This window comes from Boleophthalmus pectinirostris, unplaced genomic scaffold (genome assembly GCF_026225935.1).
Source record: "Boleophthalmus pectinirostris isolate CB_2022bp ecotype Guang Dong unplaced genomic scaffold, ASM2622593v1 HiC_scaffold_1, whole genome shotgun sequence".
Taxonomy (NCBI): domain Eukaryota; kingdom Metazoa; phylum Chordata; class Actinopteri; order Gobiiformes; family Gobiidae; genus Boleophthalmus; species Boleophthalmus pectinirostris.
The window spans coordinates 30,420,604-30,708,961 of NW_026570970.1; the positions used below are offsets into that span (position 1 = coordinate 30,420,604).

The 288,358-nt window shown below is 37.2% G+C and overlaps 4 protein-coding genes across 4 annotated transcripts; 2 read left to right on the forward strand and 2 right to left on the reverse strand.

Annotated features, from left to right (window-relative positions):
* The first annotated feature begins 3,127 nt into the window (after window positions 1–3,127).
* neb (nebulin) lies at window positions 3,128–95,206 on the forward strand. The gene is made up of 141 exons (XM_055148249.1): window positions 3,128–3,164; window positions 4,869–4,976; window positions 5,406–5,513; window positions 6,120–6,224; window positions 6,750–6,854; window positions 7,094–7,198; window positions 8,296–8,400; window positions 10,350–10,454; window positions 10,553–10,660; window positions 11,730–11,846; window positions 12,127–12,228; window positions 12,319–12,426; window positions 13,007–13,111; window positions 13,205–13,303; window positions 15,401–15,505; window positions 15,618–15,725; window positions 15,814–15,927; window positions 16,599–16,796; window positions 17,274–17,381; window positions 17,765–17,863; window positions 18,000–18,104; window positions 18,503–18,610; window positions 19,123–19,434; window positions 20,052–20,258; window positions 20,701–20,805; window positions 20,887–20,994; window positions 21,383–21,694; window positions 22,523–22,729; window positions 22,910–23,014; window positions 23,102–23,209; window positions 23,698–24,009; window positions 24,677–24,883; window positions 24,962–25,066; window positions 25,626–25,733; window positions 26,163–26,474; window positions 27,500–27,706; window positions 27,794–27,898; window positions 28,378–28,485; window positions 28,900–29,211; window positions 29,522–29,728; window positions 30,004–30,108; window positions 30,192–30,299; window positions 30,582–30,893; window positions 30,968–31,171; window positions 31,277–31,381; window positions 31,473–31,580; window positions 31,677–31,988; window positions 32,073–32,276; window positions 32,369–32,473; window positions 32,553–32,660; window positions 32,751–33,062; window positions 33,292–33,495; window positions 33,589–33,693; window positions 33,773–33,880; window positions 33,971–34,282; window positions 34,360–34,563; window positions 35,052–35,156; window positions 35,307–35,414; window positions 35,875–36,186; window positions 36,368–36,571; window positions 37,195–37,299; window positions 37,553–37,660; window positions 38,071–38,382; window positions 39,106–39,309; window positions 40,390–40,494; window positions 40,944–41,051; window positions 41,434–41,745; window positions 42,346–42,549; window positions 42,986–43,090; window positions 43,175–43,282; window positions 43,922–44,233; window positions 44,987–45,091; window positions 45,367–45,465; window positions 45,559–45,660; window positions 46,114–46,221; window positions 46,682–46,993; window positions 47,387–47,491; window positions 47,610–47,714; window positions 47,815–47,919; window positions 48,030–48,137; window positions 48,243–48,353; window positions 48,925–49,122; window positions 49,650–49,754; window positions 49,841–49,945; window positions 50,575–50,679; window positions 51,156–51,263; window positions 51,340–51,453; window positions 52,626–52,823; window positions 53,422–53,526; window positions 53,618–53,722; window positions 53,960–54,067; window positions 54,143–54,250; window positions 54,339–54,446; window positions 55,522–55,626; window positions 55,720–55,824; window positions 56,207–56,305; window positions 56,406–56,510; window positions 57,222–57,326; window positions 57,424–57,528; window positions 57,934–58,038; window positions 58,140–58,244; window positions 58,617–58,721; window positions 59,159–59,263; window positions 59,349–59,453; window positions 60,128–60,229; window positions 61,098–61,202; window positions 62,846–62,947; window positions 63,634–63,741; window positions 63,850–63,954; window positions 64,273–64,377; window positions 64,464–64,568; window positions 64,705–64,809; window positions 64,886–64,996; window positions 65,318–65,428; window positions 65,878–65,979; window positions 67,550–67,654; window positions 70,681–70,794; window positions 71,152–71,256; window positions 72,997–73,101; window positions 74,341–74,445; window positions 76,345–76,455; window positions 78,544–78,654; window positions 80,386–80,499; window positions 80,933–81,037; window positions 81,216–81,320; window positions 81,856–81,960; window positions 82,588–82,680; window positions 83,190–83,282; window positions 83,669–83,761; window positions 84,753–84,845; window positions 85,850–85,942; window positions 87,009–87,101; window positions 87,762–87,854; window positions 89,119–89,211; window positions 90,792–90,884; window positions 92,066–92,173; window positions 92,647–92,833; window positions 93,436–93,528; window positions 93,788–93,928; window positions 94,035–94,138; window positions 94,408–95,206. The coding sequence occupies exons 1-141, from the start codon at window positions 3,156–3,158 to the stop codon at window positions 94,579–94,581; spliced, it is 19,275 nt and encodes a 6,424-aa protein (XP_055004224.1). The 5' UTR covers window positions 3,128–3,155; the 3' UTR covers window positions 94,582–95,206.
* Window positions 95,207–96,361: 1,155 nt separating this feature from the next.
* On the reverse strand, window positions 96,362–123,277 carry LOC110156630 (TBC1 domain family member 8). The gene is given in 22 exon segments (XM_020920831.2): window positions 96,362–98,922; window positions 99,484–99,593; window positions 100,113–100,202; window positions 100,340–100,355; window positions 100,357–100,406; window positions 100,937–101,207; window positions 102,654–102,722; window positions 102,805–102,903; window positions 103,636–103,762; window positions 104,613–104,898; window positions 106,454–106,571; window positions 107,213–107,427; window positions 108,508–108,658; window positions 108,955–109,104; window positions 109,691–109,888; window positions 110,565–110,648; window positions 110,650–110,773; window positions 113,440–113,680; window positions 114,348–114,576; window positions 114,865–114,983; window positions 115,244–115,354; window positions 122,907–123,277. Coding segments are annotated over 22 exon segments (3,345 nt in total). The 5' UTR covers window positions 123,034–123,277; the 3' UTR covers window positions 96,362–98,562.
* A 2,547-nt stretch (window positions 123,278–125,824) lies between these two features.
* Window positions 125,825–129,464, forward strand: pdcl3 (phosducin-like 3). Its single transcript, XM_020920838.2, has 6 exons — window positions 125,825–125,966; window positions 126,546–126,666; window positions 127,103–127,193; window positions 127,542–127,685; window positions 128,054–128,262; window positions 128,916–129,464. The coding sequence occupies exons 1-6, from the start codon at window positions 125,961–125,963 to the stop codon at window positions 129,062–129,064; spliced, it is 720 nt and encodes a 239-aa protein (XP_020776497.1). The 5' UTR covers window positions 125,825–125,960; the 3' UTR covers window positions 129,065–129,464.
* On the reverse strand, window positions 129,292–138,936 carry nms (neuromedin S). The gene is made up of 7 exons (XM_020920842.2): window positions 138,570–138,936; window positions 134,960–135,006; window positions 134,150–134,206; window positions 132,753–132,779; window positions 132,625–132,678; window positions 131,205–131,285; window positions 129,292–130,579 (listed from the first exon to the last, which is right to left on the reverse strand). The coding sequence occupies exons 1-7, from the start codon at window positions 138,640–138,642 to the stop codon at window positions 130,550–130,552; spliced, it is 369 nt and encodes a 122-aa protein (XP_020776501.2). The 5' UTR covers window positions 138,643–138,936; the 3' UTR covers window positions 129,292–130,549.
* Between the last annotated feature and the right edge of the window lie 149,422 nt (window positions 138,937–288,358).

A 288,358-nucleotide genomic window follows, 5' to 3' on the forward strand; every position in this document is an offset into this window, starting at 1 on the left:
CCATGTCAGTGTCCAGTAGAAGAGTGAAAGCAGAAGGCTTCATTCTAATCCTTATTTCCTGGTGAAATAGGATTAAAATAGCTTTGTATTTTTTGTCAGTTAACACTGATACCTTATAGGGAAGTTTATATGATTTTTATTAAAAATGTTATTAAATTAAATAAAAAGTTTAATTAAATTAATTAATTAAACTTCCATATAACATATCAGTGATTTACTATCAAAAAGATAGTAAATCAAAATACGAGGGAGGATATATCTATATCACATACACTCTGGTTTCACTTAAACTTTCATCTGACGGTGGAGAAATTATGCATTTAAGTAAGATGGCCTCATATGTATCTACAGAATGGGGAGAAACATAGTGCTAGCAAGGCTTTTTAGTCTAAAAATACTAATAATATGTTTGAAATAGGCCAATAATTCATTAGGCATTTATTCTATTACAATTTTGCAGTACTAAATTTCAAGTAGTAGTAGCATTTTGGTCGTAGTATACTTAAATGTGCTGCACCTGATTTTTACTCTCCCAAAAATATGAAAACCAGAATTGCTTCTTTATAAACAGCAGTGGTCCAATGGCTGTTATTTCTCATTTATACATTACTGAGAATCCTAATTATTAACCACAATGAGTTTATAAGATCTTTTCACAATTTTCAGAGCTGTTAAAGATTACTGTTAAATAAACATTTTTTAGATGTATATTTCTCAGTCTAGCCATATGACAAATTTAGAAGTAGACATTTTGGGAACATTGACTGGTAGAAGAAACGGAACCTAGACGGCAGAGGCTATAAATGACCTTAGTAGCATATTCTAGAAGTTCAAATAGAAGGTCATAGTATTAATTCATTCAGTACTAATATACTTAGCTTGTAATGGCATAGGACAGTTGCTATTACTGATAATAGCTGGTTAGGTCCTTATTGTATTCCTATGGTTCTCTCGTGTCTGATAGATTATAATTATGAAGCCACTTACAAATGTTGATAATGGTTTGAGATGCTTTTTCTCTCAGCTCTGGTTCAGATCAAGAGGTAGATTAACCAGGTTTTGTACAAGAATGATTTTTCAGTTTAGGGAAAATTCCAAGTTAGTTTACTGATCAATTTTTAAGGTTTCAAAATCAGATCAGATGATGAACATTTTTGTTTAAGCTTTGTTTTGTTAGAGCAGGTTGGAGTTTACACTTTGAATGAATTTAACAGAATTGAATAGCTGGAATTAAACAGGGTAGGCAATGAATACCCTAGTCATCAGTGCAGAAAATATTGTAATGTTTTGTATGTTGTGTTGTATTGCTAAGGATGCATTCACATTGTATTTTAGTGCCTGGTTTGATCCTGGTTTAGTCCTGTTGTAGACTTGGTTTGGGCCTGTTCTAGTCCTGGTTTAGTCCAATTTGTTGTTGTGAACTTGCCTATGATCTTCTAAATTTTGTAGGTGATGAAATTGCACTTCAAGATCATAATGTTAAAAGCTATATGAGTTAATGTGAGAGTTTCTTCTTGGCTGTGGAACTTAGCCTTAAGTTAGACATGCTATTTAGAGTGTGCTATGTGTGGAAAGGAAGACACTCTTGGACTCAAAGTGCATTCCTGGTGGTTTTAGATCTACATTTTGCTACAGCATACATTTAAAGGAGCCATATTATGCCAAGTGAACCTTATGAACTTCCAAACTACTCACATTTTTTCCACTACAAAGCATACCAATGTATATCTGTTATTAAGATGCCTACTTATTTTTTCCCCAAACTTGTTTCATTTATACTGACTTTTCAGCCACCAAAGAGATGTTTTTGCATTTCCTAGAATTTTCCATGGATCAAACCTATAACTTGGCCTGGTGGCTTCATCTTTCCATGGATCTAGATATGTTTAATGTCACAGTATGATTACTATATACATTCCAGGCAAAGCAAGAACATCTCCATGAAGACAAGCAAGCGACCATGCACTAGAAAATACTCTGCTTTCACCTCCTCAAAAACATACCTGGTGTTGTTAGAGTAATCCTTTATTATAAATCATCTCCAAAGCTCAAAACCTCTCTGTTCCATCTTGTGATGTCATGAAGCGGTAGCTTTCAAGTTACCCTCTACATTTTACCTTTTGTTCAGTAGACACTGGCAATTCCAGGCCTGAAATTACTGAAATGATTCTAGTGAAGGTATATGGAGTTTAAAAACACAGTGAAACATTTCCTGTATTGCTAAATGATATCACAAGGTGGAACACAGTGTTTTCTGTTTGAGAGAAGAACTAAATATGTAGGATCTGTGTGTTAAACATGTGAATGGAACAAAGCACAACTCCAGGTTTGTTTTTGATGAGGAAACAACATAAGAATATAGATCAGAAAATAGCGTAATATATGCAATTTAAAGCACACTATGTCTCCTTTAACTACGGGGTTTGAAATTATAGAAAATTGGTTTGCTAATGACCAGCACCTAACCTACTCTGTTGACTTTGTTGTAATTTTATTTGGGTCAGTGTAATCCTATAGGACTTTGTGTGAACAGACCCTGGGATTGGAAAGCTGTGCAAACAATCTGTGCTGTAGCAACTGATCACAGGCACAGCCAGTACAATGAATAAATAGAAATGAATAATTGTCATATGAGACCATGGTTTAGAAGGCGTGTAGTCATCACAGTGAAATATAGGTGTGTTCAGCATGCAGCCTGAAATAGACAAGAGCAATCAAGGAGCAAGAGGTTGTGGAAGTAAAACCTTATCCTCTTAAATCAAGATTCTAAGTTGTAATGTTATTTTTGTTTTGTTAATGTATGTAATGTAATCAATATTTCAGTTATAAAGAAGATTCAAAGTTCAGTGTTTAGGCAGGATGTTTACTTCTGGTCGTACTGACTAGATAGGACCTAAATTGCAGTGTTGACTGGTTTATTTCTCAGATGCTTTTGGTTGATTTGTAGTTTATTTGCCCTTGTTTCATTTTAGTTCTCTTAATAGTGCAGTAGTAGTAGTAGTAGTAGCAGAGCTGGAGAAAATTCAACCTCAATCCCTGTTTATCTTGTGCTGTTTCTCCCATAACCTTTGAAACCACATAGTGTCCTATATTTGTAGTATGTTTATGAGGAGTATACCACGGAGGAGTATACTACAACTACTTCAAGTGGCTCTATGCAGCAGGTAAAGCACCTCCTTCAAGGGACCGAGGATGGCCGCTATGCTAGCAATGGTGCATTGCCCTTCATGTCCGCATGCTAGTGTATTTGTATGTGCATTTCCAACCCAAAATATGGAAACTGTAAATGGTGAAACAGGCAACTTCAGCTAAATCAAATACTTTGGATAGAAATCAATATGGCCGAGGCTGATACTGATTGTGTAGACTCCAGTGGAACCGATATTTTTGGGCCTATTTGGATTATGTTGCTCAAATGATTAAATTTAAATGACTACAGACTCACAGCTCTTTTTTAAAATCATAAACCTAAAAGGGAGCAGTTTAATATTGTGTTCAAATGTGTTCAAAGGGAGCATTATCTAAAAGTGGCACGTCGGCCAAACCTAAATATCGGCCTGTGCTGAAGATTTAAAGCCGATAGCCAATTCTTGTGCAAAGTGCAAAAAATCAGCACGATATATAGGCCGATATCGGTCTATCTCTAACTTTGGTAATACTTACTATTTGGTAATAACAACATCTTAATTAGCCTTAATAAAACATGGAGAAATTCATCAACAAAACATTTATTTTTATTATTTATTATTTATATTTGAATTATTCATGCTTAATAACTACTTAATTAATACCCTAACCAACCCTAACCTCTTAATAAAGTAGTTACTAGGCCAGAAACATTCTTAATTAATCATTTGGTCATCATGAATTCTCTTTCCTCATGCTTTTAAAGGCTGTAGTATAGTTATTATAAAGTGTTACCAATACTGATATTGCAGCCTACAACATTTCAATCTACCGTTCCTCACATGTTCTTATTTTTTACTTTTTATTTCTCATTACACATCATACCATTTCCATCATTACCATAATGCTTCTTTTTTAAGCATTATGATGTAGATATGTGCTGCTGTGAGCTAGTTTAGACCCTGGTGACAGGTAAGTTGCGCTAAGCTGCTGTAAGAGCTATGGCTACTAGTATAGCTTATTGCAGTGGTAAAAGCATTAGTACCTGCTTTTGTAGTGATAGTGATTAGGGCTGTACAATTTGCATCATCCTCAAATTAATTTTATCACAATCAAGTTTTGAATTACAAATTTTGAAAATATTTGATGTTTGAAAATTCATTAAACATTGAACATGTTTAATCATTTACTTGCAAAATATGAATTAAAGGTGCACAATGTAACTTCATTGGTGGAGGGTCTGCCACCTACTTGTCTCCATGGAAATGTTTTTGCTTTGCCCTGAGTCTTGAATAAATCTTCACCCTGCTTTTATTTAATTATTATTATATATATTTTTTTATTATAGTTATTTTTATTGCTCAGAAATAATTTTTAAAAACATGCAGTCTTACTGTGAGTGGGGTCACCTCTTCACAGATATGACCTGCAGTTTGGCCTGATAGTGTCACTTTTTTGTCTTTTTTGTCTCCATGTATATAGACGAGTTTAATGTTATATTGTGGAGTATTCTTGGTAAAGCAGGCAAAGGACTCTCCACCAGAAACGTTATATATTTCCCCTTAAGTTTTATTCAGGGTTTTATTAATTTAACCCAATTTTAGCCTTGTGTTATGTTTTTTATATTGTGCAGCCTTAATAGGGCACCACTTACCTCCAACAGCAACCTCTTTCATATATAAAATATATACAAGTAAAATATAAAATATCTATAGAAGTTAACTGTTTATTTCTTGGCCTAGACTGGGCTGCCCTCTAGGGCCGTGAGGCCCAAGGTGAAGGTGGACACTTCCAAGTTCATGACTCCGTACCTGGCCCACAGCCAGAAGATGCTGGAGCAGTTCAGCCACGTAAGAGACAACACAACATAATATTTATATTCTTTATGAGGAATTTATTAAAATATCCACTGTCTACAATACTCATTTGTATAAAGACACATTTGTAGAAGAGTTTAATCAAAGGTCAGTAAGTTTTAACACAATTCATAGACGTGTTTGAAACAAATGACATATACAAAAGCATTTAAAATGAAAAATATCTCATACGCATATAGTATATTCTGTCATTTCTGTTAATGTTATGATTGTATTAAATTGTATTAAATGTATAGATAGCACATTAGATATTCATTCTTTAATTTATGTAGCGTTATGTTATTTTTTTGTATATATATCTTTGATTAATGACTACTTTACTGTTATTATAGTATTATCAGAGAATACTGTTGTAAACTGTGAATACTGAATGTTGTTTTCCCTGTGTGTGGACTGTGACAGAATAAATACAGACAGGCCTATGAGCTGTCCAAAGGGACTCCTCCTGCTGCCATCACGGACACCCCCGAGATGATCCGCATCAGGAAGGCCCAGGAGCAGCTCAGCGAGGTACAAAACATACTGAAAACAGCACTCTTTAGATAGATATGTTTTATATTCTCCTTACAAAGTTCAGATGTCCAATTGATTCACAAACAGTATACACCATAATACATAATTTATGTTTTTATATAGACTGAAAAATATACTTTTGTGAGCTTATAGCCATGTTAAAATGATGTTACCTCATCAAAAACAAACCTGGAGTTGTGTTTTGTTTCATTCATGTGTTTGAGTAATCCTTTATTATAAGTCTGTCTACATCTATAAAGCTCAAAATGCTCTGTTCCATTCTGTGGTGTAGTGATAGTTTAAGTTAACAGCTACATTTTGCCCTAGATAATGTTAATTTCAGTTTTATGCAAATTAATTTAGTGTATGAAGTTTAAAAACACAGTGGAGAGCTTCTTATATTATCACATGACATCACAAGATGGAACAGAGTTTTTGAGAGAAGAACTCAGGATTTATTTGTTAAACATGTGTGCAATAAGCAAACCAAAACTCTAAGTATGTTTTTGATGAGGAAACAACATTATAGCATAGATCTTAAAATAGCGTAATATAGGTCCTTCAATTATAAGATAAAGCTAATATTGTGTAATTTTGTGTCAGGTGAAATACCGGATGGAGGGTAACAAGGTTCGAACAACGAGTTTGTATGACGGAGAGGCCATAGAGATTGCCCATGTCAAGCGTGTCTCTGAGCTCGTCAGCAAGGTACGACTGATTATTACAAACAATAATACTCCTTTTATATGATGCATATACACACACACAAATCAATACTGAATCAATGTCATTTTATTAACTAATATACTATTAAAATATATACCTTTTGTGATTTTTTTTTTTTTTAAAGGAAAGACAGCTAACCATCGTTACATGTCTTTATTTTAGGGTCCAGTCATCTAACTATCTTTTGCTGATTTGCATACATTGGTTAATTTTGTGTTAATTAATATTTCTTAATAAAATAGCCCTATTTTACTATGATGGTGATTTTATAAATAGAATTATCTAACCCAACTGCTTTAAATCAAATCAGAATATTTAAAGTTGAAGAAGATCAAATTAATCTCATTGGAACATAAACTAGTTAAATTCTGTAAGATAATTTCCCCTTTTCCATGTAGAATGAGATTCTAAAGAGATACTAATTGTGTTGTTTTTTATATGCTAATCTAGTTTATAAACAATGAATGATTTTAAGAGAGTATATGTTTATTGTTTTTATGTTTGTAGGTCCTGTACAGGCAGAAGTGGGATGAAACCAAGGACCGCTATCTGCTGCCTCCTGATGCTCCTGAGCTGGTTCTGGCTGTGAAGAATGCTGCTAACTACAGCAAAGTAAGTAACAGACATACATTTAACCATGCAGCAGGTGGCTATGGCTGTTGTTGTGTTCTTCGGCAAGACACTTCACCCACCTTGGAAATGACCTCTTAGTAGTGTTTACTGCATGTATAAGTATCAGGTATATTTATTAAAATTCACTGGCTCAAACAAACTCCACCAACTGAGCTACTGCCACCACTTAAAATTCTTGGTTGGTTAATAACAAAATTTCTTCTTTTCCTCTTTCTCAGAAACTGTACACTGATGACTGGAATGAGGAGAAGACCACGTACTTCCCGTACAGCGACAGCCCTGAGCTGCGTAGAGTGGCCAAGGCTCAGGAGGTCCTCAGTGATGTGAGTAGTTGAGTTAAAAAAACATATTGTGCTTTTGTTTGGTATATAGTTTTAATGTATGACACCCGTGGATGATTAGTGCGAGGGAACAAAAATTATTATTTTTTTATTTCTACCAAAAGAACTACATAACACTGCTGAATCTTGTGTGTATCACTGGTTAAGAAAATAAATTGGAGAATGAAGTAAGTACAGAGAAGTGGGCGTGCACCTGTGGCAGTGACAGTGGAGACTGATTGATAATATGCTCTCTTGAGGTAGCAGCAAGTAGCAGCATTTTTCCTTTTTAGTATCTATCTTAATACATAACTTTCTTACATAGTTAATAAATTTGAAAATATGCAGTTTTTATACAAATTTTGTGCAAAGTCATATATGCTTACAACATTTTAGATTGATGAATGGATAAAATACTAATTCACTCTGCAATTTCCAGTTCATTGATCATATGCAATTTATCACTTAAGGCAATGCTTTAGCTGCTCTTAACTTTGCAAAATCCAAATTACTTAGCTAGCACATTTTCAGCGTGGCTATTATAATGTCTTCACAGTCCATTGGTTCATGCTGACTCAGATGTGTCATATGTAGCCATTCAAAGTAATTAAATCGTCCAATTTTCCTTAGAGACATTATATTTTTACTGATGTGATAGAGGACACATAAAAGCTATTATAGGACAATGGATCTGGGTCAAATATTGTCAGCTTTTGAGGAATTAATGACCATAGTGAATAAGGGTTGGACAATTTGGGGAAAATATAAAATTGTGTTTTTTTTCTGACATTGCGACAAACTGAAACAAGAATCACATTTCAGTACATGTGTGTACAAATCTAAACTACATGGTTAGCAGTTTTCATCTAGAATGAGACAGGATATTTTGTTGTTTGTTTGCTAATTGTGCACTACATTGAGAACTTTGATCTTTTTTGGAAAAGGGAGGACCTGTTTGAGGGAAATGGCCCACACCTAAGCAGAGGTGGAGTGAGAGTGTTGACGGAAACTTGCCTTTATTCAAATCACAATTTCAATTTGATTGCAGTTAATTTTGCAGCCCTTTGGTAAATGTATATTCTTGCTGTGTTTGTCTATAGGTTCAGTATAAGAAGGGTCATGACGAACGCAAAGCCAAGTACACCTCGCTGGCTGATCCTCCTGAAGTGGAACTGGCCAAGAGAGTGGCTCTTCAGCGCAGTGATGTAAGGAAAAAAAAAAAACTTTTTTTGAGCATTTTGTAATTGTACTGGTTTATGGCTTACTCTACATAGAAATGTCATTGAACTGAGAATAAATCAGGATGAACTAGGACCAGATCAACCTAAACCAGTTATAGAGACATTTCTCAAAAGGTTTGTAAACATACAATATAATAGGATGCAGAAGTATACTGTAGTAATACAGTACATGAGAACAGTTTTGCACATTTCAACATGATTTAAAAAGCAGAGGAAATATTTTAAACATTTTACCCAAAAGAAAGCACCACAGTATCTCCAGTATATTAAAATTCAAAATAATGGCATTGTTTTTGTAGTCTACGACACATTTAACAAGCGTGTATTAAACCAGTCTGAGAAAGAACAGAGATGCCCCTAGCAAATAAATATGTAAAGATTTTGAGTGTTTAAATAGAAGAATAGAAGAATAGAAGAAATGTTATTACAGTACTTAGCCTGGAATGTTCCATACAGAGGCATTAAATGTATCTGTCTCGATGTAAACAATCACAGTAAGAATTAATATTATTCAAGTTAGTCTTTTTAGTGGTAAATCAGCAGTAATTACAATTAATGTCACTGTTATTGAAACACCCTCATGTGAAGCCAAGGGAAAACCAGAGCTTCACTACTGTTGTAACCCTCCACCTGCTCCTTTATATGACTGCCTCTTTAAACCCAATGAGCCAAGCATGTGAAAGCAACAATAGCATTCCCCAGCTATTCTCAGTAACACACGAACATACATGTGGGGAGGATATAAAAAGATGACTTTGTTCATTTTATTAACAGTGATTTTTTCAATATGGTTTTTCCTTTACAAGCTGAAGTTAAATGGCTTGCATCCAATTTTGAACACTTCAGACTCACTCAGGATTAGTGACTACTGGTACTTAAAGGTCCTATATTATACAAAATTGCCTCCTGTGAGCTTTAAGTGATGTTATAATGTTACCTGCTCAAAAACATACCTGGAGTTGTGTTTTGTTCAGTTTACGCATGTTTCAGTAATCCTTTATTATTAATCTGTCTACATCTCCAAATCTTAAAATGCTCTTTTCCAACTTATGATGTCACGTACTGGTAATTTCAAAATGATTCTAGTGAATGTATATGCAGTTTAAAAATGCAGTGCAGCACCTGTATTCCTGTATTACCACATGACATCACAAGGTGGAACATAGTTTTAGTTTGAGAGATGAACTGAGCCTAAATATGCAGGGTTTGTGTGTGAATGAAACAAAACACAACTCCATTATAACATAGGTAATTAATACTATTCTTAATTAAGTAGTTACTAAGGCTGAATCATTCTTAATTAAAAAAAAAAAATAAATCAAAATGATGAATTAAATCTTCCTCATGCTTTATTAAGGCAAATTAAAGTGTAGTTTTTATGAAATTATACCAAAGCCCTGACCCTTAGTTCTTTCTTATGCTGATGTTGAACCATGACAGAGAAACAGTTGCCTGTGATAGTTGCAAGCAGTTGTTTTCTTGTGGTTCTCAATCAGCTACATGCCAGGGGAAAATTGCTCTCTAAAATCTATAGGCAGTCCATTTTAGTTTTATGCTTTGTTCTATTAGCTTGGCATGAATATAAATTTAAATGAAAATGTTAAGTACTAAGTAAGGCTATTTTGTTATTTCCAACTGAATTTCATGATAAAAAAAAAAAAAAAACAATAATAATAATATGTATATATATATATATATATATATATATATATATATATATATATATATATATATATATATATATATATATATATATATATATATATATAAGATATCCTTAAGTTTTTTGTGACAAACTAGGTTACTACAACACAGTTTGGTGATGCTGCTATTCATACTATTTGTATTTGATCAGTAAAACACTAAAACTATGCATCAAACTATCTGAGTAAACCTGTATTTGTCTTCTACAGCTGAAGTACAAGGAGGATTATAATAAAAACGTGAGGGGACAGTGGTGTGAGACGCCATACTTTGACGTCGCCACTGCCCGAGTCGCTATGGATAACCTCAGCCATGTAAGTCCAGTTCTCCTATACGTAGTTTTTCAGTACTGCATTCTTTAGACAGTAACAGTGCACATTTTAATTTCATGATGTGGCATTGTCTTTTACAGAGAAAATACACGCAAGAATTTGAAAATATCAAAGACCAAATATATTTCATGCAAACAGAGACGCCCGTTTATGACACGCAAAAGAAGGCTCGCATTTCCGCCAGCGAGGTAAGTACACAGTATTAAGTACACAAGTATTTAAATATACCAGTTACTGGAGTAGTATTTTTATCAGCACTATCTAATACGGAGAAAACCTAATGAGTCATTGCCCTTGTCCTTTTGATGTAGTTTTGTCCTGTCATGCTCTCAGTTATATAAAAGGTATAGATAGACCTGTCAATAGCTGAAATTTTTGTTTCTACGCAATATATTTTGTAACATTTCTTTAAATATACATATGCATCTTTAACTGATTTCCAAAAAGCAGTTGAGCTTTGTAATTCTTCTAATATTGCATTTATTGCAGACAGTCAGCCTGAGCTTCATGACAATACCTCTTTCATTCATACAGTATAACAGTTCTTTCAGTATTTCAATTTAAAATACATTTGCTCAATAAGGAAGAGTGAATATATGTTCAGAGGAGGAACAGTGAATATATGGCACAGAGGAGGGACAGTGAGTATATAGTATGGAAGAGGGATGGTGAATGAAATATTTCTTTAATAATCTTGAAAAGCTTGACTCACTTCAGTAGCTTACAATTTCAGGTGACCAGTCCTGATCTTTTAAGCCCACCCACTGTACTATGAGTCACAATGATAAACACACGTCACTCAATCAATGCAACAATGAGAGCATGAGCTCCTGGGTCATGGCTAACCTCTACACTCACATGAGTCACTTACAAACAGGCTCTATTTGATGCTTTCAAAATGTGATGTAATGACTCTATGGGAGATCCACTGCGTTGAAAGAAATACCCAAACACAAAATCCACACATGTTCAACCATATCATTGTCTGTCAGAGATTGTGACATATTAATCATGAGTATGTATGTATGTATGTATGTATGTATGTATGTATGTATGTATGTATGTATGTATGTATGTATGTATATATATACATACACACACACACACACACACACACACACACACATATTTATATACATATACATATACATATACATATATATGACCTGTTGAATTTTAAACTACTTTAAACTACTCAGTTGATGTGTTGGTGTCATATGAACCAAACCTATAGAATATTCTCTGTTTTCCCCTTAGGTCCAGTATAAGAAGGAATACGAAAAGACGAAAATGAAGTCTGACTACAACACGCTCCCCGCAACAGAAAACCCCCTCCTACGACAGCTACGTTACGCCGGCACGATCCTCAGTGATGTATGTGCGAGAAAAAAAAAAAGTATATATTATAATAAAAACATTGTTGTGTAAAGGTTATAAGCCAGTCAAGGCCTTAAGTACATATGCTAATACAATATAATGCCATTGCAATTACTGTTACCTAACATAACATTACATTGCTTGAATGATTAAATTTCTATAAATATTTGTAATAACAATTTGCGCTATTTTTATGAATTGTTAAGGGTCCAGCCTCTGCTTGTCTCCATGGGTGTCGGGTACTCACTTTTTTTTTTTCCATGACCTCTTCTTACAGAAAGTGTATAAAGCCAGCTATGAAAAGTCGAGAGGTTTCAGCATCAACTACTGTGACACGCCCAAATTCCAGATGGACTCGGTTCTTAAGAAGTTCTCAGACGTAAGAATGTTAACCTAAATACATACACACAAATAAATAAAATACAAAAAACTACTTTACTATTTCAACATCTGTTTGTTTCTTCTATAGGCACATTACAAAGACAAGTATGAGGACGAGGTGAAGGGACACTACATCGGCAGCTATGAGGATCTGTACATGCTTCACTGCCAGAAAGTTGAAGAATTTAAGAAAGATGTAATTAAATATTTATTATTTGTCTGATTATTTTGATACATATGGCTAGTATTGTTAGTCAAAGTAGTAGTTGTATTATCAACTCAATTTGATTCCAGATTCTTACAGTATCAAAATAATATGTTGTTGGTGTCAAACTCAAATAATAGTGGCTTTATATCTGGTGAAAACTGGATGATGTAATTAATATTAGAAGTACAAGGCCCATATAGCTGATTTTTGCAGTGTCAATTAATGGGAGTGCAGGATAATTTGTATTTCTAACTTGGCAAAATATTAAGCCAAAAATGTTAATTTTGTCTTCTTATGTACTTTAACTTCTTGGGTTCTTTTTATTTTGGAAAAATATAGTTTTTAAAGAATACATTCTATTCAAGTCCTCACAGATAAAAGGTTAACAAGCAATACAATTAAAGAACATATGCTTACATTCATTTTGACCAATATTCTACGGGGCCTTGGTGTGTTTGGCTGGGATTTAAAGGGTTAAATTACTTATTTCTTTTTTAATGTAAAATATATGTATGATATAATATATTACATTTTACTCTATTAATTAATTGATTAATTCACATTTCAGCAATTATACAAAGCAGACTATGAAGACATCAAGACGAGATGTTTCTTCCCTCAAACCATCACGCCCGAGTATGAAGCTACCAAGAAGCTTCAGAGTTGTAGTGATGTAAGTCATTTTAATCATAATTTATATAATTTTATAATCTTGTAAAAAATGATTTGAATAGCTGAATATTTGTTTTTTTTGTGTGTTTTGCAGAAAGTTTATCGACAACATCCGGACAAAGTGAAGTTCACACAGGTCACAGATAATCCCGTCATGGTTCAAGCGTTAGTCAACGCCAAACAACTCAGCGATGTAAGTATAGTTACCCTTTTTACTTAAGTGATTCAACATAGTACTGAAAGCATAACAATAAGTTTTATTCATACATTTCTTACATTTTGAACCAATATTATCCATACAGTAAATGTTTAAAAGTGCATTGTGTAACTTTTCTGGTGGAGGGTCCATCAAATACTTTTCTCCATGGAGATGTTATTGCTTTGTCTGGAATGTTTCACAGTATAGAATTTAACCTTTCTATCTTCATGGAGATCAATCCAGACCAAGTTACAGGTCAGATCTGTTGAGAGGCAACTCCACTTACAGCCAGAATGCCTGTTTTTGAGCAGTTAAAACACCTGTAATTGAATAAATGTAAGGTAGTATGGTTTAATGTCATACTGTGGAACATTCCAAGCAGAGCAATGACATATCCATGCAAACAAGCAGGTGACGGACCCTCAACCAAAAAGTTACATAGTGCACATTTAAAGTTTGAGTGATGAAAAATCCACCATAGCATTTAACAACAAAGCAGTATATAGTTTGTCTTGATCAAAATGTTCCACAGTATGGCAACTTATCTATTTTCATAAAGACAAATATGTGATACCACTAGCCCAAGTTACAGATCTGTGGAGAAGCGAGCTAACTCACAGTAAAAAAACATTCTTTTCAAAGTATTTCTCAGCAATAAAAACACCTGTAATTGAGTCAGTGACCATGCCATACTGTGGAACACTCTGAGCAAATGTGGACCAGCCACCAGAAAATTTACACATTGAACCTTTAAACAAAATATCCCTATACAGTATGATCAAACCTCAAGCCAATATATAAAGTAATGGGCCATTTAATTTGACTTGCTATGACAAATCTTGTAGAATTAACCAGACAACATCACATTTTCTACTTCATTTTTGGGCAATTGTTCAACTGCAGTACTTTAAGGTCATTTAAATGTATAATTACTGCATTTCCATGGTACACTATATACATTACTAATTGACCGGCAGCCCTGTGGTAGTTAACGGAGTGGATCGTATTCTCCTGGTTATGCAGATCACCTTAAAATGTGCCCAATCATGCGAGCAGAGGCCCAGCTGTCTCTGTGGGCTCCATGGAAACTGGAGAGCCCTCGCAGAGTCGTAAAAATAGCACTGAGCATTCAGGCAGGCCTAGAATAAACCCAGTGATCAGAGAGGGGGGCCGGAGCAGGGAGGGGGCACCTGTGGGCCATTCAGAACAGTGATCAAGACAAGGGCAACCTCTAGTGGTAGAAATGACTGTCAGTAGTTTGATCAAAGGCTTGTACCGCCCATATAGAATAGTACATCACATGTTCAAGGTTCAGGGGGTTCACTTGGAACACTGTGTACTTGCACTACAAAAAGCTTTAAAAAATATTAAATTAAATTCATATATACACCACAAAAATCTTATTTAAAGGTGAACTGTGTAACTTTCTGGGGGGAGGGTCCACCACCTGCTTGTCTCTGTGATGATGTTATTGCTTTGTCTGGAATATTCCATCACAATATGCCATTAAACCTATCTATCTTGCATTCATTCAATTCAAGTTGTTTTTATTTCTCAAAAATACCTTTATATACATGAATTCTCACTTTGTGTGGGGTCACTTCTCCATAGATCTGGCCTGTAACTTAGCTTAGTGGCGTCCTATGCTTGTTTGTATGGAAATGGCCAAGTCTAATACCATATTGTGGCACACTCCAGGCAAAGCAATAACATCTCCATGGAGACAAAGAAAAAGTTACACAGTGCACCTTTAAGACGTGTTATATTAAAGTGGGAGATCTACTGAAAATTGTTAATTGCAGTTATTCACTTAGAGATATGTCAAATTGGAATATCAAGTCTATTTTCTATTATTGCAAAACATCAATTGCAAAAACAGCCAATAAAAATGGTATAAGGTGAAGTTTTGATATTTTTGATGTTTCAGCGCATTTTCAAGCACATTTTAGAATTTCTGATTGGTTGGCATAATATTTTCATAATATTTTCTGAATGTAATCCTCAAAGAAGTAAAAATTGAATTGAATATTATCTAGCTATCTATCTGACCAAACAGGCTAAATATTTAACAATAATTCCATTTCTTTGCAGCTGAACTACAAAAAGCAGTACGAGGAGATGAAGTTCAAGAACAGCCTTCCCCCAGACTATCCCTTCTTTGTCCAGTCCAGAGTAAACGCTTACAACCTCAGTGATGTAAGTATACGCCTTTATTATTAAGCAACCAGACTACTATGTATTTTGGGGATATTTTAAAATGTAATATTGTTTTTTAATAATTGTATTCATAAATTATGTTTTTTTCCAGAATTGCTATAAGTATGACTGGGAGAAAACTAAAGCCAAGAAGTTTGAAGTTAAGGGTGACACAATTTCAATCCTGGCAGCCCGCGCCCACACTAACATTGCTAGTGATGTACGTATAGCACTTTTATTTTCTTTATTTTTAAAATTTTTTTCTTTTTTCTTTTTTTTTTTGCTTATATTTTTGCTTTCCTTCTTAGGTTAAATACAAGAAGGAGTATGAGAAGAATAAAGGACGTATGGTTGGCGCTCTTAGCATCAATGATGACCCTAAGATCTTGCATTCAGTTCATGTGGCTAAGATTCAAAGTCATGTAAGTCAGTTTAACTTTGTAATTTATATATTAGGGTTGCACATTATATTAAAGAAAGTATATTGGAAGAAGGGTATATTGGAAGAAGGGTTAATGCAATATCCTTATCTTTTTTCAGTTGAAGTACAGTTTATTAATTCATTTAATCTTTTAGTTCTAGCCTGGTTTTTGCCTTGGTTTATGTTATGTTTCTAATTTGAAAGAGTTTGACTAATTATTTAAGCAATTTATCATTTGTTTTTAAATTCAACTGTAAAGGTTCTATATTACGCAAAATTGAGTCTTGTGAGATCAAAAACATATGTGAAGTTGTCAAAAGCTCAAAATGCTTTGTTCCATTTTGTGAAGAAGCACTTCTAGTGAAGGCGAATAGAGTGTAAAAACAGTACCACATCACAACGTGGAACGAGTGTTTGCTGTTTGAGAGAGGAACTCTAAATATGCAAGATTTGTGTGTTAAACTTGTGTGAATGAAACAAAACACACAACTATTTTTTTTGATGAGGAAACAGCATTATCACAGATCAGAAAATGGTGTAAAATGAGCCCCCCCCCCTTTTTTTTTGGAATGTAGCATTTTATTGTATTTTAGTATTGTTCAGCCCTGTTATAGTTTACATGATTTAAACCATTTTAAGTATAGATAAATACATGTTAATTTATCATTGCAGAAAGAGTACATCAAGGACTATGAAAAGATTAAGACGAAATACCACACCCCTCTGGACATGATCTCCTTGACAACGGCCAAAAAGAACCAGGCCATCGCGAGTATGGCCGGATACAGGAAAATCAGCAGCAACTACTTCTTGCCCTATGACAGTGTGCTGCTTGACCTGGCCAAGAAAGCCAACATCATCCAGAGTGACGTGAGTACATTTATTATATAGAAACAGAATTTGTACATTATTGATGAGTGATACACTGCCAGTCAAAAATTTGGACACACCATCTCATTCAGTGTTTTTTTGTATGTTAACTAATTTCTTCATTTTATATACATACAGAAGACATCAAATATATGATGCAAGATATATGGAATAATGTACAAAAGAAAACCCTCCGGGTAGTGATGAAAAGTAGTAAAATAGTTAAAGAGGTGCTCTTCGGTAAAGGGAGCGTCAATGTAAAAAAAAGCAAAACAAAGAAACAGGCATTTTCAATTTACACACCACATGAAAAAGAGCATTTTACAGTATCTTACTATGCATTAGTTTGTAGTATTAGATAGAAACACTGTGGTTTAGATTTATATTTCTCAAAGTTTTTCTTCTCAAATGTTTCTTGAGAAAAATTACCCTCCATTGATGAATGAATGTTGCTTCATTTTTTATTTTTATTCACAGAACGAGTACAAATCTGACTACAACACTTACGTGAAAGGCTCTCCCTGGGTTACCTTTGGCTCTATGGAAGTGGAGAAGGCCAAGAAGGCGGCTGAAATCCTCGATGAGGTAGAGTACATTCAGCATTTGTACATTTCACTAAAACACACACACACATATATATATATATATATATATATATATATATATATATATATATATATATATATATATATATTATTTATTATTTATTTATTTATTTATTTATTTATTTATTTATTTATTTATTTATTTATTTATAGATCTTAATGCTACTTCCTGTATTTTGTACATTTTTCCCCACCATTGATGTAAAACTATGATAAATATTTACCACAGGTACTATCTCACCAAACCAAGTAATAATTTGAAAAAACATAATTACCTACCAATTACACTTTAAGCCTTCATTGACTTTTATTTCTATGTTATAATATTGTATGTAACATGTTTATTGTGTTTTTTTCCTATAGAAAAAGTACAGACAGCACCCAGACACTATTCCCTTCACTGCCATCGATGATCACCCAATTATGATGCAGGCCAAGGTCAACCAGCTGCAGAGAAGCGATGTAAGATTTAACATATACAAACTTATTTATGTGAACAATTAAACAATGTTATGGGTGCAAAAAATGCTGCTGTAGCTATATATTTTAAGTTACAATTGTATGTTAATTAAACTTGTATTATGTTGTATATTTGTAGCTGTTTTACAAGAAAGGCTTGGAAGAGATCCATCAGAAATACTCTCTGCCTCCAGATGCCCCTGAGTTCCTTCAGGCCAAATGCAATGCCTACAACATGAGCAACGTGAGTACCAGATTTTAAACTGTAAACCATTAGTCTGTTCAAAAAGGGCACAAAGAGAATGGGGCAGTGGGAAAAATATTGAATATCAGTATCAAGTATCGATACTGCTATAAAGTAATCAATATCGGCCGATATAGGAACGGATATATCACCCATCTTTAGCATCACAGGTATTTAGATTTACAATGATATTTCTTATTATCAAGTGGTTAATTATCTAGCAGTAACAATATTATTTTATTTAGAGAAGAGCAATTTTACTGTAGCTGTGATATTTGGGGATTTTTTTTATCATATCATTCCAATATTGAAAATGAGATCACTAACCTTAAAAATCAATGTCAAATGTTTTTCTTGCATTTTAATAAAAACATTCTATGTACGTGTTGTCATTACAGAAAAACTACAAGCAGGCCTGGCTGGAGCATATTGCAAAGGGTTACGACCTGAGACCTGATGCCATCCCTGTGATTGCTGCTAAAGCTGCTCGCCACGCTGCCAGTGACGTAAGTCCATTTAACATGTACTAAAAAGTTATTGTGATATGTTATGCAATATAGTACCTCTCATTATGACTATGCAAAATCTACATGGACACAGTATCTCACAAATAACAATACAGTTCTTGATAACAAAAAGGGAATAAATGTGAATACAAAATAAAAATGTGTACGGTACAGATTTGTACATATTAAAAAATATTTCGGCTGTATGCAGTAAGTGGTGCAAGATGAAAATTGTAACTTGACATGACAGAAGGCCTAATGTCATCTATTACATGGGTGAGTTATTGTACAGAAATAGTAATATAAGTTTACAATTGTACACTACCAATCAAAATTTTGTGCACAATTTTTACTTTATTTTTGTCTACATGTCATGACTTTTACATTGTAGATTCTCGCTGAAGGCATCACACCTATGAATGAATTAAAACTAAAACTTGCTTTATATTTAAAACTCTTTAAAGAATTATTTGCCGCATCACTCACACCTACCCCCTATTGTATGCCTCTAGGTCCAGTATAAGAAGGCGTTTGTGAAATCCAAGGGACGCCATGTTGGTTTCCGCAGCCTACAGGATGACCCTCTCCTGGTTCACTACATGGAGATGGCTAAACACCAGAGCGACAAAAACTACAAGAAGGACTACCACAAGTCCAAGCTGAAGTACCACTCCCCAGTCGACATGATGAGCATTGTCCATGCCAAACAGGCCACCAAAGCTCAGACCATGGCTGGGTACAAGAAGATCCCTCACAGCTACTGCCTCCTGCCTGGAGCCATGAACTTGGAACTGGCCCGTACTATGAACTTTAACCAAAGTGATGTGAGTATTAGGGAATTCCTTTAAGGTGCTGTAACTGATGGTTATTGTCTTCAAAACATGAAAAACAGAACTAGTTCATTTTAAATGGTTTGCAGTGGTCCAAAGTTATTCCTTATTAGCTTATGTATTCTGAGCATCATAATTACTCACTGCGATGAGCTTATGAGCGTTTTTCACAGTAAGGCTAAAAACAACCAGAATGCTAACGGGCACTTTGTGAATATTGACTAATAAAATACTTTCAAATAAGATGCAGGGAGTGCGCATGTAGGCATTTTTTGTACCCAAGAGCTGCTTAAACAATTTATCTGTACTGGTACAAGATAAAATTTGCTCAGATACATGGGAAAAAATCAGGTATCCCTTGATGATGTACATTGATTTTTGATTTTCCTATGAACCCTGGTACTATTAAAAATCACATCAGTAGGACAAATTGTGACCTTTCTTGCATAGTTTTGATAGTTTGATCCATAATACAAAAAGTTTGAAAGGTAGTCATCTAGATACTGCTTTTGAAATCAAGATGTTTCAAATTCCATCCCATACATTTATGAATGTATTTCTTTTTCATAGTAAAGTACAATGTTATCAATGCAAAAAAATATATTTTCCAGGTGAACTACAAAATGGATTATGAGACCTCGGTGAAGGGCAGTGCCTGGGTGCCCATTGGGTCTCTGGAGGTGGAGAAAGCTAAAGCTGCAGCCTCAGCACTGGATGAGAAGAAGTACAGACAGCATCCATCCAACTTCAAATTCACCAGTGGCATGGACTCAATGATGATGGAGCTTGCCAAGACCAACAGCAGGAACCTCAATGTGGTAAGAAAATATTTCATGAAGATTTATACTCTGCAAAACGCAATATCTATCCACCATGAGGTTGCCTTGGACTTGTGATGCACTTTTACAAACATGTTGAGGCATCTCAAAGTGATTATTTATTTATTCCACACTTGGTGGTGGCAAACTACTCTTATTGCCACAGTTGCTCTGGGGCAAACAGATGGAAATGAGGTAGCTAATCTGCACCACTGACCACCCCACCCACCACCTGTCACTCAGGCACACACCATATTCATATTAGTCAATGCAGGTGAAGCACCTTGCATAATCTAGAATTCATCCTCCATCTTTGTGTGCTCTGAAACAATAAGAACAAAACAGACAATATACCTTACAATACTGGACAACACAAACTATATTAGCTTATAGTTGATAGTTTATATTATAAACTGTGAGCTGTTTGTTGTGTGAATTACAGAAAGACTATAAAGCCAGTGGAGAGAAGTTCATGCACACTTACCACCTTCCTGCTGATGCACCTGAATTTCAACAAGCTAGATACAACGCTGTCAACATCAGCCAGGTACAATTCTTCTTCTTTTTTTTTTTTTTACTTTTATCTAAATGAAACAATGAAGAAATACATTTTGTAATATTCTCATAGAACTTCTATACCTACTCTCACCGCCGGGACCTCCTGAAAGGACATCACATGAAGGAAGATGCTATTCCTGTGGTTGCTGCAAAAAGTTCCCGGGACATTGCCAGTGATGTAAGTAAAACTAATATTGGTTAAGCAAAATCTTAAATGTAAATATAAAATGCATTGCACATTATTTATAAATGAAAAGTGTTGTATAAGTGTCAACTGAGTAAATATTAATTAACGTGCACACATTGAAAATATCTTAAATAATCATATGAAAAAGCATTGTACATTTAGTACAACTGGTAAAATTCCAGTACAAGCAAGTTCTATGTATTTACACATGTAAAATTACTTAACATTACAATGATCAGATTAGCATATTTATTTGAACCTGTGGTAAAAATATTTTACTTGACAAGGCAGAGTTCAAACAGAGGAGAATATGAAATATCTATGCATAATTAAAGATATAACACTAAAGCAATGACACTGTTTTTATTTCACTTGACAGTACAAGTACAAGCTGGCCTATCAGAAAGCCAAGGGACGCCATGTTGGTTTCCGCAGCCTGCAGGATGACCCTCTCCTGGTTCACTACATGGAGGTGGCTAAACACCAGAGCGATAAGAACTACAAGAAGGACTACCACAAGTCCAAGCTGAAGTACCACACCCCAGTCAACATGCTGAGCATGGTCCATGCTAAAGAGGCTACTAAAGCTCAGACCATGGCTGGGTACAAGAAGATCCCTCACAGCTACTGCCTCCTGCCTGACAATATGAACCTGCAGCTGTGCCGTACCATGATGGATATCCAGAGTGATGTGAGTACAAGTCTATATAATTATATCATTTATAAATTTTCATAAGTGAAATTTTAGGTATAAATTTGATATATATTTACAATGAACGCTCATCATGAGACGGCCTATTACATCCAGTTTAGTGAGGTATTAGTCAGAATACAAACTCCTTTCTAATCTTGGAATTTGACAAAACAGTGCAAGTTCATAGATCTTTAACACAATTACTGCATGATGATGCCTTACACTTCTAATCCTTACAGTAAAAAAAATAATTGTAACAATTTTAAAAGCAAAATTTACTCATTTCCATTTAATCTATACTCCAGTAAGTACATTGAATGTAAAGTTCTTTTTAATCTGGCTGTTTATGTCAGTTCAACTTTACTTCGTCATTCAAAAAGTTTGATTTCATAAAGTTGGTCACAAACTGAAACATATTAGATAAAGGAAATGAAAGAAAGTGGGATTCCACCATTGTTTATCATGGTGTCAATAACTGAATTATTATTATTACTACCATTATTATTATTGAATTGAGTAATCATTAAATCATGGTGTTTTTTTTCTCACAATTATCATAACACTAAAATGCAGTATTGTGACATCCCTAATTCTGCATTCATTCTATGGAAAGTTACTACTTGTAATGCATATTTACGTGTCCAAAAAGTGCCCATTCACTACTGACAGCAAACACAAGTGTAGAAAAAATTTATGTCCAAATTGTAAAGGATAGCACACGGTATTTTTTTTTTTGCATTAAACCCTAAACTGTATGTCACCTTTTATCTTTTATCTTATCCATGTAATAACAAAATTACTGTAACCATTTCCCTTTCTTTACAGAACCAGTACAAGTCTGAGTACAACAACTACAGCAAAGGCACTGGGTGGGTCCCCATTGGCTCCATTCCGGTTGAATTGGCTAAAGCTGCCACAACTGCCCTGGATGACAAAGGTTACCGTCAACACCCGAGCAACTTCAAATTCACCAGCAAAACTGATGCTATGCACATGGCTCTCGCCCTGGCCAACACCAAGATCATGGATAAAGTAAGAATAAGCTCATAAAAAAGAAACATTGGTCCACTAAAACACTCAGAAATATAGAAATGTTGACTTTAAAGTGCGTATATCAGATAAAATTATTCTATTAATTTCAACTTTTTTTTATACAGATATATGTATGTATTTTCCATATGTTGCTAATAATGATAACGGTACTTTGTTTAGGCTTCTTACAAGGCTTCTGGTGAGAAGTTTGTGCACACTTACAACCTCCCTGTGGATAGCCCTGAATTCCTCCAGGCTAAATTCAATGCCCAAACCCTTAGCGAGGTAAGTATTAAAAATAAAGTACAACAAAAATCTAAAAATATTTAAACCATCTAATAACATATGTTTTGGGGTTTTTTTTGTCCACAGAGTTACTATAAGCACAAGTGGCTGGAGACCATTGCTAAAGGTTATGACATGAAGCCTGATGCTATTCCCATTCTGCATGCCAAGCAGGGAAGACACATCGCTAGTGATGTAAGTATAACAAGTAATATATATTAAGCAGTTATAACGCAAACATGCATTTGTTACGTATTAGTTACACACTAATCAATACTAGGATAACCCAAATAATGCATGGGGGAGACATCTAGTGGTACCATCTCTAGTGGTACTATCTCTAATGAACTAAACACAATCAATAAAACTATTAATTTATTTTATTAAGTACACTGTAACACACTATGGACTTGTAATTACACTAAGAGAGTTAAGGATTTTGGTTATTACACTTACACACTACTATTTGTTTTAGATCAGTGTTTATATGGGAAACGACTAACTAATTTTGACAAAACTGTACTGAATATTCAATTTTTGTTTTTAATCAAAATCAGGGTGTAAACTGTCTAAATCTTCTCTTAAATACCAGAAGTCTTAAATCTAACAAAAGCAGTTTCTTGGATACATTTTCTCTCAGTTCGAAAACATTATGGCTCCTAACTCCATCTCTTCTGTTTTAGGTCCAGTACAAGAAGGAGTTTGTGAAATCCAAGGGACGCCATGTTGGTTTCCGCAGCCTGCAGGATGACCCACTCCTGGTTCACTACATGGAGGTGGCTAAACACCAAAGTGAAAAGAACTACAAGAAGGACTACCACAAGTCCAAGCTGAAGTACCACACCCCAGTCGACATGCTGAGCCTGATCCATGCTAAAGAGGCTACTAAAGCTCAGACCATGGCTGGGTACAAGAAGATCCCTCACAGCTACATGCTTTTGCCTGACAATTTGCACCTGCAGCTGTGCCGTACCATGAACACCCAGGCTAGTGATGTAAGTGACAAAATTTTTAACTCATTATATCTTATAAACAATACCCACAAAATAATATCCATCATGAAGTCTCTGCAGTGATCAGTATCTGTTAGTGATGCTGGTTTAGTTCTGGGTTAGACCTGGTTTAGGCCTTGGTTAGACCTAATCTGGTGCTTAGTTAGACCTGGTTTAGATCTGGGTGAGACCTGATTTATTCCTAGATTAGACCTGGTTTAGCCCTGGGTTAGAGCTGATTTAGTCCTGGGTTAGTCTTGGTTTAGTTCTGGGTTAGACTTGGTTTAGTTCTGGGTTACACCTGGTTTAATTCTGGGTTAGACCTGGTTTAGTCCTTGATTAAACCTGGTTTAGGCCTGGGTTGGATCTGGTTTAATTCTTGGTAAGACCTGATGTTTTTCTGGGTTAGACCTGGTTTAATTCTCAGTTAGACCTGGTTTAGCTCTGGGTTAGACCTGGTTTATTTTTGGGTTAGACCTGGTTTATTTTTGGGTTAGACCTGGTTTATTTCTGGGTTAGACCTGGTTTTGTTCTGGATTAGACCCAGTTTAGTTCTGGTTTGATCTGGTTTTGTTCTGGGTTAGCACTGTGTTAGACCTGGTTTGTGTATACTATGCTTGCTGTTGTTCAATATAATAAATAATGGCAATATTGTTTTTTTCCATTCTAGACTGAATACAAATCAGAATACAACAACTTTGTCAGGGGCTGTGGCTGGGTGCCCATTGGGTCACTCCCAGTGGAAACCGCTAAAGTTGGTGGAGACATTCTGAGTGAGAGAAGGTATCGCACCCATCCATCTGTCTTCAAATACCATAAACTCATGGACTCTATGGATGTTGCTCTGGCCACTGCCAATAACCAGATCATGAACAAGGTATAGCACTGTTATTTTACATTATAATGGCAATAATTATTCAAAGTGTGACTGTTTGTCTAATTCATTCACATACAGAAAGCCTATACTGAGAAATGGGAGAAGGACAAGACCACTATCCATGTCATGCCTGATGCTATGGATGTTCTCCTGGCTAAAGCTAATGCTCTCAATATGAATCAGGTATGGTCATTTTACAATACAAAATGTAAGAAAAATAAACAATCAGCCAGAATGAAGAGATAATGCAATAATTAGATTCAATTTTTGGTGCACGTTCACATGCACAAGAGAAATCTGATCATAGAAAAACACCTGGCGACATGTGTTAGTTTATTAATGGATATTTTGAGTTTTATTTTGAAAACAAAGTACAATTCAATTTTAAGATAACATTTTCTCTTTTATTTTTGTTTTTACCACATTAGTTTGCACTTTTTTGCATAATTTTCTTTGCCTGGTAGTGTAAGTGGTTGGCACTCTAAATCATATTATTATCAGATTTTTTTGTTATGAAATCATTAAAATAATCTAATCATGGTCCCTCTGAATACTCATCATCATCATCAGATTTTTCAGGTTAAGAAACCAGATTATAATCAGATTTTGGTATACATGTTAACATAGGCACTGCTTACATGCCATTTTAATAATTTGGTAATGAAATCCAATAATGACCAAATTGTTGTGTAAACATTGCCAGTGTATGGTATTGTAACATATGTTTATCTGTTTTTTCCAGAAACTTTACAAAGCCGGATTGGTGGAAATGGCCCTCAAAGGTCACAACATGAAGGCAGATGCCATCCCAATTGTGGCTGCCAAGAGTGGCACTATTATTGCTAGTGATGTAAGTATTTAATCATTTTGATTCAGAAAAAACATATATTTACTAGGGCTGCAGTGATAATCAGAATGGTGAATGGTGAATGGTGACTAGTGATTAATTAACTATTATAATATCCATATTTATATTTAGACATTGCTAATCGTTAATGAAACTAGAGAAGCTAAGACAAAAAAACCTTTTATAATATATAACATAGACAGCACCATTATTGAATCTGAAAAATTGCAATGTAAAAAAAAAAAAGAAAACACTGATGGCATCACCTGAGATGCCAGTGTGTTTCAGTTTACTGATCTTCATAAATGGACAAAATCAATTGTTTGGTTAATTGTTGTTAATTGTTTGACTTGTTGACTACCGGAACAATCATTAGTTGCAACCCTATTATTTACATATTTGTTTACTAAATTTTCTGAATTTAATTTCCAGTACAAGTACAAGCTGGCCTTTCAGAAAGCCAAGGGACACCATGTTGGTTTCCGCAGCCTGCAGGATGACCCTCTCCTGGTTCACTACATGGAGGTGGCTAAACACCAAAGTGATAAGAACTACAAGAAGGACTACCACAAGTCCAAGCTGAAGTACCACACCCCAGTCGATATGATGAGCATTACCCACGCCAAACAGGCCACCAAAGCTCAGACAAATGCTGGCTACAAACAGATTTCACACAGCAACGTGCTGATGCCTGATGCCATGAACTTGGTGTTGGCACGAACCATGAACACCATCTGCAGTGATGTAAGTTTCAGTTTATGGTCACATAGCACCAATTATACCCTTAAAATTATAGGGTTTCATCTATGTTCTGGATAGTTCTCAGATTATTAAAGTTCTGACCACTGATAGCATAATGAAATTGGAAAATAGTTTTTTGCTTATGAAGGCCTCACAACAAATCTTGATAGAGTGTACAGAAGGCATTTTGGAGCAAGAATATATGAATAATAATCATCCTTCTAATGGAGCAAGAATATATGAATAATTATCATCCTTCTAATTTAGCAAGAATATATGAATAATAATCAATCTAAAACAATATCTATTAGAGAGCGACCCTTTTTTATTTTATTTTTTTCATGGCCAAAGCCTATACCAGTTTACAAATGTTTAAAATCCATAACCTTTGCCAAAAATGTAATTTCCTTTAGGATCAATTAAGTATTTGTCTTATCTATCTATCAAGATTTTGTCGCTGATATGTATGCCCAGTTTTGATAATTTTCCCCAAATTATGCTATTTAAATTTACTATAAATCACCCACAGCACTTTTTTTTTTTTACCATAAATCTATAGAATTGTAGTCATGTAGGATTGTATAGTCAAGTTTTCAACAGTTATCTCTTTGCACTAAAGCATTTAAATAAAGCTTTATGTGTATTTTTCTTTAACCAAATATTGGCTTGTGTTGAAAATTTAAGGCAGATAGCTGATGAGCTAAAAGTGCAAATATCGGCTAGATGATGCTAATCTATAACAATTGATGCTGAGAGATTTTTGACTTAGTAAGTAGGCATTTTGTTTGACCCTCTTGACTGCTTTAGTCTGGAACCAGATTTAAATCATGGCTACAAGCTTTACATAGTAATTCAACCTCCAGAATTAAGATGAATACATGTGTAACAATTGCTAATAACATGTAACTTCAACACAACACAGTACTAAATATCATGCAATTATTAGTTGTTATTTGTGGTTGTTACTTGTCTGTTACATTGTATTTAAAGGGATATTACTGACATATGTTCATTGTGTTTCTCCATAGGTGGAATACAAATCAGAATACAACAACTTTGTCAGGGGCTGTGGTTGGGTGCCCATTGGGTCACTCCCAGTGGAAACCGCTAAAGTTGGTGGAGACATTCTGAGTGAGAGAAGGTATCGCACTCATCCATCTGTCTTCAAATATCATAAACTCATGGACTCTATGGATGTTGCTCTGGCCACTGCCAACAACCAGATCATGAACAAGGTATAGCATTGTTATTTTATTTACATTATAATGGCAATATTTACTAATAGCAAACTGTAAAAATGTCTCTAATTTGTTTACTTGCAGAAAGCCTATACTGAGAAATGGGAGAAGGACAAGACCACTATCCATGTCATGCCTGATGCTATGGATGTTCTCCTGGCTAAAGCTAATGCTCTCAACATGAACCAGGTAAGAAAATAAAATGCAAAATATAATCAACTTAATGGTAAATGTATTTTTTTTAAAAACAGAAATCATATTTATAGCTATAATATACTGTAGCCTATCTGTAATTTAGGTCAGAATTTATTTCACACTTCACTTAATACTATTTACCTACAACAATGACTACCGTATAATGTGCCATGTAACAACTGTGTAATTACACTGCATTTAGATACTGGTTGCTACAGGTTGCTACAGGTAGTTATATTGTGTTACATTGCACTTAATGAGTCTTAATGTGTTAATAGAGGGTCAAGGGTTACACTAGCCAAAAAATAGTTCAAAAAACACCCTTTTCTTAACTGCTTAGTTTCCTCTTGTCAATACATACTCTGTAGCAGTTGCATGTAAAAACCAAAATTACACTTTAGTCATTGATTACATATTTTCAAATTACAAGTTTATACTTTTTGGTTAATATATGTTTTTTTTCTCTTTTACAGAAACTTTATAAAGCTGGACTGGTGGAAATGGCTCTGAAGGGTCACAACATGAAGGCAGATGCCATCCCAATTGTGGCCGCTAAGACTGGCACCATTATTGCTAGCAATGTAAGTAATATCAATATGTCTTTCTTACTCTTTCTCAAGTATTTCTGGATATTTGTCTATAAGATGTTTTTTTTTAAAAATAAGATTCTAATTCTAATATAAGATGTTTTTCTATTCAGCATTACTTTTTACAGAGAATGCACAGTAATTGGTCATAAATATGCAAAAAGTAACACTGGAGGCAAGCTGGTAAAATGTGTCTTGCCTAAGGACACAGCAGTAGCATATATACTAGTATTCAGTAACAGGAATTTAACAGCCACTATGTTTTTTTCTCAACTACTAACCAATAATTAGGCTAGTTGGTTAGTGTTGCATAACTAAAGCATCTCATAGAACCTTGTGATAATGATACTGCTATCTGAAATATCAATACAATGTTCCTAAATGAAAAGTATTTTATTCATTTGACAGTACAAGTACAAGCTGGCCTTTGAGAAAGCCAAGGGACACCATGTTGGTTTGCGCAGCCTGCAGGACGATCCTCTCCTGGTTCACTATATGGAGGTGGCTAAACACCAGAGCGATAAAAACTACAAGAAGGACTACCACAAGTCCAAGCTGAAGTACCACTCCCCAGTCGACATGATGAGCATTGTTCACGCCAAACAGGCCACCAAAGCTCAGACCAATGCTGGCTACAAACAGATTTCACACAGCAACATGCTCCTCCCTGATGCCATGAACTTGGAACTGGCTCGTAACATGCAGTTCATTGCCAGTGATGTGAGTATATATGTTGTGAATGACTTCTCAAAAAATATTTTATTGTGTTTAAATCGGTTGGATTAAGTAAATAGAATTAGCAATATACGTATTCTTGTTATAAAGCCCAGCCCTGAAAAATAATAGCTAGTTATAGAGTATATTTATATGTCTTATTTAGTTTAATGAATCAATTGGCTTGCTTATATTAGCCCATATTGGACATAAAAGCAAGCAATTTAGTCAAAAATATTACAAGTAAGCAAGATTGTTTACATTGACAAATTGAGTTGTATAATAAATATTTTTTTGTTAATGTTTTCTTCCACAGAATCAGTACAAGAGTGAGTACCAGAACTACTTCAGAGGCCTGGGATGGGTCCCCATTGGGTCTCTGGACGTGGAAAAGGCCAGAATCGCAGGTCAGATTTTAAATGAGAAAAATTACCGCCAGCACCCAAGCCAATTCAAATTCACCAAAGACATGCAGTCCATGGATGTGGCACTGGCCTCAGCGAACAACCAGATCATGAACAAGGTACACACGTTTGGATGACAGTTTTTTCATTCCACTTTGTAACAATCTGTAATTACACGTAACCTGAATGTAACACACTTTGTAACCAATAATAACATGTAATTCAGCACATAAACCTACAAGTACATGTTTCTACAGGCTGTCTTTTACTTTGTGTTAAAAGGTACGATGTATTTAGTGTAGTATAGAATAAGTGCAAACACTTAATGTCACACACTCCGACTGATGAATTCTATGGACAATAAGTATTTTTTTTTTTCCATTTGTGTAAATAGCAAGCCTATAGTCAAGCCTGGGAGAAGGACAAGACTACTATTCACCTTATGCCTGATGCTATGGATGTTGTGCTGGCTCGTGAAAATAGAAAGAACTACAGTGTGGTACAGTATAATTTATTTACAACACAATTGATTTCTGCATCACAATTAGATGTTTATTCATTTCTTTGTGTTTTGGTTTCCAGAAACTATACAAGTTGGACAATGAGTTGGCAAAGAAGAAAGGACACAATTTCCGTGCTGATGCTATTGCTGTCCAGGCTGCTAAGGCCTCCACAGCTATTGCCAGTGATGTAAGTACAGAATAAATGTCAACCCACTCCTTAGAACAGTGGCTTTAGTACTCACAATACATCTGACAATTCTTGGTTTACAATTTAGTTTATAAGGCACTGAACAGTATACTGAATAGAACAGAATTAAATAGTAAATTTGTAATTAAGTGAGATCAAGAGTGGTAGTTCAAGTTAGACAGTTACATGTAAAGCAATTAAATTAAAATGTACTATTAAAAAGCATGAATGGTAGATAGACCTTAATTTTCTTTCTCTGATCAAACCTTGATGTATTTCTAGTACAAGTACAAGACTGGATACCGTAAGCAGGTTGGACATCACATTGGTGCTCGCAGCATCCAGGACGACCCTCTGCTCATGCTGGCTCTGAACTCCGCCAAAATTGCCAGTGACGCTCTGTACAAGAAGGACTTCCACCAGTCCAAGACCAAGTTCCACCTGCCTGTGGACATGCTGGCCTTTGAACTGGCCAAGAAGAACCAGATTCAAGTCAACCACGCTAACTACATCACAAGGCTGCACAACTGGACCTGTCTGCCCGACTCCAATGATGTGGTCCAGGCTAGAGCAGCTTATGACATCCAGAGTGACGTAAGTATAGCAGGCAATTTATTTAATATGCATAAGACAACATGTTTTAAAAAATCTGCTATTTTTGTTCTCAGGCTGTGTACAAGGCTGATCTGAAGTGGCTGAAAGGCCTTGGATGGGTGCCCGTTGGTTCAATTGATGTTGAGAAAGTTAAATATGCGGGTAAAATCCTTGATGAGAAGAGTTATCGTCAGCATCCAAGCAACTTCAAGTTCACCAGTACTGCAGAGGATATGCCCATGGCTCTGGCTAAGGCTAACAACCAGATCATGAACAAGGTGTTCGAGCAGCATTAATATTTTCTACTATTATTTTTATGCATTTTTTTTGTTGCATATTTTGTTGATCATTTTTGTATTAAATGCTTCTAAACATGTTTGCAGAGTGCTTACACAGCTGCCTGGGAGAAGGACAAGACTTCCATCCACATTATGCCCGATGCCATGGATGTCCTCCTGGCCAAAGCCAACAAACTCAACTACAGTGTGGTATGTTTTTGATGTGCACTTATTAAGTTCATCTAAACCCTTCAGTATTTGCACAATATAGCTGTCTCTTTTCCCTTATTTTTCAATTTAGAAAGCATACAAGCAGGCCCATGAGGACTCCAAGAAGAAGGGCTATGACATGCGCCAAGATGCTATTTCCATTGTGGCTGCCAAGTCTTCAAGAGACATTGCCAGTGATGTAAGAAAACATTTAATAGGTTCTTCTCTAAACTGTAGAATGGAGAGCTGTAGTTTTAAATTCCTGTGGTAATCATTATTTTGTTTCTGTCTGTAGTACAAGTACAAGGCAGGATACCGTAAGCAGGTTGGACATCACATTGGTGCTCGCAGCATCCAGGACGACCCTCTGCTCATGCTGGCTCTGAACTCTGCCAGAATTGCCAGTGATGCTCTGTACAAGAAGGACTTCCACAAATCCAAGACCAAGTTCCACCTCCCCGTGGACATGCTGGCCTTTGAACTGGCCAAGAAGAACCAGATTCAAGTCAACCATGCTAACTATATCACAAAGCTGCACAACTGGACCTGCCTCCCCGACTCCAATGATGTTGTTCAGGCCAGAACAGCCTATGACCTCCAGAGTGACGTAAGTATACCAGTTTCTTTAACAATTCTAAATACTTCCTTGAATTTCAATTTCTGAAGAATATACTATTGTTATTGTCTACAGGCTGTGTACAAGGCAGATCTGAAGTGGCTGAAGGGTCTTGGGTGGGTACCCATTGGTTCAATTGATGTTGAGAAAGTTAAATACGCCGGTAAAGTCCTCAGTGAGAGGAACTACCGCCAGCATCCAAGTAACTTCAAGTTCACCAGCACCACTGAAGACATGCCCATGGTTCTGGCTAAGGCCAACAACCAAATCATGAACCAGGTATATATTTTTTTCAAAGATATATATATCTCAGAGCAACAAATCAGTACAGTATAATATGTGGTAAATAAACTTATATTCTGGCATTATAGAAATCTTATGTTGAAGCCTGGAACAATGACAAGACAAACATCCACGTTATGCCTGATGCCATGGATATCCTCCTGGCCAAAGCCAACAATGTTAACTACAGCTTGGTAAGTGTATAATTGGTATAATGTTTTACACACTCTGCCATATGATATTTAAGTATATTATGTTTATATTAATTTACAGAAAGCGTACAAACAGGCCCATGAGGAGTCCAAGAAGAAGGGGTATGACATGCGCCAAGATGCCATTCCCATTTTGGCAGCCAAAGCTTCAAGAGACATTGCCAGTGATGTAAGAATACAATAGCATGTTTGATCTGTTAACTTAAATGTGAGGCCCAACTCTTATTTATTCCTCATTATATTATTATGTTTTCTCTAGTACAAGTACCATGCAGGCTACCGTAAACAGGTTGGACATCACATTGGTGCCAGATGTGTTCAGGACGACCCTCTGCTCATGCTGGCCATAAACTCCGCCAAAATCGCCAGTGATGCTCTGTACAAGAAGGACTTCCACAAGTCCAAGACCAAGTTCCACCTGCCTGTGGACATGCTGGCCTTTGAACTGGCCAAGAAGAACCAGATTCAAGTCAACCACGCTAACTACATCACAAGGCTGCACAACTGGACTTGTCTGCCCGACTCCAATGATGTTGTTCAGGCCAGAACAGCCTATGACCTCCAGAGTGACGTAAGTATATTAATAATAATAATAATAATAATAATAATAATAATGCATCAATTTTATGGACACTCAAACACACTTTACAGAGCATTATTCAATTATTCATTCACTCTATAACCAGTGGTGGTAAGCTACTATTGTAGCCACAGGTGCCCTGGGGCAGACTGATGGAAGTGTAGCAATTTAACTATTTCTTTTCTTTTTAAGCTGTAAAATATTTTTCTGTGTCCTACAGGCTGTGTACAAGGCAGATCTGAAGTGGCTGAAGGGTCTTGGGTGGGTGCCCATTGGTTCAATTGATGTTGAGAAAGTTAAATATGCTGGTAAAGTCCTCAGTGAGAGGAACTACCGCCAGCATCCAAGTAACTTCAAGTTCACCAGCACCACTGAAGACATGCCCATGGTTCTGGCTAAGGCCAACAACCAAATCATGAACCAGGTATATATTTTTTTTCAAAGATATATATATCTCAGAGCAACAAATCAGTACAGTATAATATGTGGTAAATAAACTTATATTCTGGCATTATAGAAATCTTATGTTGAAGCCTGGAACAATGACAAGACAAACATCCACGTTATGCCTGATGCCATGGATATCCTCCTGGCCAAAGCCAACAATGTTAACTACAGCTTGGTAAGTGTATAATTGGTATAATGTTTTACACACTCTGCCATATGATATTTAAGTATATTATGTTTATATTAATTTACAGAAAGCGTACAAACAGGCCCATGAGGAGTCCAAGAAGAAGGGCTATGACATGCGCCAAGATGCCATTCCCATTTTGGCAGCCAAAGCTTCAAGAGACATTGCCAGTGATGTAAGAAAACAATAGCATGTTTGGTCTGTTAACTTAATTGTGAGGCCCAACTCTTATTTATTCCTCATTATATTATTATGTTTTCTCTAGTACAAGTACCATGCAGGCTACCGTAAACAGGTTGGACATCACATTGGTGCCAGATGTGTTCAGGACGACCCTCTGCTCATGCTGGCCATAAACTCCGCCAAAATCGCCAGTGATGCTCTGTACAAGAAGGACTTCCACAAGTCCAAGACCAAGTTCCACCTGCCTGTGGACATGCTGGCCTTTGAACTGGCCAAGAAGAACCAGATTCAAGTCAACCACGCTAACTACATCACAAGGCTGCACAACTGGACTTGTCTGCCTGACTCCAATGATGTTGTTCAGGCCAGAACAGCCTATGACCTCCAGAGTGACGTAAGCATGAACAATTTTTTCTTTCTCCAATGTTCTAAAATATGTTTAGTTGTTAAATGTTTTCTTGTTTTCTTTAGGCTGTGTACAAGGCTGATCTGAAATGGCTGCAGGGTCTTGGTTGGGTGCCCATAGGGTCTCTGGATGTAGAGAAAGCTAAGAAAGCTGCAGAGATTCTGAGTGAGAGGAAATATCGTCAGCACCCAAGCACTGTGCCTTTCACTAGCCCCACTGATGCCATGAATCTTGTCCTGGCCAAGAACAATGCCCAAACTATGAACCAGGTACAACTCAGCTGCATTTAAATTACTAAACACAGTAATATTAAAAACTCTAAGAAGTACATATAACTTGTAATGTACATGGATATTTCTTTTAGAATAAGACTACCTTGCGAGTCATATTTATTTGAATAGTACTGTTCATACATAGTGTAAGTCACAGTAACGAAAAATGAACCACACACGTTCACCAAAGCAGGAAAATAGGCTTAAAAATTAAATTTAAAATAGCTGATAAAACACATGGGTGGTTCTTTTTCAACCTGGACTTGAACAAAAAAGATTTGTTGATTTTAGCCAAAGTAACCTGATGAACCCTTTAAAGGATGAATAAAAGGGGCCCCAAGATTAACCCTTGGAGCACGCTACAGGTCAATGCGACTTGGCATAATGTATGAAAATTTCCTCCTGTTTAATTCTTTCAGCTGCACTGTGTTCTAAGTTTTATTTGCTGTTGTGACAATGATTTGGAATTTTGTGTGTGTTTTTAGCGCCTCTATGTGGAAGCCTGGGAGAATGACAAGACTAAGCTGCACATCTTGCCTGACACTCCTGAGATCATCCTCTCTCAGCAAAACAGGATCAATATGAGCCAGGTGACAAATAGGACTAATTGTTGATGGTTGCTAATGCTAAACTAAATACACAGTTATATTAGATTTAATGCATATTACCACTTTAAGATAGTAGTTATTGCCATTGTATTGGGCTAAAATGAGCTCCCCAACTGTCTGCTTTCCTTGCAGAAACTGTACAGACAAGGATTTGAGGAGACCATCAAGAAGGGCTACTTCCTGCCTGTGGATGCCATTTCTGTGAAGGCCGCTAAAGCTTCCAGGGAAATTATCAGTGATGTGAGTAAATAGGATTTTTCTCAGTTACATGTATATGTCTTTTATACTACTTATACAGTGTCTCCAATATAAACCATGAAGATGTACTGATTTAAAAAAAAAATTACATCTTGTACAATTCCATTTACATTTATCTGTCTGTAACCAATATGGATATGATTGAAAAGTTATTATGAATGTAATATCTGATTATCTGATACTTTTACTACAGTATATTAGTATATTGTACGGTCAACCAACTTGAGAAAATGAATGTATTTTAACTTATTTAAGTTAAGTGCGATAAGTGCACTTAATGTTTAAATGTGGTTTAAGAATATTAAGAGAAGAAGTAGTAATAATTAGTAACTGATCGTTGTGGCTATTGGGCTTTTGAGAAATATTGGCAATTTATTACTTATTTAATTACTGTTGTGTTGTATGTCTAAAGTTGCATAATATATTTTTTTCTTTCAAATAGTACAAGTACCATGCAGGATACCGTAAGCAAGTTGGACACCACATTGGTGCCAGATGTGTTCAGGACGATCCTCTACTCGTGCTGGCAATCAACTCTGCCAAAATCGCTAGTGACGCTCTGTACAAGAAGGACTTCAACAAATCCAAGACCAAGTTCAATCTGCCTGTCGACATGTTGAGTCTTGAATTGGCCAAGAAATGTCAGATCCAAGTGAATGATTTCAACTACAGGACCAAGTTGCACCAGTGGACCTGCCTCCCTGACTCCAATGATGTGGTCCAGGCCAGAAAGGCTTATGACCTCCAGAGTGACGTAAGTAATGCGATGAAGTAATCAACCAGCAATCAATAGATATCTTAGCCATTCTTTCAAATGTAACAGTACTGATACAATATATGATTTAAATGTCTCTTCTCTGAATGTCATGTTTTCAACCAAATCCAATATTGGGAATATATAATTATGAATGCTTTTGTGCACTTTTTCTCTTTAGGCTGTCTACAAGGCAGACATGGAAGACGTCATTGGTGTTGGATGGGTTCCTATTGGGTCACTGGATGTGCTGAAAGCCAAGAACGCTGCCAAAATCCTCAGTGACCGTTTGTACAAGCAGAGCCCAGACACTCTGAAATTCACCTCTGATACACAAGCTATCCCTATGGTCCTTGCCAAAGCTAACGCTGACATCATGAACAAGGTAACATATTTTCACATTTATTTGCAACCTATATGCAGCACTCACATTTTTTAGAAATGTTTTGCCACTCATCCAAGTAGCTACTTCAGTTTTGACAGAATTCTGGAAAGTCACTGCCTTTTATCTGTCTACAGGGAGGAGTTAACTACACAGAAACTAACACAATCTAGTTGTTTACAGTAAGGAAGAGAATCTGTTATTAGTGTGTTGAACTCTTTAAAGGTGTGAGCTGTCACTCGAGTCAATTTTGCATCATCATTCATGCCCCTAATGGACTTAACTAATAACCCATACTCCTTACTGCACTGAATTGAAGAAGCTGCTTGGATGAGTGCTGAAATGTATTCACTTAAATAAATACATAAATAAAAAAATAAAAATAAATAAAAAAACTTGATTTTTGTTTTGTATTTTCCTCACAGCTACCACTAATAAATATGTCCATAAGCTGTTTTGTTAAATGGCAACAAACAAATGTAGTGTCAGTGTAGTAGTGAGTACAGAACATTAGCGATGGCCTCATGATTTTATTAATAAGCAAATTAGTGCTGATAAACAACTACACATGCATTGTAATCATGCAACCCAAAAATCCTAATGTGTTATATTTTCTTGCCTTACAGAGGAATTACATTGCAGCCTGGGAAGCAGACAAGCTCAAGACCCATGTTACTCCTGATATTCCTGAGATTTTGCTTTCTAAGGCTAATGCTTATAACATCAGCAGGGTAAGTTTTATAGCTTTATATATATGTATATATATATATATATATATATAGAATAGTAGTGAATGAAACAAGAATAAACTATAAACTAAAATACATCAAATGTAAAAGTATTGATTGCCTTTGTCACACATAAAAGTTGCACCTATAACATTATATTAACTCAAGCAGTACATATTAACTACTCAGTAACTTTACAATATTGTTTTAATTCAATTGCAATAACTTGTCTTTTAATGAATCTGTTACATTTCAGAAAATCTACAGAGAGGCTGTGGAGCAGATGTTCAGGAAAGGCTACGATATGAAACCTGATGCTGTTTCTGTTATCGCTGCTAAACATGGCAGAGAAATCATCAGTGATGTAAGTAACATGGATTTTATGATGATTAAACAGCAGTAAAGGAATAATAAAAATGTAATAACAAGATGTTCATGAATAATTTATAGCAGTTAATATCAATGCCTATTCATGGACTTCTTGCAACATTTAGAGGACTTTTTTTTCCATTAAAATGATTTGTTAGTTTTAAATTGTTAATTGGAATGGCAGCGGTCCTAATTTCTGAAACCCATTAGTACTTGTGCATTGACATACAGGTACAGTACATTTTATTACTCAGGAATGTATTCATGTAAAAATAGTATATTGAAAATCCTCAGTTGCTAATTAATAATTCTTTACTAATATCTTACTATGCTGTTACATTTTATCTGATTATTTTGAATGTACACCTATGCTATATTATGCTGTACTCTCTCTTCTGACCACAGTACAAGTACAAGACAGGATACCGTAAGCAGGTTGGTCACCACATTGGCGCAAGATGTGTTCAGGATGATCCTCTGATGATGCTGGCTATCAACTCCGCCAAAATTGCCAGTGATGCTTTGTACAAGAAGGACTTCAACAAATCCAAGACCAAGTTCCACCTCCCAGTCGACATGTTGAGTCTTGAATTGGCCAAGAAATGCCAAGTCCAAGTGAATGATTTCAACTACAGGACCAGGCTGCACAACTGGACCTGCCTCCCCGACTCCAATGATGTGGTCCAGGCCAGAAAAGTCTACGATCTGCGCAGTGATGTGAGTTAAAATATGTATTTAGCATTAGTGAACAATTTAACAGTAAGACGATTATTAAATTATTAAAAAGCAGTGATTTCAACAGGTCTGGGACACCATAAATACAGTTTAAGATTTAAGGGCCCATATGTTGCTATTTCCTGATCTCTGTTATAATGTTATTCAAAAACATACCTGGAGTTGTGTTTTTTTGTCATTTACACAGGTTTAGCACACTAACTATGCATATTTAAGTTATGTTTTTCTCTCAAACACAAAACACTCTGTTTCACCTTGTGACGTCATGTGGTAATACAAATGCTCCATTTTTTAAACTCCATGCTCACTTGAAATCTACCGCTTCATGACATCACAAGGTGGAACAGAGCATTTTAAGCTTTGGAGATGTGGACAGACTAATAATACAGGGTTGCTCAAACATGTGTGAATGAAACAAAACACAACTCCAGGTATGCTTTTGATGAGGTGACAGCTCACAAGTGAATTTTACTTAATATAGGACTTTAAAAAAAAAAAGAACAAATGTGAAGTATATAGACTAGGATTCCCTTTTGATTTATTTACTTTTGTTAATATATTTGAAAGTTTTACATTATTTCTAGGATTTAAACAAGAAATTAATAACAACAATAATAATAAGCTGACAAAACCTAGGTAAAAATAGTAAATTATATTATATTGTAATAGTAAATGATATTATGTTGTTTATTTCCTTACTTCCAGGCTGTGTACAAGGCTGATATGGAATGGATCAAGGGCTGTGGCTGGGTGCCCATTGGGTCTCTCGATGTGGAAAAGGCAAAGAAAGCTGCGGAGATCCTGAGTGAGAGGAAGTATCGCCAACACCCAAGCCTGTTCAAAGCTACAGCTCAGACCACAGACATGCCCTATGCACTGGCTAAAGCTAACGCTGAGATCATGAACCAGGTAATGGACTGTGATGGGAAGACTTCTTTGAAAATGTCTTCAGTTAGAATATTGAATACCTGCTTTAAAATGTATTTTGCAACGTATTGCAATACACAGTCCAGTCAGAGTACTGTATTCTGAATATTTGGAATATTTTTACTCAGAGTTGGATTATACTATAGTGTAAAAAACATGGCATATAATCACAAACAGCTTTATTTTTGTTGCATTGTTTTGTTATGCAATTATTTATGCCCAATTAGGAATGAAAAATCACACACGCACCCACTGCAAGAGCTGTGTTTTCTTTTTTTCTCACTAATGGAGCTCAACAGTGATTGCCCACTCTGGTTCAGCAGGCTAACCAGCTATGTGGTAACTGATATCTGTAATGTGGTTGTTTTAGGTCCAAAAAGCAACCTTTAAAACAAAAGATTTGGTGAAATGCTTTAATAACTTTACAGTTTATAACATTTCAAAAAATGATTTTAAATTAAATTATAGGTCTTGTCGTCAGTTACCACATACAGCTGATTAGCCCTAAACGATGTTTCAAACATTTAATATATATATATATATTTTTTACAGGAAAGCCTTTGAAAAATGAATGAAATTTACTGGTATCGAGGGGTGGATGGTCACTGTTGAGCTCCATTGGGACTTACAGTGCATTCACACTGAAAGCACATCAAATTTGAATTAAACTAAAATTAATGCTAATCCTGGCCTAGACCCGGAATAAACCAGGTTTAAAACAGGACCAATGTAAGTCTCCGTTCAACTAAACCGGGCTTAAACCAGGACTAAACTAATGTGAATGCATCCTTAATCTCAGCTGTCTCAAGAATTGAAAACACATCAATGTCCAAAGCCTGTTTCGTGTGGACTAAACATTGTGTATCATTCAAAATTCTTAGTTGTAATAGGCACAGTAGTTGTGCACCTTAAGGTTGTCACTGCAGTAGGAGTAGTAATAGTAAAAATTGTTTCAAATATAGTATTATGCAAATAAAATGTGTTTAGTCTTATAAATATGTATAACCTTTGTAAATCTTGAATTCTACATTGAAATTAACTGTAATATTTTTGTGATTACAGAAAGCCTACATTGCTGCCTGGGAGAAAGATAAGACACAGCTTCACATTCAGCCCGACACTCCTGAGATTGTCCTGTCCAAGCAGAACAAGATCAACATGAGCCTGGTAATGTTCATTTAAACTTTTTAACTCACAAATTATTAAATATATTATTTATATGGAGAGAAAATCAGGAGCAATATGTTATAAAAATTGTTCAAAAATGCTTTTGTTCAAATGCTTTTGTTCATTGTTCAAAAACTTATTTTATATTAATTTATGTAACGTACCATGTATTAATACAACAAACAATGAAAAAAACACTTTGGACTATAAACAGCAGACAACTTAAAGTGCAAAGTTAAACATTGAATGAATGTTTTGATTTATAAAAGAATAAAATAGTAAGGTCAGTAGACAAATGATTTAACATAGCACATATACAGAATGTATGTATGCTATGGTAAATACATATATAATGTAATAATTATTAATTGACATGTTTCCTCCTCCTAAAATGCTGTAATCAGTGCTATTTTTATGACGTTTACCTTTTATTCATTTTACCTTTACAGAAACTCTACAAGGAGGGCTTCATAAACATGATCAACAAAGGATACTTCCTCCCCAAGGACGCTGTGTCAGTTTTGGCTGCCAAAGCCTCCAGAGATATTGTCAGCGATGTGAGTTCAATGCACTGCTCCTTACAATTTAGAAACACAACATAATGATTTGAAAGTATTTTCATCAGTTTATCATTCATTTTATCAATACACAGAAATAAACAGAAGAAATATTATATAGATCCTGCACATGAACAGAGCTATAGTTTGGGGTTAAAATAAAACAGATTGATTGGAAGCCTTATTTATGGAATATTTTAGTTCAACTAAACCAAGTATCCACATGCAAAGATAATTGCTTGACTATTACTAAAATATCTTCCATGAATGTCATATCCAAATCATAGTTCTATTTTGATCTTCTTTAATAACCTTTATAGTTCCTAATCTCATCAGCAGTCATTTTCAGCATCTAAGGTTGTAATATTCTATCTTTTTTTAGTACAAATACAAAGCCGGTTTCCGTAAGCAGTGTGGACATCATATTGGAGCCCTCAGTATCAATGACGACCCCATGTGTCTGCTGGCGGCTCATGTAGCTAAGATCGCCAGTGACAACATCTATAAGAAGGACTTCCACAAGACCAAGACAAAGTACAATCTCCCTTCGGACCTGCTGTCTCTGGAGTTGGCCAAGAAATGCCAGATCCAAGTGAACGATTTCAACTACAGGACCAAGCTGCACAACTGGACCTGCCTCCCCGACTCCAATGATGTTGTGCAGGCCAGAAAAGTCTATGATCTGCGCAGTGATGTGAGTATACTTTAAACTTATATCCTATGTAATGTAATATCTATCTATATCTGTATCTATCTATCTATCTATCTATCTATATCTATATCTATATCTATATCTATATCTATATCTATATCTATATCTATATCTATATCTCTCTCTCTCTCTCTCTCTCTCTCTCTCTCTCTCTCTCTCTCTCTCTCTCTCTATATATATATATATATATATATATATATATATATATATATATATATATATATATATATATACTTATATGTGTGTGAGAAGCTTTGACTAGAAGAAGATAGAAGAAGAGTTTTGGGGCACCACTCAACAAAAGTTGAGGAATATTACCAATCCAGTAATCAGTTATCTAAATGAATGAATGAATGAATGAATAATTAATTAAACAGTGTTCTGCAGGTTCCTAATTCTTTTACCATTGACCTGGAAATAATGATTCACTATATTCACTACTGACCAAAGCAAATTTTGGCTTCTGAATATTTATTTACCAAATTCAACATTATTTGAATCTGAATATGCAAATGATGATTGCTCTATACCAGTTATAACTACTACAGTAGTTTAACACTAACATATTATTTTGTGTTCCAGGCTGTGTACAGGTCAGACCTGGAGTGGCTGAGAGGCTGCGGTTGGTCTCCTCAGGACAGTGTTGATGTCCTCAAAGTGAGAAATGCCCAAAAGATTCTGAATGACCGTCTGTACAAACAGCACCCAAGCACTGTCAAGTTCACCAGCATTGTGGACCTGCCCACCATCGTCCTGTCCAAGCAGAATGCAGACAATATCAGTGATGTGAGTGGTTTTACTCAAATACACTTACAAAAATGCATAGAAATTGCATCAATTAAAGTTATGATGACAGAAGAAACAATGGAGTAGTAGTAGTAGTAGTAGTAGTAGTAGTAGTAGTAGTAGTTGTAGTAGTTGTAGTAGTTGTAGTAGCAGCAGTACAAGTAGCAGGACTAATACTAGTAGTGGTAATAGTAGTTATAGTTGAAAATATTAGAAGCAGTAGTGTCAGTGTAAGTAGCAATACAGCGTAAGTAATACATTTTGTTGTGAAATTTTATTTTTAATTTTAATCTTTTGTCGTGATAATTTTATTTACAATTTTAAATCTATTTATGTAAAACATATTTTGTATTGTCATTGTATTTACCTTGCTAAGTACATTTTTGAGTATCACAAGGTAGTGTTTTAAATCACTTTTTTCCTTTGGCTTTTACAGAGAAAGTACAGAGAGGTTTGGGATAAAGACAAGCTCACCATTCACATTCCCCCTGATGCCCCCACATTTGAGCTGTCCAAGGCCAATGCTGTGGCTATCAGCAATGTAAGTTATACTCTGGAACATTTCACTAATTCAACAAGTGCTCAAACATGTTTAACCCTATTTATTATTTCTATTTTTCCACAGAAACTCTACACTCAAGCTTGGGATGACCAGAAGGCCAAGGGGTACCACATCAAGCAGGATGCAGTGTCTGTAATCAGAGCCAAAGCTTCTAGAGATATCGTCAGTGATGTAAGTTCGTCAAATGAAATGAAATCATGAAGTGAAATAATTTTTCACAGTTGCTAAAAATAGATAAAAAAGCATTATGGGATACCCCCGTAGACAAACAAACGCCAAAGCAATACTGTTAAAAATATATACAGAAACAACTTTTACATCATGTGGTAGATCTTTAGGCTATAAAGAACAATACATCAGGGAAATTAAGCAACTACTACACAAGAGACTATTTGAACACAGAAGACATAACTCAATTGTCCAGCTTCTACTACAAATCACTCAAAGACAGTGACACTTGAAGACAGTGAGGTGCAGATTTTAAGCAGAGAGAAACACTGGTTTGCTAGAGGAGTGAAGGAAGCTATTTTTGTGAAGAAAGAGACTTTTTGTCAGTTAAAACGATGTTAAAACACAAGATTAAAATGGCAAATTTGTGGACCCAATCTCTAACAAATAATAAGATAAGTATTTGTATATTTTTAGTCTCTTTCAAAGCAAGCAAATTTCCCATAGAGTTAAAATGGCCCCTGCCCTCCATCTGGAATGCAGAAATGCCATATTAGAATGCTGTTAACATGACCTATTCACATATTTATTTTTGTTCATTTTAACTGCTGAATTGAGTTTAACCAATCTCTCCTCTTTTAGTACAAGTACCATGAGGCCTACCGTAAGCAGGTTGGCCACCATATTGGAGCCAGATGCGTTGAGGAGGATCCACTGATCATGTTGGCAATGCACGCTGTGAAAATTGCCAGTGACAACATCTACAAGAAGGACTTCAACAAATCCAAGACCAAATTCCACCTCCCCGTTGACATGTTGAGCCTGGAGTTGGCCAAGAAATGCCAAGTCCAAGTGAACGATTTCAACTATAGGACCAAGCTGCACCAGTGGACCTGCCTCCCTGACTCCAATGATGTTGTCCAGGCCAGAAAGGCTTATGACCTCCAGAGCGATGTAAGTAATCTATTAAAAACAATCACTGATCAATAAATAGTTCTTCATACATTTTAGGGATTAGGCTATTAAAATTATCCTATCATTACCAACTCATAGTCTATTAACAGTTAGGCCAGGGAACAATTTTTTATCAGATATGCAAAACATGACTTGAGATACTACCAATATCCTCATATAATCTAAATATTTAACACAATAACTTATAATAACTGTTTTTAAACACTATTTATTAGTAAACTGTCACATCAGTGAATTCTTCAAACTCTTGCAGAAAAGTGACAAAAGAAAGAAAAACAGTGTCAGAATTGTTTACTGAAAATAAACAAACAAACAAACCACCAAACAAAAAAGCATTCATATTTAATATATATTAATTTACCCAATGGAATTTCGTTTTAAAAAGGTTAGTTACATCCCAAAAGAATGTACAACCACTTTTTATGCAGCACTTTCCGCTAACACTAGCTAACACTGGTAGATGTCACTATGTTTTTTTCGGTGTAACATAACAAAATATGATTTTTTTATTTAATCACATTTATTTATTTAAGAAAGGAGGAGCAATGCAGGATAATGTTTCAGAAACACTAACTACAGTTTCATGTTATTACAAACATTTAACAGTGTTTAGCCATAAAGACAAAAGACATTAAAAATCCAATTAATCTGTATTGTACATTCCCCTATATTGCACATATCTCTGTATTGCACTAATTCTTATTGCACATGTTCATTGTTACATCTGTTTAGGCTGTGTACAAATCTGATCTGGAGTGGCTCCGTGGTTGTGGCTGGATGCCCCATGAGTCTGTGGAAGTCATGAAGGTGAAACATGCCCAGAAGATCCTGGCTGATGTAAGTAAAATAAACAAAATCTAAATAATAATAAAATTTAATAAATTTCGCCATACACCATACTGATACAATACAATACAATGTTGTTTTCTTTGGCGTTTTGTCATCTGTCCAAGTTAAATTTTAAATATAACATTTTTCTCATTTATGCCTTTCCTGCAAAATACCAGAATAAATATAGCAGCCTTTAGATTTTAATCCCTTGATATGATATTGTTTTGTAAATGTTATATTGATGGTAATTACTGATTTAATGTACTTATTTTTTGTTACAGAGAGGTTACCGCGTGAAGTTGGATGAACAGAAATACATTGTTCCCGTTGACAGAGTGGACCTTGAATGTGCCAAGACTGCTGCTGCTGCTCTCAATGAGGTCTGGAACTAAACTAATGATTTCAAACTGATAAACTTGCTAAAACTGTAATTATTATTAAATTTAATTTGGTAATTTCTGTTTTGTTTTTAGGCCAAATATCGTGAGGCTTGGCACAGGGATAAGATCAAGTATTCCCTGGTGGACACTCCAACCATGGCTTCAGCCAGAGAGGCAGCCAAGCACATTCACCCGGTATGGACTTTTATTTCAATGTTTATACAGTTCTTACATTTATTTGAACCTTACGTTATGTATAGAACTAAAAAGTAAGTATGAATAAGTACATTAGCAATTTGTAAATAAACTTTATTTCTAGAGGCGGAAATATTGAAAAAAAAAAGTAATAATTATTTTGAAAGTATGCAAAGTAAGAATATTGGATTTTTATCTATAAAAATAATATTTAAAAAGTACCTTAAACCTGCAAAAATAATACATTTAAAACTTGCAGTGTAATCTGCAAACAAGGGTACAAACTTATGCATATGTAAGTACATACTGTAGATATAGATGTGGATAGATTGTCTACATAGAGGTTATTTTTGGGTGCTTCAAAATAGTATACCTAATAAGTAATAGTAAGCCATGATGTGTGAAATTTTTACACAATTATATACATGTATTTAAGGTTTTCTGTTATTTTAGAAACTGTACACCAAAGACTGGGACAAGGTGAAGGCCACTGGATACTTCATGCCTGGAGATGCTGTGCCAATCAAACAGTGCATCACCACCTCTAAGGTCCAGAGCCAGGTGAGTACAAAAATCATGTTCACTTCTTCACAACTGCTAGCTAGTATGTTGTTTTAATACTAATCGCATTTTGTTAGCATTAGCATGTTGATGTAATATCAGATTTTTTTGTCAGGTTAAAATATTAACTAAAATATGAACTATACAAACTGTACCATTTGTATTGCACTTTACATTAAAACTATGCAGTGTTTGATGCTCTAAACATAATTTTGTTGTTCACTGTGACAATGACAATAAAAACTTTAATATTTGATGAATGTATATGAATTTAGCATTAAAATTTATTTATTTTGTCATAGCATATTTTCATTTAAAGCTCTAAAAAAAGTTTAAACATGTGTTTGTAGATCTCTGCCATGTGAATTCCAGTATGTTGACCTAGTTTTGTGATAATTTGATTTGCATATCACAATAATGATAACTAACTAACAACATTGAAATCTATCTCTATTCGCAGTACAAGTATCTGGAGAGCTACCGCAAGCAAGTTGGACATCACATTGGTGCCAGATGTGTTCAGGATGATCCTCTGATCATGCTGGCCATAAACTCGGCCAAAATCGCTAGTGACGCTCTGTACAAAAAGGACTTCAACAAATCCAAGACCAAGTTCCACCTCCCAGTTGACATGTTGAATCTTGAATTGGCCAAGAAATGTCAGATCCAAGTGAATGACTTCAACTACAGAACTAGACTGCACCAGTGGACCTGCCTCCCCGATTCCAATGATGTTGTCCAGGCCAGAAAGGCTTATGACCTCCAGAGTGACGTAAGTGGAGATAGACCAATATGTTGTTTTTCATGGATAATTCATATATTTGTAGAATCCACAGCAGGTGGTGACTGATAAACTCTGCTTATACTTTGAGGCTGATCTGTTGAAACAACTTTTATAATACATGAACAATTCACTTGCAAAAAAAAAGATTTCTCCAAATTGAAAATTTGGCAAAAAGTATTTTTCTTTTTGTTACCATCTTACTGAAATATTATCCAGCATCTAGCATTCAGCTCCAGTGAAATTTCACTGGAGTTGAATGCTACGGGTGACGTCATACTCTCTTTGTCTACTTTTTTATACAGTTTATGTGTATTACTGATACTATTACATTTGTCAGTGCATTTCTGTCATACTTAAACCCCAAATGTCACTTGTTCATAGAATGTGTACAAATCAGATCTGGAATGGCTCCGTGGATGTGGCTGGATGCCTGCAGAGTCAGTGGACCATGTCAAAGTCAGGAAGGCCCAACAAATCCTCAATGATGTACGTATAACATGTTTAATTATTACTTTAGTATTACTACTTATTTAATTGAATAATTTGTGCATGATTAAATGTTTATCCACATATGAAACTGTTTTATTTTATTTCTAACCCACAGAGGAACTACAAGAAGAATGCAAAGGAGTGCTTTGGATTGTTCACTCTGATCGTGGACCGCCCTGAGCTTGTTTTGGCCAGAGTCAACGCTGCCAACCTCAGTGACGTAAGTAGAATGAATTTAAATATAATAATTTAAACACCGGATAAATTACAATCTACAAAATTAATGAATGAGTAACTAATATTGTCCACTTTCTGTACAGCTGAAGTACAAAGAAACCTTCAACGCTGAGAAGGGACACTACATTGGAGCTGAAGACACTCCCCAACTCGCCCACAGCAGAGAGGTGTCCAAGAACGTCAGCGAGGTGTGTAATTATCTCTCTCTCTCTCTATATATATATATATTTTTTTTAACTTTTCAAAATGTGCTCTTATTTTTATATTCTAAACATGTTTTGTTTTTTTATGTTTACAGAAATTATACAAGAAACACTGGGATGAGACTAAGGCAACAAGCTACCAGCTCAACCATGAATACATTCCTCTGCTGAGTGGAAAGAAGGGCAGAGAGATTGCTTCCGATGTAACGATTTTGTCATACTGATTACTTATTAAATGACCTATTATCACCTTATTGTAACCAAGCTAAATGTTATATTATTGCTAACTAAATATATTATTGTTTTAGGTTAAGTACAAGGATGCTCATGAGAAGACCAAGGGACACTACATGGCTGGAACCCTAATAGACTTCCCTGATGTGATGAGGTGTGGAGAGCAGGAGAAGAACAAGGGGCTGGTAAGACATTGTCAATATTACTATATAACTTACAATAAATAATTGTAATTTTAATAATATTACATACCGTAATATTAATATACCTTAACATCTGTAGAAACGATAAAGTTAGTTTCCTTTTGTATATTATCCATTTTAAAATGGTTCAAATCTAATATCATAAGATAGCCACAGGAAGTTCTCTTATGTAATAGATATATTGTAAGGTCAGTGGCACATTTCACAATTCATAATATCTCCCTTTTTTGTTTTTTTGTTTTAAACTTTTTATTTCAAGTATTTTTAAATGCATTAATTTATGCATGCCAGCATTTTTATGCAAAGTACTTTAAATATACTAATATATTTGACTTTTCAAAAATATTTTCAAAATTTTAAAACATTTTGGCTTTTGAAGTGCTACTATAACTAGACCAAGGACTAAAGGACTAAAACATAAATAACATTGTGTCCAATTTTACTTGTGTACAGCATCAGTTTCCCTGCTTGCTAGTATACTTTCAAGTCATGTTATAATAAAATTGCATAAAACATAACATAATTCATTTGCTTTGTATTTTCCTTTCTCCAGAGGTTGTACCAGAAGGACTACCACACGACCAAGACCAAGACCCATCTGCCTCCGGACATCATCGCCAACAAAGTGGCCAAGCGCTGCCAGGACATGCTCAGTGACGTGCTGTACCGCACGTACCTGCACCAGTGGACCTGCCACCCCGAACAGGAGGATGCCATCCGGGCACGCAAGACCAACGAGATCCTCAGTGATGTATGAGCGTACTTATTCTAAGAGTTCAATTGTTTTTTAGGGGGTTTATATTTTATTGTCATGTTGATAATACTCATGCTAAATAGTTATTTCAACATGTGCCTACTCAAGCGCCCAATGTGCAACTTACATTTAAATAATTTACTAACATTCTCTAAATGAAACTAGGTACAGGCATGCATAGCTATCCTAAAATAACTAGAGCTACTATTTTTTAATTATTGTATATATTGCAAATGTATTTATAGCCAGCTTGTTATTCCAAAAATAAGTACTTATTAATTATTAATTATATATACAAGTGTGTTATTATTATTATTTATTTTTTATTTTTTTTGTAGACAGGGTGAAGAGTGGGTAGAGACATTCACTAGAGCCTAATGCTATTAATTGTTTGCATGTTTTCCATGAATCAAAAAATTATTTCTAACTAGCTGTTCATATCCTTTGCCAGCTTTTCATCTTAATCTCAAGTCATCATGTTAGACATTTTAGACACTCAATTCTAATATCTGTTGCTCTTGTAGGTCTATTACAAGGATGACCTGAACTGGATGAAGGGCATTGGCTGCTATGTTTGGGACACTCCTGAGATTATCCGTGCCAAGAAAGCCTACGAACTGCAGAGCGACGTAAGTTTAAAACCATTACAAATTGTAAAAAAATTGTTAAAATTTGTATCTAAAATTGTGTATTTTTGTATGTTTTGTTGTTTTAGCTGAAATACAGAGATGAAGCCAAGAAGGAGTTCAACAACTACTCCATTGTGACAGATACTCCTGTTTATGTGACTGCTGTACTGGGACATACCTGGGCCAGTGATGTGAGTAAAAAGCATAAAAAAAAAAAAAAAAAAAAATATATATATATATATATATATATATATATATATATATATATATATATATATATAGATATATAGATATAGATATAGATATAGATATAGATATTTAAAGAAGAAGTTTAAATATACAAAATTGGGGCTGGACAATACATTTCAAATCTATCTTATTAGAAAAATTGCAATTAGATTATTTTTTTTTTCTAAAAATGTACAACCCTATACAAAATTTATAGTAATATTCTTTTATTCCCTTATATTTTGTATCTATGTCTAGAATTTTACTTTCCTAAAAGGAAAACTATATGATGTGGATCTAATCCTATGTCTTTTACATCTACAAATTGTATAATAGTTTTAGTGTGAATGCTTGAATTGATATTAGATTTTTCTGTTCTCATTATTATTACATTTGAATAATTTTTCAAATAATGATAGTTCTGAAGATATTTTCTAAGATGTTTTTTGTGAAATTTGATTAGTTAAATCAATTAGTTGTACAATTTTGGTTATACATTAGAGTTTTAGAATAACAGTACAATAATAATTTTGAGTTGTACTAATTTAATTATACTTTCATATTCATATTTATATTCTCATTTTGTCCACAGCTCGCCTACAGAGAGGCCTACCACAAAGAGAAGCATATGTACACCACTGTCCTCGACACCTATGACTACGCAAGATGCCACAACTTCAAGTACTTCTTCAGCCAGGTACATGTCAAAATATTTCTTAAAAGAGACATATTATGCTTATTTTCTAGTATTAGTAATAAACTATAAAATTGTAATTTTAACTTGTGTTCATTGTAAAATGTGAACTTCCTGGTAAAAATGCAGAATTGATTAGCCTTGCATTCCTCCCTAACAAATGAATTTTTATTTTTATTTATTTATTTTTTTTTTGGACCCAGAGTGCATTTTTTAAATAAATGCAAGTTAGTGTAGGGAAGTAGGCAGTTATAGGGGGTAGGTGAAAACAGAAATTTTCAGAGTGCTCAAGCCCCAGATGTCACTGTAACATGGATGAATTAATCAAAATACAAATCTAAGCTAATGATGAGGGAATACTGTTATAACAAAGAGCTAGATTTCACATGATATGTCTCCTTTAACAAATATAACATAACATGCAATTTAAATCAGTTTATCTTGTGTATATTATTTATTGTTATTTTTTCTTATAACAGAAAAATTACACTTCTGCTTGGGACAAAATCAAAGCCAAGAGCTACCAGATTCCTAAAGACTCTCAGGCCCTGCAACACGCCAAACATCAGAAAGTCATCCTCAGCGGCGTAAGTACAATATTTAGATTTCTAATGTTATAATATGACATTTTGAAGTAAAAGTACATTTATGTTTTATCTTTAGGTCAAGTACAAGGAGGACTATGAGAAGTTCAAGTCTCTGTACAGTTTGCCCAAGTGTCTGGAGGATGATCCCAACACGGCTCGCTGTGTCAAGACCGGAAAACTTGTCCTGGATGTAAGTGGAAATTATAACATAAACCATTATATTTACACATTCAAAGTGGAAATTATAGTGGAAAGTGGAAATTATAACATAAACCATTATATTTACACAATTCAACCCTCATTTCTGTAGTAAGCAGCAGTTTATGCGGTATATCTAATGGAATTTGCCATTTTTTTCTTTGTAGCAGTTTGTATTAGCAAGATGTATTTTTAAAGTTACAATGTATAACCTATACATTTGATTCTAATTCACTGTGATTGGTGAGCACTCTAGTTTTCCATATCAAGCCTAAACATGCACAGTAGGTCATATCTTCCAGCTAAGGTAATCCAGGCTATTTTACTGTTGTATGGCTGTGTTTATATTTTACATCTCATGAATAAGAAAGTTATGTCTCAAGTTACATGTTTTATACAGAGCAACAAGATAACTATTTTTGTAAATCCCCCCATGTACATAGTTCCAATCATAGCTGAGGTGATGAAAAATAAATCAATATGAAACTAAATTAAAAGACTGGAAAACTGACACGTCATTCTCAATAAAAAGTGGCATGCTATTAGAATAGAATAGAAAAGAATGCCCTTTATTGTCACTATACACATATACAATCCACAGTATACACATGCACAACGAGATTAAAAGCAATTCACTCTCCAGTCTCTCAGTCAAGATATTGCACTGTATTAAATATTGCACAACAGATGGATGGAAGGAGATCAGGTGATCGAGGGATAGGAAGGTGGAGACGGTCAGTGCATAGATAGTTACATACAAAAATATTCATATTTCTAAACATTAAAGTTTTGGTAAAATAGAAGTATGGATCCTGAATGATGCTTGTATTCTAGGGCTATAACTAACTTAATAGATTAGTATAGACATTATTCTTTTGATTAATTGATTAAAAAGACTGAGAAAAGCATATAACATTTTTACCCAATTTGACCCAGATCATCAAAACATCTAAATGTGTCCTCTGTCATTTTCGAGTATCTTTGCCTGAGTCATAAGCCTGTTTTCTCAGTACATGGCATTGTTAGTCTGTGTATAGTCCAGAAGAGATTATTCGATTACTCAAATGATGATGATCTCAATAATTGATTAGTTTAGTTGCAGTTAATAAATGAACTTATTTCAGCCTTATTGTATTCTAATGTTGTGTTGCCTTGTCTCCACAGCGTCTGTACAAACACGACTATGAAAAGACCAAAGCCAAGAACCACATCCCTCCTGACATGCTGGAGATCCTGTCCGCCCGGAAGACTCAGTCCACGGTCAGCGGGATCCACTACAGGAAGTACCTGCACCAGTGGATGTGTCTGCCAGATATGCAAGTGTTTGGACAGGCCCGCAAGGTCAACGAGCAGCTCAGCGATGTGAGTAACTGTGTCTAAAAACTCTATGTAAAATTTAATAGACAAATTTGAATCAAGATCAAGATTCAGTAATTTGAAACCAACAAAATGCTTGAGGCTTTTAAATCAAGGTATACAGCCAATTTTCAGTTAATAATAAATTGTTCTCATTATTGTGTTATATGACTGAGATTAAAAGTCTGTAATGTTTATGTTCAGGAAGTTAATATTGAAAGCTTTTTTAATAAGATTTAAGATGTCAATGTGAAGGAAAGACCTCGTGATGAATATTTTTGTTATATCAACTTATAAAGGGCTTGTTAGAATGGACAGTAAGTTTCATAAAATAAAGTAGAAAATGCCCATTTTTGTTTGTATTAATTATTTTTAGAATTTGTGATCATTTTCAAGACTCCTCCTGCATCCTAAGTGGAACTTTTCAATGTATGCGCTTTATATTATCATCACGTCTTTGCCTATTTGCTTCTACAATAGACATTTACTTTTTTAGCATGAGCAATATTAACCTTGTACAATTTTATTATGTGTAATCTATTGTTAAAAATACTATCCAACATATTGACATGCCGTTAACAAGTCTTTTGTATACTCTGCATAGATCTTCTACAAGGATGATCTGAACTGGCTGAGGGGCATTGGTTGCTACGCCTGGGACACTCCTGAGATCCTGAGAGTGAAAAATGCAGGCAACCTGCAGAGTGAGGTAAGCCACAATTTACAAACAAATATTTAACAATCTTGCACATTTTTCAGAATTTTAATGTTTAATATTTATTTTTTCTTTCATTTTCCAGTCCAAATACAGAGCAAAGGGCATTGAGGCATTCAAGGATTACACTGTGGTGACTGACACTCCAACTTATGAAGTGGCCAAACAAAATGCTGTCAACCTGAGTGATGTGAGTAAATAGTTTTAATCCAAATCATCTTTTTATTGTATATATAGCAAATGTAAAACAGCTTCAAATGAAAAAAAAGAGAAAAAAAAAAGATAACTGTGGACTGCTGCAAACTGTTTAAAATGAACTTGTACTGTTTTTCACACTTTTAAGACGGTACAGCCCCTTTAAGCTAATGTTCTAGTTTTCTCATAGATATTTGCTAATAATAATTCCTTCTACTTTTGCTTATTTCAGCTCCACTACCGGTACGACTACAACACCAATGTGAAGGGAACCAACACTGCTCCTGCTGTGACCATTGAGTTACAGAGAGCTCGCTTGGCCAACTACATCCAGAGCGAAGTAAGGAACTTTAAAACAGCTCATAACTTTAAATTAACCATATATTTATTAACTACACATTTTACTATTTTTCAGAAACATTACAAAGAGGCCAACCTGAAGTCAATGCCTACTGGGTACTCCCTCCCCTATGACACCCCCATCCACAAGCAGGTCAAACACAACAGCATCGTCACCAGCAACGTAAGTATTCAAGACATTTTTAGTATAATTTTTGAAATTTAGAACAATAAATTAAATAAACGTTGTGTAATTGTGTTTTTTTTTTTAGTTCAAGTACAAGGCAGCATATGAGATGATGAAGGCCAAGGCATACACTCTTCATCCCGAGGGAGTCAACTTTGTGACGACCAGAAAGGCCAACAAGATCATTAATGAGGTGAGAAAAATATTGTTTGTAAAAATAAAGATATAAGTCTGAACTGAAATATTTAGCATTCACATGTTGGAAGTGCAGATGGTTAAAAATAAAAACTACTATCACAACTGAACTTAGTGTGCCAGTGCCTTAACATGCTGTATTTGGACAGACCAGGTCGTGGCTATGATAGGAGCATAGACCATATGGGGATAAGTGTGAGAGTGGACATAGCTAACATACTAGCCGCCCCATGCCATATAGGAAGTTTGCCAGGAGGCTCTTCCGGGTCCTTCTGACTCTGGCTCCAATTGACACACATTAGGAGCTTATCGCTCCTCTGTCTGTAACTGCAGCAGTGAGTCTCGTCGTTTTGGCCTTAAAATGTTCATATTAACCCGCTCTACATGATCCTGAATTTATTTTTCGCTATTTTGTCCAACAGAAAAATCCTATTCATAACACAGAGCCTGGCTCCAGATTTGCTCCTGTAACCATGAGCATCATGAGCCTCATTTGAATGGCACTGAATGCTATGGGTGACATCACACTTGCTTAGTCCACTTCTTTTGTACAGTCTGTGGATAGGAGTTATGGGTTTACAATATTTACAATATTTAAATGTACATGGAAAAAGATCACATAGTAGCTTTGTTTTGTTTTCTTACATAGCTCATACATACACACATGCCTATATATATATATATATATATATATATATATATATATATATATATATATATATATATATATATATATATATATATATATATATATATATATGAAACCAAAAAAGGAATACTTTTTGATGTACCGAATCATTGTACCCCACTTTTAATCATGCATGCAATTAAATGCATTAAAATTAAATTGCAATATAGAAATTATATGTGAGAAGGGTGCCAGGAATGTGATACAATACAGTACAAATGAGTGGTACCAGAGTGGTACAAAAATATGTAGTCTACTCTAGGTAAAAACTGTCATTAAAACAATGCATGAAATTGTGCCTTATCTTCCAAAAGTAAATAAAACTTATGGGGAAAAAGGTTTTTGATTGCTCATTAATTTGTGCATTTTGTATTTTTTCCTTCAGCGTCTGTACAGGGAGCAGTGGCACAAGACCAAGGACAAGATCCACATAACCTACGACACTCCAGAGATCAAGCAAGTCAAGATGAACCAGAATCATCTCAGCGACGTGAGAAAAATATAATAAAAGAAACAATGAAATTATACTTTTCATTGTGTATTTGGTCCTGTATTTTAATAAGTTTTCATTTTTCATTTATAGTTGTGGTACCATGAGAAGCACAATGCCGCTAAGGGTCAGCTGATCTCTATGCCCATCACTCCTCAACTTATGCACTGTTACCATGTCAACGAGATCACCAGCGATGTAAGACCAAAATCATCACTATTTTGTGATTTTTATTCATATTTTAAAATCATCCCATATTTTGATCCTATGTGATTACATTTATTCAGACAATGTTATCAGTATTTTTCATAAAATGTTTGGTCTATATATTAAACTTATTTTATATTTATTGTATAGACTTTCACATCCCATACCCCATTTATATTAATCTAATTTAAAAATAAGGATTATGATCAATATGCCTTATGTTAAACTATTTGAACTATTATCGAAATTAGCTAATAAAAATTGCTAATGCCTTCTTTATCAGTATACTTAAATAGTTAATAAATATATTTAAATGTATTTATGGTTTTGAAATTTGTATATTGAAATTTAAAATGTCCAATTGTGTTTATAGCTGAAATACAAAGAGGACCTGTCTTGGCTGAGGGGCTTGGGCTGCTTCCTGTACAACACTCCTGAGATGGTCCACGTTCGCAACATCAGCAAATTCAGGGTACGTGGTTTTAATTATTTTTTATCTATGCTAATAAATACTTTAATATCTAAACTACACTGTTTTGAGGTTATCTAATTTGAATGTATTTTGTGTCTAGGCCAACTACCCGGTGGAGGCCAAGAAGAACCTGCATAACTTCTCTGTTGTCCTCGACACTCCCGAGTACAAACGCGTCACTGAGCTCAAGACACACATGAGCAACGTAAGGCATCGAATAACGTACATTTAAAATATGCATTCATCTATAATTTAGTCATTATTTAATTACTAGAATATAATTAATTAAAGAGTTCATATAATTTTACGATCTATGTTATAAAGTTGTTTCCTCATCTGTTTTGTGTCATTGTTTTGTTTCATGTTTGACACACAAACTCTATTTAGGCTGTTCTTCTCTCAAACAGAAACATTTTTAAACATCATACACCTTTACTAAAATCATTTGGATAATTTCAACCCTGGAATCTTTACTGAACTAAAGGTAAAAAGTAGCTGTAAACTAGCGGAAAACTACAGCTTCATGACATCACAAGGTGGAACAGAGGAATTTGAGCTTTGGAGATGTAGACTAATAATGAAGGGTTACTCAAACATATATGAATGAAACAAAACAACACAACTCCCAGTATTTTTTTGATGATTTAATTCATTCATTCATTTTAATTCATTTAATTATTAGTTAACATATTTTACTATTTGCCAGTACATTTCTTATATCTTGTGCATATTACATTTTAAATAACAAAAAATATTTTTGTTATTTTATCCCAACAAAACATAGTGTGATTTGTGCATTGCTAGCACTTAAATCTACTGGCATAGTGCAATAGAAAAGCAGTTATAGTGACTTATAATGAACTTATATAATGATGCAAATATTAAGAATACTGATTTTTTGTTGTTCCTTTTTCAGTTGATCTACACATCTCAGAGCAAAAAGGAAATGGCCAAAGTCTCCACGACTCTGGACTGTGTCGACATCAAGAGAGCCAAGTGGGCCCAGCAGCTCACCAACAAGGCAAGTGTCACCACACAGCAACGCATAACAAAACATCTTTAAACTTATTTTTATAATGAATTTTTAAAAATCTGACATGATCTTGTTTTGTTTTTAGTGGCAGTACACCAATCTGGCTACCAAAGAGAGGGCCTTCTTCACTCCTGAGCTGGAAACTCCAACTATGGGTCACTGCAGAAAGATGAAAGTGGTCTACAGTGACGTAAGTATTAATCCTCTCGATCTAAATCTATTTCTAATAATAATAATAATATAATTTTCTGTATAATGTAGAAATCCTAATCCTTTTTCTTAATTTTAGGTAATAGGTGATTTTTTTCTATTGTCATCAAAACCTAAAAAAACACAGCCAAAAGAAAGTTTATGTAATGTTGCTTTAAATGAACATGAATGGAAATAATTATATGTTTTTTTGTATAGTTTGATTTGTGGAGATTTAGTTGTTTTGGCCAACAGAAATCTTAAAATGCATACAAAAGCTACTGATTCCCCTCCATTATTGTTCCTCTGCACTTCCCGTGAAATTCCACTTTTATTTTAGTTTACAGTTGATAGTTTTCTTGCACAATTGTTTTCTAAATGCCATATTGTTTTGTGTGTATTACAGAACAAGTACAAAGACCAGTATGAGAAGATGAAGCACAGATACACTGCTATTGCTGATACTCCCATCCTGATCCGCGCCAAGAAAGCTTACCTGCAGTCCAGCGATGTAAGCTAACATTTAAATACACTTTTAGTTTAAACATGCTAATTATGGACAAATGTGTAAAGTATGTCGAGCTTATTGTAATCTTATGTTTCTGTTTTTAGCTTCGTTACAAGGAGAGCTTTGAACTCGCTAAGGGCCACTACAGAACCGTCAAGGATGCTCTGGACATTATCATTCATCGCAGAGTCACAGATGACATCAGTGAAGTAAGTTGTACAAAAAAAATCTGTATTTCCTTCGTATTAATGTGTATAACCTATATACAGGGCTTGACAACACCAGAAATCATGACAAATAATGCTTGATTTATGTTTTGGCTTGCAACATTTTCACTTTAGTTCGCAGTTTATTATTTTTGCATTAATTAAGACAAGAGCATCATATTGTAGCCTACTTTTAATTTATTATAATCTATATGCAAAGAATGTAAGCATTATTCCAATTGTGGATTGTAAAAAATGCTAATTAGCTAATAGCAACAAGTTAGCTAAATTAGTTAACATAATGTTTTTTTATGTCTATAGTTTATAATAAGTCTTACTGCTATTTTAACCGTCAATTTGTTTTAATTTGTCCAGGTCAAATACAGGGAGAAGTACATTAACTCTCTGGGAACCTGGAAGTCCATCCCTGATCGCCCCGAGTTCTTCTTCAGCAGAATTGTCAACGATAATGTCAGCAATGTAAGTACAAATGTCTTCATATGTTGTATCGTCATCCATGTTAACAGATAAATATCAACACTTCAAAAGAGGTTTTAATTTACCTTAAAGTTACATATGTGATTGTGTACTTGGGTATATTTTTGTCACTTTGAACAACAGTTAACTTAATTTGTCCCTTTATAGTTTTGTTCATGGATTAAAAATACATTCATTTCTATTTACTCAATGATTGTGTTGTAAAATGTAGCTAAGAATATGAATACAATGGTGGTAGATATCTTAGCATTAGTTTTACTTTACTTTTAGACTAATAATGAGCCATTATTATCATCTTTTGTTAATTCATAGGTGAAATATATGCTTACAATTATACAATATCATACATATTTAGTCTATTTTGCTTTTATTGCCTTAACAACACCTCCAATGAGATCTCTTTATAATGAACGGTTTAGGTCAAGTACAAGGAGGACCTGGATTGGTTGAAGGGCATTGGCTGCTTCGTGTGGGACACTCCTGAGCTGGTACAGGCCGAGAGGAACAAGGCCCTTTACAGTGAGGTAAGACTTGTTTATTTTACTTTAATTACCATTTTCAGGTTTACATTGCACATTTTCTAATAATAAACATATTTGCAACTGACAGAGATTGTACAAAGCTTCCTATGAGAAGAACAGAGGAAACTTCAAATACACCTGTGACACACCGTTCTTCGAGGCTGCCAAGAACGCCTCCATGCTCATCAATGACGTAAGTGTTATTCTACCATTACAATATTATAATTTTACCAACATTTTTAAGTATTTTTCTGTTGTATTTTTTGTGGATATTGTTTAAAATTTAATATTTTTGCATTTCTTGTAATTACATTTTTTCCAGCCTAGAGGTACCTGTTGGTGTTGTCTCTCATTGTTTTTCCAAAGCAAATTTTTTTTTCATTTTTAAAGATTATAGCACTATGATTCCATTTTATTATTACAGATTTTGGAAAATTACATAACGTAGCTTTAATTTGACCTGTGTGTGAAATTTTGTTTTATTATTATTATTATAGTTGTACTTATTTCTATTGTTAACTTTTCTTGAATAGCAAAAAGGTCCCCCTTGCTAGTCCACTTTGTAATTGTTAGCATTTTACTATTTTAATTCTTTTGTTTCTATTTTTTTTTATTATTTGTATTTTATTCATTTGTAACTTTGTATTTTACTTTTTGTATTGTTCTTTCATTTCTAACTTTGTAACATTGTAGACTAGATTATGTTGTATCTTGTCATGTTGCTATATACTATTTTATCTATTTATTAATCTATGTAATTGTTTTTTCAAACTTTAACTTTGATTGAATCCCACTTAGGTCCCGTGTGGCAGTTTGAATTGTCATTTGTGTGCATTTGTATTAAACTGTTTTTGACGTTGTGAGCAGAGGCACTACAGAGCTAAATATGAGAAGACCAAAGATAAGTTCACCATCACCACAGATGACCCTAGGTACCAGCTGGCCAGAGAGAACAGCAAGATGAGCCAGGTAAACCCAGGAAGACCAAGTCCGAGTTTGGGCTATGCTGCATGAAGGACCACCCCCAAAACCTGGTCCTGATCCTCGGATGGTCTACACAGCATGGCATCTACAGCTGTCTATAACTTGTCTATTTCTCTCTAGTTCACACAGGTTGTTTTGAGCTGGAACAGTGCCTTCTCTGTGCCATCAAAATGATAATCTCTACAACCAGGACATTTCCTTCAAAATTGGGATAGGCATGTATAATACAGACTTTTATATAGCAAACAAACTGCAGCTATTAAAGAACTTATTATGATCTAATGAATCTATCGGGCTTTTAAAGCTCTTATTAAAAACTATGGCATAGCTAACTATTATTTACTACTACCACCACTACTTTGCACTGTCACAAGTTGAATTAGGCACACATTTTGAAATTAATTATTGAAATAAGTAATACATCTGTTTAGATTGGACTGACTAAACACCGCACAACAGCTAAAAAGAAAGAAAGAACAAAATAATAAAAACAATTCCTTTATAATTAATATGTCTCTAGTTTGAAAGCTATCATCTGTACGTTTATTTAATTTTTGATTGATTGATAGCCAACATTTTTCACAATAACACACATAATACACATATTATGACTTTTAAAATGTAGCTTTTTGCATTGTGAAGTTATTGATGCTATTACTGCACACATAGCAGTCATTCAGTCATCAGTGCTAATCCACTCTGAGGAATTACTCATATGTAACTTTGAAGGCACAGACCAGCGCAACAAATCTTCATTGGATCTCCAGTCTTCTCCTCCTTTCCTCTCTATGTTTCTACTGTCTTCTTTCACTCACATTGTGCATGCTGTGTGTTTTATTGTGTGTCAAAACAGAAATTATATCAATCCAAAGCAAAGGAGCATCTCCGAATTGGCTGCAATGAGCTGTACAGGCCTGACATCCTCACAGCCATGTACAGTACCACTTTGGGCAGTAAGGTAAACCACAAGAAAGTAGTTTATTAGTCGCTCCATCCTCCATCCTAGAAGATTTTAGCAAAAACACTCTTGCTAAAATCAAGCTTCTTGCCATCTCTGGACATCATCATTTCATCTTATGTCCATCATGAAATTTAATTCATTCAAACATTCTAATATCATTCATAACAATTCATTACTAGAGTTTAACTGTCAGTACCCATTATTGTTCTAAATACACAGGTTTTACTCCATTGTAGATTGAAATTTAACTATTTTAAAACTAATTACACCAAAAAAGATATTATGTTTACATTTTTAGATAATGGTTTTCAGTGAATGAGAACTATATGGAACTGTCAGGTACAGACAAATGTATCCGATTGGAACAGTTGCTGGGTGAGAAACATATGGAAACTACTACCATTGAATGTCTATTAAACCTTATGGACCATTATCACAAGAATTATCATAACAGCAAAAGTAGTTATTTCCTCCTTGTATATAGCAGTTATTTGTTAGCTTTAGTCCCCTTCTTTATCTTAGCCTAAGATGGACTTTTGCTGCTGATCATCACCGACTCCATGAGTGCCCCAGACACTCATGAGTAACCATGGTAACCCCTCTCTGCTTCATCTGTCCATTAACCCTCACTGTGTCCCCATATGTCATTGAGCATGTGATCCATCTGTTTATGCATGGCTTTATCAATTCATTCACAAAGTTACACTGTAGAAAAAGTTATATTTAAACACATTATGAGTTGAAGAAGGTTTATATTGATTTGAGTTGCCTGGAGTCGTCTAGTACAAAATCTGCTAAATGAATAAGATGTGTTTTTTTTCTTATTTCAAAGGCAATAGGACTCTAGGGCTCTTTACTCAAGGTGATTAGTATATCAGTTAGTGAGTATTTAGCATTTAGTTAGTTATTAAACACTTATTACTGCTTCTCCATTGCTAATAATGCAAATAAATTGTAATTATCTGTAAGAATGGGGAAAAAATATTGGCTGAATACTAAAAAATGGCTATTCAGAAAATTTAAATAATGCATTAATAGGATTTAATTGACCACATATACTATTGCTTTCGTTAGTTATTAATCTATGGTTCTTAAACTTATAAAGTATTACCCAGATTTAATTTTACTTAACTAGTCCTTAATCAGAATATAATATTCTCAATTCAAGTTTAAATGTGTCTAGATTTTACTTTTTACAGTGTAACCTCTTTGCCACCATTTGTGTCCTTCATACCACATGTGTAGTTTTATAGGATTTTGCTTTGATGCTGATCAAAATAGATGCAAGTATATTTATTAGTTCAATTTATTTAGCTTTTAGTTCTTATCTACTATATATAATACTGGAATATGTAAGTAATTCTGTTAATGGTTAGTGTTCAGGTAGTCTAAATTACAGGTAGGCCTGGCCCTACATAATTAATGTTAAAACAGCTGTCATTTCAGTACAGCTAATTATAATGTGATTAAAAGTAGTAGCATTTTTATATAGTTTGTGATAGTAATACTGCACTAGTCGATATCTGTAAATCTTAACTATAATTCGCCTAGGATCATATCATAGGTCAGTGCTAGTGTTTTCAATACTAATTTAATATGATTTGTGCTATGCTAACTGTTAATCTTGCATGGTGTTTCAGTGGAGGTACAGGGAGCAGTATGAACGCGCCAAGGACAAGTTCACTTCAGTGCTGGAGACTCCAGAGTATGAGACCCATAAACGCAGCAAGAAGATCAGCGACGTAAGTTTGGACAATGTTTACAATTATTCTATAGCTGCTATTTTAAAGTATTAAATCCCAGCATATTGTCTATATTCATTTATTTTTTAATGATTGTAATACTATATTCTCTATATTATCTAACACATTGTATCTTATGCTCATATTGCTTGTTATTTGATTTATTGTGGTTTCATAGCCATCAACAACACTCATAATTATAGCTAATCTATTGACTACACATAGTTAATAGTAATATAGTGTAAAGTCCCTCAGTTGTCCAGGTAGAATCCATGGCAAAAGGAGAAATTCAATTTGTCAACTGAACAAAAGTTTATTTGGTCGAATACATTTTGCAGCCCATCCAGGCAGCTTCTTCAGTTCTGGTCGGAATGCTGGTGGACACTTCTAACTACAATGAAAATGCTCTGAAACCAACACATGTACTTGTTTACAGTTTTGCCTTTTGCCATACACAAAGTTAACTGTAAGGCAAAATACATTACAAAACAACAGGCATTATTTGGGCAGTGGACAGAAATAACACGCTACCATGCAATTAAAGCTACCATCCATAGCAAAACAAATTGTTAAAACAATTTAAAAATAAAAATAAATCCACAAATACATTGAAAGTGATTGGCTATAATTTCATGGATGGAATTGGTTTGTTTTTAATTGTTATATTTTTGTCTGTTCCTTCACAGATTATTTACAAAATGGAGTACAACAAGACCAAGGCTAAGGGCTACACTCTCCCCTATGACACTCCCTACCAGAACCACATGAAGAAAGTCAAGGAAATCACCAGCAGTGTAAGCTATTTTATCGCAATGTAGAATCATGTTTTTGTGACAGAAAATGATTGGTGATGATGATTGATGAATACAAATCTGCTTTATTTATACCTTACTTTTTTATAGCTGAAATACAAAGAGGTGTATGAAAAAAGCAAAGCCCAGATCAACATGGACCCTGAAGCTCATGAGATCCGCGCCGCCAAAGAAGCCTACAAGAACATCAGCAACGTGAGTCATGGTTTTGTATGGACATTTTCACCTGATTGATTTTCACTAGTAGCTAAATGTACAGTATTTACCTGAAGACACATTAGGAATCAAAACAACTTTATCTGTCACAAAAGAGCAATTCAGTTCGTTGTTGTGTCAAAAACACACAATCATTCACATCCAGTACATCAACTCAAAATAATTTCAAAACAATGCATTGTAAAACAGCTGAGGATCTGCTAGTCACTTCAGTATAGTTTGCATACATTTTTATTCATTTGTGAAATATCATTCTAAAGTGTCAAGAAAGAATTTTATTGTTTCATTTGATTACAGCTGGATTATAAGAAGAAATACGAAGCCACTAAGAACAAGTGGATCTGGACTGCAGACAGACCCGACTTTGTCAACGCTGCCAAGAACACTCTGCAACAGAGCGATGTGAGCATGCAATTTATATATTAATTTACTTCATATTGTGTAAAATTACTATAAAAACGTAATATATTTGTCCTTTTTTCCTAAAGGTTGAGTACAAATATGATAAGGAGGCCATGAAGGGCTGTGTCATCCCAGTTGTTGATGACAAGTTAACGATTTTGTGCAAGAAGAATGCTGAAATGGCCAGTGATGTAAGTACGACCACAACTCATCTATTTTATTATTCATCTGAAAAAACGCTGAAGAGGAGTATAGTATTTACCAAGTTATATTTACTTTTTGAATGAATTACACTTCTTTGATTTATTTTATTGCAAATTATAACAGGTGAAGTACAAGGAGAAGTATGAGAAGGCAAAGGGCCACTATGTCCCAGTCTCTGACACGCCTCAAATCCTCCACGCCAAGTCCGTGCGCACTCTGGCTTCAGAGGTTTGTACTGCTTATTGACATTATGCGGGGTTAGTGATATTCAATACATATTTCATACATTTTATTCTTCCCACAGAGCAAGTACAAAGAGGCCAGTAAGAAGGAGATGCAGAGTGGATCTTTCACCACTCTGGCAGAGACCAGGGACACGCAGCACAGCAGGGAGATCAACAAACTCATCAGCGGGGTAAAACTTTCATTTTATAAAATCGGGATATCACAGTGTCATTAGAAACAAATTTATATGACTTCTGAACAAACAACATTATTGAATTATTATGTAATTAAGTGACACTAATAGATTCATACGTATGAGTTCAACGGGTAACTGGCTTATTAAGGGATTTGGAGTTAGTTAGTATAAAGGGTTAGCATCCAACTTTGAAATAAAACTTTCAGAATCCACTTAGTCAATCACATAAATTAACAGGATCTAATAAGTATTGTATGTCTGGATATATGGAAGTTCAAATATTGCTGGGTGCTGATGTTTATTTGTTCTTTGCAGAAACTGTATAAGGAGAAGTTTGAGAAGGAGAAGGGCAAGTCTGAGTACAACAACATGACTGTTCCACCAGACGTGCAGCACGCCATGGATGTGGCCAAGAGCCAGAGCAATGTGAGTGCAAATACTCAAATTACAAGTATTATTAAGGTTATATATATATTCATTCTATTCAACCAGAGCAATGTTAACAAACAAAAACAAAAAAAACTTGACTGAACCAAATTTACATCTCAAGGCTCAGTGAGCAGACATACATAGTGTAGAATTTAAAACAATTTTGAATTGATTTATTTTTTACAAAAATAAGAAGAGCAATTATGGCATCAAGAGGAAATGGAATTCATACAAATACTTATTATATGATTGCATGTAACAGAATTTAGCTTTCATTAATTATTTTTGCCAACAAAAGTAAACAATATTTGACAACACAACCTGATTTTAAGTGGTATGCTTTAACTCCTAAATATTTTCTGTAAAAAGTTGTTGTTCTTAGATTCCCACTGTATATTGTATGTGGTCATGGTTTTAATAATCTCACTTCTTTGTTTCACCCATAGTACTCGTACAAGAAGAATGCTAAGGCTAACCTGTCCTATACCACTGTAGTTGACCGTCCTGACATCAGAAAGGCCACACAGGCTGCCAAACTCATCAGTCACGTATGTATACAACCTATATTGTCTTTGAATAATTATCTAAATATATTTATAACATGTAGATAGAAATTAAACCTTAAGTCTTTATCAATATTAAGATGAAGCTAGTGTGAAATTTTGATATTATTTTAAAAAACCTGTTCCTTCCTTTTCCTTCCTCTTTTTTTTCAACTTCTCTCATTGGTCGACTCCAAAAGAAGGACTTTTGGACTAAGACCAATTCTTTTTTTCTTATATAATCAGCTATCCGACCTTTGGTTTGCTTGGAAAAAAATGTAAAACTCCTTGGGAATAGCGCAGTAATAAACAATAGGTATAAAGTAATCGTAATAATAATTCTGGTTTTAATTATTTATTTATACTTAGTTTTTGTAATTTGAGTATTTTGGTATTTCTACAAATTATGATTAAACTATACTAAAGAATCCGGAGATTCCTCTATCAGTTTCTTGTTGTAGTTATTGCAGGAAATATTTTGGTAAAAACCACTATTACCTCTTGAATGGTTTATTACTATGCTATTATCAAGTTGGGTTCCATAACAGAATGCTTGAATCAAACTGTGGCCCTGAAATGGAGGCCACCCTCTCTTTAAATGCCTGTAAAATTGTATGTTGCTTGACTGCATGGTTAAAGCTCTACAGAAAAGCTCTGGAGGATGAGAACCAACGTGTCTATGTGTCTCCAATCTGTCATGTAATGTTATAATGTTGTTACTTTTGTGTTTACATGCACTTGGATATTTTCAGTTTTTATATCAGAATCGTGAGGTTCAGATGGGAGGGAACAAGCAGCAATGTCATTTTAGTAGAAAGACCATTTTACTGTAACTGGCTTAGCATTACCCATTGAATACGTTTTTCTAATTCATTTGGTAGTAAAAACTGCTATGAGCTGTGATTGTTTAATATAGTTTAATTTGGGTGCAGTGCCTCAAATAGCAACATTGAAGTTATAAATTGTACATGGTCACCTATAGTAAGTAAACTGTTAGTGATGATAAAGTTGTAAACTAGAATAAGATGGCAAGGACTATGAAAATATTATAAAGAGGCTATTCAAACTATAGTTAAGCTTAGTTTGTCAGAAGCACAGTACAAAAGTGAGAGGCAAAACTGTTTATTTCCTTATGGTCCATTAAGTTAAGAGAAAAGTGTATTGATCTCAAATTGAATAAAATAATTGTACATTTATTTGGCAGTTTTTACATACAAAAGTGCAGATGGTAAGAAAAAACAAAAGGAAATAAACAGTTACAAATATAGTTAGATAGATAGCTTATTGATGTTTATGTCAATATATAAAAATTAAAAACAAAAAAGAATATGTTGAAGTAAGTATAATTAGACAGATAAACTAGGTGTTAATGCAGATACTTTTATACATTATTAAAAAACAACAGGAACCAAAATTTCTCTCTGCTTTCCCTTGAATCAGTCCAACGAAAACAAAATATATGAATTATCAAAGCCATTCTCTGCATACCCAAGTGCATCTAAACACTCTTTGTACTCTTTGTCCTGTGTGTGCCTGTACTGTCGTGTCTTGTCTAATGGTTGGTATATTCCATCAGATTGGGTACCGGGATAAGGCTCGGGAGGAGGCAAGCAAAGGAGGCTCTCTGGCCCACCGTCCAGACATAGCTCTGGCCACTGCAGTGTCCAAGCTGACCAGCCAGGTATCCCCCCCCAAAAAAAAGAAACAGTCAGCTCCTCTGGGCCAGTCCGATGGAATCCCACTCTCAATGAACTAAAGCTAGTTGTTTCACAGGGACAGAGTTGTGTTATCTGTGTTGTCATTTGTGGTTGTATCCAGGAGATGGTGCCACTTCCATGTTCTTTTATGGCGCTTGCTTTAGGTGCAACGCTTTGGCTTTCATTTCATGCAACCTGCATTTTCGGGATGCTTTCTACGGCTGCACAATAGAGGATAATTGTACATCATAGCAGTGAAAAAAATAGGTTATATTAATTTATTTTTACAACTGTGGAATTGCTCAAAATGGTTACCTATTAATTAATTACAAAACATGACAATAACATATATCTAGTTTTACCAACCAAATTTAAGTCATTTCTACAAGCAAAATATAAAATAACAACACATCACTAAGTTTCAATTCTTTTATTGAATTTGCAACTTATTTTATCAATTTGAATTCTCTTCCATTTTTGAATGTATGACATATTGTGCAGCCCTATTGCTTTTCATGTTCATCAGTGTTCTAATCTTTTGTTTCTTCATTGCTTTAAATGCCTAACTATTTTTAATCATCTCTTCACTTTAACCTAAACTTTCTCTCACTCTCCTTCCCTCCTTCTTTCTCTCTCTCACCTATCTTATTCCTCATAACCCTATACTTTCACTCCTTTCTTCTCCCTATCTCTCTTTCTCTTCCACTGATCCCCCCCCCCTTCTCTCCATCTCTCTCTATCCATCAATCCATCCTCATGCGCTTTGGCTCTGTTTGTTCTCATCCCTCCATGTCACTGCGCTTCTAGGTGCCTGTAGCAGGAGGCAAGCCCATCCTCCATGGAGCTTCTTCATTCGACACTCTTCAGATGCGCCACGCTAAGAAATTGAGTGCCATGAATAGTGATGTAAGGAGGTCCCACCCAAGCCTGAAAAACAAAAACTATTTATATGTTGTCCTATTGTCCTATAGGTGTCAGTCATGGTGTTTTTTATCTGCGTGAAGTCAACAAATTGCATTTGATATGTCTTTTTTGATTCATACGTTTGAATGCTCAGAGTTTAAATTGACATCTAAGACTACAGTTGCATTTTTGATGTTATGTAATAAATTTTGTGTAAGGAGGTCACACCCAGGCCTGAAAAACAAAAACATAGTATAGTTCATCCAATTGTCCTATAGGTGTTGATTATGATATTTTTTCTGCCTGAAATCAGCAAGTTGCACTTGTCTCTTAAAGGGCCTATATTACACTATTTTCTGATCTATATTATAATATTGTTTCCTCATCAAAAACAGACCTGGAATTTTGTTTTATTGTTTCATTCACACACAAATCTGTCCCACTTTGTGATGTCATGTGATAATACAGGAAGAGATCCATCATGTTTTTAAACCCAGTACACCTTCACTAGAATAATTTAGATAATTTCAGTCCTGGAATTTTCAATCTCTACTGAACTAAAGGTCAATAAAACAGTAGCTGTTAATTTGAGCTTCGGAGATGTAGACAAACTCATAACAGAAGATTACTCAAAAACGTGTGAATGAAACAAAACACAACTCCAGGTATGTTTTCGATGCGGTAACAAAATTCTAACATGGCTTAAGATTCATGAATAGTTGTAGTATAGGACCTTTAAATTAATGGATTAGCCTATAATTGCATTAATGCCTTATGCAAGTCCCACCCAATCCTGAAAAACTACAACCCAGTTATGCCTGAAATCAACAAGTTACATTTGATTTGTCTTTTTTTTTATTTTCAAATTTTAGTGCCCCAGATTAGTATAAAATGTGGTCCAAAATATTGCCTTTTTATTTATAGATCCGTTCTTCATAACATATAACCATTGCATCTTCATCTATAACACCTCAAACTGCTTAAGCTGTACGTATTTGCATACTGCCATTCATGTTGGTTATTGAAGGTCTTTTTCTTGCAGTACAATTTTTTCTTGACTGTATACTCTAGTGTAAAAGTAGGGGGAGCATAACATCTAATTTTTGTTGATACTTTGCAGTGACATCACTCCGGGGGTGTTACCATGGAGTCACAATACACACATTAGCAAATACATAAAAAATAAATAAATAAATTGAAAGATTGTGTTAAAGCTCATATTAGAGTCTAACTTTAGTAATAGAGATTCAGACAGAGCAGAGCCTACAGTTAGCAACACACTCCCAGGGAATATTGATGACATCAGCTGCAAAGTATCAGTTGATCTTTTTTCTATATCAGATTGTTTTCACAAAAAAGTAACTACAGTTTTTGCAGAGCTTACATTAGAAACGAGTTTCACAAGACTACTATCTACCATTTTTTTCAACATGCACAAATTTGAATACTTATTTAACAGAAATGTATTCTTTCAATTTACAGTGCCTTTCTATAGACTGAATAGAGTGACATAATAATAAGTCGTAATTAGTCAGAAAAAAAATAGTATCACCAAAATGTACTATTGTATGTGATTGCATTGGTCCTTTGAGGTCAGTCTTGTCAGTAATGTGATGCCTGAACAGCGAGCCAGCTCAAATTAATGATCCAGTCTCAAAACATCTGGATGCAACTGGGCCATTGGGTATCTTCACAGCACAGCAATTCACTGTACATATCAAGTGAATGGGTGGCTTGTTTAATGGGAATAAGTGGCTACCCTTGTACAAAGTATAATACTAAACCAATAATGAATCCAAGGCTGTAGATGTGAACATGCCCACTGTTGCCCACTATTGATGTTGTGACAAGTTATACACAAAATTATGGCATGCTAAATTTTTAATTTTTCAAAATATGTTGTCTAAATGTTTAGTGTATAACAAGGGATGCATCGACAAAGCGTAGCACAGGCTTAATTTTAAAGCTAATATTCTAAACCTCAGACTTTGCATCTCTTTTTATACAAAATGTAAATATGTTATATAAATGTGTTGGAGTCCAAAGTTATTTTTATATTTTCTTGCTGAATTATTTTGATTCTAACTTGTTGTTGCCATATGAACAGGTGAAGTACAAGGAAAAGTTTGACAAGGAGGTGAAAGGAAAGAAGCCGCAATATGACCTGAAGGAGGCCAAGATCTACAAGACTTTGAAGGATGCCAATGACCTGGCTAGTGAGGTACAGGAGATATTTGTAACTACATTTTTGACTATAGCTATTTGTGTAATTACCTGTTGTGACAATATAAGGCTTCAAATTGTATATGTAGGACAGTATACATTGCCTGAATTGCTAAAAATGAACCATCAGTTAATGGACAATCCATTCTACCAGCATGTTATTTATCATGTTTGTTTGTCTAATCCCAGGTCAAATATAATTGTGACTTTTTCTTTACTGTGATAGTGATAAAACTTACAGACCTATGTTCCTCCCTATCTTTAAATTTGGTGTATGAAATTTAATGTGCAAAATGTGTGTAGTCCATGTTATGTAGTCCATCATTCATTGTGTTTGTATTATGATATATTCCAGGTGAAGTATAAGGGTGACCTGAAGAAGATCCACAAACCAGTGACAGACATGGCCGAGTCTCTGTCCATGCAGCACAGTCTGAGCACCAGCAAACTCTCCAGCGATGTAAGACTAACACTTCACTCACTCTTCCCTCCTCTCTCTCTTTCTCTCTCTCTGTCCCCTCTCTGTCACTCCTCCTCTTTTTCTCTCCTCTCCCTCCTCCACCTCTTCTATAACTTCTCCATGGCTCTCTTAATCCTCCCTGTTGTACTCCCCTTTCTCCTCTCACGCTCCTCTCACTACTTCCATCATTACTGCATTAACACTTCACTTTTACACTGCAGCAGCTGTACAGTCTTTTTCATCACTCATATCTCTCATCCGGTGTTGTAGTCTGTGCCTATCTAATGAGACCAGTTGCAAAGAGATGTCTGAAAATAGCCAGACTGACATAGAGGTTAGTGCTCTCATCTCACAGCAAGAAGGTCAGCGCAGGTCCTTTCTGTGTAGAGTCTGCGTGTTCTCCCTGTGTTTGTGGGGGCTCTGGTTTCCTCTAACACTAAAACATGTGACAGGTCTCCAAAAATTTGATTCCATATTTCAGCAGGACTACCTCTTACAAGGCTATGTGATTTCATTAGACAAGCTTTATTGTCATTCCTATTTATAAAATTATTAAATTTTGTGTCAGTTGTGCTCATCATAGAATTAAAAATCAGCATGGTGCCTGTTACAATTTAGTTAAACAAATATTGGAAAATATCATGAAGTAGAAATTAGGAAGCCATCTTAACAACAGACAAACAAGGTGGGTGATAGGTGTTAATTTACCCTTACCCTTAATTTACCCCTAGACCTAAACAGAAAACAAATAGATTTCAGGGATAATTAGGTGAAGATTATCAGACTGGTCTCAAAAGCTACAACACTTACCCTCAACCTCAATAAAAAATATTTTAACTTTATTTCAAACTTAACATGTATAACATTCATTACATCACATGGTTTTACACTAGTCCTTCATTTAAACACCTCATCTGGTAGTGATCCTTACCCAGCCATCCTCTCTTACTTTTTGACCTACTCTTAGTACTACCCAATACATTAAAATATCTATTCTCCTAATATATAATTTTCCTCTTCGCATTTAGCTTTCTAATTCATGGTATCTTAACAAGCTCTACCTTACCTTACTTACCTTATTTTTATTCCAGTACATCTAAACCTTTAACATTAAAAGCCCATTGCTTTAGCATTTCAAAGTTAACACTTGAAGGTCCTATATTACGCACAACTGACTCTTGTGAGCTTTAAGCCATGTTACAATGTTTTACCTTATTAACAACATTCCTGGATATTCATTTTGTTTCATTCACAGTTTGAGTAATCCTGCATTATTAGTCTATGTACATGTCCAAAGCTCAAAATGCTCTGTTCCACCTTGTGATGTCATGAAGCGGTAGTTTTGAAGCTAACAACTAGCTTTTACCTTATGACTAGTAGAGACTATCAGTTCTGGGGCTGAAATTATGCTAATTATCCTAGTGAAAACACAGAGGAGCACTTCCAGTATTACCACATGACATCACAAGGTAGAACTGAGTGTTGTCTGAGAGAAGAACACAGCCTAAATATGTAGGATTTGTGTGTTGTGTGAATGAAACAAAACACAACAGGTACGTTTTTGATGAGGAAACAACATTATAACAGATTTAAAAAATAGTATAATATAGGCCCTTTAAATTTCCACCATAAACTAAAACATAAAATGTTTTTTAATTTGAATAATTGTAATAACAAATGCCATTGAGAGACAGTAGTTTTGTCTCATTCTGATAACACTTGACTGGGGCTCCCCTGTAGTACCAGTACAAGAAGAAATTTGAGGCGAGTAAGGGTCACTACCACATGATCACCGACACACCCGAACAACTTCACCACAAGGAGGCGTCAGAGCTGCAGAGCAATGTAAGTGGGAACAAGGTATATAAACGGGTATATAAACTGTATGGATTTGTTTGCATAGTTGATTGGTGAAGAGCCCAACACTTTTAATTGGAAAATAATTCATAACAATTAGGTTCTGAGATTCAAAAAATAAAAAAAACAAAATAAAGGTGGAACAGTGTAACCTTTTTGATGGAAGGTACATAGAGAGAGGGTACTGCTTGTTGCCTTGGAGCTGCCATTGCTTTGCCTGCGATGCAAAGGAGAAATTTAATTTGTGCAAAACATTTTGGTAGAATACGTTTCGCAGCTCATCCAAGATGCTTCTTCAGTTCTGGTCAGAAACTAACACTTGTTTACAGTTTCGGTTTGTTAGCTAGGCCTATTGAACTGCACTAAGTATGGGGTCATATTAACATAAACATTCAGGCCCCTGATGGGTGCTTTCACACCTCTGGGCCTAACCTGGCTACCCCTTTTGTTTTCTTTGTTTTGATGTCTGAGGCTTCCATTTCTACTGCTCAAGGATGGATTGTCTTTTCTAACAAAAATAGCCTCTTAAACCTCCCTGTCAAACCGATTATTTTCTCTGGCTCAAATCTGTACCACTGCATCTGGTCCACTATTGCTTTCTCGTCTGTGTTGGTACATCCTTTTATGAAGTGGCTGTTTCGTTTTTCCAATGTAGTGCTCACTACAGTCTTCGTTACACTAAATTTTGTAGACAACATTGCTTTGTTCGTGGCTTGGTGTTTTGTCCTTTGGGTGAACCAGTTTCTGTCTTAAAGTGTTCGTAGGTTTGAAATACACTGGGATTTCATGTTGTCTGAAAATCCTCTTTAGTTTTTCAGAAACACCAGTCATGTAAGGAATAATTACCCCCCCCTTCTCTTGGGTTCTGATTCTCTGTTGTTCTGTTTTTTAGCCTGTGATGTTCCATAGTGTGGCATTCAGCTAGGCTTAGTTGAAACGCCTATATTTGAATGTGATGCAAGACAGATACATTTTATGCTAAGTTTTGTTTTAAGATTCCCGGCGTATCTTCAAAAAAAGTTACGCAGTGCACCTTTAAATTACCAATGAAAAATATGTATTGATTTACAATATGCCGATTGGCATTAGAGGTCAAGTAATCCAGTTATCCTTGTTTTCTCATTAGCTGTTTTTTTTTTTTCTGTACTCCACGGCATTTCATATCTAACTGCTCTGTTGGTGTCCAAATGACGAATGTGTAATCTTTAATATTACAATTTTGATTAGGTGAAGTACAAGGAGAAGTATGAGAAAGAGAAGGGAAAACCAATGCTGGACTTCGAGACCCCAACTTATGTGACTGCTAAGGAGGCCCAGCACATGCAGAGCCAGGTATGTCCAGTCTAAAACTAGTAGCTTTTTATAGTCGCACTAAACACTATTTGGATGCTACTATTATAATATATTTGCATAAAATCAAATGTGCATAGTGCTTCAATGCTTGTTGTTTGTCCAACTATGATGTATGAGGTATACAAGCATTTTACATTGTCTTTACCTTGCCGTTTTATTTATTCAATTCAATCTGTAGTTGTAGCCTCGTGCCACAACAGCAATCATCTCACAGAGGTTTTAAAATGTGTACTAGTTGTAAATTGTATTTCTATTGCTTTGCTTTTTGTACTTTTGTATGGTATTTTGTATTTTTGTTCTGTAATCACTGCACTTTTATAAATTTAGTTTAAAGCTTGTTATACAGATGGTGAAAGACAATGTGAAAATTGCATCTTGGCATTTAGACTATTTTTAGAAATGTGTCTATGTTGTCTTTTATATGTTTGGTGACATACATGGAGTCTGGAAAATCTTTTGGGACATTTGGTGTTTATCTGTGCACAATATCACTTTGGTTTTATGATCACCTGGTGTTAAATAACAATCACTTATTGTCCCCTATTTTCACACAAATTTGAAGCCATTTTCTTACCACTTTATAATAATGACACCTTAAGCCTAAACATCGACAAAAAGTCCCCAAAACGGTATTGACCGGTCTGGTGAAAAAATTCAATAAACAACACCGCCACCTAGAAGTGGACCCCTGTGGGAGTGGGGACAAGCAAAGTTTGGCGTAGGCAAATTAAATTTGGAACAGTGATAGCGAACAATAAGACAAGCCAAAAGTTGAATTGGCGTGTACCCCTATGATGAACGGGAAGTCAGCCATATTGGATAAAACATTTGCCACAGTTTTGATAGCATTTTTGTAAAACGCTAATAGTACCCGTTTTTTTGTCCAAATGAGCTCACATTTGGCATGTCACATCTAGAGACATAAGTTCACAAAAATATCTATTTTTGTAGATATTCCTTACGGTTTTCCCGTAACACGCTGCCAAAAAACACCTTAATTTCCTGTTTCTTTGATGACTTCTCACGGCCACAGGCATTGGTCTAGAGAGCTTAAATTCAAATAAAAATTGTGTGATCCTGGCCGGAATGGGATGGACTATGAAGTCTAATTCAACTGAACACTATAGCGCCCCCTACCATAGACATGTTAACATTATCAAACTTGTACCAAATTTAGGGATTAAATTCTATGAATAACTACAATCGAAAAAATAAATTGCGAACATGGAACATTTTTCATGGTTGATCAGCAGGGGTGCAAAGATAAAAAAAAAAAAAAAAGGTCACTGTGTAATTTTTTCTGATGAAAGATCAGTGGGCCCGGGCAGCTGTTGGGAAGGGGTAATAGCATGCTGGGCGGTCGTGTGGGAGGGGTGTGTGTGACAGGGTGAGGGCCATCATCTCCACAGGTGGCTTTAATTATGAATTAAGATTCCGTTCAGCTTTATTAAGGCTTTTAGTGTAAAAAGGATTAGCACAGTTTCTGCTAAACTGAAAAAGATATCATTACAGTTGATGTAAAATGAAAACATTGCATTACAGTATAAGAATCTTAGTAGTAAAGCTGTTGTAATCTAGCAAATAGATAGAACAGTTACTGTTAAAGTGCATATTTATCAACTCCTTTCTAAGTAATAGGACACAGATAAAGTTATATTTGTTTGGCCATTAAAAAACTGTTAATCTTCAAAATTCTAGTTTTCCAGGCTTCATATATGATTTCCTGCACTCACCTTCTGCTATGACCGGAATATATCTGTTTTTAGCTTTAGCATTAGCAGAGCGGTATGCGCATTGCATTGTGGGAACTGTATGTTGCATGTATATGTATAAGAGCCTTGTCAGTGCCTTGTCCTGTGTCTTTGCCTGCATCAATAGAAAGACTATAAGAAGGACTATGAGGAGTCTATGAAAGGCAGGAACCTCTCTGGACTGGAAGTTACCCCTGCAATGTTACACGTACGACACGCCACCAAAATAGCCAGCGAGGTAACCAACGGATACAAAACATTTCATCATCTCTTTCCTATTTCCCCTCTTTCAACTCGCTCATTCTTTATCATAATAACAAAATGGTTCATGGTCACTTTGAACTGAATTTCCTTCCTTTTGACCACAGTCACACTTTCAGTCTAGTCTATTTGCATGTCTCACTCCATATTAAGTTTAATTTATAAGTCATTTTTCAAACTTGTGTGACTTCCTTTTCATTCATACTTTTCCTACAATTACAGCATGTTTTCCCCCTCAAAGATGCCCTATGTAACTTTTCTGGAGTTGGGTCTGCCTCCTGCTGGACTCCATGAAGAATTCTTTTCCGGGAATGTTCCTCTGTATGGCATTAAACTTGCCGTAACTTAAATTACAGGGTTTAAAAAAAAAGAAAAAAGAAATGACCAAAAGAAAAAAAAAAGCATTCTTAATAATGAGTGCTCACTTCTCCACTGATCTGAACTGTAACTTAGCCCGATACAGTGACCAGCTTGTCTTCAGATAAGCTCAATGCCATACTGTGGAATTTTCAAGGCAAAGCAATATCTTCCTGGAGACCATCTACCAGAAAAGTTGCATAGTTCATATTTAAACAGATTAAATTAAGCATATATGTAAATTTTTGAATTTTATTATTGATAAATACCATTATACATTCGTTTTAAATTTGGTGGTGCCCAGACGTAATACCAATATAATGCTGTTTGGTTTCGTGCAATTGGAACTACAGCTCAACTCTCCTTTATGTTTGTCCAGAGTCTAGATTTATTACATGTGTTGGCTTTGTTTTAAAAATGCTTTTAAATGTCTAGCTTAGTCGCCTTGACAACAATTGAAATATTTTTTTATATTCAATGTCTGTCTACTCGTCATGTAATTCCTGATAACTTTCTCTGTAAGCTGCATTTTGGCATGTGATTCTTGAGTGGTTGTCCAGATACCAGTTTTATCCCAAATAGTTTGCTCAGTAGTGTTATAGGATAAATCACTATATTCTGTTGAACTATTTTAGATTTCCAATAGAAATGATGAAATAAGGAGAACATTTGGCTTTGAGAAAAACATGTTGAATGACATGTGCAACTGCGTGCAATGTTTGTGCTAAATTTGGTGTCTGGGCATCCCAAGCTTTTCTGTATTCTTCTTTTTTTCTATTGTTTCCAGCAATAAACTGTATACTGCATTACCAGGGAAACTGCCAAAGTCAAGAACTCCTGCTTTCTAAACTGCTGCCCATTTTAAGAAATGAACAGAAAAATATATTAATCATATATGAAATTTCTGCTTAAAGTAACTTGCATTATTCCCTTTCTTCATACTGCTGGGAATTGCTGTAAGGTAGCCTGGCAGAAACACATGCATAGGCAGTAAAGTCTTGTTTAAGGACACAACTACAGCATGTGATCGGAACTGGATGAATCGCTAAAACCATTTCAGATCATTATAGTTACATTATTCAAACTTAAAGGAGCCGTATTAGTCTATTTTCTGATCTATGTTATAATGTTGTTTCCTCATCACAAACAGACCTGGAGTTGTGTTTCTTTTCATTTACACATGTTTAACACGCAGATCCTCCACATTTAGGTGATTTCTTCTCTCAAACAGAAAGCACTTTGTTCCACCTTGTGATGTCATGTGGTAACACAGGAAGTGCTCCACCGTGTTCCTAAATTTTATAAACCTTCACTAGAATCATTTGGCTAATTCCTGTTCTAGAATTGCCAATCTCTACTAGATTAAAGGTATAAGGAGCTGTTAACTTTAAAACCTCTGTTCGATGACATCACAAGGTGAGACAGAGCCTTTTGAGCCTTGGAGTTGTAGAGACTGTTGTGGAGACTAATAATAACGGATTATTCAAACGTGTAAATGGAACAAGACACAACTTCTAGTATGTTTTTGAGGTTACAACATGATAATGTGGCCTAAAGCTCACAAGAGTCTATTTTGTAATATAATATGTAATATAGGACCTTTAATGGGCAACAGTATAAATAAGCATAGACTTTGAGCTCTTGTATTGTCTTGTTTTCGCCTGTGCTTGTGCCTGCCCCAAACCTGTGTATCCTCTGCCTCCTGTAGAAAGAATACAGGAAGGATCTAGAGGAGGGAGTGAAGGGTAAAGGGTTGACTCTATTGGAGGAAACGCCTGATCTTTTGAGAGCCAGAAATGCCACTCAGATCCTGTCTGAGGTAATGAAGAGAGATGGAAGAAAAAGCTAATGCGGTAACACTATAGTTACTTCACCTTAATTAGCCTTAATAAAACACGAACAAAGACTTAACTCATAAATTGGCAAATTGGTTAATGAATGAGCAAAATAATTGAACAAGTTAATTTTATATGGTTTGCAGTTAAAGTTATGGATTCCAAAGTTATGAACCTTATTATTAATTATTCACTGGGAGGAGTGAGCACTTTTCACAACTTTCAGTGACCAAAGCAAATTGTTTTTCTGTCACTGTAAAGCTAACAATAATGTGCACGCTAATGCACACTTCCTTATTATCGGAGTACACAGCTGACTTATTTTGACCTCAAGAGCTGTTTATAGAATATATTTGCACTGACATGAAATACAGAAGAATATCGGGTATAGGGGGGTGGGGTTAGGAGTTACGGTTAAGGTATTAATTAAATAGTTACTAAACCTTAATAATTCCAAATAGACTATTTGTTCATTATGTGTTCAATGTTTGTTCATGCTTTATTAAGGCTAATTAAAGTGTAGTTCTTATAAAGTGTTACTGCTGATGCTCTTGATGCTGTGCTTCCATCAGTGTGACTCTTGTCCACTGCCACTGCTGCTCCACAAACTCATGACGCCTAAAACTCCATCAAACTAAAACGGTTGACTGTGTCTGTCCCTGCTTGATGACATCACTAACATAACAGCTTAAACCTCCTTTTCTCCTTTAATTGTTGTTTTTATTTTTGTTAAAGTGCACCATGAAACTTTTCTTTTGGGGGTTCCGCCACTGTTGAGATGTTACTGCTTTTTCTCCATGGAGAGCTTTGCCTAGAATGTTCCACAATATAGTATTAAAAACATATAACATGCAATTATCAATTTCATGTGTTGGTATAACTGAAAAATACACGGATTTTTATTGTGAGTGGGTTACCTGAAACTTCGAATGGTGCCAACTGCTTGTAGATATGTTTAATGCCGTACTGTGGAACATTCCAGGCAAAACAATACAATCTCCATGAAGACTGTAGATACTTTAGTAGAACGAGATGAAATTAGTATAGTCAAGTAGTATAGTCAAGTAGTTTAGTAGTTTTTTCATGCCAATTCATGGGTTTCAGGTCCCTGATTATATGTGACATTTTGAGGTCTTTTAAACAATTGGTAAAAATGACAATGGCACTAATTAATACTAGTAATCACTCTAAGACCCATGGATTGACTTTTGAGCATTGTGCTAATGCTAGTTTGAAAAACGTTTGAAAACTTTTACATTTTTTTTTGTTTTTTAATTTAGTTGAACTATACATTAAATCTAATGTTGCAAATATAGTTGCAAAATTGTAATTGGATAGAAAATAATTTTAACCAAAACCTACATGATTTTTTATGAGTTGGAACTTCATATCAATGTATTTTTTAGATGAACTTGCCCTATTTTGATGTGCAGATATAGTGATTGATGGATTAATTATCCATTATTATCTATCAGATTTACATCACATGCACTTTTTGTATTACTTTAGCCTTTGACATGTCTGAATAGATTTAAAATAAACTGAAACTTTAACTACAACTTTTTGGTTACCCCCATATCACCACCTTCATACCTTATTTCATAATTTTCTAGCTTATTCCCTGATGTCCTGCAGCCCTCCTCTATAGATCCCTATGAGACGTTTGTGATTGTGGCCTTTTGTAATTGTCTATGTGCATTTACACGTGTTCACAGAGAGAGTACAAGAAGGCCCTGGAGCAGGAGATCAAAGGCAAAGGCATGTTGGCTCTCGCTACGGACACCCCCGACTTTATGAGGGCCAGGAACGCTACCGACATCCTCAGCCAGGTATGGGGAATTGTGTGTGTATGTATGCAATGTATGTAATGTATGTAATGTATGTATGTATGTATGTACTTACATAGTAATATTGTGGTTGTAGTAGATGTTGACAGAGTTGGTAAGACTAGTAGTAGTAGTAGTAAATGTATCGATTTATTACTTATTTGTTATTTTCCTCATTAAAAAAATGTGGTAGCAGTTGTGACAATACTACTGTTTAAGTAGCAGCTAGAACTTTTAATTCCAGTATAGTACTAGTAGAGAGGAGCTTGTCAAATGTCTAAATATTAGCTGCAAAATTGAAGCTTTAGTTGATAGTAGTATTAGTAGTAATCTTATTTAAATAGCTGTAGCAGTACTAGTAGCTGAGGTAGGAGTAGTAGTATTGGTACATGTTTGGTAATTGGTGAATACTATGTTTTTGTCTGTTGTGTTTCAGACTAAGTACAAGCAGATTGCAGAGATGGACAGAGCCAGTTACACCACCGTCATCGATACTCCTGACATCATCCACGCTCAGCAGATGAAAAACATCGTCAGCCAGGTATTTAAAACAGATACATATAGTATTGTGGTTGGCAAGCACTCTCACTTCACATCAAAAAGGTTGGCCTTGGTCCAGGCCTTGTTTCTTTCCCCCATCAACCCATGACATCATAACTGTTTAACAAATCATTGCTGTTGTATTGTATCTCAAAAGCAAAAAATGTTGTTTTGAACAGAAAAAGTACAAGGAGGAGGCTGAGAGGACCATGTCTCACTATGTACCTGTGCTGGACACTCCGGAGATGCAGAGAGTCCGTGAGAACCAGAAGAACTTCAGCACTGTAAGTACACTCATACATACACTCATATATGTTTACTTTAGTTAATTAGATACTTGGGTTTCATCAAAAAATAATTCATATATGTAAGTTTCTATGGCCTTTATACAGTATTTTTGATTGCGTTTATGTATTTTTGTCCATTAGGGCTCCATTAGTAGTTGATTTGTATGTATTTTTTTAATATTTTGATTTGATAATACCACTGTTGTTGTTATAAATAGTTAGAAGTCCGATTATCAAAATACAATTAAAGTTACTTTATAATAGTCTGCTAGTCACGATTATTCCGATTAATTATTACAACCCTAATTGCTATGTCCATTATACAGTATTTGTCTATTGCCTTTATGTATGTGTGTCCATTGTAAATATTTCTAGTTTTGAATTACATCTGTTTTGTATTATGTCTGTAGCATATTATGTGTTTTGTTTTCAAACTGTTGCTAACTTTATTTATAAGATGATTGAATTGTTCTGTGCACTCGTTTTGCTTGTCTTTCTGTTGCCATATGTCCTTGACTGTGTTCTCTTGTAGCTTCAGTACCAGACAGACCTTAAAAACATAAAAGGCAAAGTGTCTGCTGTGCAGGACACTCCAGAAATACTACGTGTTAAAGAGAATACAAAGAATATCAGCTCGGTATAAATTTGAACTAAAGTGTTCAGTGTTTAATTTTTCTTTTTTATTATAACACTGCTATTTTTTATTGTTTTTCCCCATCACTTTAACAGACCCTGACTTGCTGCCCAAAAATTATCTTAACATTTTGGGATTTTATTCTTTTATTTTTGCTAACCCATTTGTGTGTTTTCTTGTTTTTGAGTGCAGTGTGTGTAATTGTTCAAATGTTGTTATTGTTTTATTTCAGCGTTCATTTGTGTTCTATGTTATATCTATGTATATTTGTGTATATATTTGTTGTTCGTCCAGGTTTTCTCATTAATAACCAAAATTCAATCCGATATGGTGACAGTAATAGTAATAAGTACAATGCATTTAGACTTACATTTTAAGAAAGTTTGTTTGGCAAGTATCATATCATTTTATACTTCTGTGCCATCAAAGTTGAAAAAAGTTTTTTTTTTTTTTTTTATTAAAATACACAATGTTAGAGAATAGATTTTTTTCTCATCAAAGGACCAATCTTTTTTTTTCTTTTTTTTTTTTTTGCATATGATAAGAAAATGTTCAACGCTACATCACTGTCAAGTTAAATTGTTTTTATTTTTATTTTATGTTATATTTTTGATCTCTTCTTGACCAAAGATTCAGTACAAAGAGGACTTGGGCGGAGGAACAGCTGTGTCTGAAACACCAGAGATGGAGAGAGTCAAACGCAACCAACAAAACATTAGCACGGTACACTGCAGAGTGACCCTGCCTCCCTCCTCCTCCTGATTCACAAAACATATTTTTAACCATGATTTTATAAAGTAATCATCTTTTTTCCCTGAAGTGACCCTGCCCCGCTCATAATACTTGCCTTCTTCTCTTATGTGACCTTTTTCACCTTTTTTCCAAATGAATTCTTCAGTTTGATCACTTATTATTTTTATGCAGCTCTCCCTTTCAACTGGATGGCCAAAATACATTATTGTATTATATCACTTATGCATCATTACATAAAATTAAATTGCATATAATGGTCAGTCTAAATACACATTGTTCTGGCTTTTGGTCATTCAGTGCACCTTTCCCGCACATTTGAAATACCATGTTTTTTTTATTACTTTAATCATATGAATACTTTCCTTTAAATAATGATAACCAGACCAGGATCCAGCAATTCCCTATGTGTCTATGTCTTTGTCAGTCTTTTTATTTGTGTATTGTTTTGTCTCTGTCTATGGCACTTTCACACTGCACAGATTCAGTATAAGGAAGCACTGGGTCAGGGCACGTCCATCCCAGATCTGCCTGAAGTCAAGAGGGTCAAAGAGACACAGAAGAATATCAGCTTGGTAGAAATCAATTATAGTGATCCATTTAAACCATTATATCAACCCTAACATATTATAAACCTGTCCCAACCCTTTACTATCCCTATATTTGGACAACCCATAGTGAATCATGGTTTTTACATTGACACACAAGACTTAACACGAGAACATATAAATTACTGAATTAAGCTGAACCAAACATCTAGCCTTTTCTCATTCTCTTGTTAAAAACCCCCAAAACATAACAAAACATATCATTGTGTGCTTTGTAATATGGACCTACTTGGTATTTACCACAGTGAACATATTACCAAATGCAGTCCTGTGTCATTGTCATTGTGTTTATATTGATGTGTTGTTATGTCTTGTCTTTCTGTCACTGTCTATGGCACTTTCACACTGCACAGATTCAGTATAAGGAAGCACTGGGTCAGGGCACGTCCATCCCAGATCTGCCTGAAGTCAAGAGGGTCAAAGAAACACAGAAGAATATCAGCTTGGTAGAAATCAATTACAGTGATCCATTTTAACCATTATATCAACCCTAACATATTATAAACCTGTCCCAACCCTTTACAACCCAAGTCTTTGGATACACAAGCTGAAACTAGAAAATGTAAATTACTGAATTAAATTTGACCAAAAACCTGGCCAGGCCAGCCAATACTATCACTTTACTTAGAGGTGCGATGTGTAACCTTTTTGGTGGAGGGTCTGTCACCTTGCTTATTTTCATGGAGATGTTATTGCTTTAGAATGTTCTACAGTTTGGCATTAAGCTTATCTAACTTGAAAGTTGTTGAACAGTGACCCCGCTCACTTTAAGAATGGATGATTTTTAGGACTAAAAATGTAATAATCTAATCAGATTAATTCAAGATAAAATAATAGATGTCATACTTTAATATTTCAAGTAAAGCACTTATTCTTCTTGGAGACAAGCAAGTGATGGACAAACTTTCTCGAAATTTACACAGTGCACCTTCAACTATTTTCCTATGTTTTACAAACATGTTACACTTGAATCTTGCCTCAACCCATCAATGGGTTTGATTGACAGATGAATCAACCTGACAAGGACGACATAGTCTATACTGTGTCAAAGTAACCCTGGCAGTTAATGTAAGTTTGTAGAACAAATAACACATATTCTGAAAAACAATGCTGAATCAACAAGTGAGAAATCTGTAGTAGGAGAGGCTGCCTGTCCAGGCTATACAATCTCCTTTTTCCTATCATATCTATTTTCATATTTTAATGATGATTTAATGACTCAATCAAATTCCCTGCTTCCTTTTAACTATTACATTTGTTGACCCTCTCACAATACAAAACATATCATTGTGTGCTTTGTAATATGGACCTACTTGGTTTGTGCCATAGTGAACATATTACCAAATGCAGTCCTGTGTCATTGTCATTGTGTTTATATTGATGTGTTGTTATGTCTTGTCTTTCTGTCTCTGTCTATGGCACTTTCACACTGCACAGATTCAGTATAAGGAAGCACTGGGTCAGGGCACGTCCATCCCAGATCTGCCTGAAGTCAAGAGGGTCAAAGAAACACAGAAGAATATCAGCTTGGTAGAAATCAATTACAGTGATCCATTTTAACCATTATATCAACCCTAACATATTATAAACCTGTCCCAACCCTTTATAACCCAAGTCTTTGGATACACAAGCTGAAACTAGAAAATGTAAATTACTGAATTAAATTTGACCAAAAAACTGGGCAGGCCAGCCAATACTATCACTTTACTTAGAGGTGCGATGTGTAACCTTTTTGGTGGAGGGTCTGTCACTTGCTTATTTTCATGGAGATGTTATTGCTTTAGAATGTTCTACAGTTTGGCATTAAGCTTATCTAACTTGAAAGTTGTTGAACAGTGACCCCCGCTCACTTTAAGAATGGATGATTTTTAGGACCAAAAATGTAATAATCTAATCAGATTAATTCAAGATAAAATAATAGATGTCATACTTTAATATTTCAAGTAAAGCACTTATTCTTCTTGGAGACAAGCAAGTGATGGACAAACTTTCTCGAAATTTACACAGTGCACCTTCAACTATTTTCCTATGTTTTACAAACATGTTACACTTGAATCTTGCCTCAACCCATCAATGGGTTTGATTGACAGATGAATCAACCTGACAAGGACGACATAGTCTATACTGTGTCAAAGTAACCCTGGCAGTTAATGTAAGTTTGTAGAACAAATAACACATATTCTGAAAAACAATGCTGAATCAACAAGTGAGAAATCTGTAGTAGGAGAGGCTGCCTGTCCAGGCTATACAATCTCCTTTTTCCTATCATATCTATTTTTATATTTTAATTTCATATTATGATAATGATTTAATGACTCAATCAAGTTCCCTGCTTCCTTTTAACTATTACATTAGTTGACCCTCTCATAATACAAAACATATCATTGTGTGCTTTGTAATATGGACCTACTTGGTATGTGCCATAGTGAACATATTACCAAATGCAGTCCTGTGTCATTGTCATTGTGTTTATATTGATGTGTTGTTATGTCTTGTCTTTCTGTCTCTGTCTATGGCACTTTCACACTGCACAGATTCAGTATAAGGAAGCACTGGGTCAGGGCACGTCCATCCCAGATCTGCCTGAAGTCAAGAGGGTCAAAGAGACACAGAAGAATATCAGCTTGGTAGAAATCAATTACAGTGATCCATTTTAACCATTATATCAACTCTAACCTAAACCTATCCCAACCCTTTACTATCCCAATCTTTGCACAGCCCATAGTGAGTCATTGTTTCTACATTGACACAAAAACTATTAAATGTATATTACTGAATTAATTGGACCAAAAATCCTAGTTTGGCCAGCCATATTCTTTAAAGTGCAGTATGTAAGTATGTTTCTGGTGGGTGTTCTGTCATTGCTTGTCTCCATGGAGATGTTATTGTTATTGCTTTGCCTGGAATGTTCCACAGTTGAGAAACATCCCTGATCAAATTACAGATCTGTGGAGACCTGTGGAGAAGCAATCCTATTCACTACAAAAATATGTTTTTTAGCACTAAAACATAATGTAATTAAATGAATACAAAATTAGATAGTTTAATGCTCCACTGCTGAACATTCCAGGCAAAGCTATTATTAACATCTCCATGAAAACAAGCAAGTCGCAGATACTCCTCCAAGAAAAGTTATGCAGTGCACCTTTAACTCTTTACAAAGTCGTTAGACTCAATTCCTGTCTCAGCCCACCAAGTAATTTTAAGTGGGCTTAACTGACAGACAAATTAACCAATCAGAGAAAGGCTTTATCCGGTCTGTATCAAAGTAATACTAACATTTTTCACATTTTCAGACAAACACTGTAAATAATTACACATATTCTGAAAAGCAACACCAAATCAATTGGTAAGAAATCCGTTGCAGGAGAGACTGGCTGCCTAAACAATCCCCTTTTCTCTTCCCAATTCTCTTTTAATATTTATTTTAATTTCATATTTTAATGATGATTTAATGACTCAGTCACGTTCCCTGCTTCCTTTTAACTACATTTAATTACATTTGTTGACCTTCTCATAATTAAAACAAAACATAACACAACATTATTGTGTGCTTTGTAATATGGATCTGCTTGGTACTACCTGGCATGTACCGCAGTGAGCATATTTGCAAATGCAGTCCTGTCATTGTGTTCATATTATTGTTATGTCTTGTCTCTCTGTCTCTGTCTATGGCACTTTCACACTGCACAGATTCAGTATAAGGAAGCACTGGGTCAGGGCACGTCCATCCCAGATCTGCCTGAAGTCAAGAGGGTCAAAGAGACACAGAAGAATATCAGCTTGGTAGATCTTAACTGGAGTGATCATATTGTGCTAATACAAAAGTGATCATTTTAAACTCCATTTTGACCCGAATCCTGACCTCCCATACTGCTTATTATCATATGCTCTAAATCCATTTACCTTGTGTCTATGGAGATGTTATTGCTTTGCCTGCAATGTTCCACAGTATGGCATTAAATGGTGTTTTATTCTTACAGTTATTCCATTACAGATGTTTAATTGACCTTGGAAAAACATGTTATTTGACTGTGGGCGGACTCGCCTCTCCACAGATCTTACAAAGAAAATAGTATTTCTGGGGCTGCTTATTTCCATGGAGTTAGAGTTTAATTCCACACTGTGGAACAGAGCAGGTGGCAGACCATCTACCAAAAATGTTACATAGTATACTTTTAAACTTTTTCTACACATTTTCTATTTTCTATTTCAGTATCTAATTTTACTCCTTTTTGCTCTACTAAATCCCAGCCCAATACTGACAACTTGGAAATTACATTTACTACCCCAAAATATCCATTTAAACTAATAACAAAATTCTCCATATCCCTATATTTCTTTCATTTATTTTTCTTACAGTTACTAGTTTTCCTTTTCAACTTCCCTTCCTTTTGATTCTAACCCTTAGCTATTGCTGATGGTATTTTTGTCCACTGTTTTAAGCATCAGTACAGAGAAGGTGTGGGCCAAGGCACCTCAGTCCCAGAAACTCCCGAGATGGAACGGGTCAAACGCAACCAGCAAAATATAAGCACGGTATCCCCATGAGTGACCCCAAACTGCGCCTAAAATCATCAATAAAATACTTCATCGCACACTTTGAGTATTAACATGAGTAGACTTTTGAGTGGTCCTATGATCTCTCCATTCACCCCAATACAATGTGGCTTCAGTAGACCCACATATAATATCTAACTTCATTGTGCTTTTTCAGATTTCCAGATGTTTTGTGTGTTTCATTGTTTTTGGTGTTGTTTGTCTTTCTATATTGTCGTCCATAAAGTGGGATAATGTTACCTCTTATAGGGACTATAGGGGTGGCACTTGAGTTTCTAGTGACCTCTGTGTAATCAACACATCTTTGGTCATTATTTACTGCAGGGACTCTGCTCTAGATTTTGAGCTGAACATGGTTAGGACTACCTTCCTAACTGAAGGATTAGCCAGTTGTACACATGTTTGGTTGATAGTACTCTATAAAGAAGTGGACTAAGTGAGTGTGATGTCACTCAAAGCATTTGGCTCAAGTCAAATGAAGCTCATTGAGACTAACAAAGGTAGTAAAACATGCACAATAGGTTAGGTACTCCTACTGTTCCTAGTAAGTGCATATGGCAGTTAGCGTTCTTATATTGAAGGGATTCCATTTTTATAACACCATTTTACACTTAACTCACGGGTGTCAAACTGAATTTCACAGAGGGCCAAAATTAAAAACTGGGACTAAGTCGTGGGTCAAACTAAATATTTATTGATATTTCTTGAAAAAAAAAAACAAAAAAAAAACAAAAAAACAAACATCTTCATGTTTTCTCTTCTTTCAAGATGTATAATGTTAAGCCTTTTCTTATTAAAATAAATGTTTAATAATAGTTTTGCTTAAGCATTGAATCCAGAACAAGCATAATATAAAAAAAATAACAAAATTTTAAATATATAATGTCTCTATATCCGGCGGGCCAGCTCTAATACATATTTGATATGATCTCACGGGCCAAATGTAATTATATCACAGGCCATTTTGGCCCCTGAGCCAGAGTTTGACATGTCTGACTGACTGATGTAAAACTATGATAGATATTTAGGAACTACCAAACCAGATTAAGGTATAATAATTAGAAACACATAAAAACCTGTCATATGCACTTCAAGCAATGGGCAAAAAAACAACAACACTGACCAAAAACTTTACTCAATATTTCACATTATTCTATCTCTATGGGCAACAGTGTGTCTTGTCTGTCTTTCAGTGGTTTTGGTTTTGTCTAAATGTAAATGAAGCCTTTTCTTTGGAGTGTAGATCAAATACAAGGAGAGCGTGGGGCGGGGCATTGCCATCCCAGACCTGCCCGAAGTCAAGAGGGTCAAAGAGACTCAGAAGCACATCAGCTCGGTACAAGGAACCTCAAGCTGGAGTGTACCGCTAAAGCTAATGCTAAAGCTATTGCTAACAGTATTCAGTGGAACCTGCCATCTTTAATGACCGTCATCTGTAGCTAGTTCCTCCTCTTCCTCCATCTTCATCTTCATAGAAAGTGTCAACACCAATGCAGATGAGACAAAGCCATGCCAGCCTAAAGATGCTAATATATTACACAAAAGTGACTCTTGTGAGCTTTAAGCCATGTTATAATGTAATCTCATCAAAATCATTCACATGTTTGGGATTTACTTTATTATTTGTCTGTCTACATCTCCAAAACTCAAAAAGGAACAAAAGCAAAAGGACAGAACAAGGTCACCAAGACTGTATCGTAAATATCTCACAGAACTTATGTTTAATTGAAAGTTTAGTTAAAAGGAAAAAATAAAACATTCAAATTGCACTGGTCTTGACACAAAGTGATTTTCAACTTCATCCTCTTCATCGAGTGATACCTCTTCACTGCCGCCATCTTAATCCAAATCACCATCTTGTCTCCTGCTCACCTCTACTCCTTTTATTCTTTTATTTATTCTTTTATTTTCGACCCTTCTCCACCATCTGCCTTTGACTCCCTGCTGTATTTTTCTTTAGTTTTTGGTCCCTCTTGTTTTTCTAACCCACAAACTCTCTGCTTCTTCCCAATAATAAAGTTAATTTCCACTTTGCAGCACAATGACAATCAACCTCCTGCTGAAGTGTGCTCCTATATGTAACTGTGACAACCATCTTTCTCCCTCCTCTTTGCAATGATCCACCCTGTTAGGAATCTGCTGTTAAATGTGTGTTATAATGTACAATGCGTTAAAGAATATCCACATTAGTTCAAATCAGACACCATTGATTTGAGTAGTTTTGACAAGTCTACATTTATTTACCTATATAGAAATTATTTTTGCTGCCAGAATAACGTTTTTTCAGTTTTCAGTCCTTATTCCGTGTAGCTATCCTCATGAGAAAGTCTGCCATCTGCTTGATTCCATGGGAGTAATATTGTTCCACAGTCTAGCATTAAACTCATTTAGCAGTTTTTCAATTGTAGAGGATTTTAGGGCCCAGAAATGAACATAAACATTTCATACTGGCAGATTTTTTAAAGATAATGGCTAAACAAGTAGAAATACCTCAAGGCTGTGTGACTAGCACTCACGCTTCACAGCAAGAAGGTTCCGAGTTTGATTCCTGGGCCTTTTGGTGTGGTCCGAGCAGGCCTTACCGAGCCTAGTTCAAGAACTTGAGCCGGGTCCCTCAACACTGTATGGCAGTAGGTCACTGCTCCTGAGAGGTTGCCCCAGTAGTACTGGGTGAAGAATGGGTCAAATCCAGAGAACGACTGACACTCATGAGGGATTAATAAAGTATACCTTACCTTAAAACAAGCCCAATAATCTAGCCTTACTAAGTACTTGTCCAAACTACTTAAATTTTCATATTCTGTATTGATTTCAACTAATGTTTATATTTCTATTTTGCATTGTACTGCACATGTCTATTGTCTGTGTTGCCATGTGTCTGACTGCCCCGTTGGTGGCGCTGTGCTTCTTCCATAGGTTTTGTATAAGGACAGTTCAGTCAAAGGAACCCCAGTCGTGTTCACTCCTGAGATGGAGAGAGTCAAAAGGAACCAGGAAAACATTAGCTCGGTACCTTTCAAAATAAGAGCTGTCCCTTCAATGTTAACCCAGCTAACGACTTCCCCCCGCTGTTTATTTAATCTTTCTTTAATTAGGCCTGTCATGATAATTACTATAGCAACTTCAGTATATGGTTGTTCGAACAATACTTTTTGCGGTCAGTATGTATCCTGAGTACTTTGCAGTAGGGGTACATTGTACTGCGATACGGTTTAAGCTGTAGACTTTTGAATAAGTAACTTCTATTACTCTTTATAGATAGAACTAAGGTGTCTAATTTTTCAAATATAGTCTAGAATAGTTTGGGGGATAATTCTGCTTTAGATTTATCTTGTTAGTGGCATGAATTCATTTCAATATTTTCGTTTATCATCTATCTTTTCTTCAGCAATATATCATGCTTGTAAATCTTATTGTGACAGGCCTATCTTTAATCTTGCATTAATCTTCCTGTGTCCCACCACTCTCCGCTGTGTGCTAACATCCATCCTCTTACACCTCTTCATCTTGCTGCCCAGTCAAAGTCAAGTCTGATTTCTGTTGTGTATTTATGTGTGTTGTCTTGGGAACATAAAGAAACTACATTGGGCATTCAAATGGGACATATTATGCAAAATTGTCTTTGTGTTATGTTAATTGTTTCACATTTACCCACTCTTTGATGAGAACCATATGGGAGCGTCTCTCTGTGTGATCATCCCAAACAGTTGTTTCTCTGTCATGGTTCAACATCAGTGTGGGACAAGGGGCTAAGTGGGTGGAAAACTGTTTCTAACGATAGAGTATTCACTGATATATTTTAGTCATGTTTGTAAATATGTAAATATGATGCCCAACAATTGGTGAGTAAATTGACAAATATACTATAAATTATAATTTCTTCTTCAGAGTAATACAATTTAGTGGTAAGTCTTACAAATTTTACTATGACTTTGGATTTGTGATTTTGTTAACGCAACGACACTGTGTCACATATGTCTTAATCTTAATTGATAACAAGAATCACTTGTATATTTTTGTGCTAATATTTCGTTTCAACCCTTTTAATACTTCCTTCTTAATCCCAAACTCCAAATGTCGTCCCTTCTGATCCCTGTCCATGTGTGTTTTCACCTTCCCTGTGCTGTGGAATCTAAGCTAGCTCTACGTTACATTATATGTGTTTATTATTTGATGTACTTTTTTTCCAGGTTTTGTATTCGGACAGTTTCCGTAAACAGATCCAGGGTAAAGCCGCCTTTGTCCTGGACACGCCTGAGATGAGACGCGTCAGAGAGACACAGCGCATTATTTCTGGAGTAAGACACAAACACTTCACTGTATTACACAGTCACATTTACAAGAGCAATTTCATCTTATTTGATCTGATTCTATGGCATAACAATTTCACATTTTACGTTTTCTCTTTGCTTAATGCACCTCAAATATTAGTACATGAATGCAAGATCTTGGGTCTTGGAAGATAAACAATGGTCTGGCTAGTATGTTAATAGCACTAATATGCAGCAATACATGAAACCAATATGGCAATACACTCATAAGTGAAACAGAGATGAAATGAGCTGTCACACACTGAGGACTCATCATATAGAGAGTCATTTTGGGTTTAAGGTACTAAGGGACTAAACTGGCTTTAGTCACAGAATCTGGCAAGTAAGGCAGATCTTTTACATTATTTATGAATATATTAACATTACAAATGGCATTGGTTATTAAATTATAAAGGAGATATAAACACTTGTACTAAAGTGTGTATTTTCTGTTGTTGCAGGTGAGGTATCATGAGGACTTTGAGAAGACCAAAGGCAGTTTCACATCCACCGCAACGGACCCAGTGATGGACCGCGTGAAGAAGAACACTCAGGACATGAGCGACGTGAGCTACAGGGGAATACAGCGCCGCGTAGTGGAGATGGAGAGGAGGCGTGCCATCGAGCATGACCAGGAGACCATCACCGGTATGGAGAGCTAATATACAAGAACCACTAACTAGAGCTCGGGAAAGAACGTTACCATGAAAATCCACCATATGTATCTCTAATGACCTTATTCAGCAGTACATACAATCATTAGAGATACATTAGCAAAATAATGTAAAAGTAAACAAAAAAAAATCTGTGTAACAACTACATAAACTGCTGAGTCATTACTGTAAATATTACCAGGGCATGTGCAAAGGGAATTATTCAGTGCTGAATCTAATAGAGATTCATAGAACCATGGTTACATACTGTATGTAACACTTCTCTACACTGTACAAGTGTCTCTAGACAGACCTAAACGTACCTTTCTGAGCTGAGCATACAGAGGTGTGAAATTTCATTTGTACAGTATATGTTTGAGTGATCTTGCATATTCAGTCAAACTTCACCAGCTAAAGTCACTTAATGTCACTTAGCGGTTCATACAGCTTCACTGTAAAGATTCTTTATATGAAGCAGTAGAAAGGCTATATAGTAGTATTAATATAATTATAAGTGGTAACAGTAGCACTAGTAGTAGCGGCAGTGGAAGAATTGCCAGTGAAATATGCAATATAGTTCTTGTTTTCTTTCCTCAGATCTGCGTGTGTGGCGCACCAACCCTGGCTCTGTATTTGACTATGACCCTGCTGAGGACAACATCCAGTCTAGGAGTCTGCACATGATGTCAGGTGAGGAGGAGCAGAAAGAAAATAGACTCTTATTACTGGTATTTATATGGTTAGTACATACAGGCACAACAAAGCAAATGCAGTAGGGGGGAGACTTCTACAGTTGACTAGAGTGGTGGCAAACTGAGTTCTCATTCATTTGAGTAATGACCCTCAAAGGGCTTTGTAGAAATGGTCTTACAACATGATGTCCTCATGCATGTTTTCAAGTACTTATTATTCATATTTGACTCATACTAAGATTCTGTTTCTTGTCCAGTTCAAGCCCAGAGGCGCAGTAAGGAGCACTCCCGTTCCACCAGTGCTCTGAGTGGAATGGCTGATGAGAAATCTGAAGTGTCCCAGGACCCAGACCACCACATGTCCCTGTACAGCAACGGCTTCATGACCTCCTCTGCTGGTAGGCAGCAATGCAGTAGTGAGGCTCAACGGAGAATCGTGATATTATACAGTAGATAAAAATATATATCACATTTTTCCCTATAAAACTTCAATGTTCTGCGCAGGTTACCAGCACGCTCGCACCGTGGAGCTGCAGCAGAGATCTTCTTCTGTGGCCACTCAGCAGACCACTGTGTCCTCTGTGCCCTCCCACCCCTCCACCACTGGAGTGAGTCATTCTGTTTTGTTACTTCTGTAAAAGTACAGACACAGGAGCAAAAAATAGAATTAGAATGGACAACATTTTAAAAAATATGTTTTGTTATCCATGAGAAAAAAAAGCTTTTCTATTTTGAAGACTCACAATTTGGGAGGCATTAGTTCCTCAACACGGCGCACTGCCAGTATTAGCATTGAAAACGTCTAGCTCTTTGGTTAGGGCACAAATGTCTTTGTATATGACAAATCTCTGAGCCAATTCCTCTTCCCTCTTCTCAGAAAACGGTGCGTGCCATGTACGACTACACTGCTGCTGACAGCGATGAGGTTTCCTTCAAAGACGGAGACGTGATCGTGAACGTTCAGTCCATTGACGAGGGCTGGATGTACGGCACAGTACAGAGGAGCGGCAAAACTGGAATGCTCCCTGCCAACTATGTGGAAGCCATTTAAAGACCCCCCAATACCACCTTCTACACCAGGGGGCACTACATCCACATCCTGCTAATGTCCTCACCAACGTGGCTTAGTGCAATGTGTAGCTCTTAGATTAGCTTAGCACTATTTTAATGTTTGTTCTGTTTTGTCTGTGCATCTGTGGGTGTTATGACCTATACACTTATATAAATATGATATAAATATACTACTGTGTCTACTCTTCTCACCAGCTCGAACCAAATCGAACTAGATTCACTCACATTGTACATTAATTATTGATATATTTCATTTATGCAACACCAAAGGCCCTTAAACTGTAATGACAGATGACGTGAAATACTATGAAACTATGAGGATTTAGGAGTTCAGATTGAATGAACTGAAGTGAAGCTAAGCCACAGTCTTTCCTCCTGAAGGCTGGTCCATGATAAGACTAGAGTGTGTTTTTGAATGTTTTGGTCGTGGTTTAGGCCTTGATCAGTAGCTAATAAAGCACACTACGCTCAATACTCTGTCTAGTTCTCTTTATTTACGTTTTATTTATATGTTTGCCACCTGCTTATCTCCATGGGAATGTTAAAGGCCCTATATTACACTAAATTGACTTTTGTGAGCTTTAAATCATGCTAGAATATTGTTACCTCATCAAAAACATACCTGGAACTGTGTTTTGTTTCATTCACACATACTTTAATCCTGCATTATCTGGCTGTCTACTGTAATGATGGATCAGTTTTATGTAGCACTTTTCTGGACACTCAAAGACGCTTTACAGTGCATTATTTATACACTCAGAAATGGTAAACTACTGTTGTACGCGCAGCTGCCCTGGGGCAAACTGATGGAAGCAGGGCTGCCAATCTGTGCCATGTGCCCCTCCGACCACCACCATCACTCACCCACGTACACAACACTTTCATACTAGGCAATGTGGGTGAAGTATCTTGCCTAAGGACACAGCCACTCGCACCCCACTGTGGCATCTGGAATTCCCAGCAGTCCCATGTTCATCTCTAAAGCTCAAAATGCTCTGGTCCACCTCGTGATGTCATGTAGTGGTAAGATAACTGCTACCTTTTACCTTTTGTTCAGTAATAGATTGGAAATTCCAGGGCTGAAATTATTCAAATTATTCTAGTGAAGGTGTGTAAAGTTTAAAAACACAGTGGAGCTCTCTGGTACTCCTGTATCACTTGATGTCATCACAGGGTGGGACAGTGTTTTCTGTTGGAGAGAAGAACTCATCCTAAATATGCTGGATTTGTTTGTGTGAATGAAACAAAACAAAATTCCAGGTACAATGAGGACACATATCATACATCAGAAAATAGTGTAATATGGGCTCTTTAATGCTTTTTCTGGAATATTCCACACTATTGCACCATTGAATTTATCTGTCTCCATGGAGACGAGCAAGTGATGCAACCAGGACAAGTTAAACAGCAGTAAAACACCAGCAATTAACTAAATGCAAGACAGAAATGATTGATACTGTGGGGCATTCCAAGTAAAACAATAGTATCTCCATGGAAACAAGCAGGTGGCGAACTCTCCAACAGAAAAGTTACTGAGCGTACCTTTAAATAGGCATACTATGTAGACCTGGTTTAGTGCAGATGTAGTCTTGGTCAAGATCTTGTCTAGATAGATCTAGTCTTGATAGGCGATATGTGAACAAGATTATTAAATGGAGTTAGATTTGAGATTAGATTAACGACATTATGACAATTGAGCAGTAAAAATGTGTGTCCAGTCACTGTAGGAAACACAGTAATACAAATAAAGCATAACACAATGTATATAAAAGATTATTTAATTGTCTGATGGTTCAGATTGAGAGTGAAAAACATATTAAAAATTATCAAAAGAACACTGTTTTAGGACAACAGATTTCAAAATGAGGCAAGATTATATAAGAAAAAAAAAAAAAAAGACTAACTTTATGCTGCTTTTCTTATTTATAAACATCCCTTAAATGTTAACTTCAGTAGTCATTTAGACAATTTGGTTTGATAACAAAACTTACTCTTTAAATGTTCTACTTTCAAACATTTCCTATAATTTATTTACATATAGATTAAATTACATTTGAAATATATATACACAAAAATGATTGGCTTTTTCAAAACTAGAACTGCTATTGGCATTAAAATTTTGTTTACCAATAAGAAACTAAGCATAAAGTTATGCAGAGAAACTAGCATTGTCCATTGCAGGAAATTCAATTATAATTCTTGGTTTTCTGCTGCAATTTGGCTCAAAAAACTATTTACACACTTTTTGTCAGTCTTGTATTTTGATTCTAAAAGATTGTTTTCCTCTTGTATACAGCTAATACAGTCACTGGTTTTGGTCTTCACAGAAATAAAAAGCTTTTTTGCTTTGAATAGTTGACAGGAATACCACTTTCACATTTGTCTTGTTTCAGTATCTTAACTTGTATACTGCCGTTGTACTTGGGCAAGACACTCACGGTTTCCTCTGATGGACTTTTCTCAACTGGTTTGTGTGTACCCAGTCTCATGTTTGTGTACCTGTACTTACTTATCACATTGTAGGGACTTAAATCTGTACACACACTCACATCACTTCCCTTAATAAAGGGGGGAAAATCTGGTCCTGCTGACATAAATTATTTATTATTAGATCGACAACTTGGTTTAAAGCTTAGGTATGGGTTAAATTAGTTTGGGGTTTTTGTAAAAGAAGACCTATTTGTGCATGTGTCTGCTATATACACTACTGGTCAAAAGTTTTAGCACACCCTACTTTTCCAGTTATTTATTGAAATTCAAGTCGTGCAAGTCCAATGAAGAGCCTGAAATGGTACAAAGTTAAGAACCGAACAGCCAGAGGTTAAAAAAATATATAAAAGATAACAAAACACAAGTCCAAACTCTGCCAAAACTACCTCAGGAAAAAAGAACAAGATGGTGAGTTTGAAAACATGGAGTGTCCAGCACAGTCTCCAGATTTCATCCCAAACCAGCTTGATGGGGTTCAACTGGACAGAAGAGTGAAAACCAAGAAATCTACAAGTGCCACACATTTATGGGAAAGAACTTTCTAAGGAATATCTGATTTCTATTGTAAAAAGAATGTCACGAGTGTGTTCAGATGTTATATCTGCCAAAGGTGGACAATTTCATGAATTTTAAGTTTAAGTTTAGAATATGTTTTGGTCAATAGCAAACAGTAAAAAAATGGAAAAGGTGTGGTGTTCTACGGTAAAACTTTTGACCGGTAATGTAGCTCTAATCTATTACATCCATAATCGTTATGTCATAGTTTGCACATTTGAAATTGTAATATTCATCTAAATGACTTAATAAAAGAAGGAAGTCCACTTAAAAAAATCTGGTGCCCACTGGGAGCTGTTGTCTCCGTAAATGTCACCACAACAAAGAGCCGGCAACTCCAGTGGGTAGATGCAGATCATGCCAGCGAGCAGCAGATTTTTTTTCCCCTCCATTTGTACCAAAATGACAACGAGACGCTGCCAAATCCCACTGATTAAGAAAATTAAATTGGAGAATGAAGTAAGTACAGAGCAGTGGGTGTACGCCGGTGAAAACAGGAACTGATTAGCAATATGGCGTCTTCAAAATAAGCAAACAACCTCTAGTCACTAAGACGGAAAACAACTATAAAATGGTTAAAAGCGCTTAAAAAGTCGATTTTGCAGAATAGATGTGCTTCAAGATTAGACAGGTAGAGACTGTTTAAGGTTAGGATCAGACTTCAGAAAGTTAAGTCAATGTAGTGTCCCCCAAAAACACAATATTCTACATTGTATCGTCCCCGTAGGGAAATTTGTCCTCTGCATTTGACCCATCCTTCAGTGATCTTGATCAGCGGCTTGGTCAGGACCACCTTAGCTGGAGGATTTGACCTTTTTTCAAGTTTGAACAGACAATTATGAAAGTGGTATCCCATTCCTAAATCACATTCTTGGCATTCTTGTTATTTTTTGCTTTTTCCGGTCCTTTTTGAGGGTCATCTGACTTTATGCTGCAGCGACAGTAGCACAGCCCGTTGATGGTACTGTTTTTCTTTGGCTGTTGAGAGCTTGGCCGATAACTCCACTGGTTTCTCAAAGAAGTTCACCAAAGCCTGTTCAGTCAGCAACGAGGCTAATATTTGGGCAAAGCTGACAGTCCAGTCGTCGCTCTCCGAAGTGTCCGTGGTGGTCGCTTCCTGTGAGGCTTCCTGTGTGACCTTTGACCCCTGGTGGCCCACCTCACCGATCTGCAGTACGAGGCTGGTTACCGTGGCGATGGCCTGAAACAGCTCGTTCTCCTCCGGGTCGCCGTGGAACAGGCTGTAGAGGGTCTTACAGAACTGGATGAACTCACGCTGGAATGAGATAAAAGTAAATGTAAAACTAAAGACACAGAGAAGACTACATTAAATAAAATAGAAAGGGCTTTGCTTTTTGCAATCCTAAACTAATCTTCTTTTCAGCAAAAAAAATCCAAAACAAAACAAAAAAAGAACACCTGTAATTGAATAGGTACAACATTAAGGTTTAAGTTTAATGTAATAATGCTAAACTGTGGACAGGCAAAGGCAAGGCAAATATAGCACAATACATACACAAAGTAATTCAAAGTGCTTTACAGAATAAGAAAAACATTACAATCACAATAAAAACAAAGAAAAACAAAAAAAAGCAGTGTTATCAAATCTTCATATTAGTTCACTTCTCCGTACACCTGACCAGAAAAGTTATAGTGCACAATTTAAAAAAGGGCTTTCAGCCATTCTTCAAAACTGGTCAAATGCCCAGTAGAGGGCAGCAAAGCATAGTTTATTTGTGCCATTACAACTAAAATGAGAAACCATTCAAAAAAAGGAAGTAAAAGAAGAAGTGAAAAAAGATAAAGGTAAACTTCTAGTGTGTTTTGTTAGCGTCACCTGGTTCATCAGTGACAGAGGCTTCTCGGCGTCCTTCTCTTTTGCTTTGCCCAGATCCTTTAACATCTGCTTGAGCTGCTCCTGGTACGACTTCCCCTCAACACACTCCTCTGTAACAGACTCGAGTCACTCACGGAGCATAACTGGGACATGCACATCAAAAACGTCCAGAACACGCTAGACTGTGGCTTTTTAAATAGTGGTGTGCATAATTGCAACAGAATTCATGTTTTAACACTTTGAAATAAGTAGTAAGGCTGTTACCACACTTCTGGTTTGGTTCTGGTTTGTGTTCAGTGTAGTCCTGATATAGACCTGATTTGGTTTTGTGTTAGTCAATGTCTAGGCCCAATTTGAATGCGGTGATGTGAAATGCAAGTGTGCAATCTAAATTAATGATGACAAATACAGAAGTTGTTCTTGTATACTAGTATTTACATAGATTTGGTTTGGTTAGTCCTAAAGTTGAACATGGCATGTGTGTATGTGAGAATGAAATCGCAAATACTATATATGAATGTATGTATGTGAATGAATGGTGTAGGAGTAAAATGACCAATCAGCAGCAAGTAATATCAACATAATGTTAATAAGTAGATGTTTTGTAGTCATGGTAACTGAAGTCTGACCTGCTGCGGGCCTGGTCACATACAGCGGTCTGTTGGACGAAAGCAGTGGGTTTTTCAAAAGAGAGGGGTCATCTTCACTTTCTGTTAGAGCTGTGAACAGAAAGAAGTACATTTGTTAGCAGCACTAGAAGTAGTAGAAGTAGTAGTACTGTAAGTAGTGCTAGCAGTAGCAGTAGTAAATAGTAGTACAGTGGTAGTAAGTACTAATGGTAGAACTAAATATTTACCTGGAGGGATGTGCAAGGCGATACAGATGTCTGATTTTCTCATTCAACTCTCCACAGTACAGTGTGTCTGAAAAGAAAAAAAAATATATTTATTTATATTTTTAAAGATCTATTTAAACTTTCTTTTTATGTACAGAACCTGCTCACCCTGTTGTTCCGTCTACAAACCTTTTTTTTTTATATATATATTTTCGACACTACATCTCCCCTCCCTTTGCTCTCTGCACTAAATCACTCCCTCTTCAGAACAACACAATCAATGAAAGAACAGCACATTGCATCAGGTTTGTGAAGCTGTAGTTTGTCATGCTTTCGGTAAATTGTTAGTATGGGTGCCGTTGACTTTTGGGATGAGCTTTGAACTGAATTGTGCTGCTACGAGTTAAGGAAGGTTCAAACAGGGCCAGGGGAGATCACTAGATTATCTTAAATATGGCCTCTATTCCTGTTCAAAGATGGATTGTCTCTCCTAACAAAAATTGCCTCTTTAATTCCCTTCTCTCACCAAGATAATGAGGTACAGATCCTAGGTGATGAGGGACTGCTCTGAGGATTACACACATGTCCAGTTCTACACATTTTTTTTATCCCACGTACCTAACCACATGGCAAACTCCTTAAACGTCACCAGGCTGTCTGTGTCTTGGCTGAGCAGGGTGAAGGTTCGATTCCCCAGTGTGTCCGAGTGCTGCTCTGAGTTCCCGGGCCAGGGCACAAGGAGGCAGTAGAGGCTTTTGAACTGCGCGCGGTCCAGACGGTACTGCCTCTCCGTGAAGGACCGTCCCGAGTCCGTCTGTCTCCACGATGACGCCTCTGCCGCCGCCACCGAGCTGCTGTCGCCCCAGTACAGACTGACCAAATGCTCCGTCTGACAACAAATACATACTCATATTATCTATTTATACGCATAGTCAAATTCAATTTCAATTTGAATTTCTGAATTTTGACTGAAATGCATTAAAGGAGCTGTAACTGATTTAATTAATGAAGTTAAATTTGTTTTGCACCAGTACATATATATTGTAAAAGCAGCTTTGAGGGTCAAAATGAGATCACTGTGTGCTGTCTATATCTAATTATAAAGCATTTTTCTCATCCTCAAACTGTGAAGTGAGACTGATACACTATCAGCATGCTAGTTGTTGTTACAGTGACAGCAAAACTCTGCTCTGGTTGTAAAAAATGCTAAGGAATTAACTGGACGTGGGTAGAGTTGCCAATATTGTACTTAAGTAAGAGTTCTCACTTTTTCCCATAGATTTCATTCATACTATTTTAGCTCAAATGTTTTTTATTCAAAAGGTGCACTATGAAACTATTCAGATGTTATTACTTTTTCAGAATGTTCTACAGTATGGCATTAAACCTATCTGGAAAAACATGCATGTGAGCGGAGTTGCCTCTCCATAGATCTGACTGATAACTTGGGATGTAACAGTAACTGAAATATTGTGATATCGTATCGTCAAAGTTCTCACAATAATATCGTGGACCATCACAATATATCGAATTACAAGTCTCTTTGCTTAAATCAAGAGTTATGGTGCAGCAACAGCTAAAAAAAGGACAGAGGGAACTACATAGACCATGATCCTTTGCTCATTTCAGTGTAGACTACATGAAGAAATAACAGTTCTAAGCACTTTTAAGTCTTAGTTCTTTGGATTAAGTCTTGTCAAGGCATTTTAAGAGGAAAAAGTTGCATATTAACAGTTATGTTAGTCTCCACAAAATATCGTAATGAATATCGTACTGTGAGATGTATATCGTGAAAATATCATAAGAAGATTTGGATATTGTTACATCCCTAATCATGCGCGTCCCCCAATCGTGAGCTTTCCCACAATATCGCAATAAATATCGTACCGTGAGGTTCATACCGTGACAATATCGTATTGTGTGACCTTGATATCGTATCGATGAGACTTGGATATTGTATCATAAGACCTGGATATCGTATCATGAGACCTGGATATCGTATCATGAGACTTGAATATTGTATCATGAGACTTGAATATTGTATTGTGAGACTTGGATATCGTATCGTGAGACTTGGATATCGTATCATGAGACCTGGATATCGTATCATGAGACCTGGATATCGTATCATGAGACTTGAATATCGTATTGTGAGAATTGGATATAGTTACACCCCTACTGATACCGTAATGATGCCAAATTCTAGTCTCCATGAAGAAGTTTAATACCATACTGTGGGAAATTCCAGGCAAAGCAAAAACACAGATGATGGACCCTCTACTAGAAATGTTACGCAGTGCACCTTTAACTTTAGATAAATGGCTCCATATATTACCTTGAATAGGTCGTAGACATTTGACAGATTCTCAGGAGACATGGACACTTCTGGAGACACTATTCTCAACTGAAACACAGAGGCGCAAATACAGTTCAAAGCAGCTGAACGCAGGAGGCATGTGGTTTGTGTCATGTGTGATTTTCCTCACGGCGTTCTCTTTGGTGGTGTCCTCATGAGCCTGAAGCACCTGGATCCTGTGTCTGCACCTCAGTCTCTCGATCTGCCGAACAGTCAGGTCACCAAATTTCTGTAAGACAAACAGAAATGAAACATCTAAGACACTGGGTTTCAGATAACATCACAGTCACACCCTTTTTCAGGGGTTTGGGTGTAAAAAAATATTATTGTAATGTGTTTGAAATTGTATATCTCACTGAATGCTCAATAAAAACACTTAGTACAAAAAATGCATATTCTTATAGTACAGTGAGTTCTAAGGCCTAGTCACAAATAGAAATCATCAGTACAAGTGAGAATTTACCTTTTCAATATTTCTTATAAGAAAAGCGCACATGAGCAATACAAATCTGTCTGCTGCCCCCATCTGGGACTTTTACATCATCATATTCTAATCTAAAAAACATCAATATTTACAATTAAAAATGTATATAAAAGCACTATGGCTGAGCAAATTTGTTAAAAAAGATGTGTGAAAAATTTAATTAAACAAACTAGTCCAGTGATATTTCTAGTCCATTCAATTTTTTGTGTGATTCTTACACCTCAACAGAGACAATAAAGCCCTGTTTGAGCACATTTCTGATGGATTCACATAATATTGTGTGAATTTCATCATTGAGAGTATAAAAACATATTATATAAAAAGATATTAATTTGTCAGTATCACCCACCCCTACTTTGGAGACTAACTTTTACTACTTTTTCCAGTTTTCCAGTGTATGAATGGATATTTCAGTAATAGTGAGGACTAGAGAGCGCTGTGGATATTTAAAGTAAAGGATGATGTACATATTCTGACCTCGTAGGCTTCGTTGATGAGGTCAGTGATGTTGGTGTATTTCACAGGTAGAGGTTCATGACTGTCCTCAGGGGGAGGAGGAGGGGGGACACAGGGAGACTCCTCTGTCCCAACCTGCTCCAGGAAACTACCAGAAACACACACAGGGATCACTGTCATGGACATTCAAGAGAGAAACAGGTGATGATTCTCCATGTAAGAATGCATGTTTTTCTGGGTATTATATTACCAATAAAAACACCCAAATTGAGTAAAGGCAAGATGGATACCTTAAATGCCACATCTCCATGGACATGCACAGAAATGTAAACATAGTGAAGGGGTACTTTTCAAATGGAGGATCTGCCACCATGGAGATGTTATTTTCCACAATATGGTTTTAAACATATCTAATTTGCATTTATTTAATTGCTGGTATTCATATTTCTCAGTAATATCTTTAAAAACACATATTCTAACTTGTCAGATCTAACTTGTACTGTATTTTGGTATAGTGTGAAACATTTCAGACACATTAACAAAATCTCCATATATAAATAAAAGGTCCTAAACCAGAAAAGTTACATGCTGCATCTTTAAGTAGCAATAATTTTAATACATAATATCATGTAATATGTATAGTATAATAAAATAAAGGACTCAACCAGGATTAGACTAGACCAGTACTCGATCCCAGGACTGAAACCAGGACTAAACCGTGCTTAGTAGAATCTGCAATATTTTAACAACCAAATCTTTCCTGTACCCACTGTCATACAGTCTATTGTTGTATTAATATATCAAATGTAGGCCTATTCATGTGGTTCAAATGAGCAATTCCATCCTGATTTGAAAAAACTTTGTGAGGACCCTTCCAGGACCTTTCCCCATTCAAAAGATATAATATTTAGATTTGAATTGCTTAACAGCTATGACCATGGAGGATAGTGGCCATAGCGGAGATCCGTGAATATGTCAGTTTTTAAAATATGATGTACCCTGTCAGAATCATCAGCGCCTGGCCTTCATCTGTGCTAGCGCAGAGTTGAGAGGTGTTGGCCTCCAGGACGGCGAGCCCGAGCTGAAAAATGGCTCTGATCCCGCTGTAGAAGAAGCAGTCCACCACACACACCGCACTGCCGAATGGTAACACGCTCAAGAAGAGGGTGAGGAACCAGGAGAGAGACACAGATGAGAGGGAGGAGAGGTCTGGGAAGTGATCTGCCAAATCAGGCAAGCGCTCCCGAATCAGTTCCTCAAACACAGACTGGTCCACCTGCGCTCCTGGACAAGGCAAAACACAGAAAACGAGTCATGTCTCTAATGAATTAAAAACTATCTTGCATAGAGTGGAATTGAAATGGACATCATACTGGTGCTATTGCTGATATCAGGAGATTTTTTCATATATTGGCCCATTACTGAAAATTACTGGTATGAAATTTCAAGAAGAAGCATTACAATTTAGTAATTAGGCACAACTATTGACACCATGACTAATGTGAAATCATTTATTTTCTTCCATTCACATTGTCTAATTATATATTTTTTTAAAATTGTATGTTTGTTTTGAACTAAAATTACTTCTCTTGACTACATTTGTTCCATTCTTGATCAGTTCCTCAAATACAGACTGTCCTGCCTACGTCCTGAATATTGTGCTTAATTTAACTGAACATATTGAGTCAAAAAGTTTTTTAAAAGTATGAAAATAAAATTGTTTGCACAGTACAAATAATAATTATAAATAATCACATCTTTTTATAGATAATGGACATTGGACACAACATAATAGCAAGATATCAGTTTTGTCTGTAAAAAAACTATAATAATAAAAATGTGGAGCTGTTCATAACTTGTTTTAGCGTTGTATTTTTCTTTGTTACACCACTTGCCATATATTTTGGGTTCAATCGTTTTCATTCATAACACTGCTGTACTTTTCAATGGGTTGGGATTCTTTAAAAAATAAACATTATTGTTACAAAACTGCTCATGTTTTTGTTTTAGCTGCCTTTAGAAATCTCTTTTATATGAGACGTGCGTCGCTTTCCTCAATTGTGTTTTGAGAAAGAGGAAATTGGTTCAAATGCAGCGTCTCATGTAAATAAACGACGTGACAAACACAGGAAATTAGCACAAGTCTGAGAACAAAAAATAACACCGAAAAAGGATTACCTGTTTGTCACGGCCAATAATTACAGTGATTTGGGTTGGGGGTTCAGAAAGTAATTAGTTTTAATAAGAGTAAATTTATTTTACCCAAAGACTTTTCTAAAATATGTGTTAATTAAAGGTGCAGTGCATAACATTTGTTGTGGAGGTTACACTAGCTCCAAATGTTCATAGAGCTTTCCACAGTATGATATTGAATTAGTATACACGTGTATTAAATTACAGTTATAGTGTTGCATTGGAAAACAAGCGTTCTTACTCTATGCAGGGTCACCTCTCCACTGACCTGACCTGCAACTTGGCCTACTTGTGTCACCTGCTTATCTTCACAGAGATAAATAAGTTTAATGCCATACTGTAGAACATTCTAGGCAAAGACATAACATCTCCATGGAGACCAGAATGTGGTAAACCCTCCACCATAAAAGAGATACCTTTAGCACCTTTAACATATGATTTGGTTATGTCAATAGTGAATAAACTTACTTTTGTATTACTTACTTTGGATTACTTACCTTGTATTACTTACTTTATATTACTTACTACTAACTTACTCTGGTACTAGTTCAAATAAGTAATAACCAGTGGCCAGTGGACACAGTTGAGCATTACATTTAGCCCTTTCGTTACATTTTGCCCCCTCTCTGCTGCCCCCTGTTGTTACCTATGACTCTGCGGTTGAAGTAGTCAGGGAGCATCCTCTCACAGACACAGACCAGGAGCCAGAAGGCCTCCTCTTCCCGAGCATACAACAGCAGCACCGAGGCCAGGATGTTCATTGACTGAGGGGAGACACACGACTTATGAAATGCACTACTTCAAGTTCAACATATGAGAAATAATGTCCCCATAATGCTGATTTCTGACCTGACAAAATGTATGTGGTAAAGGTGTTTGCATGCATAGTCCATGCATGTCTAGGCACATCCCAAGTTTCAAGTAGAGTTGAAAATTCAGAATTTTTGGCAAAATTTGTAGTGGATCATGTTTCAAGTGTCCAACTAATAATGCAAGAGGTAATCATAATCTTGTGTAATATTCATAGAAATCTAGCTTTGTTTATTGCTTATTTATAAAAATGTATCTTTAAATGCTAAATTTTGAATTAAAAGTGCAGCTACAATTGTGTGACTTTGTGGTGTGTATCATTTGCCTTATGCACACACGTTTTATCAGTAGTTTACTTTACGATGCAATCATATCTACATATCCATTTACATTTGCCAAGATTGAAAGGATATTACATTGTACTACCACTGAAGGAATGGCTCCATTTCTTCTTTCCACTTTTCACAGATATGGGAAGTTTGTAAACCCAATCCATTACTCAAGTTCAGTATTTGTAGGTCCCCTGTGTCTGTACTTATATAATGTATTATTGTATTCACCTTATAAAGTCCATACACATGACAGTATTTTGTACCTGGCAGTAGCCGATCTTGGGGTTGCGGTGAGCGTATGCAGTCAGGACCCTCCTCAGAGCGGCGATCCCGGTGGGGTTCTGGAAGGCCGGGTGGTCTGGGAGTGACCGGTGCAAATCTCGCTCAATCTCATCTGTGGCCAAAGTGTTCTGCCCCATTGACTTCTGCACCAGCGACGAGTAATACCCCTCATGGGAATCCAGCTCTGAACAGGCATCTGGGGAAATACAGGGTGCACAGAAATGCTGTATTTAAACTTCTGTTTTTTGCTGTTCAATCTGTTCATTTAAGGTTAAGTGCACTTCATTTGTCCTTTGCATTTGACCCATCAACTGTAGACACTGCTTTGTCTGATTACACTTTAATCAGTGTTTTAATTCAACAGAATCTGACCATAAAGAACAGACTTAGCTGGAACTACAACAGATAAGCTGATTTGTAATGTTAAACAAGTCCCTCTCAAATAATATTACAGTCAAAAAGCTAACAGCCAAAAGTTTTTCAATTAGTCACTCTCACCTTTTTTGTGAAAATCAAACTCCTCAACTGGACCATGAATGCTTATATTGATCACAGGTTCCTTAAAATGTTCTGTGCTCTTCTTCTTCTTCTTTAAAAAAAAAAATAAAAAAAATCCAACAACTTTTTTTGGCTAATGTGTGCATTGTGTCTATCAATTGTGTGTATCAGTAAAGCACTATTATTGATATAAATCGGCCAGCATTTCTTTACCCACAGCTAATTTGAAATAATGCACAATGAACAAGTGAATGTTTCATTTTAGGTTAATATTGTCTTATAAATAATACCCTCATATGTATATAAGAGTTTAGAGCCCTCTAAGATTGAAAGCCCTTCCTTTACTGAAGTGTTGATTTCAGTTTTAGAGTTAGTTTCACTATTGCTCATGACAGAGAAGTGAGAGAGGGAAGTGACACCGCATGTGCCCTAAATCTGTACAGTTTGTACAGAAATAATGCACATGTCAAATAATAGGTACCAGCTCAGTATCTATTTGCATCTGTATTATATATAACAAAACATTTCTTGTAATATGCTACCACTTTCACTTTAAACACAATTTCTATATATGATGTACACGGTTATGTTTCCTCAACCACCAGTCTCGAACCACAGGACCACAGGCCAACTGCTACTGAAACCCCAGCGGAAAATGTTAAAGATCTTCTAAACATTATAACATGATGTTTAGCTCACAAGAGACAGTTTGGCGTAATAGAAGACCTTTAAAGGAAATAAAACAGCAAAAATGTGTCTTCAGTGCCCTCCCTCTCACCAGACAGGGTCATCCACAGCTCCCCCCTCAGACTCTCTGGGATTCCCATGGCCACAAGTCTCTGGATCTTCTCTGTCCTGAACATGTGCACCCCTCGACCGAACTCAGAGAAGTGGTCCTCCCATAGCCGCTCCTTCACATTCTCCATGGTCTAAAACATAGTGTAAGTATAGGAAAAACAGATAAGTGAGGACTAAAATCAACTAGCTCAGTTTTTCACATTTTTAGAGAGTAAAAGCTCAGGTACAGCACCTTAAACGACAACCAAGGTCAAGGGAAAATTTGTATTGGGGAATATTGACAGAAAGTGAATGGACTGTAAACATTTTCCATAGAAGTGCAGAGATAACACTTTATAACATTATATGAATAGTAAATAGTCAAATGTATGGCAAATCAGTGCATTTCTGCAAAACATTCAATCAGATAATTATGTGGTCCAAGTACCTTGTTGCCATTGGTTCCTGGTTGGTTTTGGTGAAATGCTGTCATTAAAGCTTCACTGTTTACAGTGTTCCTCAGGACCTGCTCCTCGATCTCCTCCTCGTCCGACAGACCAGTGTCGTAGTAAAATGTGTAGTATGGAGTGGGAGTGTTCTGAGGAGGAATATGGATTTAAAATAGGCAGGCACAGACAGTAATATCCAGAACACTTTTGCTCAAATCTGTTCGTGTATTGAGCAGATTTTTATGATGAAAAAAAGTATAATGGGTGTACATTCACCATCTAAAAGTACTAAAAGTAATCCGTTTATTAAGCTGACTATACTTAAATGCTAATATATTAACATTAACATTTAAATAAAAAGATAAACACTATATTCCTTTCTATGCACTATGTAACATTTTTGGTGGGGTAGTCCACTGCCATCTCCTTTGAGATGTTATTGTTTTGCCTGAAATTGTCCACAGTTTTGGCATTAAACTTCTATCCATCTAAATATATCTTGAATGTATTAAATTACAGTGTGTTTTAATGAAAAAATATTGAAATATCTGCACAGATCTGACCTGTAACTTGACCTTTAACCTGACTTGCTTGTCTCCATGGAGACAGATAAGTGACAGACCTTCCAGCAGAAACTGTGTGTAATTTATGATGTTATCTATGTCTAGTAAAAATGAGATATATTGATATGAATATAAAGTGTAAGAATCCCAGATAAACCGGTCCTCTCCTCACCACACTCCTCTTGCTCTGCCTCTTGTCTCTGAACATGGACACTTTCCACTGTAGCGCTCGGAGCCGGAGATTCAGCGAGTCCACAAGTTCGTCTCTCTCGTGCAGCTCGATGAACTGAAAGGCCTTCTTACTCTTCACACTCACAATCACAGGGTTTGGCAGGGCACTGGTGCTCTCGGCCTTCTCTATGGACAACACCTGCAATGGGAGGGCAGCCAGCATAAACATAACTACTCCAATATCGACCTCTTGTTCTGTCAATCAATAAAAGATGAACAACATCATGCTGAATTTTCTATTGCTCGTAGATACAAACCACCTACTAAAGTTTTTTTTAGAGGTTAATAACAAGTACAATTTGTGTTTGGATCCCTCAGCTGTAAATAAAAGCAATCTGAAGCTGTGTAATTATTTGAAACATGATGTATTTCCATAATTTCCATTGTATTATATTGTTCTTAATACACAATGCATTTTTATAATGGAATTTTGATTGTGGTGTAACCCACTGCATGTTAAAATGTTTATTTTGTATTGTATACGAGTATCCATTCTCTATGTGAGATGGCGATTTTAGGTAGAGGGTCAAATGTCCAAGAAAGAACACTACAATTCATGTAGTTTGTGTACAAGCATGTAAAATATCCATAGAGATGCATTAGTCAAAAAATATATATACACTAGTATATCAGTATAAGTAAATATATTGTATAGTGTCTGAATTCTTTTAAATTAATATTTAGGATCTTAAAATTGGTTAAACATTTGACTGCCTGAGAACTTTATGAGCTATGACAGTGTAATCCCAAGCTCAATATGGAGCTAACAAACTCACTGCATGTTCACAAAATACCACAGTGTATTTTCCCCATACCTCCTGTAGGGGTAATATGAGTGTGCACTGCCCCTCCTCTTTGCTGCTGAAGCACAGGTACTGGTCAGTGCAATACAGTGTACCAGGCTGTGTGATTCCGAGCGTGAGGAGTCCACACAGAACACGAGGCCACCTCCAGGAGGTGCTCTGAGCGTGGCAGACGAAACAGGGCAAGAACATACTCTCGGAGAGCCTGCTCCTCCAGCACCCTGAGGACAGAAGAGAGAGAGAACTTGGGTATCATTTATATGTTTGTGCAAGAACGACAGTAGGAATGGGCATTCTCTATAACTGCGACACTCAACTCTTTAAACAAGCATTCTAGCAAAAACTGAATCTTAAAGCTATCATCTCTTAAATTTGTTTGACTTTTTTCACCAGTAGATGTTAGATGTGAAACCTGCCCCCCTTCCCTCACCAGGCCTTTGTTCAGACTCATCTATGCTCTCTTGTCTTCTTCTATCAGGCCAAAGTTGACCCTCAGACAGAAGTAATGTACATCTAGTGGTGATGTGTAGGAATACAACACGGGCAAATCGGCCAATTTAATTATAGATGATAGCTTTAATGTGAATCTTGTGTTCTGCTTTGTCTTTTGAAGCACTTTGTAATTTTGGTCTGAGAAAAGTGCTAGATAAATAAACTTAATTTACTTATTTAGAACATATATCTTGTTTTATGATGGTCCCTATTCAATTTAAAAGCTGTACTATTTTTGTGGAGGGTGGTGGATGAGATGTTTTTCCACAATATGACATTTAACTCTCTCTGTGCAGACTGGAGGTTACAGGTCATATCAGTGAGAGGCCAGCCCACTAGCAGTAGAGATTTTTCAATGTACTTTTGAGCAATAAAAATATGTAAATGAATTAATCCAAGACACATTCTGTTGAACATTCCAGGCAAAGTATTAACATCTCCATGGAGACGAACAGATGGCAAACCCCCCCCCTCAAAAGTTACACAGTTCACCTTTACACAGAGAGAACAGAGAGAACAGAAAGACCGCACTCAGCCTGGTATGCACACAGGAACCTTTTTACTGTGAGGTAGAAATGCTAACCACTCAGCCAGTGCTCTGTAGCTCTACCAGAGACAGACTTATTTCACTGCCAGAATAGCATGTTCTTATTTACATTATCTTAACACATTCATTTAAACAGGGTGACCTTTTAGCCATGTTTACCCGTACAAAGCTTTCTCGTGTTCCCTATGACTCCCAGAGAAGCTGTGTATGAACTTTCACTACACACACTTCTTCTCGATGTATTGAGACTCCAAAGTACACAGTGTTCACATATTGTAGATAAAGTTGCCTGAGGACATTTGCAGAGATCCTCCCTGTCGTTTATTTTATAGTTACTCATAAAACGAACAGGAGAATTCACAGACGGGTGTGTGGGATGAGAAAGAACAACCTGGTAAACAGTGAGCAACAAGTAGTCTTGCACTCATCAATCCATGCAAAAAGTGACTTACACTAATACAGTGTAATGTTTCAGTCCTACAGATTTCTTGAGGCTGAAATATTGCACTGTAAGGAATAAATTAACTTTTTTCTATGTGGGACTCCCTCTTGCTTACAGGGGTTATTCATCACATATAAATAGCTCAGGTTATGAGTAGTCAGTTGTGCTTTTTGGAAACATGTCTAGTCAACATGTATAATGACGCAATAATGTACAACTTCAAATCCTTTAAAATGTTAAATTAAAATGTTTTTATGTTGCTATTTTTTAACCCTTTTGAAATCTAACTTACCTTTAACAAAATAAACCAAAAACCACAGTGTTATTGCAGAGCTGATTCAATTAGAAATTGTCTGTAAAAGTGTCTATTTGTGCAATCAAAGTTGAACCAAACTGCACATTCTGGTGGTTTCAGGAGTAAAAGATCGTGACTGCGTGCTGTGGTAAACTCTGCCTGTTTGATTGGATAACTGACTTATGTTTACATTGTTACGGCTCGCGGCCTGTCTCCGGCTCCGCATCGCCTGGCGCTCCCTGTTTGTATTGCCGCGTGTATCTTCCGTGTTTGCATGTCCCGTGTGGTGCCTGATGTCTGACTGGTGGGCCGTGGTTCTGAGGATGTGGGCTGGTTCCGACACCCCTTGTGCTGTGGTTGGAGGATTGACGTCCCGTCCCTCCAATCCCATCCTTCCACCTCAATCACCTCCGCCAATAAAAGTGCGATGCGCCTGTCCCTCCTGGCGCGGCTGGATGGCAGTTTCAGTTCGCCCTCACAACTGTAGACTTTCGCTTGTTGTTATTGTAAAGTGTGTTTTGTATTATACCTTTTAGTTTTGCCAGGTTGGCTCGGCCCTTGGGCAGTGTTTTTGTTTTCTCAGTTTATGAGGGGTTTAGTAAATTTCTGGAATTGTGAAATCTCAATTGTGACGTTAGTTTTTTTTTTTTTTTGTAATCTATTTACCTACACCACTTTATAAAATCTATTTACGTTACATCATATCTGGTTTGTGTTACTTTCCTTTGTCCCTAGCACTGGGTTGTAACAACATAAAAAAAAAAAAGTTGCAAAACCTCCTCGTCCAAGCCTGATCTCATTAGATCACAGAGATTAAGCAGGGCTGGGACTGGATGGTTCTAGGATGGGAGACCACTAGGAATATCAATTGCCACAGTGGGGCAATAGTGGCAAAAGTGTTATTGTGTCATTAGGCAAGACACTTCACCCACATTTCCTAGTATGAATGTGGTGTGTGCGTAAGTCACTACTGTTAAAACGAGACAAAGTGAGTGATGTCTCTCTTACCTCTTGTTGATGTGAGTAGTTTATAAAGTACTACAGTAGTGCAGTGTATATTACCTCTTGTTGAAGTGAGTAGTTTATACAGTACTATGGTAGTGTATATTACCTCTTGTTGATGTGCCCTGGCTGCAGCAGCTGTCTGTCCAGCTCCAGCCCCTCACTGTCAAGGAGTCTGCGGAGGGCAATGTCACACATTTGAGCGATGGCCCCGAATGCCTCGTCTCTGTTCAGGAACATGGAGAACTCTCTAATCTTCTGCCGCGTCACCAGTCGAATGGCGTCGTGCATCAGACCAGAGGAGACCCACTCAAGTCGGACCACCTCTGCCCAGGGGATCACAAACTTCACTACAGAGGACACACAGGGGACGAGGGTAAGAGGAATGCGAGAATAGCATGCTGAATCAGAGTGTTTTCACAGTAGTAATTTCCATCAGAGTTTTAAAACAATGAATGGAATAATACTTTAGGTTTTACCATTAGAAGAATTTCAATGTTTTCTAACAAAATGTGTTAAAACAAACAGCAGGGGGTGATATGGATCTGACAATAAAATACTATACATATTTTCTATCAAAAACAAACTATTATTTTTAGTAACTTTCTCTGAAGCACTTTGCATTTTGTTATCCATTATCATGAAAATAATTGCAATGATAGTTTACTTGGATGGGAAAGTTATGTTGAACATGCATGAGTCTCGCAAACACACCAGACTATGCCATGAGCTAATGTCCATTTATTATCCCTACTGCTGTAACACAAACTAACACGACTTCCAAACTTGGAGGTAAGGCAGATGTGGGCAAGTGTTTTGCCCCTGGGCACAACAGCAGTGTGCACAGGTAGATGTGAGAATTAAACTACCAACCTTCAGTTTAAAGAGCTAACACTGAGCCTCTGTTGTTTCTGTATTTAAGATTCATGGGTAAAATTGCCATAATAATGCTCATTTATTTCAACACTGTACAGAATATCTCCTCAGTGTGGTGTGGACAGACCCTGTGGTACACACCTTCTTTCCCAAGCAGAAAAGAGTAGAAGGACACATGGTTGGTGCTGAGGTAGAGGAGACCCTGTCTGGGCACGCGGCCCTTCCAGCAGCAGCAGGAGAAGTACGTCACCAGTTTCTCTGATGACGGGAGCCCAAAGTGCAGCTCAAACTTCAGCAGAACCTCCCTGAAGCGTTCAGGATCGCCCTCTAGAGCCGCCTGACGCTCGCGCAGCTCCTCTGCTATCAGACCCTTCAACAAGCAGGAGTTATACACCCTGTGAGTGAACTTTCTGAATTTAACTTAATGCTACTAATTATAGAACAGCTTGAACCATTTGGAACTTCATATTATTTTCATATTCTTGTTGAAAGGTGGGCCATTGTAACCAAATGTTATGAATGTAACTATAGTTCTGAGTCATGGATGACAGGAGGGATGAAATTTGTGCAATCCAGTTTGCAGTTGCAATTGAGGCTTAAAGTAATTTTTGTAAGTGATATGATCATGACACTGTTATTGAATGGTGGTAATTTGTACCTTGACTTTTCCTTTGACGAAGCTGGCGAGGTCGTCCTTGTTCTCAAACACAGCCAGAGAGTGAAGCAGGTTCCGAGTGAGCCAGTCCCAGTGTCTATTCACCTCCTCGATGGCCGCACCTGGTCACCACAAACACACACATGCAAGGAATTTCACACATATGACACAGACTGACAGAATGACAACAATGAATGTGAAATGTCTATGAAATATGCATTAATCGTTCTCACACTGAGACCAGCACAAAACTAAAAATATGTGGTGTAAACTAACCTCTTGCTATCATGCTATTTATTATTAATACAACTTAATACAATACAATAGTGTAGTAGAAGAACTTAAGTAACAGTGTGTAGTAGAGTAATTGAAGTCTTCTCACCACTGGCTATGACCCAGCTGACCTGAGAGCCGGGGATCTGCAGCAGGATCCTGAATGGAGCCACTCGGGCATTTGAGTCCAGCACTGTGTCCAAGGCGCCCACCAACAGACCTGCAAGAACAACAGGATCTGGTTAAATAATGTGGTATAACTAACTTTATAAACTGTATCATCATATAAAGGATTATTATATTGTTATTATTCCATTTCCTTTTTTCTCATGTTTTATTAAATCTGTATTTTAGTTAGTTTGTTCAATACCACCCAGTTAATTTCAGTGCAGATGGATTATTCAAATTATTCAGACATGAAATTAACATGAAAGACTGATAATATTCATAATAAATGTAATGTTGCTTTATTTAAAATGATTTATGTTTTGTGTTTTGGTTCTCAAGCCAATTAGCCTATTAAAAAGCAGAATAACTGCCAAACTTTGGGTTGCCAGATCCCATGACTAAAACCAGTTTACAATTAGCCTAAACAACTATTGCTTTTAAGTCTAAACACAATGGGAAGCAAAGTCAAAAATATTCAGGTTCATGTCTGATCCTGTTACAGCCGACCGGAGGCACATGTGTGACACAAAAGAAAAACTCAAACAGACAAAACAACTTGACTGGCTGGCTACCATGTGCATGTCACAACTGGGAGGGAAGAGGGTGGATAGGATCTAATCTAGGGCTATTATTGTGTGGTTCACAGCATACAATTACCAGGTCTACCAAGAGGAGAAATTACCCACATGGAAGTTGTATGTGTATTTTAGTAAGGAAGAAATAGTTTTAAAAATATAGTAGTTTAAACCTCTGTCCTCTAGCTCTCTGTACTAAGACAAGATACTGGCTTAGATCTGGAGAAAAATAAGGACCTCTGATGGTGTCACGCTTTTTCACAAAGTGATATAATCATTTAGTTTGAATAGAATTTATTGTAGGGAAAATTATCAGTACATGCAAGGTTAGGGACTTGTGAATTTTAAGTCTAATCAAAATCCATACATTTCATTCACTGGGACTTTTTAGTAGAGAATCGCTAGAGTCAATAATGTATGTTATGGTTAGTCATTATGTTAGAATTTGCACATTTTAAATCACAATATTCATCCAAAACAACTTAACAGAAGACTTTGACTTCCACGTTAGAAACCTGCGGTGCCCAATTGGACTTGACGTTGCTGTATACATCATCAAAACAAATAGCTGTGAAGTTCTCAGCAGCTCTGACTGATAGCTGCACATTTTGCTGCTAGATTTTTTTTTTCATTTGTACCAAAATAACTACACAACATTCCTACGTGTTTCACACATTAAGGAAATAAAATTAGAGAACAAAGCAAGTGTAGAGCATTGGGTGTATGCCAGTGGTGAAAACAGTGGTTGATCTGCAAAATTAAGTCTTGAAAATAAAAGATTAACATGCTCAAATATGTAAGAATTTCTCCAAATACAACTTCGGGAGGGTAAGTGAAAAGAAAAACGTCAACAGTTCTGAAAGGCCGATTTGCATAATAGGCCTGCTTTAATAATAACCAAATTGAAAAATATGATTAATCCATATGAGAATGCGTGACATAATTCTGTCACAAAAACAAAACACATTTTTAACATTATATTTACCATGTACTGTAGAGTCTACTAATCCTTGCGTTAGTGCAAATGGCTAGCAAACCATTATCCATTCCAATCACAGCAGGAAGAAGCTCAGTTTCCACCTGGCAACAAGCCCGACTGACGAAGCTCAACACTACAACTGGAGCCTCTTTGGCAGTGCTTCATTTAATTTCAATCAATGTCCAGAAACATTTTAGAGGATCTAGTAAGGCTGTAGTCCTTTAGTTGTTCAGTCGATTAATCGGTTAATGGTGTCTAAGGTGACCAAGATTTGTTTTAGTCATCATTTTACTTATTTATTATTAGGATTCACATAGGACAACAGCAGGAAGGAGAAGCGAGTGAGTTAACTGAAGATGTTTTGCGTTTGTTTTTTTATGTAAAAGACAGATTAAACTCATGAATCTCAAGTTTCAACTTTGTATAAATACACTGTCTCTCTGGAATTGCCAGTCTCTAATGAATCAATCCTCTGATTCTAAAATAATAACACTAAAGTAAACCAGATTAAAGCAAGAAAAAAAATTGTCAAAGGTGTTTCACATTCAAAGTCAGTTCTCATATCTTCTGATCTCCAGTCTATTATATAACCCAGTTACTTCTCACATGCCCTGGTGAACTGTACTCAACCTCGACTGTGTGATAAAAAGTCTGACACAGAAACTGGACTCGAGCCAACAGTTTAGACCTCATAAAGTCCAAGTGGAGTGAAGCCACTCGGAGCTAAAGTGCCTCCAACCTGGCAACGCAAGCGCAAATATGTGTCAGCAGAAAACAAGGAGACAGTCCAAGCCTGAGCAGGGATAGATAAACAGTCTGTAGAAGCCAATGGGTTTTTCACTGGATGGCTGAACACTATACGGATCCTTCATAGACACAAAGAGAGTTGACATTTACAGACAAACAATAGGAGCTGTGTTGCAGAAGTACCATATAAAGTCTAGTTTGCGCTTAGTACTGAAGTTAAATGAACTCAGGGTTTTACACAACTATCTGTTTATTGTTCATTCTTATTACTAAGCAGTACTTAAAGCAACAGAATTTTTAGCAAAAAATATATAAAATAAAAGCATATTTGTGAATCGAGAAATTTGGAAAGAATTATGACTTCCATCTCCACAAACCTGACACTTATTTGGCCTGGAGGAAGGCCTCTTCCTGTTTTTTCCATGGAAATGGTCTTCCTTTGGCTATAATCTCCCACTGTATGGCATAAAACATATCTCTGTCTCATGTCTCTATGGAGAATGTTCTGAAGTATGGTTTTAACTTTTTATTTCCATGAAATCATGCAGGTGACATGCTACCTCCAGAAAGTTGCTACAGTACTTTTAAACAATTTGGTAACACCTCCAGAATGAACATGTTACTAGTTTTGGTGCCTACATTTTTTCAGTATCTTCAATCTTTGAAAATTTCAATCTACAGAAAATTAAGAATTAAGAAGAAGAATTAAGAAGCATTAAGCAATGCATTACACTGTTTGAACACACTGAGGCAGTCCAGTGTTAAAACTGTGTAACGCACTGCTTCAAGTCGTTTAAGCCGCTTATACCATGGTGCTACCATCTGAAAATAGTTCACTTTTAACCTAACAACCTTTTAACTGCTGGTGGATATTCAAAGCATTACTTATTTCTGTTTTCGTTGAATCTAGCCCCTCCTAACAGGAGTTAATTTGCTTACACATTGCTATGGTGATGCTCACAGCGTAGTGATACAGAACAGTGATTAACTGTTGCCGGACTACCTGTGCAGTACGGAAATAATGCACGGCATTTAGCCTTAGAATTCTCACTGACCATGGTACAAATTTGAATATCTTTGTACAAGAGCTTTCCAACTTGTATAAGGTATTGAAGGTAGAATGTATATGGAGAGTTTTATTAAATCTGGTTTACTCAACTCAGTACATTAGTACATTATCCTCCAGAAAGAGTATTGCAAAAGCAGAAGTCGGAGAAAAAAAAGCAGACCACAAAACACACCTAATCTAATTCTAAAACATCTTATCTATTGCAAACTTGCAAGAAAGAGCCATGTCAGTCACTAAATGACACATTGGGCTAGTCCACCCTGCTTCACTTTCCTATCTGAAAAATCCGTGTCTATTCTAATACCTGCATGTAGTAGCAATATACAAAGGGTTTGTGAGAGCTATGAACAAGAGATTTGAATACCTATTTCCTTCTTTCACAATTTGAAAATCTGGAATGTCCCAGTAGGGCATTAACCGTGTCCATCTCGCATTCCCTCAATAATATCTCCACAGATGTGACAGAATTTATTTTGGCCCTGTGGTGCACTGGTGTCATTTGCTGTGTTTGTGAGATAAATAAGAGTAATGCCATACTGTGGAACATTCCAGGCAACATGTCCATGGAAAGAAGCAAATGGCAGATCCTCTACTAAAAATGTTACAGAGTGCACCTTTAATGCACATTTCCTCATCAAAATATTTTCCAAACATTAGAAAAGCCTAAGCTGAAGTAGAAATAAATATTCCATAAATGTTCACTGGAATGAGAAGACAGATGTTTATGCCCTGCCCTGCTCAAAAATCTGGGAACATCTCCTCCTGACCTCCTCTGCTGCTTCATCAAAAATAAACTAGGACTGAATCATATGAGAAAGAAAAATAGCAATTTTCAATAACTTTTGTTTTGTAACAAGGCTACTATTATTATAATATACTTAGGTACAAAAGTCAAAACTTGACAGAAACTAAACTGAGACCAACCCAAGTTTAATGTAGGATCTATATGCAAATCCTTCTTGTCAGCTTTCAAAAACAGTACATTACTGTCAAATGAATTGCAATATTTTTCTGATATACTGTGCAGCCCAAAAACAAATCTTTTCTTTTATTCAAATTCTCCCCACAGCCTCTGGTTAAAGTGAAGGTATTTTACAGCGATAAGTTAATATTCAACATACGTGTGGCAGACATGACCCTTCACCTGTGTAGCCATGGAAACGATAAGAAAACAAAGTAAAAGAAATGAGGAAGTCCCTTTTACAAGAAGTAGTTTAAAGCATGTTTTTTCTGTTTACCACATTTTCTGTTTACCACATTTAAAGATGCACTGCACAACTTTGCTGTCCACTTCCTTATCTTCACTAAGCATATCAGTCTAGTATTTATTTAAATAAGAGTGGTTTTACTTAAGTATTCTTTCTTTTAGTAGGGTCGCCTCTGTACAGATCTGACTTGTTACTGGTGGTGCCACCTAATTGTCTCATTAAAAATCAGCAACTTAAATACTATACTGGTGAACATTCTAGGCAAATCCAAAACCACCACAAAGTTACACAGTGAAACTTTAAAGTAAACATTTTTTAAGTGTGTAAGAGGTACAATTTTGCAACAACAAACAAAGTATTTTCATTTCATTACTTCGCACTAAGATTTTAACCATTTACAGCATCTTCATCTCAATTAAAACATGATAAAATTACTATGGCGTTAGATTGAATTGTAATTACATCGAAAAAGCTCACCACCACCAATCACAACTATTGATTAACCAAATAATGTTGACATCTCAGGTAGAGTGTAATGTAGCCGTGGTATGTGTTATTTTCATGAGTTCAGAATCTCCGAGAGGAAACAGGACGGAGGAAGCAGCTCCAGCGATCCACTTTAGAACAATGAAAGACAGCAGCTGCTACGAGCCTGTGGTCACTGTACAGAAATAACAACGAGGCATGCAGCAAGAGATTTCATGTAAAGACGAAATATATTAGGTGTTTGAATCTAATTGTAAAGGCTAGTTTTGCATTTGGGCCTATAGGATATGATATAGGATATAGGTCATTATATTACTTTCTGTCTTTGCAATATTTTGTCTAAAAAAAATGTTGAAATGAGTATACTATGAAAACTGTCATGAAAATCCAAATCTAAACACAAAAAATCCAAACACAATTACCAAAACTCAATCTCAGATATTACAGGCCAGTTTTAGTACATTTCTGATGGACTATAATATCATTTGATTCTGCATTAAACTTTTCAAAAATCTTGCATTTATTCCATTGCCAGTGTATATATTATTGTATTGAATACCTTGAAAAACAAGCATTCTTACTAGGAGCAGGGTCACCTCTCTATAGATCTGACCTGTAACTTGGCCTGGTTGAGTCACCCGCTTGTCTCCATGGAAATAGATAATGCTATACTGGTGAATATTTCAGACAAACAAATTACATCTCCAGACTGACAACTGACAAGCAGGTGGCAGACCCTCCACCAGAACAGTTACATAGTGCATCTTTAACTTAAAATATCAAAATTATTTAATTACTGTGACCACATGACCAATCGCAGTGATTGATTAACCAAATAATCTTGACATTCCTAATCGAGACCAGAACACAGATTTTCGTTCTGTTAAAAAGTAAAGCTGAAAATTATTATTACATTTGGTACAATTAGATCATTCTGATGTAAAGTGAAGTCATGAGAGATTTGCTTGGACTTCCTGATTATAATCATGTGACTTTAGGGTTCCAGGCGACCGTCCCCTGGCCCCTGCAGCATGACAAGCCTTTTACGCAATAGGGCACTAAAATCTTCTATAACTGCTCTGAATTTATGTTCTTTCATTGCATTGCAGTCTGTCCCATAAGTTTATACTGAGACTATGGCGGCACGAGAAATCCATATTTGAATCATTCCATTTGATACAATATATGGAGAATAAATGTGACTTTTTTGGCTTGATTGATTTAAAAAAATGAATAATAAATACAGATACAGTATACTTGCATCTATATGTATGTCTATATTAACACAATAATACAGACATAAAGTTGAATTAGTAAACAGTTTTTTTTTTCCTACGGAACCAATATTAGACTGAGGGGGCACCATAGTCTTCTCTATTATCGGTAAACACTGCATTTACAGTACAACATTATATAAATTGAATGAATACAAAATAATTACATACAGGAACAGTCTAACGTTGATTTTGAGTACGACTGCACAAATTTGGTGAAAATATATAATTGTGATTTTTCTGTCAAGCATTAGGATTGTGACTAGTTTCCAAATTTCACATTTTAGACACATCCCAGAGCATAAACATTCGATAGAAAACAGTAATATAAAGTGCTCGTCTAATTCAATAATCCCATGCATTTCAGAAATGTCTAAACTATTTGCCTGGCACTGCCATGTAACATTCCTGTAATAGAGCTATGCCACTGTCAGGCAACTAAACTATGGTTACCGGGTTTTATATAGAGTCACACTTGATATTTTGGTGTTTGCAGAGGAAATTATGCAAACATTCCTTTAGTGTCACATGTGATAGGCCTATTACATAAATAAGATATGTAAAAATAGTTCTAGAAGGCGGTCTTCTAAAAGTAGAAAAAATGCTTTCATTTTTACAACTGCATAGGAAAAAGAATTACTTAAACCATTTTCATATTACACAGTAAGGTTAGAGTAAACAGCAAACGTAAGCAATGCCTTAGGTAAAATTTATGTCTATGTTTTATTTATTTTTTAATTTTTTTACATATACACTAAGCAACACGTCTACTAGAGTTGATCTTACATTCGTTTAGAAACAGCCTAAAATCAGAAAAAGATTATTAATGAACTTGGTTTAAATCTAAAACAAATCTAAATAAATACATAAACAAATAGCTATGTCACTTGTAAGATCTTGTTTGAACCAGCTTCACAAACTAATGAATACCTTGGCAACCATTATTTAGTAAGATAGCCACAACTTAACATCTGTAAAACATGTTTATTTCTATTTTAATTTCCATCTTGCCTACCTGACTGTATCATAATCAAGTTATTTTTTTAGCTCAAGTCCTCAAAAACAACTTGCCAAACTATTAGATTACAAGTCCCGTTATGTTTAGCTAGCCAGAACTTTAGACTTACATTTTCATTCAATTATTCATCTTGGATTGTTTTTGCAAATCCACCTGTAACATCTGGATGTTCGCAGTCTTACTCAGTTTCTTGCTAGCTTTCCTTTACTTTCACGTCTTCTAGTCTTAAAAATAATATACATTTTTACCTGTAATCTTGCCAGTAGACTCCCCATGTCCTCTCCTTCTTTGCAGTAGAAAATAGGCATTGCTCCTTTCTGTAATCCAAAGTTTGAGCGCATTTTTCAACAAAACTTCCTCCGGGTTTAGCCACATTTTTCCCGCAGAAGCAGTCAGGCAAGCGGGGAGGGAGGCAGGGAGGGTCCGGGAAAGCCCTCCACTCTCCCGGGGCTCTCTGGAGGGTGTGATCCGCCTCCGAGTGCCTGTGCCCCGGCTAAAGGAGAGGACAGAGTCGTTCTTACACAGACGGGGCTGGGCTTTTGTCCATGTTGGTGGGACAGATGCGGAGCTCGTTGGACACTTCCTCCTCGCCGCTTCTCTCGGCCGATCCACAACAGCTGTCCACATGAGACAGAGCGTGTGTGAGCACGATGCCTCACCATGTTTTTGTACAACATGTTCATCATATATTGTGGATACAAACGCTTTTCAAACCAGTCTAAACGAATTTAATTTAATCTCTTTTACAACACAGTACAACACACATAGTAATACATCGAATAAAGTCAGGTTCAGTCTTTATTTTCACATGTCAGGTAGGCTACCCGCCCTTTTACTGAACATTTAACATACGATTTTTATTTTTTACATTGTAATGCAATGCAATTTTACAGTTTTACATATAAACAATAAAAAGATAATATCTTAGCAAAGGTAAACGTTTTTGTCTGAGATCTTGTACAAGTTATTTATTCCGTATTTAGTGCAGACAAATATATTATATAATGGAAATATAAGTGATGCTGTATGAGTGAAATATGAACAATAAAAAATTAATACAAATATTAAGTTAATTTCTGTACTATCATATCTTTAAAATCATAATACTGGAGTATTTACAAATCTTGGCAAAGTAATATTTTGGGTGATATCATTAAAATAATAAAATGAAATAAATATATACTTTGTATTTTGTATGCCTAGCCAATAATTCATTTTGATAAAAGTAAAACGAATAACTCAATAGTTCTTTCAAATGTGCACAGAGTGAGCGCTCTGTCTTCACTCCGGTTCCGCATCTCTCACTTTCTCCGTCACTTCCTCCTCTCGAGCCGCGCTCCTCCTGCAGGTGTTAACTTTAGTCTTTCTTCTCAGTCACATTTTGACTAGTAAACACAAACACATGCTCATAAGTGTGTGCTATGAATGAGAAGCATGTCTGATTTATGTCCAATCTAGTTTATTTCACATTTTATAAAGTAGACTATAAAATATACAGGTTTATACAAATAATCAATAATAATGAGCTTAAAAGAAACAGTTTACACTGTTTTCAGGCTATATTATTTATAATGGTAAAAAGTTCCCATATGACAACAGAGAGTGTGTGTGAGCAAATGCCTCATTGCAGATTGAGAATGAACTTTTTTGTGTGTTACTATGTGTGAATATAGAGCAATCTTTTGACCAAATGTTGAGCAACTGAAAGGTTACTGTGTGTCTGTTACAAAATGAACACCTTTTCCCTCGTGTGTGAACAGTGCTGTGATTTAACGGGGAATAGTGATCTTATAGGTTGATCAGATTAATGTTTTTCACCTACATCTGATCTTGTATGTAAAGTGCCACTAGTGAATTTGTGTAGGTGAAGGTCTGTCTGTTAATTGACAGTTCTGAGATTAGACCCCGGCAAAAAAAGTTCACACACTGAACAGCTCTAAGGTCGCTCTCACTGCAGCTGTGCTTTGGTCTCTGATCTGGTGGTTGTGGTATTCGTGGTTCTGTCTGTGCATCTATCTGTGCATCTGAACACCTGAATGGCGCTCAGTCATCATCACTGTCAGTGTCATTAAAATAACTAAATATTGTGTAAATTTGGTTTTGTGCTAATGTCCACTCTTGTGTTTCTTCTCTACTCAGTTTGTTGAAGCACTGGGGACTCTTTCTCTTCATATAGCAGTATGCCAGAGCAGGATTAGGACTTGATGTAGGAGTCTGTACACCCGCTCTATACAGCACGACTACTGGGATCAAAATCAAGTCCTGAAATTTCTGTTTCTTCTGATTATCCTCTTTGGAGCACCACAATTCCTCCTCATACTTTACAGTTCTTTTGAACACCATGTACTAGTACCTATAGGAGGAATTTTGACTGGTATGTTCCACAGTACGCCCTTAAATGCATCTATTCACATTCATTCAATTGCAGCTGTTTTTAAGTTAAGCTTAAGCTTTATTTATTTATTTACCTTAAACAGTTTCCCCTCTCCAAAGAGCTGACCTAAATCTTGGCTTGGTGATCACATGCTTGTCTCCCTAGAGGTGGATATATTTAATGCCATACTGTGGAACATTTCATGCAAATCAATATCTCCATGGAGAGAGACAAGTTGTGGACCCTCCTCTACCAGAAAGGTTACAATAGTGCACCTTCAACTAAAACCCTTCAGCAGCCGCAGTCAGAGGCTCATTCACCAAAGCTCTTAGTGTTCCACTGTTTTTAGCTTTAGCCTTGAGAGCTAATCACCCACACACTACTTCTCCTCATATGACTTCTGGGGTCACCTCAGCTGTCTCTACGCAATTCATACCAACAGTGAAATCTGAATGAAATAAACAATGAACATGAATGTTTGTAACAACAATTCACCAAACATTTAATGAATTACGAACAATAGCGCTGTGAATCAAAAAGCAAACCTTTATCTGTCTTGAGTAAGTTTTAACACCTGTTTCTGTGCCAAAAATGGAACGTGCGCTCTCACTCCTTTTATGGTCATTCTGAGCGTCAATCGGAATCTGGTGTTGCATTTATTATTGTCCCCCGAAGAAGCGGTCTTCTTTAATATTCAATATTAGATGCAAATAACAGGCGTAAAATCTTATTACAAATAGAGTCGATATTGAAAACCATATATAGAATAAGAAAGTCATTTATGCTTTACTTTTCCCTGTGTATTTTCAGTTTTATCGAACCGTATGTTGCTTGTTTCAAGTCAGACCTTATTACAGAACGGTCCTTCTGTTTCCGGGTCTGGAGTAGAGCAGCGGTGTGATTTCAGAGGAGCGTATTTTCCATCAAAATGCAGGTTTGTAAAGCTTAAATATTGATCTTCAGCCCCTAAACTACAAATATTATGTCTTAAAAGTAATTTTTGTAAACTTCAGTGTGCAACAGCCCCTCGTCTTCTGTTAAATGATCTTTATAAAATGGGCGTAGCATTCCGAGTGTTACAGCGGTGGGTTTGGTCACTCATTTGCCTCTTGTCCATTTGTCCAGTGTTTGCTGCGTATTATCTTCTAAATGTTTCTCTCAAAATATCTCATATTTATTTATTTAGTCTTCAAAAACTTTCAGTTGTAGATTCGTATTGGGGCATCAAATCACCCATCAAAGCAAGATTTCGCAATTCTTATATATGAACAATCTTAACTATGGACTTTTTTGCTATTAACAGTAGTGATTTGGCGTTTGGGAGTATGGTGTTTTAGTAATTGTCAACAACAGCTAAACAGTTGTCCTCTGGCTTAAAGTGCTTGTTTGTCATTTTGGGGGATGGTTGTCTAAAGGGCCAAATGGACAAACTAGACTAACCACTCAAATAGTTTTAGCTGTTTTTTTGGTTGATGGGCACACATGATTTAATTATTGTAATTGTTACCACTAGGACCCAAATGAAGACACCGAGTGGAACGATATTCTCCGTAAGAAGGGGATCCTGCCTCCAAAAGAAGTCCCCAAAGAGGATGAGGAGGAGGAGGAGCTGGCTCTTCAACAACAGTCTGTCGGTACGAAACTCATTACCAGAAACACAAAGCAGCGATTTGAGCGATTGTCCGGTGTGCATTAGTAAAATGTCCAATTTGATTTAATGGATTCACACAGTTATCTTATGCTAAATATTATTTGATTTTATTTAACATTTTTAAGTATCCTGAGCAAACCTCTGAACTAAAAAAGATACAAAAATGACCACTATTGTAAATTCCCTGGGACCAGACAGAGTCACGTTGACAACATGTAAACTTTTATTATCCAAATTAGTGTAATTTAAAAACATTTTAATGGATATTGTGCCAGAGCATCTTTTTTATTTTTAACAGAAAAAGGATGATAAAGAGGGTTAATGGTTTAATTAATGATGAATTCAAATCAAATGTAGTTTTACATATGTGGCCTTTTGGTAATATATGCATATATTGTTATCTTTCATTTTTCTCACAGTGAAAACCTATGAGAGCATGACTTTAGAAGAACTGGATGAGAATGAGGATGAATTTGGTGAAGACGATGAAGCTGCTATTGAGATGTACAGGTAAAACTGGTCTGGTGTCGTGTATGACCTGCTTTACGAGGATACAGATCTTGTTTTAGGCTTGTTTTGGTGGTTTTCGGTTTCTAGAGTGTCATAATGTCCTACATTATGGAGGGAAAGAGCAACGTTTCCCCATTGATTACATGGAATTTTTATCACAAATATCACAGTAAAGTCCAAAAATGTCCTGATCACCTGATCATTTAAACTAGTGACTTAACTTTCCACTCGTTATAAACATCTGCATAACTAAGGTCATTTTTCCTCTCCCCATTCCCGTTAAATATTATAGGCCTATAGCATTGTTTATCTTCATTATATCATTAAAAAGTTGTTCTTGTTTTACAGACAGAAGCGACTTGCTGAATGGAAAGCAGCTCAGATGAAGACTAAGTTTGTTGAAGTGGGTGAAATCTCAGGACAGGACTACATCAAAGAGGTCAACCAAGCTGGGGAGGGAATCTGGGTTGTTTTGCATCTGTATAAACCAGGGTAGGTAACTCTAGCTTTAGTAGTAGCTTGAGTTTGTATTCTGCATCCATCTTACATTTTATGAGTAACATGTAAGAGTGATTTGTGTGGTTGTGGTGTTTATACTGTATGTTGTATACTGTCTTAATCCAAAAAGAAAACATTTCATCTATTGCAAATGTGTTAAGTGAGTCCCTGTATGACACTTTAGGATGAGAGTTGATTGGCTGCTTTATTTTTATTACCACAAGGTTTTTAAGATCTTGGAACAAGTTAGATTTAAACTACCAACTTCCCCCTTTCACAGTTTGAAACTCCAGTACTCCAGCTTTAAGTGTCTATTAAAAATCTGTGCTGTGTAATATATCAAATTATTGTTTTTGTTTCAGTATTCCTCTGTGCACATTGATAAACCAGCACCTGAGTGTTTTGGCGCGGAAATTTCCTCAGACAAAGTTCCTGAAGTCCATCTCCACCACCTGCATCCCAAACTACCCTGACCACAACCTGCCCACCATCTTCGTCTACTACGAGGGCGACATGAAGGCACAGTTCATCGGACCACTCGTGTTCGGAGGAATGAACCTCAAAGTGGACGGTAAATGGTCACACTATTTCAAGATGAACTGCTTATCCAAGATAGAAATGGCTTTGATATACAATGGACTTTCTTTAAATGTAATAGCTGTTACAAGTGAGAGGTGACAGTGGCTAAGTGGTTGGAATGCTTGTTAACCACAGCAAATGAATGAGAAACAAAATGTATAAAACAAACAAAATGTATGTTTTTCTAACTGTGAATAAATCATTTTTACAATTGTAAAATCAGTACTGGGCAAGTTTAGTTCATATCTAAGGACATATTTAAAGAAAAATCCTACATACCTTCAAGTTGTGTTGTGATGGCCAGCTTAAAAATGCTGATCTATTATGCAAAATGTTAAAGTTTTTAGACCTCTTAAAGTTGTATTTGGTGTGATTCATGGCAGGTGCTGACAACTGTGCATCTCTTTGTTGTGATGACGTTTATGGAGACAGTGCACTGTTTTCTTACGTAGAAGTCTTATCTTGTGCTGTTTCTTTTATTAAGTCATTTTAGACGAATATTGTGATTTAAAATGTCCAAATTATAACGTAAAGATCTGCATATATCAGAGATTATAACTTTGTAGCACAATGCACAAGCACATTGTCTTCTTTAGGAAATATGTGTTACAGGTTTTAACAATTGTTTTATGATTTCTTCTTCAGAGTTGGAGTGGAGGTTGTCAGAATCCGGAGCAGTGAAAACAGACCTGGAGGAAAACCCCAAAAAACAGATCGAGGATAAACTCATGTCATCAATCAAATGTTCGATACCCACGAAAAAGGACAGTGACGACAGTGATGAGGACTATTAACGCTAAGGGAAAATTTAAAATGGGTGCTCCATACACTCCAGAGAACTGTCCGATCATCTCTATAAAGAAAAAAAGAGCCAAAACCCTTGGATTTGGGGTCTATGTCCTTGTTTGTATGTTTTGCTCAAGGGCACATCGCCAGGACACTTTGATGGACAATTTTACATCGTCACAAGAAAATTTTCAACTTTTAGACAAATATTACCACAATGAGCCTCTACAAATGCTTCAAAACAAATTAGATATTTTTTATTATGTTCATGTGTCAAAAAGCGACATTAAATACATTTCAAACAATATAAGTTTAATCTCTTTGCCACGATGATCATGCCAGTTTTGGTGCATGCGATTTCTTCTAACAGGTGGTTTCACTGTTGATTATAAAGGATTTTTATTTAAACCTGTTGTTGTTGTATTTTCAGACGGTAGTTTTTTTTCCTCAGGGTGCTACATAGGAAAGATCTGTGCGGGACAGTGAACACATAGAAATAGGCCAGTATTTTTTAATGGAGATGTGTCATACTTGGGGTTTGTAATATGGTAAATAGATGAAGTATCTTTCCATATCTATCCATGCCATAGCACTTAAATTCAAAACAAAAGATTATAGCTTTTGATATGTCAGAAGTTGTCAAAATGGCACCGTAAAGAAGACATAACCTCATGAATATTAGAGAATTGTTAGAAAATTGTCAAACAAGAACCAGAGGGGCATTAAAAGCAAGTAGAAATTAATGTATTACCATTATGTATTGGTTCAATTGCAATTTACCATTGTTGAATCGAAAATATTGCGCTCTAAAGTTTGTTATATAGTATGGATGTCCCATTATAACACTTCTCGACTTCCATTTTAGATCCATTACTCATTCACTCTCAAGTTTTGTATTAAGCTTTTCTGTCTCCATGGATAAAGCCTGCTAACAACAATAAGATCCAGTTTAATGCCATACTATGGAACATTCCAAGCAAAGCTGACCCCCCTCTCCCCCCAACGCCACCAAAAAACTTGAATAAATATACAAAAATGCATCTTTAATTTTGAATGCTAAATTTTAAAGGATAAATTTCACTGATCGGATTTAACTATGGGTCCAAAATGATGAAACATTCTGAGTGTTGCCATAAAGATTAACAACTTCAAACAAAATGTCTTTAGAATGGGAAAAAAAGACCTTGAAATGTTGTATACCTTAGGACAGGAAGCTGAAATACATAAGATGATTTAAACTGTGTTCTTACTGATCCTGATTTCAAACCCCATGTTGTAAAATACTGACCTATCCTCTCAAGCAGGAAGACACATAGGAGGCATGGCAGTGTGACGCTAAGTTTGGCAAATATACAATCATTTATTTAAAGTCCACAATGCTGCTATCGCTCCACCTGTGTCTGGAGAGTTGGGTGTTCTCTCCGCCGGAGCTCACGGTACCTTCTTTTTCTTCTTCTTGGGTCTAATTTTGTTTGTTTAGTGGGACATTTTTCTTACAACATGTCCTCCGGCAGTGCCCTAATCTGTTGGTCGTTAAGGAGACAGAGATGAGAAGGATGTGTCAGAGATAATTGAAGAAAAACACATTTGCATCCACTGCTTTGCCTAATCACCGTTCAGCTCAATAGGGTGTTTGTCCATGTTTAAATAGCACAAAGTACATAAGATCCATTTAACATAGCTTTTAATAAGGTTAATGATCATGATATTTTAAGCATGGATTATCCAACTATCTACCTTAAGTAAAAGTACAAAACAAATTACTTTACTGATACTTTGCAGCTGCAGGGATGTGTACTTTCTGATCTATCTTATAATGCTGTATCGCAACCTTTCATTCACACAGGTTTATTTAGGCTGAGTTTTTCTCTCAAACCTGAAAACTACTTCTTCATGACATCACAAGGTGGAACAGACCATTTTGAGCATGACAGACTAATAAAAAAATGGTTACTCAGACATGTGTGAATGAAATAAATCTCCAGGTATGTTTATGATGAGAAAGCAGCATTCTAACATGACTTAAAGCTCACAAGAGTCAACTATCTTATCTATGAACATTTGAGCACATTTGGGTTTACTGTCAAATGCAGTTTAGATTTAATATGCGGACGAATCATTAATAGCCAGTGTTAAATGTTATCTTACCAAAAGCACCACTTTCTTCTTTCTTCTTTGGGACAGTTTTGGAGACAGTCGCATCAGAGGGTGAACTGAGGGGGAGTGATTCTGAAAATAAAAACAAATATATTTCTAATTAGGGGTGTAACGATATCCAAGTCTCACGATACGATATCGTCACAGTATGAACCTCACAGTACGATATTTATTGCAATATCCTGGGAAAGTTCACAATAGGATGGGGAGGCTCACAATTAGGAATGTAACAATATCCAAATCTCTCGGTATGATATTTTCATGATATACATGGTACGATATTTATTGTGATATTTTGTGGAGGCAAACAAAACTGTTAGGATGCTCCTTTTTCCTCTTAAAATGCCTTGACAAGACTTAATCCAAAGACCTAAGACTTAAAAGTTCTTAGAAATGTTATTTCTTCATGTAGTCTACACAGAAATGGAGCAAAGAATCATGGTCTATGTAGTTCCTTTTTTTATTGCTGCACCATAACTCTTCATTTAACCAAAGAGACTTGTAATTCGATATATTATGATGGTCCACGATATTAATGTGAGAACTCTGACAGTACGATACCACAATATTTTGGTTATTGTTACATTCCTAATTTTAATAGTTAAGGATTTAAAAAAATTACATCCCTACACATTTTGTTCTCTTTGCTCAGACATTAAATATGTAAAATTGCAGCCTGCCCAATGCACTGAGTTTCCATTCAAATGACCCATATTTTTTTAATAGGTAAATGTATGAGCTCTATTCACACTTAGATGTCACTGTATTTTTTCTTTTTTTCCTTTTATAAATTACCTATTCATTTGTGTATTATAATTTATCTAACTAAATAAAAAAAAAGAAAAAGAAAAATGTTATTGTAGCTTTCTGTTATGTTCGGCAGATCAACATTTATGACCAGCTGCGAAGATGCGATTAGAGTCTCGTCCCCCATGGGAAGCTTTGTCAGGGTGTGAAGACCCCTGCTGGATCCAAGGTTTTATCTCATGCCCTGTGTCGGTAACTGCACCGGAAATCGTCATCCTCATATTTCCACATGTTTTCCAGTAAATGTGAGCAGAGCATATTGACAGTCATAAGTAGAACGTACATGAGATAAAATGACACTAATTTTGATTATTGGTTTATCCTTGTCTAATTTAGATTTATTTATTTGTTTTAGTATGCTGATTTTTTTGTCTTTTGTATATTTTTATATTTTTACTCCAGCTGAAATGATCAGTGGTGATACTACTCAAAACAAGGTAAGTAGAATCCTAATTAATTTGGACTACAGTAGATTGTCATTGTAGTTCCCATATTGTATCATTCATGTTTAAACGCCCGTTGTTTTGACCCTGAGCAGATGTTGTGTCTCTTTGGTCGCATTGAACCAGTAAAAAACATGTTTTTCATTAAAATCTGGTCTCACCTCCTGCTGTAAGGGCCCCAAGGAGTTACGGGCTTTGGAATAATGAAACAGAAACTGGAAGAAAAACAGACAACAAAAATGTCAGTGTGCTACTACTAAATGACTAGTATACAAATCATATTACTTACTCTTTTGAAAACATTCTGGACTTGCTCCTAGAAAGAAAATCCAAATATTATTATCAGTTTAGATGACAGGTTTATATTTAAGACATGCAATATTCTGAGAGAAAGCTGAAGAAGTCTCTTAAATGCAGTTAACAGTCAATAAATGTTATATTAAAGCCAAGGGACATTAATCTACTACTATATAACTTATTTTAGTTCTTCTTTCTGAGTTAAGTAATATGTTTTTATCATAATATCATTTGGACATATTGTCCAATGTTTATACAGTGCTGCTTTATTCTCCTCTATACTTGAGTTCATCTTTCATTTTGAGAACTATATATTATAAAGTATATTATAAATATACTGAGCACTGCAGAGTCGGAACAGCCCACAAGAGCTGCACTACAACAGGACTAAACCAGGACTAAATCAGAACTAAATCAGGACTAAACTAAACCAGTCAAGGATTAACTGAAGTCTAACTCAAATTAGGTCTAAGAGACAACTTAACCAGTACTAAACCAGAACTAACCCTGGACAAAACCAGGTCTAAACCAGTTCTAATCCAGTTCTAATCTCTAAATAACCTTTAATAGATACTGATCCCTGCTGACCTAGTAGAGCTGCATTTGTTGGATGCTCTGACCTAGTCAAGTAGATATCAAAATTTGTAAAACTGACCCAAATCCTTCACTGTTTCTACTCATCAACAGTTGGCTCTGTGCACTTCAGGAGCTGGCTTGGTCCAATTTGAGGGACAATCAGATCAACCATTACCAGTGTAGTGTAAAATCTGTGAGGGTTTTGGCTGAGTCACACTAAAATCAGTCAATCCTGACAGATGAGGCAGTGGACAGGGAGCTGTGGGTGAATGTCACTGATAATGTGTTTAACACTTTACAAATGTGGGGAAAACTTCACCAGAGGACTTTTCTGTGTTTACAAAGGGACGTCTTTGTGTGTCACGACTAATGTTAACTTCTATTAAAACATTCAGTGTAACATAACAACAAAATTAAATTTGTTGTAAGGACAACCCGATTATTTTTAGATGTGGATTATTTCAGTCAGTTAAATATTTATTAAGTTCTGACACTTATTATGTTCTAGCATTAGCTCTGGCACACAAATCGTATCGTCATAATTTATTGATTTTAGTGTGACTCTGTAAAAATCTCATACACATTACAGTACAGTGGAGTTGACAGTCCCTCTGACTGGACCTAGGCGGCTCCCATAGTGCCCAGAGCCAATTAGCCCAGGCTGCTCATTGATGCTCCACTCACAAAGGTAGTGGTAAAGAGGAGTAGTGTCAAAGAGGAAATGTCTTATTGATTTTAATTAGTCATGGGAATTATAGTTGATGGTATAATAACCAGATAATTATGGCCTTTAAGTAACTCATCTGTTCTTACCTCATTTTGATCTCTAATTAAAATGTCATTCAGATCTTCATTTTGGAGATCTCGAACCTGCAGGTAAGAAAACATATTTATTTATTCCTTATTTGAATTAAGTCTTAATGACTCTAAATAATCAGACACACGTTGCTTACTGTGAAATGTGACACCACTCGAAGCTAATTAGCAACTGTTTACTTCACAACAAGACCTTGAATAATCCCGAGAGGCTTAATTTGTTTGACATCAATGACCACAGCCAAACGCAGGCCTCGTCATTGGGTATTTTTACCATTTTGCAAATAGTACGTCAAAAAATGTATTTAAGCTTTAATAACTAAATGATTTTCAAGCTGCTGTAAATGAACTGGTGAAAATTCTTACTGGAATGAGAGTACAGTATTGTTGACAAAATTTAATTGTAGTTAAAGTATGCATGAGCATTTAGAATTTTGTAGGATTTCAGAGCAGTTGTTTTCAAAAAGTTGATTCAATAAACTTTTGATTTGGTTTGTGTTAAACTGTAGTGCACTGTTATGTATGACTATAGAGAGGATTATAGAGAGGTGGTGTGACAGCTGTGTATTCTAAATCTATTGTAAAAATGTAAAAATACTGTTACTGCTAAAATCTACTCAGTTGCAGTGACATGAGTATTTGTAATTAGTTACAAATACTTGTTAGAATACATTAGTGTAATTTATATTTACACATAAATTACATTAGTGTAATTTATATTTAAAGCTATGTAGTGATTGCAGGCCTTCTATTAACAACTATATGGATAAAAATACAAAATAATTGATAAAAACAAAAGTCACGTACCGGTCTGAACTGAATACCGTCTTCCCAGTCTCTGTAAGGACTTGCATCTGCAAACAGGACCAAAAAAACAGAAGACAGATTACTTTATGATAGTGTATACAGCATGCAAATAAAAGCAAATCTTTCTATTCAGAAAAAAATTAAAATATTTTAAATTGGTGCTCCTTTAGTGCTGCAGTCTTTGTATTTTGTGAGACACAGTCCCTCACACTATATCTTTGGCACTGTGCATTTTTAAATCTATTTAATGTTAAATCACAGGTGACAAGGTGAATATTTTCTAGGAGTATATTTTCTTTTCAAGTCCAAGCTACAAGTCAGATCTGTGGAGACGCAATCTAACTCACTGTATCATGCATGGTATTTTTGAGCAATGAAAACATAATATCATGTAGTAAATGTTATATATACATTACTGCCATTCTGTGCAAATGGGAGACCCCCCGCTCACACACACACACACACACACCACACCAGAAAGGTTACATGATGCATCTTTAAACACAAGGCTCAACGTGTTAAGTGGGACATTACTGCTAGTTTGAACACTGTGAAGCTCGTAGGTTGTTGTGTCCCTGGGCAAAACACTTCATCTGTTGCTCACTCCACTCTCTGACTGAGGCAGGAGAAGGACAATGATTAGTGTGAAATGTTTTAAGGATCTGGATGAGTGAGTAGCTCAAGGTTCTTTAATCATTACTCACTTACTCCCCCGCACTGAGCCACAGGTCTGCCCTGGGGCAGACTGACACAATCATGGCAGCCAATCTATGTTAGTGGCTCCTCTGACCACCACCTATCTCACACTCACACACAGACACACACCACTTTTATGACTTTAGGATTAGGTTGAGGGGTTCATCAATTTACCTCTTTTGTTTGTTAAAAAAAGAATAAATAACTACATTTGTCACTGGTAAAATTTGTGCAATCCAATTTGAATTGAAACTGATATTCAAGAGATTTCTGATTGTCATTGATCAGCTTGTGTCTTTATTAGAGAGGTATACAGCCAGTCCTCTGTCCGTAAAAACTTAAGTTGTCAGTTAAAGCTGTCACCAATTAATTAATAACCACACATTCCCTCTTTAATGTAATGCTGCGCAGCACGTTGGATTTCCACAATATCACAAACTCATTAAAATCCATCTTTGCCCCTGTTGGTGCCATAAGGCGACCAACCTCAAAACATTGAGGTTTGTGCTGAAACCAAAGGTGAAGCACCCAAACACACCAAAACAAACATGGCGACTCAGACTTCAGCCTATTTAAGCACCAATATGAACAATTTTGTAGTTTGTGAAAAACGTGCAGAAGGCATGCACTTTGAGCATTTGAGGACAGGGAAGACATCTGTGCTTTTCTCTCTACTGGATATAACGAAAATTTGATTTTTTGGCTTATTCCACTGTTGTGATGCTTCGACCAGTCAGATTCAAACAGTCGCCATGACATTCCAAGTTTTTGATCTCTTTCAGTGAGAACTTCCATATTGATAATGTGTGGAACACAATTCAGAGTGACACACATATCAGTCTGACATAAAACAGGGTATAGTTAATGTAGCTTTTTAGGCATTTAGATTATTGTCACTGAAATTCAACTTGAGTATCCACTAGGGTTAGGGTGACCACATTTTCAAAATCTAAAATGCAGATATTCATTGATTGATAATTGATTGATACAAAACAAAAGGTTTTGAGTTTTATCAAAATCAGTATTGTCTATTCTAGTATTCAAGTCTATTCTTTAGTATCAAAATTGAGTTTGAAATTTTAGTATCGTGACAACACAAGTACCCACTAAGGGCAGCAGACTGAAATGTGTTTCTGTTCCACTCTGGCTGACTTTCTTTTTCTCCTCAGACCAATACAATAAAATACATTTGTCATAACATTAGCTCAGCCTGTGTCTGTGCAGGAGTCAGATTTCCAGTCTCTTGTGGCACTGAACCAAATTTATGGGAATACCTCACAGTGTTGGGCCAAATGTCGTTAATAAGTAATAAGGCATTAAAGCAGGACTTGTTTTGAAATGTAGGGCGATAAAAATGATACAGACAATCCATAGCCCTGCCCACAACAATGTATTTTAAACTGAAACAGATGACACGTGCAATTGCTAGAGCTTATTTGATACTGGAAACAAATTTAGATCAGAAACGGCAAGATAATGTTTGCAATTTACAAAAGTTCAACTATTATGAGACATTTACAAGTCTTTTGGATAGAGATGGACTGATATATTGGTTGGTCGGTATATCAGACTGATATTTGGACTTTATAGCGTATGGCGTGTCGGTCTTAGATCTCCAACAGAGGCCGATATTTAGTTTACCCGAACCAGCTGCCGAAATGTGCCTAAGAACATATGTATGTACACTTTAGTCCAAAAAAGGCACATAAATGTAACTACTGCTCTTATCCAGTTTGTGGTAAAACATTGTCGTGAATACATTTGTACTAAATTTAAATTTGATAATCTGGGAAGAATTACCCAAATCGGTTCTACGTTTCTCTGGATTCTAAACAGTCGTCATTGTTACTGTCATGAAAAAAGCATATTGGTATAGTTTTAGAGTTTGGTGAAATTGCTTCTAGGATATGACATCATATTTCTTTTATGACAGAATCATGACAATATTCTGGTAACTGAATTAATCTACTTTGTATGGCTCAAACTGCAGATATGAAGAAGATTTAAGAGTTATCACACTTGGTTCAAAATTGCAATCTGAAAATGATTGGAGTAACATATTTTCATTATGTATTTCAAAAATCCAAAGCTATATTTTATTCAGATATTTTTCAGCCCTAATATGAGACAACTATTTTGAATGTGTCAGCATTTGATTGTTAACTTCATAAACACTAGTGACACAAGTAATGAATATACAAGTAGCACAAGTAATCAGATAGCCAGATCAATCACATGTTCTTATAACATGGATAATATGCATTAAAACATGACTTCTATTTCAGTCCTTAGTGAATTATGAAGAGATTAGATTGAGTTACAGTTACAGTAGCACCTAATGCATATCCAGTAAATGTTTCTATTCAGTGACATTTTACACTAAAAGATTACAGCTACAAAAACACCACCTGACCAGTGAACACACTTAAATAGAATTCTCTCACCAAATGATCTGGATAACTTTGAATATCCACCACTAGCAAAATAAATAAATAAATAAATAAATAATAATAAAGATAAAGATACAAAAATACATAAAATGTAATTTGTGAGAAGTAAGAAAGAAAGTAAGAAATTTTACGCAGTTATTAGGCTCTTACTTTGTTGTCGTTACTTTGAAAATGCAACTGTTTCCACTGATTGGGATTTATTATTTTATTTTAATTTTTTTTGTACAAAATACAATGAACTAGGCCTATAACACACACACAAAAGTATCATAGTGTGATTCAGGTTTCAAATTATAAGAAAAACTAAGATTATCAGCTAAAAGGATAAACTAATTTCGTTACTTTACGCGTACGTTACGCACACATTACGCACAGCGGCCAGCCAGTTTTAGCGGCTGCCTCTTTACTCCATCAGACGCGCAAACCAAAGGAACTTCAACCACAAAAACTTCTTAAAATCCTACCTGTCGCGCACCAACATCCAAGGCACCAAAGCAAACACAAAGCACAAAGTTGTCTGAGAGACGGCATGCTCATCCTTTCGCTTTCGATAATTAACGTGTCCTTTTCGGTCCAATGCGCGCGCTTTTGGCTCCACTTGGTTCGGTTGCTGTTGTTCGGTTCGTCTCCACTGTCTCTTCTTGGCTCAGTTAAAAGCGCTCACAACTTTTGGAGCGTCTCACGGACATGCTTCCAGTGACCAATCCCCGCCCTCCTGGTCATCATCTGCGTGCCCTCTTACGCAAACTGAACACACCCTGTACCCCCAGGAGCCCACAGGTTCATCATCACGCATTACGCATCGCCAATTACGATACTGTATTGATTGGATTCGTGTTACTGCCAAAGCACTGAAAGGTTAGAGGCTTAAATAGTCCATATTACGCTTTTTCCTGTTCTATGTTGTAATGTTCTTTCCTCATCACAAACAAACCCGGAGTTGTGTTTTGTTTCATTCACATATTTAGGCTGAGTTCCACTTTGTGATGTCATATGGTAATACAGGAATTGCTCCACTGTGTATTAAAGGTCATGTACCTTCACTAGAATCATTTGGATGACTTCAGCTCTGTAAATGCCAGTCTTGAACTAAAGGTAAAAGGTAGATGGTAACTTAAAACCTGCCACTACCTGATCACAAGGTGGAACAGAGCATTTTGAGCTTTGGAGATGCAGACTAATAATAAAGGGTTACTCAAACATGTTTAAATAAAACAAAACACAACCCCAGGTATGTTTTTGAGGAGGTAACAACATTCTAACATGGCATCGAGCTCACAATGGTTAATTCTGTGTAATAATAGACCTTTAAAGCAGATGTGACATATGTAAAGGTACTTCTTTAACTGTTACCTGGCAAATATTACATAAACAAAGACCAAAATGTGACACTGAATTGCACAATTTGAGATTAGAATAACAAAAATAAATACAACACTTTTATTTTGTTAAATGAAACTGCAGGAAAAAAGCCTTCCTTGTGCATAAATTGTCGCTGCGTTTTGGGTGGAATTTTCCATGTGAATGACATAAATAATGAGATTCTGTTTTATTACTTCCTGTATTTTTGTATTTTTCCTCTCAGCTTTTTTCCTTAAACTGACCTTGACTGATGTAAAACTATCATAAATATTTACCACAAGAACTATCCCACCAAATCAAGTAATAATTAGAAACTCATGAAAACCATACCATACCTATAGCATACCCAAGTCTTAAGTAATTTTTTAAAGATAGTTAAGTAGGCCAGCACATCATCATGGACTGAATGGACACTGGATGACTTGGAGGAAAACTCTCACATCCGTAAACATGTGTTCTGACTCACAATGTAATGGGAGAAAATGACTCCTTAAAATAACTTTGCCTTCATCAAACTCGTGCTAGACAAGTGATATTTTTTTTGTGTTATGAAAATGTTTTTAATGAATCAAACCCAAGGCACACTGGGACTCTATGAACTGTGTATAAAATATATATACTGTATATAAACAAAATAGAAGGATTTTAAAATTATTTTTAGATTATTTTTAGTATCATTTAAACTGTAGTGGTAGTTTTTAAGTTAAGAGTTACCCTCTACCTTAAGTTCAGTAGAGATTGTCAATTCCAGGGCTGAAATCATCTAAATGATTCTGGTGAAGGTGTATGGAGCAATTCTTGTATTACCACATGGCATCACAATGTGGAACAGAGTGTTTACAGTTTAAGAGCGGAACTTTGCCTAAATATTCAGGGTTTGTGTGTTAAACATGTGAATGAAACAAAACACAACTCCAGGTACTTTTGTAATAAAGAAACAACATGATAACAGATCAGGAAATAGTGTAATATGGGCCCTTTCAGTAATATTTAGTTATTAATTAGTAGAATGCAGAACAAAAGTAGCGTAAATATGACTTGAAAATTGCAAACAACCTTATATATCAAAATTTTTACCTTGTATGAAAATGAGAAAAACTTTTATTTCAGTTATTGTAAATGTTTACTTTTATTACTTAGAATAAAACTGTTTTTTTTTTTTTTATGTATTCATTCATACTTCACAGCCACTCTACAGAAAGCGCTAAATTTAATAGCACAGTATGTAACTTTCTGGAGGTGACACTGTATAATTCCATGAAACCAGAAAGTTAAAACCATACTTAGGAACATTCTCCGTTGACATATATAGATGCGTTTTATGTCATACTGTCGAACAACATGTCTATGGAAACAAGCATGAGGCCCTCCTGACTAAATAAGAGTTAAGTTTGTGGAGATGCAAGCTTACAGTAATAATACATGTGCAATAAACACAAACAAAGTGAATAACCTGCTTTTATTTGAGTAAATTTCCTACTAAATAGCTACACACTGAGGCTTCAAGTTCATATGCAAAGAGTAAAATTATAACTGAAAACTCGACACGCAAAACATTTTTGTGTAACTTTTCTGGTGGAGGGACCGTCAAAAACTTTTCTTCATGGAGATATTATTTCTTTGTCTGGAAAGTCCAACAATGGTATTAAGCCTTTTCTATCAGCATGGAGAGCAAACCAGACCAAGCTACAAGTCAGCTCTGTGGAGAGGCAACCCTGCTCATATCCACAGAAACAAGCAGGTGACAGACTCCCAACCAAAAGTTACATTGTGCACCTTTAAACAATACATTTAAAAAATAAGGAAATACTTGACATAACCCTCCAGGTGAATAAAATACAATTTAAGCAATAACGGCAATGTATGTCCGGATGGTCCTATAACAAATAAAGTACAAAAAAGATTGAAGATAAAATGAAGCAATCAAGTGTTACAAAGATTATTGAAATCATTACATACCTATTACTCCAGCCTCTTGTATAAGCAGTTTAAGTAATGCAGCTATATTTAAATGCAAAGAGACAAAGCCTGTGTCTGAGTGAAGTGACAGAGATAAAACAGGCAATAAGCACAAAAGCTGTTGACTCTTGAATCCTGAGCACGTAATCACCGCCATCTTGTGTGATTGGGCCGAACAACAAGAGGAAATAGAAAGACATGAGGAGGATCTGAGGAGCTCATTCACTCTGTTACTGCTAAGTTGTTCATACGTGCAGACGTGGGAGAGTAGACGAAAGGTGTACTCAAGTAAAACTAAAATGACTTTAAAATAATATTAATTAAGTAGTGGTTAACATAGTAGTGGTCCAAGCAGCTCAAGTAAAAGTAAGAAGAATATTTGGGTAAACTAGTACAAATTAGATTAACTGTTGGGACGTAACATCAGATTTATAAAATGTAGTTAATATGATTAACTGAGATTCAGGAGCAGGACCACGCCTCAGCCGCCCTCTCCTCTCACCAGTGAACCACAACTCACCTCGACCACGTCTCTAATTCCCAGAAGCCGATATGTAGCAGCCTTTCCCATCATCCCAGTTTGTCTCAGCTAACTCGACCCCACCCTCCCATCCCCTATTTTGTCTTAAGATCCCTACAATGGGGGGGTCCCGTTCCGGCTGGGCCAGTTGAAGATTGAGACGGAGCCCCCACCCATAGTCTCAACACAACCATCTCTGCCCCGCTTCGTACATTATCAATAAACTTCTTCACACTTGTTGGTGTGGTCCTAGCTAGTGAATTGATGTTAAAGTAATTTGAAGGACAAAACATTAAATAATTCACAAAATCTAGTGTTTCGAAAGGACAGACACAAAAATTAAACAAACTAAGTCATATCTGAAGAAATGGTGCAAGAAGCACAAATGTTCAAATCATTTCATATTGTCAATGTAAAGCTTTTGTCACTTGTAGACCTACTCACAGTGCGAAGAGGAACAAAAACTTACTCAAGTATGAATATTTTTACTTCAATTCAAAAATTACTTGAGTAAGAGTAGAAGTATACTGGTAGAAAAGTGCTCTCTACACATTAAAAAAAGTTTATCAAGTAAATGTAAGTGAGTACTACACAACTCAATTCATGTTAATTCATATTTTACAGTGACTTTAACAGAACAGTAAATTCTTACAGTACTTAAAAGTGAACACCACCTGCTTTCCATTGTTTTATATGAAATGTTCCACAGTATGGCATTAAACATATCTTGCAGGTGTCTCTAACCTTTTTTCTCCTGTGAGTTATTTTTACAAAACAAAAATGGCAGAAATCTACTGCTTGCATAAAATGTGGCCACTATAAAGGTGATGACTAATCTTTGATGGGTTATATTTAGACGTCTATAAACATAGACCATAATGTGTGTATCAGTGTACAAAGATACACATCTAAATCACACTTCTGACTGAATATTATAGGCCTGCGAGGCATAATAGGTTATTAGGCAGTAGGGCTGGGTATCGTGACAATCAAGGTGAAAAGTAGAAAATACAACATTAAGAAGTTGCTGATTTGTTACATACCTCGATACATAGGCCATGATACTTTTTTCAATACAGCACTTTCGATTCAGCAAAAAACAAATGCTAAATAGTTACATTTTTATATAGCTTTTCCACCTTCAAAGCACTCAAAGGACTTTACAACAAGGAAACACTCACCCACACACCAGTGTACACAGACACTGAGGGAAAGTGGGTTAAGTGTCTTGCCCAACAAGTACATTTATGTGTGGGAGTTGAAATCACACCACCAACCTGTGGGTCAGTGAGAGCAGGTTTTGAACCACTAACCTGCTCAGTGGACAAACGCTCTACCATCTGAGCTACTGTCAGACAGGAGTATTTGTTTACCTGCTTTACATGTTATCACTAAGTTTGTGCAAAGCCCGCGATACTGTATCATCAAATTAAATGATACGATATATTGATAATCAGGTCAAATATCAATCAAATATTAATTATTTAGCAGCATATATATGATTCCTAAATCTTTTGGGGAGCTACTTGGAATGGAATAGAGAGCTACAGACAGCTCCCGATCTACAGGTTGGATCTATTGCATTGTGACTGTGAGCGAAGTCGCCTCTCCACACACCTGACCTGTAACTTGGTCTGGTTGCGTCACCTGCTTATCTTCATGGAGACAGGAATGTTAAATGCCACATCTCATGGAGACAATCAGATGCAGACCCTCCAGCAGAACAGTTTCATAGTGCATCTTTAACACAGAAGATAGAGGTCAATAGAAAAGCTAATTATTTATGTTTTGGAAATTTTCAGATGTTGGAGAATTGTATTTTAATAATGAAAAGTCACAAATATTGGACTTGGACATTTACATTAAGAGTCTAAATCAACACATGCACATTTTTACCTGCTCCCTAACTGAAGATACACCATGTAACTTTTCCAGTGGTATATAACGTTATGATTTGTATCATCAACATGTCCATTTACCAGTAAACTCCATTTTAAAGTCCTGTTGACTGACTGCACACTCTTCAGCTCTTGTCATCCACCTGTGCTCACTATGTTTCTAAATGGAGCCTATAGATGACCCCTTCACTGACCAGCGCTCATCATACATTTGCTCATTACGATGCATTCACTGTCACTTGTATGTCAGAGCGTCCATTGAAGTGTTTCATTAGATAGTCTGAGGTCTCACCCTGTCATAGGACCATGAACACGTCACCCATGTATTACTAGAGGACCACTCCACTGCTTCTATAGGACTTTATAATGGGGCAGTCTGACTCATGACAATGTAATTTTATGTAGTTATAATGATCATAGGTTATTTATATCAAATTATTTTGTCTGCAATTTCTGCTTGTGCATGTCCTGATTTACCATCTAAGGTGTAGCTGGTCCATAGCTGCTTTAAAGGTCCTATATTATGCATAGTTGACTCCTGTGAGCTTTAAGCCATGTTAACACATTTACCTAGTCAAAAACACTTTCATGGAAATTTTGTCCAAATAAAACATATTTAACTGACAACTTTATCAATTGTAACAGAGCTCATGTGGTGTACTGCCTTCAGTGCCCCTGTGGGTGTTTCTATGTGGGCCTCACCAAAAGGAGGTTCAGAGATATAGTGGCTGAGCACAGATACACCATTTGCTCCAAAAAACCTAAATCATCCAGTGGCTAGACATTATATGGAAGCTGACCACTCAAATGACTCCACATGATACTGAAGTAACCACACTAGATGCCAAAGGTGGGGACAAGTTCCAGCGCCTGAACCAAATCAACCTTTTGGATTTTTAAGGCCATGGAGTTCCCAGGCCTAAATGAAGACTTTGATCTCTCCTTCTGCCTGTAATGTTAATATGTATGGAAATGTTAAACAAAACTATCTGCTCTAAGTAAAAACAGTCCAGTCTAACTGTCCTCAAGTGCTCTCTGCATGGTCCCTGCTATAATGAAATGACTGCCCTCTAGTGCCCTCAGTGAAATTGCCCTGAAGCCGAGAAGTTACTATCCTTTGTAAGAAGAAGTGAAGGAGTGAAGCCTCTGCCCTGCACACCTGGAGTGTGTGATCTTAAACTTCTCCTCACCTCTCATTCATGATCACCCTGAAGGAGTCAACACGTATCTGTGTGTTTTTAATGCTTCCTTCTCTATACCTGGAGTTGTCTTTGGTTTTGGTCATACATGTTTGAGTAAATCTGCGTCATTAGTCTACATATTCAAAGCTCAAAATGCTCTGTTCAACCTTATAATGTCATGAACCTTACCTTGCCTACCTTTAACCTTTCCTTTGTAGAGATTGGCAATTCCAGGTCTGAAATAATCCACACTAGTGTAGGCGTAAAACACAATGGAACACCTCCAGTATTATCACAAGATGGAACAATTGAGAAGAACTCAGAACAATGAAGAACTATGTCAAATATTAAAGATCCATTATGTAACTTTTCTGATTGAAGGTCCCATGGCCCCATGTTATTGCTTTGCCTGGAATGTTCCACAGTATGGCATTAAACATATCTATTTTGGAGTTATTAAATTCAAGGTTATTGCTCAAAAATACATTGAAAAACACAAAATGCATTCATCCTTCCCATAGATCTGGTCTATAACTTGGTCTGGTAGCATCATCTGTTTGTCTCCATGGAGATAGATATTTTTAATGTTTTACTGTGGAACATGACAGGCAAAGCAACAAAATCTTCATGGAAAATAACAAGTGGTAGACACTCCACGAGAAAGTTACCTAGTGCTGCATGCAATGCAATGAAACCCTAAAACATGACCTCTTCTCGGCTGGGATCCAGACTGGTTCTCTGTATATTCAGCAGTAGATCTCTGACTCTGGTCAACTTCTTCGTCTCTGAAATGCAGATGAGGTCTGTAAACAAGGTCCAAGGAGAAGAAATGGAGACGAGGGAGCCTACACCCTATCACACATGACATGACATCGTGGCGAAGTCGTCGAACAGCAGGGGGTGTAAACTTCTTTTAATGTCTGATGTCCATGAGATGCTCCTGTGGAAGGGAGAGCAAGTATCCGAAACATAAATGTAAAGCAGGTAAACAAATACTCCTGTCTTACAAAAAAATTACATAGATCATGGCAGGGGACATCATAGTCACCTCTATTAAAGCCACAGTGTGTAACTTTTTAGCCAAGAAATATAGTCTTAAATGAATTATAGTCTCAAATAAAAGCATGTGTATTCTTTCATTTTTCTTTTCCCCCCCTGAAACCATAAAAGCATGCATCCTTATAGTGAGCAGGCTTGCCACAAACATGACTCTTATTTGGCTTCTTGCTTTTTTTTTTTTTTGATGGAAGTGTTCTTCTTTTGGCTATAATGTTCCACAGTATAGCATAAAACATATTTCCTGTATACATGGTTTTAAGTTTCTGTTTCCCTGGAATCATGACGTACGACCTCTAGAAAGTTACATACTGTATCTTTAGGGAACAGTAACTATTTCTCAATTATGACCTCACTATTAGCTGTCCTCGTACGTCATATACCATAAAGCAGACTTCATTAAACATCACGAAACAGCCAAAGGAAACCTGATGCCCTCCCTCCAGCGGTCTCCCTTGGGTGCCTTTATAGTGACGAACACACAGATCCGTTACTATGGCTTCTTATGGGATCCACTCTGCAACAATAGATGTTCTGTCTCACAGTTTAAACCAGCTGTCTCATCAAGTCAATGTGCTTTTCAAACAGTGTGGAGAGCACAGAGTCCCTGATTACAAACACTGCGTCTGTTTAGGGCCATGTCTGATTTCTACGTACAAGTGAGTCTGTGATTGCACAATTCTGTAAACAATGTTCTATTCAAATTTACAGTGACTTAAAGAAGGCATATTGTGCTTTTAAACACGTTTGGAATTTTGTACATAGGACCTCATTTCCTAATGAGCCAGAGTGTTGGAGACGTGTGTAGACACTTTTTTAAAATATTCCATCCAGTCCTTGTATTTGCAGAGGTCACTGGTGCTAGGCTAGTGCATGTCAATGGACATAGTTAACCTGCCTCTTACCCACTCCACAAAACACCTGAAATCAACTTTTCAGAGCTTTCCTCTCCCTTCTAAGAGTGATGTGTGGGCCTTGTATATGTCGGCGAAGTGTTTTTTTTAGATTGATTTGGCGTTTTTTTTTTTTTTTAACATATTGCAATTTTATTTTTATATAATATTATTATTATTATTTTATAAATAAGTATTTTTATTTTATAAATAAATATTTCTTCAACCCTCCCATGTGATAACAAACTAAAGCCTGCTACAACGATGACGCAGCAGATACACCTATGACACGTTTGTCGTAGCAGAAGGCGCTTTGCACCCGCCCCCGTCCCCCTGCCTCAGCCTCTGCCACCACCCCACATCGGCTGACAATTCCCACATGAACACCTAAACAAAAGCAACAGCATAAGATAATTGTTAAACACTGCAGTGTACACGATATAATAAGTTTATCTACTAGCGTTTATTAACACTTTACCAATCAATAGTATGTTCAGCTGATGTCGACGTGGTGCTTGAGCTTCGTGCACCTCAAAGTCGTCGTACAATTCCGGATCCAACACATGCAGCTGAACGTGCTGTATTGCCATGATGAATAAAAGTTTATTTCTACCACTATCAGGGTGCACGCCTGTTTCCCCCTCCCTCCCTGAGATGGGCGGAGGAAGGGCGGCTCACTCAGAGCCTACATCACGTTTGGAGGGTGGAGCCTGTGCTTTCTCAGGACGAGCGGGGGGATGAGCAATAGCCGGTCCTTCATAGTTCCTGGTCTGTGACTGCCTCCAAGAAATCAGTAAGATTTCATAAATATTGTGTAATGGATGTTCCAAAACCCAAATTGTACTTGTAAATGTGCAGAAGATACAATGTGAAAAGAGTTATTTTGCATGAGATGGGCCCTTTAAAATAAAACTAACCTTGCATTGCATGAATCGTCGCATGTTAAGGGACTATTTTCTCAGCAATTTTACTTTGCTTAGGTTATTTTAATTTTGGTTAGGTAGGTGATATCAGTCCGCCGCTGCCAAGCTTTCTATCAGGAAGTACAACTCGCTGCTGCTGCTCAGACATAAAACCTTCAAATGCAAGGTTGGTTTTACTTCTGTAATGTAGCTAGTCCATTACATAGGCTGGTGCTAGCTGACAGGTGAGAGTAATGAGAAATAAACAAGCTAAGTTCTAAAATGTTTATTGCTAATTGATTGAAGTACGTTTCCAGTAAAGTGTCCTGTAAAGAAAATGAAATAAGTGTATTTAATTTAAGTAATTGTGGTTGAAATGAATTGTACTTACCTTCTTCTGTTGTCTGTCAGGTGTTCCAGCTAAAAGAGTCCCCGGGCAGCCAAAGCACCATAAGAAGGTTCCGGGGCAGGCAACTATTTTGTTAGGAGGAGGGGAGCACAGATATTTTAACTTTTCTACTTAGTATTTTAAAATGAATAATAATAATAAACACTGCTAGTTTAATAAAGAGATATATTTTTTGTATTTTGATCTAGTTTAATATTTAGAGCACTGTTTTGATATGTTTAACATTTTTAATATTGAATGGAAATGTACTTGGAGAGGAGGTGGCCTATAAAAGGAGCCTCACCTTTGTCTAGAGGAAGCTGCTGTGTGTGAGCGCAGGTTTTGCCTTGCCTGTTTTTAACCCTTGTACTTTTGTAAATATTTTTCAAATTTTTTGCTTGGTTATGGAATAAATGTACTTGGGATCTGCACTGAAAATCGGCTCAACTCTATTCTGTCCCTCTTAAACTCCTAAGGTTGCAAACCAAGCTATTACAACTTCTAAAATTATTCTACTGACAGTCATTTACATTGACAATCCGATGTAATAATAAATTTGCTTCGGGCGCTTTGTGGAGTGGCTAAGACTGTTTGTAGGGGCAGGTTAACTATGGCCATTGACATGCACTAGCCTAGCACCAGTGACCTCTGCAAATACAAGGACTGGATGGAATACGTAACAAAGTGTCTCCACACATCTCCAAAACTCTGCCTAAGGAAATGAGGTCTTGAGGTTTTTATTTTCATTTTTATTTTTGAAAAATGTAACGTTTTTGAGCACTACATGTATGACTAACTGTTGCATTTTTTTTAGTACATACAAGCGGAACAGGGGGTATGTGGAAACAGAAATTTTTTGAGCACTCAAGTCTATAATACAGAACAAAACAGTATTACTCAAAAATGCATGAATCAATGAAATACAGCTCTGAGTAAGATAATGATGAGGAAACGAGGTTATTAAACAGTCCAAAAACAGCATTTGATCTTTTGGTTAGAGGCCAATGGAGGGACAGTGAATATATTGTTCAGAGAGACCTTGAATCGTACAGAGGGACTGTGAATAGAACAGAGAAGCGAAACAGGAGGCCAAGAGAAAGATCAAAGAGGAGACATATGCATATGGGGACATTAATTGTTAAGAGAAGAATTCAGATGAGAGTTAACTGTTAAGAAATTGCAGATATAAAACACGTGAACAATATTTCCTTTTAGGCGTTAGGCCAGATGTTTCTTGGTTTTGTGTGAAAGTGGTTCATCTTGAAACAGGATTAAAGATCAGTTCCCATTTGGTTGTTGTTCTTTTCTTTATTAAAGTCATAAGTCAGAGCAGACGTCAGACCACTCCTCTTCACTGACCCTGATTCACAAGTGTAGTGCAGCTCGGGGAGTGCTCAGAACTGATGTTTAAGACCGCACATTAGAATACTATAGGCTGCTGAGATATTAAACTGGCTATAGGGTGAATATGCAGTCACACTGATAGGAGTTTTTTTTTTTTTTTTTGCTTTCACTTCAGTATTGTTTTTCAGATTAATCAGGAATGTATTTGTATATGCAAATTTATTTTACTTTTTGCATTGATTGTTTATTGAATGCAAATGTTTAAAACTAAACGTTTTAAGCCGGAACAAAGAGAATGTTTGGTGAATTTTATCAAGAGGAAAGACGTTATTGTCCTTCTTCGTACGGGATTTGGAGCATTACATACGTCACGACCAAATAGCAGTGACTGGTTAAATAAAAAAAAAAAAACGCCTACCGTCGAGTAAATGAATCCTAATGCTGCGAGGTCAGATGAAGTGAAACCGACTGATGAATCAGGCTAGTATTTTCCATGCCCAACAACCAAAAAGTATTCAAGTGAAATTATAATTTGAAAATATATTTTTACTCAAGACACAGAACCATCAGCTGGCCTAGACAAAACAGTTTCTTTGCACCAAGTCAAGATGTACTTATGAACTGTATGTGTGTACATCTAAAAACCAAACATTATTAATGCAAGTCAATTAAATATTAAAAGACTTTTTTTTTTAAACTTAGTTTTCAACGATGTCATAACATTGTTCCCTCGGAGTTGCATTTTGCTTTGTTCACGCTTGTTTCAGTAATCCTATTTAGAAGATATTTTGAGGCTCTAAAATTTTCCTCAGATTGTTACGTCACAGGTAGTAATACTGCACTGTTTTTAAGTCCGTCATCAAGTTGCGTTCATTACAACTATGTACTTTAATATTAATATTAATATAATATTAATATATTTGAGCTTAAATGGCTAACTTTTTTCTATTGTTCATTCCCACTCCTCACCAGTAGATGGCGTGCACAACTGATTAAAAAAAATATTATTGTTTTCTAAATGAACATTAAATTATAAGTTCTAAACATGACATGACAAAGTAAAGGTTCTCAAGGGCAGGTTTAAATGGCAATAACAATAAAAACAATGAATTATATTCTGAATGACAACAGCACTTTTTGTATCATCTAACCAGTCCGATGGCAGCTTGCTTCTGTCTTCTTGATGATTTGTACTTTCAATAACACACTCGTCTTTAAGGGGCTGCTCTGTGCTTCTATAATCTGAGCCTGATATTGGCCGTGTCTGAGTAAAGGGCCTCGTCACTGCTCCAGTCAAATCAACTCATCTGTGGGGGATAATTAAACATGTCCGAGTAAGTGTTACTCATTTAAAGTAATGAAGTGATTAGCAAAAATTTGACCAGAAGTGTGACAATGGGACGTGTATGCTAGCGCCTGTCCGCCTGGTCTAGTGTGTATTTTCATTCTGGCAAAGTGACCATTCTCTTTTGGGCAACATGAGAGCCTCAACCAAGACTTTTTTCTGTCACATTTTAGCACATTCATGATGGACTAAAACATCTTTTAAAAACTTTTAAAACAAAAAATATGCAGAAATATTTGTTTTTGTCAATATTGTCCTTGAGCTTTAGAATCTGTTATGCATATTGTAGCTTTGCATAGGACATTTTATGCTTTTATTTTAGTGGTATTGTAATGTATTGCACTATATCTAATTTTTAATTTAATTTTTATAATTTAACCAGGAAGTCACATTTACTGTAAGTTCAGAGTCTCTTGCCAGAGAGACCTGGCCAAGGCAGCAGTATAGATGTAATTTGGCTCATAGATCTTTCCTCAGATAATTTATACAGATGGTGAATAATGCAGGGGCTAGAACTGATCCCTAAGGGACAGTGTGGAGAGATTCTGATCTCTGGCATACTGTGTTCTTACAGTGTGCAGTGTGCCTCTAAAATAATTTTGGAAACAATGGCCAAACCTCCTTGTCAAAGCCTGATCTGGTCAGAGCTTGTAAGCTAAGGAGGGCGACATTGTTTAGTATGAATGTGGTGAGAGTGTTGGTAGTGTTCGGGGGTACTGATGGCACAGATTGGCAGTCTCATTTCCATCAGTCTGCCCCAGGGCAGCTGTGGCTTCAATACTATCTCACCACTACCAGACATGGAATGAATGAATAATGCATCAAAATTGTTTAGCTCCCTTGAGCATCTGGAAAGCGCTATGTAAGACCAATGCATTATTATTATCATAGACTTTTGACTGAACCCAGTTGATCTTAATTTATTTAAAAGGAAGTTGTGAGTCCAAGGCTTTTGAAAAGATTGACTAATAAAACATACTTGCTGAGTTACTGCATTGTGAGGAAATGTAGGCTACAAGATAACAGATTCTGCAGTTGCGCAAAGTACTTGAGAGGCATAATTTTTAACTCTGTGTGTTATATTTAAGTGTAAATCTACAAACCCACAAATTCTGTTTATTTACTTTGTTGGTCTGGGTGTTTTTGGCCTTCACTAATTCTAAGGGTTTCTGAAGCTGCAGTCATCTCTTCCACAGTTGGAATTGCGACCTTCAAATCTGCTGTTTGATAAAACACTTCTTCACAGTAAATCAACATGATTCCTGTAGGACTACTAACTTTATTTTACTTTTATCATCTGCATAAAACCCATGGACTGTCTGAAGAAGTGGACTAAGAGAGTGTGGCATCACCCATAGCACCGCCTCCATTCAAATGCACCACGCAATGTTATTGGAGCCAGGCTTCATATTAGCAATAGGATTTTTTAAATGGACAAAATAGCAGAAAAACAATACCAGGATCATGTAGAGCGGGTTATTACGAACATTTTAAGACCCAAATCACAAGGCTCACACCAGCATTTACAGAGAGAGAGGCCACAATATTGCAGTGTAAGTCAATGGAAGCCAGGCCAGGGAAGTGTCCCCATGTGAACTTTTTTTTGGAGTGTGGTGTGGAATGGATGTCCATTTACAGCCTATGATTAAAATCTCAATATTTCCTAGTACATTTTCCCACTCTGCCATGGCCAAAATCAAGAAATAAAACATAGATTGTTGTTTAGTGAACCTTTTTATATTCCAGTCTGTGGATTTATTTTTTCCTGTAGCACTGGTCAGAATGAAGAAATACACCATTCCCTGTTGTTTAGTTCCCCTCTTTCTATCCAAACCTCTACATTCATTCATGTTTTGAGCCTATAGCGCGCTCCTGCAGAGTGGAGCCTGTCAGGTCCAAAGGTTCAAGTCTAATTACTGTTCTGAGTCACAGCAGCAGTGGGAGCTGTGTCTGTGCTGGTGTTGATTAGTGTCCAAAATGTCAATGTCCAGAAGCACTCGCTTTATTTGAGATCATTTCCTTCTGTGCCCCAGGTGTTCTGTGTCCTCAAAGACTCATGCTGTCATAATTAAGGCCATAAAAGCAATCATTTAACTATTTTTTTTAGTCAAAAACCTTGACAAACAGGCATCCTTGTGAGTGAGCTTACCTCACTGCCAGGAATGCTACACATTGGGGCTTTAATGATACACATAATGTCATTGGTTACACAGCAAAACTATGATAAGTTAAAGTTGATTTTGGTGCACTGAGAGACACAAACCTGCAAAAGTCAGACTGTTATTAAAGTGTTATTAAGGTCAGCTCTGTTATGTTGATCAGGAATCGCTTCCATTAAAATCGCTCAGAAAAAAGAGAGATTTCAGCTTTTTTACCAGTCATAGCAGCCCTGAGCAAACAACAAAATTACAATATTAAAACAATAGCTGTAGAAATGTGGAGCAATAGCATGCAGTACCTTCCATCTTGTATTGCTACTTGGTTAGTGATTCTTAATAAAATGTTTTTGTGTTAAAATGAAATGTCAGTTTCAGAATTTGCAGTGCAAGGTTATGGCTTCATATGGAATTCTGAATTTAAATTAGACTTTTTGCCAAATAAAGCTAAAAATATTGATACAAGTTTGAGTTTTGACACATTATTTGCCTGTTTGGTTTAAAAAACATTTGACAGTTTTCGCAATCTGACAATATTTTGTTCTTCGTTCAAGTTAAAAGTTTAAAGTATCTGCTCAGGACAGAAGATTCCACTTTAAATTAAATCAGTTGTACAGCACTGTGATATTTTTTTCTTGGAATGATTAAAACATCTCTATTATAATGTTGTTTCCTCATCACAAACAGACCTGGAGATGTGTTTTGTTTCATTCACACATGTTCACACACAAGCCCTGCATATTTAGTTCTTCCTCAAAAGCAAAACACTCTGTTCCACCTTGTGATGTCATGTGGCAATACAGGAAGTGCTCCACTGTGTTTTAAAACTCCATACACCTTCACAAGAATCATTTGTATAATTTCAGCCCTGGAATTTCCAGTCTCTACCAAACTAAAAGTTAAAGGCTGTTAACTTGAAAACTACCATTTGATGACATCACAAGGTGGAATAGAGTGTTTTGAACTTTGGAGATGCAGACAAACTAATAATGGAGGATTACTCAAATGAAATGAATGAAACAAAACACAACTCCAGGTATGTTTTTGATACAGTAACAACATTTTAACATGAATTAATGCCGACAAGAGTCAATTTTGTGTAATACAGGACCTTTAATAATAAATTAATGAATTGTTCTTTATCCCTTGTGCTCACTGATTGTTTTAAATTAATGTCAATATTGGCCAAATCTAATCAAAACTACAATATTTTCATTTCTGAATATATGAGTAATTTATTTTTGCTGTGTACAGTATAAGAGAGGCTTAGGAGAAAATTATAGGTTCCAATAACCGGGCAAGACATTTTCTAGTTGGGGATTGACCTCTCCTTTTCAACCTCCACACTGTCCACACAACTGTATAACGGACAATTCATTTCACGCATTATCCAGATAGACTTATCTAGCTTTATTAATGAGTGCTATATATTTCTATTTAAAACAGCACACAGTTAGAGGGTGACACTGTGTTAGCGGTGATTCTGAGGACTGAAAAGGTTAACTCTAAAGGTTTGAGATCATGAGAGAGTTTTTAGAGTCCAGATAAAGGGCATTTATGTGTGAAGGAAGTTAATTCAAAGTAATGATGACATATGATAACCATCTGTTACTATGAGTCATTTTGGATTTGTGTTATCTCTTTAAAGGGCCAGTCTTATGCTATTTTCTCATTTATGTTATAACATTATTTCCTCATCACAAACAGAGCTATAGTTATTCTCTTAAGTGGAAAACAGGAAGTCCTTCACTGTGAATCATTTGGATGATTTCAGCCATGGAATTGCCAATCTCTGCTGAACAAAAGGTAAAAGGTAGCTGCTATCTTGAAAAACTACCACTTCATGACATCACAAGGTGGAACAGAACATTCTGAGTGTTGGAAATGTAGACAGACTAATAATAAAGGGTTACTCAAACATGTGAACATGACTTAAAGCTCACAAGAGCAAATTTTGAACAAAATAGGATCTTAAACAAGAGCCAAAACTTGTGTAAATTGCAAACAGGTTATGATTAGACACATAATTAAATCTGATAGAAAGATTTTGTCCCTGTGTTTTTGATGGAATTCACAGGTAAACATATATATATATATATATATATATATATATATATACACACACACACACACACACACACACACACACACACACACACACACACACACACACCATATATATATACATATATATATATATATATATATATATATATATATATATATATATATATAATATATATATATATGTGTTTCTCACCTTCCACGGTGGTAGGTCTCTCACCCTCATTCAGCTCGGGTCCTCTACCAGAGGCCTGGGAGCTTGAGAGTTCTGCGCAGTATCTTTGCTGTTCCCAGTACTGCACTTTTCTGGACTGAGATGTCCATTGTTTTTCCCGGTATCTGTTGTAGCCACTCTTCCAGTTTGGGGGTTACAGCCCCGAGTGCTCGATTAAAAAACAAGTCAGGTGACAGGTGTATAATATATATATATATATATATATATATATATATATATATATAATTATTTCTGCTTGTTGAGAGCTGGATGTTGGCAGAAGCACCTTTGATTGTGATTTTATGTCACCACCTACTTGTAAGTCAAAGCCACTGCAGCCTCATTGTTATACAGCAAGATGAAGCATATATCAAAGCTTTGTCTATTCAGGGATTTGGATGCATGCCTTTATTTTATGTTTCAGAGGGACAACCCTCTGGAATAATTTAGCCCAAACTCTCAAATCAATTTCCCCACTGGACTATTTAAAAGACAATTAAAACCAACATTGATTTGTAAAGATATTTAATATTTGGACTACTGAAAGTCAACTTGTCTGTTCATGACTGTGATAAAATCATGATTATAGGGGAGGTGATCTTATCTCATTCTCTCCTGCACAGTCATTTTCTTTTGTTTCTGCCTGTTTGAAATGTTGTTTTTAATACATGTGCAAATAAAATCTCTGTATCTATCATTTATGTTTACATTTATTTTTCATTGTTTTATGTTGCTCCAAATTGTAGAAGCAAATACAGAATTTGTGAGTGAATTCTGTTAGTGATAAAAAGGCTTAATTTCATATTTAATATCACAATGAAACCAATGGACATGCAAATTATTTTCTTAATTCATAGATTGGATTCTATATCTTGTGTATGTTTTGTTGATTTTGCTATGTTAGTTTAATAGTTATTTTTCTCAGTGCAGTCAGTTGCTGTTTTCAGGTTCCAGACAGACGTTAAGAGACTTGCACCTGGATTATTTGTCCACTAGATGGTGCTATTATCTCACAAAGTCCCTGCAAAAGCAATTCAAAAGAGGAATCAGCACCATGGACAGCGCCAGACACGTTTATCCTTCACAGTTTTTGTGCTTCTCTCAAATTATGAAAAGCCCTGTTGGTTACAAATATTGCATTTGTAATTGGCCGATTTATTTATTTATTTAATTTAGCCTATTGCCAACACTCATAAAAATAAATAATAAACATCTCCAAAGCTCAAAATGCTCTTTTCCACCTTGCGATATCATGAGGTCATAGTTTTCAAGTTAATAGCTACAATTTACCTTTTGTTTAGTAGAGACTGGAAATTTCTGGTATGAAATTATCCAAATGAGTCTAGTGAGGGTGTATGGAGTTTAAAAACACAGTGGAGCACAGACATTACAGAGTATTTTCAATATTTAAGAGAAGAATTCAGCCTAAATATGCAGGATTTGTGTGTTAAACATGTGTGAATGAAACAAAACACAACTCGATGTATGTTTCTGATGAGGAAACAACATTATAACATAGATCAGAAAATAGCACAACATTGGAACTATTCAGAAGTCTTGGCCACTGTTCCTCAAAATCTGAACATTTAATTTTGTGACCAGCAGGTGGCAGCCTTTCCACACGGCTGCACCTGTCACCTGGCTTGTTTTTTAATCACATTATAATTATATCCTGCTCAAACCTGTTTACATGCTAATAATGCCAATAAGCTGATCTGCTGCATCCTTTTACGAAGTCTGGCACCAATTTTACCACCTGTGAATATAGACTGAATAATACACGAAACTGTATAAGTGAGCATTTGAAAAATATGTTCTAACGTTTTTAGTCAGAACTCCATGTAAGTCTTGTAAATGATGACACCCCAGATCAGTTAGGGACATTGTATTTGAGTAGTTCTATGTTAAAGGGCCCATATTATGCTATTTTCTGATTATTTTATTGTCATTTCTTCATCACAAGCAGACCTGGAGTTGTGTTTTGTTTCATTCGCATGTTTAACCTTGAGATGACAACACAGAAAATGCTCTACTGTGTTTTTAAAGGGACAGTCTGGAATTTTGGACATAGGACCTCATTTCCTAGTGAGCCAGGGTGTTGGAGACATGTGGAGACACTTTGTTAAATATTCCATCCAGTCCTTGTATTTGCAGAAGTCGCTGCTGCTAGGCTAGTGCATGTCAATGGCCATAGTTAGCCTGCCACTAAAAACCCACTCCACTCCACAAAACACCTAAGGCAAAATAAATATAATGTTAGACTATTAATGTGTCAATAAAATAATTTTAGAAGTAAAACCAGCCTTGCATTTGAAGGATTTATGTCTGAGCAGCAGCAGTGAGTTGTACTTCCTGATAGAAAGCTCGGCAGCGGCAGACTGATATATGAGAAAATAGTCCCTCAACATGCGACAATTCATGCGATGCCAGGTTAGTTTTATTTCAAACATTATTCTATCAACACAGGCATTGACATCGACAGTCTTGTGTAATAACAGATTTGCTTCAGGTGTTTTGTGGAGTGGGTAAAACTGTTTTTAGTGGCAGGATAACTATGGCCATTGACATGCACTAGCCTAGCACCAGCGACCTCTACAAATACAAAGACTGGATGGAAATTTTAAAAAAGTGTCTCCACACGTCTCCAACACTCTGGCTCACTAGAAAATGAGGTCCTATGTTCAAAATTCCCGACTGTCCCTTTAAACTCCATACACCATCACTAGAATAATTTTGATAATTTCAGCTCTGGAACTGCTAACCTCTACTGAACAAAAGTTAAAAGCTGTTAGTGAAAACTACCAGTTCATGACATCACAAGGTGGGATAGAGCATTTTGACCTTTGGAGATGTAGATGGACTAATAATAAAGAGTGACTCAGACATGTGTGAATTAAACAAAACACAACTCCAGGAATGTTTTTGAGAAGGTAGCAAGATTCAACCATGACTCGAAGCTCACAAGAGTCAATTTTGCTCAACCTTTAATATGTTTAAAAATGAATATTTTATAGCCCTAAATATTGCATGATTCACCAAAACTAATCTTGGTGCAGTCAGTGGAAAAGTAAAAAACACAAATAAATTCGTGCACTTGGGGCGACATAATAATAATAATGCGTATAAATTTTACAGTGCGTATCACAATGAAACCAGTAGATATGCAAATTATTTTCTTAATTCATAGATTAGATTCTATATTTTGTGCCTGTTTTGTTGATTTTGCTAAGTTATTTAAATGATCCTGTTTCTCAGTGCAGTCAGTTGCTGTTTTCAGATTCCAGACAGATGTTAAGAGACTTGCACCTGGATTATTTGTCCACTAGATTTTGCATGATTCACCAAAACTACTCTTGGTGCAGTCAGTGGAAGAGGAAAAACTTGAATAAATTCCTGCACTGAGGCGACATAATAAATTAAATATGCACAAACCAATTAAAACGATCTCCAAATGTTAAGGCATTTAGGGCTGGTTAGCTTCTATTTCTGCGGATTATTTGGGACTGGAGAGAAATGCTGTTAATTAAATATCAGGGCAGACTAAAGCCGGACTAAACCAGGAGTACGTCAGGTCTAAACCAGGTCTTAACCCAGACTAACCCAGGTCTTAACGAGGACTACTCCTGGTCTTAATCATAACAAAACTGGGACTATACTAGAAGACTAAGACAGGATTTTAACCAATCCAGTACAGAACCAGGTCTTACCTAAATGCAAATCAGGTTAAACTCAGCCTAAATCAGGCTTAAACCAGGTCTAAACCAGGTCTAAACCAGGATTTATCAGAACTAAACCCACTCTTATTCCTACACTAGCTCTCATCTATTCCACTGTACCATCTGGTCCGAGCATTTGCTTTACTTCCATTCTTATCATCATCCCTCATTGTTCATTTAATTATAAAGTCATGAAAACATAATTATCCGTCCTATATCTAATTAATGTTAATAGATAAACTCCACTAATTACCACAAGTGTCGGACGCTTTAATCAGGCTCCAATCTGAATACTGTATAATTAGATTAGCTGTAACTGACACAAGCTATTCTTTCAACTCAGAAATCTGTGTTATGTTGACGTGCAGATGTATTTTTTGTAATGGCAATAGTAGTAAAATTAGTTAAAAGTTCTATGTTACTAAAAAACTGATCTCTTGTGAGCTTTAAGCCATGTTATAATGTCGTTTCCTCCTCAAAAACAGACCTGGAGTTGTGTTTTGTTTCATCCACACATGTTTGAGTAATCCTTTATTATTAGTCTGTCTGCATCTCCAAAACTCCAAAACTCCAAAACTCCAAAACTAAAGATTGGCAATTCCAGAGGTAAATTATCCAAATGATTCTAGTGAGATTGTTTGGAGTGTTTTGGGAATCTTTACATAATAATTTTTAATCACTTGTGTAAGCATTTATGTGAATTTGTAAGTTGACCTAATCATTGTTAATCAATAGTTGTGTCTGGGATCACTTGTTTTTGGAGCCAGGATGGATGTGGACCGGGCAAAAGATAGGATCATGTCCAAGGTTGATTTAAAAATTTAAACGAATTATAAGCATTCACAACTTTTTTTTTGTTCAGACGGTTTGGAAAAGACAACTCACGAGACTGAATGTGCAGGTAGCAGGTTGAGTACTTTGGATGGCTTAGATATCGTCCTAGGGTGGCCAGCCACAGAAAAAAGTACGGATGAAAGGCCTGCTAGTGATGCCAAATTCTTGTGGATCTTCTAAAATAAAGAATAAACTGAGAAGCTGTCTTAAATCAATGAGTCCGATTTATTAAAGGTTGTATGGAGGATTATTTTTTGTTTCTAATTGTCAATGAAATTTTAAAATACCATTACAGAGACGCAGCAGCCTTGCAATTATGATGACTTAAAAAAAAAAAAAAGAATGAAAATCTATCAAGTGTGGATGTAGTGAGACCAGATAAACATCAGCCAATGGATAACAAGGCTACCTCATTATTTATTGGCTGTTAGGTTGTCAATCAAACTCCCTACATTTCTAGTGTAACTGACTCACCGGCGCGGGGATTGCGTGGTTTATGTAGCATTTCTTAGAGGCTTTTTCAAACTGTAGTTTCCTCGCAATTTGCACAAAGTTTGTTGCGATGGCGGACAAGAATCCACGACCAGTTCGCAGCAAAAGAAAGTCAGTTTTTGAGGTCGCTGAAAGAAGAAGAGAAGGGGAAAAGGAGCAAAGCCAAACTGAGGTAATTCTTGGAGATTGCTTCCAGCGAATGCATGACTGAAGCAGACAAAGGGTCTAAAAACTGACACGTCGGTCGCTAAATTATTTCTAGATGGGTCACTTCAACAGTAGTTTTGAACTTTCTAGAGTAAGGAGGCGGGAGGAGGTGTTTCTACTGAGGGAGCTGTGGAGGAGGAAGGTGGTGAAAAAGGACTGTCACTGTATTTCTCTTCCTTTAAAAAATCCTGTATAAAATCTTTAAAGCAATTGTGTGCACAATCACAGATCTGCCTGTCCCTGACAAAGCTGTCTCTCACTAGTCTGATGGTCAAAACAAGCATACAAGATCTTTATACCCCTCAAACAACTGAAAACCAAGTGACCCCAGACACAACTATTTGGGTCTAGAGCCTGGGATTTAAAGGGCCCCATGAGGCTTCTGACTGCAGGACAAAGTAAAAGTATGATTAACAATGTTTAGGTCAACTTACACATTCACATAAATGCTTATACAAAAAATATTATGTGAAGATTCCCATAACAGGAGTTTAAAAATACAGTGGTGCACTTCTTGTATTACCACATGACATCATAAGGTGAAGCTGAGTTTTCTGTGTGAATGAAACAAAACACAACCCCAGGTATGTTTATGATGAGGAAACATTATTACATAGACCAGAAAATGGCATAATATGGACCCTTTAAGCATGGACCCATCAACTGGAGAGTCAATGGTTTGGGTATACCATTACTGTGTCCTTGGGCAAGGCACTTCACCCATACTGCCTTTCAGTTACTGGTAGTGAAAGAAAGAATATAAAATACAAAATACATCCAATTTCAAAACTGAGAATCCTTGCAAGTTTTCAATAGTAAGTTATGAGTGTAGTGCAGATGGATGGCTACTACAATTAGAGCATGACTTAATTTGATCTCGGTTTTTAAGGGTTGTTAAGATAAAGAAACCACGATGGAATTTGGAGAATCCATTAATCCTCAAAGAAATTATAGTGGTGTGTAATGAGAGTAACAGTTTTGACCCACTACACCTCAATTCCTGACACCAATCAATACGTGCTCCAGATACTAAGAGAGTAAAATATTAAGAACTGAATCTGATCTTTTTTATTTTTGTGAATTTTAGGTTTGTTTTTTGGTTTTCTTAAAGGTGCACGGTGTAATTTTTCTGATGCAGTCACGGCATCAGATCTTTTCTCCATCAAGAGGTTACTGCTTTGCCTATGTTCCACAATATAGCATTAAACTGGTCTATTTCCATGATCAGGTCAGATCTGTGGAGTGGTGGACTCCACTCACAATAACAATGCATGTACTTGAATAATAAAAGCAATAAAAACAACTGTAACTGAATAAATACATGATGAATAAGTTTAAGTGTACTTTTAAGAACATAAAGGTCTATGAACTACAGGCAACAAAACAGTGTGCGCTAGCATATGCACTTTAGACATACAGGATAATATAATTTGAAGCATTTTTTCCTACAGCAAAAGGGAAAATTCAATTTGTCAACTGGACACAAGTTTATTTGGTCGAATACGTTTCCCTGCTCATCTAAACTGTTTCTTCAGTTTGTTCATTCAATTCAGAAGTGAAGAAGCTGATGAATGAACATATTTAATCATATAAACTTGTGTCCATTTGACAAAGTGAATTTTTCCTTTTGCCATGGATTCTACCTGGACGACTGAGGGATTTTACACACTTCACAGCTCTAAATTATAAAGAGATTATATTTTGTTGAATTTTGTTGTCACACATTTTTACCTATTATTTTTTTCTGCACTGAACTGCCAAACTTTATCATAATTTCATAAGTTATGTTTGTGTGTGCAGTAACTTCATTTACATTTATTTATTTATTTATTTTTTTTACATTGGATGCCCTCCCTGATGCAATCCTTACACTTCCACTAGCCTGTTCTTTATAGTATAAGGTAAATCCAGTGAAATGCCCACAGACACTCCCTTCTCGTGCGCGCCTCTCACCGCCTGTTGAATATTTAATGTGTGTGTGATAGATGAATCGTCTTATGAAGAAATACAGTGATGCCTCCATAAACTGAGCATGGCCCGAGGCCTGAGCACACGCTCACTGTGAATAACACACAGAGGAGTGGACCAGCGTCTGCTCCAATACAGACACATACAAACAACAAACACTCACACACACACGGGGATTATTCTATGGAAATGTACTATATGCATTATAATACATTACATACAGGAATACATACATTATACATTTTATACACTAATGAAAAATATCTACACACATAAACAAACATGAATTCTGAACATGTATCTTAATTTAAATGTGCACTACGTAACTTTTCTGGTAAAGGGTCAGTTGCTTGTCTTAATAAAAATGTTGTTTTAGATCGGGGTCACCAAACTTTTTTTCTCTGGAGGCCACATTTTCGCTCCTGACTCTGATGAGGGGCAGGGTTCGGGTCAGCTGTATCACAGAACTGTATGACCCTGACGACGCAGATTATATTCTTTGAAAACTGCCACACTTTCTTTACACATCAGAGAAAGTGCACGGTTCTTACACTGAACAAAAAAATAATCGGTTGTCCATTATTCTTTGAAAACTTTGCACTCTCTGTCAACTATTCATACTTTAACACAAGCCATTTTGCTGTCCTTAACTGCACTACAGAACTCTGCACTTGCATTGATTGTCGCTGTTTGATCTCGAGCTTGTCAAGTGACGAAAATACAAGTGACAAATGAAATTATCCAGATGATTCTCGTGAAGATGTATGTAGTTAAAAACCACAGTGGAGCACTTCCTGACATCACAATTCACGTCACAGACCCTTCAAAAGAAAAGTTACAGTTGGAAATGTTCACTTTTGCAGTTTCTTTCTCTTGTACAGTCACTTGAACGTTACTTAAGCTCTCTTGAGTCACAGCATTCGATGTATAGACCAATTACATCAAGTGCTTCACAACCTCTTTACATCCACCGGCTATAAACGTGTAGCATTTCCCTTTTCAAGTGAACACAGAGCTTTCAGTCTAAATTAACCTAGCCACACACGCCCTTGCTCTGGCCCGGGTCGATATCTGTTCACTAAACTACAAAGGATCAAACTGAAGAGGCTGGTTTTATCTTTGCAGTTGGAGGAGGAAGGGAAGGAGACAAGGACAGATGGAAAGAGAGCTAAGGTTTGAGCGTGGGGGAGAAGAGGAAGAGATAGTGAAGGGTAATAAGAGATACGGGTGTTTGTAGGTGGCAGCACTGAGTCAGGGGCTGATGGGGTGATAGAGGTTTGTTACCAGGACATCAGTAACACATGAAGAAGAGGAGAGGGAGATGATCTGACGTCTTGATTGCAAACTGCAAACAGACTACTTTGGTCAAAAATAATACAAAAATAAATATAGATAGATGTACAATATTGACAAAAAGACTATTTTTAAAACATTACGGTACCCAGTAGGAGCACACATTATCGTAAACGTCATCACAACAAAAAACAGTATCATTTGTACCAAAATGACTACACAATGCTGCTGAATCCTACCTGTCTCACAGATTAAGAAGATAAAATTGAAGAATGAAGTGATTAAAGATTACTCAAACATGCATGAATCACTCCAAATACAACTTTGAAGGGGTGCCGTAAATGAGTAAAGGAACTATATACTATAGACTATACATGATTTAAAGCTCTGAAAAGTTAATTTTGCATGATACGTCTGTTTTAAAGGTGTGTAACCTTCTGGTGGAGAGTCCAGCCCCCTGCTTGTCTCCATGGAGATGTTATTGATTTTAGAAGTCTCCACAGATCTGACCTGTCACTGGACTCGTGGTGTCACCTGCTTGGCTCCATGGAGAAAGACTGCACTAAAAAGGGTACCACAACAAAATTCAAGAAAATATAATCTCTTTATGTGTGAAAAATCCCTCAGTCATCCAGGTAGAATCTAGCCTGATTCATCAGCTGGTTTTACTTCATAGAAACCATCTGACCACTGGTACTTTTTATCATTTAACCAATCGCTGCCTTTTCGTAGTCACATATGTAATGTGCCGCTAATGGGGCTAACTGGTATATTAAACTTTTCCCAAATCCTGTAGGAAGAAGGACATTAACGTCTTTCCCCTTGATGAAATTCACCAAACATTCTCTTTGTTCCGGCTTTAAATCCTCAATCTTAAGAATCGTTGGCAACACAGAATATATGGCTCTTCGCTGGTGATTCCTGACCTAGTTGCTGGAGAGAAATGAAATTGAGTGGAGGCACTAGGTGGCGCCAGCCTGGCTAGGTAGAATCCATGGCAAAGGAGAAATCATCCAAGCTGTGAAACGTATTCAACCAAATAAACTTTTGTCCAGTCGACAAACTGAATTTCTCCTTTATAATCTCTTTATAATTTAGAGCTTTGAATTTAATCAAATTTCAGTTTTTGATTTCAGTTCCTCTGTATTTAGATACAAAAAATATCAAAACAATTCAGTTAATCAATGAATCAAAAATATCTCATTTTGGATTTTAAACAGAAATGTCACAAAACATTAACAATACAATATATGAGGTGTTACATTTACTTTTGACATCAGAGAAGAAATTATTTGAAATAAATATAGATAGATGAACAATATTAAAAAAAAAAAAAAAAAAAAAAAAAAAAAAACTCAGGTATTTGAGTATTTGTCCAAATCTTGCAATAAAGATTCTGATCAGGCATACTGAAGCAAAACTCCAGCCCCAGAATGAACAAACTAAACAAAACTAAACAAAAGGTAAAAGATAACAGTTATGTGAAAATGACAGTTTCATGACATCACAAGGTGGGAAAGAGCATTTTGAGCTTTGGAGATGCAGACAGACTAATAATAAAGGGTTACACAAACATGTGTGGATGAAACAAAACACAACTCCAGGTATATTTTTGATGAGGTAACAACATTCTAACATGACTTAAAACTCACAAGAGTCAGTTTTGTGTAATAGTACGTTTAACAGGAGAGATGCCTTGTACCATGTTGTAGCATCGATGTTCATTTCCACCTGTCGTCTCTGGGCAGGTGCATGTTATAGTTCATGAAATCAAACATGAAAGAAAATGGCTTCACAATGTCTAGAGCATCATAAAACCTCTGTTATATCATTCACACCCACCATAAAGCAGGAAATAGAAAGTTAAAATCATACTTTGGAACATTCTACATGAAGACAGAAATGTTTTATACCATAGTGTGCCAGTGCCATCCCTCCAGTTTATGACCAAGTGAACAATATCTCCATGGAAACAAGTAGGCCAAGCCAGGTTTGTGGAGATGCAAAGCTGCTTACAGTAAGGACGGCATGTTTTTCTATATTTTCACTGTAAAAAAAAATACACAAAATGAAGTCTATTTTTGGGGATAAAACGTTCCATGACAGAGCTTTAAAGAAATTGCTCTGATGAACTTTAAATAGCTCAGCCACACAAAAGAGTGAGCTGTGTTTTGTTGTGCGTTTGTGTTCAGGGAGGTCCTTGAAAGCAGCGCGTTTGTTTGTTTGGCTGCATTTAGAGAAGAAAGGATGTAGCTTTTGTAAAACCACTAGGGGGCAGAGCGGCAGGGTTGGTCTTTTGGCAGATGAACCTGACCAGGATATAATACAACAGATGGAGAGAGTAAGGAGAGAGAGAAAGAGAGAGACAGAGAGATGCGGGGCAAAGGATGAGAGCGAAAGAGATAAAGGGAGGGAGAGAGAGACAGAGAGAGAGAGAGAAAGAGAGAGAGAGATGTGGGGCAAAGCAAGAGAGAGATAGAGAGAGAGATGAGGGGTAAGGGGAAGAGAGAGAGAGAAAGGAGAGGAAGATACAGAGAGAAGAGGGACAGGGAATGAGAGAGAGGGAGAGAGAGAGAGAGAGAGAGAGAGAGAGAGAGAGAGAGAGAGAGAGAGAGAGAGAGAGAGAGAGAGAGAGAGAGAAAGCACTGAGGGGCTGGGAAAGAGAGAGAAAGAGTAAGGAGAGGGAGATGCAGAGAAATGAGGAACAGGGAATGAGAGAGAGAGGGAGAAGGAGAGAAAGAAAGAAAGGGAGTGGGAGAGATGAGGGGCAAGGGAAGAAAGACAGAGAGATCAAGAGAGAAAGAGATAGATAGAGAGAGAGAGAGAGATGAGGGGTAAGGGGAAGAGAGAGAGAGGAAGATACAGAGAGAAGAGGGACAGGGAATGAAAAAGAGGGAGAGAGAGAGAGAGAGAGAGCGAGAGAGCAAGAGAGATGATGGAAAGAGGAAGAGAGGGAGAGAGAGAGAGAGAGAGAGAGAGAAGAAAGAGAGATATGTGGGCCTTGGAAAGAGAGAATAAGGAGAGGGAGATACAAAGAGCTGAGGGACAGGTAATGAGAGAGAGGGAGAGAGAGAGAAAAAATGAAAAAGGAGGAGAAGAAGAGGAGGAGGAAGAGCTAGAGAGAGAGAGAAGGAGACAGAGATGAAGGGAGCAGAGAGAGAGAGAGGGGAAGGAGAGGGAAAGAGAGAGAGACAGGGTGGAGAGAAAACGAGGAAGAGTGTATGGAGAGGGAGAGAAGAAGGGAATGAAAGAATGGAGAAGAAAGAAGAAAGGAGGAGAAAGAAGGAGAGACAGATACAATGAGAGGAAGGGAGAGAGAGAGACAGGGAAAGAGAGAGGGAGAAAGAGAAGAACAGAGAGAGAGGGGGTGAGAGGGACAGAAAGAAAGAGGAAGGCAGAGATAGAGGGGGAAGGAGAGAGAGTGAGAGGTTGGGAAAAGAGGGAGTTGAGGGTGCAGAGGGAGAGAGAAGGCGAAACAGAGAGGGAGAGGAAGAAAGGAGAGAGGAAATGAGAGAGAGACTGAGGAAGAGAGAGTGGATATAGTAGATAAAGAGACATTGCAAGAGAGATAGGAACAAAGTACATTAGGGGAGATCACGTTGGACTTGGACTCTGCCAAGTCTGAATATTTGTCCAAAACTCATTCTGTGCCTGTGCAAATCAATGCTGGCTTTGTTTTCAATTAGAATCTAAAAAGTTCCAAAGTTTCTAAACTACATCAAAACTTCCTCATTATTGGACAAATTCTAATCAAAATGGCCAAAAATGAACTCGGATGGAATAAAATTTGATGAAATGTATTCTAACTCTAACCGAATAAAACACTTTTATTTTGAATTTTGTTATCATATGTCATAAAGGATGGGAAATTTTTTATCCTGAAAATGTGCTGTTTAAACCCATTTTGTATTTTTTCTTGAGTTTTCAGACTGCTGAGCATTCCACCACAGAGATATATGTAGAAGACCCCCAGCGTGATGTCACTGGAAAATATCACTTGTGCATGTTTTAGGTTTAAAAGAGGGCAGAACATGCAAACTACTCCACATGTAGATGAGATTTTAAACTGGGAGGACCTTCTTGCTGTGAGGTTTCAAGTTGTCATATACTATTATATAAACTGTAAGTAAAGACACAAAAGGTTAAAGGTCATTATAATGTTTTAATCAAAAATATACCCTGAGTTGTGTTTTGTTTCATTCACACATGTTTGAGTAACCCTTTATTATTAGTCTGTCTGCATCTCCAAAGCTCAAAATGCTCTGTTCCACCTTGTGATGTCATGTAGTGGTAGTTTTCAACTAGGGCTGAACGATCTTTTGTTTTGGACTGAAAATCGCGATCTCAGACAATACGATTTTGGGAGCGTTAAAGCCACGTTTGTTTTGCAGTACTCTTAAAGCCCATTTTTAAGCTCAAAGTTTAGTTCTGCGTCGACTCAGTGCACACTGCCGCTGTCGCCTTGTCGCTGTCGTTTTTGATTTATGGATTTGCGTCGAGGTCTATGCCCCGAAAAGTAATTCATGACCACAACATGAGGAGGCTAGGATTTAAATCTGGCGTTTGTGTGAAGTTTCACATGAACTATCTCCAGCGCAATAGAAGCACAGAACAGACTCACCATCAGCAGAACAAACTCTGTCACAGAAAGAACACACATTCCACTGAGTCGTGTCCTTTAGTCCGACAGAAGCTGAACCACATCAGGGCACAAGGAGTGAGCTGTTTTTTTAGTTTCAGTTTTAGGTTTTTAGTTTCGTTTCTGTAAAATGTACAAATATGCGCAAACGGTCCAGCGTCAAACCGTTGGTGCAGGACTCTGGTATGATATAAGTTTCTGTGATGTTTGTAAATGTTCATGTGCACTAAAACTTGATTTGAAAAAAAAAAAAAAAATGGTGGATGAAATCGAAATTGCAATATCTGCCATAAAAATTGCAATTCAATTTTTTCTTAAAATCGTTTAGCCTTTTACCTATAGTTCAGTAGAAATCGGCAATTCCAGGGCTGAAATTATCCGACTGATAATTTCTAATAAGTAAGTTAGTAAACTGTCTTTATAGTGAAGGTGTATGGAGTTTAAAAACACAGTGGAGCACTTCCTGTATTACCACATGACATCACAAAGTGGAACAGAACTCAGCCTAAATTTACAGGGTTTGTGTGAATGAAACAAAACACAACTTCACTTATGTTTGTGATGAGGAAACATTAAAACCGGTGGTGGAAGAAGTAGTCAATTTTGTAACTTAAGTAAAAGTACATATACCTGAACAAAAAAATACTCAAGTAAAAGTAAAAGCTACACTTAAAAAATCTACTTAAATGAAAGTTTAAAGTACCTGTTTAAAAATGCACTTTAAAGAGTAAAAAGTAAAAGTATTTCCTTCAGATTTTGAGGTCTAATAAAATTTCAAATGTAGTGATTTCAGTACAGATTTATGCTGAATTTTGTTAAAAAACAAACAATAGAATTCATATTTTTTCCCCTAGCTGTTTTTATTTGTATATTTTTCTTTGCTCAAATGCGTTCAGAATAAACCCTCAGCCTTTTCAGCTGGTCTCAAACAATAATAAAAAAAATACTTTTACTTTTCATTCCAGTTAAAAACCTATTTGATTTCAGAAAACAATCACGGAAAAAGTTTGTGTTAATCTTATGATGCACAAACTCCGCTTCATCTAAATCGGCTCATTTCTGCAAACCAAGTATTTCGTGCATCTTTCAAATGAGTGTGAAATCGGATCGTTCACAGCGGCTGCGTGTCATTAGGAGGTGATTTTGTGGAGGAAATACAGTGTGGGGTTTGGGGATGGGCAAAGCTCCTCTGGTTAATTGAGCTGAAAAAGAACCAACAGCAAAATGTGCCGTGCATAAAGTCCCTGCTAATGATAGAGTGGTCACTATGATTTCACTAATGTAAGAGGAGAGGCTATTAGGACTAATGTTTATACTGCAATTGTCTCATAGGCCAGTCAATATGAAACTGTATTTTGTGTGTCTTAAAAATGAATTTGCTTCCCATAAGTTATATAAGTATGTTTATGTCTGATGCCCTTCCATAAAAGTAAAGCTTAATCACTTCATGACTTACAGTGAATGACTTTTATGTTTAAAGACGTGTCTGCTACCCATTGATTGTTATGTTATAATCTGCACATTTTAAATTGTAATATTCATCTCAAACGACTGAAGAAACAAGTGAACTTCAATGTTAGAACATTACAGTGTCCAGAAGGAGCAGATATTATCGTAAACGTCAACACAACAAAAACTGGTATCATTTGTACCAAAATGACTACACAACTCTGCTGAATCTTACCTGTATTACATTAGAATATAAAATTGAAGAAGGAAGCCATTGAAGATTGCTCAAACATGACTGAATCACTCCAAATACAACTTCGAAAGGGTAAATGAGAAAAGGAATCAACTATAACATAGCTAAAAGCTCTGAAAAGTTGATTTTGCATGTTAGGCCAACTTTAAAGGTGTGCTGTACCAAGATACCTTAGCACCGCAGATCTTCGAGTGGTTCCTATGGAGGGCCCGCCCCTTGCTTGTCTCCATGGAGATGTCATTGATTCTAGGAATCTCCACAGATCTGACTTATCGTTTGCCTTGTGGTGTCACCTGCTTGACTCCATGGAGACAGACTGCACTAAAAAGGCTAGAACAACAAAATTCAACAAAATATAATCTCTTTATAATTTAGAGCTGTAAAGTGTAAAACTCCCTCAGTTGTCCAGTTAGAATCCATGGCAAAGGAAAAATTCAATTTGTCAACTGGACATTATTTGGTTGAATACGTTTCACAGCTCATCCAAGCTGCTTCTTCAGTTCTAGTCAGAATGCTGGAGGACACTTCCTTATATCTGAGGAGCAAACTACCCTGAAACTACTTCGAAACTAACACTCCTACTTGTTTACGGTTTCTGTTAGTTAGTTAGGCCTATTGAAATGCACTGAGTGTGGGATCACATTAGCAGAATCATTCAGAGCCATAATGGAGCTTTCACGCCTCTGGACCTGACCTGACTACAGCTGTTGTTCTCTTGTTTGTTTTGGTTTAGGTTTGAGGATGGAGTTGTAAACAAGAGATAGATGGTGTCTAAGGTCTCCCCCTGAGTCCCCCCATTCTGTTTAGAGGAGTGTTAGTTTCAGAGTAGTTTCAGTGTAGTTTGCTCCTGCACACAGAAATAAGAAAGTGTCCACCAACAATCTGACCAGAACTGAAGAAGCAGCTTGGATGAGCTGTGAAACATATTCGACCAAATAAACTTTGTCCAGTTGACAAATATAATTTCTCCTTTGGCTTAAAGCTGTGAATTTAATCAAATTTCAATTTTTGATTTCAGTTACTGTATTTAGATACAAAAGATATCAAAATAAATCAGCTAATCAATTAATCAAAAGTACCTCATTTTGAATCTACGTAGGCTTTTAAACCGAAGTGTCACAAAACGTTAACAATACAATATATTAGGTCTTGCAGTTACTTTTGACATCAGAGAAGAAATTGTTTGAAATAACTGTGAGTTCAGTAATGAGTCCTTATAAAATGTTGCTTTAATCAAGATAATTTTCTAACTTTGTGATGTTTTAATAATAATAATAATAATACATTCAACACGCAAAGAGGCTGTTCAAAGAAAACTATTTCAAAGACTGTTACATACTGTATCATTTGCACGTGTCTCTTATCTTATGGCCTTATGTTGTATTTTCTTCTCTCGCCTCTTCTCCCTCCAGTGTTTTGTTGTCTGTACAGTCAAGATCATTGTAGTCTGTGTTGTCCTGACCTTTGGCCCAGTCTGTCGGCGGGCTCCTTTGGGTGACAGTACCATCTGCTGGATCAAAGACGGCGCGCTGAGATTAAAGTTAGAGGCTCAGACACAGGTGAGCACAGGTAAGAGTAGTAAGAGCAACAGTGACCCCTGACCCAGACGAGAGAGAGAGACCATAAGCTTAACAAGGGCTTCTCTCTCTTTCTCTTTTTCTCTCTTTCTTCTCTCTTTTAAGCTTGTACACACATCACTCCAAAACTGGCACTAAACTGGGACTGAACCAGTACTAGAACAAGACTAAACAAAGCTTATAGGAGTTTCAGGTTCCTGTTTTATGCATCATTTTTAGGGCTTTTTACCCATTCAAAAGATATAATATAAATAGATTATCACTACTGCAACTGTCCTAATTTGTCATCATTTTGAAACTCTCTCTCTGTTCATTTGCTTTACACAGCTAAAAGGGTTACAGAGTCAAGGTTGGTTTTAGCAAAAGTACTAGGCTTTTTAACTGTATTTTTTAGACTATATGTGCCACTTTTTCATGGTTTGTTTGCTCCTGCGACTTATACTCTGGTGTCACTTATATATTAAAATTTTCACACTGAAGCCACGAGAGGCTCTAGGCTTGTGTGTCAGTATCTGCTTCTCCTATTACTCCTGTACCACTGTCACTTGGCGCTCTACTGTGCATGTCTCCTGCATGTGTCCTTCTGCAAGTAGTGAAATATTCAGCCGAAAACTGTGAGGGACTCAGGGAAAGCGGGGATGGAGACACAACTTCATGATAACTGGGTGCATCATGCAACTTTCCTGGAAGTCACTGGATGGATCAACAAAGTCTGGACTTCAGTGACAACTGAAACCATCCTGTCAAGATTCAGATATACATATGTAATATATATAATATATATATATATATATATATATATATATATATATATATATATATATATATATATATATATATAGTGGCTCTTTCATTTACATTTCCAATAAAAGAGCGCTATACTCTCTACTTTTTAATTCATTAATTGGTTTTGAGTATAACATGTGATTAATCGCGAAAATTAAAAAATTCAATTGCGATTAATCGCTCGAACTCATGCGATTAATCGCGATTGAATTTTTTAATTTTTGCCCACCCCTAATGTATATATATATATATATATATATATATATATATATATATATATATATATATATATATATATATATATATATATATATATATATATATTCTCTTTCAGTGCCTCTTTTCTCTATAGTTCTTTCTCTTTTCTGCAAAGTCATGTCTTGAGTTTGACTTTAGTGCACACTATTGCATTAAACCTGTCAGTCTCCATGGAGACCAGCAGGTGAAGGCACTAGGCCAAAGTACAGGTCAGATCTGCGGAGAGACAAAGAAAAACAAATAGTCCACCTTCCTCTCTCTCTCTTTCTTTCTATTTGTCTCCCCCCCTCCATCTCTTTCTCTCTCTCCTTTCTCTCTCACTCCCCTCTCTTCCCCTCATTCTCTCCTCCTCTCTAATTCCCTCGTCCCCTTTAACTCTCTCTCCCCTCTCATTCTCTTCATGTCTCTCTCCCTTTCCTCCTCTCTCTTATTACTCTTATTATTCTCTTATTATTCTCTCTCTTGTCTCTCTTTCTCCCCCTCTCTTTATCTATCTCTCCCTTTCTGCCTCTCTCCCTCTTTTGCACTCCCTCTTTCTGTCTCTCCTGCTTCTGCGTCATCATCTCCTTCTCTTCTTTCCTTCTCTCTCTCTCTCCTGTCCTCCTCCCCCCATTCTTCTGTATCTACCTCTCTTTGTCTGTTGCAGCCCTTTCCTTCTCTCTCCCCCTCTCCCTCCTCTCTCCTTCTGTCTCCCTTTCTGCCCCTCTCTCATTCGCTCTTCTCCTTCTCTCTCTCTCTCCCCCTCTCCTTATCCCCCTGTTCTTCTGTATCTTCCCCTCTTTCTTTCTCTCATCCTCTCCTTCTCTTTCCTTCTCTCTCTCTCCCCTTCTCCTGCTCCCCCCGTTCTTCTGTATCTTCCCCTCTTTCTTTCTCTCATCCTCTCCTTCTCTTTCCCTCTCTCCCCCCCTTCTCCCTCACCTGTTCTTCTGTGTCTTCTCCTCTCTCTTTTCTCTTTCTCCCATCGTCTCCTTCTCTTTCCTTCTCTCTCACTCCCCCTCTCCTTCTCCCCCATTCTTCTGTATCTTCCTCTCTCTCTTCCTCTCCTTCTTTTTCCTTCTCTCTCACTCCCCCCTCCTCTCCTTCTCTCCCCATTCTTCTATATCTACCCCTCTCTCTTTTTCTCATTCTCTCCTTTTCTTTCCTTTTCTCTCTCTCCCCCTCTCCTCTCCTTCTCCCCCTGTTCTTCTGTATCTTACCCCCTCTCTTTCTCTCATTCTCTCCTCTTCTCTCCCTCCCCCTCTCCTTCTTCCCCTGTTCTTCTGTATCTTCCCCTCTCTCTTTCTCTCATCCTCTCCTTCTCTCTCCCCCTCTCCTCTCCTTCTCTCCCTCGTTCTTCTGTATCTTCCCTATATCTTTCTCTCATCCTCTCCTTCTCTCTCTCTCTCTCTCTCTCTCTCTCCTTCTCCCCCATTCTTCTGCATCTTCCCTTTTCTCTTTCTCTAATTTTTTCCCCTTCTTTCTCTCCCCCTCTCCTTCTTCCCCTGTTCTTCTGTATCTTCTGTTTCTTACAGCCCTCTCCTTCTCTCTCTCCTCTCTCGCCTTCTCTCTCCCCCTCTTCTTCTCCTCCCCCTCTCCCCCTCTCCTCTTCCTCTCTCTCTCTGTCTGTGTGTGTGTGTGTGTGTGTGTGTGCAGCTTTAGGTGTCACTGATGAAGGGATAGTATTGTGGCCAAACCTGATGAGAAATCGGATTTATCTGAAGCTCGGTCTTTGGAAACAGACCAAAAATAAAAGCTTTGGAGCAAAAACAACCACACAACTTATACACAGCGAAATGTGACTGGAGTTTCAAGTAACACCAAAAGATAATATTGCAAAGGAAGCAACATTTTCTTGGGAGTTTTTTGTAACACTTCCATATTTATTGAGTACCTGTGCTTTGGCATTTACAATTAATGTTGCAGAATTTGACTGTGTTTATTTAGCATAAGAAGTGGATTAAAAAAAAGGACTAATACTAATAAAATAAAGAAGTGGACTAAGGGAGTGTGATGTCACCTAGAGTGTTCGGCTCCAGTCAAATGAAGCTCACCAAGGCTTGCAGTTATAGGAGCGAATTTTGAGCAGAGAGCCATATTGGAAATAGGAGGATTTATGGACAAAATTGTGAAATAAAAAACACCAGGATTATGAAGAGTTAATGGAGATGGAAGTGCACCCATGCTCACTTCCTATTTGAAACGTGGTGGCTAGCAGGTTAGCTATGTCCATTTATATAGTCTATGCCAGGGGTGTCAAACTCAAATTCACAGAGGGACGAAATTCGAAACTGGGACTAAGTCATGAGCCAAACTAAATATTTATTGAAAAATTTCATCTCATCAACATCTGCATGGTTTCTCTTCTTTCAAGATATGGAATGTTAAACCTTTTCTTATTAAAATAAATGTTTAATAATAATTTTGCTTAAACATTGAACCCAGAACAGGCATAATATAAAATAATAACAACATTTTAAATAAATAATGTCTCTATAGCCTATCTGTAGCTGGTGGGCAGCTCTAATACATATTTGATATGATCTTGTGGGCCAAATATAATTATATCATGGGCCAAATTTGGCTCCTGGGCCTGAGTCTGACATGTCTGGTGTTGTCAAAGTTTTCAGCTTGTCCAAGAAAGGGTGGAAGTAAAAGGCTGGAGACAAACTGGATGTCTTACACAGGAGAAGTTTATTTACCATCAATAATACGGGCTCAGGGGGACTTGAAATGACAACATAGTATGATTTCAAAAGAGAACATAGTATGATCTTTCAGTGTTCAAGCCCCTTGACTATGCTTCCAGAGGAGGAGGTTTATAAAGCAAGTGTAGTGAGACTATGAAGGCCAGTAAGCACCAGTTAGACAGCAATATGCCACAATTTAGATAGTGGTATGCCAACGGTATGCCAAGGGAAGATCATGGTGTAAATCTAGCTTTTATGAGTCAATGTTCAACTGAAATTCTCTTACATCTGGTCTATGCTATCTACAGACAATAGACTATGGTATACTGAGAAGTGTGGTTAGGACACCATTTACTATCATCAAACTAGTGCAAATTTTCCAACATGCTAACACAAACATACAGTTGTAATGAACACAATTCGATGGCAGAAATGCTTAGAATGAGTCTGGCGATGATTTATGGACCTCCAGACTTTTACCTGTGACGTAACAATTATGGTCAATTCAGAACTCAGGTATGTTGTGGGTGAGGGAACAATATAATTGTAATTTAAATATAACGCTACTGAAAAGATGTTTAGGCCTGTAATACAGTATTTTAATGACAGAAACACTGGTAATTATTAAATAAATGCAAAATCGATAAGTTCACTGCCATACTGTGGAACATTCCAGTTAAGGCAATAACATCTCCATGGAGACAAGCAGTTGATGAATCCTCTCCCAAAAGTTGCATAATTCACCTTTAACTAGTATACAAGGAAGAGAAAATAAAAGTTAGTTGAAGTGCTTTAAACCTTGAGCCTGTGTGCTTGACAATAACAGTTTAAGAGCGTCTGACACATGGAGGACCCTTATCTTCATTAGGGCCTGGCGTCTTTTCAAAGGACAATTGTATAAAATAAACACTTGAGTGCGATTAAAATCAGTGCGCTCTGAATGAGTAAGGTTACCTCCCAAAGTCACAGGCCTAATGCAGTTTGTGAGTGGAACTTTTCATCAGTACAGCTCTATGGGCTTTTTTAATAGTCTGTGGCCTCGGACAGCAACCAAGGTCTTAGTTTGTAGAGCTATAAATGTCTCTAAGAGTGGAATACAAAACAACATCCACCGCACTGACATTGATTTGAACATATACGTTAAGAGCACGGATGTATACAACAACCTATATATGAGCAGTGTTGGGGAGTAACAGATTACATGTACCGGAGTTACATAATCAGAATACAAATTATGAGTAACTGTATTCAGTTACAGTTACTGTTTCAGTGAGAGGTAATTGGATTACAGTTACTTTGTTGAAATAAATGGATTACATGGCGGTATGTTCCTGTTTTCACATTTTGGGCTAAACCAGGACTAACACCAGGACTAAACCAGGACTAAACCAGGACTAAAACCAGGACTAAACCAGAACTAAACCAGGTCTAAACCAGAACTAAACCAGGTCTAAAACCAGGACTAAACTAGGACTAAACTAGAAATAAAACCAGGTCTAAAACCAGGACTAAACTAGAACTAAAACCAGGACTAAACCAAAACCAAACCAGGACTAAAACCAGGACTAAATCAGGTCTAAAAGCAGGACTAAACCAGGTTTAAACAATATGACAGCGAACAGTAGGGTGGACATAATTGATCTCATATAGAAAGCATTTGTCTATCAATAATATTTTTAATGTGGTTAAGGAAAGACTGGACTTTTCATTGTCTTTCAGCAGACAAAACATCTTATGTGAACAAAAGTCTGTTCATGGAGACTTGGGCTCAACAGACAATTTGAAGAGAACAAACAAGAATTTTCAGGATGTGGTCGCTACATTCATGTAGTTTTAAAAAGCATGACAATATCAAGTAATCCAGAGTATTCAGATTACATTACTCACTTTAAGTAATTTAGTGGATTACGTTACAAACTACATTTTGGGGTATGTAATCTGTAATCTGTAGGGAAATACATTTTAAAAGTAACCTTCCCAACACTGTGTATGAGGCAGTGATTTAATCATAAAAAGTAATAATGTTAACTAACCTGGCTCACACTAGATTGATATGTATGTCACTCTGAATGGAATTCATTATCAGTCTGGGATCACTCTTGCTGAAAGCATTTAAAAAATATGGAACATAATGGCAACTATTTGAATCTGATTGGTCAAAGCATCACAACAGTGGAACAAACTGAAAAATCTAACTTTAGTTAAATTCACATTAGAAAAAAACACAGAGTTCTTCCTCTTCCTTCTGCATGTTTTCCACAAGTAAAATACTATATTGCTAATCTGGGCTGAAGTATCTCTGTTGGCATCGCCATGTTTATTTGGTTTGTTTGGGCGTTTTGCCTTTGGCTTCTGCACAAACCTCAATGATTGGTCACTCACCCGATTAACCTTTCAGCAGGCACACTCCAAGATGGATTCCTGTGAATTTGTGAACTCACAAATTTTCAAGAATCCAACTTGCTGTTAAAGGTTAGATGTTAAATGTATTATAGTAAAACAAGTAGTCTAACCTGCCATATGCACTGCAGTTGCCCATAAATGATAATAAATGAGCAGTACAACTTTTAACAACATTACAACAGCTTTAGGATACATATATAGCTACATATATATTTTACCATTAAATTGACATAGATTTTAGACACACAATACTGTCTGGATTGAATAAGATAAACTAAGACAGAAGCATTAATTGCTTTGGCACAGTAGTCTGACCCTGTTTCCAAGTGCATCTTGGTCCTGTCAGTCACCAGCTGCTGTTTATCTGATACACAACCCGTTTGTCTGAGTGAATGACAAAGACGATCATTTAGACACTTGTAAACAAACAAGATGGCCTCCTTCAGCTGATGCTAATCTACGAGCAGGAACAAACCACAGCGGCCGAAATCTAATTAACACACAATGGATTGTCCACAGCACAGGGTCAATGAGATTGTGTGGTCAAAGTCTAATGGAAGTTCTCAGTGAAATGTGTCCTCTCAGCATCTCATACTAAACATCACTGTTTTTATCAGTGGTTACATTCCAGCTCAGATCAAAGTTCTGATGTTGTGTCCTTTAGCAAGACATGTCAACCACCTTGCAAATGTGGTGTGTAGGTGGTGGTGGGAAGGGCCAGTGGTGCAGATTGGCAGCCTTGTCAATCTGGCCCGGGGCAGCTGTGGCTACAGTAATAGTTTACCACTGCTGAGTGTGGTGTGAATGAATAATGAGCACAGTGTAGCAAGGTTCAAGGTCTGTAAAGTGAAAGAGTGCAAATAATAAAAAGGTGTACTATGTAACTTTCCTGGTGGGGAGGTTGACCTGTCTCCATGGGGATGTTAGAAAGTAGTTCAAAGTTGCATTAGTGCTGTGTTAGAGTAGTTCCAGTTGAACACTGCCCTTGACTATCTTGACTGTAATAGTGTGTGAAGGGTGTGACTGATGCAGTGTTAAACATACTGGCCTGTGTGGGAGGTTCTTCTGCAGTCTGGATATTGAACATGCTTTTTTCCTCCTGTTTCATTGAAAAAGGTCAGACTCCAGTGGCCCCTCCTTGTCTCAGTCCAATCTTCCTCCAGGTGTACAACATGTAGCCCACAAACTGTGAGACAAAGCTGAACAAAACCAGGAGATCGAAGGCAGAATGAAATTACACTGAACTATAGCTGCATTCATACTTGGTTTGACCCTTGTTTAGTGCTGATGTAGACTTGGTTTAGTCTTGGTCTAGTTTTGGTTTAGTTACAGGTTTAGTCTTGTTTAATCCTGATTTTGATGTGGTGTGCGGATGATGCTTAAGATAAAACATGAAGGAGATGGAGTATAGATTTGTAATGTCTTTCAATTCAAACTGAGTCTGTTCCTGAACCCTTTGGAGAACAGACAAATGACTGGACTCTTTGTGATACTGAGGCTCTGTAGTTTTGGCCTCTGTCTGATCTGCTTTCATTTTAAGCGGGAAGAAGCTCTACACAGAGGAAAGTCAGATTTCAAAGTGCACCTGGTTTTTGGGGGAATAAGAATAGGTATAGCTGGTATCTCTGGGGATGATCTTGGCGACAATTCCCGTGCCAAAGCTGAAACAGATCTCACTAACCTTGAGATTTAGTGATTTGTAATTAGGCAAAAAACTCCAGCCAGAATTAATAAAAAAGTCCTATTACATTTTTTATTTGTGGTGTTGGAGTACAAACTTATCCAGATTCTTGAATTGACTGAAAATAAGTAGATTACAGATTTATTTATCTCTGTTTTACTTGTCTGTGTGACTGGCAGTCCCTTTTATCAAAAGCTGGATAAACTGAAATTAATGAAGAAAAAGTTCAAAGCACATGCATAATCCGTGTATCATTCGTTCGTTCGTTTTTCAAAATAAAACCAAAAATAAGAAAATGAAAAAAACAACTATTTTCTTCATTATTTGTCTCCAAAACCAAAATGAAAAAATGGATAATGATTCATTTTTTCAGTTTTCAGTTTGTGTTTAAATGAATAATGGAAAAAACAAATAACAACGTGACTTAAACTGCGTAAAATAAATATTTGTAAACTCTCGAATGAGTCCAGTCGTACATAAAATATTATTGTATATATATGTATATGTATTGTATATATTGTATCCATCAGAATACTAATTGAAGAGTTACGAAATCAAGAATTACAATCACGAAATAAAAATGTATGATTACACTTTATTCAGTATGAATACAAATTCACAGACACAACTCTACTGTCAAAAACACATCACTTCACCAATATTATTTATTGAGCAGAAGATACATCGATCGAGATGCTGGACTGAATACGGACTAAACCAGGAATGAACCAGGATGAATAAACCAGGACTAAACCAGGAATAAATCAGGACTGAACCAGGACTGAACCAGGATGAATAAACCAGGACTAAACCAGGAAAAAATCAGGACTGAACCAGGACTGAACCAGGACTAAACCAGGACTAAACCAGGACTAAACCAGGACTAAATCAGGACTAAACAGGACTAAATCAGGACTGAATCAAGATGGACTAAACCAGGACTAAACCAGGACTAAATCAGGACTGAACCAGGACTGAAACAGGATGACTAAACCAGGACTAACCAGGACTAAATTAGGACTAAACCAGGAATGAACCAGGATGAATAAACCAGGACTAAACCAGGAATAAATCAGGACTGAACCAGGACTGAACCAGGATGACAAAACCAGGACTAAACCAGGACTAAACCAGGACTAACCAGGACTAAACAGACTAAACAGACTAAACTAGGACTAAACAGGACAGGACTAAAGGACAAACAGGACTAAATCAGACAGGACTAACCAGGACAAACAGGACTAAACCAGGACTAAACCAGGACTAAACAGGACTAAACCAGGACTAAGGACTAAACAGGACTAAACCAGGACTAAACAGGACAGGACTGAAACCAGGACTAAAACCAGGACTAAACCAGGACTAAACAGGACAGGACTGAAACCAGGACTAAAGGACTAAACCAGGACTAAACCAGGACTAAACCAGGACTGAACCAGGACTAAACAGGACTAAACAGACTAGACTAAACCAGGACTAAACCAGGACTAAACAGGACTAAACAGGATAAGGACTAAACCAGGACTAAACCAGGACTGAACAGGACTGAAACAGGACAGACTGAAACTGAAACAGGACTAAAGACTAAACCAGACTAAACCAGGACTAAATCAGGACTAAAGATGACTAACAGACTAAACCAGGACTAAATCAGGACTGAACCAGGACTGAAACAGGATGACAAACAGGACTGGACTAAATTAGGACTAAACCAGGAATGAACCAGGATGAATAAACCAGGACTAAACCAGGAATAAATCAGGACTGAACCAGGACTGAACCAGGATGACTAAACCAGAACTAAACCAGGACTAAACCAGGACTAAATCAGGACTAAACCAGGACTAAAGGACTAAATCAGGACTAAACCAGGACTGAACCAGGACTAAACCAGGACTAACAGGACTAAGGACTGATGAACCAGGACTGAACAGGATGACTAAACCAGGACTGAAACCAGGACTAAATCAGGACTGAACAGGACTGAACTGAACCAGGATGACTAAACCAGAACTAAACCAGGACTTGAACTTGTATATAATGATATAATAATCACAGATTGTGTGTTAAGACATTTGTTATGATTAGGGTGACCAAATTTTCAAAACCAAAAACTGTGACACCCTTGGACTGTGATGGCTGGTAATAATAAAATTGTGAAACGAGTGCGTAATTAAGGAAAACTGTTCTGCACTTGGTCCATTCTTGACCAAGATGTGTCAGTAAAGTCATATTTTCTTTGTGTTTTAGTCATTTTTAAGCAGCTTTTCTGTATTTTACCTAAACAAATGACAATTTATGCCTCTCTTTACTGTTGGCAGGGATCGCTTTGGTCAAAAATAGGGACACCTGGGACATTTCTTTTATGAAACTGGGACAAAGCACTGGTTTTGGATAAATCTGCAAGGACAGGGGACACGGGGCTCAAAACTGGGACTGTCCCGGGTAAATAGAGACATCTGGTCACCCTAGCTACGATGTAAATATTTCACCAGAGGAAGTTTCTGTGTTTAGCAAAGTAGGGCTTTGTGTCTCGAAGCTAATGCAAACTGAAATTAAAATGAATTAATGATGTTAAAGTAGTGGTAAAATATGAATGGTCTTGCACAGAAAAACAATGGACCTGTCATTAGATGTATTTTCATGAAGTTGTTTTGTGTTCTATTTTGAGATTTAGACACAAACACGTACTTTGATACACACAGAAGCTTCCTCCGGTGAAGTATTTACATTGTCATAAAGGTCTTAACACACCGTCTGTGATTATTCACGTTTAACCTGCTCAGACATTTCAATATAGATTTATTTTAGCACAACTCGACTAATTCCCAATACACAATAAATGGAGCGGGCAGTGCGGGCCGATACAATAGATTTACTTTTGCCAAATTATTGCGTAACATCATAAATACTGTTTCAAATGCTTAGTACTAATTGGTGAGTCTGGTATTAATTAAATGTTTTGTATGTAAATATAGGCTACGCTTCCTGACATTTGCGACATTCCAGGTTGCAGTGTAAAGTTTTTATACTTGAGTAATTTCTTGGACTTGAGTGGTTGTATTTTGAAGTAATGACACTGTTACATAAGTAAAATTTTTGGCTACTCTAAGCACCTGATGATAATATACTGATATCTTCCAAATAATACTACACAAATATACAAATGATATACTAACACTGCTAATATACAAAATATTAACATGGGGTTGTAACTATATCGTTAAGTAGAACCAGTGAGCTTAAAACTGTAAACGTTCATCAGTGCACAGAGCCATACTGTATGTACATTACCCTGTCAGTCCTGCCTGAACTCCATTTGGAATTTAGCCCAAAATCGTTAGAAAAAAGTGCAGTATTTATTCTGTCAGGGTCTGTGCCTCTGTGTGAATGACGAGTGTGGACTCAGACTGGACTGATGCTGTCACTACAGACCACAACAGAGAGAGAGAGAGAAAGAGAGAGAAACAGAGAAAGGGGAAGGGAGAGAGAGCGTGGAAGAGAGAGGGAGAGGAACAGAGAGAGAGAGAGAGAGGAAAAGAGTGAGCAAGGGAAAGAGAGCGAGACAGTGAGAGAAAGAGAGAGAGAGGGAGAGAAGGTAGAGAGGGAGAGAGAGGGAGAAAAAGAGGAAGGGGCAAAGACAGAGACAGAAGGGAGAGAGAAAGGAGTAGGCAGAGAAAAGGAAGGGGAGAGACACACAGAGAGAGGGAGATAGAGAGAGGGGAAGGGAGAGACAGAGATAGAGAGAGAAAGATAGACAGAGGGAGGGAAAAAGTGAAAGAGAGAGAAAGAGAGAGCGAGAAAGGGAGAGAGAGAGGGGTGGGAGAAAAAGAGAAAGGGACAAAGACAGAGAGAGAGAGAGAGAAAGGGAGAGAAAGAAGTAGGCAGAGAAAAGGGAAGAGATAGGGAGAGACACACATAGAGAGGGAGATAGAGAGAGAGGAAGGGAGAGAGAAAGAGAGACAGAGGGAGAAAGAGAGAGAGAGAGAGAGACAGACAGACAGAGACAGAGAGAAAGAGAGAGAGTAGTAGGGAGAGAAAAGGGAAGGGAGAGGGAGAGATACAGAGAAAGAAGGAGATAGAGAGAGAGGAAGGGAGACAGAGATACAGAGGGAGAGAGAAAGAGAGACAGAGGGAGGGAGAAAGAGAGAGAGAAAGAAAGGAGGAGAGAGAGGAATGGAGAAAGGGAGAGAGGGAGAAAAAGAGGAAGGGAGAAAGAGAGAGCGAAAGGAGAGAGTGGAAGGGAGACAAAGGGGATGGGAGAGACACAGAGAGTGAGACAGAGAGAGAGGAAGGGAGGAAGAGAGAGAGAGACAGAGGGAGAGAGAAAAAGAGAGTGAGAAAGGGGGAGAGAGAGGAAGGAAGAAAAAGGTGGAGGGAGAGAAAAGAGAAGGGAGAGGGAGAGACACACAGAAAGCAGGAGATTGAGAGAGGGGAAGGGAGAGAGAAAGAGAGAGACAGAGACAGAGAGATGGAAAGACAGAGAGACAGGAGGCAATCAATGTGGAGCAGAGCCAAGGAAACTGGCTATTTATTTAGAGGGAGAGGAGATATGCTGCTGAATATAGCCTGGAGAACACTCGGAAATAATCAGATTTTAAACCAGATCTCCATAAAAAAACAGATACAGTATAAGAAATAAGGAAGCAAAGAGAAGGATGATTTAAAGTTATTGTAAAGACGTTTTCTCATATGACGCCAAACACAGGAAGGTTAAACTGTCACTGTCAAATTTCAAAGCATACAGGATACAGGAAGCACTGGTAAAGCAGAGAAAACAAAATGAACTTACTATTAACAATGGATGCACAAATTAAAGCTACACTGTGTAACTTTCTGAGGTGAACACGCTAAATGTATGAAAGTATAGAGTTAAAACCATATTCCAATTCTGGACCCTTAAAACCCTGGCCAACTGACCCCTTTGTCCTCCCCCCATCTACTGCCCTGTTACTACTACTACTACTACTACTACTACTACTACTACTACTACTACTACTACGTGAAGAAATAACAGTTCTAAGCACTTTTAAATATTTGGATTAAGTCTTGTCAAGGCATTTTAAGAGGAATAAGAAGAATATTAACAGTTTTAGCTGTTTAGCCTCCACAAAATATCGCAATAAATATCGTACCGTGAGATGTATATCGTGAAAGTATCGTACCGAGAGATTGGATATCGATACATCGCTCATCGTGATCCTCACCACCATATAGTGAGCCTTCCCATGACATCGCAATAAGTATCGTACGGTGAGGTTCATACCGTGACAATATCGTATTGTGACACTTGGATATTGAAATTCAATGACAATCGAAACCATCCTGTCGGGATTCATAAAGGACAGAATAATTCTAACTGGAACTGATGATGAGTCTGACGACAGCTACACAGAATAGGAAGTGCCGCTCCGTTTACATCATGGATCTATGGTTTATCTCTGGAGCTTGTGCAGAACTGACCCTGAGGATGAAGAATTCAATGGATTTTGTGTGATTTGGAGTGAGATTGTGAGTTTGGTAAACTTATGTTATGTGGTTTATGTTATAATTATCTAAATAACTGTTAACATGTTACGTTAACATATTAATGCCTATTTAACCTGTTGTTCTCTCTTCTATTGTTATAACTATAACTTGCCTTTCAAGATGAAATGTCAGTTCCTGGTCTCTGATTTTATAAAATACATTTAGCCAAAAAGTGCATCTTATAGTCCGGTGCGACTTCTGTATGTTGTTTTTCTTCTTTATTGTGCAGTTTTTGGCTGGTGCGACTTATACTCCAGAGCGACTTATAGTCCGGAAAATAAAAAACATTAACTGATATATGTCACCAGGTGTTTTTCATGGTCAGATTTCTTATGTGCATGAAAACAAACACCAACAATCAGGTCTAATTATTGGGCTATTCAGATTCTTCTAGTTTTCTGATATGAAATGAGACACTGTGTTCTGGCCTCTCACTGGGCCTTTTCACATCTGCCCTCCTGCTGAATCCTTCCTCTGTTTTGGTCAGTCTTCAGAGAAACTAGTCCCTGGTCCAGTCCCAGTCCTGGTCCAGCCCATTGGGACCGCACAGGCTGTTGTTTACACCACTGCACAGCTTGAACTGGATACACTTTATCTAATGAGACTTCAAATTTCATCCTCAAACCTGCGAGAAATACAGTGACCATTAACCAGGACTAAACCATTTGTGAAAGAGAAGCAAAAATACATTAAAACTGACCATATTGTATGATGTTGTGATCTGTTATATAATGTTGTTTCCTCATCAAAAACATACCTGGTGTTGTGTTTTGTTTCCTTCACACATTAACACAAACCCTGCATATTTAGGATGAGTTCTTATTCCTTCTTTCTGTATTTCATGTGGAAATACAAAAACTCTTTCACTGTGTTTTTGGACTCCATACACCTTCATTAGAATCATTTGGATAACTCCAGTCAGGGAATTGCCAATCTCTACTGAACAAAAGTTAAAATGTAGCTGGAGATAGACAGACTAATAATAAATGATTATTCAAACATGTGTGAATGAAACAAAACCCAACTCCAAGTGTATTTTGTTGTGGCTCAACAACGGAGGGACCCAAAAAATGGACTGCAGACCGGGTTCACAAAATAGGCAGGATGTGGGCTGGAGCAGGGCTGGAGCAGGGCTGGAGCAGGGCTGGAGCAGGGCTGGAGCAGGGCTGGACCGGGTGGGTTTCAGGTTTAAGACGGCAGGGATCACTGGAGAGCAGAGAACGCAGGTAAGTAAAATGTCGAGGCAAAAGGTAAGTGGCAAAAACTCAGAATTGAGGAGCCAAGGTATTTTTGTTTTTGAGGAAGCAATAACATTGTAACAAGGCTAAAACTCACAAGAGTCAATTTTATGTAATATAGAACCTTTAAAGCAGGGGTCACCAAACTCTTTTCTCTGGGGCCACATTATCGCTCCTGATGGTGATGGGGGCCGGAGTCGGGTCAGCCGTATAACACAATTGTACGACGATATTTCTTTGAAAACTCCCACACTTTTTTTTTACATATCAAACAAACTGCACGCTCTCTGTCAACTTTTCGTACTTTGACTCGAGCCATTTTGCTGTCTTTAACTGCACTACAGAACTGCACGTGCTTTGACTGTCACTGTTTGATCTTGAGCCAGGTGCCGAAAATTTGGTGGAAAATGTAAATACGTCATGTAATTATTTAAATATAAATAAAAAAATACTTCAATAAATATATTTTTTTAAATTGAAAAACGTCAACAAAGTACAAGATGCAGGCGTGTTATTATTTGCCAAAAAGTAATAAAAAAAATAGGCCATGACAACTTTTGAGCATTGCCTCATAGGCCCAGTTCGAGTGGTGGGGGCAGAGGGGCTGGAGGGCCAGTCAAAGGGGTGTGACAGTGACAGGCTGGAGTCGGCCCGCAGGCCTTAATTTGATGAAAGCTGCAAATTTAAATGTTAAAATTTCTCAAAAAATTTCTTGCACTACAAAAAGTAAAATCTAGCCATGTTAAGATGACTTCAATTAAGAACGTTTTATCATGATTTGAGTAAATTTCATTTGAAAATTAAAAATAGACTACCAGTCAAAACTTGACAGTCAGAACACCACACATTTTTTTCCCCAGTTTTTTACGGTTTACTGTTGACCAAAACGTATTCTAAACTTTTGATTCATGAAAGTGTCAGTTGAACACACTTGTGGCTCATTCAATAGAAATCAAATATTCTTCAGAAAGTTCTTCCCAAGTCTGTTGCAGACGTTTCCATAAATGTGTGGCACGTGTAGGTTGCTTGGCTTTCATTCTTCTGGAGACTGTGCTGTTCACTCCATGTTTTCGAGCTTGAGGTAGTTTTGGCAGAGCTTGGACTTGTGTTTTTTTAATCTTTTATCTTTTTTTTTTTTTTTTTTTTACCTCCGGCTGTTACAGTATTTACCTTTGTATCATTTTAAGCTCTTCATTGGACTTGCACGACTTGAATTGTAAAAAATAACTGGAAAAATTCGGGTGTTCTAAAACTTTTGACCGGTAGTCTATCTATCAAAGGAACAAGCCTTTTTGTACTTGAAATATATAAATGAATATATAATAATATAATAATATATATGAAATACTTGCGACACAAATAAGAAACAAAATCTAGTGTTGCTTGAAATAAGAAAAACACACTTATTCCACTGGTAGATCACTTTACTTGTCAAGTTGAATCTACTCAACTAAAGTAAAATGTTCTTAATTTAAGTCATTTTAACTTACCTGGATATTGCTTTTTACATTGTTAGAGGTGACTTGTTATTTTGTTATTTTAAGATACTCGATGGTCCAAATTCTGCCCTCTCCTATTCACGTTTTCCTTGTGTCCTTGAAGGCAACACCTCACCTCACGCCAGCCAATAAATATGGGCCAAAAACAAGTGGAGAAAATCACCATATGAAACTAGCGCATCATTATTATATTATTTGGAAAGAGTGTCCCTGCAGGGCTTCCATACTGAGAAACCGCGATGCTGCTTAGAATTGGAATATGTGCACATCAACAAATAAATATACGAAAATTAAGATCGCAGACTCCTATAAATGTGTTTATTTCATCTCAATGGAGAAAGATAATAGCTTAGATGCTTTCAGTATGATTTCCACGCCGCACGGAGCAAGCAATGAACACAACACAATAAAAACCGGATTGGGGAATTGCTTAAGAGCGTAGAATGGCTTTAATATGCTTATTGCTGCTTATTACGAAGTTGGAAGTGAAATATGATACAATTATGGTGGCGGGAGTCAATAAAAGTGCACATGGCAGTATGGAGAGAGCGTAGTCACAGCATTACAGCCTATTTGAGATGGTTATTGGTGTTTTTCATCATTCTCTTCAGTGTTTGGTAACCCGCAGCTAAATCAAATGGGAGCATTAGACAAGGCTGATGACAATAAAGGAGTCATTTGGGACGTGAGGAGACAGGAGGAGAGGTGCAGACATCTTCATTTGACTTCATTTGTAACTACTGGTGTTTGGGAGATAAACCAAGCAACAGTTTGGGCTTTTTTTTATAAAGATGAATTGAATTTTTAATCATACTATGCTTAATTATGATGATATTACAATTAAAGGGCTTGTTTTATGTTGTTTTCGGATCTGTTATAATGTTGTTTCATCATCACAAACAGACCCGGACTTGTGTTTTGTTTCATTCATACATTTTTTACGCACAAACCCTGCGTATTTAGGCTGTGTTCTTCTCTCAAACTAAAAACTCTGTACCACCTTGTGATGTCATGTGGTAATACAAAAGTACTCCACTGTGTTTTTAACTCGAAAACCACCATTTCATGACATCACAAGGTGGGACGGAGCATTTTGGTCTTTGGAAATGTAAACAGATTAATAATAAAAGGTTACTCAAATATATCTGAATGAAACAAAGCACAACTCCAGGTATGTTTTTGATGAGGTGACATTATAACACAACTTAAATCTCACAAGAATCAATTTTGTGTAATATAGAACCTTAAACAAATCTTTAATTTATTCAGTTACAAGTGTTTTCATTGCTAACAAATTCCTTAACAAATATGCATTGTTGGTAGGGGTGTAACAGAACACAAAAATCACAGGTCAGTACGTACCTTGGATTTGAGGTCACGGTTCGGTTCATTTTCGGTACAGTAAGGGAACAAAATGCAAAACCGTTTGCTTATTGTTTATTTGTGTTTTTATTAAATCAACAATTTGTTTTGTCATTATACAAATGAGAAATTTACAGAAATGCTAAGTGCTGCTTGGTAATACTAATAAGTTAAATAAAATATTCTCAAATAAGCAACAAATGTATGAAATATTATAAAAAAATTATTCCTTGTAAACAGTAAACAAAACTTTTCAAAAAGTAAAGTGCAGCACTAACAGTTCCAGGATGAAGTTTTACTCAGTCGTCATATTTTTGGTCTGAAAAAACCAAAGGTGGGGGCAGCTGTTGTCAAAGCGGCCACCCTAAATATAAAACACTGCGGGAAACACTCCCACCCCAATCACGGACAAGTTCCCTCGTGAATATTAAAGAGCCAAGCCTTCCGTGTAGCTGCACATGTAGTGGCAGAATGTAAACACACAAATTGGGTGAACTCACTCGTGCACAGCCCTGCACCGAACCGAACGTCCCGTACTGAAACGGTTCAACACACATACATGCACCGTTATACCCCTAACTGTTACTGTAAGCGGTGCCACCTCTCCACAGATCTCACCTATAACATCAGCAAACACACATTTAAAGGATTTTATATCATTTCGAGACAGGGCTACCACTTCTATAGATACAGCCACTACAGCTGCCAGTAAAGAGGTGGAGTAGTAAAAATCCATCACAGGACATATAATGACATTGTTGCTTTTTATTGGTTCATCGAGGGAAAAAGTCCATTAAACAGTTATAATTATGAGTTCATTTTCCTCTCTGTTTTCATAGCTGCACTGAAATGTAGCTCCACTCCTCATATCCTCCCTCCATGTTTGAGTACCACAGGGACGCGCCGTCATTAGCCTTAATATAATCCTGTTTGATTAGCTGATCTCTCATTTAGCGCATAATTAACAAGGGCCTGTGTACAGAGGCTGCATCACACTTCATCAGGTATACTGCTAAGGTTTACGAAATACTAATACTACTTACTGGTTTTCCCGGAACATTGTACTTATTCAATTATAAAAACATGCATTCTTACTTAAGCGTTGTTGATAATCCACAGATCTAATATGTAACTTGGCCTGCTGGCATCACCTTCTTGTCTACAAGGAGATAGTTACGTTTAATGTCACACTAAGAAAAAATTGTGAAAAAACACCCTCAAATAATGCAACTTTAAAATTAAAATGAATACAAATTTAAAATCTTTATATTAAGTAATTTTTATGTGCACTTTCTTTCATTTAGGAATAGGGGTGTGCAAAAATATCGAAATATTGTATAGTTTAATGTGATGATACAGTATCGATATATTGAAAAGAGCATTTTTTTGGTATATTTTAATAAATTATTTTGTTACAGCTACAATTTTCTTGCTCGTTCAGAGAAAAGAAACTTGTTTAGGCGACACATTTCACATTTTCACTGTTTTGATGATTAAAATGTTTGTGTTTCATATGAACCACACAAGAAGTGGTTTAACAGACTTTTAGTATCACAGCCATGATTTTGTGAATTGTATCGAATCGTAAGCTCACTGTATTGAGATATGTCTTGTATTGTGGCTTATATATCGAGGTATGTATCATATCGGCAACTTCTAAATGATACTGAATTTTATCAAGGGAAAGACATTATTGCCCTTCTTCCTACAACATTTGTGAAAAGCTTAATATAATAGTTAGCCTTGTTAGAAGTGCATTACATACGTCACGACCAAATAGCAGCAATTGGTTAAATTAAAAAAAGTACCTGTCTACCATTGAATGAACAAATTCTAATGATGCAAAGTCAGACGGTTTCCACAAAGTGAACCCGGCTGATAAATCAGGCAAATTAGAAATGACAGGGCGGAAATTATCCAAATGTTTCAAATACTGATGTATGGAGTTTAAAAACAGAGTGGAGCACTTCCTGTGTCACCCCATGACAGAGTGTTTTCTATTTGAGAGAACAATCAGCCTAAATATGTAGGACTTGTGTGTTAAACATGTGTGAATGAAACAAAAGACAACTCTGGGTATGTTTGTGATGAGGAAACAACATTATAACCTAATTTTTTGTGATTTTCTATCTATTTGGAGGTAAATTAATGCATTTAGATTTTGTTCATTTTATTTTTATTTATAATTTTAACCTGTCCTCTGTAATGGACACCGGGGACATTTTGTTGTTAAATCCACATGAAGTTAATAACAAAAGCTACTTTTTAAATGACAAGCTTCTACAGAGCCCTCAAAAGAGTTTTTAGACTCCCTTTTAATTTCTTTTTTTGTGCAGTCACAAACTAACTCCTATTCAGTTATTTATTTATTTATTTATTTATTTTATCCTTGGACATGATAGTACCTGTACCCCCCAGACCTTTTTAGGCAGAGGAATCTAGTCCCCCCATTAAGAGTTTATCTCAAAACACTTAAGAGACTGGTTAATTCAATGTCCACTATAAAGGACACAAATGAATGGGCCGGGTCTCAGGAGGATATAGATTAACTAACTTTGTGTAATAAAGGGTACAATTAAGGGGACTTTCCAACTTAGGGGACTGTCCAGCTTGGAGACCTTCCAGCTACTTCCCAACATGAGCCCTTTAAAAACAGAGATGACAACTTTCAGGTAAAGGAGGAATTTATATGTTGGAGTCTAGATCTGGGTGTATCAAGTTTAAAAGAGTTTATTTTTCACAGATTAGAGGATTAGAGGTTAGGCTATTCTCATATTCTTGTGTGAGTGACTGATGGGTGATGCTGTATTATACACAAACGACATTAAAGTCATTATAAATACCAGAGTGTAATTAATGTCATTTGGCCAAACAAGAGTCACTGAACTGGAACAGCTCATTTCACTTGTTCATTTAACACAACACTACATTTTGTACAGAAACTTCCCTGTCACTGTAATGAGTATAGATGCTTTAGGTGCTATAGGCAACAGGCTCATTTTGTTTTATGAAAATGAATACACGGGCTTTTATTAGAACACAACAGTCCATCACCGACCTGCATTTACGTCAAGGTGTATTAAGAGAACAAATTACCAAGAGGTTTTACAGTATCGAAAACTAAGCAAAACTATAGATACTTTGCAGTGACATCAGATTGGGGGTATTCTATATGTATATCTATGGTTAAATGTTCGCCATGGAGACACAATGCACACATAAGCAAATTCTGACAGAAATTTTTAAGATCGTCTGAAAACTCAATGGATTTAAACAGTCTGTTATCAATATAAGCGTTCATGAACAAAAACATTTGAGACTAAGTGGTCCATGTACTATTCGTTCTTTTAAATTTCAGTTAAGAAAGAAATATAGTAAAATGGGAAAACAGCTTGTTATTTCATTATTCCATTTTCGACTTCTATTTCCAATATTTCATTTAAATTTCAAAGTCTCAGTGACTATTTTAATTTTGATATTTTATTCTCTCTGGTTTATTTGCCCCAGCAGTTCTGATGCTCAACCAGGGATCTATAATAAAGAATATTTTTTTTTATAGTTCTGTGGTGTCAACTGAACAAAGTTTATCACAGCTACTTTTTTCTCATCACTGCTTTTATTACTTTTTTACAATTACTTTTTAAGACGTCAAAGTAAATGTTTGGCCACAAAATTTCAACAATTTTCCAAGCAAGTCCTTCTAGCAGCAGAACTTCTGAGACAAATGAACCAGAGAGAATAAAATATCAAAATTGAAATAGGCACCGAGACTGTTTCTTGAAATAAATGTTAAATTAAACTGGAAATCGAGGTTGATTTATTAATTTTTTGTTGTTTGACACTAAAACGGAATAATGAAATAACAAAGTGTTTTCCCATTTTATTGTTTTTCCTTCTTAATTGAAATTCAAAAGAACAAATGGTACATGGACACTAAGACTGTGCAATTAATCAAATTTTAATCGTGATTTCAATTTGTGTGTCAAATGGTCTCCAAACTCATATAATCGTGTTGAAACATTTAAAGCTTAACAAAGATTATCTTGGGATATTTTTCATATAAATAAGTATATTTATTACATTTTTTAAACATAGAGATTGTAGAACAGCTGGATTTATATCTTATTTTGGATACATTCATGTTTTTCTATGCCTTATTTCACATTCAAAGTATATTTTATTTGTTTTTTGGTTTATACATTTATTTCAGTTTGAAAATTTTGTGTAAATTATCACATTTTTAGTTAGAAATGCTGAATAAATGCATTGTGTATCCAAAAAAATAATCATTTGAATAATCGTGATTTCAATATTGATCAAAATAATCGTGATAATGATTTTTTCCATAATGGAGCAGCCCTATTTGAGAGTTGTTTAACAGCACAAATAATCTCATCTGTTATAGTTCCAGTTGTAGTTTTTTAGTCAGATTATGGTAAAATACAGCTCAGATTAAAGTCTAACTTGAGTAACAGAACTTCAGACAGAGCAGAGCCTCCATTTAGCTTCACACTCTCAGGGAATGTTGATGACATTAGCTGCAAAGTGTCAACATTATTGCTTCACCTTGAAAGTTTTGTAATTTGGCAATAAACTTCTTGATCACCAGAGAGACAACCAGTAGATGCCACAGAGCCAAGTTACAGGTCAGGTTTGTGGAGAGGTGACCCCACTCAAAGTAAGAAAGCACATTTGTCAAGTCTGAAGTATGTTTGATATCATGCTATGGAACATTCAAGGCAAAACGTTAAAGACGCTGTACCTGATATTTTGTCTTAAAAACATAAAAAAAAAAACAACCCAAAAAACAAAATAAAAAAACAAAACACTATAGAGTTTATCCATCACCGCAAACAAACAACAACGAGCATGTGAACAGTGCACTTACTGATCATAGTGGACAGAGCCTTTAAAATCTCCATAGTGGCCATCAAAAAAGTTACATCATGCATCTTTAATTTAATTCAATGAATAAAATGGCGCTTGTTCAATCTAAGGGAAAAAATGTGGTTTTCCCATTGTTGAGCCCAAATGGAACAAATATGAGAATGAAACAAACAGAAAAAGAAAGACAGACATAAGTGCTTTAACCTTTGGAGGACGACTCACTGCAGTTCACTCCAAGCTCAGTCCATGGACATTTTCTTGCTCCATTTGCTCAAAGTAATAACGCTGCCTCAAATAGACGACTTCATGGCCACCATCTCTCAGCATCATGTAATGGAAAAGTACAGGCCCATACTTTTATTGTATTTGTGCAAGCCCATCAAAACTACAACTTTTTAACTCACCTTTATGTGATGTACTACAATAACTGAGAATTACATAAATGATAACTAATTCATAATGTTGCATGTACTGTACACTGTCTACAAAATGTCAGAGTATTTAGTATTTAAAAATTAAACTCTATACTGTCAAAATCCCTACATTTTAAACTTGAGTGCTTCAAACAGATTATTATACCACAATGAGAATTTTAACACTATTTGTTATATAATAGGATGCAACTGTAATGGCTTTTCTGGAAATAGCTCCAAATGTGTCTTTAAAGCAGACATGTCAAACCCAGGCTCAGGGGCCAAATTTGGCCTGAGATATAATTATATTTGGCCCGAGAGATCATATCAAATATGTATTAGAGCTGGTCTGCTGACTGCAGATAGACTATAGAGACATTATTTATTTAAAAATTTTGTTATTTTATATTCTGCTTGTTCTGGATTCAGTGTTTAAACAAAATTATTATTAAATATTTATTTTAAATAGAAAAGGTTTAACATTACATCTCGAAAAAAGAGAAAACATGCAGATGTTGTTGAAATTTTTCAATAAATATTTAGTTTGGCCCACGACTTAGCCCCAGTTTTTAATTTTGGCCCTCTGTGAATTTGAGTTTGACACCCCTGGTTTAAAGTGTGTCTAAACACTGAAACTCCAGAATCACATTTCAGATAGAGGTGCTGAACTGGACAGTAGGTGGAGAACTAAAGATGAGAGTGAGGGGGGAGGAAGAGCGGGATCTAGAGGTATAAGGAACATTTGTGTCTATACTTTAAACTCTGCCCTTCAGCCACGGGTTTGTAATCAGAAACATGATTGTAATCAGGGCAATCTTGTGTAATGTCACATAGTACTTGAAATTGTAGAGGCCACTGAAGGCAGCACAATCTTAAATATAGGTGTTTAGCTCTAAATCCAAAGGACTAGTAACAGAAGACAGTGACATTCAAACACCAAAACACTGTTTAGTACCTTTAATATATCTGCTCAAATGAGTATGATAGCGTTATTTTTAATTTTTATATTTTTTTTACAACTAGTAGGATATAATAAGTAATAGAAAAAGATATAAAAAAAAAAAGTTTTCTTGAAGTCACATAAAGGTCCTATATTACATGAAATTGACCATTGTGAACCCTTGTTAGCCATGTTATATGTTGTTACCTCATCAAAAATATACCTGGAGTTGTGTTTTGTTTCATTCACAGATGTTTGAGTAACCGTTTATTATTCATCTGTCCGCACCTCCGAATCTTAAAATGCTCTGTTTGAGAGAATAACTCAGGCCAGTGTTGAAACCAAACATGTTAATTACCCAGCCCACCTTTTATGATAATCTCCACACAATAGTCTGTCTCCATGCATGTTTTATGTGGTGTATTTCACATAGGCTCCATTAAATATGACTCTTACTTTTGCGCCACAGTTTTACCACAGAGATTTTAATAAAGTTTTATACTCTACTCAAACACATCTTTTAATGGGAGCTGATTATATTACAGCTAAAACTGTTATTGCCTTGATTTTATTAGAGCGCCCTCCCATGGTGATACTAGAGCTGTGTGCAGTCTCCGTTCATAAAAACATTTCAGTGACGGTGGCTTTCTCAATGTGCAGCAAGCTCCAGTCGGTCATATGGAGCTACTGTATGTAGGTTAGGGTGTGTGGAGATGTATGTATATGTATATTGCAGACCTACATGCAGATTGTGACAAGGCGACTCCAATAAAAATCTCTTGTGACCCACCTTAAGGTTGCGACCCAGTCTTTGGGAAACATAGGTTTAAAGGGCCCATGTTACGCTACATTCTGATGTATGTTATATGTTATTTTGTCATAAAAAAAACCACCTCCAGGGCACTCAAAGCGCTTTATGACAAGGAATCACTCACCCATTCACACACACATTCATACACCAGTGTACACAGACACTGGAGGCGAGCTAGGTTAAGTGTCTTGCCCAAGGATACAACGACAGCATTCATCTGTGGGAGCTGGAATCACACCAGCCAACCTGTGGGTCATTGGATCTGACTGCTCAACCAATGATGTTTATGTCAAGAGCGGGACTTGAAGCGAACCTTTGAATCAGTGGACAAAAGCTCTATCAACTGAGCTACTGTCACTGTGAAAACTCAATACATCTTCATTAGAATCATTTGGATAATTCAGTACGGAAGCTGAGAGGGGTCACAACAAACGCAAACGCCGCAACAAATACAAATGCAACAACACAAACGCAGATGCCACAACACATTAAAAAGCCACAACACATATCACAACAAGCCACAACGCCACAACGGAAGAAGTTGGAAACGTTGTAAGTTCATTATTTGTTTCACTTCTTCACTTGCCGCTTGATCGGTCCGTCTGAAAATAGAGTCCCGCGGTCACTTCTGTTGTGGCTTTTTTTTTAGTTTGTTGTGGCTTTTTGTTGTGTTGTCGCATTTGTATTTGTTGCGGCGTTTGCGTTTGTTGTGACCCCTCTCGGCTTCCGTAATTCAGCCCTAGAAATGCCAATTTCCAACACAAGTTAAAAAGGTAGCTCTTAAAGCTACCACTTCATGACATCACAAGGTGGAGCAAAGCAGAGCATTTGGATACAGACAGACTAATAATAAAGGATTACTCAAACATGTGTGAATGAACCGTAACACAACTCCAGGTATATTTTTGAGGAAGTAACAACATTATAACATGGTTTAAAGCTCACAAGAGACAATTTTGTGTAATATTGGACATTTCCAGGAATCCCAGTACAGAGAGATAGAACATAAAGTGTGTTTTGTATACTCTAGAAGTTCTAAAACGCAAAATACCAAAGCAAAGATATTGTCAAAAAGCATGTTTAAAGGTCAATAACAATAAAAACATTGTACAATATGTCTCCTTTAAACAAACAAACTAAACAGTGCTTTGTTTTGTCCTTATTATTTTGATTTTCTTCTTATTGTCATTAAAGTAAACTGCACATTTTCTTCTCTGCTCTGGTGGTCTGAACAAAAGACTTGAACAAAAGACAGGTCACACCGCTGTTTACTGCGCTCTGAACTGTCAATCAAACGGAACACCTTCTTTCTGTGCTTCATTTTGATTGACAGGCCCGTAATTACACACCTCTCCTGTCTTATTATAGATACACACATAAAGCTTTTGTGTTCGGTGCTTTGAACTTTAGAAAATACCTCCAATCAACTTTTACCATTTTTCATAAACATTTTTGTACTGTAAGCAGTAATTATCTGTGTTTGTATAATTGCAATATTGTTCTTCCTGTCTGTCTTGAATTGTTGAAACAAAATGACAAATTCAAAAAAGATCTGGCATAATAGATAAAATGATGTAGCTTTTTAGTTTACTTAAGAGTTGTATTATTCAAATAGAAAAATGTATTGATTTTTTTTTTATATAAGTAAGAAAAAATCTGAAAACATTTTGTACTGATAAGCTGATTTGTTCATGTTATATAGGCACAAATATAACATCCAGTGCTTTATTATTGAAAGCAAATGATCTAATAATTAAAATATCTTCATGCTGGGGGTGTTCTACATGTAAGTCTATAGTGTAATGTTTAGCTGTTATCATGGAGACACGATGCCCACATTGGCAAACACTACCAACACTCTGGCTACAGTAATTTTATGTGTGAGACTTGTTTAACAGCACAAATATTTTAATCTGTTTAAGTTTCAGCTAAATCAATTCTTCATGGTCAGACTGAGGTAAAACAAAGATTAAAGTCAAACTTGAGAGATAGAACTTCAGACAGAGCAGTGCCTATATTTTGTTTCATATAGGGAATGTTGATGTCTTGCAAAGTATATAACTTTTCTTTAATGTTTCATTTTCTTTCTTCATTCATAAAGAAAAGTCACCACTAGCCCAAATTACAGGTCAGATCTGTGCAGAGACGAGTCAACTCACAAAGAAAGTTTTCCAGCATCAATGCAAAATAAATATGACTGATGCCAAACTATGGATCTTTGCAATTAAAGCAATAGCATCTCCATGGAGACAAGCAGAATCTTTCCCCAGTAAAAGTGACATAGTGCACCTTTAAGTGAGTGCAGCCTATACTCATGTGTGCATGGTGTTGTGCTAATATTAGTGTCCTGCTCCTGGTGAGTTGTCTCGTTGACAAAGTGTGGAGAAATGAGCTGTGGTGACGAGCGCGGCTCTGAAAATGCCACTTTACAGCGCTGGATCCAGGCTGACCTTATCAAGGCTCAGAGACTCATAATTCCACGAGAAATAGCTGTTCATTACAGGTTTAATTTGACACTCCAGTGGCGTGTGTCCTGCTGAACTTCTCATTAGCAAATCATAATTAATCACCGCCAAGTGTGTGGACTACGTGGGATAATATTTACTATGCACAAAATCTTAAAGCCACAATATGAAACTTTTTCCATCCAAAATAGACTAAGATGGGTTTTTTTTCACTATGGATGCTGTAAATGCACTGAAAAACAGAGAAAAAATTGCATCCTTACTGTGAGATTCTATCGCCACAAACCTGACTTTTATTTGGCCAGGAGGAGGAGAGCCTCCTTATTGTCTCCACAGAAATGTTGCTCCTTTGGTTCCAATATTCCAAAGTATGTCTTAAAACATATCTACCTTTATGGAGAACCGTTCAAAGTATTGTTTAAACTTTTTATTTCCATTGCAGTGTTTCCCACAGAAAATTGGTTAGGCAAGGTGGTGCTGCTCCTGGGGGAGGGTGGGTGCGCGGTGATTCCATGCCTGGAGAAGAAGTGAGGAGTGGGGAGGGGTGCGTGGAGATTCTGTGCGACGACTGTAGTTTTGCAAGAATTCATGTGGTTCGGAGGAACGTAGTCAAGGCGGGGCCATGTGTTTTCAAGGTGGCCGCCTTAACTATAAAGTGCTGTGGGAAACACTGCATTGAATCATGCAGTTCATGCATTATCTTCAGAAAGTTCCACACTATCACTTTAAAGCTATGCCCCTGTTCTAGTTGATGGTGAGTGCTGAACATGTGAAGGGGCTCGTTTGCCTCTCACAATAACACATTTTGAAATGTGATATATGTTTTCAGAAAATATTGTGATTAATAACAATATTGAAGATCGATTTATGACACTAACACAAATAGCCCAGTTAAACACAAAGTGAACACAAAGTGTTTGGATCTACAGTATATTGAGTTTCAGATCCTATTACTTATTATGTACTTGACTTTTACAGTTCAAATGTTGGCACAGACTTTAATGTTGTCATTTCAGAACAGCAGAGCTGATGTAACTGTATGGGCCTTAAACTGTTTTTCAAAGAAATATAGATTGTAATTTCCCTTGTGGATCAATAATGTTTGTCTAAGTCTAAGTCTAAAATAAATAGGTTCACAAATTTGCCATGAGGACTATAGTCATCACAAGTGGAATTAAAGGACTCATATTATGCTTTTTTTATAATGTTGTTTCTTTGTGGGGCTGTCACACCTTAGCCAGAGTACGCCGACATTTGCATATGCGGGCCATAAGTTGTAGGTAAGTTCTGCGATCATTGACACACGTTCACACATGTTAATTATAAGTTATTCTTAAGTCCAAATACGTTGAGATAATGTCTAGCATACCCATGACTTATGAGTAACGTGCTTTGAACCTGTGTGTAACTTATATTGAACTTACCTCCAGCACATATTGAAGTATGCAGACATATTTGACATTTTCTGAAGACCACAGAACTTTCTATCTTATATCTATCGTATAATGGCTTATTGGCAGCGTGTAGGGGACCTGGTATATAAAAATAAGGAAACTGTCAGTACTCCTCCAGACTTCATGGTGAGCACACCCCGTGGTACCACCCGCGACACATATCATCCGAGAGATGGAGGATCCAACAAGGCTGAGATGAGAATACATACTAGCTGTCCTCCAGCATCAGTTTGATCTCATCGATTTCTGATGAATTATGTTATGAATTGTCACGTGGCAGCCTTTTTATAGGCGACGACATGTGAGCGTCAGCGATATGCTGCTGTGCTCTATGCTGCTGTGCTCTATGCTGCTGTGCTCTATGCTGCTGTGCTCTATGCATAAGTTAGACTGTTGTTGGGCATAAGTTGTGGAGGCTGGCAACACGCTAAGCATTAGTTGTATAAGTTATATATAAGTTATCAAAATGTTCTATATAAGTTACTAATATGTTATGTATATATACAACTTACGAATACACTATGTATACACCCAAAATTGAAAAAAAACTAAGAAACAAACAAAAACCATTGATAGTTCAGTGTATGCCTGTGTTTTAGGGAAATTCTGGTCTGTCTAAATCGTCAAGGTGTGAAAGGACCATTGAAGTTAGCTGTTAACTTCATAACATCTCAAGGAACAGAGCATTTTGAGCTTTTGGAGATGTAGACAGACTAATAATATAGGGTTAATCAAACATGTGTGAATGAAACAAAACACAGCATTATTTCACACATTATTTCAAGGTTATAATGGCTTAAAGTTCATGAGAGTCAATTTCATATATTACAGGACCTTTAAATCAATACCACCTACTGTGGGGAAAAAAAAAAAATCAAAGTTCACAGATCTTGTTTTGTGTGAATTCACCCAGCAACAGAGATATTTTGGGCATGTGAATGAACAAAGACTTACGACACAATAGTTAGTAAATAGAATATGTGTGTAAGACTGGGCCTAACTATTGAAGGTAACTGAACATGATCTTGGTGCAGCCACAGTTTAATTTCTCTGCCACAGGGCATTCGTGGCTTTCTCTAACCCTAGCCGGAATGCTTCTATACTTGGCAGTTATCACACACATTCTGGTGCACCCATGCGCTCCTGTCAGGTGTTGATTGTGTGTTTTTGGCAGCCATTTTGACAGTGAGTTTGTCCCGGAGCCAGAAGCCCGGAGAGGAGCAGGTGCTAGGCTAATGTGAGCGGCTAGCAGGTCAAGTGTCTGCAGAGATGAATGATGTTTGAATAATATGTGGTTTCAGGGCACGTCCCAAAGCACTTTAATATGCACATGCGCTCACACACATTAAGAGTGCTTTCACCAAACCAGTAATATGCTATAAGAGAAATACAGTAATGGGAGTGCCTGTGACTGTAAGCAAAAAAAATAAAAATACATTTTTAAAAATCTACAATATGTATCTACTTCTCTGTAGATCTTTAAACCACATTTTACTTGTGGCCCCCTGAAGGCCAGATCCAGCTCTGGCAGTAACTCTAGCGATGTTACAGCAGAGGAAAGAGTAAAAAGTTAGTTCTGGTTCAGTTCTGGTTTAATCCTGGTGTAGTCCTGGTTTAATCCTGGTTTAGTCCTGGTTTAGACCTGGTTTAGTCCTGGTTCAGTCCTGGTTTAGACCTGGTTTAGTCCTGATGTAGTCCTGGTTTAGACCTGGTTTAATCCTTGTTTAGTCCTAGTTTAGTCTTGGTTTAGTCCTGGATCAGTTCTGGTTTAGTCCTGGTTTAGACCTGGTTTAGTTGTGGTTCAGTCTTGATTCAGTTCTGATTTAGTCCTGGTACAGTCCTGGTATAGTCCTGGTTTAATCCTGGTTCAGTTCTAGTTTAGACCTGGTTTAGACCTGGTTCAATCCTGGTTCAAGTTCTGGTTCAGTTCTGTTTAGTCCTGGTTTAATCCTGTTTTAGTCCTGATTCAGCTCTTGTTTAGTCCTCCTGGTTCAGTCCTTATGTGGAGCAAAAGTCTGGCATCGCAGTTTAAGTCACGGAAACGGGAAAAAGCCATTATCCGTTTTTCCATTATTCATTTAAACACTAAAAAAATAAAAAATGACTCATTCATTTTGCTTTTGGAGACAAACAATTAAGAAAATAGTTGCTTTTTCATTTTCTTATTTTTGGTTTTATTTTGAAAAACAAATGAATGAACAATAGACAAATTCAGAAATCCTCGTTGCACGCGAACAAACAGAAAACAACTTCAAACGAGCGGAAATCAACTTCGAGAGCTCATTGTCTTTTCGAGGGTGCGTCTCACCCAAAAATAATACAACAAAGTAAAATAATACAACCTGATGATGATGTTGGCGTTCAGAGCAACCTCTGGAACAGGGTGAATACTGAACCATACTGTGGAACATTCAGTTTACAGACTTTCCACCAGACAAAATACACAGTAGACCTTTAATGTAACAACACCAAATCTACACAAATGCAGAAAAATGAAGTGCTTACTCTACTGTATAAGAACACCTTCTGCAATCCAGGCACTTTAAAGAGCATGATTACGAAACATTTTATCCTAATTACTCTGCGGTATGTGATAATAAACCATGAAATGCCATAGAAGTGGGTCAGGATAATGCAGTGAGTTTAATATAAGCTTTGGTCTTTATGGTGCAGTAATAAAGGCACAGCAGGCCGGGCACTCTCTCCATTCATCATCCTAATGTTTACACAGCGTTTTGGCATTTGGTCCCACCATCTGTTTTACTTCAGCCTAATTTCCCAAATGCCACAAGTTAAAATGTAATGTAACAGAATGGCTTTTATAGGTCAGCAGAACTAAACTAACAACTAAGAGAACAACTAAGAAGATCATAAAAGTATGGAATAGATGTGGGTAGAGCAGCTGAAAAATATTCTTACTCAATACTGTTACTTTAAAGAATAATTAATAATGTACAAAGTAATGGCCCATGTAATTACTTCATGTGTAAAAAAGCAAGCTGATTTAAAATATGACATTGTTAAATACAGGGATAGAACATTAAAGGTTTAAGTTATTTTATAATGTTGTTACATCCTCAAAAACATACCTGGAGTTGTGTTTTGTTTCATTCACACGTTTGAGGAACCCTGCATTATTAGTCTATCTACATCTCCAAAGCTCAAAATGCTCTGTTCCACCTGGTTATGTCATGAAGTGGACATTTTCAAGTTTAGAGCTACGTTTTAGCTTTTGTCCAATACAGATGGGCAGTTCCAGATATTAAATCATCCAAATGATAAATCTAGCAGTGGTGGGCCGTTAGGTCCTGCAAAGCCTTCTCTTCTTCATTTCATAGCTTCAGAGCTTTGTTGTGCTGCTTCCAGACCTGGATTTTCATATTAAAGCATTTGACCAATCACATTTCAGCCATCATTTGTTGCCAGGCAGGGTCAAAGTCAAAGAAGTCTGCCTAAAGACTTCAAAATCTATTCTGCAGGCCCTCTGAAACTGTCAATGAAACTGTTGCTTCAACCAATCAGATTTTGAGTTGGTGTCAACAGGGCCTTCTAGCAGGTGTGCGACAACGTCACCGTGTTCAGACCCATAGAGTGGATGATCAGAGAGAGTACCAGCCAAAGCAAACTGCATCTATAGCGGGCTATGCAACTTAAAATTATTATTACTATGTATTACTATTGTTGTGGCTACAGGAGTTATCTATCTGAGAGGCAACTGCTCTTTCTACTGCGTTTCTGTATAATAAGATGCTTTAATAACCATTAAATAGTTATTGAGGAGTGGATTGTTTCAGACGGAGCTGAAACAATCCACTGAAGGCTTAGGTGTGAAATGCACGGTCCGCTACTGGATTCTAGTGAAGGTGTAAGGTGTTTAAAAAAACAGTGGAGCACTTCCTGTATTACCACATGACATCACAAGGTGGAACAGTGTTTGAGAGAAGACCTCAGTGTGATCATGCATGGTTGGTGTGTGAATGAAACACAACTCCAGGTATGTTTGTGATGAGGAAGCAACATTATATCATAGATTCGAGAACAGTGTAATGTGGACCCTTTAAATAAAGCACAAAACCTGTTATTCTTAAGGATATAAATGGGTAAAACAAACAAAATTATTTCTGAAGGAGTCGTGCAAGAAACACAAATGTTCAAATGATTTTATACTGCCGACATAAAGCGTTAGTCACTGACTCACAGTGGGGAGTGCAACCAAAAATCTATATTACTCACATAGAAGTTGGTGTTTGAAAAGTACTCTGAGAAATTCAGTTCATTCAAAAAAGCTGAGTAAATGATACCCAGTTCTGTACATAGAGTTGAATATAACTGTATATATATTTATTAAGTATGATTATTAAAGCTAGCTGCCTCTGAGGTCACTGCAGCATAATCCTGAAAAGATGAGTACAAATAGAGGAATAGTTATATAAAGGTTTTAAGCACATTAAAGCCAGATATTTGATCACCTAAAAGAACATGGCCTTCTCCTTTGTAACTGGCTTCATTTTGACACAGCAAATAGTTTCTTATGCAATATAGATGTTACCATTCATTTAAAAAGATAAACTATTGATAACTGTAAATATACTTTTAATGTATGCATCTTTTTTTTATAAATACTGCACTTGTTTCCACAAAACTGACTCTTATTTGATTGGTTGAAATTATCCAAATGACTAAGTATGTTTTTGATAAGAAAACATATGGGCACTTAAAACTTTGAATATGTGGCTTGATAAATATACAAAAAATCCTTGTAGATTCATTCTAAGTTCTCAAATTGCAATAACTAACATTAAATAACACCAGATGTAGATCTAAAACACAAGATGCCAAAGCAAAGAGCATGTCTAAAGGTCAAGTACAAACAATGCATAATATGTATGTATGCTTATCGTGCTCTTTTCTGATCTGTGTCATAATGTTATTTCCTCATCAAGAACATGCCTCAAGTTGTGGTTTCTTTCATTCACACATGTTTAACACATAAATCCATATTTAGGATTTCTTTCTTTCGAACAGAAAACATTTTGTGACACCTTGTGATGCCATGTGGTAATACAGGAAGCGCCCCACTGTGTTTGTAAACTCCATACTAGAGATGGGCATGATTAGTCAACTAATCTGTAACTGATCATTAAGAATTTTGTCAAACACGTTCATTTTTAATTGACAAACTGAATGTAGGTTGCTGTGCGTAGACGAGGCTGCGTCTGACAGAACAAACACTGGAGTTGCACCTCACAGTCCCACATTTGGGCTCTGACACACCTCCTTGGAGATCACTGTACCACTAAGTGAGTGTGTTTACATGCACATCATTGTCCCAGTTATGATCGGATTTTTTTGAATATCCCGGTTTCATCATAGTGCATGAACACGCAGTAAAAAATAAATAATAGTGACCAACATAAATAAAGTGAGTGAAATGTTAAATAAAGAGCTGCGCTAAACCTGCACATGTATGATCTCACGTGATCTCAGACTCACCTTCAGCATCATCAACATCCCTCTGTCACAGAGAGAACACACATATTCCACTGAGTCGTGTCCTTTAGTCTGACAAAAGCTGAATGCATCAGCGCACAAGGAAAGAGCTGTTTTTTTCAGCGCTTATATTTTATGCAAATTATTCAAGTGGTTTTAAGCTTTGTTTCTGTAAAAAGTAAACAAATGTGGCAAAGCTGCATTAAACACAACTGTTACGTGCCACAAGTGTCTAGGGGGTGGCACGGAAACTGAAAAAAGATGTTAAAAGAACCCGGTTGTGGAACAAAAACTGGAAGCGTGGGGAGGTGTCAAAAAAAGGAATAATATTTATTCAAAAAATGACTAAAAATGGTGTACAAAAATCAGATAAGGATTACACAAATATAAGCAACTAAGGTTTGCTGCAGTGGTGGACCCACTCATCCCTCTTCTTGTGGCAGCGCCGGGCTTTTGTACTTGCGCTTATGAAGCAGGCCAGGTGAGGCTGATCAGATGGGCGGATCTGAGGTGGGTGGAGGCAAAGCCAAACAAGACAATAGCACATCATCTGTCACAACATTATAATCTCAAACGGGCTGATGTGGCTCTATAGTGGTTGTGGTTTATATGTTGTAAAGTTGAGTTTATTTATGCAGATTAGTAATAGTAATAATCATGATAATAATATAAAACGTTAATGATTAATCGAAAATCTATCATTCATTCTCCCAATGATCGATAAAGAAAATTGAATCAAATGCCTATCCCTACTCCATACACCTTCACTAGAATCATTTGGATGATTTCAGTCTTGGAATTGCCAATCTCTACTGAAGTGAATTGTAAAATGTAGCTGTTAACTTTAAACCTACTACTTTATGACATCACAAGGTAGAACAGAGTGTTTTGAGTTTTGGCAGTGTAGACGGACTAATAAACCAGGGTTCGTCAAACATGTGTGAATGAAACAAAACACAACTCCAGGTCTGTTTTTGAGGAGTTTTGTGTAATATAGGACCTTTAAGACATCATGTGAACGTAGCTGATTTGGTATACCATTTATTACACTACTCTGACACAACCCTCTTTTCATTAATTTAGGCTGGCTTAATGACTACCCTGTCTCCTGCCCCCTAGTGAGTCAATTTAACATTACACTATTCCTTTTAACTACCTCCCTGACATTATAAAGAGGGGAGCTGTTTTGCATATAACAGTAATGAAAGTGTATCCAGTCAGAGCTCGGGGCCATTATGATAAAATGACACATGGTTTTTGGAGGTGATCTGATTATCATGGACATTAGCATCCTTGCCTCCTTTCCTATCTCCTCATCTGTCTCCTCTCCTTGCGTCCTTCTTCAGGTGCTGCTCCCTCTGCTAGCGTGGTGGCTAATGATACATGCTAATTGTTTTTAAATGGCTTTGAGTGCGGGCTTCTCCCTCTTCAATTCTATTAAGTCCAGCCGAGCATAAAACCTCTGAAATTCACAACGGTCTTGGTGAGATGCATGAATCAATATATCTAAGTACAATTGCAGTAGGAGAGACAAAGTGTACGTTTGTGTAATGGAAAATATAAGTCACTGGATCAGTTCTATAAGGCCAAAAAAATATTCTATATCGCAGACTGAACACAAGAAAATCATCGATCGCTTTCCTTTTTGCAAATATATGACAGACTGGGAATAACTACTATGCGATGAATTAAATGTAACATCTCTAGTATTGATCCAACACGAAAAGAAAACAAGATATGCGCAGCTCTAAGAGATAAGCTTCAAAAAATAAAATAAAGCAGACCTATTATGCAAAATTGACTTTTCAGAGCGACTTTTTAATCTGTTATAGTTGTTTCCCTTTCTCATTTACCCGCTCCAAGTTGTATTTGGAGAGATTCGTGCATATTTGAGTAATGTGTAATCATTAATTTTCAAAACTCAACTCGTTTTCAGTATCACCAGCATACGCCCACTGCTCTGTACTTACTTTGTTCTCCAGTTTTATTTTCTTATTTGGTGACAGGTGTAGGATACTGCTAGTCAGGATGGCACCACCTAGTGCTTCCGCTCACTATCATTTCTCTCCGGCGACTAGGTCAGGAATTGGAATTCACTAGAGGGTTTGCAAGAACCCCAGAAGTGTGAGTCTGGGCACCAGCCAATCAGCGAAGAGCCAGACATTCTGTGTTGGCAACGATTCCTGAGATCAAAGATTTAAAGCCGGAACAAAGAGAATGTTTGGTGAATTTTATCAAGGGGAAGACATTATTGCTCTTCTTCCTGTGGGATTTTGGGAAAGCTTAATATACCAGTTAGGCCTGTTAGTGGCACATTACATATATCATGGCAAAATAGCAGCTATTGGTTATATAAAAAAAGTACCCGCCTACCATCGAGCGAACAAATTCTAATGCTGCAAGGTCAGGCTGATGAATCAGGCCAGGATACGGCAACATCACGTAGTCGTTTTGGTACAAAAGCTAAATAAAATAAAATAAAAATAAAATCACTGTGATCTGCAGCTACCAGTCAAAGTTGCCAAGCCTTCATTGTGATAACGTTCAGTTTTCTTACACAAAAATTAACAGACTTGTTTCTTTTATTAACTCATTTTAGATGAATATGGACATTTAGAATGTGCACATTATAAAATAATAATCCATGGGTGTCACAGATTATAATATAGCCGGCTCAAGCACAATATGTGTTCTTTAGTGAATATAAAATACTTTATTTTGACTCTTTACATTTTTCATTTACAGGCTTTTACATCATATGTGGCAGCAAATGTGGCAGAAGACCTTCCAGAGGAAATAGTTTGAGTGACTGGCCCATTTTCTCACCAACCAATACCAACCAAAACAACAAAGAGACGTAAGCGTGAGGCCTTTCTTTTGGCTTTTCTTCTCAAATTGCCCTGACACAGAGCTGCTGACTCTACCTGACCAGTCCTCCTACTAAACTGCACTGACAACTTTGACTGAGACATAAAGGCCACTGAGAAGCGCAGTGTAAATGTTGCTGCAGCAAAACTCTATCTTTACTCATGTACAGTAGTCATTGTTTAGTCGGTATTTTTATTCAGCAAAACTGGACACAAACGATGACTTTAATCCACAAAACAGAAAGTGGTCTGTCTAAAAGTGTGCATTTTCATTTCCTCACTCACTCCGGAGAGCACAGCCATGGCAGCAGCATTAGAGCCAATGGGAGTTAGATTGCCAACTCACTATTGTATAAAACTGACTCATCTAATTAAATGTACTCTCACAGCGGTAAAGACGTGTTCTGTTTGTCTAATAGACTTGTATACAGGCATCCAAGTCTTGTAAAACAAAACTTTTACCTGTAACTTGTTTAAATGTCACTATATAAGAGAGCATTATTGAATTTAGATAATCAGGTTACAACTAGATGTATTACTCAGTAGGGATGTGCAAAAATACAAAAATGTCAGCATATCGTGATACTAAATTTGGTGATACAGGATTGTTATCGTGGGCTGCTGTATCGATATATTGTCAAGAGAATTTGGTTTGGTATCTTTTTTGTATGACAATTACAATTTTGTTGCTTATTTAGTGGAAGAAGACTTGTTTATGTAATACACTTGACATATTCACAGTTTTGATGAGTAAAATACAGTAGATGTATTTCATTGTAAGGGACCCTGCCATTCCCAGCCTTATTATTCAGTCTATGCGATGTCAATTTTAGACACAGCTACTGTTGTAAATTCCCTGATCAAACTGATTATTCAGTCAGGCATTCCAAGGCAGCACTGTTACTAGAATCATAGTAATGCTGTTGCTTCTGGTCTTACTGCTGTAGATTCAGTTTGTCCTTTATTTAAGTCTGTGTGTGTGATAGAGATAAACAGATAAAAAGATAGAAGAAAGGACATTAAAGCTCCACAAATAAATTCAAGTGTCTGTCACTCTCTGATCGGAGTATTATTTTGGAGGAAGTGTCCCAGCATACAACATATACAGTCCTGGATACTGTATCTCCAACAGCTGCCATGGAGACAAGATGACAGAGGTGTGGTTGCTATTCTGTGCCATTGGCGTTGTTGCAGACCATCTGAAAGTACTATACTAGGAAGAGAAAGATAAATTTAAGAACCTATATTACTGATTCATTGATTCACGCAAGCTTTAAGTCATGTTTAAATTATGTTAACTCTTCATCATACATGTGTTTTGTTTCATTCACACATGTTTAAGTGAATGCATCGAGAGTCTGTCTCTATCTCCAGAGGTCAAAACGCTCTGATCCACCTTATAAGGTCATAAGGTTTTCAGCTATCTTTTACTTATTGTTCAGTAGAGTTCGAAAATTCCAGGGTTGATTATCCAAATGAATCCAGTGAAGTGTATGGAGTTTAAAAAACAATGGAGTACTTTCTGTATTACCACATGACATCACAAGGTGGAACAGACCTAGTGCCTCCGCTCAATTTCATTTCTCTCCAGCAACTAGGTCAGGAATTGGAATACACTAGAAAACAACAACAAAACAAAAACCCCTGAAGTTGTAGACTGCGCAATCAGTGAAGAGCTGAACCAACCAGAGTTGCGATAGTTGACTGCATACCCTATCCTAATTTGGACTTCCTTTGTCAAACACAAACTTCACATTTTTTATAGCACCTTTAATTCACAACAGTGATCGTTGACAGACATGTTCACACTCTGCTTTGTTTGCTGTTGTGCCGGCAATTACTTGGACACCACTCAGCGTTCTGGCGCATTACATACATCACGACCAAATAGCAGCAATTGGTTAAATACAAAGAGTACCCACCTACCGTCAAGCAAACAAATCCTAATGCTGCGAGGACAGACGGTTTCCACAAAGTGAAACTGGCTGCTGTATCAGGGTAGATGATATTTGCTTAGAATGGTCATCTCCATGGAAGCAGGTACCCCATCAGAAAAGTTACTCAGTGCACCTTTAAACAACAGTCATTGCACCTTTAAACAACAGTCTCCAGTTGCTGTGTCAGCTCTACCACTGCTTTATTAGTGACAGTGAGATAATCAAAGAGTGATGACTTTCCGTTACTATTGACGACCATCCCTTTATTTACGATCTGTCTGTGGGCTGTTAACCAGTCATGGCCTCACTGGTTTAGCCCCATGTTTTTGTTAAGCAGGAGAATTATAGCTAGTTTCCTGGTTCACGAGTGAGTTCATCTTCTTTTCAATATTATGGGTTTTCCTGGTTCTCAGAAAGAGACACCCAGCTTGTTAAAATGCCAGCACCTCCTCCACGCTTCACCACCATTAAATAATAGAAAGCACAATCTTATTATTTTAACCCAATGATAGTTTTGTCTCGTAATTAAGTCTCAATGGACGCTAAAGTGATTCCATTGCATTGGAGGTTGGCTTGAATTGTTATTTTAAAACATGTGCTATATTGATCTCCTCTCAAATTATACATTTAAGTGACACGGTCCAAGAAACAGTATAGTTCACATATTCAAATTCACAACATTTAGGGCCCATATTACACTATTTTTTCTAATTTGTGTTATGACAGTTGTGTTTTGTTTCACTCACACAAGTTTAACACACAAATCCTGCATATTTAGGTGGAGCTCTTCTCTCAAACGGAAAACACTCCACTCTTTTTAAACTCCATACACCTTCACGAAAATCATTTGGATGGAGACTCTGGTTTTTAGTCTAAACATAAATGACCTCCCCTGAGTGTGTGATGTCAAGATAATTATGTATGCTGATGACATTGTCGTATTCAGCCATGGAAAAAAATTCAAGTGAGGTAGTGAAGAGACTAACAATGAAATGAGAAAGGTGGCAGCCTGGCTTCAGAGGTCTGATGTGAAATGTAAATAAGACCGTTGCCATGTTTTCTACCAACAAGCGCAAATGAACAAATTGCCCAGGTATTTTTATAAATGATGAGAAAATTAAAAATGTTACTGAAGTCACTTACTTGGGTGTCACCTTAGATTTAACTTTAATTCAATTCGAATTAGAAATCACACAAAAAACTCTAACTCCGTCAAATTTAACCATTCACATTTATGAGTATCACTGACCATGGAGGCCTCACACATGTATTTTAACTCCATGATCATGTCACATTTCGTGTACTGTTTGATGAGCTGGTCACAGGCATAAAACAGCCTTGAAACCTGCTGAATCACTGTCTAAATGTGCTGTTAAGATTCATGATAAGAAACCCCGTCAATATCACCACTGTCCTATTCTTGCAAAATACAAGTTATTAAATTTAGAAAATCTAATGATACATTTATATATTATTTGTTTGCTTTTCAAAATCCTTCATGATGCTGCTCCTCCTCTGAAGGGTTTCGTCTCATTGAGCTCTGAAAAATCATCTCAAGTAACACGCTCATCCTCTAGAGGAGAGTGCAGTGTCCCCAAATGTAAGCCCGCACTCACCAAATCCTCTTTTTCCTCTGTCGCTGTGAGTCATTGGAATAATTTGCCAACAGAGACTCTAACGTGCACAGGTTTTCAAATGTTTGCATGTCTGACAAAGAAGCGGCTGATCTCTAAACAAGTTTGTCCACATTACAGATGAGTGTGAGTTGAATAGATTAGTAGATTAGTAGAATATAGAATGTGCATGAGTGTGGAAATGTTGGGCCTTGATACAGGGTGGAAGAGGCTAAAAGTGCATGTGGTTGTGTGTTTGGTGTATGTTGTTTTTAGAACAGTATTTCAACACTGTAACACTGAGTACCGTATTTTTTGGACTATAAGTTGCTCCAGAGTATAAGTTGCAATCGCACCGACATTTCATCTTGAAAGTCAAGTTATAGTAATAATAGAACAGAGAACAACAGACACATATGAACAGTTCTTCAGATAACTATAGCATAAACAACAGAACAGAACAAGTTTACCAAACTCTCCATCTCACTCCAAATCACTAAATTCTTCATCTTTGGTGTCATTTCTGAGCAACTCCGTGACCTCTGGAGATAAACTGAGCGCCGCTTCCTCTGCGCAGCGGCCATCAGACTCAGCATCATTTCCAGTTAGAATTACTCTGGCCTTTCTGAATCCCAACAGGATGGTGATTGAAGTTCAGGCTTTGTTGATCCATCCAATGACTTCCAGGAAAGTTGCTGCGACACTGTGTTCTTCATCTTTGCTTTTCCCCAGTCCCTCACAGGTTTCTTGCTCACTCCAAACATTCTTTCTGCTGCTTGTTTACCAGTTTTGGCTGAATATTTCACTACTTACAGCAGGACAGAGGCTTTTTTCAGCAGGAGACATGTGCAGTAGAGCGAAGTGACAGTGGTACAGGACTAATAGGAGTAGCAGATACTGGCACAGACGTCTAGAGTGGCCTCTCAAGGCTGTCAGTGTGAAAAATTTAATATATAAGTCGCACTGGAGTATAAATCGCAGGACCAACCAAACCATGAAAAAAAGTGTGCCTTATAGTCAGAAAAATACGGTAATATCTGTTTTGGTCAATTTATTTATATACACTGAATCTGTACTTTAGTATTTCCACCTCAGGGACTACAGGTGTAAATGAGCATTTATGCTATAACCTGGCACCAGCATCTTTCCTATGACTTCTGTCTTGCTTAATGTATTGTTTTTCTCTGTCCCTGTACAAATAAAAAACATACCATACCACGAGGAGAAACAGCATTTACAGCAGCTGTTACCTCATTCCAATTATTTCAACACATTTCCTATATCTATGTGCTCAATTCTATCCACTAACATTTCCTTTACTCCATAAATACTCCTAAACAAACCTTAGAGGCAGCACTAGAAATCTCGCCCCAAACCCTGACACCGCTTTTTAACTCTGAGGTAATTAAGGCTCTTTTACTGTGCATGTAGCTTGGAGACCTCCGGAACACAGCGCTGGTTCAATCTTCCACCTCCCTGTGCCGCTGTGTGTGAGAATATGAGGCTAAAGTGACCTAATTTGACTAGCACTCCTGGACAGAGCACACTAATTATGTATGAGCCGCCAGACTTTCCTATGGGACATCCTCTGGCTCAGCTTCCCAGCCATTGAGTGAGCGAGTCCCCCGGGAGGCACACTGCCACTAGAACTGATGGAGCTTTTTGAAATGTATAATGAATTTGCATAGATTTCAATGCATAGATGGTGGCGCATTTGAAAGATATGTGGCCTTCTTTAGAAACGTGTTATACCTGTGACGATGGAGAGACCTAGAGTTTAGTGCTTAAAGTGCATATGGTGAAGTTAATCATTTTACTTCTTGGTCAGACACGAGCAGCAGATGTTGAGTGTATATGTATAGACTGGATATATATATGGACATTAAACCCCTTAGCTGCCGTGTTCCACATATGAAGTAGCATATATTTTTCAGACTATAAAGCACACATAGAATTCTAAAATTTTCTCAAAAATAAACAGTGCGCCTTATAATCTGGTTCGCCTTATGTATTCATTCTGGTTGAGCTTACTGACCTCGAACTGATTTTATATGGTACACGGTGCTCAAAAATCTGTCAAAATGTTTTAGTACGACTGCACGGGACAGAATTTTCAGTCCAGCTCCCGCCCCCACCTGCAAAGAATTCAAATTTTCATTCCCGCTCCCGTCCACATGGGGATGTTCACTTTCTGAAGCTCTATCAAACATGGAGAAGCGGAAAGGAATTGTCAAAAATGTGCGCAAGATTAGAGCACATCCACAAGTTTAGGCTGCTTAATGTTTTTATTAATGCAAAATAAAATATCCAGCATAAATGATGTAAGATAGGCATACATATTTAGTTTGTAGGACTGCAGTTTATCATCCCACCTGCCCGCATTGTGCAGTCCCTCTCCCTCCCACACCCGCAACGAGCTTTCAAAATGTGTCCCGTGCCGCACTGTTTTGTGTCGGGTACCGCGGGTAGCTGAAGCTGTACTGCTTGGTGGATTGTCGCAGCAGTAACGCGACCATAGTCAGTAGCCTTGCAGAGTAATACACATTCATCAAGACAGGGAGGCAACACCGGGTGAGTGATGCCACAATCTGCCAATGGATCGTAGATGCCTGGGCTAAGGGATCAGTCTCAAATGTCTTCCGTTTGTTTCACTATTTCTCATTTTGGTCTTAAAATGTTCTGTCTACAAGATTCTGGTGTTTTCATTTTGGTATTTTGTCTGCAAATCGGGTAGCAGTAGCTCAGTTGGTTAGAGTGTTTGTCCACTGATCTTAAGGTTGGAGGTTTGAATCACACTCTCGACATAAACATCATTGGTGTGCGGTCAAATCCACTGACCCACAGGTTAGCGATGTGATTCTAGCTCCCACAGATAAATGCTGTTGTTGTGCTCTTGTGCAAGACACTTAACCTACCTCGCCCACATTGTCTGCGTACACTGGTGTGTGAGTGTATGTTTGAATGGATGAATAGTTCCTTGTTGTAAAGCTCTTTAAGTGCCTTGAAGGTGGAAAAGTGTCGCATAAGAAGAAGAAGACCATTTACCAAGGCCAAATCAAGATATGAACATTAATAATAGACAAATCAGAAGTCGCTCCCACTAGTGTCAGCAACAGGTCTGATTGACAAGCATGCACTCCCTACTAAACTTTGGCTCTTTGGTAGCTGTATATAACAGCAAACCTCGATGAGCTTCATTTGACTGGAGCTGAACGTTATGGGTAACATCACACTTCCTTAGTCCACTTCTTTATACAGTCTATGGATATAACACATGTAGAGGTAATTCCAAAACTGTTACCTAGCAACCTGTTACCCCCGGCAGGGCCAAAACTAGTCCAAATTGCACAATAGTTAGAGTAATAATTCCTTCTGCATAAATTGTCCCTGCGTTTTGGATGATATTTTCTGACTTAGCTAGAGGTGTTCATACTTTGACATCATGCTGAGGGTGTGTTGCATGTATGTCTATGGAGGAATGTTTCTGCTATTACCATGGTGACACAATGCACACATTAGCAAACACTGTCAACACGTTTTCAGGAGCCTGTGATCTACACGAGCATTCAGATCCTGTTGAGGTGTTTGATTTTCAACAAAAAAGGTGAGAGTGACTAAGTGAAAACTAGATAGCTTGTGACTGTAATGTTATTTGAGAGGGACTTGTTTAACAGCACAAAATCAGATTATCTCTTGTAATTTTAGCTAAAGCACTTGTTTATGGTCAGGTTGTGTTAAAACAAAGCACAGATTAAAGTCGAACAGAGATTCAGATTCAGCTACTCAGACATAGCAGAGCCTAGGTTAGCATCACACTCCCAAAGACTCAATTCCATTGACCGCTACTTCCTATATTTTTGTACTTTTACCCACACACTACTATTTAACTGATATAAAACTGCACTACACAGTGACCACAGGTACTATCCCACCCAACCACGTGATCATTAGAAGAACATGAAAGCGTCATATGCACTTTAATATTTGGGGAGCCTCCAGGGGAAAGCAGGGCCCACTGCTTCAGACAGAGGTCTAATTGAGAGATGGATGTGGCCCCAGCAGGTAGACAGTGACACTGAAGACAGACGGAAAGATGATGATGGAGAGAAGGTGTATTCTTGTGGATAGTTTTATTATGAAGAGGAAATTGAAATTTGATTTCAGAATTTTAATGTGGTGTTTCAAAAGTAGACTGACTAACATTCAAAATTTTAATTTTTGACACTGATATTAAGTGCAAGAACAAATTGTCTTAGATTCCTAGTTTGACTTTTCAGAGCTTTTAACCACGCTTTTAAGCATGTTTCCCTAACTCATTTTCGTGCTTCATGCATGTTTGAGTGATCTTTCATCACATATTTACAAGACACCATATTGCAGATCAATTTCCATTTTCACACCATCCACAGCTCTGTACTTACTTCGTTCCCAAATTGTGTTGTCTTTTTCAGTGATATACAAAGGATCTGTGTTGCGTAGTAATTTTTCGCACATGAAAAAATAATCTGCTACTAACTAGTGTGATTTGCAGCAACAACTTCATGGCTCTTTGTTGTGATCTTGTTTACAGCGATGCAGCTCCTGTTGGGCACCACAGGTTGTGTTGTTGATAATGATCCACTGTGTCGTAGATCATAACTATAAAGCAGACACAAGCACAATATGAGGTCTTAAAGAAAGTGACCTGGACAATTAAGACATATGGCATTATTGCATTTATGTGAACTACTGTATTTTTCAGACTATAAGTCGCTCAGGAATAAAAATTAAAAAAAAGAGTAATGAAGAAGAAAACAACATATTATTCACACCCGACTATAAGTTACACTTTTAAATAAATAAATAAAATCAGAGAACAGGAACAGGAACATTTCATCTTGAAAGGCAAGTTTTATTATTAACAGTAGAACAGAGAACAACAGACTGTTAACGTCACATATGAACAGTTCTTCAGATAAACTATAGCATAAACAACAGAACAGAACAAGTTTATCAAACTCTCCATCTCACTCCAAATCACTAAATCCATGAAATTCTTCATCCTCTGTGTCACTTCTGAGCAATTCCACGGCCTCTGGAGGTTAACAAAGCGCTGCTTCCTCTTCTATGTGGCTGTCATCAGACTCAGCATCTGTTCCATGTAGAATTATTCCGGCCTTTCTGAATCCTGACAGGATGGTTTCAGTGTCACTGAAGTCCAGGCTTTGTCGATCCATCCAATGACTTCCAGGAAAGTTCCATGGTGCACTCTCCCGATGTCACAAATTTCTCTCTCACTCCAAACTTTCTTTCTGCTGCTCTATTACCGTTTTCAGCTGCATATTTCGCTACTTGCAGTTTGTAATCTGCAAAATATGATTTTCTTTTTGGGGCATTTGTGTTCAGTCTTCTCAGTCGTCTTCATAAGTTTGTTTAAATTTAAAATTTTCTGTGATACAGAAGTAATGGTGCGATCGACTGACATGATACAAACTCTTTCTGCAGGAGACATGCGCAGTAGATCGTGAAGTGACAGTGGTGTAGAATTAATAGAATTAGCAGATACTGGCACACAAGCCTGGAGTGCCCCTTTGCGGCTGTCAGTGTGAAAATTTGAATACAGATGTCAGAGTGTAAGTCGCAGGACCACCCAAACCATGAAAAAAGTGTGACTTATAGTTCGAAAAATACGGTACTGTATAAGAACTTAATTGTGTAGGTATGAAGCAAGAATAAAATTGCATGCATAATTAAATTGGGTTAAGTTACATGTATTTTTTGTTGCACTTGAAAGTTCCTGTGTGTGGAATAGTCTTCAGTGCATTGGCATGTTGGTGTGTTTGCAGAGGTTGAGCTAAAGTCACTATACGAGAATCTATTGCCCCACAGGGTAAGCGGAGCCTGCCCTTTGATAAAACAGAGGAGAGTCAGACCATTACAAGACCCAAGTGACGCACAAAGGCTTTTAAATGGGCCTAAAGCTAAAGGACACTGGAACATTTTAACCTCCCGATCAGTTAAACGTCACCATGGAGACAAGTAATGCTCATCTAGGGATATATATGTTCTACTATCCATCTTACAACTGGTGATTTCCTACTGTTTTATGGACCATTTTATCAATTCAAAAGTTATTTAGTTTTGTCTTTATCGCTCAAGCTTTTGACACAGATATACAATATTTTGAATCAAGCATTTTAGTTGGGCCAAGTTACAAATCTGATCTAGGGAGAGGCTTGCCCGCTCATAGTAAGAATGCATGTTTTTCAAGGTACATTTGAGCAAGAAAAACACATGTAATGAATAAGATGAGTATGTCTAATGCCATATTGTGGAACATTCTAGGCAAAGCAAAAGCATCTCCATTGAGAAAAGAAAGCAACAGTCCTCCCATCAGAAAGTTACACAATATACCTTTAAGATATGGCACTGTTTTCTCCATATGTTATTGATATATTATCGCATTCAACCTTTCCCGTACACATATACATACATTCTCTCAAACAGAAAACACTTGTGATGTCATGAGTTAATACAGGAAGTACTCCACTGTGTTTTTAAACTCCATACACCTTCAATAGAACCATTTATGTGATTCCAGCCCTGAATTGCCAATCTCTACTGAACTAAATGTAACTAAATGTGTGGTTAGACTATATTGTCCTACTGTGGTGCGTCCGTGAGTGCGTCCGCCTGTGCGTCGCTGTGCGTGGCTCTCGGCGTCACTGATTAGCGATTTAAAAGGACTGCGCGCGCCGTGGGAGGCAGTCGGGGCTTTCGGTGGTTGGTGAAGGCAGCGCGTGTTGTCTGGAGTAGGCGGTGGTGCCGGCGGTCGCTCCGAACGCGCTCCGAGCCCCATGTAGAGTGCCCCCCCTACTACTGGATTATTCTTGCTTTTTATTCTTTATCTTTACTCTTAGTGTTGGTTTTAATTGAATGTTGTGGAACAGTAGCTGAGGTCTTGGAGGGAAGTGCAATATCTGGTCAAGTGGTCAGTGCAATGCAAGGTTAGGTCTCAGGGATAGCACAAGTCATTTTAGCCCAAATAGGCCCCCTTAGCACGAACACTTTCACCAGTTTGAACTTTATGGCCTTTATCCTAACGAAGCCTACCTCAAATACCTTGGCACATGCACTTTAAGTATCCATTCACAGCAGTATCCAGGTTTATAAAGCACTAGCACTTTAACTTCTTGTAAATGTAGGGTTTAACTAGTGTTTTTTTTTTTTTCATATTAGTGCTTGATTTGTGATCACTAATTTGATTTGTTGTGTTTTAATTAAGGTTGCGTTGAATCCTACATTTATGACGGTTGAGTGATGTGTAATTGTGTATCAAGAAGGGAATAAGAAAATGAAATAGTTTTGAAATGTTTAGAAGATTAAATAAAGAGTTATAACTTTTATACCACATTGCCCTTGTCCTTTTTTATGCCAGAATGGATTCTGTGAGTAATAAGGGTGCTCGGTTGGCAACATTACATAAAAGTAAAAGGTTGGTAGGTTAACTCAAAAACTACTTCTTTATGACATCTCAAGATGGAACTGGGCATTTTGAGTTTTGGAGATGTAGACAGAGTGATCATAAAGGATTACACAAACATACATGAATAAAACAAAACCCAAATCCAGGTATGTTTTTGAAGAAGTAACAACATTATAACATGGACAAAAGCTCACAAGAGTCAATTTTGTGTAATATAGGTCCTTTAAAGACGCTGTACCTGATTTTCACTCTCTTAAACCTGAAAAACAGAACTAGTTTGCAGTCCAACGTTATTCCTCACTTGCCTTATTCATTTCGAGCATTTCAATTATTCACTGCAATGAGTTTATGAGCACTTTTCAAAACTCTCACCGACCATAGTTTTGCTGTCTCTAATACTAACAACAACTAGATTTGATTGATTAATTTATTTCGGTCGCAGGTATATTCTGACATTATTTCACTGAAAAGGTGTAGACTGAAGCTCAAGCTTATTATGCCTACACTTTATTTCTTTATCAGACCGTCATCTTGACACCAGTTCATGTTTATAAATACAGCAAGAGGAAACAAACAATCAGTAACAGTACAACAAAGTACTGTAACACAAACTAAGTATCATAATTCATGTATCTGCTCACAGTTAAACATTTAAACTTCATTATAAAATGGAAGAGAGTGGTGCACAATTTTAGGTTTTCTGTACAGTTGTTCCAGAGCTCCACCCCTTTAACAGATTTACAAAATTTTATGTTTGTTCTGATTTTCTTTTTGATAAACATGGCTGCACCTCTGAGCTCATACTGGCTATTTTGGATTTTGAACATATTCTGTAATGATTTTGACAAGCGATTGTTGTTGACTTCGAGCAGCTAAAGCATGCTAAAACCAGGCGTACACTCACTGTGCAATTTTAGAGACGATTTTTCACTGTTTTTGGGATCGGGCCAACTTTCGGCTTAATCGTTTGTCGTGCTTCATGTAGTAAACATGGGGTAATGAGAACCGATTAATACCTCACGACCAGCCCCCAAACGGCAATCGTAGGTCACAAGAATATCAAAACTGTTTTAAGTCCAATAGCCTCTTGTGAGGGTTTCGCACTTTTGAAGTCGTTCGTATAGCGTGAGAACATGAATCGTGAGCTGTGAACTTTTAAACCCTGTGATTTGGTCGTACAGTTTGAGCTTGAGGCTGAGCGAAATGATCGAAAATAACAGTGCACAGTGTATGTCTGGCATAACTATACAAGATGCAGACACAGCGGCCTTATTTTGACCTCAAGAGCTGCTTATACAATATTTGTATCATAGACTGTATATATAAATGGACGTAGCTAACTCGCTTGTTTCTATGTTCCAAATAGGAAGGGAACGTGGGGACACTTTCGGCTTCATTGATTCTGACTCCAATTGAGTTTACATTGAAAAATTGTCACCACTCTCTCTGTAACTGCAGTGAGCTTCATCATTTTGGTCTTAAATTGTTCATATAAACTCACTCTACATGATCCTTGTGTTTTTATTTCACTATTTTGTCTGTAAATAAATTTCGATCCCTAATATGGAACTCGGGTCCTATAACTGCTAACTGCTCATTTGACTGGAGCCTTTAGCAGTAGTATGAGCTCGTCTGTAGGGCTGCGTCTCTCCATCAGTTTGCATCATCCTGTTTAGAGCTAAAGTTGTGCTCAGGCTCCTGCAGAGACACCAGCCACATGTGAAATCGGAAAATGTGAGAAACCAGGAAACCACAATAAAACGTGAGAGGTGTAGACATTTGGAGGTAAAGTCTAATGGGGTAGAAAGCTTTAAAATTCAGACATAAATTCATTAGACTTCGCATTATAACTGATGTAGCATAGATATTTTTATTCTGCTAAAACGGTAATGGTCTCAGCCAGTGTTATCATTTTATCGGGTACTTAACATTGAAGAACAACTCACCCATTCACATACATTCATAGAAGATGGGTTAAGTGTCTTGCTCAAGGACACAATGACACTCTATGCACTAGTGGCAGTTGGGATTGAACCACTAACCTTTGCGTTACTGGGAAAATCTGGCACCATCCCACTTTGGCACACTGAAGTTCATGTTTTAAAAGATGGATAAATAGTCATGGATTTGAGCAAATCATGGATGAACAATATTTAATAATGTCCATACTTTCTTGGGTCCTCCGCTCCTTGCTTTAGACCTGGTTTAGTTCTGGTTTAGACGTGGTTAAGTCCTGATATAGATCAAGTTTTGTCTTTGGTTAGACCTGGTTTAGTCCAGGTTTAGAGCAGCTTTTGGGCTGGAGTGTCCTTGACCTGCAATAGTGAGTATGAGATGTTCTTTGGACCCAATTGAGTTCTGAGTTAGACCTGGTTTAGTCCTGATTCAGCTCTAGTTAGTTCTTGGTGGTGCAGTTCAGGTCTGAGGTGTTTCAGGTCTGCAGTAGTCATCTGCATCAAATGCAATTTAGATCTAATTTAGTCCTGCTATAGACCTAGTGCTGGTTTAGTCCTGGATTAGATCTGGTTTATTACTGGGTTAGTCCTGGTTTACTCCTGATTTAGACATGTGTCACGGGTTTGTACAGATTAAATGGGACAAAACGATGGCCTAGTCCCAAAAACTTCACTTGAGTGTTTTTAATCCATACCACAGCCCAACAGTTCAAAGTGCAATATTTACAGTGCAGGATGTAGTCCAAAAAACCCCCAAAGTATTTACAACAGCACTTACGCAAAATCCAGTACCCACACAGTCAGGCCAAGGACGACCACCAGAAGAGCAGCGCTCCCCCTAAATACCACTTAGCCCATCCCCTGGGCGAACCAATTAACATAAAAATAGGGTTTTAAGGTTTAACTTGGCAAAAACTGTACTAATAACCATAAAGCATATTGTATATCACCATAATAAAAATGATTTAAATAACCCTCCATATGGCTGGTACTGTACTTTATACTTTATTAACTCATACACTGAGGAAAAGAGGGAATAAACACACAAATCATCAATAATGGTTGAGCCCGTGGTCACATGACGTCCAAAAGTGTGCTACCAATCGCTATATACAGTGCAAGCAGGAAGTGCTCTGGTTTAGTTAGTGGCTCTGAGACAGCAACAGGTAAGGAGTAGTGATGGGTAGATGAGGCCTCAAGGTGTGTGTAACACATTTTCAACACTGTGTTCAGTAAATCTATAGTGAGCTCCACTTGGGGCTGATCAAAATGAGCCCACACAGAATAGGCCTGTCTTCTGTTTCTCTGTGCTTCTGTGGTGATGAACCGAGACACAGCTCAACACAGGCGTCACTTGCTGAGCTTAACACAAGTGTCGACCGGTCTCCTTGTTTAGCCCATCACTAAGGAGTGGGTGGGCGTGTAGGCTCTGAGTGTGCACCACTGGATGCACTAGTGGAGAAATAGAGTCCAGGAAAGTTTGTAGGGATACAGGACCTCAGGACATATCTACCTACAGGGAACAGTCTATCAGAGCTTGGCTCAGCAAAAACAGGAGGAGCACTATGTGCGCTCCGGCAGCCGAGGCATGCTCTCAGGCCAGAGGATGAGTCACTCCAGTTGAGGGATGACGGGGTAACTCAGGGCGCTCCATCTCAACCTGGTTTAGTGCCGGATTAGCACTAAATCAGGCCTAGATTAGTCTTGGGTTAGACCTGGTTTAGCCCTTGTTTTGTGCAGCTCTTGCAGGTGTTTTCTATGGTGGTCAGTAAAAAGTGGTCATGACAGTGAGAAATAACAATGACAATCAAAAACTTTTTTGAAATACAATTGAAATAACTCTATAATTCTGATTAATGGTCCTTGGACATAACAAGCTAAATTAAATCTGCTGTAGAATCACTGTGTTGAATATTTAATAGTAACAGATGAGCAGAGCAGTGCTCCTCCTGGCTGGTTTTGTGCTGGGTTTAAGTCGGGCCCCTAAAGAATGTAGAAAATCTATTTGCAGCTGAGATAATGAGAGACTTTCACCAGAACTCTACAAATGATGTCAAATCCACTTTCTGTAATTACCCCCAGTGCACAGGCAGGAGCACACGACACACAGCTCCAAAACGCAAATTGTACAGGTGAATTAAAGTTGCACTATGTCACTTTTCTTGTGGTGGTGGGGGGTTCTGCACCTGCTTGTCGCCATGGAGATGTTGTTGCTTTGCCTGTAGTATTACTTTTACCTTATCTATTTTGCATTTCATATTTAAGACTTTTTTGTTGATTTGAAAAAAACATGCATTCTTACTGTGAGTGGAGTCACCTTTCCATGGATCTGACCTGTAACTTGGCCTGGTGGCATCACCTGCTTGTTTCCAATGAGCTAGATAAGTTTAATGCCATAATTTGGAACATTCCAAGAAAAGCAATGACATCTCCATGGAGACAAGCAGATAGCTGACCCTCTCCATTTTGTAGTGGACCTATAATTGTAATTATAAATACACGTAGTTATTCAAAATTATTAAATTTTAATTTAATAATTTTACCTTGGTTTTATTATCATTCAAAAGAAAATGCTTATGTGTTTTGCACTGACTTTTCTATCATAGGTTGATGAACCAAATAATCGACAGGACTTGTCATGACTTTTTTCTGTCAGATGCCCTTCCAAGAGCAATCTTGTACCTTGCAGGTACACTATGAATAATAATTTTCCATGGCTGGTTTGTAGGAACAGTGAAATTTCAAATCTGAATCAGAAAATAGACATGCATTTTCTTGAATTCTCTACAGGAAAGGTAGTAGAATTATGCTGATTGGTACAGAATAGCTGCACGGCTTGTGCAAGTGTAAAAAAAAGTTTCAGTGTTCAAGTACATCTTTGAAATTTCTCAAATTGTAATAATTTCAGGAAGTCTGAAATAGCTACAGTTTCATGGCACATCTGTTGCAAATTCAAATTATTTTTCCCTCAGACATGGGCGACAGATATGACATACATCGAAGTAATACCAGTTCTGTTACCTAGTAACCAACAAGGGCCAAAACTTGTCTAAATTACACAATAATTATGATTAGACAAATGAAAATAGAAATTTGTATTTTGTTAAATCAATATTTAATCTGTCAGACAAACGTGTTCCTTATGTGTATTTTGTTTCTGTGGAAGTTTCTGTGTTGGTGACAGGTTAAAATAGATAGACGTTTTTTGTCCGCAGGAGGAATTCTTTTTCACAGACACTGTCAAACACAGACACAAACAATAAAGGCAGAACAGGACAAAAACACAAACATTCTGATGAGGATCCAGATGACTGCTGAGAGCAGTAATTACAGAAGGGACAAAGCTTCCTGAGGCATAGACTATAGCCTATATAAATAGACATAGCTAACTCTAAAGAAAGTGAGCATGGGGGCACTTCTGGCTCCATCGACTTTGTTTCCAATTAACTTTGCATTGGAAAATCGGCACCCCCTCAGCCTCATATTTTTGGTTTTAAAATGTTCATATTAATCCACTCTACATGATCTCGGCATTTTTATTCTGGTGTTTTGTCTGTAAATAAATTCCTAATCCTAATATGGAACTGGCTCCAAATCCTACAGGAATCCATGAGCTTCATTTGACTGGATCTGAACACTATGGGTCTCTGTCTGTGTCCTGAGATTCTGTTTTAGAATTCAGCACTGCATCATTTTTATTTATTTATTTATTTTAACATTTAACTGCCAATTAACTAATGTAAAACTATGATAAATATTTACCACAGGAATTATCCCAACAAACCAAGTAAGAATTAGAAAAACATGAAAACCTGACCCCTTTAACTGTCAGTAATAATTCATAGTGGTAGTTCTAGATTTCGATCCAATGTCCATGTCCCTCGAGACATCCACACGTGTTCAAATTAGCGTTTGGTTGCCATGGAAACACTGACATCTTGAGTTATGCTTGGCCGATGGGAGCTATGGTTAATAAAGATTTTATTAACAGGATACAGGGTCAGATAGAGGCTTGTTTGACATTTCAGTGCATTAGGGTGATTGGCAATTCATCAACATGTCTTAAAGGGCCCAGATTACTCCACTTTCTGATCTGTGTTATAATGTTATTTACCTCATCACAAACAGACCTGGTGCTGTGTTTGTGTTGTCATGTGGTAATGCAGTCATCCCTCGCTATATTCACCTTTCACCTTTCGCTGTCTGGCTGATTTTTTTTGTGTAATTTTGCATGCTTTTTTTTTTCTTTTCTTTTTACATCATATGAGTGCATATTGTGTTTCTCCCCCTGTGTCTTGATTGTATTGTAGACCATTGTCAATGAATCTCCTCTGTGCCGTGTCTCCTGTACAGCACAGAATGCGTTCAGCTGCCAAATTTACATAAATGTTGGATTGTTATCAGTGTGATTCTGAAGTGCTGCACGATTACCTCAGTGAGGTGTGGAGCTCTCCATTGGTTCTTTCTCCTGCGGTCACCTCCGAGCCTGTCCCGACAGAGAGCCCTGTTTCAGTTCTGGTTTAGTCCTGGTTTACTTCTGGTTTAGTCCTGGTTTAGTCCTTCTCTTCAGTCCTGGAATCAGTCCTATTGGTTAGTCCTGGGTTAGTCTGGGTTTAGTCTTGGTTCAGTCTGCGGCGTATGCAGTGCAAAAGTTTCATATCATCTTGGGTTAACAGGCAGGTGCGGTGCTGTACTGCGCGAGTGCGGGTCTCTAAAAATGGACCCATGCAGGACTCTGCGCTGTAGGGCGATAGCAGCAATAAGTTTTAAGAAGGATGCAAAAAGGTTAACTGTCCTGTCTGAGAAAAGTGTATAAAGTGTGGCCTTTTAACAGATGTAATAATTATAAAATATAAAGTTGACTATTTTGCGGATTTCATCTATCGTGGGTTATTTTTAGAAGAAACCCCCACGATAAACAAAGGACCACTGTACAGGAAGTGCTCCATTATGTTTAAAAACGCTATAAACCTTTACCTTTTCATTTGGATAATTCCAGCCCTGGAATTGCTCATCTCTACTAAACAAAAGGTCAAAGATAGCTGTAAACTTGAAAACTACCATTACATGACTTCACAGGATGGAACAGAACTTTCTGAGCTTTGAAGATGTAGACCAGGGATGCTCCTTGCGCGGCTCGTTAGCTACATGCGGCTCGCCAAGCTTTAATTGGTGGCTCGCAAGCTTATATCAAAAATAGTAACATAGCCATTTTTTTTTTTTTCAAATGTGCTAGATAAACATATAGTGAACATTGCAACACAAACATCGGCATTACACTAAGTATAAATCAAGAATTAATTAATGTGTTTCCTAAAAGAGGCACCGTGACACCAGCAACCAGTGATATAAGACCCGACGGTTTTCAGCTAACCCCACCCGCAACTCTGACCACCAAAAATTTGAAAATGTTGTGCCCGACCTGCTGCCTGACCCGCATTTTAAAAAGTAGTCCATGCTCTTGATTAACATCATCTAAATAAAGTGATCAACAAAAATAAACTGAGTGAAATGAGTTAAATAAAGAGCTGCGCTAAAACTTCACACGTATGATCTCTGAAAACATGAGCCATCTCCAATGCGATATACAAACAGAACAGACTCACCATCAGCAGCACATCCTCTGTCACAGAAAAAAACACTCATATTTCATTGAGTCGTGTCCTTTACTCTGACAGAAGCTGACACATCAGTGCACAAGGAAAGAGCTGTTTTTTTTTTTTTTCAGGCTTACAGTTTATGCAAATTAGCGGTTTTATGTTTAGTTTCTGTAAAACATAAACAAATGTGTCAAAGCTGCATTAAACACATTCTATTATCAAATGGGCTGATGTGGCTCTATAGTGGTTATGGCTTTATGTTATGAAGTTGAATTTATTTATGAAGATTAGAAGTAGTAATAATAAATAATGATGATAATTAGAATATAAAAACGTTAATGATTAATCGAAAATTGATCGTTAATTCTCCCAACAATCGATTAAGAAAATTTACTATATAAACCTACTATCTATAAAGAAAGTGAAGGACATGCATGTCAGCTTCTGCTCATCCCAGTATTAACGTAAATATGGTTTTAATTGATTGGCTGTGTTTCTTTTTGGGGGATGTCCAATTTATATGCAGAAATATATATTTCCAAAGGTGACTTGGTGTAAGTTGGGTATAAGTGGCTCTCCTCTTGATTTTGCTCTTCCAATGTGGCTCTTGCAAAAAAAAAAAAAAAAAAAAAAATTGCAAGTATCACTGGTGTAGACAAACTAATAAACCAGTGTTACTCAAACAAGTGTGACTGAAACAAAACACAATTCCAGGTATGTTTTTGAGGCTTAAAACTCACAAGAATCACTTGTGTGTAATATAGGAGCATATGACAGATTTTCATGTTTTTTAAAATTAAGACTTTGTCTGGTTGTGTATTGCATAACTCCATCCAAAATGTAGGGACAATTTATGAACAAGGAAAGCATTTTTTTGACAGTTTAAAATGTTCACTCAACAAAATAAAGGTGTATTTGTACTAATCTAATTACTGTGTAATTTAGACATGTTTTGACTTTTGGTAACATTATGGTTGCTAGATAACAAGATAGATAGATAATATGATGGAATTACAGCCACATCTGCTGCCCGTGTCCATCCAGGAAGTAAAAAGATAAACTTGACCAAAATTAAAAGGTTAGAAAGACTAGGTAGGATTTTGAGTAAAAATAAAATCTTAAATCTAATGACTATGTTTTTGTGTAATGAGTAGTCTAACCTGTCATATACACTTTAACACTGCACAAGGTCGGCTGCTCCATCCAAACTCTGAGTGAACACATTTAATTCAGTAAGTATCAGAAAATTGGCCAAGGAAGAGAAACATAGCATTCATTATTACTCGTGAGGCTTTGGATTTGGAATAATATTAATATGTAGTCAAAAGAATGAAATGAAAATGATTTATTTTGACTTTGTTCATGAACTGTGGCTGAGTGTGTTTGTGAAAATCTGTTAATCATGAGATTAAGAAAAAAACTGTAGAATTGGAGATGAAGTGTGAGCCAATGCCAAAGCTATACTTGAAGATCACCATGTTACCTTCAATCTTTTGAAAAATATATTAGAATGTTTAATAAGTTTCACTTTTGTTTTGGATACTCTCAGTCCCCGCTCCCTTTGCTCGATGCGCTAGGTCATTATTTCCCAAAAACTGGGTTGCGACCCTCAGGTGGGTCGCAAGATAATTTTTTTGTCACGATCTGCATGTAGGTCTGCAACATACAGTTCTGACACTGATATACGTGTTGAGCTCTCCTCCTGCACCCCGAACTGGAACACACTACAAAAATGCAGACATGTTTTGTATAGTTTCTAATGTTTTTGTAATTATTTTATTGACTATTTTGTTCCAGTACTGCTGGTTCAACTGAATGTTGACACAATTATTCAGTTAACAATTATAATATCCTCATTAATGTTCAGTAATGGTCAAATCCACCTTTATTTTGTGATTTATGAATAATGTCTATTGATTTGGGTCACAAAGGTTTGTGACTTTTAAAATAGTGGTCCCCAGAAAAAAGTCTGGAAAACACTGTGTTAGGTCACTCCCCTTTCAGAGCATTACTGTCAGTGTACATCCCACAAATGAAAGTACTGCACATCGCATCAGGTTTGTGACGTTGTAGTATACTGTTTTTTTTTTTTTTTATCATGCTTTTATATATTTATGAAAAATTGCAGTGTGGGATCATGGGTAATGTTGGCTTGGGGCCTGAGCATCATTCAGCTTACCAGAAGAAGGCTTCTCAAACATGCATACAAAACAACAGGGAACATTATATGGCATAATACTCCCTCTTTAAGTTGCCCTAATGAATAACATTCTGTTAAATTCTTTTAAAACTCTTCAACTGTTTCCATGAGGACAAAAACGTTCCTTGAACTTAACCTGGTTATTAGCTAAGTATCAAAATTGCGTTATCTTATTTATCTTATGACCAATACCACTTTTGATAAATTACACACCAAACCTAATACAATCCTTTATTTCTGTAACAGTTAGTAGGGTGAAATATAAATACATACAGTATTTATAAAGATTATATTGTGTAAATCATATATTAAATGTAACCACTTTACAACTGATCCAATGAGGTTCATGTGGTCTTCTGATAATTTATGTTATTAGGTAGTTTTTTTAGACCAAGAGTTTGTTTTCATACCTGACAGTTTGGACTGCTCACTAGCGCTCTTCCTCAGAATGGTCTCGTGATGTTGCTGTGCACGTGATCACTCTGAGGAAAAGCGCTAGTGAGCAGTCCAAACTGTCAGGTATGAAAACAAACTCTTGGTCTGAGAAAAGTACCTAATAACATACACTATACAACTGGGGTCTAGTTTAAACATATTGACAAGTGCACACAGCCTGCTTTGAAGTTCTTAAATTTCTAAAGCAAATATAACTAAGGGGCAAGCTATGGACCTTTGAGATTTTGGTCTTCCGATTATGTTATTAGGTTCTTTTTCAGACCAAGAGTTTGTTTTCATACCTGATAGTTTGCTTACTAGCACTGTCACGTGATGTTACTGTGACATGTCAGCTGATTTATACAGGTTTTAGCACTGTCTTCCTGTCGGATTGCAGATGGCATGTTTTACAGGCTTTTTACACCAACTGTGGCAGCAAATGTGACAGAAGACCTTCCAAAGAAAGACCCCAGAGGAAATACTTTGAGGGACTGGCCCATTTTATCACCAATTAAAACACCAGAGCTTAGTTGGAGTGAGGCCTTTCCTGTTGTGTTCACCTGGCTCATCCTGGACACTGCTGTGAAGCTGCAGGACACAGAGGAGGGACACTTTTGGCTTTTCCTCTCCTCAAACTGCCCTGACACAGGATCTGCTGACTCTCCCTGACCAGGCCTCCTGTTAAACTGCACTGAGACATTTGGCAGAGACACAAAGGTCACTGAGAAGCACAGTGGAAATATTGTTGTAGCACAACTTGAATTTCCCTCAGGATCAATAAAAAATCTCTCTCTAAAGCTGACATTATATGCTACAGAGTAATTCAGAGTAGAGTAATAGAATAAAGTAAAATAGAGTACTGCAAACCCATATAGAAGCTTTAACCATGTCTCAAATCATGTTTCTTATTAGTTTCTAGCTTGTCTGAATAATAGTGCGCTGTCAGACTTGCTCACTGTTCGAACCTTGAGCATAAAATTGGTTTTGTCAAACATCGACTCAAAAAGTGAGACTCCGTTTTTCACAAAGATCTCAAGGAAAATTACTTCTCACGAACTTTCGCACTCACAAAACACAAGCCATTCATTTTTCACCTTGATTTAGATAAAAAGAAATAACACTTGCCTTCAATACATTTTTACTTAATAATAATAAACTCTTGTCTTGAAGGTGCACTATGTAACAGCCTGACAACTGTTTGTCTCCATGGAGATATTCTTGCTTTGCCTAGAATGTTCCACAGCGTAGTATTGAACTTGTCTATCTCCATGGTAACAAACACAAATAGATACAAATTGACACAAGGAGAAAAACTAACCAAATTACAGGGAATGAGAATGTGTTTTTCCAATGTTTTTGAGCAATAAATACCCAGATAGTTGAATAAATGAACGATATTCATACTTTACAGTGACATCATGTTGTGGGGGGGTTCTATAATTCATTTCTATTGGTGGAATGTTCAGTAGTTACCATGGTGACATGATGCATACATTAGCAAGCAAGCTAAACATTAAAAAAGTTTTGTCAGAAAACTCCAGAAAAAACAAAAAACAAACTCAAAATGGATTTAAACAACACATTTCTAGGAGCCTGTGATCAATACAGGCGTTCATGGTCCTGTTTAGGAGTTTGATTTTGAGTTTAAAGTCTAATTTAAGTAACAGAGCTTCTAAGGCTTTAGGTCACTTCAGGCTGCAGTCTGAACATAGCCTAACAGAATAGTGCTTTCACTTGTCATTAACATTCCCTGGAGTGTGATGCTATCAGCTGCAAAGTATCTATAGCTTCAGTGCCAGACTTTGTAGCATTCCAAGCATAGCAATAACACCTCTATGAAGTGGACTACCTGTACACTCTTGCCACCTGCATCTCTGAAATAAAATCCTGGCTCCAATCTAACTTCCTACAACTCAACTGCGACAAACCAGAAATAATCATCATCGACCTGAAAACACCCACCAAAACCCACAATCACCTCACTATCTCCATCGACGGCTCCTCAGTCCCCTCCTCCTCCTCCTCACACTTCTGTAACCTTGGCATTATCTTCGATCAGGCCCTTTCCTATGAGCCCCACATCAAGTACTTCACCAAAACCTCCGTCTATCTGCTCTGGAACATCGCTCACCTCCGCCAATCCCTCTCCCCTCAGTCTGCTGACACCCTCATCCACACCCTTGTCACCTCCTGCCTACGGTTTACCCTCCAAACTCTTCAACAGATTCGAGTACATCCAGAACTCTGCTGCCCTCAGAGATCTCCACTGGCTCCTCCGTCCTTCACCGCATCCAATTCAAGCTCCTCACCACTGTGTTCAAATCTCTCCATACCCTGGCTCCCACCGACCTCTCTGAGCTCCTTCAGCACCACCAGCTGACGCCAAACTCCCGTCTCCCCCCACCAGGACTAAACACAAGACCTGGAAAGACAAGGCCTTCTCTGCTGCTCCGCAAACACATCAGACTCATCCACACTCACCATCTTTAAAAAAACCCTAAATAGTCATCTGTTCAAAACCGCCTTTAAGTAATTGCATCTCATTTTTATCTGTTTCTTCATTTGTGTTTTGAACTGAAGCGTCTTTGAGTGTCTCTAAGTCTTATGTCTTCTTCTTCTTCTTCTTAAAATAACTTAATGTAGGCATATAAAATAAACCCACACTGCCCAGAGTCTCAAATGAATCTGCTGAAAAAAGCTGATATAACCATTTCATTATTGAAGAAATTCTTGGTTTTCTTGACAATTTTCTGAAAGGGGGTTGGATTCCATTACATTGAGCAAATAAAGTAGAAATAACTGCTAGAGTAAAAACGATGTCTATTTATTTCATGTACAATTTTATGTATTTTTAAAATTATATATATATCCTATTCACCTTATTTAGGTATTCGGCACAGGCGCCTCCAGTAACTGTGCCCCTATTGTCTATTTGTATAATTTTGTATAGGGCTGCTGATTGTAACAGTGAATAAGTTCAATTTTATATATGCAAATTAGCCTACTTTATATGGCATAGTATTTTAGCTGCAAGACTTTATCTCTAGTTCTTCATAGAAAATAACGTGACTTACACAGAACTGGAAATGCCAACCAGAATTGAAGTCCACTTAGCAATCAGAAGTAAAAGGTGAGGTCTTGGAAACACGTATTACTGGTCCAGACACTTAAAGAGTATTATTCCTTAGTTTTAAATATCTACAGTATCTATACCAGTCTTAAAAAAAACAACAACTTAAAAACAGAACTGGTTCATTTTAAGCAGTTTGCAGTGGTCCAAAGTTATTCCTCACTTACCTTATGCATTCTGAGCGTCATAATTATTCACTGTGATGAGTTCATAGGTGCTTTTCACACTTCTGATGCCAGAGGGGAGTTCAGCAGTCATGTAAATACTAACAACTAGCATGCTAACACACATTTCTTCTTATTGGACGATAAACCGCTTTATAATTTGACGTAGACTGTAAGATCTGCTTATACAATATTACTTGTATATTTGTACTGAGGTGAGACAAAATCTACTTCTGGGACCAAACCTTCTCTTGTAAAAATATGCTCCATCTGCTTGTCTCCATGGAGATAGATACTTTATAATGCCGTACTGTGCACAATTCCAAATGTGCAGGGAGTCAGTCAGGTTGCAGTCCCTCCACCAGAAAAGTTATATATTCCACATATTGAGAATGGACTGTACTCACACCAAAATCAACATATTTATTTATTTATTTATTATTTTTTCAGATATCAGAAAAATGTGTTGTTATTTCTATTGATCTATGCTACAAACTGGACTCTGAGCAAGTCTCCACAGCTCACGGTAATCCTGTTTTGACATCTCCATTAACTCTAAAGAGTGTAATTTAGACAAGACCTGCAGGGGGAGCTGTTTTGACGAACGATCAAACAACGTTACATAGTCCAACTTTACCATTGCTCCAAAGTTATGCAACCATGCCTACATCTTATCATGAATACACAGCACATTCAGTGTTGACCTACAGCGCCCCCTCTCTTTAGACTCGGGGGATCCCAGACTGTCTCCTACACTTGAACAGCCCACACACACAAGACACAGATCAGATCTTCACTGTGAATCATACACTGAAGGAGGAGAGACCAGAGGTAATGAACACCTCAGAGACATCTGTGCACTCTGTGGTTATACAAGTCTTAGTTCAGTTCAGATAGAGGAGAAGGTCGAGGTTTATGTCTTCTTTCCACTCCTTTTTCACAAGATTGCATAATTTCTCTGGCTACTTGGACTACTTTTTCCTGGTGAAGGGTCTGTTGCCTTCTTGTCTTTATGGAGATGTTTTTTGCTTTGCTTTGCATTAAATGTGCATCTTGAGTTTATTCAATTACTGTGTTTTTCTTGGGCAAGAACGCTTGCGGCTAAAAACAACTTTTTTTTTTTTTTTTAATCAGATATGCCTTTCGTTTAGACAGTCACGGCATTTTTGGGGCTTAAAAACACAAAAATCTGAAAACAACCTCCAGAGTGGAAAAGTAGAATACGCTCCGCTCAGCGTTTCCGTCTACATTGCCCAAGATGCAAAACTCTAGTCAGATCTGCTCACGTCATGTATGCGTTTACGTCACATACATACAATACACAGAAACATGTTGGATAATTTCCATGTGTCGAAACTTCAAGCTGCTCTACAGCTGTAATAAACTTACAGGAGGCATCCCAACATATGTAGAGAATATGCACAGATACTATTAGTGAACAGAAAAGGATCTGCAATTACCTCTGTCAAATTCTGGATGCACAAGTTCGTCGTAGGCGAGCCAGACGGCTATGGCATGCACACCCAGTCAAATTCCACACACTTTTGCGTCACCTCATGCACGCAGATTTCCTCCCGAAAATGCTTGTCCAAATGCGGAATAAAAAGTGAAGACGTGATGCCACTTTTGCTGTTCAGACAGTCATCATATAAACCTGGCCTTACTGTAAATGGCCTTGGCTCTACGCAGATCTGACCTGCAGCTTTGCCTGTAGTGTCACCTTCTCCACACTATGGAGTTAGATAATTGGGATGCCATATAGTGGAACATTGCAGGCAAAGCCATACCTCTTCATGGGAACTAGAAGATGGCAGGCACTTCATCAGAACAGTTTCTTATTGCCCCTTTAATAGCCTGATTCATCAGCCGGTTTCACTTTGTGGAAACTGTCTGACCTCGCAGCATGAGGATCGACGGTAGGCTGGTACTTTTTTATTTAACCAATTGCTGCTATTTGGTCGTGATGTATGTAATGCACCACTAATGGGGGTAACTGGTATATTAAGCTTTTCCCAAATCCCATAGGAAGAAGGGCGATAACGATAAAATTCACCAAACATTCTCTTTGTTCCACTTTAAATCCTTGATCTCAGGAATCGTCACCAACACAGAATGTCTGGCTTCGTCTACATCCATCTCGACCGCTTTGTTTACTGTTGTGCTGTACCACAAATGGACCCAGACAGGTGCTTGAGTTTGACGTCATGGCTTAACAGCTCTTCACTGATTGGCCGGTGCGCGGTCTACAACTTACGTGTTTTTTGTGAACCATCTAGTGTATTCTGATTCCTGACCTAGTTGCTGGAGAGAAATGAAACTGAGTGGAGGCACTAGTTGGTGCCAGCCTGGCTACCCCTTTAATGCCATACTGTGGAACATTACAAAGCAATAACATTTTTGAGAGACAAACAGGTGACACATCCTTCACCAGATATTTTTATAGTGCAACTTTAAAGGTCCTATATTACGTTTGTTTCATTCACACATGTTTGAATAATCCTTTACTATTAGCCTGTCTACATCTCCAAAGCTCAAAATGTTCTGTTCCACCTTGTGATGTCATGAAGTGATAGTTTTCAAGTTAACACCTACCTTTTACCTTTAGTCCAAAACTGGGCAATTCCAAGTAATCCAGATGATTCTAGTGAAGGTGTATGGAGTTAAAAAACACAGTGGGGCTTCCTGTATTACCACATGACATCAAAAAGTGGAACATAGTGTTTTCTCAAACTGAAAACCCTCTAAATATGCAGGATTTGTGTGTTAGACATGTGTGAATGAAACAAAACACAACCCCAGATATGTTTACGATACAACAACACGATAACATAGATCAGAAAATAGCAAAATGCAAACGCTTTAACCTACCGCTAGCATTTATGTAAGTTTAAACACTGTTATCATGTTAAAAATTGGATTGGACTCTAGTTACAGTTCTAACACCCTCTTCTCACTTCTCTCTCACCTCACACTCAGCTCTCACTAGTGTTTTTCAGTGCTTGGCTTCTTCTGTAAACAAGCCCGCTGCATGAATCGTTATTAAAGAGCTTAGAGATACAAATACATAAATAAGTGAATAACGCAGGCTGTGAGGAAGGCTGCTGCTACGATCGCCAAACTCACAAACAACACTTTGAGCCCACACAGGCCGGAGTCGTCAATGAGTGGGCTGAGTACAAGAGATTTACTGGGACAAAATACTTCTAAGAATAAGGAGGTAAACAAGAAAGGACTCCATTAGTTTTAGTTTGATTAACGGTCTTATATTACACAAAAAGGGACTCTTGTGAGCTTTAGGCCATATTATAATGTTACCTCCTCAAAAACATACCTGGAGTTGTGTTTTGTTTCATTCACACATGTTTGAATAACCCTTTGTTATTATATAAGGGTCTGGTCAAGTGGTAACGGAGGGAAACGGGCAGATTTTTTACATTCAAATAGCTCTTATTCAGAAACTAGAGGGACTATTGAAATAAGTAAAGTATCAGAATGTAGGAAAGAGTTACACTCCAACAGGGTAAAGTTAAACCTGTGATATTCTTTCAAGTTGTTGACAAAAAAAAAAAAAAAAAAAAACTCATGTTGGTAACGGAGGGAATGAAATATGCAGCACTTTTTGGGGCAATAAATACAAACAGTGATAACTCTTGGTTCTCACTTACATATCCTTAACAAACTGGTTTGAATATTTGCTTCATGTCGTTTTCTACCATATGGTGCAAGATTAGGTTGAAAAACCTCTTACTTTTGAGTAATGAGATTTTTTATTAAGAAAGATCATGGTAACGGAGGGAAAAGTAACGGAGGGAAAATTGTGCATGATTTTGCATAATTTGTCGCTTTTTTTCTTCTGAATACTTTAATATTACTTCAAAAATGGAAGGAAACTATTTCTATAAAAATATGTCAGTCCTTCCAAGCTAATTTTTATCATTTTAAATACTTTTTTTTTTTTTTTGAAAAATCATGTACCTTCATCAACAGTGCAAAGATCGAATAACACAAGATATGACTAAATACATCCATTTATTTACATGATTTGCAGGTCTTTGAAATTTGGGAAATATTTTTTGTTCCATGTTGCAAACATGGTCTGTTTAAAATGTATGTAACTTTAGAACCAAAAATGGTGCAGAAAAAAGGTCAACAGTTTCATAATCTAGAGTACATATGTATCTGTTGAATACATTTTTATATCAGATGCATTAACTTGATTAATTAATTTTTGGCCTTGCTGTAGACTTCTGCTTGACCGGGCCCATATCTACATTTCCAAAACTCAGAATGCTCTGTTCCACCTTGTGATGTCATGAAGCAGCAGTTTTCAAGTTAAAAGCAACTATTTATCTTTTGTTTAGTAAAGATTGGCTATTCCAGGGCTGAAATTATCCAACTGGTATATGGAATTAAAAAACACAGTGGAGCACTTCCTGTATTACACCATGGCATCACAAGGTGGAATAGTGTTTTTTTCCTGTTTGAGAAAAGAACTCAAAAAACCCAAACCCAACTCCAGGTATGTTTTTTGGGAGGAAACAACATTATAAGATGGCAAATAATAATATATATATTTCTTTCAAGATATTGGTGGTGAGGAGAATCATAACTGATGCTGGTATTAAGAATTGAGTATGAGCAACAATATAGACCAGACCTGTATACAGACCCGAGAGCTCTGGTGATACTTCACAGTCAACACTTTCTGGGGGTGTGATGCTAACTAAGGCACTGCTATGTCTAAAGCCCTGTTACGCAAGTTAGGCTTTTTCTGCTTTCTGCTGTTAAACAAGTCCCTTTCACATGACAAGTTACAAGCCAACTAGCATTAGTCAATAGTTTTTTCAGTTCTTCACTTTTTCATTTCACTTTCACTTTTTTTTTTTTTTTTTGCTGAAAATCAAACACCTAAACAGGAGATAAAACAGGTTTCTATTGATCAGACTCCTGAAAAAGTGTCGTTTAAGTCCATTTTGTACTTTTTCTTGAGTTTTCAGACTATCTCAAGTTAAAAATGTTTTGTTAGTGTTTGCTGTTGTGTGTGCATTGTATCACTATGGCAACTGCTGAACATTCTGCCATATACCTTCAAGCTGGACCCCTCAGTGTGATCACTGCATGTATCAATAGTTTAAAATGAAGGTGGAGAACAGGTCAGAATTCTATGGTAGAATTTTCAGTTGATGTGTCAGATTGCAGATTTGTTGACAAAGGTCATGATTAACTCAGAGTGTAGCCAAACCAAAAACAAGCTCAGGCTGCTTCCCCCAGTGAGGTGACATTAAATGTCCCCAGAGCCAGTTTCCATGTCTGGAAATCCGGTCGTTGAGGCCCTCGCCTTCGACTGCTGCCCAGATCTCTTTGCACCGACCCCTTACGTATCCTCCCATGGGCGGTGAGTCCATGGGAGGACAGCCCCATATCATCTGTTCAGGTTATGCCTGACCAGATCCCGTGGAGGGAGGTCTGCCATCAGACACTTGGCGTCAAGCGCCCACCCCAGGTCTGGCTTCAGGATGATGCCACAGTGACGCCAATCCGGATGACGTAACTGGCCTTGTTCTTGTTCTCACGGGCTTCTGAACCGCTCTTAGTCTTTATATGTTGTGTTTGTTACCAGAAACAACATATATAGTTATTTTTTTCAGATCTTAAAAATGTGTGGTCATTTGTTTGACCCCATTATTACTGACCTCTTCATTGACTCTATAATGAGTGTAGTTTAGACAAGACCTGCAGGGGGCGCTGTTTCGGCTATCGGTCAAACCACATTGTTTGACCAAATACTGTATGTTGTTTTGAATTGAAGGCCTTGGGTTCATATTTTGGTAATAACTGGGCCTATCCATATGACTCAGACAAACAGACCTTCTTGCTGTGAGGTGAACATACTAACCACAACAACACCAAGCAGATAAAGCCATAGAAAATGTATTGAAGTGTATTTATTTAGTTCTATTTTATATATTTTTTTCATTCTAGTTTCTCATTCTCATTCTCTCATTCATACTCTGGGGATCCAGACGGAGTCCTATATTTGTGCGGAGCCTACGCACAGAGATATAGATTGGATATTTCTGCTCATGAATCATACAGAGAAGGGGAGACAACACACTCTGACTGGCATTTGAATGGAACTTTCCAGTCTCCATGGCGATGCTGTTGTTTTGCCTGGGATTTTCCACAGTACAGCATTAAGATGGTGCCTATCTTGCATTTATTTGAACAAAAGGTGAAAGGTAACATGGTTTAAATCTCAGAAGAGTCACTTTTTTAAGATAGGACCTTAAAAGACAAACAAAAAACTCTTTCTAGGAACTGAAAGGGATCACATGTATTTCCACACTAAGCACAAATTCTTTACGGCTCCGTGTGTGTGTCTTCGTGTGAGTGTGTGTGTGTGTGTCTTTGTGCATGTGCATGTGTGTGTGGGGGTGTGTGTGCATGTGTGTAAGAGGAAACCAGCTGTGTATAAGGAGCACTTTTAACAGAGGTACTGCCTCAGGGTTCGGCCTATAACATTCATCACGTCACCTCCTGCTAACACCATTTCATATACACAGTCCAATTTCCTTTTCTCTCACTCTCTTACTCTCTCCCTTTCTCTCACTCTCCTCTTTTTCTCATTCTCTCTCTCCCTCCGTCTATATCTTGCCTCTTCCACGCTCTCTAACTCTCTCTTTTCAGTCTTTCGCTCCTCATCTCTCCATCTCTGTCTAATCTGTTTCTCTCCTTCTCCTTCATCTTTCTCTCTCCCCTACTCTTTTTCTCATTTTTTCTTTCCTTTCTGTCTGCCCCTCCTCTTTTTCTCCCTCTCTCTCTGTTTATCCCTGCTATCCTCATTTTGCATACAGGAACCCACTCTACCTTTCTCCTTCTCTCTCTTTCTCCCATTTTCTTCCTGTCCTCTTTTTCTCACCTTCTCGATCCCTCTCCGCTCTCTTTCCAAATCGTTCAGTCTTTCCCTCGTTCTCACATGCCTCCTTTTTACTTAGCGAGATTTCTTTCTTTCTCTCACTCCCACTCCTCTTTCTCTATCCTCTCTTTCTGTCTATATCTCTTCCCTCTCCTCTGTCTGAATGTCTCCCCCTCCCTTTCTTTCTCTGTCTCTTTTTCTTTCTTTCTTTCTCCTCCTAATCTCCTTTTCTTCCTCCATCTCTCCCCCTTTCTTCTCCTCTTCTTATTTTTCATCACTCTCTTGTCTGTCACTCATTTTCTCTTTCTCTCCATCTTCTCCTCTCTGTCTCTTCCTCTCTTCCTTTCTTTCTCTCTCAGCCCCCCACTTTCTCCCCCGCTCTCTTTCTCCCACTCTCCCTGCTCTTTTCTATCCTCCTCTGCTGTCTCTCCCCCTCGTCTCTCTTCCATCCTATTCTCTCTCTCATCCTCTTTCCTCCTCTTTTCTTCCTTCTCTTTTCCTCCTCCACCTCTCTCTCTATCTCTCCCTCTTTCTCTCACTTTCTCGATCCCTCTCCACTCTTTCCAAATCGTTCTGTTTTTCCCTCGTTCTTTCATCCCTTCTTCATTCCTGTTTTTTAGTTAGTGAGTTCTCTTTCTTTCTCTCTTCTTTCATTCTGTCTATATCTCTCTCCTCTCCTCTGTCTGAATGTCTCCATCTCTCTCTCTTTCTTTCTCTGTCTCTCTTTCTTTCTGTTTCTCTCTCTTTCTTCTGTCTTTCTTTTCTCTCTCTTTCTTTCTTTCTCTCTCTCTCTCTTTCTTTCTTTCTTTCTGTCTGCTGTCTTTCTCCTAATCTTCTTTTTACCCTCCATCTCTCCCCCTTTCTCCTCCTCCTCTTATTTTTAATCACTGTCTGTCGCTCATTTTCTCTTTCTTTCCATCTGCTCGTCTCTATCTTTCTATCTCTCCTTCTCTCTCTCTCTCTCTCTCTCTGTCTTCTGCAATCTCTTTTTCTCTCAGCCCCCCTCTTTCTTTCTCACTCTCTTTCTCCCACTCTCCCTGCTCTTCTCTGCCCCCCTCGTCTCTCTTCCATCCTATTCTCTCTCTCTCATCCTCTTTCACCCTCTTTTCTTCCTTCGTCTACCTCCTCCCTCTCTCCATCTTCCCGCCTCTTTTTCAACCCGTCCCCCAACCCCCTACCTCTCCCTCAGTTTGTTTCTCCTTCTTTCTCTCCCTCTCTTTTCCTCCTCCACCTCCACCTCTCCCTCCTCTCCTCCTTTCTCTCTCCCTCTCTCTCTTTCCACCCGCTCCGTAACAATACAGTATGCGCTTTAAAAAGCCATTTAAATGCACAGCGTGGGTCCGGGCTATAGGGGGCTCTCTCGCTCACGCAGGAGGCGAAGGCGCGCGCGGAGGTCACGGTTCGTTGACTTGATAATTACATGGATCAGATGGAGTCATAGGAGGATGTTTGGCTAATCTTAAAGTGCAGGAGCTGTATGGAATATAATGAGGTCCTAATGAATATTAAAAAGGCGCGCATGTATTTGTCCGTATATTGTTATTTTGTATGAATTTTTTATGAAGAAACTATGAAATATGTAAAGTCTATATGGTGCGCGAAACAAATCACTGTATTTAATATTCGGTTCGGGAGTTGGGAGTGTGAAGTCACCCATAGCGTTCGTTTCCAGTAGACATTCGATTAACGTTTCTTAATCGATCGTCGGGAGAATTAACGATCGATTTTTATATTAAAATTATCGTCATTATTATTACTATTACTAATCTGCAAAAACAAACTAAACTTTACAACATATAAACCATAACCAGTATAGAGCCACATCAGCCCACAGCAAAAAGTGGAGTGTTAAAATTGACTCTCACAGAATCAATTTTAACATTTTCTCAGAGTTTATATGAGTCCAATCTGTTCTAGAGTTAATTTAACATTTTTGGAAATGTTAATTCAGTAACACTGGACCAAAGTTCCTGTTTAACCCTGAAATCCAGAGTTATATTCACGTTTTGAGAGTAAACAGATAACACTTTGTAAAATTTTCCTGATTTAGCTAAACAACACACAGAGGCGTTTTATTTTATTTTTTACTTTATTTTATTTAAGTTTGTTTTAGTTTAAGATGAAATTATGTACAAAACTGGTTCAAACTGGCCTTCTCTCACAAAAGTTTGAAGTGGTGAATGGGAGGAGCCAAATTAACTAAGAGAAATTGAATAAACACTAGAGGAAGTTGAATTAACTTCAACTATATCAACTCTGGCATACAAACCCAACTCAAACCCCCATTTAACTTTCAAATAGTTAAAATAACACTTTTGGTGTTAAAAGCAACTCTGAAATATTTTATCCTAAAATTTTAACTCTCCAGTTTTTACTGTGCCCATTTGAGATTATAAAGTGTTTAATGCAGCTTTGCCACATTTGTTTACGTTTTACGGAAATTAAACTTAAAATCGCACGGCTCATTTGCATAAACTATAAGCTCTGTAAAAAACTGCTCTTTCCTTGTGCGCTGATGCGGTTCATCTTGTGTCGGACTAAAGGACACGACTCAGTGGAATATGAGTGTTCTTTCTGTGACAGAGGGATGTTGATGATGATGATGATGATGATGGTGAGTCTGTTCTGTGTGCATGTCGCGTTGGAGATGGTTCATGTTTTCAGAGATCATACGTGTTTATTTATTTAACAGTCATTTCACTCACTTTACTTATGCTGGTCACTTTATTTATTTTGGCTATTGTTGTGAAGAAAAGACTGAAAAGTGGAGGCATGTGCACTCAACTTTATGTTGCAGGAACTGGGATACTGTGTTTACATGCACCATGATGAAACCGGGATACTCAAAAAACCCGATCATACCCGGGACACTGATGTGCATGTAAACCAGGGGTCTCTAACCTTTTTCCTCTGGTGATCTTCCTTTGCCAAACAAAAACGCCAGAGAGCAACTCATTTTAGTGGTTGCAAGAAACTGAGTAAATATAAGAGCCTGAGATTTTACCATTATCCATTTATCAGTGCACAGAGTTAGGCATCAAAATGTCACATTTACAATGGTAATAGGCATTTAATTCTTTTTTTTTTTCTTATTAGGCACAATGTATATAATTCATAAATCCTTTGGCGAGCTATTTGGAAGAGGGTGGAGAGATACTGGTATAGGTTGGAGACCCCTGATGTAAACACTCTGATTTAGTGGTACAGTGATCTCCAAGAAGGTGCCAGAGCCCAAACATGGGACTGTGAGGCCACAACTCCAGTGTTTGTGCTGTCAAACACAGCCTCATCACTTTACTCTACGCGACAAACAGCAACTTACATTTGGTTTGTCGATTAAAAATGAACGTGGTCGACGAAATTCTTAATGATCAATTATCGATTAGTCAACTAATCATGCCCATCCCTAGTCTCCAATCAAATGAAGCTCATGAATCTAGCAGTTACAGGAGCACATTTGGAGCCAAATTCCATATTAGGAAAAGGAATTAATTTATTTACAAAACAGCGAAATAAAAACGTCACGATCATGTAGAGAGGGTTAATACAAACATTATAAAACCAAAATAAGAAAGGTCACTGCAGCAGTTATAGAGAGAGAGGTGACAATTTTTTAATGTGAAGTCAACTGGAGCCAGACTTGATGGAGCCAGAAGCAACCCCACGCTCACTTTCTATTTGGAACGTGATGGCTAGTAGATTAACAATGTCCATATTTAACAAAAAAAGTTGTGTTTTCTTATAATGTTGTACTTACCCTCAGAAAATTCAAAATGTGTAGTAAAGTCCAAGAAAAACAAATATAACATCTTGTAACATAACTGCACAACTGAAAAGTAATTTTATGAAGGTGGCGAGAAATAATCAATAGTGAAATAATAACATGTAAAAAATAATAATACACTTCACGCTGTTTGAAGCTCCACATGTGGCGCTGTGATAAGACTCTTCTGAACGAGATAAATAGCTGAAAATGTGTGAAAATCATATTAGTTTTTACCACCTCAGACTCTTCACCAACACGAAATACATTCAATTTGTCTCCATTTGTGTTCTCTCAAAGCAGTGTTAGCTGTGAAATCAACTTTATGAAATGTGTGTGATCGTTTTTCGAAAGCTTTAAAATGGTTTTGAACAGGTTCCACCAAATACTTATATTTCTAATTTTAAATTGCAGTTATTGACTGTATCTGTGTCTAGTTCATATTGGGCTACACTGGTACGACTACTTTGCATAATCTAGTAGAATTCTATTTAACTCTGTTCATACTGCTGATGTCATTAATATTCATTGGGGATGTGATGCTAACTGTAGGCACTGCTCTGTCTGAAGCTTTGTTAGACTTTAATTTGTGCTTTATTTTGACACAATCTGACCATAAAGAACTGACTTACAGCTGAGCTAGCATTAACCAACAGTAATGAATTCTTAAAATGCAAAATTATGTTGTGATACAGTGAGTTCTTAGATTTAGTTAAAGGGTCAGTTCAGAATTGTGGACATAGGGCCTCATTTCCTAGTGAGCCAGAGTGCTGGAGACGTGTGGAGACACTTTAAAAAAAAAATCCATCCAGTCCTTGTATTTGCAGAGGTCACTGATGCTAGGCTTGTGCATGTCAATGGCCATAGTTAGCTTGCCACTAAAACAGTCTTACCCACTCCACAAAAGCACCTGAAGCAAAACTATTATTACACCAGACTGACAATATAAATGTCTGTGTTGATAGAATAATGTTTGAAATAAAACTAACCTTGCATCGCATGAATTGTCACATGTTGAAGGGGCTATTTTCTCATATACCAGTCCGCCGCTGCCAAGCTTTCTATCATGAAGTACAACTCGCTGTTGCTGCTCAGACATAAATCCTTCAAATGCTAAGTTGATTTTACTTCTACAATAATTCTATCGACACAGACATTCACATTGACAGTCTGGTGTAATAATAGATTTGCTTCAGATGTTTTGTGGAGTGGGTAAGACTGTTTTTAGTGACAGGCTAACTATGGCCATTGACATGCACTAGCCTAGCACCAGCGACCTCTGCAAATACACGGACTGGATAGAATATTTAAAAAAAGTGTCTCCACACGTCTCCAAAACTCTGGCTCACTAGGAAATGAGGCCCTATGTCCAATATGTCCAAAATTCCACACTGTCCCTCTAATAAACAAAAATACGAGGTTCAGCATGTGTGAAGTTACCAGATATTACCTGGATATTTCATGACCAAGTGCAAATGGTAGCAATAGGAAAAAGTGTCTGTTGCCCCACATCTGTGAGTATGACATCATCTAGAATCTGAAAACCAATATCGCAGAGGTTGTGTGTTACACATGTGTGAATGGAACAACACACAACTCCAAGTATATCTGTGACGATAAGACAACATTACAACCACTGGCGAAAGTTAACAAAGTACAAAAGTAAAAGTACAAGACTCAAGTATAATTTTTAGGTATCTGCACTGGATATTTTTTACTTTTACTTCATTACATTTGAGAGTATGTATCTGTACTTTCTACTTCACAACTTTTTAGGTCTGCACTGAAAATAAAAGTAATTTTCATTATGGTTTGAAACCTTCTAAAAAGGCTGACACTTACTTTTAGCACATTTAATTTGAGTTTCTGTCATAACTTTCAACAAACCAAGTACACAAATGCACAAAAGCAGTTACAAAAATGAATAAAGCTATTGAACCACTTAAAATCAGCTAAGTTCATAACACTTCATCATTTAATTGTTCTAAAAATCTCAGCAAAATACTTTTATGTTTTACTGTTTAAGTAAATTTTTTAAACATGTACTTAATACTTTTACTTAAGTTGATTTTTTCATGTGATACTTTTACTTGACAAAACTGAGTAGTAGTAGCAGAAAATAGCATTATATGGGCCTTCTAAGTCCATAATGCGGCATCAGATATCTCCAGCATCATTCAACCACGTTTTCCCATGGTCCTGACAGTTTTCACAGTTTTCTTTTGTATCATTTTGTGGAGGGATATTATTTGGCATTCATTGTCTTGCAGCTGCTGACTGCATAATGCAGGACTTAACACTGGATTTGTGCTTACTGTAGCGGTCCTGTCCAGAGCCCCAAACATCTGCGATATCATAGAAAACCTCTATAAATTATGTATGCTGTGTGAGTATCAGCGCATAAACAAAACACATGATGAATGGACGTTTAGGCACTTTTCTGACAGCGCCGCTATAATTTCTGCACCTGTCTGTTTGGATCGCTAATGTCGCTGGGTTTATGTTTGCTAGATTGATTGCCAAATGCGTTGCTCGTGAACGCAGTGAAAGCCAGCTCTAAAATCGACACATCTGTCCAAGTGCACGTCGTAAACAGTAAATAATGTAGTAATAAAGAGAGAAAGGGCGTGCAGTGTCATACCAGGGAAATTTAAATGTCTGATAAGATCGCTGTAATGATGCTTTGAGCCCTGTTAACTGGATTTCACATAAAAATGGATGGTTTTTGAATTGTGGTGTTGTCTCAGGATATGGGGCGAATTATTACATTCTCACATTCTGCTAATGCTAATTTAAACTTGGCCTGAAAAGCATATATAAAGTGTAGCTTTGTTCTGATTTTAAGATTGTTTTTAAAGGTGCACTAGGTTACTTTTTCTGCAGTGGTGTAGTGGGGATTTTTAAAGTGGGGGTACGAGATTCATGACTGAACCAGGAGGGCTAAACCAGGACTGAACCAGGATTAAACCAGGTCTAAACCAGGTCTAAACCAGGTCTGAACCAGGGCTAAACCAGGATTAAATCAGGACTAATCCAGGACTACACCAGGACTAAACCAGGTCTAATCTTGTATATGAAAGAGAGAGAGAGAGAACCCCGAGCCCGTGGAGCAGAGTGTCCATAAAGCGCAATTGGGCGATCGCTGTGCATAGCCCCACTTTCTCCAGTGGTCACCCTACGGTCTACGCGGGCGTACCTCCGGACCTGTCCTGACACTCCTGGTTTAGTTTTGGTTTAGACCTGGTTTAGTCCTATTTTATTCCTGGTTTAGTCCTGGTTCAGTTCTGGTTCAGTCCTGGTTTAGTCCTGGTTCAGTTCTGGTTCAGTCCTGGTTCAGTCCTGGTTTAGTCCTGGTTTAGTCCTGGTTCAGTCCTGGTTCAGTCCTGCAGTTTGTTTTCACCATTGCCAATAGCTCCAATTTGACATTTAAGTTGTAGCTATTTTCTATTTGTTATTTTTTTTATATCTCACGTCGGGAGAAGTGGGTGGCCGGCATACCCTCGCGTATCATGCCCACTACACCCCTGCTTTTCTGGTAAGGGGCCAGCATCTGCTTGTTACCATGGATACCATTCTGCATTCTTCTCTCCAATTTATGTCTCTCTTTTTTAATTTTAATCTTCATGATTATTTATGTTTTGATTTGTTTTTATTATGATTTTAATGTATTTCTTATTCTGTAAAGCACTTTGAATTACTTTGTGTACGAATTGTGCTATACAAATAAACTTGCCTTGCCTTGGATATGCTATTGCTTGAATGTTCCACAGTATGGCATAAATGTATGGCTGTTTTATTGATTTATTTATTTTTTAATTAAGGGTATTTTTGATGAAAAACATGTATTCTTTCTCCAAAGATTATATTTCGAATAATCATTTTCATCTTCTCTTTATATATAAACTTTGTGTTTTCATCTAATAAGACAAATAGTAAGAAGCTAAATATCTTATTTCACTGGGCAGTGGCACGTCCTCCTTGGTCAGACTGACTGCTGTGGCTTTTCTCTGATCAGCTGCTGTTCAGACATGCTTTTGAGTTTGATGGATCTGGCAGATGTATCAGACTGACCATGCCTACCAACATGTGGTGGTCTCTGGAGAAGTGAGTCCCATGTGTGAGCTATGGACCATCAACAGAGATGAGAGGGTGTCTCTGTGCGATCTGAGAAAGAAAAGATAACACAGGCAAAAACCTAAAGTCCACAATGTCTGACTGCTGTAAAAGGGAAAACCATGTCATGGACTGGGACAGGGCTGAAATAGTTGGAACAGAGGAGCAAAATATAAATGATGGATCCAAGAGGCTATTAAAATGAGGAAGCATGGTGTGCGGACCATCACCATAGATACCCCCTCGTCTCTGTTGATGATCTGTGTGATCTGAGAAAGAAAAGATAACACAGGCAATAACCTAAAGTCCACAATGTCTGAACACTGAAAGGGAAAACCATGTCATGGACTGGGACAGGGCTAAAATACAGAAGTAGGAACAGAGGAGCACAAATACAAAAGATGAATATGAGAGGCTGTTGAAATCAGGAAGCAGGACACACTGACCATCACCAGAGATGAGGGAGTGTTTACCTTGTCTCACACCTGGGCCTCACTTCTCTAGAGACCACCACACAATTTGTCTTATTACAAGAAAACGCAAAGTTTGTGACCTGTAACTTGGTCTGGTGTAGTCACCTGCTGGTCTCCATGGCGATAGATTTAATGTTTATGCCATACTGTGGAACATTACTGGCAAAACAATAACCTAAAAATCCAGTAAGAGAAGGTTACATAATGTTTTCATGTTTAATTTTGTAATTAACTAACCTCCTCCATAAAAGTTACACCGTGCACCTTTAAGCTCAAGTTACTCCAATGCATTTGTCACAGAAATACTTTCCGATGTGGCCCTTGGTGTGGTCTTTTCCAAAATCATTGACCTATAAAAATCCTTTACTCTGGTCTGAATGCCTGCTCACATATATTGATTTTTTAAGCAAAGAAACATATCAATCTCAGTTCTATTGGCCTGCTCAGTGTCAATAGGCTATAAATGATTCTGCTGACCTTTACTATGGATTCAATAGGTCAACAGTGCATCTGGCCTTAGCATTAACCCCATGGATGCTTCAACTACAGGCAAATAGACATAACATAGGCCATTGCGGAGAGCATAAATTAAAGTAAACAGACAGTTAAAGGGAATGCCATGATTGGGTCTTAAACGTTAGCAAGTAAGACCCACTGGAAGTAAGACAACCTGGATGTCAATATATATGTCATTATCAAGTATATATAATAAAGAAGTGGACGAAGGAATTATGATGTTACCCAAAGCTTTCGGCTCCAGTCAAATGAAGCTCATCGAGGCTTTGTTTATAGGGGCGAAAATGGAGCTGACTTCCATATTTGGAATTTCAACTGCGAGTATTATAGGAACCAAAGAGCCAATCTGGAGCAACTAGGACTAAAGTAAGACTAAAGCAGGACTAAACCAAGAGTAAGACTAAAGCAGGACTAAACCAAGAGTAAGACTAAAGCAGGACTAAACCAAGAGTAAACCAGGATTAAACCAGGACTAAACCAGAGTAAACCAGGATTAAACCAGGATTAAACCAGGACTAAACCAAGACTAAACCAATACTAAACCAAGACTAAACCAGGACAAAACCAAGACTAAACCAAGACTAAGCAAGGACTAAATCAGAAATTACAGAGCCAAACCAGTTCACGTCAGGTCTAGAAGGGCTAAACCAGGACATGTGCCTTAGTAAAAGATAGATCCTGCTTTGAACAAATGAAGGCCTCTTTCTACACGTCTTCATCTACAGTGCTTTACAGAGATTGTATATTTGGCCTATATTTCCTCTACAGAATGGGAGCATCTTATAATGTCTCCATTTGTCAAGCCTGGCTCCCAACAATGGTGCAGTGGCCGTCCAGTGCTGGTTAAAATGGTCTGCTGTGCTGTTTATTCTACTGTATTATGAAAGGTGAAATCTGTTTTGTAGTTATAACCCTGAATCTAGGTATATGGCAGAAGTGAAAAATAATAATAGCAGTAGCAGTAATGATAGTAGCAACAGCAGCAGCAGCAGCAGTATTAATATATGTATGATGCATGCACTGTATTTTTTCTGGTGGAGCATCTGTCACTTTCACTTTTTTCAGTCCTGGTTTAGTCTTGGTTTAGTCTTGGTTTAGTCTTGGTTTAGTCTTGGTTTTGTCCTGTTTTGTCCTGCTTTAGTCCTGCTTTAGTCCTAGTTGCTCCAGATTGGCTCTTTGGTTGCTATAATACTCGCAGTCGGAATTCCAAATATGGAATCAGCTCCATTTTAGCAGCATTAGGATTCATTCACTTGACGCTAGGTGGATACTTTTTTATTTAAGCAATCGCTGCTATTTGGTCGTGATGTATGTGATGCGCCAAATCCCGTAGGAAGAAGGGCAATAACATCTTTCCCCTTGATAAAATTCACCAAACATTCTCTTTGACTTTAAATCCTTGATCTCGGAAATCGTTGCCAACACAGAATGTCTGGGTTCATCTACATCCAATTCTCGACTACTTTGTTTACTGTTGTGCTGTACCACAAAAGGGACCCAGACAGGTGCTTGAGTTTGACGTCATGGCTTCACAGATCTTCGCTGATTGGCCGGTGCATGGTCTACAACTTCCGGGGTTCTTGCAAACCGTCTAGTGTATTCCAATTTCTGACTTAGTCTCTGGAGAAAATGAAAGTGAGCGGAGGCACTAGGTGGCACCAGTCTGGCTATCTGTCACCTGCTTGTCTTTGTGAAGATACTATTACTTTAACTTCCTTAATTAAGGTTGACCTGGCCAAGGTAGAAAATACTTTTAAAGGCCTTATATTACACACAAACTACTCTTGTGAGCTTTAAGCCATGTTATAATGTTACCGCTTTAAAAACATACCCGGAATTGTGTTTTGTTTCATTCGCACACTTGAGTGACCCCTCAAGTTAACAGCTACCTTTTCCTCTTTGTTCAGTATCGAATAGGCCACTGTCACCTGATGTGATCCCTGCTCATGTCTCTGTGCAGATAGATATCAAACATGGACAGGCCTGCCCCAGAACACTTGAGACTCTCTCACCTGTTCAGATGAAGCTGACGATAAGACCTATTCATCACTGTGAGAGATAGCTACCTCTACAGCGCCCCCTGCTGAATAAATCATGAGGGAGAGGGAACGACCGGGCCAAAGAAGCATTGACCAGTGTGTTCCTGTCATCTCTGTGGAGACAGAGCCAGGCCATTGATGAAGTGTTTGAATAGGACCATCTTTAACGCACAAAGACAGCCAGCTTTTTGTACAGAGATTGTATTACAGCAAAATGGCCGCCATATTTTAGCTCCTGGGCTGCCTCTGACAGACGGCGATTCAGCTCAACAGTGGACAAGAGCCACCAGTGTTAATGGTAAAGTAAAGAGGCTGAACAAAGAGTTATACAAGTGTTTAATAGAACATATATGTAAAATTTTATCCATGTTCTAAAAGTCTTTTTTAAATCTTTCAAAAGGGACATTGTGACTTTTTTGAGCTTTCTACCATGTTATATCCTTGTTTGACATGTTTGAGTAACCTAGTAACCCCTCAAGGGCCCCACCGAACCCTCCTAATGGTTAGATTCTGTCCAGTGCTCAGCCCAAAAGCCTACGTAACACATTAACCCACACGGCAATTTTCCATAGATACATATAACGCTAATTTTGAGACTAGGCAACGCAACTACGGCTAAGAATGTTAACAAGACCAGAAGAGCAGTTGGGTGAAGGAGCCCGGGTGCAAATAAAAACCAGACAGACAGTATTTTGATTAATATATGTATATTGAATGTAAGCCCGTCAAAAAAAAGTAGGAGAGTTCCCTTACAATCCACAGTTTGGGAATTGCAGTCTGTATAATTCACAGTTTGAAAATCACAATTGGTATTATAATCCACAGTTTGGGAATCGCGATTTATGAGGTTCGGGAATTGGCGGAGGAGAAAAAACAGAAACAGTTTGTCTTACCGGACAGGTGTCTAGTTCGCCATCTGGTGGTTTGTTGAGTTGAGATTTACCATAGTTCATTCAGCAGTGGATTCCATCGATAAAACCTGACCTTGAGTTCCAGGGGCTAAAACTACTCTCTGTGCAAGGCCCAACTTGTAAACATGTACTGAGGTGCTTAAAATGCGGGGTGAAATGTGTTGTTGTTGGGAGTTCCGTTGCTTTGTTTGAGAAGTTTGCCAACAGACCATGCCTCAGCCGCAGCAGAGACTGAGGGGAAGTCATCTGCGTGCATTTAAAGGAACTGGAAAGTGCAGGGCCAAAATAAAAGTCTCTGTATTAGATGCAGGTTACATGCACAAAAGCATGAAACAAAAGAATACACTGCACCTTCACAAACTTCTTTTCTTGCAGTAGTTACATTATGATTGTGTTTTGATGGCGTTCTGAAGAGGGACTGGCTTAGCACAGAGAGCAGAGCATCAAAAACATAAAACTCATTAAACATTTGAATATGTTACTTTGGGAGAAATGTAAATAGTCACATTTTAATACAATATAGCGCTTTTCTACCTTCAAGGCACACTAAGAGCTTTGCATCAAGGAACCACTCACCCATTCACACACACATTCATGCACCGGTTTGTTGCAGTCAGTCAACAACAGCATCTGTTGGAGCTGGAATAGCACCGCCAACCTGTGAGCTGGTGGACCTGACCTCTCTACTGATGATGTTTTATGTCGAGAGTGGGATTCTAACTGCCAACTTTTAGATCAGGCAGACAAACACTCTGTCAAATGTAGCATAACACAACTAATACAATTAACATAGTGACTGAAATGTTGTGTGTTAGCAGTTAAAACTCCACAGAAGTGTTAGGTAGTTTTTAGTACTTTATTTTAAAATGTGAAATATTATCTCAAACTGACCATCTCTGCATATTCATTTCAGTGCGCACACGTTTTCAGTATTCTGTATTCTTTCTTTTATCCGTTCTTTGTATCGGCGCTCGCTATTTTGAAGCTGTTTCTGGGGATTTGGTGCTGTCAGAAAAGTGCTCGGACTAAACTTCTCTTCACCTGTGATGTTCCACTGTAGTGCACTTCAAAGTTCACTAACTCACCGGCAATATCCAAAAACTGAAACCAAATGTCCAAAACGAGACGGATTACTCTCCCTAAGGATATGACTGCAGCGCTTTCAGACAGAACTATTTCACACAATACAGGAGCTAGTTTTAGTTCATAAAATCTGTCCAAATACGAAGGGGAAGAGTGGATTTTTATACCAGCGTGGAGTGGAGTGCCTATAGAGCTAACTAATGGGCTCATTAATTCTTAACTCATTACTGAGTATTGGCGCATGAATCAGTGAGGCTCTATTAAAATGTAAAATCACTTTGAATAATCGCGCAGCACGTGGAGGAGTGGATTTACAGCAGCAGAGCGTGCACGAGCATAGACAGAGGACGGAATGGAAATACAAGTTTATGAAATTATAGCGTCAAACTTTGTCAACACAATTCTAAAATTATAAACATAAAGGAAAAAAAAAAAAAAAAAAAAGGCCATTATGCATTAGCTATATAGAAGAAGTGAGAAGGAATAGTAATAGTTGTTTTTGTTGTAGTAGTAGTAGTAGTTCTACTTGTTGTTTGTAGTAGTAGTTGTAGTAGTTGTTGTAGTAATAGTTCTAATAGTAGTTGCAGTTATTGTAGTTGTTGTAGTTATAGTTGTTGTTGTAGTAGTAGTAGTTCTAGTAGTAGCTGTAGTAGTTGTTGTTTTTGTTGTTGTAGTAGTAGTAGTAGTTCTAGTAGTTATTATCACTGTTGGGCAAGTTACTTTAAAACTGTAATGCGTTATTTATTACTTATTACTGTCATTTCAAAGTAATTCGTTACATTACAATATTACTGCATTTAAAATGTAAGGCATTACATTACTATTGCATTACTTTAAGTTACTCTCACCAAAATAACTGCGAAAAAGCTGAACTTTTGAGCCGTATATGGACTGAACCAGGACTAAACAAGGTCTAAACCAGGACTAAACCAGAGCTGAACCAGGACTAAACCAGGACTATAACAGGACTAACCTCAGACTGATTCCAGGACTGAAGAGGAGGACTAAACCAGAACTGAACTAGGACTAAAACAGGACTCACTGTCAGGAAGGGCTCGAAGGTGACCGCAGGAGAAAGGAGCGGCTTTGCTCCGCACCTCATGGAGGTAAGAGCGGCTGTCGCCCGATCGCTCTTTATGGACCCTGCTGCTCGGGCTCACGGTCCTGATTTCAGCAACTATTTGCGGGTACAAGACCCGGTGCAAGATTCTGCTACATCGCGTAACTTCTACCTTCCTTCAACGTGTCCAGAAGTCCAACTTTTTGTGCGATGGTTTGCATCGTCCTCTGTCTTTTGGGTGTGAGCGCAGGAGACTTTGTCGGTGCAGAACATTTCGTCGACGTTGTGGATTTTGTCTGAGAGAAAACTTGCAGACATACAGCACTTCAGAAGCACACTGCTAGAGATTGAACATTTATTTAAATTTGGCAGCTGAACACATTCTGTACTGTAGAGGAGACAGGAGTCCCTTAGCCAATCAGGACACAGCGGGAGGAACGCAATACGTGTTCATACACTAAAAACAAAAGGTATGCAAAATTGCACAAAAAAAAAAATTCTAAAAATCAGCGAAACAGCGAGACCGCGAAAAGTGAATTGCGTTAGAGCGAGGGACGACTGTAAGCCAGGTCTAAACCAGAAGTGACCCAGGTCTAAACCAGGTCTAAACAGCGTAGAGTTCTGGGTCGGTCCTTTCACCCGCGGTTAACTGAAGGTTTATCCGGCCGCGTCTCCGGCGTTTCACCGCTGCTGATTTCACGGTGATTTTAGTGAATTTCTATGAAGAAAAACCCACCACTTCAATCCAGGTTAAAAAAGCATTGTAACGCGCGTTACTCACATTTGTACCGAGTAAAATATTACAATTTTTCCCCCTGTAATGCCTTACATTACTGCGTTACAGCAAAAATCAACGCATTACTGTAATACATTACTTTTATAATGCGTTACTCCCAACATTGGTTATTATAGTAGTAGTTTTAGTAGTAGTTGCAGTTGTTGTAGTAGTAGTAGTTCTAGTAGTAGCTGTAGTAGTTGTAGTTTTTGTTGTTGTTGTAGTAGTAGTTGTAGTAGTTATTGTAGTAGTAGTTTTAGTAGTAGTTGCAGTTCTTGTAGTAGTAGTAGTTCTAGTAGTAGCTGTAGTAGTTGTAGTTTTTCTTGTTGTTGTAGTAGTAGTTGTAGTAGTTATTGTAGTAGTAGTTTTAGTAGTAGTTGCAGTTGTTGTAGTAGTAGTAGTTCTAGTAGTAGCTGCAGTTGTTGTAGTGGCAGCTGTTGTTGTAGTTGTTGTTTTAGTAGTAGTTTTAGTAGTAGTTGTTGTAATTGTTATAGTAGTAGTAGTTCTAGTAGTAAATGTAGTTGTTGTAGTAGTTGTTATAGTTGTAGTAGTAGTAGTTTTAGTAATAGTTGTAGCTGTCGTTGTAGTAGTAGTAGTTCTAGTAGTAGCTTGTAGTAGTAGCTGTAATAGTAGTAGTTCTAGTAGTTGTAGTAGTTGTTGTAGTAGTAGTTGTAGTTGTTGTTGTAGTAGTTGCAGTTTTAGCTGTTTCTGTTGTAGCTGTTGTTGTAGTAATAGCTGTTGTAGTAGTAGTTCGAGTAGTTGTAGTCGTTGTTGTAGTAGTAGTTGCAGTTTTAGCTGTTTCAGTTGTAGTTGTTGTTGTTGTAGTAATAGCTGTTGTAGTAGTAGTTCTAGTAGTTGTAGTAGTTGTTGTCATTGTTGTACTAGTAGTAATTGTAGTAGTAGTTCTAGTAGTAGTAGTTGTAGCTGTGGTAGTATTAGTAGTTATAGTTGCAGTAGTTGTATGGAATAAACTGAGAAGTCTCTTGCCCAAGTAGCATTAGTCGTTGTTGAAGTAGTAATAGTAGTTGTAGTAGTGATAGTTGTTGTTGTTGTTGTAAGTTGCTGTATCATAGGACAGGTGTCTTGCCCTAGGACACAATAACAGTACACGCTCCTGTCAGGGAAAGAACAGGCCCGTTAGAATTGCAGACATTCCTAGAGCCAGCTGACTATATTTGACTCTGTATCACATTCATCACCCGCACAATGTGTACAGTTCTTTTCCTTCGCGTTTTAGCACAGCTGTATTTCTCATCATTTCATAAGCCTACAGTGTGTAACCAGTGTGTCAGATCTGTGCTTTAAAAGTAGAATCGAATCAATAAACGCCAGGCCCTATTTAAAATAAACAGGCTTGAAGAATAGCTGCGATGAGAATACATTACACCAGCAGTTCATCGATGCCCTATTAAAATTTATACGGCTTCACTTTGAACTGACTACTTGTATATTCCCAACATGTACCCAGCCTGTAATCCTGCTTTTCTCTATGGGGCCTTGTGTATATCGGGATTAAAGTGGCTCCCTGATTTTTCCCAACCAAACCAAAATTTCTTTCCCCAGTACAGTTATATTATATAATCAGCTCTTAAATATTCTATATTATGCAAAAAAAAAAAAAAAAAAAAACTTTTATGAGCTTTTTGTCTTGTTATAATGTTGTTGCCTCCTAAAAAACATACCTGGAGTTGTGTTTTGTTTCATTCACATGTTAGGAGTATGGAGAAATACTTTATTAAAAGGCTGTTGACATCTCCAAAGTTCAAAATACTCTGTTCCACCTTGTGATGTCATGAAGCAGTAGTTTTCAAGTACAGAGCTGAAATGATACAAAAAAAAATCAAAACACAGCAGAGAACATCCTGTATTACCACATGACATCACAAGGTGGAACACAGTGTTTTCAGTTTAAGAGAAAGAAGAAAGAAGAAGCCTATGTAGGTTTGTGCGTTAAATGTGTGAATGAAACAAAACACAACACAAAGTACCATACATTTCTATAAGGTGCACTTAAAATCCTTTCATTTAAAATTAAATCAACAGTGCGCCTTATAATCCGGTGCACCTTATGTATTAATTCTGGTTGTGCTTGATGACCTTGAACCGATTTTATGTGGTACATGGTGCTCAACAATCTGTCAAAATGTTTTAGTACGACTTTGGTAAACTATGATGGGTTGTCGAAACATTACGGCTACTGTAGTCAGGAGCCTCGTGGAGTCTGACAGAAGCTGAACCGCATCAGCAGCACAAGGCGAGAGCTGTTTTTTCAGTGCTTATAGTTTATGTAAATTAACTATGTGATTTTAAGTTTTCTTTGTGTAAAACATAAACAAATGTGAGCAAAGCTGCATTAAACATTATTTCTCAATGTATATTTGAGTTGTTCTTGTAGGAAATAAAAAAAAAAAACAACTTGAATTATCCACCCACTTTTACATTTGTAATACACATTCACCAAGACAGGGAAGCAACGCCGGGTGAATTAAGCCATGATCTGCCGATGGATCATGGATGCCTGGGCTAAGGGATCAGTCTCAAGTGTCGTCCGTTTGTTTTGCTTAATGCACTTTGTAATCCGGTGCAATTTATAGACCAAAAACTATGGTATGTTTTTGAAGAGGAAACAGCATTATAACAGAGATCAGAAATCAGCATAAAAGCCTAATTATAAAGCACTTGATAAAGCATCTGGAGTTGTGAAAAGTGCTTCTAGCCTCAATGTGGTGAATAGCGTGACTGCTCTGGAATGCCTGAGATAAGTGAAGAATAACTTATAATAACCTGAATAACTGCAAGTTTTGTTTTTAATGTTTTAAAAATCCCCTAATGTGGTTTAAATGAATGGAAGCAGGACTGGGGGCTCGTGTGGAGGATCTGAGCTGAGGTCCAGGGGAGTGGAGATGAGAGGGCCACAGGAGGGAGCACCCCTGCGGAGATGCCAGCTCTAGTTAGAGAGACGTGAAAAAGGTCATGTGAACCAGGTGTTTATAATGGGATCATAGGGAAGAGAGAAGCAACAGACATTTATGTAATAACAGCAAAAACTAACTAAGAGCCCATGTTGTGCTAACCGACATTTTCTACTTGACATAGCAAAATTCTGTCAACTGGACAAAGATTTTCACAATATGTTGTGTATTTAAAGGTCCTATATGACACAAAATGGACTCTTGTGAGCTTTAGGCAACGTTTACGTTTAGCCGGGTATGTTGAGAAACAAATATTTCCCTCCCTCCATTTTCCAAAATAACATTGTGCACAGAGCATCGTTTTCAAAAAAGTTTTCATTTACACCAACCCACATAAATACACCATCGAGCGCCATCATAACTATGTCAAGCCTCTGGGCAGCACGTGGATTAGATTCAAACCTGTGGCATTTATTTCATTACAGTTGTAAGTATTATGCAAAAATGAAAAACATGCATTACTGAGTGGGCTCGCCTCTCCACAGATCTGTTAAAGAAGTCTGAGCCCTCGTTCATCTCTGGTCATGGATTTGATCCATCAGCTGTATGTGCAAATGCAAACACATCAAAAGTGTTTGCACCAGAAGAAATGTGACTGCTGCTCTGAATGCTCCATCATCATCATCATCATCATCAGTGAAAGGGAAACACTGATCGCACTTTTGCCACGTCAGCTGCCTAAAACTCTGCTTATACTTTACATGCAAACAAGAAACCATAGTTTTCCAAAATCTCCACGCTAGCCATAGTTTTTAGAAAAATTTATTTTCAGAGGCAAATTTGCCGTTTGCGAGTAAAAAATGGGTACAAACGAAAGGAAATGTGTCTGTTTTTAAAAATACCCATGAACGTGGAAATGGGGCCTTAAGCCATGTTGTAATACTGTTACCTCCTCAACACACAAACGTACTTGGAGTTGTGTTTTGTTTCATTCACATGTTTGAGTAACCTTTTTTTTAATAGTCTGTCTACATCCCCAAAGCTCAAAATGCATGTTCAGATCAAATGTAGCTTTTACTGATAACAATTCAGGATTATTCTTAATTACAAAAACAATGGACACATTTATTTGGTGATTTGATTTTGGAGATGAGCCTCACATGACTCATTGTTTCATTTGGGTTATGGGTTTGTGGTCTTTTTTTGGACCTTTACGGAAGATAGCTGATAAAGTGTTGACTTCAAATGGTTTGCTGATTTTTTATTAATTTATTTTTTTTACTGATCTGATGGAGTGCACACATTGCTGTAATGCTAATTTTAGATATTCTTTATGATTTATACACATTTAAAGGTCCAATATTACATGAAATTTACTCTTCTGCAGCTTTTAGTCGTGCTGGAACTTTGTGACCTCATGAAAAACATACCCGGAGTCGTGTTTTATTTCATTCACACATCCTTTATTATTGGTCCGTCTACATCTCCAGATATCAAAATGCTCTGTTCCACCTTGTGATGTCATCAATTAAGTTTTAAATTAACTTTTATTTTAAGCCTCAATTGAACTTTACTCAGTTGTTTGCCTTTTTTTTTACCTTTTGATCATCTGAAATTGCCATGGAAAGTCTACAATATCTTCAGATTCTAGTGAAGGTGTATGAAGTTTAAAAACACAGTGGAGCACTTCCTGTATCATCATTCAAACAAAGGTGATTGAAACAAAACACAACAGCAGGTATGTTTTTGATGAGGATGAAACATTAAAAAATGGATCAAAAGTTTGCATAATACGAGCCCTTTAAACCACCAAATTATATAACATCATAACCAAAGCTAATCATTAAAGAAGGTTTATTTTCAAAGCATCGCGAGTCACTAAAGGATGAAACTGGCGACGAGTGAAGACTAAAATCTGATACGCTTTGAAACAGCTCTGCACGTCGATGTTTATTTGTGTTTCTAAAAGGTCTTTAAGGAAAGCTGATCTTTTTAATTAAACCCCTTCGCTGTGTCTGTAACGCCGTGAATCATCTTCCTTATTAAAGATGCCAGGCTAATCAACCTTTGCCAGTGACATTCTCCGGTGTAATTAAGTGTAAAAATCTCCACTCGTCAACACTTGAAACTCTGCAATTCCGAAGTGAGTTTAGTCATCTGGAAAACCGTGAATTAGGATTATCACAACAATCTCCGTGAAAGAGGTATTAGAAAATTCACGCACTTTGATCTGCAACGTGACCAAAGGAGTGTGACAGTATTTCAAAGGCAAATACGCTTTAACAAGGGTTTTTCTTGAAGTGTTTTCCAAATCTGAATGCTACATAATTGTAATTTTTGTCTAATGGGAATATTTGAGATGGGTTCTATTACAGAAAGCGATTTGGTTTTATGGAAGTGGGAATTGAAGAGGGGATGTGGAAGAGTGGTGGTGATTTCTAATAGTTGAAGTTTTACTCTTGTGAGTTTTAAGGCATGTTATGATGATGTCATTACAAACAGACTTGGAGTTGTGTTGTGTTTCATTTATACATGTTTAACCCTTGTGCCTTGTTCAAAATGTGTGTACACTTGAAGTGTTCAAGACAATTTGTGTTTTTCGATTTTTAAACTGCCATAAAATTGTCAAACATTAATATGTTTCAGAATTTTTTTATTTTTATTTTTTTTTGTGAAGGGGTTTTCTTCAAAATGACATATTGGGAATATAAATTACCATCATTTATTTAGGTGCCAGTTTTTGCAACCTATCACCTCCTGCAAATTAGAAAAAAACTGTATAATTCTATTATATGCATTTTTTTTTTCCCTCTGACTATGCCCACTGTGACTGACCTGTCAGTGTGGATGTTCAGTGTGAATATGGACTTAAGGCAATGTTTTGGTTTTTGAATAAAGTAAAAAAATAAAAAAAAAAAAAAAAAAAAGTCTCACTGGGCGTGTTTGAGACAAATTACAAATTGTGTATTTCATGTTTTAAATTGCCATAAAATATTGTCAGATGTAAATATTTTTCAAAGATCTTTTTTTTTTTTTTTTTTTTTCCTGAAGGAATTCTCTTTAAAATGACATATTTTCCAGGTAAGTTCCCAAAAATGATTAACCTCTTAGGTGCCACTTTTAGTCCTATACAGCCTACAGTCATCTTGAATAAAACCCAAAAATTTCATAATAACATTTTTTTTTTTTTTTTTTTACACTGACTATGCCCAGTTTGACTGCCCTTCCGTGTGAATATGGACTTTGGGCCATTTTTTATTTTTGAGAAACGTCAATTAAAAAAAAAAAAAAAAGTTACACTGGGCGTGTTCGAGATAACGTGTGTATTTCGTTTTTTAAACTGCCATAAAATCTTCAAAGATTAATATTTAAAAAAATAAAAAAAGTTTTTTCCTGATGGGGTTCTTTGTCCACTGACATACTGATTCCATACATTACCTTAAATAATTAATCCTTTAGATGGCGGTTTGTGGCCCACAGGCCAAAACTGTGCATTTGATCAAAAATTTCACCTAGTTTCTTAAATTTCTTGTCACTGTGGCCTGACATCTTAATTTTTTTTTAAGGAAGTTCCAAAGTTCTAATTTTTCTCATCTTTTTCACAAGGCCTGTTTCTTATCTCTATTACAATATATCAAACCATGCAAATCAACATAATGTGGGTAAAACATTACATTTGAAGCCTTAGCTTTAAAATGAATGTTTATCTTCATTTTTGACACATTTTCTTGTTGTTTTCAAGAAACCCAAAATGTTTGTTTTTATTGCTTTGTTTACAAATCGTCTGTTTTTTAAACAGGGATATAGTACTGCAGATCTAAATAACCACAGAAACACTCCTTGAAATTACTTTTTTCTACTCCGACCATTCAGACTCAAAAAGATATTCACTACCAACACATCCAATCCATTTTTGGTGACTTTCTCTATTTTCATCTGGTTTTCCAGGTACAAATTGTCTAAATGTGACTAAGTTTTGTAAAGGGTGACAGTGTAGGTCATGGGGGGAGGGGCTAAAAATAGGCATATTTTTGAAAAACATATCTTTATCTAAAATTCATTTGGTTTACTGCAGAGAAATCAAAATGTTGAGTTGATTTTGAGAGGGGGGATCAAATCATGAGCTTAGAATGGAAGTCAATGGATACACATACCTATGACATCACAAGTTGGAACAGAATGTTTTCTGTTTGAGAGAACAACTCAGCATAAATATGCAGGATGTTTGTATTAAACATGTGTAAATGTAACAAAACACAACTTCAGGTATGTTTGTGATGAGGAAACAACATTATAACACTGTTCAGAAAATAGAAGTCTAAAGTCTCACACTGGCCTGGCTCTGGGACCTTGAGGTGAACAGATTGCCAACAGCAGCAGACCTGAGTCCCTGTGGAGCTCCTCTCACATGGACGTTTGCTGCTGGCACCAGTCCTCCTCCTACTCCACACATTATTCTAGCAGTCTGTCCTATAGCACTCTGCTTTAAAGCTCCCAGTGACACAAAGTGAGAGCTGACTATTATAACACCGTTCATCACACACAGATCCCCACAGGAGGATTACAATGTGGATTATGCATTTTGAGATGGAGGAGCGTGGGAGAGGGGCAGAGGAGGAGCAGGGGGGGAGAAGAGGAGGAGAGGGGGAGAGGGTTGGTGGAGCAGGGTGTCTGCAAAGAGTGATCAGAGGACGGCTGCGCTTAGCCTGTGGGGCACGGTTCTCCTGCAGTTAACCGATGGTCTCAGCGGTTGCACCTCCAGGCCTGTCCCAACACTCAGTCCTGGTTCAGTTCTGGTTTAGTCCTGTGTTAGACCTGGTTTAGTCCTGTGTTAATCCTGGTTTAGTCCTCCTGGTTCAGTCCTGGGATCAGTCCTGGTCCCCTCATGTCGCAGGACAGTACTGGAGATATCATAAGCCTATGCAGTTTTTTTCACCATTGCCAATAGCTCTGGTTTGACACTTAAGTTGCAGCCCATTTTATAGTTGTTATTTTTTTATATATCACATCAGGAGAAGTGGGTGGACGATGTACCCCCGTGTACCATGCCCCAACACCCCTGGAGATGTGTTCTGTTAGCTCTCTCTCTCTGTCGTGGCTGGAGGGCAGAGTCCTGCACCGGGTCAAGTACCTGCGGCAAATAGTTGCTGAAACGAGCAGGTTTTAACGTTCTGGAGTTTTACAGGCGGGTATGTGGGTGGTTAGTAATTACACACGGGCGGGCCAGGACTAAACCAGGACTACATCAGGACTGAACTAGGACTAAGGCAGAACTAAGGAGGACTAATCTTGGATTTAAGAGAGAGAGAGAACCCCGGTCCTTTCGCCTGCATTCACTTGACGGACTATGGGGACACACCTCTGGACCTGTCCCGACAGTGAGTCCTAGTTCAGTCCTGATTTAGTCTTGGTTCAGTCTGTGATGTGTGCAGCGCAAAGGTCTGGCATCTTGATCAGTGTTTCTTTTGGTCAGTAATAATTTCCTGATTGTAATTCTTGAAGTCGTAACTTTTCAATTTATATTCTGATGCTTCAGTTAGAATGCTTTTAATTTGTGTGTGATTTCTCACGGGTCCGGGCGGGTGCGGGTTTAATTTTGATAAAATCACGGGTTAACAGGCAGATGCGGTGCTGAACTGCACGGGTGCGGGAGGGTGCGGGTCTCCCCATTATTAATTAACAACTAGTTTGGTAAATGTTATTGTTAAATCTATAGATTTATTTGTAACTGTATTTGAATGAAATTCCTTAGTTATTTAACTTTATTTGTAATTAGATTTGGTTCAGAAATCAGCCTTATCAACTCATAGATTTAAGTCCTTTCAACTTACAACAATTATGGCTTTGGTAATGAGTTATGCCATTATACATGTTTAGATTTTGTGAGAGCAAAAAGGTCTCCTAAGAGGTTATGCGCCTCTTATTGTTTCATATGTTTTTATATTGTTTGTTTTTTTTACTCTGGACCATCTGTCTGTGGTAAAGATATCTGTCTATCCATTTCTCTATAAAACTAAATGTACAGTATGGTCAGAGCAACAGTGCAGGTCAGAACAACCAGTGGAAGTAAATAAATGACAGTTGTTTAACGTGACAGTGACAGTGAGGTTGTGAAGTGTTCTACTCTAGATACAGTCATTTAGTTTTTCCCTTGTTCATTCTTCTTCTGTTCTTCTGGTTCAAAAATACAACTCTCTTGAAATATTCAATGAATTTAAAGCACACAAATAAGCAATAAACAGTAAGCAATAAATTAAATATGCAGTTTTTTTAATTTTTGAAGTAAATTAATGCATTTTAACACATTCATATAGAAACGTTCTTTCCTTCAAAATGGTTTAAAATGCACATCCTTGTCAATCTGGACCTAATGTAAAGTGAGTGCTCTCCTCGGTCTGGAGACCTGTGAGAGTGCACTTGAAAGTGGACTTGAGCTGATTGTGGAACGCTCTCAGGGCGTCATGAGGGCAAATATATGTAATTTAATACATTGCAATGAAAACTTTATTTCCATCGCAATATGTGTAAATTACATAGGCCTAATGTAAAGTGAGTCTGGAGACCTGTGAGAGCAGACTTGGGCTGGTTGTGGAAGGCTCTCAGGGCGTTCCAAAGACAAATATGTGCAATTCAACACATTTTAATGGAAATCAGAAAATGTGTAAATGCACATAGTTGTCAGATTGGGCTTAGTGAAAAATGAACGCTCTCCTCCTTTTTTCCAGCTCTGCAAAGCTGACATCACCATCTCCACTGACTATGAGATGCTCCTGAATCTTATAATGCAGCTCAACGGCCATTTGGCTACAGTCATGACTGTGGCATTTTGCCATTTTAAAGATTTTTTTGACACAAGTGTGTGTCACGGTGTACAACACTTGATGTCCACAGGGTGGCGTAGGTGGGTTGCATGTCTCTGTTATGGTTTCTAGAACAAGAGGACAGTTCATCAGTTTCTTGATGCAGGGTGTCTTCTGCTGGACTGACTTCCCTGTGGTCCTCTGGCTCATGTGTACTTTCACATGATGCTGGTGTAGTGGAGCTCTGGGGTTGTTCAGCCTGAGTCTGGTGCAGGCTGCAGACTTCAGGCTCTTCTTGGTGAGTGGTGGTTGCATTTGATTCACACCACTCTATGCCATTGGTTTCTTTTATTACCCCAATGAAGGCTAACTTGGACAGGATAGGTTTATTATAACACAATCTGACACTTAGTTGGAGCTACAGACGGTGATCTGATTTGTGTGCTTAAAAAAAATCTCTCACACATTCAACAGTTTTTTAGTTAGTCACTCACCTTTTTTATTGAATATCATAAACAATCGTATTAACCACAGTCTCCTGAAAATGTGTTGTTTAAATCCATTTTGTATCTTTTCTTGAGCTTTCAGGCAATCTTTTTTTTGCTTGTGTTTGCTAATGTGTGCACTGTGTCACCTTTAGGAGAGTAACGATATCCAAGACTCACAATACAATATCATCACGGTATGAACCTCATGGTGTGAGATTTATTGAAATATCTTGAGAAAGTTCATGATATAGTGGAGAGGCTCACGATCAGGGATGTAATATCCAAATTTCTTGGTACGATATTTTCACGATATACATTTCACGGTGCGATATTTATTGTGATATTTTGTGGAGTTTAACAAAACTGTTAATATGTTACTTTTCCTAGCCAGGCTGGAGTCACCTAGTGCCTCCGCTCAGTTTCATATCTCTCCAGCGACTAGGTCAGGAATCGGAATAAACTAAGCAGTACGCGAAAACCCTGGAAGTGCAAGTTCGGGCACCAGCCAATCAGCGAAGAGACATACATTCTATGTTGGCAACGATTTCCGAGATCGAGGATTTAAAGCCGGAACAAAGAGAATGTTTGGTGAATTTTATCAAGGGGAAAGACGTTATTGCCCTTCTTTCTATGGGATTGAGGAAAAGCTTAATATACCAGTGAGCCCTGTTAGCGGTGTATTACATACATCATGACAAAATAGCAGCGATTGGTTAAATAAAAAAGTACCCGCCTACTGTTGAGCGAATGAATGCTATGAGGTCAGATGATTTCTATGAAGTGAAACCAGCTGATGAATCAGGCTAGTGTTTTCCTCTTAAAATGCCTTGACAAGACTTAATCCAAAGAACTAAGACTTAGAACTGTTAGGATCATGGTCTATGCACCATAACTCTTAATTTAAGCAAAGAGACGTTAGAGTAATTCGATATATATTGTGACGGTCCACGATATTATTGTGAGAATTTTGATGATACGATATCACAATATTTCAGTTATTGTTACATCCCTAGTCACCATGGTAACTGCTGAACATTCATAAAAACAGAGATATATGTAGAGCACTGCCAGCATGATGTCACTGCAAAGTATCAATTGGAGTTTTTGCTATGAAAATTTCAAAAGGTAAATTTGCAAATGTGGAACTTTGTCATTCTTTTGGGTGACACACTACAATTTACTATATTACAACAAAAATCTACATTTTAACACTATTTAATTTAGCTGCTCCACCATCTGTATTAAATATTATTGATCTGTAGGATGTATTTGTTCTTTGTATTGACAAGACACTTTAACTGAAAGCATCATCCACTGACAAACTTCCCCCTCTTGGTTGAGCTAGAAACCTTGTATAAAGCGTACGATCAAACGTGCACATACCTCATTGTGCTCTAATTGTTGTTCTACATTTCAGGACACAAAAACAAGCCCCATATTCATCAGACTGCTGCTGGTTTCTTGTTGCTCAGAGCTGAACTTCTTGTACAGACACCAGTGAAGGATTAGGCTGTGTGCTCTGATCACTTTTTATCTTGTTAGTCAGAATTGCACCGTAAACAAGTTTATTGCGTCTTTAGCTCCTCCATCTTGTGTGCACGCTGTGTCTCTGAGCCTTAGCCACTTAAAATGAGCTGTTTTCACCATGCAGACGCCACATAGAGAGTACAATGTGACTTTTCCAGAATGTTTACTCTCTGCAGATTAGGAAACATGAACAGCTTTAAGGGCCACTGTGAGTAGAAATCTTATACTCTTTAAGACATGTTATAATGTTGTTTCCTCCTCAAAAACAGACCTGGAGCTGTGTTTTGTTTCATTCACACGTTTGAGTAACCCTTTATTATTAGTCTGTCATCTCCAATGCTATACTTGCAAAAAACAAGTATTAACATGTTTTATAAGTTGATTTTTAATTTTTGAAGCTCTAAGTCCCCCCTCCCTTTGATCTCCGTGCTAAATCATCACTAAGTCACTTCAGAGCGCTGTCACAACACCATTAGCATGCATTCCGCTAATGAAACTACTGCACACTATCAAATCAGGTTTGTGGAGTTGCTGTGTACCGTTTTGTATCATATCATATACTCAAACCTGCATAGATGGGGATGGTAACAACATTTTAATATTGTACCAAGCTAAACAAATAAAACTATTTTGCATAATAAGCCCTTTTTAAAGGTTTACAATGTAAAATTTTGGACATTTCCATAGAAACTTGCTCTCCTTCAAATGTTTCACAATATGGCATTAAACAGACCTACCTTATATGTATTGAATTACAGGTGGTTTTATAGCTCAAAAATACCTAGAAAAACAGCATTCTGACTGTGAGTGGAGTCGCCTTTCCACAGATTTGACCAGCAACTTGATCTGGTTTGGTCTCCATGAAGATAGAAAGGTTTAATGCCATACTGTGAAACATTTCAGACAAAGCAATAACATCTCCACGGAGAAAAGCAGATGGCGGACCCTCTACCAGAAAATGCAAAATATACTTAAAACATGCTACACAGGTTTCCAGGAAGAACAGTTGAAAGATAAGGTCAGTTAAATACAATCAATCAATGAACCTGACCAGGGACCACAGGTGGGAATTATTACTGGTGCTACAACCTGATGTACAATGCATCTCTCCTGTTAAGGTTAACGTCAAAATTGTGTGCTGTCCCTGTCTCATTAAATAAAATAAATAAATAAACAAATAAATGCACCTTTAAGGTTTGCATATGTTAATTTTTGGGGTGTAATGGTACACAAACATCATGGTTCAGTATGCACCTCGGTTCTGAGGTCACGGTTTGGTTCATTTTCGGTACAGCATGGGAACAAAATGCAAAACCATTTGCTTGCTTTGTTTATTTGTGTGTTTAATAAACCCCATTTGTTTTAACATTATACAAATGGGAAAAGGGGCGGAGATTCCATGCCAGCGAAAGAGTGTGAAAGACTGTAGTTTTGTGAGGATTCACGTGGTTTGGAGGGACGTAGTCAAGGCGGGAGACAATTGTTGTGAAGGTGGCCGCCCTAACTATAAAGCGCTGCTGGGAACATTGCCTCCTCAATCACGGAATGAATATTAAAGAGCTGAGCCTTCCGTATAGCTGCACATGTGGTGGAATGTAAACACACACAAATTGCATGAACTCACTCATGCACAGCCCTGCACTGAACTGAACGTCCCGTACCGAAATTCAATTACATGTACCATTACAACCCCATTTATTTAGTAATGAACTACCAACTGAATTAATATTGATGTAAAGAAACTCCTATCTGTATCACAAATTGCTTTTAAAATAGACTTTATTGAGAACTTGGTCAACAAAAATCACATGAATGTACTTTAAATTATTTCAAAGCCAGACAGAAATAATAATAATTCAGTATTTTTTGCATGAACAGAACAAGACCATAAGTAAACATGCAAAATATTCTGTCTACCGCATAGAAACAGCTTTATTTCCTAACAATAATTGGAGAGCGTGTGGTCCACAATGAGCCTGACTCTGCGGGGTGGGCGTCTCGTGTGTTTGTTTGAGATAAGCCCGTTATTTTGAGCTGTGCAGAGATGCCTGTATTAACCATAACCAAGCCCATCCTCCACACTTTAAACGCCCTATCATTTCCACTGTCTCCAATCAACTTTGCAAAATATACAAAAGCATAAACTCTATTTTTTAAGTATTTGGTTTTGTTTTTCCAGACAATAAATCAGGTCGTTTATTTTTTAACTGTATGCCAATGTTACACCTACCGAGAAAGGATTAGGTAAAACTACAATCGCTGATATCCAACGGCCAAAAACAGGAAAGCGTATTAAAAACAGGATTTAATTTTTGCTTTGAACCTCGCTGTGTGGAGGAATCTTTAAAATGTATGAAATTATGACTGGTTTTCATGAAAATAACATTTTTTTGCTCATTTTGAAAGAAGATATGATGATGCACGGGCAGTCCTGGCGGGTTTTATGTGAATTTTAAAGCGGTTTTCAAGGCCGTGAGCAGAGGTCGTTTGTAATTTGAAATGTTATGCGAATGCTTTTTGGCAGTAATTTTAGACTTTGATCTTAAGAAAAATGGACCGAAAATTTCCATCTTTTAAATTGCATTCTATTAACATGGCAAACTACAAGGAAGTTAAGGTCTGCTTTATTGGCACAGAAAGGGTTCACCATGCCACTGAGTCGAAGCCATCATCCTGCAAATGACTTTTTTTTCTGAGATATATTTTTATCTATGAGTCATTTTCCCCAAGACTTTCTGCAATCCCATAGAGCTGGTTTCTACCATTTTCTTTTTTTCCCCTTTAGTTTTTTAACATTATTTTTTCCATGCATGGCAAAGGGTGTTCGTCTTTAGGCTTCTGTCAGTGGGCCAAAGTTGGTACACCCTCAGATAGACCATCTGAAGATAGCATCATATCTAAATATAATGCAGTCCTTCTCAAATAGTGGAGCGGTGCGATGCCAGAGGGGGCACGCATGACCTCAGGAAACATGCTTTTTTTTCCTGTACTAGAATAAAGTGTAATTGCACATCCACTACAGTAGTTGGCAGTGACGCTCTCATTGTCAGAGTGTGCGCAGGGAATATTAAGGGCCATTCAGACCAGAGCATAAAAAAAAAACGCCCTAGATGCCTCTATTTGGACGCCTTTGCATTTGAGTTTAGACGCCCCTGATGTCGTGAATTAACGGGAGAAAAATATTTGAAACCCTGGAAACAAGTGCCCGCTCCCGGTCTTTTCCCGAAACAATGGCAGACCAGTCTCAGAGACTTTAGTGTTTTTATTACATAAAACAGCGGAGGAGACTGGCTCAATGACTGCAGCGTATATATATGTATACTCCGCTAATGACACTGGTCCAGTCCTGGTCTAGTCCCGGTTTAGTCCTGGTCTAGTCCTGGTTTAGTCCTGGTCCAGTTCTGGTGTAGTTCTCACGATCCGCTCGGTGACTGTGATGTATATATTTATGCTCCGCTAATGTTTGTGGCTCTTGCTCTGGTTATCGAGTCTTTCTCTTTCTTCCTGATAATAAGATCGCTATGTCTGTGGATACTCGTCCCTGATTGGTCGACGAGGCGCATCTGACGTGAAAAGTTCAACATTTTCAACTTCTGACGTTGATGCTTTGGACGCGCATTTTGAGCATTTTGGCGTCAATGCTCTAGACGCGCATCCAAGGCGTCAGAAGTTGAAGCTGCAAAAAACTGGATGACGCAAGTGCCCTGTACAATAACACAGACATCATCTTTAAAAACGAGGAGGACACAGGAGTGGACGCCTCATGATGCAGGTGAGTGCAGCACAGAATTCGACGAACATGTACTGGGTGTGTCCTGAGAGTCACTTTCGAGATGCGACTGAAACCTTTGCTCTCATATGCAGTGTTGGGGAGTAACAGATTACATGTATCAAAGTTACCTAATCAGAGTACAAATTATGAGTAACTGTATTCAGTTACAGTCACTGTTTCAGTGAGTGGTAATTGGATTACAGTTACTTTGTTGAAATAAATGGATTACAGGGCGGTAATTTTCTGTTTTCACATTTTGGGCTAAACCAGGACTAAAACCAGAACTAAACTAGGACTAAACCAGAACTAAACTAGGACTAAACCAGAACTAAACTAGAACTAAACCAGGACCTAAACCAGAACTAAACTATAACTAAACCAGAACTAAAACTAGGACTAAACCAGGATTAAAACCAGAACTAAACTAGGATTAAAACCATAACTAAACCAGAACTAAACTAGGACTAAACTAGGACTAAACCAGGACTAAAACCAAAACTAAACTAGTACTAAACCAGGACTAAAACCAGGGCTAAACTAGAACTAAACTAGGACTAAACCAGGACTAAAACCAAAACTAAACTACGAGTAAACTAAAACTAAACTAGGACTAAACTGGAACTAAACCAGGACTAAACCAGGATTAAAACCAGGACTAAACTAGAACTAAACTAGGACTAAACTAGAACTAAACCAGGACTAAAACCAGAACTAAACTAGGAGTAAATTAAAACTAAACTAGGACTAAACTGGAACTAAACTAGGTCTAAACCAGGACTAAAACCAGCACTAAACTAGAACTAAACTAGGACTAAAACCAGAACTAAACTAAAAAGCATGACAATATCAGGTAATCCAAAGTATTCAGATTACGTTTCTCACTTTAAGTAATTTAATGGATTACGTTATAAACTGCATTTTGGTGTGTGTAATCTGTAATCTGTAGGGGAATACATTTTAAAAGTCACCTTCCCAACACTGCTCATATGTAGGCTACTGAAGGTGAGGGTGCTTTTGTTCATATTTGGTAGTGGCTTTCGGTGGCATAATGAATTCTAATTACAAAATACCAGCTTTAAAGGGCCCACATTACACTATTTTCTGATCCTTTATATATATATATATATATATATATATATATATATATATATATATATATATATATATATATATATATATATATATATATATATATATATATATATATATATATATATATATATATATATATATATATCATATTATAATGCTGTTTCCTGGATTTGTGTTTTGTTTCATTCACACACGTTTAACACACAAACCCTGCATACTGTATTTGGGCTGAGTTCTTCACTCAAACTGAAATCACTGTGTTCCACCTTGTGACGTGGCAGTACAGGAAGTGCTCCACTGTGTTTTTGAACAACATAGACCTTCATAAAAATCATTTATATGATTTCAGCCCTGGAATTGACAAACTACTCAAGTAAAGATAAAAGTTGTTAACCTGAAAACATCATGACATCACAAAGTGGATCAGAGCATTTTGAGCTTTGGAGATGTAGGCAGACTAATAATGTGTGAATGAAGCAAAACACTCCACAAACAACTCCAGGTATATTTTTTTTATGATTTTTGACAACATGCTAACATGACTTAAAGCTCACAAGAGTCAGTTTTGTGCAATATAGAACCTTTAAAGTCCACATATCTTTATGAGATACACAAAGCATTTCATTGTAACACCACTAAAACCTTATCATTTACTTCTACTATCCAAATAATCTTGTTCGCAGTATGTTTTTTTAATATCCCCAAAAGCATTGCCTCACACTCAATACCCCCTATGTTATGTATCAGTGTTTCTTTAGTAATTAAATCATTAAGTAGTGTAGTGCAGGGGTTTTCAAACTGGGTGAATGTGAGCCTCCCTTTAGAGTAGATAAAGACAGCTGAGCCCCTCCTTGCCCAAAATCCCATCCGCCTGCCCTACCCCACACAAGCCACAGAAGTAAATGCATCTTTTGTGTTCCTGCCAATGATGAGTTTCAATAACAACTGATAATATATATATATTTTTTTAACATTGTATTTTCATATTTTAGTTTTTAAGTGCATTCATAAACATTTTTTTACAACAGCAAATAATTTCCAACTTCATGCAGGATTAATTGAGGCGACTTTTAGCATCACTGAACATCAGTTGGACTAAATCAGGACTAAACCAAGACTAAATGAGTACTAAATCAGGACTAAACCAAGACTAAACCAGGACTAAACCAGGACTAAAGCAGGACTAAACCAAGACTAAACCAGGATTAAACCAGGACTAAACCAAGACTAAACCAAGACTAAACCAAGACTAAACCAGGACTAAACCAAGACTAAATCAGGACTAAACCAAGACTAAACCAGGACTAAACCAGGACTAAACCAGGACTAAACCAAGACTAAACCAGGACTAAACCAGGACTAAACCAAGACTAAACCAGGACTAAACCAAGACTAAATCAGGACTAAACCAGGTCTAAACCAGGACGGAACCAGGTCTAAACCAGATCTAAACCAGGACTGAACCAGGTCTAAACCAGATCTAAACCAGGATTAAACCAAGACTAAACCAGGTCTAAACCAGGTCTAAGCCAAGACAAAACCAAGACTAAACCAGGACTAAACCAAGACTAAACCAAGACTAAACCAGGACTAAACCAAGACTGAACAAAGACTAAACCAGGACTAAACCAGGTCTAAACCAGGACGGAACCAGGTCTAAACCAGATCTAAACCAGGATTAAACCAAGACTAAACCAGGTCTAAACCAGGTCTAAGCCAAGACTAAATGAGTACTAAACCAGGACTAAACCAAGACTAAACCAGGACTAAACCAGGACTAAATCAGGACTAAACCAGGACTAAACCAGGACTAAACCAAGACTAAACCAGGACTAAACCAAGACTAAATCAGGACTAAACCAGGACGGAACCAGGTCTAAACCAGGTCTAAACCAGGACTGAACCAGGTCTAAACCAGATCTATACCAGGATTAAACCAAGACTAAACCAGGTCTAAATCAGGACTAAACCAGGTCTAAACCAGGACGGAACCAGGTCTAAACCAGATCTAAACCAGGATTGAACCAGGTCTAAACCAGATCTAAACCAGGATTAAACCAAGACTAAACCAGGTCTAAACCAGGTCTAAGCCAAGACAAAACCAAGACTAAACCAGGACTAAACCAAGACTAAACCAAGACTAAACCAGGACTAAACCAAGACTGAACCAAGACTAATCCAGGACTAAACCAGGTCTAAACCAGGACGGAACCAGGTCTAAACCAGATCTAAACCAGGATTAAACCAAGACTAAACCAGGTCTAAACCAGGTCTAAGCCAAGACTAAATGAGTACTAAACCAGGACTAAACCAAGACTAAACCAGGACTAAACCAAGACTAAACCAGGACTAAATCAGGACTAAACCAGGACTAAACCAGGACTAAACCAAGACTAAACCAGGACTAAACCAAGACTAAATCAGGACTAAACCAGGACGGAACCAGGTCTAAACCAGGTCTAAACCAGGACTGAACCAGGTCTAAACCAGATCTATACCAGGATTAAACCAAGACTAAACCAGGTCTAAACCAGGTCTAAGCCAAGACAAAACCAAGACTAAACCAAGACTAAACCAGGACTAAACCAAGACTAAACCAAGACTAAACCAGGACTAAACCAGGTCTAAACCAGGACGGAACCAGGTCTAAACCAGGTCTAAGCCAAGACTAAACCAAGACTAAACCAGGACTAAACCAGGTCTAAACCAGATCTAAACCATGACTAATCCTGAACTTGAAAGACAGAGAACCCCAAGCCTGGGGTGCAGGGAGTCCACAAAGCATGATCGCTGCACTTAACCCTGTGAGGTGCGGAGCTCTGCACTGGTCCTTTGGCCTGTGGTCACCCGATGGTCTATGTGGGCTCACCTCCGGGCCCGTCCCGACACTCAGTCCTGGTTCAGGACTCACCTATTGAAAATTGCTGGTGTAGTTCCAATTAAAGCTATTTTCACAACTAGTGCAAATTGTTTTTATATTATAGTCTTTAAAAAAAAAAAAAAAACTTAAGGGGTTGTTGGTCCAAAGTTTTTCCTCACTTACCTTATGCATTCTGAGTCCTATCTGAGAGCTCTATAAACTCTTATGCCGGGCGTACACTGTGCGATATTTTCGGTCGTGTCACTCAGCCCCAGCTTAAACTGTACGACCAAATCACAGGGTTTAAAAGTTCACAGCTCACGAATCATGTTCTCACACTGAACGAACCGATGCTCGGATGCGACTTGCCTGCTCACACTGTACGTTCACATAACGACCGGAGTTGTCAACCGGAAGTAGAAAACCACGAAGAAGAAAACCACGGAAATTGAGACGCTGATTGCTGAGCAGCCAAAGAACTGAGCGGCTCAAACAAGCTTGCGAGAATCGATCGGGAGCTGGTCGTGAGTCATTAATCGGTTTTCTTTACCCCAAAACTGAAGTCGGCCCGATCCCCAAAACAGTCGCACGAGCGAAAAATCGGCTCAAAAAGGGTCAAAAATCGCACAGTGTACACCCGGCCTTAGGGACCAGAGCGGAGTTTCACCATGACGGTAATGCCAACAACAACTAGCATGCTAACACACACGTTCTCATTATCAGACAATATAACGCTTCATAATTAGATGCAGACAGCCTGTGCAGTGGACATATTTTGACTTAAGAGCTGCTTATACATTATATCTGTACTGGGGAAAGACACATTTTGCTCAACTATATGGAAAAAATGCAGCACAGGACCTTTAATTGTTGCTTATTCCATTTCCGCCCGAATCTTTGTCACTGTTCACTTGACTTTCTTTGATTTGCACTCTCTGTAATTGGGCGTGATAATGGGCTTTAGCAGAGAGGGCCGCTGCTCCGGACTAATTGCCAAACGTGATTACTCTTTTTCCATTACGCTCAAAATCACTGCACACATGGAAGAGCCACCAGCCTTTAGTTTATTATTACAGAAACAGAATAAAAGCAGTGTAAATGATGACAATGCTAACAGCGAATATTGTAGCATAAGAAGCAGTCTATCTTCAAGGTAACACAAACAGCTTATCCAGTACACGGGATTTGTCGATTCTTAAAACGGTCTTTCGCCGTAGGATCATAGACTGAACCAAGAAGTGGACTAAGGAAATGATTGTGTAAACTCAAGAAGAAGAAGTTCATGGTCATGTTGGGGTGTTTGATTTTCAACAAAAAAGGTGAGACTGACTAACAGAAAAACTACTGGCTAATTGTAGCTTGCGACTGTAATTTTATGTGTGAGTGACTTGGTTATATTGTGCTAAACAAAGCTCAGAAACAGATCTTCAGACAGAGCAGTGCCTACAGTTAACTTCACACACCCAAGGAATACTGATGACATTAGTTGCAAAAAAACAGCTGAAAACACAATACAGGCTTCCCACGGTCATGGAAATCCTGGAAAAGTCATGGAAATTGAAAACGTAACTTTTTCAGGCCTAGAAAATTCGATGAAAGTTTTGGAAATATGGAATTTTAGTATCATGCAAGTGTCACTTTCACACAGCTACAGCGCTCTGTGAAGTTATCATTAGGCTATTATGATTATTTCAGAATGTGCTTTTTCCTTTCACTACTACATATGTATGTGAATTTTGTGATTTGTGATTTTCTGTGCTCACAAAAATGAAAACGAAGTACAGAAACAGACTGAATGCTGCGCCTGTTCTGCTGCTGCGTTCTCCTCCCGCACCCCGGACTGGAACGCGCTACAAAAACGCAGACAGGCCCACATATCTCATTAGAAATGTTGAAACATTTTTGCAATTATTTTACTGACTATTTTGTTCCAATATTGCTGGTTCAATTGAATGTTGAAAAGAAAAAGAAATGGACTACATTTAGTGTCCAAATAGGCGACTTATGGATCCTTTTATTGTTGCTTCAATGACTGTTTTTCATTGTTTAAAACTTGAGTAATACTAATTGTTCAAAAACACGATCACTTAGTCAACAATAAAATATCCTCATTAATGTTCAATAATATGCAAATCCACCTTTATTTTATGATTTAAGAATAATGTCTATTGACTTGCGTCGTCAAGGTTTGTGACTTTTAAAATATGGGTCCCCAGAAAAAAAGTTTGGGAAACACTGGTTTAGTATATGACTGAATTGTCTTGTATGTCTACTGTATGACACTGCTGCACTACAGTTTTCCTCTGTGAGAATAATAAAGTTGAAAGTTATGTGGATAATTTCAGCCACAGAATTTCCAATCAACTAAACAAGAAGCTCTATTGCTTCATGACATTATAAGATGGAACAGAGTATTTTGAGCTTTGGAGACGAAGACAGACTAATAATGGAGAGTTACTCAAACATTAGAGAATGAAACAAAACAACATTATAACATGGCGTAAAGCTCAAAGACTAATTTGTATAATATAGGACTTTTAATGTTAACTCCTTGCTTTAAATGTCACATGTGCAGCTGAAGTTGCGATTTCAAAGTGTTTATGAATTGTTTCCATGGGAGACATATCTTGCCCAAGGACATAGCAACAGTACACACTAGAGCCACTGCTGCCCCACTGTGGCACCTGATACTCCCAGCGCTTTCCCTTCTAAGCAGCCCACTAACCAGGCCCAGTCTTGAGTCGCTTCTGTGCATTCTCAATCTGGTATGGTCATACTAAATACCATGTCTAATCTATTAATTTAGTGTTTATTATATTGACATCATGTTGGGGGCATTCTCCATTTGTATCAGTGTTATCATGGTGACACAAAGCGCACATTAGTGAACACTGACAAAAACACATGGTGAAAGGTCTTGTTTAGGTGTTTGATTTTCAATAAAATGGTGAGAGTGACTAACTGAAAAACTGTTGACCTTGCAGCCTTAGGATTCTTTTGCTCAATGGTAGGCGGTTACTTTTTTAATTTAACCATTTGCTGCTATTTGGTTGTAACATATGTAATCTACCAACTTTCCTGTAGGAAGAAGGACAATAACGTCTTTCCCCTAGATAAAATTCACCAAACATTCTCTTTGTTCCCTAATCTTGGGAATCGTTGCCAACACAGAATGTCTGTCTTCTTCTACATCCATCTCGACCGCTTTGTTTACATTTGTGCGGTACCACAAAAGGGACCCAGACAGGCGCTTGAGTTTGACGTCATGGCTTCACAGATCTTCTCTTATTGGCCGGTGCACGGTCTACAACTTCCGGGGTTCATGCAAACCGTCTAGCGCAGGGGTGTCAAACTCATTTTGGTCCTACCTACTTTGATCCTAAAGGGGCCAGATCAGAAAACTCATGGCATATAAACCCCAAAAATAACAATAAGTTCAAATATTTGTGCAGAGAAACACAAATCTATTACAGAAATCTTTTTTTAATTGATGAACTTTTTTCCTTTACAAAATATTATAATATTATGAACAGCCTGAAAATCCTGCACGTCCACTTTTCTCATTTTGGACATTTTGCTGATGAGGGTGTCACGGTCAACAGTCAAAACGATCGTCCTTTAAGAGCGTTTGGAAAGAGACAAGTCTTCATTTGTGCTGCTCTGGTGGGAGGGGCCACGTACAGAGACGCTGGAGACACTGCTATGCTAAGAGACGCAGAAAATTACCAATATTTTAATAGAAAATATAATTAAAATATTTTAGTAGACAATCAGCCGAGGGCCAGATTAAAGGTCTTGGAGGGCCGGTTTGACACCTGTGGTCCAGTGTATTCGGATTCCGATTCCCACCTAGTAACAACTAACGCAGTTCTTTATGGTCTGATTGTGTTAAAGCAAAGCTACCTTAAGTAACTGAGCTTCAGACAGCGTAGTACCTACAGTTAACTTCACACCCTCAAAGAACATTGATGACCAGCTGCGAAGTATCAAAAGCATTTGCAACAACAACAATATTATAAACTTCTGAATTGTCGGAAATAGCAATACAAATGCAAATAGGAAACCAAACAAGCCACTCAGATTATTGTCAATTAAAATATTTCCAGATGAGATAATGTGATTACATAATTTGCACTACGAGATGAACTTGCTTTGTCAGCGTGTTCAATGGATCGTAATAGGATCCTGAAATAGCTCCTATAATTGGCCAATTTGGATCCCCATTAGCATAATAATCAAATAGCAATTTTGGCAAACAATATGTGGCCAGTTTTAAGAATTCAGAATCGTCTTTTTTTTTTTTTTTTTTTTACCAAAGTTGCGAGGTATTAATCAACTTGTAATTTGTTCTCTGAGCGAATTGTAATTGTTATAGTGGGTGGTTTTGATCAGGCCTTGTATTTTCCTGGTTCAGAGTAGATTAGATTCAGTCCAACAGTGATATAATCAATAGCACACAGAGCAGTCCACGGTGAACCCAACAAATGAAGCAAAGACACCATTATTTTAACTCCACTCTACTACAGAGCAATGAGAAAACGTACCAGCCCCAATGACGAATGAGGAGTGGATAATATGGTCCTATATATGGGTTTTCTATAAGCGACAGTTTGCAGAGTTTTGACCGTTCGAAAGGTAGAATAGTTTGATTCAAATGATTAAAGTTGGACTACGTAACTTTTCTAAGGAAGGGTCCATTACCTTATAGTCTTAGGGAGGATTGAAATGTTTCACACTGTGGTATTAAACCTATCTTGCATCTATCATTACAGGTGTTTTGTATTGCTCAAATATCTTCTTAAAAAGCTTCATAAATATAGTGCTATTTTCTTATCTATGCGATAATGTTTCCTTTTTAGTTCACATATTTTTAACACACAAATCCTGTATATTTAGGCCCCATCCACACAAGTGCGTATTAATTTTCGTTGCGGATGCAGTGTTCGTCCACGCTAATCTGATGGAAAACGGCTCCAAAGACGGAATGATCTGGTGCCGCCAGCTCCCACGAATTCTTCTGAGTACTGATCTGATCACTGCCAGAATGCTAAGAGACTAGAATATATGTCCATTCATATATGCGGTCTATTTGTATGACCTATAATCTTCGAAAAGTTTAACATGAACCATCTGAGAGAGTGACTTGTGTTCCTCTGTGTCTTTTGTTTATTTTATTTATTTTTTATGTATTTTATTGGCTTTATTTATTTATTGCTATTCTGTGATTTTGCTCTTATTTTATTTTACAGTTTTTATTATTTTCAGACTAGTATGATTCAATCTTTATTTAATAATTTTATTATTGTTGTTATCATTATGTATTTGTGGAGCACTTTGGAAACTGTGAAATGTGCTATAGAAATAAAATGGATTGGATTGGATCTCCAACATGATAGAAGCACAGAACAGACTCACCATCAGCAGAACATCCCTCTGTCACAGAATGAACACATAATCCACTGAGTTGTGTCCTTTAATCCAACAGAAGCTGAACCGTCAGCGCACAATAGCAGGCTGTTTTTTAATTGCTGAATTTATGCAAATTAGCCATGTGGTTTTAAGTTTTGTTTCTGTAAAACTTAAACAAATATGCTCAAAGCTGTGTGGATAAGGAACGACGTGAGTGAACGCAAATCGTTTCCGATACGGTTATGTGTTTCAGTGTAAACGTAGCCTTAGACTGAATACTTCTCTCAAACAGAAAACACTCTGTTCCACGTTGTAAAGTCATGCGGTATATAACGATAAATAGAAAACAATTTTGATTTTGTGTTTAAATGAATAGTGGAAAAAAAAGGATAACGGCCGTTTCCTGTTTACGTGACTTAAACTGCGGTGCTGGATTTTGCGCCGCATATGGACTGAACCAGACCGGAACCAGACCGGGACTGACACCAGGACTTAGAATGGGACCAGACCAGGACTGAGACCGGGAGCAGGACCTGGACCAGACCGGGACTGAGACCAGGATTGAGGTCGGGACTGAGACTGGGACCAGACCAGGACTGAAAGAGGTTTAGTCTTGGTTTAGTCCTGGTTTAGTCCTGTTTTAGTCCTGGTTCAGTCCATATGTGGCGCAAAAGTCCGGCATTGCAGTTTAAGTCACGGAAACAGGAAACGACTGTTATCTGTTTTTTTCTATTATTCATTTAAACACAAAATTGAATACACTGTACATGGATTTACATTCTTTCCAGCATTTTGCAAGTTGAATAACTCTTGAGGCCTCCTATAATTTAACCATTTTTCTAACAATGTGTATTTGTATTCCATTAACCAAATAAGTGTATAATTATTCTCAGATAAGAAAATATTGTACTTGTATTCATCTCATTCTGGTGTTATACTTTCTACATTTTGTTTCCTATATCCTTTTCCTCTCCCTACACTAGCTCATGTGTACTCATGTATTCTCGCATTACACTGAACACCACTGCCAATCCACACTATCCTACTGTATATATACATGTGTGTTTTGACACCTCATGTTTTTTTCAGCATGCCCTTTTCTCTGCAAATAAAGAAGCTCTACATCAGAAAAACATGTTCCTTTTTTCAAGCTTTCTTCCAATTCGAAGCAAAACCTGTCAGAACCACGCCACAAATCCTACTATATCCAGCAATAGAATGACCTCTTGTTGTTACTACAATACAGGTAATCCCAATATCCTGGCTTTGGGATACACACACACACATACACACACACTGAGCTGATGGAGGGTGTATGAGGGGCTTAAAAACTCATTTGGACCCCAGGGCAGAAGCGGAGGTACAGGAAGGGGCAAAACAGCGACCCGTGAAATGTAACAGAGGAGTAGTATTCCCCATTTGAACCTGGGTGTATTAGAGTGTAGAGTACAGAGCAGGAGAGGAGAAGGTCAGGGCCAGCAGCAGACCTCCAATCATCTCCAAGGGCAGTTTCCATTATGTGAAACTAAGGGCTTTTTACCTATAGGGCCAGGGTGCATGACATTTACAGAGATTTTGTAGTAGTTGTAGTAGATGTTGTCTGAAGGTGCAACACTGTGCTCACTGTGTTTCTCAGGTTTGCCCATGCCCAATATAAAATAGGTTTAAAGACAGAAAAACAGTGAAGAAGACCAGGACCATTGCCTGTCTCTGTCCACTGGTGTTTTTCCGACTCTTGCAATGCATTGTGGTCAGTATTGGGGAGTAACGGATTACATGCACAGGTGTGGTATAGGATTTTGAGGTGACCCCAGGGTCAACATACCATATAGTATTTTGACCCCGGAGTCAGAATCCTATTATGGTATGTTGACCCCTCTATAGAATATTGACCCCCCCCTATGAAAATCTATATTTTATTAATAAAGAATTTCAATTCTATAGAAAAACTTTGAATATTAGTACTATATCTGCAAATTAAAACATACTGACATATTTAAAAGTGTTTTTTGAAGACCTTAGATGCATTTTTTATGTCAATTATAACTTTTGAATGTTAAAAATGATTTAGCTGTTTAAACAAATATTTTACTGAAAATGAGATAAGTAGTTATTAATTAGTTAGGTCATCAAAGTGATGTATAATGATTTGGAATCTTGCTAAAACAAACAGGACTGATCATATGAATAGTTAAATAGAGAAACCTATGGCTATAGTAATCTGACCCCGCAATATGCTTATTGTAGTTCTTATGAAGTAAAGTAAAAAGTAATGCTAGTTGAATATTGACAGTGATCTATTATATAAAAAAGGTCAAAATCCTATGACTATAGTAATCTGACTCCCCAATATGTTTATTATAACACAACATGACTAAATTCGAGGTCATTATTCTTACAAACCATTGCCTAAATTGACATTATGATTAAGGATTATTTGAACATAGCAAACTAAAAACCATAACAATGTAAAATACAATATAAAAAGTGACAAGATTGCTGTGTATATGCAATTTTAACAATACGCTACATTTACACAAAATACCAAGTCTTTATCCATCAAAACATTCCTTAAAATACCTTAAAAGAAAGTGAATATGTAGCAATACGTAATAAAAGTAAATGACATGAGAAATAATAATCAGAGAACTAACTACTGAAGAAAAAAGTAAGGGGAGTCAAAATCCTATGGGGGGTAACTTTACTATAGCAGTATGTTGACCCCGGGGTCAGTATACTATGGGGGTCAAAATACTATCTCACACCGGCATTACGTAATCAGAGTACAAATTATGAGCTGAACTGTATTCGGTTACAATTACTGTTTCAATGAGTGTTAATTGGATTACAGTTAATTTGTTGAAATAATTGGATTACACTGCAGAATTTTCCTGTTTTCCCATTTTGGGCTATATCCCTTTTTAAAATTTTTATTGTGGTAATTCCACTCATTGCTGGAATCCCAAACAGACCGGGCACAATAAGAGCGATGTAAAGGTCTTGTTAACGTTGGTGGCGACGGTCTCACAATGGACGAGGTCGAGGAGCCATTGGAACAGAGCCAGCAGTGCATGGACAAAAACGCATTTGTGTCTTCGCAATTCACACATCACTTTGTATTTAAAGAAGAGAGGGGCGGGCGTGTGGTGGGCGTGGTATGCGGGGGGTACGCCGACCACCCACTTTTTCCGAAGTGAGAAATAAAAAAAATAGCAGATATAAAATCACCTACAGGTTAAAAGTCAAACCAGAGCTATTGGCAATGGTGGAAAAAAACTGCATAGGCAAACTGATATCTGCAGTACTGTCCTATAGTGACCTGCACACAAACAGCCACAAACACCCACCCACACTTCATCATCGTCATCAACCTGAGAACGACCACGTCTCCTTCTGTACTGCGCGGACACCGCTGTCCTCTCATGAGCTGTGGGTGGACCGTGTTTTCTTGCGTACGCTGCGTAGACCGCGCTTCCTCCTATGTGCCTCTAAATCAGAACAAACACCGGGACTAAAACCAGGACTAAACTAGGACTAAAACCAGGTCTAAACCAGGACTAAACCAGTCCAGGACTAAACCAGGACTAAACTAGGACTAAAATCAGGTCTAAACCAGGACTAAACCAGGACTAAACCAGGACTAAACCAGTCCAGGACTAAACCAGGACTAAACCAGGACTAAACCAGGACTAAACCAGGACTAAACTAGGACTAAACAGGTCTAAACCAGGACTAAACCAGGACTAAACTAGGACTAAAACAGGAAAACCAGGACTAAAACCAGGACTAAACCAGGACTAAACTAGGACTAAAATCAGGTCTAAACCAGGACTAAACCAGTCCAGGACTAAACCAGGACTAAACTAGGACTAAACCAGGACTAAAACCAGGACTAAACTAGGACTAAACCAGGACTAAACCAGGACTAAAACCAGGACTAAACCAGGACTAAAACCAGGACTAAACTAGGACTAAACCAGGACTAAACCAGGACTAAAACCAGGACTAAACCAGGACTAAACCAGGTCTAAACCAGCACTAAACCAGTCCAGGACTAAACCAGGACTAAACTAGGACTAAAACCAGGACTAAACCAGGACTAAAACCAGGACTAAAAGGACTAAAACCAGGACTAAACTAGGACTAAACCAGAACTAAAACCAGGACTAAACCAGGACTAAACCAGGTCTAAACCAGCACTAAACCAGTCCAGGACTAAACCAGGACTAAACTAGGACTAAAACCAGGACTAAACCAGGTCTAAAACCAGGTCTAATCCAGGAGTAAACCAGTCCAGGACTAAAGATTAACTAGGACTAAAACCAGGACTAAAACCAGGACTAAACCAGGACTAAACCAGGACTAAAACCAGGACTAAACCAAGACTAAACCATGTCTAAACCAGGACTAAACCAGGTCTAAACAATATGACACCTAACAGTAGGGTGGACATAATTTAAGACAGCAGTGATCTCATATAAAAAATAATTTCTCTATCAATAATTTTTTAAATATGGTTAAGGTTATGTTAAAGATATCCTGGTCTTTGCTACTCTACAGCAAACCAATTCATGGAGACCTGGCACATTGTCTCTGCAAGACAATTTGAAGAGAACAAACAAGAATTTTCAGGATGTGGTTGCTACATTCATGCAGTTTTAAAAAGCATGACAATATCAAGTAATCCAAAGTATTCAGATCATGTTATTCACTTTAAGTAACTTAATGGATTACATTACAAACTACATTTTGGAGTATGTAATCTGTAATCTGTAGTGGAATACATTTTAAAAGTAACCTTCCCAACACTGATTGTGGTCCATATTGACAAGTCTAGTGACCGCTGATGTCCATTACATTTCAAGGTGCTTTGTGGAAAATTTTGAGTGCACTATATTTTCACCTGCTGGTCATTCAGACACCACTAAAAATGGCGTGACCTCTACCTAATGCTCTAGTGATGGAATAGTGTGGATATTTGGACACAGCCTTACTGCGATAGAGTAAAAAAACGTCCAAAAAGGTCTGAGGCACTCTGTTGGTAATATTATAAAAGTCTATTATTTGTTAACATGAGACAGGCCAACACATTTTGACAGGCTGCGTCTTCATCACACATTATGGCAACTCACTATTTTTGTGTGAATTCAACCAATTTCATCCAATAAATCTGGCCACAACTTATATAATCAATTTTGTAGTTTAGACGCTGGCTCAGAGCAGTGGGCCCCCAACCCGAAGGTCGATGTGTGCGCATGGTGGTCGGAGAGGCGCATGATTTAGCCTTGTTTTGTTTTATTGGAAAGCACTTTGGTCACCTTGAGTGTTGTAAAGGGTTCTATAAATAAAGTTTGATTTATTGATTCTGTCGGTCTGCCCCAGGGCAACTGGTGGTTACAATAGTACAAAAAGAAAAACTAAACAAAACTGAAGTTAAGGTGCAACAGAATGTTATTACAATTTTACAACAGTTCAATTAGTAAATATTTTCTCCTCAGTTAATTGACAGAGAAGAAAAATAACTTATCAGCTGATGGACCTGACAGGCCGCCCAGACTGCCAGTACTTTTTCTCACATAGAGGACATTGAAATCAGGAAAAGAGGCACGGACGCTATCAACCGAGATGAAGGAGTGTTCTTCCTATCACACACCTGAGACTATCGGACAACAGGAATGTATGTTTATGTCCAGTGTATATTATTCTCCTGCTGCAACGCTCCCACAATGAAAGATACAACTGTACAACGACGTATGGGACATGCTTTTTGGATTGGTTCTGTTGGTTCTAGTCCTGGTTTGATCTAGTCCAGGTTCAGTTCTGTGTTTAGTCAGCTTTTTCCTGACTTTGATGTGGTGTTTTTTGATTTATTTAAGTATACTCATAAGTCTTAGGTACAAAACCTACTATTCCTGGGCACTGTTGGGCAAGTTACTTATTAATGACTTGTTACTGTCATTTAAAAGTAATTTGTTACATTACAATATTACTGCATTTAAAATATAAGGCATTACATTACTATTGCATTACTTTTAAGTTACTCTCACCAAAATAACTGCGAAGATGCTGAACTTTTGCGCAGTATATGGACTGAACCAGGACTAAACCAGAGCTGAACCAGGACTAAACCAGGACTGACCCAGGTCTAAATCAGAACTGAACCAGGACTAAACCAGGTCTAAACCAGAATTAACCCAGGTCTAAACAGCGTGGAGTTCTGCGCCGGTCCTTTCGCCCACGATTACCTGACGGTCTACGCGGGCGCATTTCACCGCTGCTAATATCGCTGTGAATTTGTATGAAGAAAAACCCACCACTTCAATCCAGGTTAAAAAAGCATTGTAACGCGTGTTACTGACATTTGTACCAAGTAAAATATATATATTTTTTCCCCTGTAATGCCTTACATTACCACATTACAGCAAAAAGCAATGCATTACAGTAATTTGTTACTTTTATAACACGTTACTCCCAACACTGTTCCTGGGGTGCATGTTTATTTTTTTTGAAATTATTGTGCCATTACCGTAAATTCTGCACTGAGTGCACCTGAATATAAGCCGCATCTACTAAAGTTTAACTAAATTTTAAAGTTGTACATATATATGCTACACCTGAATATAAGCCACAGGTGTCTATGTCTTCAAGAACATTTTCAAGTTCAGGCCATCTGTTTTTATCGCCTCTGAAAGCTTTTGTCATCTTTTTGCAGTCAGTTCATCATGCTGCCGTCGCAAACTTCTCACCATCGACTCATTGATGCAGAACTCACATGCGGCAGCTCTGTTTCCTTTTTCTACAGCAAGATCAATTGCCTTTAATGCAATAGCTGTATCATCTGCATTTCTTCGTGAGAAGGGTGTGTGCATGAAGCGCAAAATAACTGTTCAAAACACAATCAAACTAACATCTTCCTTTGGCGCATCACCCCATCTCTCCCCACGCTCTCCTGCTCATGTCTCCTGCAGAACAGGTGTCCTGTCTGGCATCATGTCAGTGTTATGCTCCATGTCCATGAGTCAGTGTCTTGTAGGATTTCAGCAGATTTCAGGCTCTCCCACGGGTGGGGCTAGTTCTATCGATCAGGTATGAGTGGAGGTCTGGCTACTCAAGTTTGAGACGTTTCTTCTCGTCATTTACGCACTCACCTGCATTTAACACATACTGGTAAGACGTATCACACTTACTGATGTTAATTTAGCATCATAACTTATTTTTATCACACGGAGATAAACTGTTTTAGCTCTGACAACATCTCTATCTAACACTGCAACTTCATGTGAACCCTAGATCCATGTATAAGGGTTAGGGTTAGTGGCACTTTCTACACTCAGGCTGTGTGAACATCCGCTGTGTTGCCAAACCATAGACTGTATAAATGAATGGACAATGTGCCAAAGAAATAATCCGTCCAAATATCAGCCACATCGTTGTATAAGCCGCAGGGTTCAAAGTCTGTCCAGAAATTACGGTACTTTTGTTGTTTTTCACAAATGTTGGTCGCACATAAATCCTATACATTTTCTTTCTTTTCTTGAGACTCCAAGTCAGTAAAACATTGAAAGAAGTCTCAATACCTTCTACTTACCATATAAATCAACGCTTTTACTCAATCTTCTGCAATCTATTTTACCAATTTTTCCTCAAAAGCACCAGACTTTGATCTTGTCCTGTCTCTTCTCCCACTCTCTGATATTTTCTTCCATTTGGGCCTAGGTCCATGCAGCACCAGAGCACTGATAAAAAGCCTTTTCCATTGAAGCCACTCATTAGACTGTGCCATGTTCACGAACAGTCCGACTTTGTAAAATCCGATTTCAAATGCAAATGGCTGCTTTTTGCTTCCATAACACAGAGTAAATAGGGAGCGGGCTTTGTGTCTCTGTGATGGACTCTGAGATGGTGAGGTTATTTGGCCTTCAAAGCTGACTAGATTGATCTATTCTCTCTCTCTTCCTCTCTCTCTTTCCCCTCTTGCTCTCTATTTCTCCTGTCTCTCCTTTTTTCTTGTCTTTCTTTCTTTCTCTCTCTCTTCCTTTTTCTCTTGTGCCATTTCTCTCTCTGTCACTTTTGCTTTTCTCTTGTACTCTTTTTCTCCTCTCTCTTGCTCCCACTTGTCTCTTCCTCTTTCTCTCTCTCTCTCTCTGTCTCTTTTGCTCCTATTTTCACCTTGTCTTCTTTTCTCTTTCTGGCCTCTCCCTTGCTTCCCTTTTTTCTGTACTCTCCATTTAACTCTCTCTCTGCTCCCGCTGCCCTCTTCCACTTTCATTTACCACCTCCTTTAGTTGACATTTAAAAGACATTTTTAACAATCAAAAGTAGGGCTGGTATCATTCAGAAGTTGCCGATACGATACATACCTCGATACATAGGCCACGATACGATGCATATTTCGATACAGTGCACTTTCGATTCGGTACGATAGATTTCAAAATTATTCGATATTCAATTTGAATAAAAAATAAAAGCTTAATCATGGCTGTGATACTAAAAGCCTTTGTTAAACCACTTCTTGTGCAAAGTTCATATGAAACACAAACATTTTAATCATCAAAACTGTGAAAATGTCAAATATGTTGCACAAACGAGTTTCCTTTCAGTAAACCAGGGGTGTCAAACTCAAATTCACAGAGGGCCGAAACTAAAAACTGGGACTAAGAAACCGTCTGACCTCGCAGCGTTAGAATTCGTTCACTCGATGGTAGGCGGGTACTTTCTATCATTTAACCAACTGCTGCTATTTGGTCATGACGTATGTAATGTGCCGCTAACGGGGGTAACTGGTA

Bases quoted from the DNA above. Each gene is read 5' to 3' on its own strand.
- neb (XM_055148249.1), top strand. The intron at 31,989-32,072 runs GTAAGTATACCA...TATTGTCTACAG, and splicing joins CCTATGACCTCCAGAGTGAC to GCTGTGTACAAGGCAGATCT. The intron at 92,174-92,646 runs GTAAGACACAAA...CTGTTGTTGCAG, and splicing joins CACAGCGCATTATTTCTGGA to GTGAGGTATCATGAGGACTT.
- pdcl3 (XM_020920838.2), top strand. The intron at 127,194-127,541 runs GTAAAACTGGTC...CTTGTTTTACAG, and splicing joins GCTGCTATTGAGATGTACAG to ACAGAAGCGACTTGCTGAAT. The intron at 128,263-128,915 runs GTAAATGGTCAC...TTTCTTCTTCAG, and splicing joins AATGAACCTCAAAGTGGACG to AGTTGGAGTGGAGGTTGTCA.
- nms (XM_020920842.2), bottom strand. From the start codon at position 138,642: ATGAGCATGCCGTCTCTCAGACAACTTTGTGCTTTGTGTTTGCTTTGG. The intron at 135,007-138,569 runs GTAGGATTTTAA...TCCTGTTTGCAG, and splicing joins TGGATGTTGGTGCGCGACAG to ATGCAAGTCCTTACAGAGAC. The intron at 132,679-132,752 runs GTAAGTAATATG...TTTTTCTTCCAG, and splicing joins TCCAGAATGTTTTCAAAAGA to TTTCTGTTTCATTATTCCAA.